Source organism: Chroicocephalus ridibundus, chromosome 6, assembly GCF_963924245.1.
Source record: "Chroicocephalus ridibundus chromosome 6, bChrRid1.1, whole genome shotgun sequence".
In the NCBI taxonomy this organism is placed as follows: Eukaryota; Metazoa; Chordata; class Aves; order Charadriiformes; family Laridae; genus Chroicocephalus; species Chroicocephalus ridibundus.
The window spans coordinates 4,614,723-4,903,080 of NC_086289.1; the positions used below are offsets into that span (position 1 = coordinate 4,614,723).

General features: G+C 43.3%; 2 protein-coding genes across 2 annotated transcripts; one reads left to right on the top strand and one right to left on the bottom strand.

The window, feature by feature from the left end:
* The first annotated feature begins 51,366 nt into the window (after positions 1 to 51,366).
* On the top strand, positions 51,367 to 133,792 carry CPXM2 (carboxypeptidase X, M14 family member 2). Its single transcript, XM_063339552.1, has 13 exons — positions 51,367 to 52,089; positions 79,093 to 79,202; positions 87,495 to 87,634; positions 102,499 to 102,583; positions 103,107 to 103,257; positions 111,456 to 111,544; positions 115,368 to 115,491; positions 116,931 to 117,127; positions 118,031 to 118,210; positions 119,190 to 119,487; positions 124,123 to 124,262; positions 124,776 to 124,875; positions 130,634 to 133,792. The coding sequence occupies exons 1-13, from the start codon at positions 51,762 to 51,764 to the stop codon at positions 130,885 to 130,887; spliced, it is 2,196 nt and encodes a 731-aa protein (XP_063195622.1). The 5' UTR covers positions 51,367 to 51,761; the 3' UTR covers positions 130,888 to 133,792.
* A 19,844-nt stretch (positions 133,793 to 153,636) lies between these two features.
* Positions 153,637 to 176,516, bottom strand: GPR26 (G protein-coupled receptor 26). The gene is made up of 3 exons (XM_063339553.1): positions 175,436 to 176,516; positions 169,431 to 169,544; positions 153,637 to 162,030 (listed from the first exon to the last, which is right to left on the bottom strand). Exons 1-3 carry the CDS (start codon positions 176,101 to 176,103, stop codon positions 161,799 to 161,801), a joined length of 1,014 nt encoding a protein of 337 aa, XP_063195623.1. The 5' UTR covers positions 176,104 to 176,516; the 3' UTR covers positions 153,637 to 161,798.
* Between the last annotated feature and the right edge of the window lie 111,842 nt (positions 176,517 to 288,358).

Sequence of the window (288,358 nt, forward strand, 5' to 3'; positions counted from 1 at the left end):
TACCTTACCAGCCCTAAAAGCTCATGAACGCATCTGCATTTTCTTTTAGCGTGAGCATTAATTCCACGAACAAATCACACATGCTGGTTTGTGCCACGCTGATGTATGGTGCTGAACTCTAATTTCTGCCAGCAGACCCCACCGGTGGTCAGGGAGACTCTCTCTGTCCTTTGCCTATGTATATAATCTAAATCAAAACGTGCTTCATGGTCAAAATTTCTGCTGAATTGTACCCAGCGCCCTGCTAGATTGAGGTGTTGCCTAGTTCTGACTCAGTGGAAGAAGAAAATTGAAGGTTCCCCCTGCGAAGGTGGACAGTGGTGACCACGTGGATAAGCTCAACAGAGAGCAGTTGGTGCACTGGATGTCACCATGTTGCGTGTAGCACAGTAACGCGTGGGGAAGGGGCTATAGCTGTAGATGATCTGTTAGGAGCCTGTGGTCCTTCTGAAAGTGAAGTCCCCGATGAGGCTGCTTTTATATCTTCATCTCTTTCATGAGCTCCAAAATACGATCTCTTGATTTAACGCATTGCAGCCTTAGACTATTGGGTTTTGGCATGACTAAATATCAAAAAGTAGCAAATGAGCTGTCAGGAGGGCATCTTGGAGACAAGGATGTTGCTTTCTAGTCCAGACTGTAAAAATACTATTGATCTGGTGACTCAGAATGAAATAAAATAACATTTGATTTTCTTGAGTGATGTGACAGTGCTGGGTGTCCGAGCGCTCCTCTTCAGCCACCGAGCAGACAGGGTACCACTGCCATTCGGCGGCTTCACGGCAGCCTCACAGCAGATCTCTGCCTGGGATAAAGCTCATCCCAGGCTCTGCCAGTTCCCTTTACCTTTCTGTTTGACAATTCTAGCTGTGAAAGAATTCAGTATTCTTGCTATTATTCCCCGTAGCACTGAGCTGACCTACATCCCCAGAACAATAATTTGCTAAGAAATTGGACTTACTATCAAGACAATATGTTTTCATGTTTGCCAAAGCGTAGCAGTTGGCTCTTTGCAAAGAGCTCAGAAAATGTGTGTCTCGTACTGTGTTTCGTCTTATCTCTGATGAACAAAAGTAATCAGGGAAAGATGCGGCTTCCCTGAGCGCAAAGGCACTGAGGAAAGGGTCGTTTCCAAATGTTCTCGCTGCTACTGCAGAGGAATGTGAAATGTGTTTTCTGTAAGACCTTGCGTGTTCGGGCCAAGCATCTTGGCTTGGCTGGAAGAAGCACAGTAAAAACAAAGGATCGCCTGCTAAGAAAAACAGGCGCTGGTTTACATGGGAAATGGTGCATTGTTATCCCTTGAGTCCGGCGCACAGGCGTGTGTGCTTCAGCTTAATAAACTGAAGATAAGCGGCGAAGTTGTCACAGTTCTGGGTATCTCTTTCTGCCAAGAAATTAATTCATCTTCCAACTGAGCCAAACGCTCTTTTGTTATAGACAAGGCACGCCGGTGTCACAAAAAGTTACTCCTGCTAGACACCCCTCGCACAGGCACGTTAAACGAGGCGTTTGGTGAGCAGCGATGTTTTCTAACAAAACCGCTTGTGTCGCAGTACCATCTTCTGGCCAACACGGGCAATACTCTGTGCCGTGGAGATAACACGCTTTTTTTTTTTCTACTTTGAAAAAAGAAAAGGCAGATGGGGAAGGGAGAAAAAAAAAAAAAAAAAAAAAAAAAAAAGGAAAGAAATCCCCTTCTTTTCAGATGCCCACAGGACTATAATTTCCAATGCAGCCCAGGAGTTGGGGACCCTGCAGAGAAGCACTGGCTCCACACAGCCCCAGCATCATAGAGTCATGGAATCGTTTAGGTTGGAAAAGACCTTTAAGATCATCAACCCTTAACCTAACACTGCCAAGTCCACCACTAAACCATGTCCCTCAGTGCCACATCTACACGTCTTCTAAATCCCTCCATGGATGGTGGCTCCACCACTTCCCTGGGCAGCCTGTTCCAATGCTTGATAACCCTTTCGGTGAAGAAATTTTTCCCAATATCCACCCTACACCTCCCCTGGCACAACTTGAGGCCGGTTCCTCTCCTCCTGTCACTTGTTACCTGGGAGGAGAGACCGATCCCCACCTCGCTACACCTCATCCCTGTGGTCCCTCCTGGGGGCTGCCGTGGGGTCCTGCTGCGCTGCAGCCTCCCCCGGGGGCTTTGCCAGCACCAGTGCAGACCATCATCCAGCACACACCTCTGCGCTGAGGGAGTTTATTGGGTCATGTTATCGTAGTGGTACTTCTAGTTATTAATAGTTGGCTCAGAGCAGCTGCCAAACCGCTGTCAGGCGGTGGCCTAGCCATCCTGGTTTGCAGAGATGCTGCTAAAGGCTTCGATCCACACTTCTGTCCGTACCAGGGACATCAGGGGAAAGATGTCATCAGCAGCTGAGGCCGGGGAGATGCTCACCTCTGCCGATTTCGGCTGTGTTCTGCTGGGGACCCCTGCTTTTAAGTCACAGTTCCTCTGAAAACTCTGCAGGCTGCCTGTGCTGCTTCTATCGATAGAAAAGCCCTTAAAATGATTGCCAGCATGGCAGGGGCTTAATGGACTGCCAGGCTGAAAGCTGCCGTTGAAAATTAGAGGCCTGCTGTGTACGTATTAAGCCACAATTAGCAGAAAATAAGGTTCGGAAGAGACACAAATAGTAATGAACGTATCCCATTTCAGAGGAAAAACCCACTTTCCATCCGTCAGACTCGTCATTTCTGAGCATCCGTTTGCTCAGTGGAAAAGCCGCCCCTTGGAGCAGGCAGGTGTAGGTGTGTTGGTGCCTCCACAGCTGGGCTGGCAGGGGCAGGGGCTGATCCTCCACCCCCAGGCAGCCAGGGCAGAGGGGCACTGGGGATGCTGGGGTCCCTGGGTGTCCGTCTGCCTTCTCCTGGTATCACCCACCAAATGCCTTTTGCCCCAATGATGTCCAAGGCTGCGGGAAGAAGCGGAGAAGGTTCATGTGCACATCTGTATCATGATGACTGTTGGTTTGACCCCTCTGATGCTTGCAGGGGTGAGAAGTCCTAAGCCCATGAAGTGACTGATGCATCACCTCTGAGTGGAGGTGGTACCTGGCTCCCTACCTCCAGAAGAGTCATGACCTTCATCTTCAGTTTGGATCCCCAACCCAGCCACATGCAACGCCCCATCCCTGGAGGTGTTCAAGGCCAGGCTGGATGGGGCTTTGAGCTGCCCCGTCTGGTGGGAGGTGTCCCTGCCCAGGGCAGGGGGGTAGAACGAGATAATCTTTAAGATCCCTTCCAACTCTAACCATTCTATGATTCCCCTTTCCCTGCCTCCCCACCCGCTGAGTCTCCTTTGGCTATGGGTCACAGACGTGGGAGAGCTAGAGGAAAAATGCTGAGAATACAACTCTAAGTGCTTTAAAAGCCCTGTTTAGTTGCTAAAGGAGCAGTTGCTGCAGTTACAACTTACTGCGTGGCAGCGGTGGCACTGTAAAGTTGCTGCACAGGACACCTTCCCCAAAGAAAACACCACCAAGTACTGTCATTTACTATCAAAAGGCGGGCAGAATAATTCTCTCCTCAGCCTGGGTATGTCTCGGACACTTATAGAATGTTCTCTTCCTCCACTAATGAGTGAGAATGAGGAAAGGAAGGGTTGTGCTGGCACTCAAATTGTTGCAGTGGAAGAACAAACCCAGCCTCGGAGCTGCTCCCAAACCTTTGTTTGTTTTAGGCTAAGGAGGCCTAAGCCACAGATGACTTGCAAATAACATGGGGGTCTAGCTTTTGATGAAGACACAATTAGTTCATCCCAGTTATGGAATATTTTGGGTGTCCGAAGGACCAAGGACTTAGGGCTGTCTGCATCAGACATGTAGCACGATGTCATTCATCAGTGGCTGCTCAGAGTTTAGCCAACCAAATTTGGTCTTTTTCCCTGTTTTTTGAAGTTTTGAAAAATGTGACTGTAGAGAAAAAAAGAAGTGTTTAAAACTTCAGTGTTTATTTTTCTTGGTTTATGGACTTGCTGAACACATCCCTAAGTCAGACAAACTCACAATACCATTTAGATCATTCCCAGCTTTTCTGTCTTCCCAGCTTAGCCTTCATAGTGATGCATGTGTGGGGTGTGTGTGTATTTATTTATACTTATTACTCCAGGCCTGAATTGACTTCATTTAAGTGATCTAGTTAAAGATGTCCCTGCTTACTGCAGGGGGGTTGGACTAGATGACCTTTAAAGGTCCCTTCCAACCCAACACATTCTATGATTCTATGATTCTAAGTGACTGTTGCTTTCACGGGTCTTCTATGAGAAGAGCGATTCCCCACTCCCCACTCGGGGAATGGTCACACTGCCGTTAAATAGGCATTAAAGTAGAAAAAAACTCTTTTATCTCCAGCCAAGCTATCCCAGGCCTGGAAGAAGCCAAGGGTTGTCCCCTGTGCTGTCCTGTCTGGGTGGCGCCAATTACCTGGGTGGTTAATTGGGTCTACACATGTTAACTCCTCCTCTAGTATGTTGAAATCAGAGATAGAAAGCAATGAAAACTGCTGTCTGTCGATATGAGTGGGGCACCTGGGTCAGCGTGACCCTACCGCAGGGCGAGGAGGGAAAGGCTGAGATACAAGAGCTACAGAAAGGGATGGAGGAGGAGGAGTGGAATAAGAAAGAAATCCTGCGGTTGAGTCAAATGGAATCGTGGAGCGGTGAGACAAATCGATGGGGCAAAATTGCACTGAAGACAGTAAAAACCAAGCAAGGTAGCAAAAAAATAAAAGAACTCATATAGAAAAATAAGCAGAAGGAGATGTACTGCTGTCAGAGGAAAAGAAAAAAAATGGATTTTTTTTACCATCTGAAAAAGCTTAGGAAAGGAAAATAACGATATAACTTGGGGAAACTATGTTGACTTGACTGGGAAGGTATCGGCTGAGCCCACTGCAGAAGTTGTGTGTCGCACTGGGAGGTCTAACCTCAGAGCCAGGAAGGACGAGGACAGGATCTGCAGAAATGCAGGTTCCTCACCTCCCGCTGCCCGGCTCATACAACAGAGTCCAACACTTCATTTAGGCTTGGGAAGGAACAAATTATATTAAAGGCAATAGAAAAATTACTGAGGAAGAAGAGGAGCTACTTGACTGTATTAAGAGTCTGAAAGAGTGTCTAAAATCTGCATTTATAGCTAAGAAGAGAAAAGGGCTGAGCATTAGAAGATTTCTCAGGTATCGTCCATCCCCGCCTGCAGGGTCTGGATGGGACGGAGTCCAAGGACAGGACGCTGGTCCAGAGGGTGGGTAAGAGATGGCAAAAATATAATACGCCTTTTATTTTAAGCTCTGTTTGTGGGGAACCACATTGGTGATTTTAGGTGGTGACGCTGCTAACGGAGGCCACCTGGGGCAGGAGCAGAGAGGTAGGGTGCAGCGCATTGCCACCCCATCCCCTCCAGATGCAGGTTTGAGGGGTCACCAGCCATTTATTTTCCAGTGCTATAAGTAAAACCAGCAAGAAATGAGGCGTGATTAGGCCAGCAGGAGACCACAAGAGGGCAGGGTATATCTGGAAATTCAGCTGGAGCTGGAAAGGTCGGTGTGCAATGGCCAGACCCTGCTCCAGCACAGCCGTGGAAAAGGACACTGGGCAGGAGGCGAAAGAAACCCTGGGGAAAGGAGGGACGTGTCTGACGGTGACAGGCAAAGCCTGCTACCCTGGCTCGCAGCCCATGAGAGGTCCGCTCACAAAAAGCTTTTATCAGAAATTTCCCCAGAGTTGTACCAAGCGGTGGAAGGAAAGTGGTTCTCACGCGACATGAGACAAACGCATACATAAGTCAACATAACTCACTATTAACTCATATGTAACTGAACATAACTCAATATAACTCATACGTAACTCAATGTAACTCACATATAACTCAACATAACCCAACCTAACTCCTACGGAACTCTACATAACTCAATATAACTCGTATGTAACTCAACATATCACAAAGAGCACTGGGAGAATGAGGATTGAAACATGCCCAGCCGTTCAGTTTACACAAAGTATGCCATTGATGCTATTCACGTAGAGGCATCGGCATCATGATCCCCCTTCTCCCTCCTGCATGACCCTACCAGGACTGGGGTAGCCCCACACCTTCACATTCACTCTGATCCATGCTCCCGAATACGATCCATGCTCCCTTCTCAAACCTCAGTGCAACTAACATGGATTTTGAAGGTACCAAATAAAAAATCCCATTTCCTTATTGTGACTGACAAACATAGGCCCAACTTCCACGAGTTTATTATTTCAGTGCATTGTTTAGTTATCCTGTAGCACGGTATATCAGGAAAAGGACGTACGAACAATTCACACCTACTGAAAAATCCTTCTGTGACAGTTGCGCACTAAGCAGTCAGTTCAGTATTTATTGAATCATAAAACAGTATTTCCTAAGTGCTGTGTCGCCTCACAGCGATATTACTAAACCGGGTGGTGTTGAAGCATCTTTTGCTTCGGCAATACTATCAAAACATGAAGAAAAAGTTCTTCAGATTGAAAAAAAACCCTCTGCATTTAAACAACACCTTCCAAACAGGTGCATTTGAGTCAGTCCTTGGCAGGGCTGTGTCACACGGCCCAGGGTGAATCCTGGAACACTTGTTCCCAACCCAAAGCCACGAGTTCATGACTGAACAGTTAATATGCGCCTTTCTGGAGCTGGATGTATGTCACTTCAGCAGGTGGTGCTGCAGAGCAGTCCTGTCCTCCGAACTGTGGCTGAGCTTTTGTAATACCGTATTCGGGAAGTACTGAATTTATACATTTACACTAAGCTGATTTCCAATAGTTTTCCTTTCTTCTGTATGTGCTACAGGAGTGTATATTACTTAATGAACAGCCCGGTAGGTATGCGTTGCTGTGTAATTAAAGGCTAGGGGGGCTGAAGGCAGCACAGCATGAGCTAAGACAGGTATTTGAAACAGAACAATTCGGCAAACAGTCAAAATCCTGAGCTTCTGAAGCCAGAAGGTTCAAAGCACTTAGACTAGCCTAAGTGTACTGGCAAGAGTATGATAGCACCTCAGGAGGCAGAAGCTGTAGGTGTCCAGCACCGCAGGAGGCAGGATTTGCTGAAGTTAACTGCTGGCAGAGCCAGGAAATTGGGAATTTTTAACACTGAAGATCAGGAACCGAAGTGCTGGAGAAGTGGAGAAGTCGGGGCAGAGAGAGATGAAAGGCTCCAAGAACAGCCCTAGCAGGGGTGGGGGGAACTTGATTTATTTTAGAGAAACTGTGGCTTGTGCCAGAGCGATTTGGTCCTCCAACTGTAAAAGGAACAAACTAGCGAGAAGTGTTCACTATTCATCGCTGTCTCGGCAGGTATCTAAGGAATTTGAGACTGTAAAGCTTTAAAATTTGAAGTGCCCTCAGCTGCGGGTGTTTAAAAATCTGTTGCTGCTCTTGGGACTACCCTTTTGAGGAGCTGCATATTCCTCGTTGCTTGTATTTTCTTTACTTTGAAGGATGCAGCATCAAGGATTTGCCCCAGACAATAAAACACCCAGCTCGTGGTTGTAGTCATCAAACCTAAAGGAAAGGAAGACGACCTTGCAGCTAACGCCCTCCCTTGGGAATCAGGAGATGTTAATGCCCGTGTTGTCCCCAGAACCCCACCAGACCTCGAGGAAGCCTCTAACAAGACAGACCTGGGCTCACCTTGCCTGGCAAACATCAGGAGGCAAACCAGCCACGTTGGCTTGGCGTTACGCCTAAACTAATATTCCCCCTGAGAGGAAAAGATCACCAAAAGCTCCTTGTCTTTTGAGGTAACCTGGCACTGGAAGAAAAATAGAAGGCTACTTAGGAAACCCAGCCTGTGGGGGGGGGCAGGAGGCCACGCGTGGCGCCCGGTGGGAAGGGTGAAGGACTGTCTTAGGGAGGTTGGCAGGGCTTCCTACAGGCATGGGGAGAAATTCCTCTGCTGCAAGCAACCAGCCTGCTATTTGCTTGACTGGTTGCTTTAAAAAGGACAAGGCAAAAGGGAACATGAGGAATGTAACTAGAATAAGTAACTTGACCAATATCCCGAGACTTTTTTGATACGTGGAGCTTTTCACAAAGCTTTGTGAAGGTAGCCAAAACCTGGTTGTCTCTAAAGTCAAGAACCAAGAAAATATTGGGGTTTTTTTATTATTTTCTATACTTGGAAGCACGCACATTGTTCAGGAAGTGTAATGTTGCATGCTTCTCCTCCATAGCCACCCCCTCTCCTCTTTTCCCTGATAAACAGTTAAAGGAGATCCGCACTGCATTTCAAAAATAGGTGTCTGCTGTCTCACTGTGCCTATGGCGAAAAAAAAAAAAAGAGGGGAATTTTCTGTATCCGTAGTTCAGAAGACCAGAAATCTATAAAGTACACAAAACTCTGAAACAATTTCCCTTTCCACAGCAAATACCAAGTTCCAGGCTTTTAGGCAGTATAGTTAGTGCTGTGATTAACAGCATCAGGTACCAGCACAGCACTCCAAGTTTTCTCTGTGACATCTTTGCATTATTAACATAGATACTGTGCAATATTAACATAGATAGAGGAGCTTTCAGCGTGATGATGTGCAGTCTTTTAGGAGACCTTCTGATTGATGTGACGTTACAGTATCTACTGTGTGCTTAAGAAGAAAAAAATTCATTTACTAGAGGATTTTATAACATAACGCCAGTGTTGCCATGAAGAAATACCACATTTTTATTTAGCCCCCATTCAGGCCTGGTTTTCCTAACATGTTTGTCCTACTTTTCCCCGGAGCGACTTGATTTCTAGACACATGCAGCAGATTTTCTGCTCTGCAGCTTACACAAGTCCCCAGAATCAGCCGAGCTGGTTCCCGGTTATCCTCGAAGCATTTTCACACTAGCCCGGTTTTAATGAGCAGATGTAACACAAACAACACGGGCTCAGGTTTGCAGATGAGGCTGGTGCAAATACTTCCCCCGTGCCTTGCTTCAAGATCTGGCTTGAAGAAAGCTTCAGCGTAAACAATATCCCCTGAAAAAAAAAAAAAATGTGTAAAATGTCTTCAAACACAAACTCAGGATTACTGAGCCCAAAGATGAATGTGAACGCTCCCAGCGGTGCCAACAAGAGAGCCGAGCTGGATGCCTGGATGGAGACCTGGAGTTGCCACCTCGCAGTAGGTTTTGATGCCAAAGTCTTTCCCTGCGCTCCGTAACGCATAAGGAAGAATGTTGAAGTATAAATATTTTTTTCCCTGAATTACACTCTTTCAGAGTTATTCTATGATTAGGGTATGGAAAATGTATACATTGAGATGCAAGCCCAGAGAATATTACCCAAGAAAAGCATCTCTGAGTGAGTCACAATAGGAAACTTAGATGCCTAGAAAGTACACGTAGTTATGTTCATCGCAGTTTAAAAATCATTTCGTGTGCTTAAAGTCAATTTGAATAGGACTGTAAGGGGCAGCAACACTTATTTCCAGCATCTACTATCTTGTTTTTATGATTTATTGGATATATTTGGGAAAAGAATACTTTTCAGGTTGTTCCAGCATGAAAATTAGGTGGAACCCATCCCTGCCCTTCCACCGGCTTTGCATATGGGAAATCTTCGCCTTCTTCCAAACCACCTTGCACCCTGTCGTGTGACGGGCGCCATCCCTGGGCGAGGGATGGGAAGGAGAGAAAAGACATTACTTTCAGGCTGTTCCCCCTCCTCCAAACAGTCCTTCTACCGTGAGTTTTTTCCCAGCGAAGGGAAAATCCATTTGGCTGGCGTCATTTCCTCAAAGCGCCAGCTATTTGTCGTGCTTTTGCATTTGCCGGCTTTATGGCTCTCGCGTAACGGGCGGTAGGGTTTCACGGCACTCTTACGAGAGGCGGCAGATACGGAGCCCGCCGCCGGGGGATCATAACCTCGTTAGCTGCCGCTGCGCCGCCACAGATGAGACTTACGCACCTCAAACGGATTTTTTCCTCTCCATTTGCACATGCCACTTCAGTTGAACACTTGCCGCCCACCGCCCCCACCAAGTGGGAGAGAAGTGGGACCTTGAGGGACATTGATTTGGGTCCCCACTGATCTCCTGGGGGCTGAGTGGAGCTGAGGGACTCCACATCAACCATCACATCCCTAGCCTAAATGTGAGCCAGTTCTTGCTCTGGTGGTCCCAGCCTGGAGCTCTGTTGAGGAGGAGACTAGAAGGAAGGTTTCCCACAGTGGTGAGCTGTGGAAAGGCTTTGGAGAAGGGCTCTGTGCAGAAAAAAAACACCAACTCAGCTGGTTGGCAGCCCCTGTAGGAAGGATTTTGTTGCTTGGTCTGAGGGCAGTATTAGTAGGGGCTTAATGGAGGAAGGTCCTCATGCTGTTACTCCTGTCTTTGGAGCAAGGGGGAATCAAGGAAAACTAAAGCATGGAATCTGTCTGGGGCTGCCAGGGACCTACCAGCAAATCTGTGCTTTCTGCTCCAGTACATTCGCCTGCTATCTGTCTCTGGTTATTGTGTGTCCAAGTCAACCTGCAGAGAAGCATAGTTCTGCTACTTCAAAGGATTTCTTACTGGCAAAGGATTAAACACAAATTCAATCAAATTACAAGACAATATTTCAACTGCAACCACTTGAAGTTCCACTCTGACAATAAAGGCTACACAAAATAACATTGCAGACTTTGCACCAAAAAATGAAAAGATGTGCTACAGTCACAATAAAACAAGGAAAAGGAAGACTCCGTTATATGCCAGCCCTACAGATGGAAGCAGTGATGAAGTGCCAGGATCTGCAGAGTCATTTTCTGGCCTCTGATACACTTATGCACGCTGGCATGTGCTTTGTGGAGATGTATCTTCTTGGCCCTGTAATTATTGCTTAGGAAATAATTCTACTGGCGACCCACTGAAAGGAATAAAATCCTCCTCTGACCCTTCTGAGCACGGGTTGGTGAAACCCAGCGGGCAGAACCCAAGCGTGGGTTTCCAAGGACTAGGAGCAGGAGCTACAGGACCCTTCTGTGATTGTCACCATGGCTGTTATGTATGCCCAAGTCCTCTGTTGGGTAAGAGATGATGAAGCTGCAGTCCTTCTCATCAACGTGGACACCTCTCCTGGAGATAAACCCCAGATGTTCACCACAGGGTATGCAGGGTGGCTGCACAGGGACAGCTGGAGAAGGTGGGGCAGCGCCAAAGTCATCCATGGAGAGAACAACAGAAACTCCTGGGAAACTCTCCAAAGCTCTGACCTGGGCCTCCTCTGAGTATTTCTTTTGGTGAAAAGAGACTTTCTTTCTTCTCTACTGATGTGTGAGGGTGGCGTGGCACGAAGCCCGCTCCCTCAGTCTTGCTTTGCAAGAACAGAAAGTCCCAGCTGCGGGAGGTGCTTCCCCAACGGTGGTCCCACCATGTGCAGGGGGAAGGTCACAGCTCAGCAGGTCCTGAGCACACAGATGTGCATCCAACACATCTGCTGGGAGCTGTCTGGTGAGCGGGAAGGCACTTGGCTGCTGCTGGAGGGGCATTTCTCACAGCAGAAACTTGTTCTTACCAGCCAGCTCCTCCAAGCAGAAAGCGTGGGTTGCTGCCTCGGCCGTGTGAGTCGATAGGCTGAAGTGGCCTACTTTTAATAGAAGAGGCACTTTCAGGTGAAATGTTGAATCTTCTCACCCCCTGGGAGAACATGTCTCATCAAAATTTTATATGGCCTTGGGATCTTGGTATTTTCTAAACAAGGCACTTCCAGATGCATAAATGAGAAAAGACTGGAGTATCACAAATTGCTCGTCCAGGGAAAAATGTAAAGAAAGAAAGAAAAACACAGGAATATACTTAAAATATATGGAAATTTATATACACGTTTGGGAGTTTTATCCAACAGCAATACTTTTGCTCTTGCAGGGAACCAGAGGAACTGGGAATTTCCTGCATTGTTCCTTCTCTCTCCCTGGGGTTCTTTATAACAGGACCTTTGATTTGAGGTCCTGAATGTGTTGCTGGGACAGGTGCTGAAGTCTGTGGGGTGTAGGTCACCTCAGATGGGGTTTTCGGGACCCTTCTGAATTAAACATTCATTTATAAGGCTACCTTGCATTATATGGGCTGGAACTCGATGACCCAAGTGGTCTCTTCCAGCTTCTCACTAAATAAAACGAGTGAAAGAGATGTTTATTGTCCTAGGGCTCTTTTTAATTGCCGTGAGGAAGCTCTCATATAGTAAAGAAATTATTTTTACCAGTCATAATACCATAATGCTAAAAGAAGTTTTGATCTCTTTGCACTTCTCATCCACCCCCCTAGTGAAAATAACATGCTTTTCTTTTACATGAAAAATAAAACAAAGCAAAAATTACTATTTGTGCTGATTTTTTTTGCAGTCCAGCTACACAAAAAGTCATTTTCCAAAGCTACAAAATGTGTTGCAAGTCTTTAAGGAAAGAATAAGTGATCTTTAGGCTGGTATTGCCGAAGTACTCCAGGGTCTTTAAAACACTGCATTAATTCCTATGCAATCCTTTCCGTCCTTCCCGACCATCCTTGTAATGATTCGGATTGCTTTCTCTGCTGTGTATTGCTATTATTCATAGCCAGGGATGCTAGGGGAGGAGTAAAGCCCCGCAGCGCTTCTTGTTGTGCTACCACAGAGTGGCAGAGGCAACGCACGGGCTGATGCTGGCGTTTCCCAACTTCTGAGACTTTTACATCACGGTGCTGTTTCAGTGCGGGTTTCGGTATCCCATAGCCATATTATCCTTGGCAGGCAGTTGTATGAAGATCCTGATCAAAAGATCATTGCAAGCTCTGGAAGAAAATGTCTTCCTTTTAAAAGAACAAGATCCTTGACTTCTTTGGACAGCCCAATTCTAGCACCTACCAGTGAGAGGCTGCTCCCCTCTTTGGCTCAGCTCTCGTAGTATTTAACAAGTACGATTGCTCTTCTAGCAGCAATATTGCAATTCCTAGCAGTGTTCAGAGCCTCTGATATACAGTACCCCACACAGCTGAGTGAACCTGGCAGTTACGGAGCACTGAAAATCCGGGAAATGCTTGGAAGTGTGCTTGCGTGGAAAGGCTGGGTGAGGTTTCCACCTCCCGCTTCCTCCAAATGCCACTTGTCATTTGCAAAAGTTCTGATCAGGTTGTTAAACCGCTCTGATGCTAATGTGCTCCAGGTGGTCCTACGCTGCTGGGATCCGACATGTGTTTCATCATGGAGAGACGCAGCAGAAAGCGCTTGCGAAATGGAAACGCTGGCAAAGGCTGCCAGTTGTCCTTTGTTCAACGAGCAGAACGGTCAGCGCTGATTGTAATGTGCCACCACACCTCCGGCGCAATCCCTCGCCCACAAACGGAACCCCTGCAAGAAACACAAACAAAGCCGAGAAAGGGCTGCCGAGATGTAAATAAATAAAAAAACATCTGCTAAAAATTGACCACCCCTAAAACGGGGGGGTGGCTGCCAAGTGCCTGCGTGCTGCTTTCCCCTGCGCTCAGGGAACCGTGGTGACCGGCATTTCCAGGCTGGGAGTGGGTCCTTCTGGGGTCGCCGGCTCTGAGAGCGGATCCTTTTCGGTTCAGCGCTTGATCCCGAGTCATCACACCCTTCTGGGTCACCTCCGTGAGGAGCCTGGAAATCAAAAATGGGCAGTGGGATCCCTCTGCTGACAGCAGGCTGTACGCCATACCCACGGCAGTAGAAAGCCTGATGTGTTAACTTCTCCCCGAAGATGCCTGGTGGCCAGCCCCAGCGCCTGCTTTCTTCCCAGAAGACTTTTACATAGCGTGAGTTGATGGAGTGTTATTTACACCTCAGTACCTTGACAGGAGTTAACCCAGCAACTCAACGGGAATATAATGTCTTTACAAGAATGAGATTTGTGTGCGTTGGAGACCCATTACCTCGTGTGCAGGTTGGGGTTGTTCAGTGCCGGCGATGGTCTGTATCTTTTGGCAGTCTAGGCCCTTCAGATGTGTAGGGATGTTGTATGGAGCGAGAAGAGATGATGAAACCCCTGGCCCAAGCTGGCTCATCAGAAGGAAGCCTCAGATATTTGTGGCTGACTCAAAGGCCCATTGGCTGACAAATGGCTGACTCAAGGCCCATTGTTAATTTTTATTTTACTCTGAGTTTTTGACTAGGATTTTCAAAGACATGCAGGTGCTGGGGAGGACCCAAGCAGGATATAGAACTGTGTTTCCCATGGGTGGAGTAAACCTAAGCTGCACACAGACCCAACAGAGAGTAAAAACAGATTTCTGATGGAAAGTGTGGAGCACTTCAACTTTTCTCCTCAACATGGCTCCCAGCAGGCAGCCCTGTCTGGTCGAACGTTGGCTGGAGAAAAAGGAGACAAAAACAGGCAGTAACTGGACAAATGTATCATTCCCTTTCCTGGGTTGTTCCCTCTGCAGGGCTGGTGGCTGGTCCTGCAGCCAGAGCACAAGTGATGCCCTGGGGAGGATCAGACACCCCATGGCCCCCTTCCCCTTCCTGCAGTCTATCCATACCTTATCCTGGTGTGTGGGATAAATGATACAGCCAGCATGGACAGCGGAGCGCTTCCAGAAGTCAAAAAAGTATTTTAGGGCAATGTCAGCACCCTAATATAAAATGTCTTAATGGAGGGAATTATCATCCATGCGTATCTGTGACCAAAGGCTTTTTTAAGATGCAAAATACCCCGAGTTAGCCAGTATAGACAAAGAAATAAAAAATATCTGTCCTTTTCTCTGGCCTGATGTTAGTGGACAATTTGAATAAATTTCCTGCTGGAGCTTCTGCACCTCAGTCTGTGCCAGCATGGGCTTGGCACCCTGGCCATTTGGGTGGTGCATATAGTCACGGCAAACAGAGTCATCCCACCCCCAGCTCAGCTGACACGGATACACCACAGCTGAAGGTCTCAGCACCTCAGGGCTGAAAGATGAGGCTGACTAAAGCCTCCTCTCCCCCCTTTTTAAATGGTAGATTAAAAAGAATTGAACCACCGTTGCGTGGGAGCTGTTCTCTTGTAAACTTCTGGGTAACAGAGCATGGTATACCAACATATCTAGTATCTCCTCCATCTAACGGCAATATGAAGAGCATAATTTTAATAGCAAGGTCATTATAATGGTTCCTCCTCTCTACTACACCTCATACCACAGCCCTAAATACTGAGTTATGGTTTCAGCCACTAAAATCCCCCCTCCCTTTCTTAAAGTATCAGCAATGAGCATCCAAATGTTTTCCAACAGTCTCACTGAATTTGCCGGCTTGCTGGTTACAAGTATTTGAAGCCAGTATTTGTTTCAGTTGCACTGGAAGTTCCTTTTCCGTCAGTTTCTCTCTGCTTATTTCCGGCATTTCATCTACTAAATTTAAACTACATTTCTCAGTCTGTTTATAAGAAGCACTTTTTTTGGCTTCAAACTGTTACGCTAACTAGTTGCTGTAACGAACTGCTATACCAACTATTGTACTAAAACTAAAAATGGACCATTTGTTTACGAAACTGTCTTTGGAACGGGGGAAACTTTCAAGCCAAGGGATAATTTTCTATTGAAATCACACCATTTGGAGAAACTTGACACTGTTTATAAGCGTTATAACCATCTTTTAATTTTCCATTTATAAGGAAGCACCTTTTTCCAGGTCCGTATCCCCTCCTTTAGATTTGGTCTTTTTTCTATTTAACTCTGAAATCTCCTCAGGTTACTTGAGACCCACCATGTTTTTCGCTTAATTGTGATTGAGTACTGTTTGATATCACTTCCAAAGATCATTTTCATGATTATAATTATGCCTCTCATCCTCAATGCACCAGTCATTAGCGGGAGGAGTTATACACAATTATTATGCCAAACAAGTATTTTTCAGATGTCAAACTGCAAGAGCAATAGGTCTAAAAATTACCCGTGTGTGCCCTACCTGAAAGCACCGTGACAACTTCTGGATCTTCTGAGAAAGAAAAAGGAAAGAACTTCCACCACCACTGTGCACATTCTGCATCTTGGTATTTATTGATTCCTTTAACAAGGAATAATAAGTTTGTCATCTACTGAATGCTGTGCCTTTTCACCTAAGAAAGAGTCAAGTTCTGCATATGTTCATTTTTTCGTGTGTGTAGTATTACTATTACTTTACTAAGAGGCTTGCACTTTTATTTTCAAGGGCAATTTATCATACTATATCTCCATGCTAAGTGATTGATAGGAAATCCAGTTTAATTCATCGCTTGGGGAAGAAAATCCAACTAGAATTTTAACTAGATGAAGCAAATGTGAATCATTTCGCTGCTTCTAAGTGAACCGCACACAGGCCCAAACTAAAAAAATGTCTTTGAAAGTTGACTTGAGACTGCTAATACTACACTGATTCTATTCATCCATCCAAAATACTGGATTTTATTGACATTACCAAGTACAAGACTAATGTTTCTTACTAATCCTTAGTTCCTACAAGTCTTTACCGTCATACACCACCTCTGGGTTTGTGTGTGAAAATCCAGGAAAGCATCTTAACTTTTCTATAAGATGTGTTTCAGCCGAAGCAGCAGTAGGACATGCCATTTGGTAAGGGTACTGCTTCGGACTCCGATTGATACCAGTCTTACTGAGAGCTCCTGGATAAGGTTGGAGAGCTCCAACCTTGGACCATGGTGTAGCTGCAAGAAAACAGAAAATCTCTAAAAAAACATTCAGTCACATAAGAAATCCTATACTTTCAGTTAATTCATGTTTAATTGAAAGGAAAAAATAGTATATATAGCATGCACACTGCTGCTAATCCCATGTATTGAAAAATGTGAGCCCAATCCCACAAAATGTGAGATTAATTAAAGTAAAACATTTGGGCTTCTTCTGAGGCTTGCTTTTCCTCCTTATCCACGGGTTTCCTATTTCATTTTGATGTTTGCATTCCCAGCCTTGTGGGCTAGAAATGAACTTCTTTTTAAAAGAAAGTTGAGACTTTTACACATTACATAAGTTTAGCTGACGGGCCTCTAAAGAAAATATTAATTACCGGGCAACTGGTAATAAAATCTTTCATCGGTGGCACGGTGTGTGCTGTGTTGTTCTTCGTGGGCCGGCTTCTTCGAGTGTTTGGTGTGCGTTGGTGTCCGGTGGCTGGCTGACCTCCAGCCTTCTTCCAGAATCAAGGGAAAAGTTGGGAGCCCTACACAGTGAACACAAGTCCATAGATTATGGCTGCAGGGGAGTTGGTTACTCTACAGGTAGCATTCCTCCGACGTCAAATATCTGCATTCATCGATTTTTCACAAGAGATTCTATTTTTGATCTTAAAACAATGCCTTCCTATGCTTTTACCATGACAAACGCTATATAAATAAAAATGCTTTTTTTCCCCCTAACACGTGAGACTCTTAGGAAATACCAAATCTATGCTGAACTAAAGGAGGGGGAACTGCCAACACAAGAAAATAAAGCAGGCCTTGAAGCAATTAGCCCCACATGTTTTCATTTAATATATTTATTAAGGTTTTTATTAAAAAGACAGCACTTGCCTAGTTACATAATGATACTATTTTGGCTCATTATTCCAAGAACTTTTTCACTTCTGTTAAGTTTAAGCAGAATGAGGCATTGACATAATCATAATTGTCATAATCTTGACAGTTTAGAAGGAAACAGGTACAAATTTTGTAAAATAGTAGTTGAGTACTAGTTGTAGAGGTGAAGTGAAATGCATGGGAAGACACTGTCACAATTCCCGTTGCCATTGTTGCATTGGACACCATTGATAGAGACAGTGGAACAAATACACAAATCAAATTATTTAACTGCTGCTCAAGGCCTGCCACGCAGCCCAGGATGGGTCCAGGGCCTGCAGATGGTCTCTTCTTTGTATTTTGTATCACTCTGGATTACGCAAGCTCTCCACCTCTCTCAACATGAGCAGGATATTTGCCAACACCAGCCGATGTCACTAAGGAAAAATTCCCTGTGTTGTGGTTGAAGATCTCAAGGAGATTTTCTCCAGGCTGCAAAGGTGACTGGAGCACGCCATCCTGAAATGACAGGCCGGATTTTCCTCAGGCTCTGCAAATAACTCTCCAACCCCCTCGATTGTCAAAACAAAGGAGCTGAAAGTCATTAAACCCCAAACCTTACCTTTTATCACACCATGCTGCTGTCACAGACCCATTCCCAGGCCCTTAAGGCAATTTCCTGAAGGATGGTGGAGCTGGTGAGTGACTCGCTGACGGTCTGAGACGGGAATACTTCATTATCAATGTTGACATTGCTCAGCTGATATCAACATACATCCACAGATTCATGTCATCTAGAGATCAAGGTTTGGGGATGTTTCTGTATCTTAAGGAAATAATACAGCTCATTGTGCTCTTGCCCTTCTCCTTTCCTCCCACTTCTTTATTTATCCCAACCTTTTGTTGCAAGTTCCCTTCTCCTTCTGACAGCATTTTCCATAATCAATTACATTATACTTATTTTTTGGTTTTCTATTGGTACGTATCATCTCACCATACAAATTCCTATATATGTTTCTATATAACATACCAATTATATTTTTAAACCTTGACTTCCATGAAGAATAAATGGAATAAGGTCAGATGTTTGGTTAAAATTTTCAAAGTTTGATTTAAAAATTAATTTATTTTTTTTTTAAGGACTGGAAGAAATGACATTTCAACACATCATCCTGAAATCTTCTGTCTCTTTGCCCTGATTCATGGTTGAACTGTTTGTCAAGACCCTCATCAAAATAGTCTTCTGTGGATCTACTGCCTTTGCAGAGCTGGCATTTTACATCTGAAAACAAGCATAGAAACCGGCGTTTGTGTTTCTGTTGAGTGTAGGACCAATTCCACCGATACCCATCGTATTACTTGAGCAATAACTGACCGTTTGATATAATTTATTCCTTTTAGAAGGAAAATTCAGATCTAAAATCTGAATTGACATCTTTTTTTCCAATGAAAACTACTTTCGGTGTCTGATCTCATTCTGCTTAATGCCTGACAGTGCTGTGGACTTAGTCCTTATTACTGAGAAATTGTTTATTTAAATCACCACAAAATCACAAATATCTGCAAATATTTGTGTACTTGAGGTTTTTTAGTGTTCAGAAGAAGGAACGTATCCACAATGGCCTGAGATTTGAGTATATGATTTCTTGGCCATATCATTCTAAGTTAAATAGAACAGTGGGGGGTTGAGGATATTGTCTCAGGGAGTTCCTGCAATAGTTGCTGTGGATTAGCACATAACATAATCACAGCCTTATAAGTGTTAATTGTTCTAAAAAGTAGGATAAAGATTATATTCCTGACACACAGCCAACTAGAAAATTACCCTCTTATTAATACTCTAACCTGAGAAGAAAAAAACCTGTGACTCACACTCTTTGAACGTTAAGAAATATAATAGGATCTTTGCTTCTTTTTATTCCCTCTTTCCTACAGTGATAAAAATAATAATATCAATAACAACAACAACAACAACAACAACAACACAGGCTCTACCATTTATAAAATTGAATATATGTTCTTCGTCGCAACACAATGACTTTGCTTAACTTGCCTGGACTCAACATGGCATTTGTTTCTGTAGATTTTGAATAGCGTTTAAGGTTAATCATCTTTTTTATTTTTCCTTAATCAGAAAATCAGATTAATTTTTCTTCTTTTCAAATGAAAGCCTTATCCAACCGAAGTCAATGGGACATGTGTCACCGACTGCAGAACTAACACAACCAAATTCAGTACATGTTACCTGTGTCGTGGACCACACAGCACAGTCATGGCATGAGGACCTGGTAACTTGAGAGGTGGGCCATCAAACTGTTACAGGTCTCATGTCCTTGGTGACCCACGTCCTTGTCCCCAGCACAAGGGAAGAAGGATGCTGAGTAACACCATGGACTTGTTCCTCCACAGACAGCGACATCTTCTGATGGGGACCGTAGGACGACGAGTGCAGGGGTCAAGCACAGGAAGGCTTTGGGGTAGGTCATCACCTTGGCTCCACAAAACCTGAGCTCTGTGGGTACTGCATTGACCTCTTCTCAAGAAACCTTCATAAAGACACAGAGTGCATTTCCTCAGCTGGACCAGGTGAATCAACAATGGTCAGGATTCAAAGCTGTGCAGATTGAGGAGTGTCATTGAAATCTCTCTGCTGGGCTGACCTGGTTTGTTTTTCTTTACTTCACTTAAAGACCATATCTGGATGTGCTTTTGTTACTGGAACAACCTCTGGACAACATACAGTGCCTGCAAGAAACTAACCATATTTTACTAATGTACCATGGGTTATTACCAAGATATGGTTGCAAATTTTGAAAAATCTGTTCCTATTCAAATATAATAAAGAAGGTGGTTTTGAGATTTGCAAAAAATTGTTTAATAATATTTCTGTCTCTGGGTGCGCATTTGTTCACGCTGATAGATATGAAGAATAGCTTTATGGAAGTTGCATGGGAGAAAAATGAATGTAGGCGGAGAACTAAGGAAAGGAATCTGAAGCAGAAACCACAGCCTCGTGGTACAGGAAAAAAGGAAGTATCTGTTGTTATTTGTACAGAAATTTATCTATTGCACTGACATTTTGAGGCCGTAGTTGGGGGTGCTTTGAGAGTAAATATTATTGTACAAAGAAATAGAGAATGTAGGGTCCTGACAAAACCGGCTGCCAGTAACTTGATTCATTGCCTTGCGTAATTCTTGCATGTAAACAGAAGCCCCCAAACCCACTCCTACATACTACTGAAAATGTTCACTGTTTTGTTTTGTCAGCTGGATGAAAGTCATGTCACAGTTAGTTTAAAGAAAAAGCTTTTTATTTCAGAAAACATATTCCCCAGTAAGTCACGAGAGACCAGTCTGTATAGCAGAGAGTGCAACAAACCGAGAGCTAGGGTAATCCTTACCCTGAGAATACCAGGGTACACAAAATACATTTTCTAACCTGTGAAATCTCTGCCTTCCTTGGACATACTGAGTGATGAAGCCATAATGGTTTTACCTTCTAAAATACAAACAGAGTTAAGAAAAGAAAGAAAAGCTTCAATTAAAAGTTCTTCTCTTAAGTCTGTCCTGGGGGTGTTATTTATCCCTTGTGTTGCCACATCCATACCAACAGTGTTTGAATTAGAATCACAGAATCATAGAACCATAGGGTTGGCAGGGACCTCTGGAGATCATCTAGTTCAGCCCCCTGCCAGAGCAGGGTCACCCAGAGCAGGTGGCACAGGAACGCGTCCAGGCGGGTTTGGAATGTCTCCAGAGACGGAGACTCCACCACCTCTCTGGGCAGCCTGTGCCAGGGCTCTGCCACCCTCAAAGTCAAGATGTTCCTCCTCATGTTGTGATGGAACTTCCTATGCTCAAGTTTGTGCCCGTTACCTCTTGTCCTGTCGCTGGGCACCACTGAAAAGAGCCTGGCCCCATCCTCCTGACACCCACAATTCAGTGATATTTGCACACAAAACGTATCTACCTTTTCTGAGAACTCTAGATATCTGCCACAAACGTGCTGGTGACATTTTCCCTGGGACTTGTGATAATTTTGCCTGTAAACTCTCTCTTCCTCCCGGTATTTAAATTCACATGCTTTTTGCGATCTGCTATACACATTTCAGACACAGCTTTTACCACTTAGTGGTGATGGTAAAGAAGAGACAAATCAGCCAGGAAAGTCCAGGTCCTTCAAGGGAACAATAAATAGGACAACTCAACTTCAATTACCCTCTTGTATCTTGGGAACATTTTGAATACTTCTGGCTTGGTATTCTCCCAAACAGTCAAAATTGTCCAGACGCACTAATAAAAAAATAGATAACAATCCACTTCACTTCTCACCGGAGCAGATCAGAAAACACTCTTGCATTTATTTTTCTTGTCCAAGTCCCAAACAACATCCCTCGACTCTGTGTTTTGGTTTTGTGAGACCAAAGTCAGACAAAGAATGAAAAGCAGCCAAATATTGAATAAACATTTCTCAAGGAAGGTGACCGTGGTAGGCAATCCGTGATAACTCCCTGGCTTACTGTCTTTATAAAATAAAGGGAAAACCTTTCATTACATAAAAATTTTCTACTGATTCTTTAAAAAGTAATTTAAAAAGCCAGTGAATATCAGCCTTTTACAATTCTATCAAAATTTTGTAATTTTTAAAGATGTCTTAGATACTGTCTGATGCTCAAAATAGAATCATTTGAATATTTTTTTTTCAATTAAGATGTGATTTTTTATTAAAAATGGATGTTTCCATTAAAATATTTTCAGTTTTCTCTCCTTTTTTAAGATTGGCTCAATGACTGTAAAGGCAACTGTGTGTCTATGGGCTACATGGGCTATGGCCAGAGGCACAGTTCTGCCAGTTTATTTTTCCGGTAAAACACTTTTATGAGAAAGTAAGGTACAGACAGGCAGAAAGAACTTTCTTTCGATGTTTCTGGAAAAAAACAATTGAGATGACAGGTTGTCCAGGCTAAAGAACAATGATCAGACTGAAGACACTAAACTTGGAGAATTATTCTCACCTCTCACCGGGCAAAAAGTCTACGTTGGCAAGGATTTGCTTTCAACAGTTTGCATTCAAAGCTCACTCATTATGGTTTTTGCAGAAAATGCTTTGCAGATAAGTAGATTGAAGTTGGCATCTCACTAAGCCTTTTTCAATAGCGGTCTTTGCCACCGTGTACCAAGAAGATGATTTTCGTTGCCAGAGAAAGCAGCAGATTGCTGTTCAAACACAGCACTCCCTGAAAAGTACACACCTTGAGTATTGTGTCCAGTTCTGGGCACCTCAATACGAGACAGATGTTGAGGTGCTGGAGCGAGTGCAGAGGAGGGCAACGAAGCTGGTGAAGGGCCTGGAGAATAAATCTCATGAGGAGCAATTGAAGGAGCTGGGACTGTTTAGTTTGAGGAAGAGGAGGCTGAGGGGAGACCTCATCGCTCTCTACAAAAACATGAAAGGACATTGTAGAGAGGTTGGTGCTGGTCTCTTCTCACAGGTAATTAGTGATAGAACAAGAGGGAATGGGTTCAAGCTGCAGCAGGGTAGGTTTAGGCTGGACATTAGGAAAAAATTCTTCACAGAAAGAGTGGTCAGACACTGGAATAGGCTGCCCAGGGAGGTGGTGGAGTCACCATCCCTGGATGTGTTTAAGACTCGTTTAGATGTGGTGTTAAGGGATATGATGTAAGGGTGAACTTTGTAGAGTGGAGTTGATGGTTGGACTCGATGATCCCAAGGGTCTTTTCCAACCTAAATGATTCTATGATTCTATGAAAAGGCAGCGGCAACAGCTTCACCCAGTGACTTCCTCCTTTGCTTCTGAACCTGAGATTTCCCATTTTCCCCTTAATTTACCCATTGGAAAAATCTCCTGACTGTTAAAGCATTTTAACCAGAGGATGGGAGAGGGAAGAAAAATGGAAGCAGAGGGGGAAAAATACTTTCCCTAACATTTATTCATTAACTGAGATGGAGGCTGGTAATTGCCTCACATATTCACACCTTCATGCCACGCGTTTCAGCAAGATCACAGCCCTTCTCCCAAACCATGGCAAAGCGTCAGTCCACACGAATGATGTCAGCACTCATGGCCTCCCTCTCCATCGTTGCCACCTCCGCAGAGCTCCCACGGTTGGACGGATAGTGGTACAACCGGCTCGGGGGTCAAAAGGGAACACGTTGCAAGTCTCAGAATTCTCCTATGAGAACAGGCTGGGAGAGCTGGGGGAGTTCAGCCTGGAGAAGAGAAGGCTCCGGGGAGACCTTCCAGCCCCTTCCAGTCCCTAAAGGGGCTCCAGGAAAGCTCGGGAGGGACTCTGGGTCAGGGAGGGGACTCATGGGATGAGGGGGAATGGTTTTAAACTGAAAGAGGGGAGATTTAGATTAGATATTAGGAAGAAATTCTTTGCTGTGAGGGCGGTGAGCCCCTGGCCCAGGTTGCCCAGAGAAGCTGTGGCTGCCCCGTCCCTGGAGGGGTTCAAGGCCAGGTTGGACGGGGCTTGGAGCAGCCTGGTCTGATGGGAGGTGTCCCTGCCCAGGGCAGGGGGTTTGGAACTAGATGATCTTCAAGGTCCCTTCCAACCCAAACCATTCCGTGATTCTATGAATTCCATTGAGTGCGCATGGTAAAATCTGCAGGTCTCAGTTCTGCAGCTTGGTCCCATGGCATGGGAGAGGGGAGGTTCATCGAGGCATGGCACAGCATGGCTGGCTGATAACAACAACCACAGAAGCAGAACGTTGGTGGTGGATGTAAAGGAATATTTCCCACACATTGCAAAACCTGTGCCCCTTTGACAAAAGTTGCTATTTCCTTTCATGCTGGCTGAGTCTAGAGAGTCCCTGGGGCCCGCTGGGTCTCCAAGCTGGTGAGCTCATGATACTTTTAATAATCATAAGTTATTCCCATGTGGCTGGGCTGATCGACAGACTGACAGGATCTACCTTCAGGGTAGAAATTGCTCTGAAACTGTAACAGCAGCACTGAGGGACTGGTGTGGAGAGGTGCTGGGTTTTGACGGCTCCCCCGGAGTCTGGAGGGGGAGGATTGCTCTGTGCCAGTGCAGGATGGGAGGTGGGCAGAAAAACAGAGCTAGAAACAAACCCAGCATTTCTATTTTTTGCTTTTTTCCAGGAAGCAAGCCCTCTCGGTTGGGGGCTTTTGTTGAAAGAGTTCAAAGCAATGAGATTATTTTATTTCTTTTTCTTTTCATTTTGTATATTTTGGGTGTTTTGAATCACCTGGTGCAGATTTCTGCCCGTTACAGTCACGGCAGTGCAGGTGTGACACGGCTCAGCAGTGACAGCCACCTTGGGGCTCATGGCAGTGTCCTTTGGGGGTCTTCAAACCACTGTGGAATTCTAGGGGAACCATCAACCCTGCCCATTAGGAACCAATTTCAGATGCCACAAGAAGGGGGAGCCTGTGATCTGCAGCCAGCGTGGCTCGTGGACATGGGTTACAAGCTGGGGGGGAACATTGCTCTCTTCTCCACCCCCTCCACCTTTGTGTCCGGCCCTGGCTGCTGGAAGCAGAAACTGTCCTTTCCCCAGTTTGTTCCTTCTAATTTCCAACATTTTCAGCATGTGGATTTTACTGTTAATTTTATCGCTTCTTTAGCTATGCTGTTTTCTTGTTATCCCCTGAATTCCCTAGGCTTTGTATCCTAGCAGGGTGCCTGTACAGTTTGTTTATGCTGGTAAATCTAAATTATATTCCTTAACCCTATTTGTATGGAAGATTAGTAGCAAAGCGGGCTGAAGAGAGGCGGTAAGTCAATCAATGAATTAACCTCCTGGTTAAACGCCATAGCATGTGACAGGACAAATGCATCTTGATCCCTCTTTGGTTTAGAAATGTAAATTTCAACAAGGGAGATTAGTGCAGTTCATAATGACCTAGAATGTTTGCCTGAAAAAATGATACCCCAGATGCTGGCCGGCAGACAAGGATTCAGTCTCTAGAGTCTCAACAATATGCTTGCGACATGAAAAATGTGCCCTTATCAAGGAGCGAAGACTCCAGGCTCAGTATGGATTTAAATTTATGAGCATATTTCAGAGGCAGCAGAGGTTTTATTTAGTGCAGGCGACCGGCTGAAAACAATATTTAGCTTGCTTCCCAGGGCCAAGCAGAGAGGTGCATGTGCAAAATTGTACATATAAAGCTGTTCCCACGTTGCTCAAAGGGAGAAACCCAAATCCTTCCATCCAAATGACGGAGAAGACAGATCACCCATCAGCCTTGAAGAAGCAGCTGTGGCACAGAAGCTTTGCCACCTGTGGTACTGGGGAATTAGCTGTGCTGACATCTGGAGCCTGGGTAACTCTTCACTTTTGCATCTGGAAGGTGAGAAGACAGCTGATCCGTGGTGGCACCTAGATGAGCTTTTTCCTTATTAATGAGGGCTGAAGAGAGCCCTATCCCGTTCTTTGCATTCTTGAAGAAGAGAAAGTTCATGAGAATGACTGGTGAGGATCAGAGTTTTACTGTAAATGTCCCCATTCCCCTGTGGATCGGCCAGCTGTGGCAGGGAACTCTTTCTGAAGGCACGTTCTTCCATAGTTGTCCATCATGGATTGTCTCATGCCATCCTCTTTGGCAGGCTCACACTGTTTACTTTAGCCGCAATGTTAACTGTCTCACAGGTCAATGTGACAAGAATTTAGGCTAAGGCAAAACGTCAGCTTGCAAAAAAACCCAACCCTTAGTATTTTGCTATTCATTGACTAACCCAGATTCTTATTTATATTTTTACATGAATGTTATGTATCTTTTAGGGCGGAATTCTAAACTTAAATGCTGATGGAAGCTTATACATTCTTCCATACATTTTTAAAGCTTAAGAGAGGGATTTTAGATTTTCATCACAAATTAGAACCTTCCTTTCTACTTTTCAAGATCTTCAACTACTGCTTTCCCCAAACTCGTCAACTTTCTAGATGTGCCTTATTTCTCTCCATTAGAAGACACACAGGTTTATCCAGGATAAAATACTGGAGCTGAGTTCTCAAGGATTAATCTGACCATTTTTTTTTTTATCTTCAGTTTGCATTTTTAATGAATATAATCTTGTTAGGATACTTTTTATGCATCAGAAGCATTATCTACATTTTAAAATGTACAAAGATGTACACTTAGTTAAATACGATGACTAAAAGTTCAGATGTCTTAAACTCTGTTCTTTATATAATTCACACTGCACAAAATTTAGAAAGGTGACTTTGATATCTGAAGCTATCCAGGACAGACAGCTCTAGGTGGAGTTTAATTATAGACTCACAAGTTCTCCTGCTTCACCAGATAACTCAAAGGGAAAGAGAGAAATAAAAGATGGGAGGATAGAAGACAATGAATATAACTCTGACAGAAAAGAGAGAAACTGTAGAAGTTTCTCTTCTTAATGGAACAGCCTTGCTAAAAATTATATGGTCCTTTAAAACCATAAGATAGTTTTCAGGAACAGAATCTTTTCGGCTTTTAGAATGAGATTATTATTACCTTTAAGTGAAATTGAATTAGTCATGTTATAAAACTGGAGATCTGTAAAAAGAGATAATAATTTAAAGGAATTCAGTCCCTAATGGAGTCTTCCTGGAGAAATAAAATCCGGTCTGGCCACAGTGAGAGCCCTGGCATCTACAGGGAAAATAGTCTGAAGGAGTTCAAAGCAAGAGCATAATATCACATCTGCCACTGACATTCTTCAACGTCCAAACAGAGACATCCACCGAAAACCACAGGAAACTAACCATATCTAGAATTGAATTAAAGTTAGAATTAAAACCCAACAGAGTTAGAATTTTTTAAAGAAACTAAAAAAAAAATTTAGTGGAAAACTTAAAGACATAGTGATTTAGTGTGCAAGAGTCACTTGCCAGGTAGCAAGATCAAGAAGGAAACGCTGATGAAAGTAATATGGTAACAAAGAAGAATGTGGTGGATGATGATCAGGTTGTACATAAGTAAATGAGGTGTCCCTTATTCCATGACCTCAAAAGGTGAAGTTTTTATTTGTAATCTCTTTGCCTGTATCTACACCGCCACACACATCATCACCAAGTTCTGCCTGAAGCTTTGTAGATTAAATATTTCTCAACCCTTCTGCAACTCAGAAAGCATTGACTGAAACTTGTCTTCTGGTCTGAGTGGAAATCCATTGCTGCTTTACTAGAAAAGTTGCTCCTAAGATCTATTTTGAGGACTTATGCATGAGAAAAATTTCAACCATCTCTAGATACATCAGAGGCACTATACAGCAGAAAATACAGGAGAAAACTTGCAGTTTAGATCTACACTTAGATTCAACATCTGGCGATTTAAGCTAAATGAAAGCTTTTGGAAAAACAGAGCATTTGGAGCAGAAGAGCCAATGACTTCTCTGAATTTTTCTAGACTATTTTAATAATTTAACAAGTATTTATTTCCATTGCTTACAATTAGGGAAAAAAAAATCTGGCATCTTTTTAGAGGCATATTTTCTTGTCGTAAATGCATCTGTAGTTAATACAAATCAAAAACCCCACAAAGTGCCTCATGGCAATCTAGGGGAGGTTTGGAGGAGCAGACAAATTGAGATTAAAAACATGGCATAAAAAGTTAAGCCTGTTACTTAACAACTTCATAATAAAGGTCTTTGCCGCTCACATGACGTTCATAAGAATGACAGGAAAATACAGCAACTCCGTGCAGTAGTAGGTATGAAGTGTCTGTCTTGTAGATTGGGAACATTCTCCTATGTTCCTGAGAAGTGTTGCAGCACAAAGACACTCCGAACTGAGCTATGCAGAGAGATGTGTATGATATACTACACTCTATTTCACAGAGAGACCCTGAAGTAAGAATTTCTCACTTAAAGGGAGACTAATTATATGACCTTTGTATTTTGAGGATCCATCTGGAGAATTTTAATCACTCAGACAGCATGAATGGTTCACGTCAGCTCTCCTTACAATCAATTACAACGCGTAAGCAGTTTTATCGTTAGCACAAGCCAGCAGAAAAGGCACCTTGATAGAAACAATGCTGTTTACACTGCATGCTGTAACATGTATTAAGATTTATCTTTTTCCTGATATTAATGAGGAAATCAGGTTCCCAATCCTGACCAACATACAGCAGCCGGGACAATGTTAGGACAAGCTGGGACTGAGAAGCAATGCAACATATTTTCCAGTTTAAGAACACTTACTTTTATTGACTTCTTAAACAACATTTTGTGGGATACGCTGTGCTCTTTTTACACAGCAGTCCAGAGCCATAAACCTGTCCAGCATCCTTAATAAAATCATCCTGTTACTCAGGCCGCAAAGGCCAAGAAAGCAGAAGGAGCCGGCACTGACTAGTGCACCTCGCAAAGGAGGTAAATACACTCTCTGCGGTTTGCTCTGAAGGAGCTGGAATAAAAGGTTTTGTAGGGTCATCTATCCAAGACAGGCCTAGGCATCCTGCAGGGAAGCATTGCCTTTGGACAGAGAAAGAGAGACAGGTGAGAAAGGTAAAGAAGGAGATGAGATGTGTGTGAGAGAGGCACTGAATGGAGAAACTGCAGCTTGGATGGCAGGAGAAAAGGAAGAAGATGAAAGACATTAGTGGAAGTGTTGTGAAATGCTTCTGCTGCCTCCACTCTATGGAGATTTTATAGGCAGCCGTGCATTCCTCGGTCATTAATAGCCACCAGACTCAGAAAAAAAGGTTTGTATGTCTTTTCATGGGCTTGCCAGCTAAGGAGACCAGGAAGATCACTTATCCCCTTTCTAAACGTAGAATAGATTAGAGATAACTTATCTCTGTAGCTTACAAAGGTGTTTTCAATGCGAACAGGAGACTCTCAATCTTCACTTTGTTAAGCAGAACAAACATGAAATTTCTTATTATAAGGCACCTCTTCTAGGTTTTGAGTTATGTATTACTTTTTAAAAGTTCTGCTTCTTTTCCTTTTCTCTCTAGAACTTATATTTTGCTATGGAACAGCTTACTACCAATTCCCATTAAAATTAGGGCATCAAACTACTTCTGAAGATCCTGGATTAAGAGTTTACAGCTTTTGCCAGTGATTGTTGCATTCCTCCTGATTCTTCTTTCTCTTCTGATACCTCACATTCAATAATATCCAGCTACCTCAGCCCCATGGCCTGAGATTCACTGAATTATGACTGTTTAGCTTATTAAAAGGTATAACAGGTACTCTTATGTCTACTGCTTAACAATAGGTTATTACGGGCTTTCTGTTCCATTGCCCCATCAATAGTTTTGTTTCTTATTAAAAGATTATAGGTGGTGATGTGTAGAAGGCAAAGAGCATTTTACAGTGTCAGAAATGCAAAGTAGCTGCATTCTTTTCTTCTGGAGCGGTTCAGAAAATTTCCCTAAAAGATTAACTTGGCTTCCCCATATTTATAAAGATGAATAGATTTTACTGTTCATTGTCAGAGAAGCAAATAGTGACTCAGTACTGACTCACAGATAAGAAAAGGCCACGAAAGGACAATTCAAATCTTTGGCATTATCAGGAGCTTCAGACATGGAAACTCTTGCATTACTATTGCACTAATGTTTAATATAGGTTTTAAGAAGCACAAGACAAGCAGGACTGTATCTCCAGCCTGAGTCGATCCTATATTGAAATACTGAAATTTAGCTCAGCTCAGAAGTGGCAGTATCTCACCTTCCAGACACGGCAGATCCTTAGACCTGGGCTCATGTGATGCCTTTTCTTCCCAGATGAAACTAAGACGAAAGGGAATGTATCACACAATTCCGCTTGGACCACAGGTCACGAATCAAATTAATAGCTCATCCTTGAGCTTCTAGTAAAATATTTTTTTATACGCATCATATTGCCAGCTGATTTCGCAAGAAGTCCTTTGTTATTTTCTTGCATATTAGTTTGGCCTCAAGAAAAAGCAAGAAAACATTTTGTAGACTTTATCATTATTTCAAGACTTAATTTTGATCCCAGTAACTGGAGCTGAACAAAAGCATATCCCTTAATTACAACTCCATGCAAAGATATTTCATCATCCTGTAGATATACTGACACAGAGCCAAAGAGGCTCTACCTCTGTGTGTCTCTTCCAACTTCTGCTCTTCTGGTGAGAACATGATGAGGTAGGACACTAAAAGATACAAATACCTACAGATGGTCTCTGAAAATTCACGTGTAAGTGATCTAAAAGGTTATTTCTTTGTCTGCCCATTGTCCCCTTTGCTGTAAGAACTTTCCATAGCACATTACAAGGCTTTTGCCAGCTCTGCTACAATGATGGTGATCTGTAGTGACGCATTTTGGCCCCTGCAGAGTCTGCAGGGTGGAAGTCCCTGGGAATCGCCCGGTCCCAGGTATCTGCGTAAATATGGAGACACCAGCAGCAAAAATTGTGTGTGACGATTCCCTCGTATAGCGCACCAAACCTGTTCAAACCCCAAAAGGTGAGCACTTCCCCCTATTGAACTGAAGACTTCGATTTGATCCACTTCTGCATCCAAACCTAGGATCAGAAATTCTTATTATGGGCTTAGGGATATCTATAGTAGTAGTAAAAATAGTAACACATTGCTATTTTGCAGTGCATTACAATTTCATTTCCAGAGACAGACTCTGCTATGTGATGGAGATAGACACGAGTGAAGCCAGTAGGTGGTTAAAAGCAGCATTTATGGGACAAGCATTACCCAGGCCTTATGTCCCTATCGCTGATCATGTTGAAAAACATGCTGGTATAGCTGGGGGCCTTATAGAAATTTGAGTCCTATATTCCTATAGGGCGAAATTAAATAAATAATTTTCTCTTTCAACAGCTGTAGGAAATGCTTAGATGTACCCTTTAATTTCCCTCATCAATCAGTTCAGATTGTTTTTAAATGGGGATCATAGGGGAGCCATATGCTCAGAGATATTCTTAACACATTGTTCAGTCGAACAGAACTGAACTTGCTCCTTAGGAGGCTAATTTTTCACTGTAACGCTGTAGTCCGATTGAATTTCCTAGCAGCTGGTGGTCCGTTACATTGTACGATGAGGGCCATTTCAATGAACTCCAAAATAAAGTGGCAGAACAGCTCGTCTCGCTTTCTTCTAATTGCTTAAAACATCTCCATATGCGAGCGACAGCAGAAAGATTTTGCGGTGAGCAGTGATAAGGGTAGCTGATCAGATCAAAGCAGAAGATTGTTGTGAGATACTGTATTCATTATTTGAAGAAAGTCTTTCCTTTGTCACAAGACTCATAAATGTGGCTTGACCTTCTTTTTGCTCTACGAGGGAGAATGGGTCCTTCTTAGGCAGGTTCTCACCCCTCTGAGCACCCAACAAAGTCTTTGAGCTCCCCCCTCTCTTTCTCTTTAATCTGCAGGGTCCTCTTCTGTGGGGTCCAAGCTCTGCAACATTAATACTTTGAAGGAGATCATATGTGCAGGTCCTGCCTCAGATCCCTTTGTGTGTGAAAAGCTGTGTGCTTCCAAAAAGAGCAGTTATCTCTGAAAAGTTGCTGGCGTTGAAATGCCCACTGTCATTTTGAGAGAGAAATATTCACAATTGCCCATTTTTTCCAGCCTTCTGTTGCTTATGGAGGAGGCCCTTGGAAACAGAAGGGGACGGATCTTTCCAGTCAGTTGCAAAGTCTCCAGCTCCATTCCCTAAAGCCACCCCTTCCACCCTGGGAAGGTTAAAGACCAGGGTAGATATTCAGCCGCCACCTGGCTCCGCAGCTCTAGCCGTGAATGTGGCACCCAGGTGACAGCTCTGACGTACATCGGAAAGGTGCAAAGTCTGGTGTCAAGTCGTCTGCAACGACATACCCCAGAATGGAAAATACTCAGTTTTTCTGGTGTTATTTCTTAATGTGAAAGTAGCAAAAGTGAGTCCAAGAACATATATTGAAAGAGTCAGCAACAAAGGCAAAGCTTGTGTCCCAATTTAAGGCCAATGACTTGTTCATTTTTGGAGACGTGCAGTTGCACCCCGTTGCCTGGGCAGGGTATCCCAGGAGGGAAGGACTTGTTCTTGAACGGGAACAGGTCCCTGGAAGAGCCTCAGCGCAGTGGCTGGGAGCTAAAAGACGACAATACCTTGAAGGAAGAGGAGAATGAGCAATCTTCAAGGCTAATGGAAATGCTGGCACTGGGCATTGCGTAAATATATCCTGCTGCTTCTTTCAGGAGCGTGTAAATCAGAATTGAATCCATTCTGAGTAAGAGATAAAATCTTATAAACTGCTGTACATAGAAGGGAAAAAGGCAAGAACACTGTTTCTTTTGCTAACGGCATGTGCTCTTTGCAGCCTCTAGTTACAGCTCTCAGCATGGGAGATTTTATACAACAACATCTGGTTACATAGTGCAAACAAAACAGCAATTTACACAAGAGCATGTGAAAAGGTTTGACATATGGTATTTATTTACGAGTTTCAAAGAGCTGCCTGTATTTAGTTTACATTCAAATATTCCCTATGTCCCATGAAAAGACCCCACGTATAGGCTGTACACATGATTGGGTGGTTTTGGTGTATTTTCGGATGATGCTGAGCTAAGGCAACCTCTAATTGGCAGACTCAGATTAAGCAGAGGTGAATCAAAATTTCCACACAGTACAGAGAGATATGGCAATGTTTTCTGCAATAAATATCAGTAACAAATTCAGAACTGAGAAAAAATTATCCCAATTCATAAAAGAGGATTATGCACCAAATACATGCTATTTACTTTATTGTAAGAAACTTCTTGACGTGACATTAAGCGCCAAATGTTAATACCAAGTTTTGATCTAGAAGTGGTATGGAGAGTCCCATTAAGTATGACTACTTTTTATTGTTTAGATGGAACATATATCAGAGCACTCCCCTGCTGAGAGAAGATGAAATGTGCCTAATAATACAAGAGTCATATTGATGCCAGTCATTTGGCTGAGGTTGTGATGAACTCAGCCACCACAAGAGTATAAACTTTCTGCGTCTTCACGCACACCGGCTCATTTCTGCTCTTGTCTTTCAAGATTCTGAGTCTATAAAGGGGTCCCAGGAATAAAAGATGCATGACTGGGTAACTTTGATGTAACCAAATTGCAGATCTATAATGTCCACTTCGTGTCGCTATGGGAAAAAGTACATCATTTTCCAGTGGCCAAGAACGCTAAGTTAGCTGATCTCAACTGCTTTACCCTGATTTCTCTCCAAATCTTAAATTCAAGCCTCAGATGGTTATTGCCAAACACTTTGTAAACGTATCAGGCTGGTGAACTTGCGTAACTAAAACCCAAGCAAATATGAAAATGCTGTGGATAACATTTCCATCAAAACACATTTCTAGAATACCAACATATAAACCCTAGAAATTAGAATCGTGTAAACTTCCCATCCTCAGCTCATGATATTTTCCATAGTGGAATGAGAAGCTGTGAATTTGGGATGGATTTTTGTGGTTATCCATTTTGATCTACTACACAGTTCAGGCTAGAAAGGCAGTTTTATTAGGTTATTTCTACACAAAAATTCATAACTTTTAAAGACATTCTCACTTCTCTATCACATCTGTCACCAGTTAAGTTGTTCCAATGGAGTATAGCCTTGCCATTAAAAACTCACAGCTCATTTCTGTTCTGCTTTTTATTTGTTTTATCACTTGGTTTCAGCTACTAGGGCTGATAATTCCGTCATTTGCTGAGCCAAAAGAGCCCTCTGCTGTTGGAAACCTACTTCCACCCAGGGGACTTCTAGCCCACAGTCAAGTGTTCAGTTGCACTGTGCAGAAAAACAGACTTGTTTTCGGTTTTGGAAGGCAGTATTCCTTATGCTGGCATCCTTCTTGTAGCTCTGTTCTGAAACGTTCCTAAAATTGCCAACAGTTGCGTGGGTTGGCATTGCAAACACTGGCATTTCAATTGTGGCGAAATTCAAAAATACTTTCTCCCCTGTCTCCCTTTCTCAAATTTTCTAAGGCTCAGATTTCGCCTTGAAATAGTTATTCTTCAAAACAACATCGAGAAAAATGGCTCAAGTTGAGATAATGTCTTTCGTGTGAACCAGGCAGCCACAAGTGAAGATGTGTGGGTGACACTGTTCACTCTCATAAAGAAGGCACCTTTCTGTGGTATGGTCGGTACTGTTTTGGACTATATGTCATAGCATAACCGCCACCCAGAGTAGAATAAAGACATGATGTTTTAAAAATGTAAGATGATAGTGCCTGCAAATGCTGTCAAGGCTAGCAACAGTCCAAAGGCTGAAGCTTTCTAATTTATTTTCATAGCTCTCATAAAAATATGTCTCTCATTACAACCGTGGAAATGGACCTTTAGCAAAAGCTCTGCTTCTGCGAAGTGAAAGCAATTTGCTGGTTCAAACTCGGGGTTTATGTTCTTTTCTTGTTAGCTATGAGAGTTATTTCTACTCCGGCTGCTGCTACCCTCATCCTGATGGCTGGACCTGGATCCCCTTGAGCCTTCCGTTGCGTCACCTGGCTGAATGCTCCGTCCTCTTCTGTGGAATTCCAGGGGCTCAGTCGTGCCGAGCAATCCACGGTGAAGCTTGCAACAGAGACACAAGGACCCTTCCTGACAGTCAGAAGGAGTGTCACAGCCTGTTACAGCCCTCTGCCCACCACAAGTGTTGAGGGACACATCAAGGAAGAGAGAGGAGTGGACGGGGCAAGCTGGCTGCAGACACATCGGTAGGGACAGTCTTTCTTCACTCCAACAGCTTGGAGAGTAAATTCACTTAGTGGAAGCCAGGACTGGGTCATCTATTCCAGAAAACTTAGTCAGCCAGAACAAAATAGTAATTTTCTGAGCACCAGATTTACAGCAATTAATGCCTACAGGTGCTTCAGTCTTGTGTGATCAGTTCAAACCAGCATCCCCAGTGGGGATCAGCCCCAGCTGGGGCACTGATGGGTCTCAGCATAGGCCACGCTGGAGGCCGGGTGAACAAACACGTGTGGTCCTTGCAGCTGTTTTCATTATTAATGATAATGGGCATTTATGTACAATCTCACTTAAATGGATCCACCACATTTGAGATAATTTCGAGGAAACGTTCAAGAAGCTGCAAGTAAATAGGCTCCCTTGAGCCATACAAGCTGACCTCGGTTCAGTTGCTGTCACCGGTGACACTGCAGAAATCTCCCTGGGTCTTACCTTATAAATGTCTTGCATTAATTGATGCCCAACCATCGATCTGAGCGATGGCCCGGTCACAAGATCATCGTCACCTTTTCCTTGTGTTCAAAGGAGACTCCAAAGTATGATCCATCGGCCCAAATCTTCACAGCGTGTTAATTGTGCACATGTGATTAATTTTATTAGTGCTCTGGATGTTGTTACCAAATCCCAGTTTGATTCTCTAATTAGCCTGTTTAGTTAATTAATTAGGCTTTTATATCCATACTGTGAGGATGTTTTCTCTAATAACTTTTGTTCCAGTTGGCCTGGCTCATTGGATTTTGACAGAGAATATGGAGGCCGCAGAGGTTTAAAGTTACTACTGATTTCCTTCCCCACATTCTTATTTTTATAAAATACAAATTATTGGTGCTTTGAGGAAGGAACAGCCCATAGCTTGAGCCGACTTGTTAACAGACAACGGAGAATTTACATGGGGAGATACATTCTAAGTAGCTTGGTCACCATAAAATGGTATTAAATATCATGTTTATTGCAACGGGTTATTATGTAATGTAACGTAAACTGTCATAATTTATGTCCTGGTTTTGAGACAGATCTTTGGCCTGATCTTGGAACGCAGCTACTGCTTGGTGTCTGCCTACACGCAGCTCTGCTCAGCGTTGTCCTGGGGAGCTCCAAAGCACCGATGTCCACGTGGTGAACCCCAGTAAAGCAGAGGGCTGTACACAATAACGTACTAACAGAGGAGGGAAGAAAAAAGCAAAGGAAAGGCTGAAGGATTTGGGTCTCTTCAGTCTGGAAAAAAGACGACTTTGAGGGTGGCAGAGCCCTGGCACAGGCTGCCCAGAGAGGTGGTGGAGTCTCCGTCTCTGGAGACGTTCCAAACCCGCCTGGACGCGTTCCTGTGCCACCTGCTCTGGGTGACCCTGCTCTGGCAGGGGGTTGGACTAGGTGATCTCCAGAGCTCCCTTCCAACCCCTACCATTCTCTGATCTGGTGAAAACGTATATCGTGACTCACTATTCCAACAACATGAGGGAAATAATGGAAACCTGGTGTTTAGCAACACAAACCCCGAGCTGCCACCATTAATTGCTCTTGAAAGAGTCAGGAAGACTGAAGGGGTCTGACAGTGATGCTCCACAGCACATCTGCCCCAAAGCGTGCTCCAAGGTCCTGGTGACAGCTCAGCATCCTGATGGACAGACAGCACTCTCGGGGTGGCCATCAAAAGCAGACAGGGTTTCACACTCCTGCAGCTATTCTTGCTTGAAGATGGCTTCTAGGCTCTTCACAAGGCTGATTCACTGCCCGTCTGGGGGATACGGTAGCATTTTCTGGGCATCTTCTAAAAATTCCATTTACAGTTCAAATTAATCTGTCAGCCCTGGGCTTGTCACATGCTGGGGGATCCGGGAACTCAAGCAGGTCTGGACAGGAAAGATTATTTTTAGAACAACTATCAACACAATCAAGAAGCAAGAAACCCCCTGAGATAGCACCTACCCGTACAGAGAGGGACACTCACACCCGCTTACTAACGACCCAGGATCGCTATTTGTATTGAGCTCATTTGCATGTTCTACTTAAAGGTCGGCTTGGCCATCGCTGCCGTTTGTTTGGTGTTATGATCTGCATTTATTTAGAGATGCAACAGTAGCAATTTGAGCTAATCCGTGTTGACCGCTATCATGCGATGGAAGTGTTAATCATTAACTATCCAGAGCCACACAGAAAGAAGAGTTAATTAATTCTGTAGGCACCCACACATATCACCCTTTTATTAAGAAAAAGCTGCATGATGACATCAGCCTTCGAGAATGTCAACAGACATTTTTAAGAGTTTCTGCTGCTTTTGTCCAAGAGCGTTCGGCTCCTCTGAGCTTCTGTAAAGGGAGTTAAATATCCAATTATAACAATTTTTACCATCCAGATCATGAGCCTAGTCTTCAGAATTAGCCCGAATTAATGATAAGTGTGGAGAAAGGAGAAGTTACACATCATTATCAGCTGCATGTTTTTCTGGACGAAAACAAATCCCTGACCTCATTTTGAAACCCTCGTTAGCAGCCCTTGTAAAGGAGGTCAGCCTGCTCCGCATCCAGCCTGTCCTGGCAGCCGGGGGCTGTGCTGCCCAGGGCACACCATCCATCCGGCTCGGGCAGCCGGTGGCTTTTGCTGAGACACCTCTGCCTGATGCTGGGCAGAGGAATAGCAATCTATCTTCCATCTAAAATGACAGTGATTGACGGCCTGCACCTCTGGGAAATCATGGAATGTTTTGGGTTGGAAGGGACCTTGAAGATCATCTGGTTCCACCCCCCTGCCCTGGGCAGGGACACCTCCCACCAGACCAGGTTGCTCCAAGCCCCGTCCAGCCTGGCCTTGAACCCCTCCAGGGATGGGGCAGCCACAGCTGCTCTGGGCAACCTGGGCCAGGGGCTCACCACCCTCACAGCAAACAATTTCTTCCCGAGATCTCATCTGAATCTCCCCTCTTTCAGTTTAAAACTGTTACCCCTTGTCCTGTTGCTCCCCTCCCTGATCCAGAGTCCCTCCCCAGCTTTCCTGGAGCCCCTTTAGGGACTGGAAGGGGCTCTAAGGTCTCCCTGGAGCCTTCTCTTCTCCAGGCTGAACCCCCCCAACTCTCCCAGCCTGTCCTCCCAGCAGAGGGGCTCCAGCCCTCCAAATCAGCACTGAAAAAGCCAACTAGTCCAATTTATACAAATGTGGCCCTTGTGTGATATTAAACCTAAATTCAGGAACCACAAAGCTTTCAGAAAACTAACTTTTCTCTTCCTTTTCTTTCTTATATCCACCCCTTCCCTCTCCCAAGGTCTGTTGAAGAGCCTGGCTTCTGACAGCAGCCTTTATAACGTGGTTTGCAGGCAAACACAGGCCACCTGTGTCCTCCCAGCTTCATCCACACAATTTAGTCCAGATGTGTCTCCTAACGGCCTGTATTATTGTATTATTATATGTAGGGCACAGAATATACATTACAATTATACATTTACATATATATGTAAAATACAGCCACCGTCATATAACTAAACATTTAAGAACACTACACTTCAACAACTTTATAGCAGCCTGATAAAATCACCAAGTCATCCTATTCCTTTCCATAGAAACATATGCACGTAACACACTTGCTGTATGCAGAATGTTACATTTGGAGTGTAACTCAAAAATTTGCGTGCTAAATTTCTCCATTAGGGAAATATCCTAATTTCAGGGAGAAGAATAAGCAATCAGTTTTGCCTCAGTTGCTTTGGAAAGCACCATTTATAGGAATCAGCTGCTACTACAGCTGGTATCTACCTGTTCTTGCTTTCTTTTGTGGCAAAGGAAAAGCACGATTATGCTTTATCCCCATTTTAGCCAAGGAAATTTGCACTGAGATGAGGCCTCAAAAGTCACACTAACAGGAGGGAGACTCTTACGATCCCTTTTATAAACAGGGTGTCTGTAAATCTGGTTGGTAGCTTACAAGTTGTAGGTTCTTCAAGAAATAATTTGGAGAACAGACTGCGACCAGGCGACGCTATCTGAAGGGACGCCAAGATTTTTCCTGCCTTCGCCTTGTTAGGACGGTGCAGCACCGGTCACAGTCAGCTTATTAATTAATCTCCCTCATATAAATTTTCAAAACCAAAATTATCTGGTAATGTTGAACCTGTGTTCAATATAAAAATGCACGTGAAAGTACAAGTGAATAATGCTACTAGCTCTTATCAGCTGCATAAAAATGCACTTTTTTTTTTCCAAGGAGAATAACTAGAGAAAGTGAGTTACAGAAAGTTTAAGCAACATGGTCGGGTTCACACAGCAAGTCAGTGCCAGAGGTGAAAGCAATGCTCAGCTCTGCTATTCCTCATCTTTCTGTGCTCGTGGCTGGACCACGTGTCGTTGCTGCTGTGAAAAAAAAAGAAAAAACCTGGACAAAGGAAAAATACACAAGGAGCGCTTCAGGGCCTGGGGGAAAGGGAGAAAATGAGAGGGGGGGCGGAAAAAAAAAAGGTTTCCCTCTCTCTTGAGTTCTAAATCTGATTTTGAAAGAGTGCGGTATCACTGTTTAAAGATGAACATGCACTTCTGATTGTCCAGAATTAATAGCTTGGGATATTTTATTTATATAAGCACAATTACAGTCCACTCCGAAGAGACCAAAATCACAACTGTCCCATTTTAAGCCTTTCTTTATAGCGCAGAGGTTTATTTTCTGACAAGGAAATGAAAGAGACTGACAGACCAAGCAGAAACGTCTGTCGGCAAAGGCAGTATTACCTCAATAGATTGCTGTTGGGCTGATAATAAAACCTTCTGGTTTCATCCTATTTTCTTAGCAAAAACAGCTCTTGGAAAAATGTGAGGCGCTGAGAACACCGACGCTGTAATAAATGGAGCAAGGAGCCACGTGAAATGATGGCACAGGCACTAAGGACCAAGCTACACAATAACTGGCTTGCCTGCAAGGGAACTGAGATAGAAATTCAGGGGATCGTTAATTGACGTGGCCTGAAGAAAGTCTTTTTGGCTTGCCGGAGCCCGGAGCTGGCTGCACGCCCCGGCACGGCGGGGCTGCTCGCCAGGCAGGGCTGCACCACCGGCCACCGGGCTCCCCGGCACCCCCGACACCCACGGGCTGGGCTCTGTAAACACCATCTCATTAGAGCTTTTTATAAAGCAAATTGCTGGAAATTAGAGCTGGGAGTGATGTTTGCAGGAGGTTTGCAGCCAGCGGAGTTCACGTTCCCGGCAGGTCACGGGCAGGATGAGGATGCGGTTTTGCATCTGAACCCTCGCGCGTGGTTCATCTCTCCTGCCGTCCCTGCGGTAGGTGAGCGATGGCCATGCTATTTAAGCAGGAGTATTTAAATACTAGAAAGTTGAAATCAACGGCAACCACCCCCCTTCCAATAATCTTAGAAATCGCAAGGGTTTTTTTTCCAGATTAATGATTATCTGTGGAATCTGACTGTCTGTCTGGAATTTACTGTGTCTTGCTTTGCCTTTCTCTACCCTACTGTTTTATTTTAAGCTTCTGGTGTTTGCATGGCATTTTCAACATTGCCTTTTAAGTATTTTTTTTTTTTCCTTTTGTGACAGTCTGAGACAAGTAGGCAGGAGGAATTTACACATGATTGGGCGAAATAACAAGAAACAAATATTTTCCATTGCAATTACAAGGTTGGCCTCCTCATACAAATTATTTATGGAAAAATACAGTTAATGCCATTACCCAGATTTTCCAAGATAAAGGAAGACGAAGCTGAAGTTGCTGCGCTGTAATCCATTAGTCTGGTATGTATGATGGATCACAGTTAGACGCGAACCGTAAGTGATCCTCCAGCTGACTCCAAGTTTTGAAGCTAATTTTCCACTACCAAGGTGAAGACACAACTGCTACAGCAGAAGAAAACTTTCTAGGCACATCACATCCTTCTTCCCTGCTGTGCTGGCCCTCAGGTTGCTTAGGCACAGTCTCCGTGCAGCACTGGAGGCAATGGATGTTTGTGGATGTGGGAAGGCTCATGACATGGAGCATTTCACACCGGAAAATATGCCACTGGAAAACTCTTCATTTGTCTGAGCGGAATCTTGAGTGTCTTAAATAACTAACACGAACTGCCGAGACTTGGGAGGAGTTGTACGGGCATGTAGGGGAGATGGCCACTGGTGAGCATCAGGTCTATCTGAGCATTCTCCTCCTCGTGGCTCAGAGTCCTTCGCCTGTGGTCACAGGCTGCTAAGCCTGGGAAGGTGGGAAGGACTTTCCCACCCTGCTCAAATGATACTCACCAAGGTCTCGTAGCAAAGCGCCTGCTGAATCAACAACCAAAACAATTGCAATTCTTGGATTGAAGAAAGAAGTGGCTGGCAGCTCGGCTCATCGTAAAAATTCAGGGAAGACGATCTGCTGCCAATGACTGTATTCATATTAATATAGGAAACTAATCACGATGCATACTCACAGCTGTTAAAAAGCCCAAAAGTTCTTAGCTGCAACCTGAACTCCACATATGGCAATTTCATTGGTAGGACAGGTATTGTGTGTGAAGTTTCCTTTTTCCTCTGCAGTAAAGATGAATATATGTGATTTAAATCAAAGGTCCCTATAAAACTCCCTTCCATTTGGTGATGTGCTGCCTACATGTCTGGAAGCTGACTTGGGAAGAGCTTTCGGCAGTCTGCCCTCCTCCCCTGCCTGTCCGCCTTGTGAGGCGTGTGGAAATCACACCCCAGAAGTGTTGGTGCAGAAATGGGAGCTTTGGACCATCCTTGTCCCTCACATGAAAAGAGCAGCAGCGCCTCCCCTCGACAGACGGTGCATTTTCCCCCAGGGGAGACCTATGATACGATATTTTGGCCTAGGGCAGCGGGACTGGAAGACCTTTGCAGCCTTTGGGAAAAGAGATGCTGATGCAGAAATAGGAAAAATATCTCCAAGTTTGCAGTGAGTGTCCTGGGGGGGGGTGGGGGCACAGGTAGCACGTGCAGGCAGAAAGGATGATGAGCATAATTTCTTCTGGATCTCCATTCTGTCTCCCCTATATGGCTCTTCTCTAATGACTTGGTGCCTATGGCTGCTCATCACAGTGAGTTCTGTTTTTCTTCATATCTCCTGCTCCCCTGTCCTGATTGAGTACCTTTGGCTCTCTTCCACACCCCCAAATTGCCGTCTTGGCAAGAGGATTCACACGCTTGGGTTGGTCTGAAGCTATCTGTATGTTGAGAAACCAGCTAACTAAACAGAACAGAAAACCGTTAAATTCACAGTGCAGTTTTCCATCTCTGGGGTTACTAATTTGCCCGTGTTTTCACTATTCAGCCAACGTTCATGCTATGTGACGGGAATTTAATTTGCCATCTTGATTTTTCCATTCAGTTCAAACGAAATCCATCAGGGATTCCAGCACCACTAGCGACGAGGGCGCTGCAGGTGGACAGGCATCTGGGAAGATGGAGCGGACAGACAGCTTGGTGACAGTGCAACACAGTGGGACAGGCGTTTCCAAAGATGCTACTAAATACATTATCTTTCACTGTGTTCAAGGGAGTAAGGATGGAAAAATGATGCTTCTGTAACACCCTTGGCAGTTTGCATTTGTTGAAGATAATCCGGATGTATAGGAAGGGTGTGATATTTTTGATCTAATCCCAGTCTTTGAATGAGTGTTTGCAAGTGACTTCTACAATTCATAAAACATCATGACCTCATATGACTGTAATCTCATTTAAAATACATGTAAAGTACACGTAAAACCTAAAGCTGTCACTCAGCATTAATTAATCAAAATATGTGAGTGCATGATGGAGTTCTCTGGAGGGAGAGGAGCTAAATTTTCATTTTTCCTCATTTGCTGGCAAAGAGGCCTTCGGTAATGTTCCCTGCAAATGATCTGGAGCCTCTTGTGAGTTTCTGCCGGGATTTTGTCCGAAGCGAATAAAATACAGATGATGAATGCATTTGAAAATGCCTGTTTATATTCAGAAAAGGCATCTTATTTAATAGAGCTTCAAATCACCTGTGAAACTAGATGGGAAAGACAGTTACGGTGCGGTGTTACACCTACATAAATTTCAGGCCACCCTCAAGGCTCAGGTCTGCAGACGTCCAGTTCCCAGGTTGCCAGCCTGGCAGAAGGTCTGCTGATCTCCTTCCAAAACCACTGCAAATCCTCTGAGATTTCCCATGAAATGGAGCCCTGAGACTGTGGCCGCCGAGAAGCAGAAAGGAGCGATGAGGCAGAACACGATCACCAGTGTGAAGGCAGGTCTCGGCAGCGATGTTTGTATTAAAATCTGGGAAAGTGAAAATGAAGAATCGGGGATCCTGCTTGACTCTATAACCGTGCGGAGAAGCAGCGTGGTCATTGCTCTGCCAGCCCTCCGGGCTCAGCCGCTCCCCCGGTGCGCTGTGGTCAATGCCGTGCAACACCACGGCCAAAGAAGAGGAAGCCCATCCCAAGGAAAACGTGTGGGGACCACCGGCAGGAGGGGAAGAGAATCTCATAAGCAAAACCAGCACGTAACAGCATCCTAAAAAATTCCAGTCACAAATGATTTCCTGTAAAAAACATTATTATCATTATTTCTCAGATAAGCTGTTTAAGTAAGTCCTGATGGATGCTTCTGGAAATTACTCCCCACTCAGCTGACAAGCTTATCTGGCCTCAAGTGAAGCCGGACTTTTGTTTTGCTTGGACTGTGTTTGCCATAACCAGTACGAAGTAAGCAAAACCAATCTGAACTGCACTATGGGGTGTATTTAGCTAAGTTTCAATGTTTCCAAAACTAAACTTCGGTAACCCAAACGTTAATGATACTTTTTATGACATAAGTCTGTTGAAGTCAATAACATCTCTAACAGTCTTGACTCATTTAATGAGTGGAATATGCAACCACACTGTGAGAAATAAACTCCGTCTTAGAGATCTTACAGTTTAAACATACAAAAGGGATTTAAAAGGGAGATGCTGGTTTCCCAAAGGTGCCTTTCAACGTAAGCTATTCTATGATTTTTTGAAACTAAATACTTAAAATAAATTCCAAAAATGCAAGGCAATTTTCACCATCCCGCTTCCTTGGCAGAATTAGTGCCCAGGACCCATGCGGAAAACTATATTAGTGCGTTTCAAACAGTTGGGCATTTGTGGTATGAGATGGCAAAAAATTCTCTGGAACGTCATAATTTATATTATGCCACATATTAGTAAACATCTGCATAGCCTTAAAGCTTCAGTGCATCTTTAGAGCCTATCACTTCAGCTTTCAAACAGTTTTATCCAACACGCTGGCGCAAGCCCTTTTTCAATGGCTATAAGTCAAGTTTGAACAAGTTTATTACATAGCTGTGAAATTATATTGGCATATCCGATAATGTACGTCTGACACAAATCTTTCATGCCTTCTGTATGACAAGTGAAAACTCATTTCAGAGCTTTTCTTTCCCATAAATTCTTGCATTTTCACTGTTTTAATAAGTGAATGCACTACGGAAGGTACTTCCAGCATATTGGCAAAATACGTGATTATGAAGATAAACAAAGCCAGCTTTTCCCATCTTCAAATAAATGCATTACCTATAAATAATGAAACTTCACTACATTACTCTGGATCTGTTTGGATTTGGACAGAAGATATGCAGAGACATAGTTATCATATGGAAGATATCACATTATGTATTTAAGCACCTAAATGAATCACAGCCATGAATACTACTTGCATCTGACAGGAATAATTCCCTGCTGTTCTGTCTTGAAAACACAATCCATAAATACAGAAATTTTAAGGACTACTCTCTGATGACGCTGCATTTGCCAGCTCTATTGCCTTTAGCATGACAAAGGCTAGTACCTATATATGTGTCATCTCCAGTTTCCACCGGACTTTTGCCCGTGACTTCTCAGGCTATGCTTAGGCTGTGGATATTGAAGAAATCCCGTTAAAAATGGCCTTTGAGTGGGTTTCAGACAAATTCCGCATCGCATTTCCCTGCTGCTGCCTGGGATGTGCTAAACACACTGCTCACACTCCGCATGGCACATGGACAGCAATTTTGGTCCAGGAAATACCAGACTGAAATGTGAGAGAGTCATTACTTTTTGAAATTCGAATGTTGGCAGGCAGGTGATGTCCATGGGAATTTGCTGGAAGTGGCTGCTTTCATACAAGTAAAGCGAAAAGGACATTCCAGCCGCACATCACCCGCAGCCTGGCTGGGCACGCAGCGGGGGCATTTTGCCCCATTTTCTCCAACTGTTCCATAAAACTACTGTCACCCCATCGTCTCTGGTGTCTTAATGTTGGCTTTTTTTACAGTTCAAATAGAACGCGCATAAAATTTGCCTATTTTTGAACAGTGCAAAACCCCTCTACTTTAAACTGTTGACTAATGCAGACCTACGGTCTTTCAAATGCTGATAAACCAAAGAAAAACAGTATTGGAAAAAAAAATATTATTATTTCTCCTTTTTGTACTGCTAGCATTACAGAATTTTTAATCACAAGGCAGCCTCTTCAGCCTAGTGATAATCCTGCTGGCTTTGATCCAGCAGTGCCTGCCAAATGCCAGGGCAATGTGTTGTCAACATAAAATCTACAGGCATTCTGGGGCATGAAGAAATGTAGTTCCCATCATAAAAAATAAAAAAAAAAAAAAAAAAAAAGAACTGTTGCATTCTTTACAAAAATGCCAGAAATTCTTTTTTGGCTTTGTTTATGTCCCTGGTTAACATCGTCTTTCTTAAAATGCTGTTTCTTCTCAGCTGTTCAGCACAGAAGGAAAAAAGTAAAGAAAACTCAGAAAAAGAGTATATCTCTATTTTTCATTTTTCCAGCAGAAACGTACTGATGCAGACGTATCAGATCTAAATATTTCTAAATATTAATGATGATGGGTGCAGTCTCTGCTCCACATTCAAAGCGTTTCTGCCATGGACTGAGCCATCACCTAAGTCATCACCTGGTGACTTTGGGATGCTCAAAACATGAAAATCCCACAGTTCCATTTGTTGCTAAGTGAAGGGTTCATCTAGTGAAAATAATATCATAGCACAGGGAAGTACAAGAGAACAAGGAGCCTTTGTTTCCATGGCAATCCGAGCTCCTTCTTCAGACACGAGCACAAAGGCAATATGCTGACTGATTATCTGAAGGTCATGTTGTTCTTACGAGAAAAGTTAGAGAGAATACGCTGGGCTAATTTCCCCAGTCAGGACGCAGGCTGCATTTCTAACCAGTTAAAATAAGCAGTTGCTGAAGGAAATAATTGCCTTCATTAATGTCATCTGTTTATTTTAAAATCTGTTTTCCTAAAGGAAACAGCCACCGGCTCGTGAGGGAGGGGAGCACAACTGGCGGCTCTTTAGACTTACTCATATTTTGTGCCATTATTTGACGTGCTCAGAGACAAGTGTTAAGATCCCGTGTGTTTTTGGCATCCCTCACCTGGTGAAATAATGACACTCCCTTTAGAGTCAAATGCCTCCTAAAAATGAGTAAAATGCCACCATATGAGAGTTTGGTTTTGTTTCCAGTCATTTTTGCAGTAAAAGCTGCTCTTTCAAGGATCTGCCTCACCAACAAGTGCAAATAGGCTTTTAAATGCCTGGACGCCCCAGGGATGCACGCAGCGTACGCAGGTAAGCAGAAGGACAGCTAGCCAGTATCTGGCTCTGTTACATATGTAAGAAACAGGCATCTGAGAGACACATAAACGTTAAATGCAGTTTACTTTGTATTTCCCAATGTCAGTTTTGGGTTTCCATTTCCTCTGAGATGGTTTGACCTTGTTGACAGCAGGGGTAAGTGCTTTATGTGGAAAAGAAAACGACTGCTTAAAAAGGGTAATTCGATTTTCTTGCTCCGTTCTGTGCTCCTTGATTTACTACAGATCTGAAGTACAAAGGAACAGAAACTTTACTGGTGTTCGGAAGGAAAGTTATTTTTAGCGTTGTTTTGTTGCCAAGGCATATAGAAACCTGATGTGCTACCTCAGAAAGTTACCGTGGAATGGCAATAAAAGAAGGATGCCTATTTCTTCGTCTTTTCTTTCCAACCACAAAGCTTTTCTCCGATTTAAGAGTGATGCACGTATTCCGGTGGAGAGGTTGCAGAAGTCACCAAGCAGTCTGAAGTTGAATTAAGCATAAACGTGCGATCACTGCTTGTGTAGTATACATACAAATGAAGACCTTGAAGCAGGACAGTGCTTACACATACAGCTCTGCCTCTCTTCAGTAAAAGTGCATTTGTGAATCTGAACTCCATGAAGTTACGGTTGGTGACAACTGGATAGGGAGAAACAAGGCTGCGGAGGTGGGAGGGGAAGAGCGCAACGCGTAGAGCCCAGTTCTCCCAAAGACAAACCACTAGTTCCACTAAAGCCACATATTATCAAAGTGGTGTATGTGAAATAAGAGCTGGGAAACACCATCTTGAGGCATAGGAAGGGCAGGAAAGGGTGGCTCACGTGTCCTCTTGCTGCTGGCACCTGAGCATCTCCAGCTCGGGGGTGACATGGGGACTGGTCCAGCTAAAGGGAACTCTGCCTGTGGGTAGGGGCGAGGGGGAGCTGGAAGTGTCTCTTTTTCCAGGGGCGTTGTTGAAATTGCCTCAAAATACACAGCTTAAGAAGTGTTAACTCAGCGTAGCGGGTAAGCCATCATCTTTCAAATAACTGCTTCTTGGGAACGGAGGGGGAAAGCCCTGCTCCTTTGCAGGTAACAGCATGTTGTGTTTCCCTCCAGCAGGACAAAGATTTAAAGCGAAGTGTAGAATGACTTACACGTTATCGCTGGCATCAGTTCAGGAGGGGAGGATAATGTAGTTGTTCTACAAAAATATTAGTTTGCTTTATTTCCTTCCACGTCGACTGCAAGTTTTTAAAAGCTATTGTGATACTTCACGGGCAAAAATAAGGAACAGCCCTTAGGCCATAAACATCCGAGCCTTCAATGAACTTAATAGTCCTAAGAAGAAAAAACATCTCCTTTCCTGTAAGTTGTATGTTACTAGGATTCTGACTGAGAGAAAAAAAAATGGTAAAAACATCTTGCAGTGAGGAAGACCAAAATTCTGCCTAGAGACAGACTTTTGTGGGGTCCCAGCTGGCTGGAGGCATGCAGACCCCAAAAGGAGAGGCTGGTGTGGAAGGAGCAGCAGCGCATCCATACGCACAGAAAATCTTAACATTCAAGAGAAAGAAATACAGGGGAGCTGGTTATTGACGCAGGTCGAGACCTAGGAATAGGTATTGATAGGTATGTTTGGGTGAATCAGTCTTTCTTGAGGTAAGTACAGACGGAGAGAAAAAGAGTGAGTTGTTTGTGGTGACTACAGGAGGTGAAGGAGTGGATACAGCCCTGCCTGAAGTTCTGCAAAGTTCTTACCTGCAGAAGTGGAGGTGTGCAAGGAAACATGTTGCTCCTTGAGTCTCTCGCTGCCTCCTGCTGGGTACATCCTCATGTCTGACCATGAATTCCTCACCAAGCTTCTCTTCTGTCTCGGATGTCCCCCTGCCATGCATGCTTGGGCATGGCCTCTTCTGTTCTCCTGCAACATGCAAGTCCATGTGGTGGCCTTTCACCTCAGATCACTTGGTGAGGGGGCCCTTGCAGGGACTCTTAGCTAACTGCAGCGCATGGAAACTTCACCGAGAGCTTCACTGCCTTGATGAGCTTGCTTGTAATCACAGAATGGTTCGAGTTGGAAGGGACCTTAAAGATCACCTCATTCCAACCCCCTGTCCTGGGCAGGGACACCTCCCACTAGACCAGGTTGCTCATAACCCCGTCCAACCTGGCCTTGAACTTCTCCAGGGATCTGCCAATGAATTCAGAACTTATTAGGGGTGAGATGAAAGAATGAGATGAAACACAGCTGGCACATGATTTGGCCCCTAATGTTATGGCCAACACCTCCCTTAAGCAACATGAACAAATAGCCATGAGTTGTTTGGTACACGGATAATAAGGTGCTGTGATGGGTGATCTGGGTGACATTTGGGTTGCCGTTTGTATCACTTAAATGTATATTTTGACATACATTAAACAAGTGCAGGTCTGAGCTCAGCAGGAGAAGATTCTTGCTGCTATACTGTACGCAGCTATAGTCACGCATTGATGTATACACAGCCACTCTGCATACTCACCTATTAAAGAGACCCAAATCCAACATGACACGTTGTTATAAGATATAGTATAAATAAAAAACCCGCAAACACACAGTTGTCTCTTTATAGAACCAGCCTGTTGTATGTGAAAGAAAATACATGATGTTTACGTACATTATTGAAATGTACACATGTAAAGTTGCCAAAAGGAAATAATGTAAAATTCCCCCAAATCACATTCCTCAGGTCTTTAATTAATGTACACTTGACTATATTTTATGAAAATACTTCTTATTATGCTTGGAAATGTAAATCCTCTTCTGTTTCTCTGTATCCTTCTTCACCCACTGCAATGAGTTAAATAATAATTTGCTCCTTGAGCTACCGAAAAAATAGGTCATTAATGATGTCATGGAAAAGTCTATTTTTCTATTCCGTCTCCCCACATCTGCGAATGTCCACAAAATTTGCAAAAGAGTGACTGTGCTGCAAATTATACACATTTTCTGTAGCTTGTGCTACAGAAGTTAGGACCAAGGGAGGAGAGGACGGGATACTTTGGAAAGGGAGAACAGCACAGCTGTGAAATCGCTAAAACGGAATATCCAGGATATTCAGGCTGCCACTGGATCCAGAGAACAAGCAGCCTGTTTCACACACCGCATCCAGCAGGTCTCGGCTCCCACATCGCACCCACACTCGGTGCCAAGGGCGACCAAGCCATCTATGCCAGATAAAACTATCTGAAAAGTCTGATGGGAAGCAGTTTTCCACTAAAGGACTTTAAAAAAAATAAATAAATCCAATTCAGTAAAGCAGTGAAAAAGTAAAGTATCTTTTATTCTAGTTTTGGGAAATGAAAATTCCTATCTTTAAGACAGAAAAAGTCATAGTTTTCAGATTTAAAAAAACCTTAAACTGAAGAATGAAAACAATTTTGCTACCAAAAATATATTTTGATCTGTCTAAAAGGAAGGACAACAGACACCATATAATCACTAAATTGCTTTTGAGATAGTGACTGAGAAAGCAAGGATGATCATTAAAAATATGGGACTGAATTACCCACAGTCTGGAAACCAAATATACCAAAAGATATAGGTACTGGGATATGAAATTATGCTTATTATAGTATTAAAGTTATGAGAAGCGCACACGAAATGTGATGGCAGAGGCAGAATAAAGTGGGGTAACAGATGTAATACGTTCTCCTAGATGACTGGACAATGGCAAGAAATACAATATACATGATGACAATAAAAGTTGGGATTTTCAACACAGGAGGACGGATTCATATTTCATGCGAGCCAACTGCGGCCCATTTCCTTCAGCACTGAAGTTTATTTTTGAGGTATTAAAAAGATGAAAGATAAGATTTTATTCTCGGACAAACTGATTCCATTAAGGACAGGGGGTTGCCTGTGTGCAGCTGCTAGCACAATACATCCCAATCTGTTTAGAAGATGTTTCAGAGAGAACAAAAGTCAGGATCATTCCAAAAAAGAGTGAGAAAAAGGGTGACGGATGAAACATGCCCCTCCTGGTTGTCAGCTGGGCTGAATCCAGGGAGCTCCCATGTACCCTGGGAGAAACCTCTTATAAATTGGTACATGCTATGTCTTGGGTTATAGTAGTTATATATAACATATATAGTTTTTATATATATATATGTAAATATATATAAAACTTATATATATAAATTAATATAAGTATATATTTTTATATATAAACTAATATAAGTTATATAAACTATTTTTAAGTTATAGATATATAAATTAATACAAACAAGGAAGGCTGAGATGGGTGCTGGAGAAGGATCCTGTATCTGTAAAAGCTAAAAAAAAATAGTAAAGTGCCCCAAAAGGGAATATAGCAGAGCATATATGGAATGAGGATTATTTGCCATGGATCCACATCACGTACGCCCGGTGTCCAAGCGCAGGCGGATGAGCCCTGCCAGATGCGGGCAGGGTTCATCCCCGGCTCCCTGTGCCCACCCCCAGCTGCACAGCATCTCCGGGGGGAGGGAAACACTTTTCTACCCAGGCTGGGAGGCAAAGGCTGGCTGCCAAGTTTACTTTTCTTTGAATAAATGCTCTCTCGGATCAGCCGCGTGCGGGAAGACTAAAGGCGCTGTTAGGGGATTTAGCTCAAAGTGCCTTGCAACTCTGTTTTTTTTGGGGAAGAAAGCAGCAAAAACAACAACAACAACAAAAAGAAAGGCAGGAGAGGAAAAGCAACGAGTTAACGGCGCTGGAGATCCCACCTGCCAAACGCCGGCGGAGCGGAGAGCTTTGTCCGTCTGTCTGGCTGGTGAGCCCGGGGATCACATGCGTCCCCGTCCTGCCCCCTCCCTCCGCAGCCCTCCGTCCCGCTGCGCTCCTCGCAACTTTGGCGAAACTCGCCCAAAGCGGAGGCACTTTCCGCAGGCAGGCTCCTCCAGCCCTCTGCGGCTCCTCGGGGGCTGAGAGGCGGGGGGGGCGGTTCGCCAGCTGCCAAGGCTCTGTTTTCCCTCTTGCCAAATAAAGTTCTGGGACTTGCAGAGGAGATTTCTGCACAAGCAAACGATAATGATTGCCCTGAGCAAGAAAAGCTCACGTTCTTCTCAGCTCTGCCTCGCTCTCTGCGCCTTTGGGCTGGCATTGCTGGGGGACGTGTCCCGGGCTGTCCCCATGGACGATCAGGATTATTACTTGCAGGAGATTAGCAACAGGGATCATTATTACTCCTTTCCGTATCCCGGTGAAGAGTTTTTTCCTTTCACGGAGCAACCTGGAGAGGAAGGACCTGTTCGCGCTGCAGAGACAGAGGAGCACCCAGGGTTCAAACCGAGCAGGAAAGAGTTAAAACCGAAGAAAAGCAACAAAAAAGGAAAACCCATTCTTGAAACTCCACCAGGTAACTTTCCACCTCCTCCTCCAGAGCTCGGAGTCTGCTGAATCTCATGCTGACGGTGACTTTTAGCATTAATGAATATCCAGCTAATGGCAGTCTTGGTAATAATAACAATAAATGTGCTCGTGGTGATGATGATGACAAGACATTAATTTTTAATAGCCCGCAGAACAGATCTACAGAACTTTTATAGGCTTTTTAACCCTTTCCTCATCAAGTAAAGAGATGTCAGAGTGGTAATGTATTAATTATGCTGCACTTTAACGAGTATACTGGCTTTACTTTCTTAATTACACTTGACAACTGGCTTGCTGTTAAAGCTGCTGTTCTGTAAGCAGAAGAAGAGACAGATTCCGTAGTAAAAGTGGATTGTATCTGGTGACACCTTACTTTAGCCCTTGTCATTTTCATCTAAGAGAGGTTCCTGAATTAATTTTACATCTAAACCTGTGAATTTCTTTGGGATTTCACTTTAAAGCCCTCCAGAGGAAGATATGTAAACAAAGATCTTCCTGTAAAAGCCTAAGCCACAACAAGCTCAATTTAATTATTGACCTCTAAAATAAAGGCATTAAACAGCAACAAAAATGCCTTATAATAAAAAAGGCCACCCTTAATTCCATTTTCTATTGTCTGCATTCGATTGGATGAAAACATGCAATTATAAAAGTTTGCAGAAACGTGATCAGCTTTTACTACCAGTTGTTCCCATTAAGAGCTAATTGCACCACCCTGAAGGAAGAGTCATTTCTTTCCACGTTTCCTGATGTATGGTAGGTACTTTACTGGTTTGGGACACTTAGGAGGGAGCTTGGCCCATGAACTTTAGAACTGTGAAATTTCGGGCCAGATCCCACTCTGCTACAGCTGAACTCCCTTTTACTTCAGAAGGAAACTTTTAATGTTAAAGGCTGGAGCATATGGCACAAAGTTTGCAATTTGGAGCCATTAATACATGCGGTAGAGCAAAACAGAGGAGCAAGGGTTGCAGAGCGGCTTTCACTTTTCCCGGTTACATCTAGAAGATAGTGAACAAAATATTTTCAATTTAATTTTAACAGTAACAGAAATTAATTAGCCTTTGATTAGCAAAGTCAAGGCGAGGTTGGATGGGGCTTGGAGCAACCTGGTCTGGTGGGAGGTGTCCCTGCCCAGGGCAGGGGGGTGGAACCAGATGATCTTTAAGGTCCCTTCCAACCCAAACCATTCTGTAATTCTGTGATTCTAAGATACGAACTTTTATAATAATAAATAGTGATAAGAAAATACCATTTCTGAAATTTGGAAAAACATTTGTGTGGCAGCCGGTTCGGATTGCCAGCGTGACCCAAGGACGAAACCATGGAAATCAAGGAAATACACCTTGTCTAGGGGAGCAGAGACATGAGACATCTGTGCCTGTGGCTCCCGCAGGGGCTAGCAGCTAGGCAGCAGCTTCCCAAGCAGATGCTACTGCCTGGACCATCTCAAGGATTGGTTTATTAGGTTCATTATCTAACCATGGGCAACACATGGATTTTAAAGCTACCTAATTGGGTACCAGGATTTTTCTTCTTGAGTGGTGGAGACAAAGCAGATTTCCAGCCTGCAGGGGGATGTTCTGCAGTTCAGTTCTGCTTTCATCTTCCCTGTTGGTTTTTTTTCCCAATTTCCCCAGCACCATGGCTTCACGTATACTCCACCAAATATGACAGCAATGAGGACAGTATCCAATCTGTGAGGCTAATGTTCATTTATCTTCACAGCCAGGCATCTTCCTTGTTCCCCACCAGCTGCACTGAGCACCTTATAGGTGGAGGGAAGGTATCAGCCATACCGGTAACTACATTCATCATTGTGGAGCACTCATCCCTTGCAAACCTGCTTTGGTTTATGCACTGTAGACACAACGGTAGAAAATTCAAACTATATCACACTGCTGAGCTGCCAGGGAGCATACTGAGGTCTTACAGGCAGTCTGAATTTGGTCATTTCCAAATGGAATCGCATTCATTTTTCTATACAGGAAATTATGGAATTGAAAAGGGAAAAAAAATTACCTCCTCAAAGCTTCCCCAGGAAACACTCCATTGCGTGCCAACCAATTGACTTGTGCAAGACTCATCTTCTAATGTACTGCTTTTTTACTTTCCACCCTACCCGACTCTCTGAGCCCAGGGAGTCATTTTATTTCTGCATTCAGTCAGGTGAGGTCCTTCCTCAGCATGGCCAAGCACAAGGTCAAGGGGAGCACAGAAGAGGCTGGTGATGCGCCACCAAAAGCAGCTGTAAATAGCTCAGTCCCTCCTTCCACAACAGTCGTTCACTCTTTTGGCACAGCTGACCTACCAAGCTTTCACCAGCCATGTGCATTAAGAGGTTTTAAAGTCTATGAGCTCCTAAAAAAATAGCCAGGGGTACAATAAACAACTGATTCCATCCACCAAACTTTCGTTCCTTGCTCCAACACGTGGAGGCTTGACGCCAACTCAACAAACCGGCTGTTGGGCTTACTTTAATATGGGAAAATGCAGTGTATTTCCTCGGGAGCAGCTGAACTATTTTAACTGAAATAGCCGTAATAAGGCCTAAGGCAAACACCCAGCAAAGAGAATGGTTAGCATTTGTTAAAGAAGTAAGTGAAAACAGGAGGTTTTTAGCAGGAAGGCAATTTTAACTGCAGGCAGTGTTAAAAGTTCTGGCTATAAAATTTGAAATTTCTCCTTTCTCCTCTCCCAAAGGCAGGCAAGGGCCAGGTCCTGCCGGCGCAGTGATTCCAATGCTTAGTGCCATGTCACCATGTCACCAGGGATCAGTTTGAAATGAAGATCTGAAAATTAGGCCCCTCCCAGAGGTGCCTAAATAATAATACATATCTATCATTTCTCTCATCTGGCCTGTTAAAAGGACAGCTAGGAATAATAATAGCAGTCTCCAAACAGTTATCTATGAATAGTAACTATAAATCTGGCTGTGTATATATGTGTGATGTGTATATATGTATACATTTTATATGTGTTTATACATATATCCGGAACCGGGATTAATTTATTGGACACGCAGTAAATACAAAAATTTGCTTTTTGTGAGGCTCGCTGGCAGCCGGGCATGCGGGATTAATTAATTGTAACAAACAATAGTCTGGCTGGGAGCTGGGATGAAGGAAGCGGAGGAACAGGAACGTGTGATCTGCCCTTTGGCTGAGCAGCTGGTACTGATCAGCCCCAGCTTTGAATCAAAGTTGAAATCAAACATAGCAGTCTGAAGGACACGGCACGTAACAGATGAGACAGACTCTATTTATTTAAGCTAATTACCGAAGGTGGTGAGAATATAGATATTTTCAATCTGTGAAATATTAATGTAGGAAGAAATCCTATTGATGCTGCTGGGGTTGCAATGTGGTTTTTAAAATAAAAGCATTAATAGAATCAATATTTGCAAACACTCGATTCAGATAACAGTTAAAAATACCCGTCTGCCTCCTTGCCCTTTAAACGACTCATAAATGAAGTGGTACTAGGTCACCCTTGGAAGGTAAACGGTTGGATTGACAGGTTTCTGTATATACATATTTCCATTTTCTAATTCCATCCTTGTTTGTTTAGGCTTCTATCCAAAGCCCATTCAAATCAGTGGAAAGAGCCTTGTTAACGTCAATGTTTTTCTTTTATGGGGCTTTTAATAGAGTTTAATATACGTCTCAGCTACCATCTGTGGGGCAGACCCCTACAGATGCTTTGGGGGTTTGTCTGCAGTCCCCATGAGCACTGCTCAGTGTTGCTCGTTGCTCTGGATTGTGACCGAACAGTTCCTATTGCGCCCAAGTCTGCCACAATTAAATCTGTAATTATTTTGATTTGATTTACAAAACTTATACTTGTTACAGTAGTTCTTGTTCTGGCCATGCCTCAGTTCTGGCTGCCTTTAGAAAATAAAGGGGTGATGTTTATGTATATGGCAGTGCTCAGAAGGGGTTTTAGTGCACATTTATTTTGTATTTCACAGGCCTTCCAGTGTTTGATCTCTGTGCAATCCAACGTAGCATCTGTGTACTAGTCATGGTTTCCTTTGTCTTGTCTTATCTGCTGATTTCCCCAGACTTGATGAAACTCTTCAGATGCATCACTGTTTACTTGCCTTATATTTGTTTATTTTTGTGTAATGTTGGCACCTGTTCAGCAATGTAATTCTTAAGGATTTGGGTTTGTTGGGGTTTTTGTAATTTACGTAGGGCACAAGAATCTCTTGGACGGATCAGGATCTCACAGGACCACGTGTCTGAGGAGGAGTCGGTGAGGGAAGGCAAAAAGAGGATAAAATGGCCAATGCAAGCAACCATGAAAATTATCTTGTGGAAAGAATTTGAATGTATAAAAATAGACTGATAGCACATTAAATGAGGCATTTATCAAGATATGAGATAATGAAGGCTTGGAGAGAGATCAATGAGTGAATACGGAGGAAAAGCTGAATCATAGAGACGTTACTCAGGCAAAACTGGAAAGATTTAGTTGCAAAATGGTGATGAAGACCTGAAGAGAGTGCGAAGTTAAAAACATGACAAGTTTATGGTGTTACTGGCATTTGAATGGTGAATGTGTTTACTAGGGAGAAGACAGGAGAGAGTGATCTGTAAGGCATTGAACCGATAGCTGAAAGCACTTAAGAAGAGGTCACCAAGATACATCAGATTTCCAGCTAGAACAGAAGGAAACACAGAAGGAGAAGGTAGCCTGTGAATCCACACCGCTTGCCAAAATAGTGGCTTCGGATGGGATTAGCTAGAGCAGAGATGGAAAGGGGAGAGACTGGAAACAGCCAGGCAGGCTGAAGGCCTACCTAGAGTTTGGAGGAAGTGTAGGAGCAAAAGGAGTCATCAAAGTCGAAGTTTTCCAAAGACATTTAAGTCCAGCATGTTGAACTTTGCTGGCACGTTGAAGGGGGGGTAAAGCCTCAGAGCTCTGGCTGGGAAGAAGTCACTGGAAACGTTGGCAAGGTGCCTTGGAGTGGAACGTGAGGGCCGTAAGCCAGACGGGGCGGGCGGCTGGCGCGGGCCTGGCCGGGAGCAGAGCCAGCAGGGGCTTTCGGCAGCGTGTCGGGGAGCTTAGCGGGAAGGTGTGAAGGGAAACGGGAACACAAAAGAGATTCAGGGGGAACAGGAAACAGGCTTTGGGGTTAGGGAGCTGACTCAGGGTAAAATGAAGGTTGGGGATGACCGCGTACGTGGGCTGGTATTTAAGTGAAGGCTATGCGGTGATAAATGCCTCGTATAGGAATTAAGAAACAAGCACAGAATTACCCGTATGCTGGGTAATTACCAGCGCTGCTGTTTTCTAGCCCACAGGTATCCTCTCTCTTAAACCTTGTAGCTGGCTTCCATTCCTGAGAAGCCCAGAGAAAGTGGAGCACTCCTGTGACCTATAATGTTGATTGTCATTTTAAAGCTTTTGCTTAAACTTCTTATACTACCAACTTGTACGAACGAACTCGTTGGCCCTAGGTGCATATCCCATGAATTTTAATATGACCTGTATCGCGTCCTAATTGCCAGATGTGACAAGCAAAGATGAAAACATGTGGCTTTTAATGAGCTTGCTTTCATCTACCAGCTTCTATTTTCTCCTCAGCACTTCTACAAATATGTAGAATAATGAAATGTAACATAGGCATTCCATTTAAGAGCTCATCCTTTAAAGAATGTCACAACAAAAGAGGACAAAGGATGACTAAGAATGAATAATGAGCAGTGCCCTCAAAATTGGCCAAACCTTTTTGATTAGCATCTTTCCTTATCCATGGCTTCAATGAATAATGTAACATGAGAAAAAAAATACAAGAATAAACACATTTGATTATGCTCGAGAAAACCGGTTTCTACAATAATCCTCCTAGCAGTCTTCTCTGAATTCAAACTAATTTTTAAGGTGAGAAAAATACCTCTTTAAAAAAGGGATGGTGTCACTGAATTGATTTTAATAGTATGAACCTAAGTCTAGACCTGTTCCTGAAATGCCAGCATACTACAAGTCACTCATCATTTGAATTCATTCTTGGTTTTTAATGTTATTCTCTGTTCAGTGAGCTGGCTAGACAGGTCAATCCGATGGTTCAAAATCATATTTCACTTATTTCTTTTAGCTTTGAAATGAAGACTTCTGTCAGCTATGTGAATTTACAATCTATCAAAAAGATGAACCAGCGGAAGTTATGCTGCAGAAGAAGCAATTTCTTGAATTTTCAGTGTTTGAGCCTTTTCTTCCTTGGATTTTTGAGTCTTGTCTAATGCATTGTCTATGTAAAAATCAGACTACCAAAAGATTTGTTGTCTGGGTACAGAGTTGAGATTTGATTGTGATATTCACAGATTTTTTGTGCTTATAGTGTTATTACGCAAAGGGTGCATCAGATCTGGTCTTCCTGTCAGGCCTCTGGTGAGGTTATGTCTTGTGGCACTGCTTGCTTTATAAAGCAAGGCTTTTTGAACTGAACATATAAATACATCCCTTTAACACTAGGGTTTTGGGTACTCAAGGAAAATGGCAATAAGGAAAGCTCTGATGCAGCTGAAATTATTTGCCTTTTAAAATCCAGTGATTACACATGCAAAACACTCCATGGCATTTACTCAACTCAACCAACCATTCACCGAGGGAATGATAGGAATAATTACTCATGTTAGAAACAGACATTCACCTTTAATTTTTCTGTCCCTGGGAGCTACCTTAGCGGACAGTTTGGTCCTATTTAATTCAATAGGCTGTGAGTCAACGACGCATTCGAGTTTCCTGCATTTTTGCATGGGATTTCATTCAGGGATGGTTGTGGCCATCATGTCTGTGCAGTTACATCTCCAGTGTAGAAGTTACTTCTCTGTAACCTACCCGAACACACTATCCGTGCCCAGACAAGAATAAAGTGCATGGACAATGGAATAAGGGTGTTTAGAGGACACTGTGGTCAGCACCAAGATGGGTATCTAACACTGCTGTTGTCTGGTTATTCTGCTGATGGGGACTTCTTTTCCTGAGCCATGGATGATGCTGATCACTGAGCACCAAAGCTGTCTCTTACAGAAGCTTGCCTAGCTCCTCTGGATGCCTTTCTGTGGCTTTTTCTGTTGACTTCAAAAGGTGTTTGATGGGGTTTTTACATATCTGACCAAGCAATGAAAAATACCTACATTAAACCGTTAGTAAAATACACTGCAATGTTAATTCATTGCTTCTGATGCAAACACATTTCTAATTTCCTTGTATCACAGCAAAAAGAACACTTATTATTCCAGCCCCCTGTGGTTTTATTATCCCAGTGTGGGGAAGAACAGGGCGCTCTGGGTGCCTGCTGCGTGCTGGAAGGGATGGAGCACCACCAGAGAGGAGCAAGGCATTTTATTCTTCGTGCAGTCACCAGTCAGTGCTAAATCAACTTGACAGGTGTAAAAGGAAAACTGTTTCTCTTTTATACCCGTAGCTAAACATGGCAACAAAAAAAAGGTGAGAAAAACAAGAGGGGGAATGAAGAGATGCCAGATGGTGACTCTGAGAGTCAGAGTGCCTATGAAGACACCAGAGGAAGTCTGTGGGGATCATTTAAAGCATCTTTGGAGTACTTGGGTTCAGCTGTTAATCTCTCTAGGCCTGTTTCAGTTAAGTTGCAAAGGATATTCTGGGGAATCTACTATAGATATCTAAGTCCTCTTGTGGACATAAAGGTCCCTTTCAAGGTCCCTTCCAACCCAACACATTCTATGATTCTATGATTCTATAAAATAGTTCCTTTCTCATGCGTAACATACTGGCATTGGCAAGCCGGGATTTGGACCGTATTATCAAAGGTTAAATGGCAATGAGGAAATATAAGGGGTTTATTCCATATTTCCTCAGTGATCTGCATCATTTTTCTAAAGAAAAAGAGGCATTGAAGTGACTTTTTGATTCTCAGGGGTGTTTAAAAGACCTGTCTTACAAATAAGAATGAGGCCCAAAAGTATATTTTACTAGAACGTCTTGGAAAAAAATTATGCGAGATACTACTAATATGTCAGAGCTGGAGAAACATATTTCACTCTTGGATTGGGTGGAGTGAAAGATTTCCTATTCTGACACATGCGTGAGCCCCAAACCTGCAGCGCGTGGTCTGTGTGGGGCTGCGTGGCGGATTCAATATTGCAGGAAATGGCACAAAATCTGGGAAGCTTCAGCGGACTGTAGTGACTCCCAGTAACTATTGCCCGTGGGTGAAGTTAGGCATCTGATTGAGTAGCGAAAGCCCCCAGATACAGGATTAAACTTCTATTTACTTGTGGGTATTTACAGTATGGGAATCCTGTAAATGTACAGATCTGTAAATAGTAAATAATATAGTTCTGCTCCGGCTTTCACACAAGCATTTAGCAGGATGCTGTATTTGCAAATTTGCTGCTACATCCAACAGTCCAAACAAGGAATGTAATAAAAGTTGTTGTATACATAAATTAAACATAGTTCATGTACTGGCAGCTTACACATCTTTTTACTTCTTTCTGCTACACACTGTATTTATTCTGTAGTTTCTAGCTACTGACAGAGAATATTACTTTCAAATCGAATAGTGTACCTGATTAATGGAGCGCTCTCTTTCTTTTTTAATTAATCACGTACAGATCTATTTTGTGTTTTATCTTTTTTTTTTTTAATGAATTGCCTTCAAACTTCTTGTTTTTTTTAATGAATTGCATACAAACTGCTTGTATGGCCATACATCAGCTGCTTGTGAAATATGTGAGGTATGTACCTGGCAATAGCGTTATTCTGCTCTAATCAACATGATTCCCGAGGACCAAGTTCAACGTACAAAGCAATTTAAATCTTCAGGAAGTCAATATTAAAGGGTTATGTGCATTTTTATATTGAAAAACTGGTAAACATACAGGAGTTTTGAAAGAGGTGTGGTCTGGTGCTCAGGACAAGAGATTAAAATCTAAGAGAGAAGCTCCTCTCCTTGAAGTCTGGCCACAGGTAGTGATCGTTTTGGTAGCAGTTATTGAAACTGTAGTTGATCTTTCTCTATTTCATTCATTGTGAATTAATACAAATACCAAAATAATCATCAGGGCAGGATTTCTCATGCCCTAGCCCTTAGGTTGGAGAATAACGTTCATCTTAGTTCTCTGGCCCCCATTCCGCTCCTTCTGAGCTTTACAAAAGGAGGATTGTCTTCTGCAGCGCAGGCTGAGAGCACCTCTGTGCCTCAGTAGCTTCATGTTCAACAACTTCCCCTGCGAGATGTGCGTTCACGTCAGCAATGAGAGTGCATTAGCCATCTGGGCAATCGTTTGAAGTTAGATAAAGGGAAACATCCTGTTCCATTGCCATGTCTGGTGGCCATGTTTCACCCAGAGCCTGCAGTGTTGGACGTGTTTGCAGTGTACCGATCTGTTCGGGAAATGTGGACAGGCAAATGCTCAGTTTTGAATCCCAGTACATGGTAGACAGATCTCATCATCCAGGAGACACGCTGGATATGCCCCAAAGCTGAATGCTGGGTACTCTAATGGGACTTGGTGGAGCTTAAGCACCAGAGTCCTGTGTTCAGCTTGTTCTTTTGGTCCTCAATAGCTCATCCAGACATCCAGCTCATCCAGACATCCAGCTCATCCAACCAAGCTTCTGAAATCTAATTTGTCCCCAGATTTACCTTTTACGTGTTTCCTCATATGAACTCTAGAAAGCAAAACAGTCTCCCATTCCAAGGGGAGTTACGTTTGACAAGAGAGTACAGAGAGAGGCCAGGTATCTCCTTCCTCTAACACATACAAGATTTACTACAAACTGCCTGGGCGCGTTAATCATCGCGGTGTGCAGGGAGATGGTGGTGTTTGCAACGGGAGCAATTGAAAACCCTCTTTCTCATTCTTTCCCAGAAATTAGAGTATTTTTATGTTCTCCTCTTCAGAGATACAGTGTGTTAGGGTGACGGATTTATGGCTCCTCTCCACAGTCAGGGTCCTCCTAAAACATCTGTCAAATCAAGGGAAAAGTTCAAAGTATCTTAGAAGACCTGATCTCAAATCTGGACGTAAGCACTCCTTACCACCAGCATTATGACCACCCCTTATGCCAGATTTGGCTTTAACACACTCTTTTTTTCCCCAAGATAATTTTCAATTGTGTAATGAGTTTGCCCCATACACATGACAGAGGAGGTCTGAACACAGGTCTGGATTTCAACCCTCCCAAAGATTTGTCATTGGCTTAGAGTAGAAATTTCGATTTCAGCCGAAGGGCCTTGCATAAGGAGGCTTGCCTAACTCTTGCATTGCCTAAAAGTAGAACTTAAAACTTCAGCCTTGGACAACATGATTTTTCTCTTTTTCCCCTTAATTGCTCGTGTACTGAGAAATTACAGAAAACATTTCAGAAACAGTTGGAATTACATTTGCCATCACAAGCTGGGTGGCAAATACCCTACCAAAACCGATAGACCCAGTTTTATCCCACAGAGTATTTAAACCGTACGTTCTTTATGCACTTAAAATTCCAAGTAAAAATCCCATTTGCCAAAAGTATGTATGAGTTAACATATGGCATATATACATATGGCTGTAGCGAAGGCTGGAATTTCCCATAGTAAGTAAGTCTGGATTCAGATCTTCTCCAGGATGCAGGTGACCCAACAGCATTGGGATGGGACACAACAGCATGGGGACGTGCCCCAGTCTTCAGTGCACGCCACTGGAGCAGGAGACTTCCCCTAAGGTGATGCGATAGCTCTTACACTGCTGGTGAATAGAGGACGAGAGGAGAGGAGAGGAGAGGAGAGGAGAGGAGAGGAGAGGAGAGGAGAGGATAAGGAACCAGGGCCAGTCATTGCCAGGGTCCAGCACATACCCCAGCTAAGACAAAGAGAGAAATATCTTACAGCTCTTTTGGAAGATTTTTTTTTCCTCAGGCTCCTCTGGATGCTTTTGATCCCAGCAGAGGACTGCAGTCCAAGACTCTTCCAGGCTCCTCAGATGAGTGTCTCACATCTAGTCCAGTTCCTTTGCATCAGATATTTCATTAGATGCATATAAGTGACAGAAAGAGGCCCCAAAAAAATCTTGTTACCATCTTTTAGTGGAATAAATGATTGGGGGATCACATATAGAGGCAGAAAGCTATGAGTCTTTTTCCAAAGAGCTTTGAAAATTCTGTCAAGGTGAGTCCAGGTACTGCAGAAGCCCAGAGATGGGTGGGATGCACGAAGCTCAGAGAAGAAAACGGATCAATTCCTCGGTTGCCAACTTGCAGCCCAGGAGGAATGAGGGTTGAGGTATCTGGTCACTGAAATCACAAGGTATAGCATCTATTCCCTGCCTGAATAACTGAATTCTTTATTTAAAAAGAGAAGCAAATGCAAGGGGTAATATACCCTTGATCCAGTTTTTCTGCAAAACTACTCCTTGTTGCTTAGGATCTGAAAACACTTCTACAAAAAAAATAGGGTGATGTCTGTCTGCAAGCAATACTTCAAGTCCACGATGAACAGAGAGCGAAGCTCTCAGCCAGCAGCTGAAGGCAGTCAGTGTTATTTTAAAGTATTAAATGAAAAAGGGGGCAAAAAAAGTCTTGTAGGTCTACTTTCTAAAAGATACAAATCACGATGAAGGCTAGTAGCATGTGGAATACAAAATATTACAGACACACCTGAATTGTTTCATATTGCTAATATCCAAACAGCAAATATGTACTTGGGTTTTTTTGATGCTTGAATGCTGGTCAAATTGCAATGATACTGACTGACTGACTCTTACAAGAGCAACAGAACGGGAAACTTTTCAAAGTGTCAGTTATGCAGCTAAAATGTCACAGAATCCTTTGAAAAAGCGGAGGAAAAATAGCACGGAACTATTCCTCTGCAAAACCGTTCGGTATTTCTGTTCATTAGTCCTGAATCAGATTTTTTTCCTCCCAATTAGCAAGTTGAAAAATGGGTGTTTTTTATGCTCAGGGAAGCTTGCCTCGAAGCTTTCTCTGTTCCATGGTTTTTCAAGCGCAGCATAACTATGCTTACTAAATACTTCCAGCTCCTGTGTGTGGGAAGGAGGATGGGCTCTCCAGGGCAGCAGCTGAGTTAATCATAGAATGGTTACAGATGGAAAGGACTTTAAAAATCATCCAGTTCCAACCCCCTGCCCTGGGCAGAGACACCTCCCACCAGATCAGGTTGCTCCGAGCCCCGTCCAGCCTGGCCTTGAACCCCTCCAGGGACGGGGCAGCCACAGCTGCTCTGGGCAACCTGGGCCAGGGGCTCACCACACCCACAGTAAAGAATTTCTTCCTCATATCTCATCTAAATCTCCCCTCTTTCAGTTTAAAACTGTTACCCCTTGTCCTGTCGCTCCACTCCCTGCTCCAGAGTCCCTCCCCAGCTTTTCTGGAGGCCCTTTAGGGACTGGAAGGGGCTTGAAGGTCTCCCCGGAGCCTTCTCTTCTCCAGGCTGAACCCCCCCAACTCTCTCAGCCTGTCCTCACAGCAGAGGGGCTCCAGCCCTCCCAGCATCTTTGTGGCCTCCTCTGGACCTGCTCCAACAGCTCCGTGTCCTTCTTATGTTTGTGCCCCCCAGAGATAGACATAGCATTGCAGGTGGGGTCTCACCAGAGCAGAGTAGAGATGGTGAATCCCCGCCCTCACCCTCTTTGCCACGTTTCTTTTGATGCAGCCCAGGATGCAATTGTCTTTCTGTGCTGTGAACGCACATTGCCGGCTCATATTGAGCTTCTTATCAACTCAATGATAAGCCCCAAATCATAGCCTGCACTTTGCACATTAGCCAGTTCATGTCCTGTAGTGGAGACAAGGGCTCCGGTGGTGCCAACATGGGCTGTTGCTAGCATGACACTGTTCTCCAGGGAAAGGATGTCAAACCTCACTGGGCAAGGAGTATAAATTAGGGTTTATTTGGATGCTTTCCTGAGCAGCCCTCATGGGGTCCACGGTAAGTGCATTGTAAGTCCACAAGTGCATTGCCTTCAGTTTGGATCTTTGGGCTTTCAGCCTTGAGCAAGCAGACATGCTTGCATGCAATTTTAAACTCCCTAATAACTCAAATTTTGTATCATTTGAAGCTTCTGACACACTTAGGTCTTAATCAGTGAAACCTCCGATGTGGTAATATTTTAGCCTGTGATTACAAGCCTTTGCTGGACCGGGGCTGAGTGGTTGAACGAAGCAGGAGAGATGTTTAGACAGAATGAATTTTGGGAATCTTTTGCGGGCCGCAGAAAGCTGCAAGGTCGTAGGAAGCTGGAATAAGGAGGAAGGACCTCTGAACACTCAGTCATTTGAGTTGGAGAGGTGCCCACCCCTTGAGATATTTGCCTGAACCTTGCTTGAACTGTTTCAACTCTTCCGCTCTGTAACATGGAGCTGGAGCTTCCTAAGAGCTTCCCTGCTGAACCTCTATTTCTTCCCTCCGATCAGCTCAGAAATATCAAGAGCCATGTCTTTCTCACGATATTTTTAGCATTTCTCTTTCTGTGGGCAGGAAGCTCAGAGGCTTGTGAAAATGCTGAGTGCCCAAAATTTAAAAGATATTAACTGAGCTTTTAAAACCACAGAATTCTGGTGCTTGCTTGGGCTTGGGGCATTTTTTTTAGAAATTATTTTTTTTTAGTTCCCTAAATTGGCTTTTCCATGACTAGCGTGAGGACAGGTAGAGAGGAGGAAGTAAAATGGATGGACTGTGGTATGTGCCATTGCCTTTTGGATGATGAACGTCTGAAAGCTTAAAAGTCATCTGGAAGCTGAAATCCTTTGGGAAGTTGAGCAAAAGCTCCTGGGAAGCACAGCTGGTGAAATGTGGGAAAGGGAGAGCCTGGCTGCAGAGCGCGTGTGTGTTTTGTGAGCTCCTTAAAAATCATGCCTTTTCCAGAAATTACTTTAGGGAATAATTCATCGCCTGTGAGGGCTGGGCTCTGTGCTTGGATTTCTTCATCCGTGGTGCATTTTCCAGTGGGATTCCTGTGCTCCCCTGTGGTTTGTGTCCTCACAGTGAGCCCAAACACCATAGACCTGTTCCCAGGGGGAGCATCCCTCCTACATCCCTCCGTGCACCCCAGGGATTTGGAGTTCCACTCCTCTGCCCTTTAGGCTTTTCCTTTCCGTTTTTTTGGGGGGGTTTTTGTGTTTTTTTTTTTTAAAGGGTAGTCGCATTTCAATCCAGGCCTGGATTTGATTTTCGCAAATCTTAGAGATTTAATTGTTTCTTGAAGTTTTACTTCCTTTTGCTTTGAACTCTGAAATACTCTGCTTTCAGGGTGCTTCTCAAGGGTGCAACAGCTTGGACGTAGGGTGCTTTAAAGGAAAGAAAAAAGCTCTGTTATATGAGTTGCTAAATCTTTTGCTTTTCAGGACTTCTGGGTATATCCAAACAACCTCCAGTTATTTTCTGTGTGCACTTGGCCAATTTTTCATCCCTTCACTAAAACACTTTTCCACTGTTTGGGACTTTAAATATATCCGCCACTTTTGACTTTTTAGTACTGTCTTAGAGCTGAGCTTGAATCAACCAAGCAAATAAAAAAAAAAAAGTCCATTAAAATTAATAATTAAGTAAAAAGCAAACAAGCTGACTAAATTATTTTTTCTTTTACTGTGCTCTAGAAAATACAAACTGATTCCTTTTTCAGGGCTGGGAAGAAGCACAAAGTTTGAGTTCAGGTTAATTGTAACCACACAACTTTCTTCTGAAATCATTGCCTGAGCAATAGCTCCAGGCACTACGGTGACTTCTATGCTTTATGAGTAAGTGTTTGGTTTTGTTCGTTTCTCTTATTATTTCATATGAAATAATAACAACAGATGTGATTTCAGAAAAGAAAAAAAAAAAGGTATAAATGTCTAAACTCACTGGTAGAGCAGACACACCAGGTCTCCATAAAACTGAGACTTACACTTTATAAAAGGTTTTAAACCCAAGTTGGATAGATTTTAGGTATTTCCTGTCACAGGCTCTCTATATAGGTCAAGTATTCAGCCCAGATGTGCAACCTGGAGGAGGGTTAGGCAGCAACCGAGACCAGCCTCTGCGGGGTGACGGCTCCCAAACAAACGCTGGGGCTTGGGCAGTCGCTCCCACCCCCTCCGAGATGCTTCCTCCTGGTGAGCAGCGCCGATAGCGCTGCGAGAGGAGGAGGGATATTCATTGCAAGGGCTATAAGCACAGCTGGGTGCCTGGGTATGATGGTTGGCTTGGCAGCCTCTGCCGAAGCCGTCAGCCTGCCTTTGAGGGTCTTCTTGCTTGTGCACGGAGGTGTCTTTGCAGCTATATGTCTACATGCAGAGGAGGCAAATTTTAAGGTCACTTCTGATTAGCGGCGTGTTCTTTGGGAAGATTTAAAATTGGCGAGGATGAGTTTTTCACAAACCAGCAGGGGAGGAATGACTCTCGGAAGGACGATACTGTGCTATTCACCCAGGTCTCGCTGCAGATACAGGCTACTTCTATTCTACATTCTGTTGGTGAATGCGTATTTTTAATCATGAAAAAACAAAAGATGACATTTCAACTCATAGCTAAGATGACTAACAACTGTCTGCTGCCGAAAGGCATAGCTCACACTACTTCATCATGCTGGCTCTGAAGTCTGCTGGTGCCCACCAAGAGCTAAGTCAGAAAGCTTAACAGCCTACTATGAAACCCAAAACTCAATACCAAAGTGATTCTCTCTTCATTCCCGATTTACTTGTGTCAGGCTTTGGATTGCATCATCAAAGGAAGCTAGTGCTAGTTTCAATATCGTATACACCAGATTTTCCACCTTACAGAAAATTAAAATAAATAGTTTGGTCTATGCTAGAGCTTAACTTGATTCAAAGCTGGATAACATTAAGTAGTGCTGACTGGCGAGTGGCTGATTTCAGTCTTTCTCAAGTGTAAATTTAGTACTTAGGAAGGGAGGTAACTATAGCAGGGGTGATAAAATTTAATGGCTCATCAGTACTAATGAGACCTCCTTTACAATCTCTCAGGTTTTTCCTGCTGTCTGTGTGTGGGCTTCCTGTGTGCGCTGGGGAGAGCGAGAAGTTGAAAACGGGGTGATGTCAGAGTGGTGCCACCTATTTCAGTGAAATTAGGTGTGTTTAGAGGACTGCTGAGACTGTTCGTGTGCGTTTCACCACTAGGTCTACGATAGCCCCAGGTGTGTAATTCTGACCCTCGCGATGGAGCATATACAGCCCCTTTCCTATGTCCTCCCACTTGGATACTTCCCTTGTGCTCCCTGGGATCCCTTTTCTGCTCCAAAAGGCTGGCTTTGCTGCAAAATCCTTAAAGCTGGCAGAATTCTTGGCAGATGTATGTTTCCAGTGCCCGAAGTTATGGAAAATTTCTAGGTTATGTACGTTTAAGGAATTTCCTGACTATGCTGTCACTCTCTACAACTGCATAGTGAACGTGCTATGCCTAACTATGGATATATTCACTTCTGCATAAAGTTGCTACTACAGCTTTCATAGAGGGGGAGGAAAATAATTGCACCACAAGCCAATTTTACATTCATACAACTGTTTTTATGCAGTTGTACTGTTTTTGGTAAAATACACTCCAATCGAATTGTTAAAGTGGTTAAACATCAGCACTTTAAGGTGTCTTATTTATTGGGCCAGGGCAGTATCTTAAGGTAGTAACTATTTTCTGTCTTGATTTTATATTTGTTAATGGTATTCCAAGTTTCAATTTTTATTTTTAATGGCTAGACTTAATGTTCTTATTGTAGAATCTTTGGTCTTGCAGTATACCTCAGTGATTTGATATTTTAAGCTATTTCTGGCATGGACACATTGGGCAGATATGCGTTTTTAATGGTAATTTTAGTCCTATACCCAGCCATTGTGCGAGCGGTCTGTCTCAGTTTTTTTCTCCATTGTTTGGCTAAGTCTGTTTGTTTGGCTCTGGAAAAAAAAAAGGATAGTTCTCATTTTTGATGGCTGTACTCAGTTTTGTGGCTTTAGCTGGAATTACAGCAAGTCTTCATCGGGTGCTTCAGAAAAACAGCAGAGGAGACATTTTAAAATTAATAGCACAGAATTCAGCCTTAGTCAAAGCTCATAATAAAAAGTTAGGAATTTGTATGATATTTTTCAGGCTGTATTTTTTTTTCGGCCATTGAAGATAATAATTTGTCTTTTTTCAGAGCAATCAAATACATGTATTCCTTTGTAGATAAAGTGGAAGACTTGTCAGGTTTGGATATAAATGAGAGGGTACCTTGTATTACCAGCATCTGGAAACCTTTCCTAGGGCTATGCCTACAGTGGTAATTAATGCCTCCATGTGCTGACGGTCTGCACAGAATACAGCTTGTCCTCGCATCGTTTCTTTTGTTAATGGCCTGGATGCCATGAGCAGGTTTGCAATAAATTCCACCCTCCTCCTTTCTCATGTCAGGTCAGCCAGGTGGCGTTCCCGTGGGCAGGAAGGAGGAAACTCCTTTCCTTTCCTCTGCCTTTCTCTTCTCCCAAAGAGATGCAGGGTAAGGGAGAGGAGGCCAGTTTAACACATGCAAGAGCTATGTTTCCGTGCCTGCCCACCTCTCCACCTGGAGGAGGCTTCTGTCTGCAGGCACGGAAGTGTATGGCTGCTTCTTCCCCCTGAGCAGAAGGACAGAGCCAGGAGGAAAAATGGGAAATGCCTCATGTGCCCAAGCACGCAGACTTTGTGCATGTGGGATCGGGCTCCTGTAGTGTCCACGCCATAAATCACGTCATCAATCGCGTCATCTCCACGACAGGCTGTACGATGGCAGCTGTAGGCAGCTCAGGGAATGTCACATATTATCTGGAATTTAGCTGAGCCCCTTGAGCCTGAAAGTTTGGCCAACAATCTCCCAGAGAACAGGCTTTTTGGAAATTCCTGCTTCCAGCTGTGCCAGGAATAATAGAAGCTCTTCCTGCTAAATGTGCTGTTTTGCTGCATCTAGAACCAGCCACAAACTGGGTTTGTGAGGGAGCAAAAAATGTGAGAAGTAATGCAAGAAAAAAATAAGAGTATACTTTCTGGATCTCAGAAATATTTGGTTTCATCTCAGGCCCGACCTGAAGGATCAAGATAATTTATTCTTTATTTGTCTTTAATCGCTGAATTTTCCCTCAACCTTGGAAGCAGGAGAAGAGACATTTTTACCTTCGCATAAAGTCTGTACCCTGCAACTTTTCAAGCAACTGCGGTGCGCAAATCCTGCCGGCTGGTGCACAGCGTTTAGGTGGCACAAAGCAAGCATGGGAGTGCTCCGTGTCTTGGTATCACAGGAGGGCCGTGTGTGTCACTGGCATAAGGTATGGTGCGGACACAACTTTGGTGGCCTTGAAACCATCGCGGGGCTTTCACTCTTGTCTGCTGCCCATGACTCCAGCGGACACGGGCTTTAAACCCACACCTTCCCTGCCCAGCACTGCGTTGCCTTGTGCCATCAGGCAGGAGATATTTGCCACTTCTCTGTAACCACCTCCCTTCTGAAAGAGCTGGTTTAGCTGTTGAAGTGTATGCAGCGTGGGACATACGAAACACGGTTGCAGCAAATCTTCTGGAGAGACTCCTAGCAGGGAAAGGAGGGCTAGAAGAGCCAGCCTAGGCAGCAAGCTAGGATTAAAACCACCTCCCCTCCCTCCAAGCTAAGAGGCTGCCAAAACACAGCTCCTTGGCCCAGAGGCAGCCCCTGGAGAAGGTAGTTGCAAAGAAGAGGCGTATTTGATCATCAAAAGCAGCTCTGAGATACCAGATGGGTAACATTTGTGGGACCCTCACTCAGACTTGGTTCTCACCCAGAGCCCATGAAAATGTTCCTCCTGATTTAAGGAGGCTTTGGGTGAGACCTCCTAACAGAGATGGATTTTGGGGCTTCTAACCAAAAGCATTTGTGGCTTTTTTTTTTCTTTTAATCTTCAACAGCAGCCATAAAGAGAAGTGCGTGTTGCAGTGCTGTGATAAATATTGCCCTTTCCTTCTGAGAGAAGTCCCCAACATCTTAAACCCCTGTGCAGTATTTGTTGCTTGTCCTAGAAAAATATACAGCTTCGATGCAACATTAGAGAACAATTAACGTTGTCTTAGGGTAGAAAACTTTGGCATCTATTTAGTCCTTTATTTGATCTTTGATCTGGGACTATAATTCAGTATTTTAACTTCTGTGTAGGGGATTTGTTGCAAGTGCACATTGCTTGCTTTGTTCTCTTAGCGCCCTGGGAATGGGTTTATAAGAAAAAGCAAATAAAAACAAACTGCGTGTGCTTGAAGAACCTTCATCTGCCTGTACTGCTTCAATTAACCTGGGGTGCATGGGGGCTGGTGGCCTGAATTCAGGCCTCCGAAGAAACTAGTATGTCTTGCCAGCAACCCTTGAGACGTGAACAAAGTCAGAAAAGCGCTCAGACTGAAATGCACGGACCCGTTTCCAAGGAAAAGCTGGGCCCTACCAAGTATAGAGTGTGACTCATGAACATCTGCGGAAATTTCACACTTCCACGATCGCATCGTCAAAACAGCAAAATTTAGCTAGACCGCGTTCCCCCCACAAATGTCTTCAGCCTGTAAAGATAACAAATTATTTAGAAAAAGGAGAACCTTGTTCAGTTTAATTCAGCCCCCACAAAGGCTGTCCATCGCAGCAAAGGAATCAAAAGATGTTTTCAGCGAGTAGCAGGTCAGAAGAAATGTGCTTTTACTGTTACTTCACCTTTCAGGTGCATCGCAGTATTAAAATACTTTGCAAAATACCTGTGACCTAAATATTACTTGAGACACAGGAATTAGACTGCCAGAGTTTCCATTAAAAGTTTCTGCTGTTGGAAGATGAATTTTCAACCTCACTTTTTCGTAGGAAAAGCTCTAAAGTTAGCTGTTAGCATAAAATGTATTATAATGACCTCAATTTTTGTCCAAGTCCATAAAGATCTAAGAATAGTATGAATAATAGGATAAGTGTTAAATCTTCATCCCCCCAAATATGTGTTTAATTGTGAGCTTAACTTCCCTGCATCTGTAGTTCAAAAATTGCTTCAAAAATGTGCATCTTCTTCGTTAACTATATGTTTAAGTGTTTTGCTTAAACAAGGCCTAAATTCTGCATCTGCCCTGGGATGGTCCAGAAAAAGAAACAGGGAATCAAAACCTAAAGCTAAATCTTCCGTATTACAATCGGATTTTGCCATGGGATACCCGACCATCCTCTGTTGGCAAGGTATGTGTTGAGTCCTCGGGGAAGAAGGTCTCCAGAGCAGGGACAAGTCTCCAGCCAAGTCTGATGGGCAAATGGGTTGACAGAAGGAAGAAACAAGTATTGATGACAGTGATAGGTTGTTACCAGAAATAGAAATAGCACCCTAACGCACATCACGCTGGTGCCGTACCTGCTTCTCTTCCCAGCAATGACAGAACATCTCTGTTGCTGTAGGTGCCCGCTGGCCACTGTCATCCCCCAATTTAGGCAAACTCTGGCCAAGATGTACAACACGTATTTTTGACGCTCTAAACTGACCAGCCTCACTTCAAAGATACTTCAGTGTCTGCTGGTGCTGCCGAATGCAGTGATAACTGGGGATGTGCTGCATTACTGAAAATCGTACCAGCAGTGTATGTTTTCATGGAAAATGCACTCCTTACAGAAATCGGTTACACTGGAAGGGTGATGAGGTCTTCATATTTATCGTAGTGATGTTCTTCCGTTGACTTTGGTGGTGCAAGCTCAAGCCCCAGACGCAAAGCTACAGACACCAACAGCAAGAACAAAAAATCCTGGCCCTAAACCCATTCTTTGAACAGAGAAAATTCTGTGTTAACTCACCGTCACACTGCCTTCACCTCCTCGTGTCTTCTCTGAATTGCTGTACCTATGCAGTGTGACATCCTTTCTCCCCAGACGTTTGGAAGTGCAAAGGGATTCTTATGTATTTAAAAATGACAAAGCTCCTGAAGCTAAAACACATTTAGAATCACAAAAAATAAATAGAGCACATTCTGCCTCCAAACGTGAAGGAGACTGTCAGACTGCACAGGGCTGGTGTTTCTCCATTTCTAGATCTGAGTATCGCGGTGCATGAGGAGTTAGATAAGAACAGACTTGAGGGAAATGGAAAGGATTATAGGTATGGCTTTTAAAAATGTAAGTGAAAACAAAACATGATGCTTCTTTTTTCTTTCCATTTGAAAAACTGTACATATCCCTAAATTGATGGAAAATATCCTTTAAATAAAACAATAATTTGTCTGCTATGCCTCCAAAAGAACAGTACAGAATGATTTCCTAAATGCATCCCTATTAGATACAAAAGCTATAAAGACAATCTGTGCTTATTTGACAATCTTTATTTAGACTACAAGAAAAGAAAATAAATGAATAATATAGGCAATAAAGATGAACAGAAGTGTTTTCCTTGCCCTACTCATACATATATCTTCTACTTATGGAATTGATATGTTTCTAAGAATGCCTGCTAATACAATTTTATCATAAAGAACAGAATACGTTGCAGCAGAGCAGCTATAATTACACTGCAGGTGTAAAGACAACCAAGCAGGCTCTGCAGAAGGTGGGTTTTTTGGCCAGAGTTTCAGTGGAAGATGCTGTATCTATAGGGCACAGCCCACCACGAGGCTGAAACTGATTTCGAACCTGGGCTAATTAATATCCTTGCACAGCGGGATGCTGAGACTGCAAGTTGAGTCGATGTTGGCTTGAGAAGGGAGCTCAGTAGCTCCTTCAGCTAGAGGCAAGCTGTGAATTATATACTGGTAAGTTGAGATTTCAGGAGGTGAGGTTGTGACTGAAGTAATTCTCGAGTCTTTCCCCCTCCCGACTTCAAGGGACAGGCGAGTGCTGTGGGTAAGTATCAGAAATGCCTCGGTGCCCTTAGCTGGGATACAGTTGTCTGGCTGGCTGGCAGAAGCATAATTGAAAATAATGGTCAACTGAGATATTGCCATTTAACATAGCTGATAGGAAAGCTATTTCGAAATGGAAACCTTACAAGAGCGCTGTTCCAGGTACAAATGTTACCAAGTCTGAATCCAAGCCCAATCTCTTTTTAAGTCTTGGAATTAATGATCTAGACATCTTACTAATGGCTCGTTTCTAAATCATGGTTGCAAATCACAGACGAAATCATGGTTGGATATGGGCCAGGTAGAGAGAAGTGTCCATAACTCAGCCTCTTCCTTGCACCTGCAAGCTTAATGCTTGCATTTCGGTCACTCTAAAACATAAATACTCTAGCTGCATTTTGTTAATAGGTCGTTAAGTATGTGGATTTAAATGTCTTTTAAAGTCATGGTTGAATTTCCATTATTTTATAACAATTAGTTTTTCAACCAGTCAAAGAAATTACCAAATGACAGGGTCGTTTCCAGTTGAATCTATAAGGTATGAACTGCTATGATTATTCACGCTACCCAATTTCTGTAGGTTCTGCAAGTGTTGGAGCATGGAGAATACAAAATACTAGCATGGAGAATACAAAATCATTAAGACAGTCTTATAGATTGTGTGGCAATTTTCATTGTTATAGGGAAGATTTCTTAAATAAAATATATTAAAACAATACTTTAAAAAGTGCAGTCTTTATGAATGCCATAAATCAGTTTCTTTTCCTGTATGCTTTTAAAAAATAAATTGTCCTGACACACACCAACAAAATAATTTATCTAAAATTAGATTCACAGTATGACGCAGAATTAATATTTTTTTCGGTAGTGAAACGGCAACCTTTGGTGGATTGTGTTGTATTATAATGAGTAACCTGGAGGTAATCAGATGAGGTCATACTGAAAACTTTTCCCCCACCACCTCTGTACATTAAAGATTAATGGTTTGTTCTAATATGCTTCTCTTTTCATCCCTTTATTGATGCTGGAATTCATGTGCATGTGGAAAAAATTAATATTCCTGAAGCGTTAATAGCCAAATATTATGGCTATAAATAGAAGACATAATTTCATTTAAAGGCAAAATCAAAGGCCTTCTCTTGTGGAAAACAGCACAAATTCCATACGTGAAAGCTACTACAAACAATAGGCTTGATGACTCCAAGAATATCATCCTGGTGCAGAGCGGCACAGACAGACACATCTAAAGGTCGCTGGTCTTTTATGGAGAATCCTGCTGCTCTGTCCCCGGTTTGGGATGGTCACGGGAGAAAGAGGGGCCAACTGCAAAAGGAATGCTTTTCATTAATTTTCAGTTGAGTGGTGGAGCAAAATATTTGATTTTTCTTACCAAGTTGAAAAACAATAAATCTTTATGTGATTCGGTAAGTTATTCGAGTGACAGCTTAACGTCTACTTCACTTCCAGAGAAAGCAAGTTAGGTGCTTCTCCTATTAATTTACATAAATAACAATAAAAAATAAATTCCTGGACACTATTGAATGGATGGTAAAGCTCCTAATGATTTCATTTGAAATATCGTAAGGCTTGAGCGCATTGAGAAAGGACAGCGTATTGTTAACAAGATATTGCCCAGTTTTCATCAAAGGTATCTATACTGCGTATCGTAGATAGCTCCTGCCTCCTCTTAGATCCTAATCGTGCTTTCATTGAAAACTCACATTAAATTGAGCATTTCATAATATTGGCCTGGTAATCCGATGTGTTCACAGACAATACAAATTATTTATCCCTGAAAAATAAAGAGCAGTCAGGCATGTTTAACTGAGATCCGTGTGAACTTTTTTGAGCCTTAGGATTAGGCTTCAGTTTCTCTAGAAACAGAGATAGTACACAAAAATACATACAGGCAATTTTTTTCAGCCTGCAAATACCCATCCTGTAGTTTAAGGAACCCCCTCTGAAATCCACAGGCAACCCAGGAATATTGCGGTTTTATAGTAAATAGGTAACGTTTCAGTCCGAATAAACGCAAACCCACTTCTTGTACGTTCGTTGGCAAGCATACGTCATGCCAGGAAACTTCAGCCAGGTCTGATGGGCAGCTGCCAGGCTCAAAAATAGGGTCTTTCCAACAGGTTTCATGAAAACAGATCGCTGTAAAGAAGAGCGTGCCCTGCAGTGCCCTTGGGGCGGCTCCATAAGCTCTTGCTCCTCTTCGGTAGTGGAGAACTGGCTGTGAGACGCAATCTGGAAGAGGTGGAGTTTCGGTGGATGTGTTGCTCACGGAGCCGGCTGTTCACTTTGTGGGAGATTTTCTACTTTTTATTAATTCCTAGCAGTACCTCTACGTTGCCCCTTAGCCTTCTTAGGTGCAGTAAAACCATCGAATTAAATGATATTTTGTGAACTAAGCGTGTAAAAGCAGCTTGCTTTTATTTCCAGCTCAAACCAGGCAGGGGTTCTTCTGGGCGGCATTTGAGTGCCTGGGAACAGTGAGACTGTCCACCGAACAAAATATAGCAAAGTGCAAAAACTTTTGCAGGATTACACCATGAGACTGATTTCCAAACCTGTCTTGAGCACTGAACTTGTTAAAGAAAGGCAGGCAGTTCCCAGCTCTTTAATTTACTCCCAGTAGAGATCTGTCAGTGCCCGAGTCTTCTGGTCCGAGTATGATGAAAGATGAAACACTCTATAGGGAAACGGGATTAAAACAATCAGCCAACGAAACAAGAATCCTCTGAGCTACTCCTTTTTCTGCCTTTCCTTATTTATCCTGTCTCTTCTCTGTTTTAGATAATTAGATTGAAAGCTCTTCGAAATGAGGAACTGTCTACATTTTGTCTCTTGTGTAAGACTAAGATCGCTGCTGGTACTTTAGAAAATACGTTAATATTTAGCATTTGGCTTTACTATTAATATGTAGCGTTGTCTCTGATGGAGATACAAATTTTGGCCCTGGACTCCTGTGAGAACTTTCCTAAGGATGAACAAAGAAATCCCAGCATGAATTGACAACAAGTAAAATTTTTCCTGAGGGATTTTAGGTTCTAACGAGCCAAGGAGGAGCATTGGCAATCTCATACGTTTTGCCAGTTTGCGCAGGGTAATGCAAAACTACATGCCGAAGTTAGACATGGCGATGATGAGATTCTCAGGTACATACACTCCTGACGTTTTGGTGAGCGATTGAAAATATATATGTAAGAGGGTTACAGGTATAGACCATGGGAGTGAGCTCTGACAATTCTCCAGCAACCGTGGTGCAAGTGAGATGGCGATCCCAGCTGTCAGGCAGGTGGTGAGGAAGGACGGTTTGGGGACTGCAGGTGTGGCCTGGGGACTGGAAATGTGATCTGGGCTTCAGACCACATTTCACACAGGAGAAGCTCAACACGAGCCAGCAATGTGCGCTGGCAGCCCAGAACCCCCTGCAGCCCGGGCTCATCCCCAGCAGCGTGGGCAGCAGGGCCAGGGGGGGATCCTGCCCCTCTGCCCCGCTCGGGGGAGACCCCCCTGCAGTGCTGCCTCCAGCGCTGGGGCCACCAACAGCAGAAGGACACGGAGCTGTTGGAGCGGGGCCAGAGGAGGCCATGGAGATGCTGGGAGGGCTGGAGCCCCTCTGCTGTGAGGACAGGCTGAGAGAGCTGGGGGGGTTCAGCCTGGAGAAGAGAAGGCTCCGGGGAGACCTTCCAGCCCCTTCCAGTCCCTAAAGGGGCTCCAGGAAAGCTGGGGAGGGACTCTTCTTGATCAAGGAGTGTGGCAATAGGATGAGGGGTAACAGTTTTAAACTGAGTGAGGGGAGATTTAGATTGGATATCAGGAAGAAATTCTTTGCTGAGAGTGGTGAGCCCCTGGCCCAGGTTGCCCAGAGAAGCTGTGGCTGCCCCATCCCTGGAGGGGTTCAAGGCCAGGCTGGACGGGGCTTGGAGCAACCTGGTCTGATGGGAGGTGTCCCTGCCCAGGGCAGGGGGTTGGAACTGGATGATCTTTAAGGTCCCTTCCAACCCAAACCATTCTGTGATTCCATGATTTATGACTAGTGCTCGGCTCCTGTCTCTGTCACCGGCCGTTTTGCAAGTTACAGCAAACCACCCACACTCAACCGTAGGAAAAATCTGGCCTCTATCCAAAACCAGAAGTGATATGGCCATGGCAGTGCAAAACCTCGTCTAACCTAACAAGTACCCAAGCTAAATAATAAGTAGGACACTGCTTTCCACCTCTGCCCTATGCAGACTTTCCAATTCCAGCTGGCGCTGACTTCGGGGTCTCTAAATTGTCCTCTGTTGTACAATTTAGATGCTCCCAAAGTGTCTCTCTGTGGTTTTGTTCACCTTCTCTGAACACTGAGAGTGAGTCTTCCCCATCTCACCGTGGCATTTTGAGGATAAATAATGGTAAGCATTGTGAAGGGCTTAAATACCATGGGGGCTGGGGTTATTTTAGAGCAGAATATTTTTTCTGATAAACATGAAGTAGCCTCTTTCCAATGTCTTCTCTTCCAAAGCCAGAGCTCCAGGCTGTAGTTTGATCCATTGCTGGCTAAAGTAATGGCATCTGCTTTTCTTTCTTCAAGGCTTTGGAGCTTAGAGAAATGCCCCCTTGTTTTCAAATTGCCCTTTTTGTGCTTAGTCATTACCTCTCTGGAGCTGGGCTGTCCGGCCTCCCAGACCCCTGTAACAGATGCTATTGTGCAACGTGAGGGACTGTGATTGAACTTTCCAGAACAGATTTTAATTAGAAACATAACTTCATACAGTAGCTTGGAATGACTACAGCGGGGGGGAGGGGGAAATTTCAAAACAAGAGATGAAAAAAGAAAATGCCCAAAAAGAGAGAAAAATAAAAGCCTGTTTTACTGGCATTTTGTACTCAAGAGCACTCGACGGGAAATACCGTGCATGTCCGTGAAAACCAAAGCATATAGCAAGCAGGAATAACTATCTGAGACCCTCAAAAAGCCAGATCCTCAGCTGGTGTAAATCAGCATTGCTTCATTGATTTTATGAGAGCTGCCATTTCTCATTGACCTCAGCAGTTCTGTGCTCATTTATACCAGCTGAGGACCCCAGCCAGCTTGGCACAAGTGGAATCCAGAAACTTTGAATACGTGTTTGTTTTGTGTTGAGTGGTGGGTTGTTTTTTTTTTAATTAAATTTTAATCAATCTTTTGTTTTGTAGATTGTCCTCCACTTGGTCTAGAGACATTAAAAATTACTGACTTCCAGCTCCATGCCTCTACAGCAAAGCGGTATGGCCTTGGGGCCCACAGAGGAAGGCTTAATATTCAGGTAACATCAATTTTTTTTTTTCTCCTAAGTGGGAGAATGGCTTAAGGTTGTACTGTTGTATAAAGAGAACCAACGGATGGTTATCGCTTCTGACTACTTTGTCAGCTCATGTAACTCAAATGAAGGGGAAACGCTGGGATTCTAGAAGTGACTAAGGCTGATGGATAACCTTTAGATTCGCGGGGCTTGCTTAGGAAGAAAACCTCCAAACTTAGTGTGCTGAGGGGGCAAATCCACACCGTACTCTAAGAGCAAGCAAAGGCAGGGGCAGCCCAGAACTGCTCCCTTCCCAGCTCCTTTAACAATCAGCTGGGAAAGACGCTTACACTTACACGCAAGTTGCTTTTCTTTTTGTGGTTTGCCTGTGGTTAATGACAATGGCTAATTGAAAGGGTGGTTTTAAGTGAAGCATTTGCCCCAAGGCAGCTTTTCAGGGGCGATGATCACGCTACCAAAAAAAATGCTTCAATTCAGAAGTCACTAGCATACAACCTGGTTTAGCTTCCTTTATTTAATATTAAAGATGTGCTTAGGTGCCTCGCAGGACCAACTGCTATTTTCCCGTTTCTTGTGTTTCTGGTTTTCACTTTATTTGTGCTATTTTGGTTTTCACTATTATTCGTGCTACGAGTGGTGTTCCCCAGGGGTCAGTACTGGGTCCAGTCCTCTTCAACATATTCATCAATGACCTGGATGAGGGGATAGAGTGCACCCTCAGCAAGTTTGCTGATGACACCAAGCTGGGTGGGGTGGCTGACAAACCGGAAGGCTGTGCCGCCATACAGAGAGACCTGGACAGGTTGGAGATCTGGGCAGAGAGAAACCTTATGAAGTTCAACAAGGGCAAGTGTAGGGTGCTGCACCTGGGGAGGAACAACCCCATGCACCAGTACAGGTTGGGTGCTGACCTGCTGGAGAGCAGCTCTGTGGAAAGAGACCTGGGAGTCCTGGTGGACAACAGGATGACCATGAGTCAGCAATGTGCCCTTGTGGCCAAGAAGGCCAATGGCATCCTGGGGTGCATCAAGAAGAGCGTGGCCAGCAGGTCAAGGGAGGTCATCCTCCCCCTCTACTCTGCCTTGGTGAGGCCGCACCTGGAGTACTGTGTCCAGTTCTGGGCTCCCCGGTTCAAGAGGGACAGGGAACTGCTGGAAAGGGTGCAGCAGAGGGCTACAAAGAGGATTGGGGGACTGGAACACCTCTCTTATGAGGAAAGGCTGAGGGATTTGGGTCTCTTCAGTCTGGAAAAAAGACGTTTGAGGGGTGACCTTATCAACACTTATAAATACTTAAAGGGTGGGTGTCAGGAGGATGGGGCCAGGCTCTTTTCAGTGGTGCCCGGGGACAGGACAAGAGGCAATGGGCACAAACTGGAACATAGGAAGTTCCACCTAAACATGAGGAGGAACTTCTTTACCCTGAGGGTGGCAGAGCACTGGAACAGGCTGCCCAGAGAGGTGGTGGAGTCTCCAACTCTGGAGACATTCAAAACCCGCCTGGACGCGTTCCTGTGTAACCTGCTCTGGGTGACCCTGCTCTGGCAGGGGGGTTGGACTAGATGATCTCCAGAGGTCCCTTCCAACCCTATGATTCTATGATTCTATGATTTTCTGAAGTACAGTCTTTTCCAGTGTAAAACTGTTACTTTTGCATAAAAAGTACATTTGAAACTCAAAGTCATAGACAGAATAGCAGCACCAAGTCAACAGCGGAAAAAAAAAATCTCTAAAGTTTATTTCATTTATTAGTTATCTTTCATTATTAGACCAGTCATTAGATTTTTTCTTTCTCCAGCTGAAGGAATTTGCTGGTTAACGAACTAAGACTGGGACTAGGAAAGATGAGCTCTAATCAGCCATGTAATTTCACCTGGTGCCCACTGCAGTGTAATGGTGGGTGGCCACTGGAAGGAGGGACTGCTTTTGGTTGAAGAGTTAAAGTTGCGCCACTGGGCAACTGTTCTCCTTTGCTGCACCTTCTGGTGCCTCTACGCAAACAGCTCTGTGAGCTTCTCTATGGGGGAAAAAGCTGCCCCCCTGCCCCCTTTTTTTTTTTCCTTGTTATTTGTTTAAATGAATTAATTTTTGTCCGAAACCTCAGCAAACCGCTTTGGTATGCAGCCCCATGAGCAACAAAGCCAGCTGGAGGTGAGTAACAGGAGCCTGCACAGAGGTGGGAATGGGGTCTTAGGGTCTTGGGCTCTTCCTTTCCAAGCCTGGGTGCAGGTACAGGGGGTTGGGTACAGCGTGAAGTCTCACCTGCAGCCTTCACATTTAATTCCTTTTGAGATCTGAGTGAGGTGATTTGTTTATTCATATGCTCTGCTAAGAAAAAAAAAAAAACAACCCTTATGAACACAAAAATGGTGTGCGGATGATATTCATATGAGTTCTATAGGAATACTTAATTTTTTTATTATAGCTTTCTTTATATAGTGGCATAAGGCCAAGGGCTGTGATATAAACCTCTGAATTCTCTGTTGGTTGCAGTTTCTCATTTTTCCTGGTGATGTTAAAGTTTAATTTATTTAAACACGGGACTGACCATACTGGTTTAAACCAGGACTCCATCTAGCCCAGTGTCCTGTTGTCACCAGTAACGCTGACTTAAAATAGGTGGAGCAGTGTAAGAACCTTAGTTATGGATGTTTCCCCTCAATATAGTCCAGATCCTCCAGCAGGAGCCGAGGAGACAGTCTCTTGCTGGGAAATAAGCTGAAGCATGGTTGAGTTATACCAAGTGCATTTCCTTTGGTGTCCTGTCTCCTAGGACCTCAGAGCCTGCACTTCTCCCATCCCACCTTCACCTGCTGGGTAGGTGCCGTGCCCAGGCCCTACCGGTTACAACCGTAATGCTTCTGACACTTCTGTGGCAGCGGTTTCTTTTGTTTTTATTGTGAGAATAAGGTCCCCACCTCTGCAGAGCAGGGGCTGCTGTCTCCTCCTTGGAATGCTGTGTGGAGTCTTGGGTGGAAGGACCTTCTGTCCCGTGCAAATTGGGTTTGTGTTCTTCTTTGTTCAAAAGATGGTGCTTTTTTTCCTGTGAAGGAAGGCTTCACAACATCACTCTTCTGCTTGATACAGACTGTCATATTGTCATTTTCTTGAGCTGTATGCGTTCTGCATGGATTGTCTCCCCTTATTATCCAAAAGCTGGTTTTACTTTTTTCTAGGATGGAGACTTACCTGAGCCCGGGACTGTGGGAGGCTCATATGCTAGTAACCCAACAACACCTGGCTTACGGCAAAGTTTGATTTCAGTGACTCATCTGTTTTACTTCTCTTATTTAAATGTAGCCCTTTTTCTTAAGGTCAGGTTGGATGGGGTTTTGAGCAACCTCGTCTGGTGGGAGGTGTCCCTGCCCAGGGCAGGGGGTTGGAATGAGATGGTCTTCAAGGTCCCTTCCAATCTAAACCATTCTGTGATTCTAAGAACTTCACCCCTAATAGAGATTTCTGGTAATCCTCCAATTAAGAGCTTTTACTGTTACTGAAAACTTATCTGTATACTATATATACCGTAATTCCCTAAATCCCTTGCCCACTTAAAGTTAATGTTATGGCCGGCAGTGTTAAAAGGGTGGGCTTGCATTTATTTTTCTTTAGAGGCTGCTTCCTTTGGGACTAGCTTAAAACTCATAGAACGTTGAAAAAATTTTAAGGTGCTAGTAATTCTAAAGCCACTTAGAATTTGCGGACCTCTTCCCTGCCACTTGGGTTTCAGTACTTAATTGCACTTTGCATTAAGACTTCTGAATTTCGGTAGTGTTTAAAAGATAGAAGTTTATAACCAGGAACAGGTGCTAAAGGGGATTGATGTGTCAGATGGGTAACAAGGTTCTTGGTGGCTTCTGTTTGCTGCTCAAAAGGGCAGGTTGCGGCATGCTGGGGAAAGGCAAAAGGCAGAGGTATTAAAGCTGTGTTTTCATGCTGTTTGGTACCGTTCATGAAGAAAAACACTTGGCCCAAGTCAGAGAGGCTCCGTGAGGTTGATGTGCCGCTCAAGTTTCACCAGAGCACTCTGCTAATCTAACGATGAGCAATTTTATGGGCTGCTGCCCTCGTGGCCTGGTCTGGGTATCGCCAGAGTGCCATCACGATATTCATGTGACTATTGCGTTCCTCCCCGAAATAGGACGAACTCCACTCTCTGCTCAATCTCATCATCTGATGCAAAGTCAGCTGAGAAGCAGCTTAGGGCTCACCCCAGGTAACTGGCAGTACCTCGGCTCGCAGGGAATTCACAGAATAATTAAGTTTTTCAAAGGCTTCTGGGGTTATTTTTTTTTTTTATTCCGTTTAGTTTATTTGAAGCGTATGAAGTGAATCAGTTGCTGTACACTGGATTCCGAAGAAGGACAGGTTTAGCAGGACTGGATAAGACCTCCTAGGTTCTGCTTCTCTTGAGACCCTGCACCGCATGGGACCTGATTTTGCTCCCAGTCCTGTGTGAACGTGGGGATTCAGCTGGGACCTCTCGAGAGCCGGAGCTACTGGGGCCGTAGAGCCCCATGTTTTGGAGATATAGCCTGCAACTGCAAAAGTGGCATAACCGGTAGTAATTTAACATCCTCAGGAAAAATCATAGCATAAAATAATATACAGTGAGGCGCTCTGCCTTCAGGGATAAAAGTCATTAGTATCTGTCACTTGAAAAATAATTAGCAGTGGTTAAAACCTGAAAAAAAATTAGTCAAACTATGTTTCTTCCCTTTCCTCATTTTCCTGGTTGGAGAAATCCAAATTACACTGAAGATTAACCAAGTAACGCAATCACGTGTGTGCAATTAAGCAGGACGTATGGCTTTTTGTCTTTTCAGTTCCTTGTTTCCCTAGTTCCTTTTGAAAAGCTCCATTACCAAAACATGAGCAAAAGACAAAATTATTGAAGTGCTGCTTTCAGCCCGTGTGCTTTAATTCTTCTCTTTCCTACTGTCAGCGGTGGCTATAAATACCTGTGATGAGTAATGCTTTGTTTTTGTATTCCTCACAAACTTCCTGTGGTAAAATAATGTTTGTGATCACCTTTCTGGGAATGGATAAGAATTTAAGCTGAAGTGGTTTTCTATTGGGTATGTGGTTTGGTTGGTTTTTTTCTGCTGTTCTAGCTGTCTTGTGGCAGTAAACCGAAATGTCTTTCTTCATTTTAATATATTTAGGCGGAAATATCTTTCGCCTCATTTTAATATAAGTCTTTTGGAACAGTGATAACGTAAGCAAGTGTTTGTCCAGTCTTGCACACATCCAACTCTGAAGGTAAACGTGAATTAAAATCAGAAGCCATATAATTTGTAAAGGGTTTGTAACCTTTCGATTTCCCTTCATCTTGGCTTCTAGGTAAATACTAAGCAGTTGATTTGTTTTATTTGAATTACAATTTTCAACGTTGACATTTAGAGATAACTTATTCAGGAGTGACAGGAAAAAAACACACTCTTTTCCTATATCAAAAAGGTTTTTTTTCATAAGACGCTGCATATTGAGAAATGTTTTTGCATTTGGCTGCAAGTGAAATATAAGCTAGATTAAACTTTGAGTTATTCTTGAAAATTTAGTGAAGGAAAAAAGGGTTTGCTTAAGACCTAGTCCGTCCTTCCAGTTTTCATTGTCTCCTCCTTTCTTCTACTTATGAAGGTAAAATTCAATGTTTAAAATGTATAGCTTTAAGTTATGTATATCATAACTTGAATCCGTTACCTCCACTAACTCAATATACAATTTTTAAATTCCAGTAAGCATCTTGCTGAGAAAAGGTATCTCGATCTATATTCTTTGTTGATAGCTTTTCTCATCTTTCAGGAATCAAAACTTTCCAAAGAAATTTAATAATAATTTTAACTACTAAATATTCGATTGCGTTCATAAGTGGTTTTTTTTATGGAAATGATATTTTGAAGGGGCCGTAGGGCAAATTCAAAACTTGAGGTGCCTTAAGGAAATACGCAGACTTGAAGCTTAAAAAGAGAAGTTTCAACATAAATTTATCGGAATTCTTTTCCTTTGGAAATGTTTGTAATAAGAACTTCTCATTGATTAAACTCTTCTTTCTCACATAGTACTCTGTGATAGTTACACACAGACACCTGCTTCGTTTTGCCTAGTACAAATATTCTTTAAGCTTCAGAGAAGCTGATGTCAGGAAATAAGAAAGTAGCAGCACAGTTGTCTTTTTTTCTTGCGTACTCTCTTTGCCCCTATTTAAGGCCATCGTATTTTAAGCTGTCCGTATTTGTAGAGTCCTTTAAAATCTTCATATTTGATGTAAAACTTAAACACATGCTTAGCTTTATTTAAGTCTGGTTGAAACCATGGAGACTTCAGTGTGTAACTTAGGGTTGGGTTTTGTGGGGTTTTTTGGTGTTTTTTTTTTTGTCTGGGTTTTTTCTTTTTTTTTTTTTTTTTTGGAAACAAGCTCTTTTTTTCTCTCTCCTGTTTCCTTCAACCTCACTGTAATGTAGAGGAGAGTTTTACACCTTTCTGAGCATCACACCGATGGGAAATATCCTCAGTCTGAATGAGGACCAAGGATCCCAGCTGAAGCAATGAGACATAGAGGTACTTGGTCTGTAGAAATTGGTGGAATTTCGTCAGCGTGAAGGGGATTAGCAGGCTGCTGGTTCAAGGTGCTCTGCAGATCTTAACGCTTCCTGGCAAGCGTTGGCTTTAAACCCTAAGGCTACTTCAAATTCCATCTTATTTTAAAACGCAGTGAAACCTTTTCTTGAAAAAGGTTATAACTCAGGTCAGTGACCATATTTGTATTCTCATGTTTTCCCATTCTTCAGTTCCCCTTGAAGAATTTATCTTCCATTGTTAATAGAGTTTTTCTCTGTATCTTGTGCTTCAACTCTTACATGACCTTCGCTTTAAAATATCAGTTAATGCATAGAAGTAGGTGGCTTAATGTAAATTTGGTAGATGCAGGACAACAAGTAATTTTTAAGCTGCCCTGCCTCAGATTTGAATACCTGAGAAAACGAGAAGTTTTAGGATTTGAACCTTTGTCCATGTTTTGCAGCACTTCCTCCAGATGCCATCAGACTCCCACAGGGAAAAGGGATTAACAACTGCATCGTTTCTTTGCGTTAGAGCCAGCCGGTGCCCGTTTGGGTAGAAACCATCTGTAAAAATGGAGGTAGACAGACCTGTCAATCTCTGTCACTGTAAGCCAGCTATGGCTGTAATATCTGCAAATACTGCTCAGTGGGAAGCGGAGGGATAATTCGGGACATTTAACTGACAGTTGTATTCTTGGGTACTTCACCAACTGAAAATGTACCACTGAGCATAAAATAACTGTATACCAGCGCTTTAAAATCTATCTTTAAGATAAACTTACAAAGTTTTCCACGCTCTCCGTTTATATTTGGGAAATGATCAAGGATATCCATTCTTGGAGTTATGTGGATGGCAATGATAAATCCGTATTAAACACAGATGAAATATCATAAAAATACATGTAGCCTCAGAAAACCATATGGCAAAATCTTCTGTGCCCTCCATGGCCGTAGCCGGTTTGGTGCTGAACGTTTCCTGGGCTTTAGTAGTAAGATAAATATCTGAAGACCTCAGATGCTATGTGTCATTAAATGCTATTTCGGATACATTTAGAATACAGCTTGCTCAAAATACCTTGCAGCTATTTCTTTGAAAACGTTGAGAAGGCTCTTTGTGGTGGTTTTGCCTATATATATTGGGGTACATATTGGGACACAAGTTGGAGTACAGCTGGGCATTCCTAAATTTTTAACCTTTGGTATTAATTTGCTTAAGGAATATCCCTGCTGATGAAAATTAATAATTCTGGGATTGAAAATTGGTGGGAAATGGTATTACTGCTTCCATATGGCCTGCCCCCTCCTTTGCTGCTTCCGTGGGAAATGAGATAGTGCTCCAGTACTGACCAGTATTTACACGGGTTGGAGCTGGCTTTTTAGGACTTCCAGAAGACTGTGTGGATAATTTGTTCTGCATAAAGGCTCTACCAGGCCACAGGCACAGACAGGTGGACTGAACTGAAGCTCTGTTTATGCTCTCTCACTCCAACTTAAGTTTATACATAATAGTTCTTAGTTTTTGAAGGGACTTTTCAGAATTTCCTTCCCTGCTCCGAGGAAGAAAATATTTTGGTTGCTCCATATAGCTGTTGAGAGTGACAGTCTCGGGGGTCTTAAAGTGGAGCCAAAGGAGTAAGTGGAATGAATGATGACTTCATGTGTTCTTTCCTTTTTCCCATGAAAGACCTTCAGTTTCTTGGTTCTGATTTATGAAGACAGTTTTGCCTTCTTTTCAGGCAGGTGTTAACGAAAATGATTTTTATGATGGTGCTTGGTGTGCAGGAAGAAATGACCCGTATCAGTGGATTGAAGTAGATGCTCGAAGGCTAACAAAATTCACTGGAGTCATCACACAAGGAAGAAACTCTCTCTGGTCGTAAGTACATGCTTACTTTTCTACATGAGATTGAGCTTTCTGACCAAGGAATTCATATTGTATTATCTTTTGGGTTTTCAAGGAAAAAATAAAGAATAGAAATGCTCTGTGATATCAAGTAACGGAATGGAGGAACAGTAAAAGGTGAAGTGCATATAAATGCCATAAAATACAAATTTAAAGGTAGTAGACTTCCATAGTCACTATCTACATCTGGCAAAGGAAGCTACACAATTCGCTCAGATTATATGCCCTCATACTCACCTTGTCAAATTTGCTTGTGTTAAACTGCCTAATTCTTTTCCAGCATTAAATTTGATTAGTTTATCGTCTTAAAGAATGACCAGTGACCTCTGAGATTTTCTAAGACATAGACAATCACCAAATAAATGGTAAAATTCTGAAAAGACATGATTTTTAAATGAACTCTTGAAACAAAATTTGATCTGATAGTGCTGATGACATCCAACACCGAAATAATTCATGAGCTTTTTGGTTACTGCTTGTGTTACAGAATGAGTATATGGCACTGAGAAATAACTGGCTTGCACAGACTTGTGTGCATTTACTCATTTGTGACCTTCTGAGTGTAGGTGCCCAGATTGCTCTATAAGACAGCCCGTGTGAATGAGGCGAGAATTGTATAGGAGGAATGCAGCAATCAGCTGGCAGAAACAGGAACTGGAGGTGGTGGTTTATTTGTTTTCCTGATCTTTACACTGTTTGTTCAGTCTCTTAATTTCTTGTTGAGTCTCACTGCATTATGTGAGCAAATAATCCCACTTGTACTGCTAAACCTTGTCACCAAGTATGCAGGAGATGCCCAGCCTTAGATCCGTTCTGGTCAGATTGCACAGAATCACAGAATGGTTTGGGTGGGAAGGGACCTTAAAGATCATCCAGTGCCACCCCCCTGCCCCCCTGCCACCCCTCCCACCAGCCCAGGTTGCTCCAAGCCCCATCCAGCCTGGCCTTGAACCCCTCCAGGGATGGAGCATTGACAACTTCCCAGTGCCTCACCACCCTTACCATAAAGAATTTCTTCCTGATATCCAACCTAAATCTCCCCTCCTTCAGTTTGAGACTGTTACCCCGTGTCCTATCATAACACTCCCTGATAAAGATTCCCTCCCCATCCTTCCTGTAGGCCCCCTTTAGGGAAGGCTGCTCTAAGGTCTCCCTGGAGCCTTCTCTTCTCCAGGCTGAACCGCCCCAACTCTCTCAGCCTGTCCTCACAGCAGAGGGGCTCCAGCCCTTTGATCATCTTCGTGGCCTCCTCTGGACCCGCTCCAACAGGTCCATGTCCTTCTTGTGTTGAAGGATTTGATTCTATCTTGATTTCTCACTTAAGAAAATGAATGTGCCATATAATTAAAGGCAAACCAGAAAAATACCATTATAGTTAAGAAAAAAAGAAGGGAGTCTTTTCTTTCCTTCTATAATTTAATTTTCTGGAGTTTTTTTATTTCTCTTAATATTACTGCGGGAGCAGGAGCGTTTTTGGCAATAAGGTTTCTATATTTATTCTACATTGTTCTGTGTTAGGTAGAAAATTGCTGTAGAAAAGTCTTATTCTTTTCTATATTCATACTCTTGACACTGCTGTTCCTATCAACACCAGTGCTGCACTGCTTCGTTGTAGTGTTGCTATTTTTAGTTCAGCTCTATTGCGAGTTTACAGCAGGATTTGACACTCTATTTATAGTTGGTATTCATAGTCGTCGTCTCTTTTTTTTGGTTTGTTTTTTAAATTACTGAATCTTGCTTTTGCCTTCTTCCCCCATGAAGAGTTGTTGGGCAGAACCCTGAGGGTCAGCAGGAAGAGCGGGGTTGGTGCTGGGAGAGCGGGTCCAGGTTCCTCCTGGCTTGTTACTCAGATTTGTGGAGAATCAGGCACATTTCTGCCTCATAGGAGCAAAGATAGTTCCAGCTGGACTAGGTACATACTGGGGTGGGCTGATATCTCCTGGAAGACATGTCCTGTAAGGCTGGCCCATGGAGGGGCCAGGGGAGTAGGGAGAAATAGGCCCAGGAAGGGGTGACCTCCTTCGCTACCTCCAGCTTGCACATGAGGGACTGCCATGGAAGTGGGTTTTCTTGTCAGGGTGTGATGGCCTCCATCTTGCTTGGTGTCTGTTGATACAGCCTTGGCTGTGGGACTCCTGTCCCTGGAGTCCACTTCATTTTTCTCTCTCTCTCTTCATCAGATTGAACAGATAAAATCAGTGTAGTCAACGTTTCTGTGCTCTGCTTCCGCATGTGTAAGTCCTTAGGTGTCAAAAATAACTTGGAGATGCTCATGCTTTCTAAAAAGTTTAGGCTGATGTGTGCAGCCCCCACTGCTGGGGCAAGAGTGGTGTCCTGGGCTTTCCAGAGTCTCAGCACCTGGGAACAGCATGGCCATCAACCACGTTGTTGCATCTGAAAGATGATCCTCTCAGTATGACTTTCTACCCCGATTCCTCCAGCAGTCAAGAAAGTGAGAAGAAAGGAAAAATGAAATCCTGGTGTAGAGAAGAGCTACACAAAGGGAAATTGAATCCAGACAACAGCAGAGACGCCGAGCTTGGAGCAGAAGTTGCCTTAGGGTGGGATTCAGAGGCACTGGTGGAAGCTTTGGTGCTTGTGGCAAACTCAAGAGACAATGACCTGACCACAGTCATAGGGCTTGCACGCAGTGAATTGCCTTTTGTGAGCCAGACCAGGAGAAACAGGCTGGTAGGACTTTTACTGGTGTGGGCAGGTTCTTTTTTGATGGTTTTGCTACAATGGGCACTACAATCAAAGGAGACTCGTTAACTTCCTTCTCTTCTACTCAGCTACTGACTGTGGTGGTATCAAAAAGGACTATTTATGATATTAAAGTTTGTACAAAAAGATGCCATTCTGTTACCTGAGGCATCTTCTCAACTTCACGAGTTTATATGAACAGAATATACTGCTTTCATAACTAATAGAAACATATGTTGGAGAAGCAGCTTATTTCAGGTAGGAGAGCCAAAAAACACCTCTCTGATCTCTGTTGTATTAGAAACAAAAGCCTGCTAAGCTTGAGGGCCAACGTAAGATTTTGTTTTAGCCTTGGAGAATTTCCCAGCATTTGATTTTAAAATAAAAATAAAATTAAAAAAAAAAAAATCAAGACACTGGGATATATGCTAAGTTCAACAATGTTATGATGTGATAGTAACAAAGAATCAGAAAACCAACCTTTTATTTTTCTTTTTCCCCCTTTGTATTGAACAAGAAACTTCTGCAAAGTGGAAAACTTAACTGAAAGTTCTCTCTGAGCTTGTGCCTAGATCAGATTTGTACCTGTCTTGGTCCCTTTAGCTGCCTGCTGCCGACTTAATGAGGACATGTAAAATGACAAGGGAGGGCAGGCAAGGACACCCTGCCCAATCCTGCAGCAAATAACTTTGCCTTTCATTGCAGGGCTGCAACGTTTGAGTTATTGGCAGTCTGGCCTCTGGTTCTGCGGGTATTTCTGATGCTGTAGCCAGAGCTAGTGTAGTAGTGGTGGGAGCTACACTTTGCTCCTTTACAGCAGCACTGGAAACTCTAGTTCTGCTGATGTCCTTCTCCACCCAGAGACAGTCTATTCACATCAGCCTGACTTGTTGTCTTTTTTTTTTTGTTGTTGGAAATTTATAGGATAATAATGGATGAATTGAAGGTTACACTTGACTCAATACAAAGAACATAAAAATGCATGGGATTGTCACCTACTGTGTGCTGGCAGAAACTGTTTCACCTCCGTTGTTCCTTTCCCAGTCTCACTTGAAAAGTTGCTATTTCTTGTCTGTCGTCCCTTGTGGCTCTGCGTGCCCGTCCAGGGCGCTTCTGCTTGAGACTCGAGAGCCTTGAGGAGGAAGAAGCCAAGGTGCAGAAACAGCGCTTAAAAACACAGATGACTTGACAGAAGGAAACCATGCTTGGTTAGGAGTGAATACTTGAATTGTTTAATAATTTCCTTTTTAAGGGGGAAAAAAACCAAACCAAAACAAACCTTCTGAGTCAAATTTTGTGTTCAAACTGCCTGGCTGTGAATTCCCTGATAGTCACGTGGAATCAAGTGTTTCTACTTTTCTTTTTTCTTCCTCTAACAAGCAAAAACCAGGCCTTGACCAAAAACTCCTGAATTTGGGGAGTTCTTCCTTTTATCAGTCAAAGCAAGCATGGGGACTCAAGGGCTGTTGCTGTTCAGGCACCTCCGGCATTCTTGGGAAAACTGAAATCCTGGCAAAGTGCTCTTTTACCATCATAAATGGCAAACTCTGCTTACATTATCCAGAAAATCTGCAGATGTTTAAATTTCTCAGGTAAAGTGGGGCCCAGCTGTGAGAACCAGGACTCCTGGTTTTTATATTTTTTTTACACTGAAGACAGCCAAAACTCAGAGGTGCCACAAGTGTGGGTTGATGAGAATAAGAGCCAACACCTTGAGACTGGGCAGAACATCAGTTTCTTTGTACGAACAGAGAACATCTGGGGATCAGTGCCTCTGGGCAGATACCGCGCTGTTTCTCTATGAATATCTAGTAGCTGATAGATGGATATTAGAGACTCGTAGAATCGCCCAGGTTGGAAGGGACCTTTCAGATCATCTAGTCCAACCATCAACCTAACTCTGACAAAAACCATCACTAAACCGTATCTCTAAGCGCTATGTCTACTCGTCTTTTAAATGCCGCCATAGATCAGTGACATCTCTTTGCAGAGCTATTTTGTTTGCCTTCTCAAGATAAAGTTGTGGGAGTGATGTGACCTTTTAGAAAGGCACGTGACATCCTCTTCTGAGAGGTGGATGGTGCCATAGCTGGCCTACAAGAGGGTTTATGGCTGAATATTTGGGGAAGAAATACAATATATAATTCTTTGTATTGTTGCCAATACAGCCTTCAGTGTTATGAACCAAGCAGCTTTAAACAACTGTCCAAGGGACACTGGAAGCATCACTGTGGGATTGTGCCATATATTTAAAGCAATGATGTGATAGTTTAAAATATGCATCTCTTGACAGAGGGAGAGAAAATATTAATCACTCTTAGCAGTTTGGCAAGAATCTGAAAAACATAGGAAATGTGTTTCCCACAACCCAAACAATCTTTTGATAACTCAGCACCGTCTTTTGTATCAAGAGAAAACCCACGTCTAAATAGACTCAGCGTGTACTGACTAATATAAAGCCTCAGACTGTTTCAGTGCAGAGGATGTTTTGATTTTTAGAAGAGGATGCAATGTTTCAGTGAGTAAGATGTATTTGTGACAATGCATTTTATTAAAATTAATCTTTCAAGCATGTTAAATTATGCACTATCACTGCATGTCACGAAATAACAAAACCAAGAAAAAGCGTGGATGAAGTAATCTGTCCAGAAAGCTCGAATTCCAAAGCAAAATTCTGACACCTTTTAAAAAAAGAAAAAAAAAAAAAATCAAAATAGACTTATTTCCACAGTGTGTTTTCTTTAAGGCCTTTCAGCCTCATGAAAATACTGAAGATATTTTAATTTTATGCAATATATTGGTCTTTAAGGAAAAAAAGAAAAAGTAGGGGTGGCAATCTTCAAATTCTCATTTGGGAAGAGGTTAATCCATGTGCCTTGCAAACCGGCAACAGGGCTTAAGAGGTTAGTTGGTTAGAGGAGACAATAAATCAATAGCGGTGCTGGCTGGAAGGAATAGTTACAATGACTTAGACATATTGCTTGCTTCTAAACTGGCCCACTTTTAAACTGGTCATTTTAGTTCATCGCTCTTGAAGCCATGTTTTGACTGGGAGCTGGTGTAGACACCATGACACACTCCCTACTGTGGCACTTGGACTTCCTTGTGCCACTCCGTAGGGATAGCAAGTTGTAAATATCCAGCAGATTTGATTTGTGCGTCTGATGGTGCTTGTGCTAAAAATCAGATATTTGTGTTTGAATAGGGGAATAATTTTACATTTTTCTATAGTACACCCTCACCCTCATCCTCCTCTGTGTGCGGTGTGACCCTTCGTGGTCCCCCAACATCCCTTCTGAGAAACTGTCCTTAGGGAACCTTAGGTCTGTAGCAAGCTGGGTACCTTCCGGAGATGCAGGTGAGGAGAAATTTAGGTCAGTGCAGTTGCTTCTAATTTTGGCGTTACAGCATTCTGCTCTTTGTTTTGTCACAAAATGAATGCGTTGTCCCGAATTTTAATTTATTACTCCAAATTTAATTTATGCTCACTGGCAATTCCTGAGGAAATGAGATTTGCTTTTATGGACAGTGTGTATGTGAGGAATGCAAGGTGGTAAACTCCCTTGCCTGCCAGAGGATAAAAATCCTTGCTTCCTCCCAAGTTCATCAGCATTCATGGTATTAAAAACATGGTCTTAATAGTAAGATTGGCCTCAAGAAGAGCTAATCACATCAGCATCTTCAGCGTTCCAACAATAAGAGTATAAAGAGCAGCGATAATCCATTCAGTGTAACTGTGTTAGCATTTGGGATGCTACAGTGGTTACTCATAGGTATTTGAGTTGTTTCTATAGACATCTAAGAAAACAAAATTTTGCACTGTATAGACAAAGAAGTGTCAAAATACAACACAAGGCTGCTTTTGAAAGCAAAGTAGAATAAACTCTAAATCCCGTCCAGCTCACAAGGACAACATTCTTGGCATTGGCTTTCAGAGCAGTACCTCCTATCCCCACGCAAGGGCTGCGAAAACACACCCCGATGAAACTTCAGCAAATTCAACGAAAACGTCTCAATGTCTTATCCAAATCATGTAATTAAAATAAGCAGCTGCTCTGTGCTGACGTGAATTGTTATGGTGCATCAAATCAGTGCAAACTGTTATTTGCCCTGACTAGGTGACAGGGCTGCAGAGATTATTACGGCTTCCCCGAGGTCAGACTCCCAGGGAGCAAATTGTTCCCAATCCACGGAAATCGTATCAAGTATATTGATGGGAGTTACAAAACAACCTGAATTCAGTGTAGAAAAAACTTCCTTGATATATTAATGTCCCTCGTTACATATTGTACTAGCGTTTATGATTGGTTTCCTTAATAAGTTATATTTTCCGTTAACTCTGGCTTGGTGGAGCCGTCTCCCGGGCTTTCCGTTGTTGCAGCGCTGAGAGTCAGCCTTCGGCAGCTTCCGCCTCGAGTGCTGTCCGTCCCGTTACTTCACTTCAGTTCCTGTGCCATCTTAATCTTCCACCTCGTTTGCTGTGCCCTACGCGGGATTTTGGCACAGTGTTCATCGCTGCCGATGAACGCTCGCCGTCCGCTCCTGGCGTTGGGGGGCTGGGTTTGTGACCAGCTCCGATGATCCCGTGTAGGTGGAGTTCTGACAGCGCGCCCAGGAATTTATTTATACTTTCACAAGTTTGTTTGACAAAAACGTCAAAACTGATGCTGTTCTGTTGCGGGTGTGATTTGTCACGATGCTCTTGCTCCAGTTACGACTCTCCTGCCAAAGGCTCGGTGACTCACCGCGCAGCGCGGGGAGGGAGCAGGTTGCTGCCGTCCCCCCGAGGGGATGGCCAGCAACTCCTGCATGGTCAACCAGGGCTTTGCACTGGTGAAGGGCGGTGTTGTGTGGGGAGAAGCCGCTTGGCACAGTGAGCCTCCCCGGGGATGCTCAGAAGAGGAAGGGAAGCATTTTAACCTCTGTGGAAGGGGCTACAATGGGCAGTTTGAAACCAAATGAGCTGAAGCCTTCAGGAAAAGGATACCTCCAATGAATACAGGCATCTGCTGCAACAGATTACTCACGCTTGTTAATCACAGCCTTGATTTGTATATTTTTGCATGTGTGTTATGACGCGTCGCGATGAGGATGATTGTGTGTGGGGTTACCTAGAGGACATGGGGCAGCTGCTCCTTCCCCCCACCCAAGAGTCCTCCCCAGGCCAGCATCCCTTCTGCATGTACCACGCCGAGCTTGGCCACATCCTTGTGTGCGCCTGGTAGATGTGAGACCTTTAGCGGCACTTCAAATGTGCCCACAGCTGTGCACACAAATGGCAGTATTTGCTGGTTACTGCCGGAGCTTTTCACTTTCCATTGTTTTAATATTCACGGGAAGGAGGCAAAAAGGCAGAGCGAGGCAGTGCCTGTATAGTTCAGATTTTTCTCCTCAAATATGTGACTAATATACAAAGGTGTGATAGGCATGAAGAGGAAAATTTAAAATGTCCCAATAGGAAGTTCAGAAGAAAAGGAATCACAGCCTGGTTGTGTTTAGAAGATACAGGAGATACGGAAGAGGAAAGCTGGGTGGAGGAAGAATTTCCAAAAACATACAGCTCTCTTTGGAGAATGGCCTGTAATGAAGAGTGGTAAGACCATAAAATCTGTGTGGCAGAGGATGTCTTTAACCCCACGCAGGAGGCCTGGCATCTTCAGGTGTTACTGTCTGAATGTCCAACAGCAAAAGGAAACACCTGCAGCCGGCACCGGATTTTCGAGAGAGGTCAGAAACTCAGAGATTAAAATCTTGCAAAAACTGGGCTGTAAGTGGCCGCTGTTGGGTGGGAAATGCATTTTCAACCCCAACCCCTCCAGACTGAGAAGAGAGCTTTGGAAAATCTGTGTTTAATTCATTCTGAGCAAGTGAAATGCTGGCCCTGAGCTTTTCTTCGTAGGGCCTCGGAAGAGCTGGATTTCACAGCAGTATATTCATTTAAGTCAGCTAGAAGCAATTTTAAAAATTAAACATTCAAAGATTTCAATTATTAAAAAAAATACCCTTGCTTGCTAGCCAAGCTCCATCTCTTAAATCATATTTATTTTAATTAGTTTGTAAAGCTTGCTGGGCTACCTGTGGTTAGCCTGAGCGGTTTTTGACTTGGCTTGTGTTTGAAACTGCTGGGCAGTGGGTGATTTAAAATTTATCGACGTAAATATTATTTTAGAATATTAATATTAATGGTTTTATATTTAATTGCATGAGACTACAAATTACTTTTTCAAGCAGAAAGCGCCTTAATTGCCAGCATGCTGATTCTGTTGCATGATTACAGATCAATCTAAAGTTTGCTTAGCAATTTTTTGATAAAGAGGTACCGTTATTTCCAGTATTTTAGCTTGTCAGTTTATATATTCTTGAAAGATACACATTTGTGTGCCCGTCTGGTTCCATTTTCTATTAATTCGGGGGTTTTGTAATGGAGATAAATCAGATTATCGTGACAGCAGAAGATTAATATGGTCAGCTGGAGCCGGGTCCATTGGAGGTGATGCTAACCTGAACTCTACCAATGTTTTCTGGTCTCTTCTCCACCATCTCTGCCGCTGTGGGCTTGAGCTTCTGCTGACCGGCACCTGCCAACCTTCCTCATTTATCTCAGATCATGTGGGGTTTTGGTGATGTGGAAAAGCATCCTTAGAGAGTAGGATAAGGGTACCAGATTCGTTTCACCTGTTGCTTATTCAGCTTTCTGTAATTGAGAAGCTTGGCCTTAAAATGTTGCATGCAGCAGATACTGTTCAAACAAAAATAAAACCGTATCCAAACAGTCAGAAGCCTTGGCCGATGTACTCGCCTCCTGGAGGCTGGGCAGCCAAACGCCTGGCATCCCTCCGCTGCTTCTCGTTTAGCACTCGCTGCGCGTCGTGCCGAGTTGGGATTCATCTACGCATCTAATACACATGAAGAAAAATAAGGAAATTAGGTCGGGGAAGGCAAGGCAGAAGTTCTGTTGTTCTCATGCTGTTGTGATGTCTTTCCCTGTGCTCAGCAGCCTGATGATGTACAAGAGGGACATTGAGGTGCTGGAGCGTGTCCAGAGGAGAGCTACCAGGCTGGTGAGGGGTCTGGAGACCAGGTCACATGAGGAGAGGCTGAGGGAGTTGGGCATGTTTAGCTTGGAGAAGAGAAGGCTGAAGGGAGACCTCATTGCCCTCTACAGCTACCTGAAAGGAGGGTGTAGAGAGGTGGGTGTTGGCCTCTTCTCCCAGGTGAATAATGACAGGACCAGAGGAAATGGTCTGAAGTTGCGGCAGGGGAGGTTTAGGTTAGATATTAGGGAGAATGACTTTACTGAAAGAGTGGTCAGGCACTGGAACAGCCTGCCCAGGGAGGTGGTGGAGTCACCATCCCTAGAGGTATTTAAGAAACGTCTAGATTTGGCACTTCAGGGCACGCTCGGAAGGGCAGAGATTGTACGTTGTTGGTTTTGGAGGTTTTTTTGTTTGTTTGGTTGTTTTTTTTTGTGTATAGTTGGACTCGATGATCTCAAAGGTCCTTTCCAACCATGAAGATTCTATGATTCTATGTGCGTAGATAAGGAGAAGCTGATCCTCTGGACAGGAACCTGCCACAGCTGTTGGAGATCTGCTTTTAATTCTCCATTTTGATTCAGATTCCTTCTCTGTCCCTGGGCAAGTCACTTAATCCCTCAGCTTGTCCATTTCCATCCAAAAAAAGGCAAGCTGGGCATTTCCATGCATCACAAGAAACTGAATTTAAAATCCAGGATGTTCAGATAAGCCTTGTCTAAAGCTAATGCATTACAGATAAAAACCAACTAATTAATAATAATGATAAAACCTCATCACATTAAGTGAACTTTAGCTGTATTTCATTTTTGCATTTGCTTTCTGTGAAACGACTTGATTAATCTGGGCGATAGATACGGAGCTTTTTCAGAGAGGCTCTCCTCCTGAAGAGTTAAGGCTGGCATAAATTTTTCAAAAGACTTATTAACGGGAAGCATCTGAATCCAAAATGATTCCTCTCAAATGCGTATCTCGTGATCCTTTTCTAGCACTGATGAAATTCATGAGGCATGTAAGTAGCACTTTGTGCTCGAGCATGATGAACTGGAGGCAACCTCGCATACTTTTGAAGGTACTGTCACGCAATAACTTCTGTACCGCCTAGCTTCCTGCCAAGAACGAGCTCGGTAATTAACGCACTCTTTTCTGAGTGCTGGCATAGGACTTTCCCTGAACTATGTCTCCTTGACTCTTTAAAACCAACAAATATCTGTATTTTTGTCTGCCGAACGTAATAGTAGTTTCAGGGAGATTTTATAGAGTGAATTCGGAAGAGCTTCTCTAAAACATCGGTAGGGACATCCGAAGAACTGCAAAGCTTTATAGCTTGCTTTCAGCTTTCCTTAGACAGCTTTATTGTTCAGTGCTGATGGGCCCCGAAAAGATTCGATGTGACGCGCTGCAGAAATTAACGTCTGCGAATCCCCAACCCAGCGAGACGGATCCTCCTGCCGTCAGGTAACAACACAAAGCAGACGACATCGCCCGATCCTCCCCCTAGCACGAGACTTTGCTTTAGCCGTCGTCTTTCTGGGACGGATTTCCCCGAAAGCTTTAGATTTCTGTGTCTGCACAAATCAACCGAGCACCACTAGGTATTAAACTCTCCAAATCCGGGAAGCTCTGAGCTTACTGTAAACAGCCTGGCTGGGGATCCCAGCGTGTGCGACACTTCCATCTGCTTCCTGGAAACATCAGACCTCCTGTGCCGCACACGTGTGGAAAATCTGCAGCCTTGGAGAAGATTTAGGATGCCAATGCTCTGCTGCTGGACTGTATGTTTAGAAATACCTGGTATTTACAGATAATCAGCTGCCTGGTCGGCAGCCCTGTGCGTTAACTTCTGCCAGTTTCCCAGATACTCTGAAAGCATGAATGCGTGCAGTTTCCCTTCCCCACCCTGGGGAATGTGATTTTAAGGTAGAAGATGCCATTTTGGAGGGGAATCTGAATGTACAGCAGCCTTTTTCATATTGGCAGGAGCTGTTTTTCTTGTGACGGTAAGGCCCTAGAGGCAGTTTTGCATTTAGTGCCGGTGGGAGAAGGATCTGGTCACCCGCGGTGTTTTTATTCTGCATCTCAACAAATGCAAAGTGGATGCTTGTTCCTTACAGGCGAGGACAGTTAATGGGAAGTGGTGTGTGACCTAATACATTGCGCTGATTTATCTCCTCCCATGACCCTCTGCAGTCCTTCTAGACCGCAAACGTACGAGGCTGGATGTAGTCCCGTTTGTATTTTAATTGGCAGGCTGCCGCCGAAAAGCATGTTACTTGTTGTCACTCAAGATGGAATATGTGTACGACTGATTAGTATACATTTTCCTTTGGGAGAAGTTTGAACCTTTGTAACTGTAGGGAGTGAGAAAATTAAAATATGGTAAATAAAATCCTGGCTTGGAAATATTCACGTATCAGCAACATTTTCTCATACCAGTAACATGAGCTGGTTCTTTTAAAAACATCCTTTGTGCACCATGATTTTCTTACAAAATTCTCAATTATAAAGAATGTCCACTGTTGTCTTGTTTTTATGTGACCGTGATATTATTCTGTTTGGATTTCTTTTCCAGGCATAGAGTAATGAATATGGATGTATTGTGGTTGCCCTCCTAATCTTATTTGTGTAGTTGAAGTGAAAAAAGTTCTGTAATACTTCAGAAGCAATGACGTTACTCGGTTTGTGACATTGCCTCTTTTGGCTGTTTAACCAGATTTTGAAAAATGGCCAAGAAACTTTTAAGAAATATTTAAAACAACACCAATAACAAACCAACAACAACAAAAAAAACCCTCAACAATGACAAAACAAAACAAAAAAAGCAACCAAAAAACCCAACACCATTTGACGTGAGCTGAGTATGTGCACTACTACCTCCACCACCATTCAAGCCCGTGAGTTTTGCTCTCAAGCTTGGTTTCTTTTTCAATTGGAAAAAGTTATTTTATTTTTTTTTCCTCTTCCTGGAATTTCGATGTTGTCCACTTCCAAATTTCCATCTTTCCTAGAAGTAAATCTGCTTTCCTTCAGCTTATGATCACAGAGAATTTGAGGGGAAAAAGGTTAATTTCTTGACAAGAGTTAGTAGAAACTTACATACCGTGCTGAAGTCACTGACTATTTTGTTGTATATCATTTTATGGCCACAAAGAATTGGGATACCAGCATAGCACTTCACAGATCTCCAGTAAATCCTGTACCCCAGGATACCTTCCACTGACAGGCAGACAATTAGTACATTCAGTGTGCTGCTAACTTGGTAAAGTTGTTAAACTAATGTTGAAGCAGTGTGCGCGTTACAGGTGTATTCATGCTTTCAATGCAATAATAAAAAGCTCAGGCTGCTTGGCGATAGTCAAGATTTTTTCCATTTAAAATAACAATATCAATTCATTGAAGAAGGCTGGTGAAAGGTTTGCAAGGGACAGGTTTTGTGTGTAAAGCAGAGCTGGGTTTGTCCAGTCATTTTTTCAAAATCGCGTGATATCTCATCTTTGACTTTGTGGGGGTATTAGCGTACTACATACGGAAGTGCTTTTCTAAATCCTACTAAACATCTCATCTTTGGTCTTAGGCACCCTTGTAAGTCTGGACATCAGTTTGAATTTTTTGTGAATCTTCACTGTTACTCAGAAAATGAAATAGCAGATGGAAATCTAAAGTTACAAATTTTCTGCTGCCCGTGCATTGACATAGGCGTTATTTGAAGGTCGCTATTTTGTACAAGACGAAGCTGGATGAACTTGGGCTGATCTTGTGGCTGATGAATTTGCTCTCGTTCTGCCCCTGCCCCTTTTTTGGCGTTTCTTGGCTAGTTGGTCTCTTCGAACATAAGCGCAGTGAAGCCAAAGTGTGTGCTCACAGGTAGTTGCTCGTATTGCTTGTTGATTTTAAAAGAAAGAAAAGCAAATAAAGTTGCATTTGTATGGGGGAAGATTTCTTAGGTGTGTCTGTCCTTCCAGGTAATCTCCGTATCTCCGATCCATATGCTCTGCTGCTTCTCCCATAACTGCCCCTCGTCTTCTTTCTAGTCCCAAGAGCTTTCCTTACCCTGGTTTCACTCCCAGCAACCTGGCTGTGCAGCTTAGCTAAGAACCAGCCTTCAAGAACGGCTGCTCCAGAGGACAGCTGGTTATGCACGATCAGTTTATATACATGAAAATAGAACTTAATCATCCTGGACTGACTTTGAGGTACAAAGATACCTCCAAGCCACAAATCTCCTCCAAGTCACTGCCTGTTGAAAACAGGAAGGCGTTAGAGGAAAAAAATAAATTACTGCTGCCCTTTCGGACCAACAAATATGAAAGTCAGGGCATTACCTTCTCCATAGCTATATGCACATTACCATAGGGAATGGCCAGACAGCGTAAAAGCTACGTAGCTTCAACTCAGAATGTCGGAAGCAGCACTTTATTTCTTCTCATGCTCTCCTTCAGCTGAATACAGACATAATTCAAGTATGAATGAAGATTTTGCTTTTTTAGATTAAAGGGGATTTTGCAGTATATTGGATAATGGGCCACTAGAAAGATCAGCCTACTGGAGACTGACCTCGATATTGTAGTAGTGGGCTAGTACTGTGATCAGTTGGGCTCCGCGTGACAGGACTGTCTCTTCGTTCCTATCTATTGCTGATAAATACAAGAACGACTGCAGGCTCCAGTCATTCTTGTATTGGAAGAAATGGAAATTTTGCTGGTTGAAATTCATAGACTTTTCATCCTAGAGGATTTATTATTTTTTTTCCCCATCCTCTTTGATAGTAACAGCAGAAATAATAAATGTTCTGTTGCTGAAAAGGTAAGGTTTTTAATGCTGGATGCATCTGGTCTAGATAAGCCATTTATCCCAAAATCTGCATATAAAAAGAAAGAGAAATATAAAAGAATCCCAGAGTATTATCTAGGCTTTTTGCTTCTATGCACTAGGCTTTTTTAATTATCTATTGAATCTAGATTTGCATGTCACACTTTCAGCTAAGTATTGACATGACTTTGCCAACTGGGATTTCCATTGCAAGCTTTATTACATTAAACAGAATTTGCAGTCATTCTAAGTTATGGAAAAATAACTTAGATACTCTTTGTCTTTTTCAAGGAGTAACTGGGTGACCTCTTACAGAGTGTTGGTGAGCAATGACAGTCATGCGTGGACTGCTGTCAGAAATGAGTCTGGAGATGTGGTGAGTATCGCGAAACAGATGTTTTATGAAGAAGAGCAGAGGTGGGAAAGCGGGGGCTGTTCACATGGAGTTTTCATTTCCCAGATTAGTCAGCGTAAGACTACAAGGCAACGTCTCTCAATGGTCCCACTAATTTTAAGAGCAAATCACATAACATAGAGAGGGTCCCAGGATATTCTATATGACGAATCTGCATATGTCTGCCTGTGGATGCGAATGCCACCCTGGAAGTTGTCTTGCCTGCGATGAGATGTGTTCCCTGTTGCATGGCCCATGCGAGGGTTAGTCTGCTGGTCCCTGGGGACATCTCATGCCCATGAGGTGCCTTTTGTCGGAGAGAGGGTGTGGAGCTCTGGCTCCTTTGCCCCTCTCTGAGGGACATGGGGGGATTGTGCTCTTTGAAGAGCAGTTCTGGCCTGAGCAACCATCAACCTGGGGCCGTACCAGGGGACTTTATCTGATTCTGTTACCAAAGGTGCTAAAAGACTTTCTGAAGGACTGATCTTGCTCTTTCCATACGTAGATTTTTGAAGGAAACAGTGAGAAAGAGATCCCGGTTCTCAATATGTTGCCGGTGCCTCTGGTTGCACGTTATATCCGTATAAACCCTCGGTCCTGGTTCGAAGAAGGTAGCATCTGTATGAGACTGGAAATCTTAGGGTGTCCTTTGCCAGGTAAGAGTCTTTCTCAGTTGGTGATGACGTGGCTGCCTGTGTCAATACTCTTAAATTTTATTTCCTTTGGATATGTTTGCTTTTGATATGATACCTGCCTTTAGGGAGTAGAGTTATGCAAAAAGAAACAAAAATATCTGCCCAGGTACAGGGATGGTATCAGGATAACTCTTCAAATGTAACCACATGGCATCTATAAGTGGCTTTATTAATAAAACAAGATTGTGTGGATGATCTAACAAGATATTCTCCGTTGTTCGGGCTGAAGTGCAGTGCAATTAATCTTACTGAGTGCACATGTACTAGTGAGGCAATAGGATTACATATTGGGACAGTCACTTGCAGATGTCCTGAGCTTCTAAGACAAGAAAGAACCATTATAATTATGCAGTCTGGTTTTTTTGGTTTGTTTTTTTTTTTTTAAATTAATTTCATTGTACAGGCCATAGGACTTACCAGGCAAATATTGTGACTGAACTAGTGCTTATCTTGTAGGGGGAGGGAGGGGAGTTGAGGTTGGAGAATTTCTGGCAAATTTCAAGTGTTATTGCGTCCGAAATAATCCGTGGTAAGTCGCAGGTGAAGGTAAAAACAGTGGAAAAGACACAACCTGATGTTCAGCACAAGCTTCTGGTGTTAGCTGTTTCTCTTATTGTATGAGTGCAAAATACAGTTAGGGTTTTGCTAAACAGGGTATACAAAGTGAAAATTTATAGGAGGCCACTTAAAGAAAAACTATGGCAACACCATGTTTCCGTTAAGCACGTTGTAGGTACTGGCATGGTGGATTTGTGTCTTCATATGTGTGTGTATGCGTGTGTATATTTGAAAAACAGTTTGTTTTCTAAGTTTCCCGCTACTCATTCCACTTCCCTCATCTGCCTTTTTTTTTTTTTTCTTGTCTTTTTGATCTTAAATTCTGGCACCTTGGGGATAGGTGTCTCTTTTTTTTTTTTTTTTTTGCAGGGGGCTATGAATAGTATTTTCAAAAATACTAGAGCCAGAAAGAGAACGGCCTTTCCCAAGTCTCTCATTACTGCTTTAACTGTTCCTGCTGCTGTTCGGAAACTTGCTGCCTCCAATTCCACTGCTGGTGTAGGGTCTTCACGTACCAAGCAGAGGTAGCCTGATTTTTGTCCTTTAGATGTTTAAATACTCAGCAAAAAAACAATCTGGGGGACAGAAGGGATAATTATCTAATAAAGAGAAATACGGGGCAAGTACTGTCATAAAGCTTAGTCTGTAGATGTATTAATGTGAAGCAGCGAAAGGTCGCAGCACTTAGAATCTGCTTTTCTGGGGGTAACAAACACATCCTGGACTCCAATGGCAGTGACCAGGGGGGTCCTGCCTATGTGAATGTTCATGTTTTCAGTAGGACTCTGATTTATTTCAACCACGAGTTCAGAAGACTCCAGCTCTGTGGGTTCTTTGTTTCCCATTGTACTTTTTACACTGGAGGGGCAATTCCAGAGCCAGTATTTCCCCTCAGGTCCTGAAAGGACTGACGGGCTGTCAGAGGGCAGTGATCTATCCCAAATTCCTCTGTGGGTTTGCAGAGGATCCACTCTCTGTAAAACAGGGTGAGGCTGAAGGAAAAGCGTAGCTTTATTCAGCACTGTGAAGAAATTTCCTGGCGTGCAGGACATGCACGGAGATCTCCGGGGAATAACAAAGGTGACAGTCAAACCATTTTGGAGAGCGTTTTGTAGGGAAATTCTCACGATCCTTTTCTATTCCCTAAAACTCTACCTAAAGAGGAAAGAGCAAAAACGTCGATATTTGCAAAGTGTTTGATTTTTGATTTTTATTAAGTGCAGCAGTTATTTACACTAGACTCTTGTTGGGCGTATGCTCATACAGGGCCAAATTCTGCTTTGCAGCGTTAGCATTTGTCACCCTTCAGCTTCACGGGGTTGTATCGGTGGGGGAAGGTGCTGCCGAGGTGAGAACTTATCCGCAGTTCCACCGCTGTTGCAATGAGTGCTGGCACAGCTTGTTGCAGGTCTTGGATTAGCCTGGAAACAGCATCAGTGCTTCCTGCTGGTAGTCATTTATTGAGTTAATTGCCTGCGGTGGCTGATTCAGTTTATTTCTGAAAGAAAATACCAGAATCATTCATTGAGAAACACAATGGGAATGGGGTGGGTTTATGCAAAATGTAATTGGACTGAAAGGACTAATAGATTTTGGTAAGCTGCTGACCCATCCTTTTCACTCAGGAAGAACTGACATTTCTTTCTTCTAGCTCATTTATTCATCGCACGCAAGGCACTCAAAACAAAGCTCTTCCCCAGGTTGCAGAGGCCTTTCCATGCATGTCCTGTAGGACATGACATATTTTTTTGCAGTTCTCTGTAAATGGACTTCTTCGCCCTTTATTGGTGCCATCTTACTCATTCCAATCTAGATAACCAACAGGTTTGGCCATGGGTCCAGCCTCGTTGGTAGCGCTGCTCTAGTACGCTGTATCAACTGTGCGACCAAACAGTGAGGGTTCTTTCCTCACAGAGGTTTCCTCCTTAAAACAGAGCAAGTCTCTTAAATTCATCAAAATCAGGAGGTGGAGCTCTGTCAGCTCAAACAACTCTAGCCTTTCCAAAGACCCATGAAAGAAGTTATATGATGCTCAGTTTCCTTCAGTCCCTGGTGTGTTTTTGATTATATTTGCACCCTGAGTGTGAACGTACAAGAAATCAAGTCATCAGGAGGAGCCGTTTGGTCGTACTTTAGAGCTCCCACGCACCGTGTCCTCCTGAGGCAGTGACAGTGCCCGGGCAGATGGGACGTAGGGAAATACCCTAAGGAAAAAAAGTGGAGCGGAGGGAAAGTAAGTCATTTTTCATGACTCTGAATTTCTTTTCTTGTCTTTTAAACTTGTAATGTTAGGGTTTGTGTCTTTATTAATCCCTGAATCAATTAAGTGATTTGCATTCAGTCTGTACCATGTATCAGCTTTCCATCACGTAGGCTCACAAGGGAAGGTAAGAAAGGAATACCAGATAAAAAAGAAACCTGAATAAGACATTAATATTCTAGGAAAGCTCGTTAGCACTGACAGCGATGAAATTGCATCCTTCGGCTAGGACCTGTTCCTGTGGGTAGGGCTCTGGTAATAAAACCTGCTGCATACGCTAGATGGACTAGAAGTCGAACAAATCATAAGAAAACACTAATTAGATAATTGGAAGAGAGAAGTTCCTGATTATCTAGTTGGTATTATATAAGATGATTGTAATTTTTATCAGTGAGATGCTTATCTTTTGTTCATACCATACATTTTTGTTGTGTTGTAGGCTAGCTTTGACAAACAATCTTTTCTAGACTATTACAGTAGCTCTACAAAAAAAAGCTGTGTTATCCAACTGTGTCAGTACCGTCTTCCGGGCAACAAAAGCGCTTTGCTGTTTCACCGAGGGAAAAACATTTAGCTGTGGAGGAAAGGTGTCAGAAAATCCTACCCGTAGCAGAGGATCAGTGCTGCCATTTCTCGCTGGGGAAAACCAGGACAAAATCACCAGTGTTTAATTCCTTCTCCAGTTTCCAAAAATGTTGGTATTTGCATAGATGCAGACTGACCTGCGTAATCTTTTGCAATTGCCTCAGAGGGATGGATGTACTTTCCTTGCCTCTTCTTTCTCGAACCTAAGGAAAATCAAAAAGAAACTGCATATGATCAAAAGTACCCGGAGACAGAAAATTAGCTGAGCTCTTCATGCATTTATTGATACTGTGGAGTATTCAAGGCAATGGTCAATTATTTTAATGGAATAAATTTGTGATTAAATTTAATTTTTAATAATTCTTATATAGAAAACTATCATTGGTATCGTGATTATGCCATCTCTTTCAACCCAGGACAAAAGACGAACTGCTCTGCAATGGGGCACTGTGTTTTTCAGTGGGCGCATCGTTCCGTCCTATTTTCATTGCTTGTCTCTTCTTGCCAGGCACCTGGTTAAGGCTAGGAGTCTGCTCATTTTCTATAAAACTGTGACTTTCCACAAGTGTCTTTCACTACAAGTGAACGTGTATGCAACAGTACTAAATTCAGCCGATTTCACGTGAGAGTAAATTTTTGCTTAAGAGTGACAATCTGTCCTTGTGCTCTGCTTTTATCATTGCAAAGCTAAAACTTAATCTTGGGTGATCAAAAACTTTTTTTTGGAAGTTTGCCTGAGCAAAGACTGAATAAAAATGACACCAAATTCAATAACTCTCCCGGCAAAAGCCGATACAGTATGTTTCTCCGTACTCATCAAGACGGATGTGTAACATTCTCCAGCAATGCAGTGGGTGTCATTAAAAGGTCTTCTTTCATATTTTATTTGTACAATCAAGTGTATTTTGGAAGAGTATTACCAGTCCTCAGAATTACTGTTATTATTCGAATCGAACTGTAGGAAATCGTTAGAAATATCAAACATGGTAGAAAACCTTTAGGGAGCAACTACCCCAGGTTAAGGGTTTGTTTTTTCGCTTGCAGATTATTATCATTTATTATACTTAACTGGAAAGAGTTGTGTGGTATTTGAGTATACATCAACATATAGAGACAAGAATCCATATATAGTTGCAGAGTACTATTTCACTGCTCATTTAATGTGTGATGTTAATGCTCGCGACTGCCATGAAATAGATCACGTGGAAAAAAAATCACAATCATCTGATATGTCTGCCAGAGGATTTTTTTCATGATTACACACGTGCTGTCTGTGACGTGTTCAATTTTGTGAAGACAGGTTGAATTCGCCTATATTACACAGAAATGAAAAAAATCAGTCATTTGCAAAATGGCACATTGAGGTTTTGAAGGCAGTCTAAAGGATTTAGATTAGACTATTCTTTTTATTAAAAACTTATCCAAAAGCCTTGGATCGACTTCATTATCTTGTCCGTTTGGAGTACATGAGCTCCACTTCTGAGCTTGCAAGCTCCATCAGTGTGATACCATGCAATTCACTGTAGGAATTAGGTGAGAATGAAGCATATGAACAAATCGTGTTGGGAATGGATGCAAGTTTTACTTAACTAAATGAAAATATTTAGATCATATTGTTTTCTGAGTGTTGACTGCATCTTCGAGTCATTGCAGAGCTCATTTCATACCTTTCCATGCAAGTTAAAAGGACGTTGAAAACTAAAGGAGGAAAAAAAAAGACCAACAGATGTAGTTGTTGATAGCACGATAACTGGAAACCCACTGGAAGCATCGGTGCTCCACTGCTGTGTAGAGCTGTAATGTAACAGAAGGTATGCCAAACTGCTGAGCAGTCGGTCTTCTCTGGTACTTTTTATGGGCAGTCCCCAGAGATTTCATGGTGGAAAGCAGTTGGGCATTTTAGAGTTGATCTCATTCATGGAAATATCCAAAACCCACCCAGACTCGTTCCTGTCCAGCCTGCTCTGGGTGACCCTGCCTTGGCAGGGGGTTGGGCTAGATGATCCCTGAAGGTCCTTTCCAACCCCTGCCAGTCTGTGATTTTGTGAAATGAAGATAGAAAACGCTTCCTAGTCACTTGTCCATCTTTACGAAGAATAGAACTATGAAGGTAACAAGTTACCTTTACCTGCAAACTTAATTAACTCTAGATTAGCATAGATTAGCAGTAGAAAAAACTAACATATTCCTCTGTATGAACTGAAGCACCATGCTTTTGCAGGATCTTTTCTCCTTAGCAGAGAAAAAGACTGTCTGAGGTAGTGCCATGAATAAATGAGCGTGCTTCGAATGGAATTCTTCTGTGGTTTGAGATTCTTGGTCTCTTATGCTCTGTTTTATGACAGAAAATGATTTTTGCCAAGGTGGGCCTAACCAGCTGCGCACAAGATTTGTATGCCTTTCTACATTTTAGCTTTTAATTTTCTAATCTGTATTCCTGCTGCAGCAGAAATCCAGTGATCCAAGCAGACCCACGGTAGAGCCTGGCAAAATATGAGTGTTAGTTCTCTAGGGAGCTGCCAAATTGTGCACTGTTTTTGAGGACGGACCAGAGATACAATCGTTCTCACTGTACGACTTTTTTAAGTTTCCACCAACTCTGCAGCATTCACAGTCATTCCCATGATATTAATGTTTGAAGTGTGGAAAACGTGCCAGACTTTGAAAGGATTAAAGTACTAGGAAAAAAAATCAGTTGCTGTATATTTTGGCTCATGGCGCTAGAGAAAGCCTTCAACATCCTGGCAGTTTTATGATGTTTATTTTTATATTTTTACAACGCAGAGATATTTTTACAATGGCGAAGATATTTTGTGTGGCATTAAACGCATTGTGTTTATCTAGAAGAAGTGGGGGGCGTTTATTATTCCTATTTCTCAGTCATCAATATATTAAGGAATAATTTCTAGAAATGAACGTGGGTTGACCTTTAAAAGTTTGGCATTCCGGAGGCATCTGTGGGGTCACTGCAGCATCCCTATTGTCAGTGGGCTTGTATCAACTTAGCCTGTGGTTATGTTGGAAAGAACACCTGAAAATGCAGGGGAATTATGTGAACCTTAACCCACTTCATTCTTCAAAACTCTTTTTTTTTTTAAAAAAAAAAAAAAGCAAAGAAATCTTGTTTCCTCACCTGGTTAGGCTCTAATTGAAACCCATTTCCAGATGGTCTTGTTATAGAATAAGTTCTCACTGGAAAGGACAGGCAGCATTGAACATCCAGGTTTTGTTGAGGCAACTGTGGAGTTTTTTGACATTTTTCAGTCATATTTGCAGAGCAGCGTTCAACTGGCCTTCCAGCATTTCTGCTGTAGATTAGGGCCTGGAATTGGAGACAAGCGTGCGTACGAAGAGTAAATAAGTGGTAGAGAACGTGGGTAATGTCGCAGTGAAGCTTAATGGAACTTGCATGTTTCATTTCATAAATAAGTGAAAAAGTTCAAATTTTGCTTCCCTTCCACATAAGAACAAGACCCAAATGCTTTTAGAATTTTTTGGGAAGAACAAATTTGAAAATTTAGAGGTTTTAATGTCAGAAATATGAAGCTTAAAAATGTTAAGTTATAAGGTATTTTTAAGTGTTATGAATTTTCCATAATTTCATTGTGTTTGTTGCAGAATAGTATCTACATATTCTTCATACTAATAATTATGCTTTTTTCCCCAAACAAAATCAAAACCAATAGTTGATAATGTCAAAAAACCATTTTTTTCTTCTTTAGGGACAGTGTCTTTTGTCTGTGTCACAGTAAGACAAGAAGATATTTAAGCTTTCATATTTGGCTTTTTTTCCCCCCATAATTTTAAACCAAATGAAGATGATTTTGTGCAAAGGGGGAAACAAAAAATTTCATAACAGCCTGACTACCACTGGTTTGACAAATTATTACTCAAAATTCCAAGCATCCCAGATATGGCAATTTAAGGAATGTGTCCAATTTTTTTCCAAATAGGCTTGTTTATCTCTAAAAATAAGTCACACTGGATTACGCCAGGAGCACATCTATCAGGAAATACATCGCTGAGCCCTAACAGTCTTGGCCTGGTTTTTTTCCAGGAGAATGGCCTGGAAAATCAAGGAAACAAAAGGTTTTTATTCTATCCACGTATTGTCCTTAGCTACTTCAAAACATACATACTATAAATATAGAAATGAATATGCTAATTTTAAAGTAACGAAGACCTCGGACTTCTGCAAAAAATGTTGAGGAATGTAATTAGGAATGCTTAATATGCACAGCAGTTCTTTTCTGTATTTTGTAGGCAGTGCACAAACTCGGAATATACTCAAGAGAACTAAAAGATAATTCCCCTTTCCTTGTAATAGTAAATTAATCAAGCAGACATAGAACATTTACTGGGGCTTTTTCCTCTCATGCGATTTTTTTCCACTCTTTTTATCTTGCATCTGACTCATCATTTTCCAGTGTCTCTTGCCCTCCGCTGTAGCCTTAGGATGTCCTTCTGCTTTTCTGCTGGAGTTTAGTTGTTCACGCAGAGTAGCTGTCAAGCAAGCCGATGCCTGCTGCCTCCTCGCTTCTCTTTGGATCTACATGAGGTGATTTGTGCACTAATTAGAAATATTTCAGATTTGTGTTTTTTTTTTTTCCCTTTGAGTTTTGCTTTTAAAAACTGTTTTTAAATACACATAGGACAATGGCATTCAGATTTCTACGCTCCTTGCATGTATTATGGATAAGCATCTTTATGTCTGAAACGCAGAAGCACATGAAAATTCTTTAATTTCTTTTCTCAGACCCAAATAATTATTACCACAGAAGAAATGAAATGACAACCACAGATAATCTTGACTTTAAGCATCACAACTACAAGGAAATGAGGCAGGTAGGCAAAGAGGCTGGTGTGGGACCTCCTGGGTGGAGCGTGGAGGGGTGCAGGCTTCTGAGCTCTTGTGGGATCTGAATTCTACCTTTAAAAAAATATTATTAAACATTACGTGCAATCAATTAAAAATATTTTTTCCCTGTCTGTTTTAATCTGTCATAAAAAGTTGCAATCTATTAAAGTCCCCATGCCGTCCTTTTGCTTCCACGTATATTTGAGTGGTGAAGGTTGTGGTGGTTTCTCCTTTCAGATTTAGCCATCAGAATTCTCCTCTACTTCAGGGGCTTTGGATAATCAGAATAAAATTTAAAAAATAAAATAAAGGGTATTATAAAAGAATTTAAAAAAATCCTGCTAGTATAATTTAAAAACGACCAGCCCTGTTATAATCTTGCTTCTTTAACCTCAAACAGGTAACCTTGTTGTTATTTTTATTGTTGTTGTTCTTAATCTTGCTTCGTGTCACCACAGACATAGGTGTGGGTTGTGCTAAAGAAATATTTCTTCATGCTTTCTCTTCAAATATAAAGATAATACGTTTGGACTTGAAGTGCGTGAATCACTTTCCCTGTGCGGAATTTTCAGTGTATTTATACTGCATGAATCACCACTCATTTTTATTGAGCAATTGTGTACTGAGTCACACGTTTATTTCGGTAGAGATTTTGTGGCCTATATTTCTTAGCACAAAGATTAGACAAGTACAAACTCAATTGGCATAATTACTGCCAAACCCAATAAAATAAAGTGGATTTTAGACTCTCATTGCAGAAGGACAGGTTAGAAATGTCTTTGGGGAAACAAGCACAGCTTTAAAACAGAATGTTTTTCCACTTTTCATAGAAGCAGAAAATTTGCGACTGCGGCTGAGAGCTGGTCAGTTGTGAACTGTGTTTGACTGTCCTTGCCCAAGTTTTGGTTTTCTGTGTGTCAAAATACTTAATTTATTCAGATTATATTAGATTCTAATTGGGTTCTTCGTATGACTCGGAAAGTAATCACATGCTGGCAATTAAAGAGATGATGGGGAGTTTACTGAGGCCAATACAAATATTTCCACTGTTGTAATATACTTAGAACTTGGTTCTAGGCGTCTTTCTCACTAGCAATGAATTTTTAACACAACTTTTAACTGCTTTCCTCAATCAGTGCTCTGGGGATCCTGTGCCCGCGGTAGTGCCAGGCAGGTTAGAAAAGCTTCTGCGCTGCAGCCTGGTTCCAGAGACAGCCCTGGGAGGACAGGCTCATCTCCCCCATCCCACATCTTGGGACCCGCATGGATGCAGGGATAAATCAGCTGGGAGGGACTTTCCTGCAGTTTGAAGAGGGTAAACGGAGAGAAATTAGTAAACAGAGAGCTGAGACAATAACATTATTCATACATTACAGAAAGCAGTTTTTAGCCTGCTAAAATAGACCTTCTTTTGATGCGTGTACTCATTATCAGAGTGAAAAACGTAAAAATTTATTGGAAAAAAACCCCCACAGTATCTGACGCAATAATAATCCTTTTCATCCTCTTGTCAGTAGAACATAAATCTATAATCCCCACGCAGTCAACCTTGGATAAGTTTTGACTTCTAAAAAGTCAAAAAGTTGACTTTGACAGTCTCTAGTAAGAGGTCCAGAGCTCCATATCCATTGACAGCATTTGTGGTTCATTATGAGCAAGTGGATCATGAGGATTTTCGGCAGTCTGTCTCAAAAAAGTTACTAACTGACTCGTTTAAATCAAACGCTAGAAGATAGAACCCAGTGTCCTCTGGCTTCACATATATGTTTCGGCTGGAATAACAAATGATGACATACTCACTCCCATATGCCCAGAACATTAAAAAAAGTTCCATGGAATAGTTGGGTACCCACAATACCAGCACACTGGTATGATGACGATGATGATGATGAAAATATTAGATGGTGAAAAAAAATAGATCTGAAACGAGACAATACACTGAGCGAGCATAACTGATTGGATTATTCAGTGCTGAGTTTACATCTGCAAAAGAAATTCTTTCTCATATGTATAAGACCAACGTATGAGACGAACAAATGTACAAAAATAGCATCTTTTCAGTCTCTTTGCAACACGATTATAAATAGAAATGAAGCCTTTTATGAGAGGAATTTTAATGATGTTCTTCCCAACGTGAATTGTGTTTCCACTTATATTTGCTAAATGGTGGCATGGGAATCGGACACGTCTAATTATTGCATTTTTTAAATTATCGGTCATGTTATCGTCCAATATTGTTTCTAAATTAACACTGTGTGAGCAGAGAGTTTTGTTATGCTACAGTATTTCTTCAATAATGTATGCACCCTTGTTTATGAAAAGATTGTCTAATTAATAGTCCCTAGGGCTCCGATTTACAGTAAAGTCCTTATTTCTTTCTTTAGTGCCTCGCGATGCAAAAAAAAAAAAAACAGACAGATAAATTATTGTCATTTAAAGCGATTTGCAATAACTTCTAATTATTAACACACAATTTTTCAGTCTCGTTTGTAAATTTTAACATTAACCTGAAATGTCACGCTGGAGTGTTTGTGGGACAATTTAGACTCCAGACGTCCTTACCTGGCCGACATCTGTGTGGCTCCGTTGGTTTAAACAGAGCTATGCCCTGAACCGTGACCTTCCCTATGCCCTTTAGCGAGCACCGCGGCAATTTGATTATATTTTCACTATGTCGTGCAGCCTCTGCTGAAATAGCGAATAGAAGAGATTTTGATGGAAGGGAACGCCTTCAGCCAGGCTGTTGGCATTTCCATTATTAATTCTATTTTTTGTTGAAACTTGGTAAGCAAATTCTGAGGAGTCTGTTATTCACTGCAGGAGGTTGTCCTGCTGTTTTTATGGAGTCATCCAGATTATATCTATTTTGTTATTTCAGCCACACCAACACTGCCTTACCTAACGATTTTCCCACGTGAGATTTTCACATTGTAAGACAAGAAGGGTGGGCTTGGTTTCTACCTCAGCAGAAGCAGGTGTAATCAGAATTCACTGGGAAAATCGTGTTTAAATGGATTATATCCTTCTGTCTTCATTTGTTTCAAATTAAGTTGTTGCTGCATAGGGCAAAGGAGAGAGAATTCTCCTTTACTGGGCAAAGTGTGTCTGTGGCAACCTGTAATGTACCTGCCTTGCCGTGCCAGTAACACCCCGGCTCATCTCAAGTCACTTCGCTATGGTAAACCATCGAGTGTGTAGAAGGAAGTTTTAAGGTGCCTAATTACCCTCCAATGAATAACGTTTTGAAAACGTGTTTTACCGACTCTTGGTAGTATAGTAGTAATGTTTTTGCTGGTTTTATTCCTGCCGGGCTTCCCCCTCAAGTCCTTCATTTTGTGACGATATTTTACAAATATATCTCATGTAAGGAAGATCTCGAACCTCACCTGTGTTGTGGTGTTTAGGCAAACAGATGAATAAACCCTCTTTGCTGTGAGGGTGGTGAGCCCCTGGCCCAGGTTGCCCAGAGAAGCTGTGGCTGCCCCATCCCTGGAGGGGTTCAAGGCCAGGCTGGACGGGGCTTGGAGCAGCCTGGTCTGGTGGGAGGTGTCCCTGCCCAGGGCAGGGGCGTGGAACGAGATGATCTTTAAGGTCCCTTCCAACCCAAACCATTCTATGATTTTACGTTGTGTGATAGCAGCGCTGTAATTCATGAACTAAACATAAAGCTTTTACGACTAAGAAATAATGAGAAAAGAAAATGAGGAGCATTCGCCACAACCGATTTGAAATGAACTGGAATGAAATAATTAATAGGGGATCTATTTTGATGCTGCACTGTCTAACTGTGTGTCATTTTTTTGTTGGCAGTTGATGAAAACTGTGAATAAAATGTGCCCGAATATCACAAGAATTTACAATATTGGAAAAAGCAACCAAGGACTAAAGCTGTATGCTGTCGAGATTTCTGACAACCCAGGAGAACACGAAGTTGGTTAGGATTTAGTCTAACTAAATCTGTTGAAGGGTGTTGGGATCTGGCTCTTTTTTTTTTTTTTTTTTTGCCCTCATTCTCTGTATCTGCAGTAATTATCACTGATGGAATTATATTCATGGCAGCAAAGATTTCAAATGTATGTGGGAGGAACTTCAGTGCTATATTTCTAAATTGGGAAGAGGAGGGTGAGCACAAATAGAAGGCATTTTGAATGTGGGATCAAATTCTTTAATGATAATGAGTTTTATTCTTTACAATAACAAAATAAAAGTGAATTTTAGTACCGGGGAATGGATTTTAGTTGTGGGGATTTATGTAGCTTTGGGTGGAAATTTCCCTTTTTTATATGGAGTGAATGCATTACAAGCAAGGATAGGTCAGATCTCCCCAGTCATCTTCCCCCCGTGAGTGTTGGGGTACAAATTCCTATGGTGATATAATTCTTCAGAATAGAAACTCATTCAGTCTTTTGTCCTTCTGTGGAAAAAATAAAGATATTGCTATGATAGTGCCTGAGACAGACACTGGAATAAAGGCATCTTGTGCTTTGCCATGTCCATAAATACCCTGAAATGTGTTCATCCCACCCAAGGAAGAACACGACACACTCCAAAGACATCTCTCTACTTCGCCACAAGGGGTGGAGCACAATTGATGTAATCTCTCAGTTGACTTGGGGACGATCTTAGACTGCAGTCTCTCAATCTTAGATGTTCACACCAGAATTATTCATCTAATCTGCCTTCCCCACTTACCTATGTCGGAGGGCCCTGCAGAAAACATGCAAGGAGTGCATCACGGGCCAGGCAAACTGGGAGGGTGGATCCGGCCACAAGCCATGGCTTGGCCAGTTTGGGTCTGTCCTCTTGATGTTTGCAAGTGTTATTCTGACAAAGGAAAAACTAAATTATGGGGCTTATTCTTTTTAACAGCTGGCTCTATTCCTAATCATCTTTGAGCGCAGTTATTGTGGCATTCAGTATAACCTTGAAAAACGCACGTGAACCTGGTTTTTGATTGGTGAAGAAAAAGGAGCATATGAAGTCAGAGATCAGTCATGTACAGTTACTGACGGTTACCTTCTAAGAACCTTAGCACCTGTCCCAGTGAACTACCAGCAATGTCTTTTTCATGTTATTTCTAGACTATCAGAACTTTTGAAATCTACTTGTAACATGCTGAAATTGTGAGGGTAATTAAAAATCTCTTTAATGAAATATCAGTTTTGGAGGTTTTATACGGTGACTTTAGATATCACTGGTACATAAGCCTGTTCCAAAATGAAATAGATAGTAATTATTTGTTTCTGTAAAGTTACATCATCACCTATCACCTGGTTAGTTAAGGCATTTCTTCAACTCTCCTGAAGAGTTGCGGATGGACATCAATGAAATTTGCTGCTCTGACTACACTTCTCCCCCATGTGTTTTCAACAGGTGAACCGGAATTTCGGTACATTGCAGGAGCTCACGGGAATGAAGTGCTTGGACGCGAGCTAATCCTTTTGTTAATGCAGTTCATGTGTCAGGAATACCTGGCTGGGAACCCGCGCATTGTACATCTCATTGAGGATACCAGGATCCACCTCCTGCCCTCAGTCAACCCCGATGGATATGACAAGGCATATAAGGCGGTAATATGATTATGAATATACCAAGGGATTATTTTAGTTGTGTTAGATTAATGAAACATGCTCCTGTTGTCTTTATTTTTTTCAAAGGTGATATTTTCCAAGCAATCAAAATAAACAAATTAAAAAATAAACACATCAAAGCAAGCATAAGCCACTGAAAACTCTTACTCAGAAAAAAAAGCCGGAAAAACCAGTATTCTGTGTGACGCTGGCTAACAGGAAGATATGTATGGAAAGGAGGGTCACTGACTGCCAGAACAAACCATACTGAGGTGTATAGATCAATGGGAACACCATCATGGAAAATGGAAAATTCATGCAGTCTGTTTCTCGTGAGAAACCAAGCTAAGCACGTGAAAATTTGCATTCCTCTGCCTCTGAAATTTAATAGTGTGTCTTTAAGGGGAGCACAATGTGTTGAGCATCATAATAATTCAGTCTGGAAGGAGACAGACACCAGGAGGAAAAATTGCAGGGGCTGGTCAAATACACTGGAAAATCTTCCAGGGCAGTCTGTAGAAGACTGGAATACCAAAGTTGCAATCACAGCCATGGAAGGGAATATATGCCATCTCCATCGGAACCCAGGGGAAAACCAGTCTTAAATAGAAACCTGGAAAACCAAACAGAACATTTTGGCTAACCTCAAGTAATTTTTCATAAGTTTTGCTTCAGCTCATTGAAGGTTTCATGCAAAATAAAAAACCAAAACAAAACAAAACAAAAACAGTCACTCATTTCAGTTAATTAAATAATTCATCCTTCCATTCTCTGTATAGAATTATCTCTGACACATGCCCAAATGCTTTGCTGAGGGCTCACAGGCTGTCATGTTCAGAATTAAAATTTATCTCTTTTTTTCTTATTATTTTTCTTTTTTTTTTTTTTTTTTTTAAATCTAAGGGTTCAGAATTAGGGGGCTGGTCTTTAGGACGATGGACCCAGGACGGCATTGACATCAACAATAATTTCCCTGATTTAAACTCTTTGCTCTGGGAGTCAGAAGATCAGAAGAAGAGTAAAAGGAAAGTTCCAAACCATCACATCCCGATCCCCGACTGGTACCTGTCCGAAAACGCCACCGTGAGTAAGACCAGAGAGAGGGGAGTAGAGAGGCTGGGGCAGGCTGGAAGAGTGAACTTTCCAACATTCCTCAAGAAATGAGTAACTTGTAGGTGAAATTGCGTACCTGGTCTAAGCTACTTGTCTAGGCTTCCTTCTTAGTCAATGGCAAAGAATGCTCCATAAAAGTACCATTCACCCCCTTATCTCCCTCGGAAGGGAACCGCATCCCAGAGGATCCTCTTTTCCCTGGGCTATTGCGAGAACCCAGAGGACTCGATGCCCAACTTTTAGGCAGCGATGGGTAGACAAAGAGTAACCCACCGCGGGGCTCAGTCCTGCGAATCGGGCTTCTCCCTAGTTTTGCAGTGTAGATGAGCTCTTTGCAAACTCAGTCGCCGTACAGATTTCTCCTGAGGTTTTCTTGATGTTCTTATTTGAAATAACACAGCGCACACTGAGGCATACGCAAAACCAACATGGTGGCTTATGCTAAAGTCATTGATTGCATCGTAGTGCCAAAAATTTAACTTACTTTTGCATGGCCTTTTAAGTATAATGGCAACTATTTATAGCAGCTGCGATCCCCCCAGTTTGAGGGGAAGGCACTTAACTGTGGCAGTTCTGTGGGCTCTAGAAACATTTCTGTGTTTAAAATCCCTTATTTCAAAAACTCATTTCAGCCGATGGCAGTGGGAGCAGTGTCACGGTCTGACATCTCTGTCAGTTGCTGCTCTTGGCCTCACCCTACATCGATGTTCCTGCTGTATAAATTACTAACATTAAGGTTTTGTTAGTTTTTATGGATTGTGGGTGACCTCCCAAGCACAGCTGGCAGGCACCGTAATTTAAGAAAGCCCTTCCCGGCCACATCTCTTCTGCTGGCTCCTCGCTCCATGCTAAGAAGCTCACAGCGGGACTCCCGCGTCTGCTCTGCCTTTGCAACAAGATGATCAGATTTCACGGGTTGGATCAAAGCCGCTCTCTCTTTTTCTCCCAGGTGGCCGTTGAGACGCGGGCAATAATAGCGTGGATGGAAAAAATCCCTTTTGTGCTGGGTGGCAATTTGCAGGGAGGAGAGCTGGTGGTGGCGTACCCCTATGATATGGTACGATCGATGTGGAAAACCCAGGATTACACCCCTACCCCAGACGACCACGTCTTTCGCTGGCTTGCGTATTCCTATGCCTCCACGCACCGCCTGATGACAGATGCGAGAAGGAGAGCGTGCCACACGGAGGATTTCCAAAAGGAGGATGGCACTGTCAACGGAGCCTCCTGGCACACCGTGGCTGGAAGTAAGTGTCTGTAGAGGCTGCAATTAGCAATTACCTTGCTAAATATGCTAATGCCATCACTGCCGGGTGTACGTTGCAGTGGCAATGGTGGTAAAATGTGCACCAAGAGGAGAATTTCCCCATCTGAACGTCAGTTCACTGCATTTCATCAGCTATCGGAGGGTTGAAGGAGACCGTGTCACTAATACCTGGTGGCCATTTCAGGTCAACCTCAAACCTACTGAGGTTTCCAAAAGCGCATGTGCAATACGCTGGTTTTATGGATTCTATACGTGCAAGATGGTTTTTCAGGACAAAGCCAACCCAGTCCAAACCTACTGTCAGGGGGGAACCTGTGAGTCTTTGCCATCTCAGAGGGTACCAACAGAAAAATGCTGCCAAACAGCAGAGACACCCAGTGTCAGAGCCACAGCAGCGACTCCCAGACCAGCCTGGGAGCCTGGGGAGAGACCAGTGGCCCTCAGATTAGAAAATAAGGATTTCATCCTCCTGCTCGCTGAACTAAGTAGCAGATCAGCCCCCACTCACATTCACTTTGAGTTGTAAAAACATGCCACCAAAAGCTGCTGCTTGCCTGCTACCATCCTGTTTTTAAAAATACACTTAATTACACTTAAACTTTGCATGGGCTCCATAGGCATTTCTGCTGCCAGAATAAATTACAGATTGCATTGCTCACCATATGCCCAAGCCTGTCGCCCTGTCAAGGAGCGCGAAGGGGAAGCCGTGTCCTGTAGTGCAGGCAAAGCATCGATTTCCAGGAAAGCCCAATTAGAAGCACATTTTTAGCAGCGACAGGCACGGTTATCTCTATGGGGGTATACTTCGAGCAGGCTCGGAACAGGGACTCTGCTCATCCATCACGGCTCTGCTCAAAATCTTCGGGTTCTTTTTATAAATGCATAGGTTGGGCAATGTATTCTATAAAATCAAGCACTGAGCTGTGCATCTGCCGTCACATGAATGACAATGGGAACAACTACAGCGGTAATGGCAAACAGATGCGAGCGCAGACCACGTTTTATTGGAGCTGGCTCTTGTTTTTAACTTGCAGGTAGTTTCACTGCATAAACATTTCTAAACTTTTGGACAAAACTTTTACAGCTTTTACATTGGCCTCCGTGAAGTTAAGGCTGGCCAGCCTTTAAAGGCTAGAGCCAAGAAATAACTTTTCAAATATTTTTTCAGGAGGTTAAAAAGTGCTGGGTGAATTCGGGGGGGGCGAAGATTAAACTGCTTAGATCACAAGGCCAAAGCCTGACAATACATTTCTACGCATTTCTGCAAGTGCTAAAAAAACCCCTCTCAACGCTAACTTGAACGCTTAATTACCTAATTTATGAGCTTAATTTTCCTAAGTGCTGTAAGAAACATGATTATGAATCGATCCAGAAAAGATGACATTGGCCATGTCACTAACAGCTGTCACACTAAGTTATATTAAGTAATGGTGTACAATATAGATGTTGAATAGTATCTTGATTTCTTCGTAACAATTGCATCTTGGATTTGGTTCATCTGATTTGTTTTGTTGCTTTATGATGTTTCTCCTTACACTTTAACATCCTGCTCTCCTCCATTATAATAAGACTTCGCCTATAAATAGTTGCCATTATATTTAAAAGGACATGCAAAAATAAAAATATTGCTTTTACTTCCAATTCTTTACACCTTCTACCCCAGACTAAACCTCAAAAGATGTGGTTTCCATTTGAGCTCCGCCTCCGGCCTGGAGGCGGGATGGTTTTAGACCTCTTCTTTACATAGACAAAAGGAAGAGAGGGATTTGTGGTGCAGAGATACATGTGCATGCATATATATGTGTTGCAGCTGATGGATGGTTAACCAATGGCACCTTGCGTTGTACGGGGCTGTCCAAACGTGATTCTAGGTTTGGAGATAGATTTCCCCTCTGTTTTTTCACTCTGTAACTCCATGACTATATAGATTGTATACCTCGCTCTGCTTTTGCTGCTTATTTACCTTTTAGATCAACACGCAACACTTTTCTTCTCCTAAACCCCTGCTTGCTTAATGCCTGACCTGAAGGTGACACCCCAACACATTGCTTGCAGAAAGCTGCCCCCGCTGTCCTCTGGTGTGGGTGGCATCTCCTTGCTGTACCACACGTGTACCACGCGTCCTCTCCCTCCTCACCCTCCTGCCGCCACGGCCTTGCCGCCGTCATCCGTATAAACCTTTCGCTGTTCATGCCATGGGAAAATGTATGAGGGATTTTTCTAATTCCTTTTCGGCACCAGAGAGTCCCCAGAGAAGTGCGTGCACCACAGATTCCTTGCACAGATCTCAAACGCCTCCGTATGCCTTTGAAACCCGGCCGTACCACTTCCCGCACGTGTTTTGGGCCGCAACGAATGCAAGTTCTTCGGCCATTTTACATCTGACGTTTCTGCACCGGGTGAACTGCACAAAGGCGAAGAACAGACAAGTCTCATTTTATTTCCAGTGCTCTCGAGGCTGGATTTGCATCTTTCAGACCCTACGCGGAGAGTTGCTCTTGGCAACGTTAAGCCGTTTTCTTAAATACATGTATTAAAACAGAGCAATTACTGTGTGTCGCGAAACATTTCACAATAGATTAATCAGGATGCGATACAGCATGTGAGGGGAAAATAATTGTGGCTGTTTCTCAAACAGCGAGGAAGCACCTTTATGCAGAGTAGCATATGCCACTGTCTGATATTCAGGCTTTCCCCATCACCAAAAGTGAAAAGCTTAACATCTGTATTATAGAGTCCTCCCGCTCGGCATCCAAAAGGCACCGAGGGCTCGTTAAATACTTGACTTCTGCTCTGTGGTAATTGGACAAGACTAGGGTTGTTTTTTTTTTAACTCCTTTCAATCAGAAGCACGTGGTTAATGCATTTCCTCCTAAACTTTGCCATTGTAAAATAGAACAATTAGTGATCATTAATAAACATTTAAAGATTTTATTTATTTTTTTTTTAATTCAAAATGCAAATGGCTGAAAAAGAAATGAGGCTCCCATCATTTCTTCCTCCAGTGTTTCATGTATCATGTTATTGGTGTGATTGTGGAGAATGAATAAATGGAATTTTCCGAACAAAAATAATCGCAAGAATCAGGAGAGAAACCTGGGAAATAGCAGTGTTTGAGATCTGTATGTCAACACAGTCTTCCTTAGTGCTCAGGACCTTTGGAAAGTGGAAATGTAGACTTAAACCACGGCTCCTCAGAGGTCGGAGACGTTGAGGTTCCTGGGGTTTGATTAGGATGTATTTCTAAGGGAAATCCTTATTGCAGAGCAGTGGCGCAGATTCTGGCCCTCTTTAAAGCCATAATAGGGAGCAAACAGAATAGGTCCTTTCATTCCTTACAAGCTAACAGGCACCATATATAACTTAAAAGAACTTTTACTACCTTGATTTTTCTGGCATTCCTATTACCTAGATTACTTACCCACGAAAACATTTAGACCGAGAAACTATTTCATCATCTATTCTGATAAGTCATTTTTACATAACTATCACTGAGCACCCGTTATTGTGTCCTGGCATTCAGAGTTGTATAAATTTGGTTAAGGGCTGCACATCCACGGAAGCTAACGTAGACCATCCCACTTCTACCCAGGGCAATCAGAGGTGAGAGTTGCTCCAAGGGAATACGTCCAGGACTGGCGAAGTTTGGTGCTGTCTTAAAGGCAAAGCACAAGTTTTTTTTGCTGTAAAGGGAGACCTCTCCTAACATCTTCCTGGTGTGAGGAGGGCAACGGAGCTGGCGAGGGGTCTGGAGCACAAGTCTGGTGAGGAGCGGCTGAGGGAGCTGGGGGTGTTCAGCCTGGAGAAAAGGGGGCTGAGGGGAGACCTTCTCGCTCTCTACAGCTCCCTGAAAGGAGGGGGTAGCCGGGGGGGGTCGGTCTCCTCTCCCAAGGAACAGGCGACAGGACAAGAGGAAATGGCCTCGAGTTGTGCCAGGGAAGGTTTAGGATGGATATTGGGACAAATTTCTTCACCAAAAGGGTTTTCAAGCACTGGAACAGGCTGCCCAGGGAAGTGGTGGAATCACCATCCCTGGAGGTATTTAAAAGCCGGGCAGACGCGGTGGTTTTGGCAGTGTTGGGTTGATGGTTAGACTCGATGATCTTAAAAGTCCCTTCCAACCTAAATGTTTCTATGGTTCTAGGATTCTACCTGTTCCGTCAGTATCAGAGAAACTTCATCTGGAATGAATTTTTTTTGTTGTTGTTTCTTTATTTTCTGCTAAATATCTATTTCCTTTAAGTTTTGTGATAGCAAAAGGGCACCGCTCTTTGCAGCAAAGGAATTGGGGATGGTGGTGCTGGGCTGACAGGGTGGGCCGTGCTGTCATGCTGCAGTCTTGCGTCCTCTGTTTCGAACCTGTTGATGGGACAACGTCTTTAGAAAGCCTTGTTCTGTTAAATGTATAGCCGTGATGTTACTCTGGTGCTTTATTACAGAGGACGTAGCATTTCTAAAATACTTTTGCCTGGACAGATCTGCAGACTAAGCCAGCTAGAAAAATACCCGGTTTGTGTTTAAATAAGTTACATTACTTTGCAGAAAACAGTCAGATCTGATCAACAGATTAACAGAGGATATAAGATCGTTGCTTTTTTTTACCTCCTATTGACAGGCATAAATGACTTCAGTTATCTGCACACAAACTGCTTTGAACTGTCCATCTACGTCGGCTGCGACAAGTATCCCCACGAGAGCGAGCTACCCGAGGAATGGGAAAACAACCGCGAGTCCCTGATTGTCTTCATGGAACAGGTATTCGACAGAAGAATAACTTCTGAATAACTTGAGGACTCCTTTCGGATCGAAAGGGAGTTTAAGGTTTCTGATATTTTCTTTGCGTCACTAATTACATGATATTATGTGATAGAAACCTTACCTACAAGCAATACTGGCATATCACTTCAGCCAGGCTGTTTTAACTTAGGAAGGCAAAATAGTGAAGGTCGGTAAAATTTGACATGAGTGCAGAGCTTGCTAAAAATGACAGAAAAAACCCAAACCCTTACGTCTGCTGCTTTATCTGCTTGTTTCATCTGTCTCTCGAATTTGATGCCTCAGGAATTCTAACAGAATTTGTACACTGGCGCAGAAGCAGTTAATGCCTAGAAGGCTGAAGCTGGGTTAATAACGGTATTTCAAAATTGCATGAAGTAGGAATGGAATACACTTAATTCACACATGGAAGTAGTGATTTGTTGTGTGTTCCTAATGATGGTACTGTTCATTGCTGTGTCATATATGCTTGTTTGTTTATTCTCTCAATAGGTCCATCGGGGCATCAAGGGCATAGTAAAAGATGTGCATGGAAAGGGAATCCCAAACGCTGTTATTTCAGTAGAAGGTGTTAACCATGACATTCGCACAGGTAAAAAAAAAAACAACAAAACAAACCAAAAAAAAACCCAAAGACAAAACCACCATCAGTGCAAATGAACAGAGGTATGGCTTAAAAACAAAATACAGAACTTTGGACTCTTTTCTGTGAAAAACCAGCAGATAATATACAGTCCAAGCAGCGTGTTGCAGAAGGAGTGGGACATGAGGAGGGAATCACTTCTTCCCATGGTTCAGCGTCGTAGACAAGAGCAGAACCATGGCTTTCCTCTCTGCTCCTCTGCCTCTTTCCACATCCTTTAAAGTATTGAGCAAATAGCCTTTTATGTGCCCAAAATCAATAGCCTGAGTAAGGTTGTGTCTAAAGAACTCTGTTGCTTCTTTTCTCACGTAAAGGTAGTGCAAATCTAACACAAAATAATTATAGTACTGTAAAACAAGGGTGCAGGTAATGCCTTGGTGGGCGAAGGGTGTTTCTTTGGCTGTTAACAGTTACGGGACTGTGAATGTGTTGGAGACGTGATTTAGAGCCGTGTCCAGAGGAGGAACAGCTGTTGCAGGGAAGGGGGAGTTTCACAACCTGAAGAGTCTCCTGCAAAACATCACAGGTTTATAAAAGATCGTTTAATGGGGCTCAGTGGAGACACTGCTTTGTACGGGTGAATCTCAGCCCAGAGAATTTCTTTTCAATATGTATAATTTGAAAAAAAAAACCCACACAAATGGATATGTGCCCTCTTAGCACGGTCTTGATCTATGCCCAGACACAGATATGTATACTCAGAGTAAACTCTAAGCCTATTTAATGGCTGGAAAGTAGTTATGGCACTAAATAAAGAACTGCTTTAAATATACACTAGCAACTACAAGATTAATAGTAATACCTGACAATTTTTGTTGGCAGATAGCAGGCGGGATAGCGTCCAACACCCATTGCGTTTGTGTAGGGACTGTATTGTGATTTAAGACATAACGGTCATCTTAAATAGAGAAACAGAGGGGACAGAGCAAGGAGAGGAGCACGTGGAAAGAAATACCCAAACAAGACGTTGGCAGGAGTCTTTAGTGACGGCAGCGGCGCTGCCTAGCACGCAAAGTGCTGTTTGCAAGGGGTTAACAAGGTTTCTGTTGGATGTTTACGGAAAAGTAGCATCATGGTGAATAATCGGACAGAGCACATTGTCGTGTACTCGAGGTTTGGTTCAACGTTAGAAACAGCAATGCTAATTTTGTGTATTTTATAGGTCCTCTCTGACATTCTGGGTCTTTCATTAGCTGCCACTTTGACTTGCTTTGGTACAGTATGGCACAATTTGTCATGTAAACTAATTTCAGGCTGTGGAATATCACAGAGCTTTAGATAAGAGACTTCCAAATCTATAGTGTTTGCTACAGTAGATTATCTGAGCCAATAATAAATCTTGGAATATCTAACTTAGTTTACATTAATTTTATTTCAGTGCTACCATGTCTCTGTTGTAAAAGAAAACATTAAACGACAGATATTAAATTAGGCAATAATGATTCTGCCTTAAATATTTCAAAACGGGACCACTGGGAAATGATAGTGGGAATGACCAAGTAAATGCAATAGGTGATTCGTCTCCAGCTCTCGGTACACTGGATTGCCACGTGAAAGAAAATGCAACAGTTTAAAGACAGCAAAAGTGCACCTGGAAAGGAGCCCAGGTGGAACATGTAATACCTGTCCCAGAATCCACCTTGTAGCACTTGGGGAATCTTACGGCTATTTACATCCAGACTTAAAGCGGAGCTTCTATGGCTCAGGGCCATCGGCAGTTGTTAGCAAAAATAAAAGTACTTATTTCATTCTTTTAAATTCTTCTTTTTAATGAGGCGTGTTTAAGCTGACACTCTGTTTGGGAATCACTTTGTAGATGGGAACATAAAAGCTCTCTATCTTGTTTTATATTATACAGATAACAATGTATGTCTCATTAGTCTTTGAAACTGAAGAATTTATGTTGGAGCCAAAAAGCTAAAACGATATGTATAACTCCAGAGAAAGAAGGCAAATTGTCAGCAGTCTTCTTTCATTTATAGCTTTTTAAATGAAAAATGTATCCTTTTAAACCTCCGAGTTGCCTTGATATAAAAATAGGCCAAGCAGGAGAAGAATTATGTGCACTATCTCTATTCATATAACTTTTGTTTAAAGTGAGCGAGGCTGTAAGGTATCTACCATTTCTTTGATAACATTAACGTGGTCGACTACCCTGTAGAGCCAGACAAAAGTTGTCTGTAAAGGCCTTCTAATAACATTTACTTGTTTGAGAAAATCTCTGCTTCTTCCTGTGGGCAAAAAAAAGTGCGTGGAAAGCACTTTTTTTTTTAACTTTCTCTTGGATGTACAATATAACTTATGGGAAGAGGGGGCTGCTGACACTAAGCTGACAATATGAATAGGCTAATTGGAGTCATTGATTCTGAGAGAAAGAGCTTTGTGGAAAATTATTCCATTTTCTCTTGATGCAGATGTAACTATTGATTAAGTAAGTCTGAGTGATTACGTGTTGTTACGGTTAGATGTGGGCTGTGCTCTACGAGATAACCTTGGGAAAAGAGTTCATCCGTGGGATGACCAAAGGCACCTGGACATGTTTTTCCCCATGGTGCAAAGGCAGTTTTGTGGCAGTTTTGGGAATCTCAAAGCAAATCTCGATGAAGAAATGTACCATTCCCTTCTAGTGAAACACTCCTGTATCACAGCTGGCACCAGAGCCCAAAGGAAGAGGCACGTTTCTGTGGGATTTTTTGCAATAGAGCATTAATAAATTTAATTTGGCACCTTGTTCAGAGAAATTTTTATGAATATTTTGGTAAGTTTCGTATGGTTTCAGTATACATTATGTAACGAACCCCAAAGATTTTGAAGCAGCGTTTAGTAATATTTAATCACGTTAGTCTACGCTAAGGATAATTCTGGTATGATAACTCTCCCGGCTCATTCCTGGCTGCCTGCTCAGCAGAGAAAAGTTAAGTTTTAGCTGTTACACGCATTGGGTGTGCAGCACTATGGCTAGATCTCCTGGATTTTTATAATTTTTATTTATGTAAACTAATTTTATATGATTAAATAAATTTTGAATTAGTAAAATTTGGTACATTCAAGTGCAAATATGACACTTAATTGTAACAAAGGTCTGTCCTATCGGGCTCAAAGACTATTCCTCTTAATTGAAGGGTTTATGGAGTCATCTGACACAATTTATAATAATACTATCTTCATATTTTTATGCATTGCTATTTTATCTAAGAAGACATGACAAATTCTTTTCCAGGCCCAATAGGAGGAGATAGATGCAGTCTGCCTCCAACCTGCTCCCCTGGAGCCTATTCTTTTAGCAAACCTATTATTTACTAAATTTATCTGTATTTTTAATTGTGTTTCTCTTGCCATCTGCTCTGAATTTTTTTACCTACTGCATTTAATCTGATTTAAAAAAAAATAAAAAATCAATCCTTTTAGTCTGGTATTAAATTCTGGGCAATGACAGCTGACAGAAATACTAATGTCTGCTGACTTGTAAATGGGAAGGGGTTAAAGTGCATCCTGCTAACAGTTTAATATCCAGCTTTGAAATAATTTTTCGGTGGTGTGTGAATGTCTAGATGTTCTCCTGGCCTCGCGTGCAGGGTTGTGATGAACCGCCTGTTAAATGTGTCAGGAAAATGTGGGTCAGTTTTGAAATCCAGGGGGTGAAGCCGAGCTCCGAGCAGGGATGCATTCACAGCCATGCACGGGGTGATGCGAAGCCTTTTGCCAGCCCTCTAGAATCTCCAGAGCATTTACAGCTAAAAATGAGCCCTTAGGGATAAATTCAAGACACCCGGGCAGCTTCGTGGTTTGTGTTTTGGTGAAGGAGCCAACGGACACAACAGTAAGGGAGAAATGAATAGAGAGCTTCTAAGAGAGCCCTTCCTAAAAATTCCTGAGTCCTGAGATACAGAAAATCTGGACCTTGATCATCACCCCAAACAGGGTCAAATTAGCTGAAAGAAAAACCGGAGCCATCTGCTATGCAAGAACTAACCCGATGGGGTCTGCTGCGTGCACAATATTTCACGCTTGCCCCCAGAGGCTGCCGTATCAGGTTATAGTTGATATTGCTGTTTTGCTAACACTTGCTGTTTGCAAACATGTTTTTTATTTTACCAGAGCCTAAATTAAAACCCTCTTTCTTTAAACAGAGGCTAGCTAGTCTGATCTTTTCCCAAGTATAATATTTTTGTGCAAACCATCTTTAGTTTTCGCGACAGGCTGCATTGCAAGGAACCCAAGGCTAGTGAGAGTAGGGCTGTCAGTTCTCATCAGTGCTTAAAAAAAACAATTCCTCTTCATACAAAAGGTGCTGCATTTCTATTTATACATAGAACTGCATATTTGAATATGCACTTCCATTCCACAGTGGGTTTTCCCAGGGCAAAGTGCAAAACTATTTTTAGATATTAGCGTTTCACCTTTTTCAGCCCACAGCTGGGCATACTTGCTAGTTAAAATAATATTTGAAAAGAAGTTTAAAACCGTCCTTAAGTACATGTGGGTAACCTGAGATCATATATGGGATAAAAGAAAACAGAAAGTCCCAATTCAATAAGGTGTTAAAATACATCTCGCTTTATGCGGGGGAAGTTGAGTTGATTACAGGAGTTCTGTTCATGCATTTACAGGTAAGCAAGTGGTTAAATACCCTGACGAATTATAGTTTGTAGGAAAATCAGTGTAATAAAACCCAATGTAAGATTTTATAGAAGGGGATATTTACTTAGACCTCTAAGTGAGTCGACATTATGCGTTCACATGTTTTGCATACTAAATAGTACCAAAACGCATGTGTCCAGGCGGTCTGGCCAGGATCGTGAGTGCGATGTGGGTACCCCACTGGGGTTCCTCTTGATTGCTTAGTTACAATTAGTTCGGGGAACATCTTTTATACCCCTCAGGAATCACCAACGTTACAAGGGTGACCATTTGTCTCAGGATCTTCCTGACTTCAGCAGACAAAAATCTTAGACCAAATTGAAGGCTGTTGTCCTTTTTTCATCATTTCACAGAATCGCAGAATCACAGACTGGCAGGGGTGGGAAGGGACCTCTGGAGATCATCCCATCCAAGCCCCTGCCAGAGCAGGGTCACCCAGAGCAGGTGGCACAGGAACGCGTCCAGGTGGGTTTGGAATGTCTCCAGAGACGGAGACTCCCCCACCTCTCTGGGCAGCCTGTGTCAGGGCTCTGCCACCCTCACAGGAAAGAAGTTTTTCCTCATGTTGAGATGGAAATTCTTGTGTTGCAGTTTGTGCCCGTTGCCCCTTGTCCTGTCACTGGACACCACTGAGAAGAGTCTGACCCCATCCTCTTGACACCCGCCCTTTAGATACTGATCAGCATTGATGAGATCCCCTCTCAGTCTTCTCTTCTCCAGGCAGAACAGACCCAGGTCTCTCGGTCTCTCATCCTCTCCTCATAAGAGAGATGCTCCAGTTCCTTGATCATCTTTATAGCTGTCCACTAGACTCTTTCTTGAACAAGGGAGCCCAGAATATTGGAAAACTTGTTTGAGATGTGTTTTCCTGTAGGTTTGGCTGGACGAGGAGGGGTATGTGTGATGGGTGGTGGCTGCCTCATTGACACCTTCCTGGTGTGAGGATGCTGCGTTGCTGCCTGTGGTGTCATCTTATCTGCGTGGAGCCATTTCTGTATTCTCATAAACAACACCTTCTTCAAGGAGAAAGAGCCACTGTCCTGAAAACCACCTCTTTTCCTCCCAGGAGCCGATGGCGATTACTGGCGTCTTCTCAACCCGGGGGAATACGTGGTGGGCGTGAAGGCGGAGGGCTACACCGCCGCTACCAAGACCTGCGAAGTCGGCTACGACATGGGAGCTACCCAGTGCGACTTCACCATCTCCAAAACCAACCTGGCGAGAATCAAGGAGATCATGAAGAAGTTTGGGAAGCAGCCCATCAGCCTGTCCATGCGGCGGCTCCGGCAGAGGGCTCGGCAGTGGCGGCAGCAGCGATAGACCTCAGCCCGGCAGCCCACGGCGTCCACGAGCTCTGCTTCTATCAGCCTGGCGGTAGTCGTAGTGAGAGTTACATAGCCCACCTCTTCATGCATATTTCTCTGCACGAGGCCTTTCTGTTAGTGGAGCTGGATGAATAGCGGAGGGTTTTCGGTCTGGCAAAAAATCAGAAACAAAATTCGAGTTGAACCGAAATAAGCCCCGGCTTGAGGGGGAGAGGTAGGAAGAATGTAGAAAGATGTTTTGAGTTAACCTGGAATGAATTTTTTTGCTTGTTTTGGGTTATTTAATCCTTTGTAAATTTGTTTCCTTTAAAAATAGACAAAAAAAAAAAGGGAAAAAAAAGAGATACTTATAAAGGAGAAGTGTTGTTTTGAATGAAAAACTGAAAAATGTTTCTAAAGTATAAAATTGGTATATTTTTGCAATTCAAAAAAGCTTTGACACTCTATGTTTTATTCTCATATGGGAGGAAAGCTGAGAGGGGAAAACTTCTGCTGAAGATGATTAAAATTTGTGTCAAAATTTCAGTCCCCCTTTCCCTGAAAGTCCCCCTTTGGACAAGCACCATTATATTTGGGGAAAAAACCTGAAGCGAATAACCCACCTTAGCTTTCCTGCTCGCGTTGTTTATATTTAAGGATGTCTCGTGATTCCAGAGTTTAATGCCAGGAGTGTTTTCTCCTCTGGCTTTTTAAGGCTGCTTTTTGACTCCGTGAACTAAACCTAAGGAAAAGGGCATGGAATAAGGACCACTGCAGCGCTGTGGCACGGCGTCCCTCCTCTAACCTGGGAGAAGGACTTGAAACAAAGATTTTCTCGTGGATGCAGACAGTTTTATCGTGTGTATGAGAGGAGAGGCTTGGTCGTTGATAAGTGCGTAGTTCAGAAATGCAGTGATATCATCTTTTCTTCTTGATTTTTGGCCTGCCTATAAGTGCCTTTTGTGCTCATGCACACCTTGTGCCACAGTCTTCTACAGCATGCCAGGGATTTTGTATTGCTCTGCGTGGTCTGCTCGTCTTGCCTCTGCAGCTGGTGCTGTTTTTCTGGCCTTATGACTCTATGGGAGCAGGATTTGTGCTTCTTTATTGGCTTTTAAGTAACCAAATTGTACGGCAGGATAGGATTGAGGTTCAGGAAAGATGCAGATTCGATCAAGGAAAGAATGACCTAAATAAACACTGGACAAAGTATCAACTGGTAAAAATCAACTTTGCTCCCTTGGCTTTAATGTTACGACCTTAATCATAGCAAATGAAGGGTCAGCTGCATGATTGTAGCCAGTCAAGAGTCTGTGATTAAATAAACATCTCTTAATATGCTTGGTAGAAAGACTGCGGCGTACACTTCCAAATGCAATTCTACTTAAAACATTTTAATTGCTGTTACAGTTTTTGCCTGTTTGATATGATTCTTGGAAAAGACATTCACCAACATATCATTCAAAACTGTGGAAAAATAAAGTGCAAGTAGAAAACTTAGGGTAAAAATACCACGTGCCATCTGTATTAAATCTTTTTTTCTTGTCAACGAATCTTGTAAACACATAAAAGGCAAAAGACTGCGGAATGAATAATATAATCATGAACCTTTGCATAATAAATAGTCATATTCTTAAATTTCTTAGACAATTCCAGCCCGTGCTTGTTCTGCAGATACCATTAAATAACAGCAATGTGCTTGGCAGAAAGGGCTCAAAGAAAATACAAGAGTGCGTACATAATTTTCTATAACTGAAATTATGGGACCCCGGCTCCCAGTCAGCATCATTTCAATTAAGTAACAGAGGTAAACAAATAATCCAATCATCACATTAGCATTTGGAATTACATTTTACTTATTTCACTCTATTTACCACCCTTACAACATTCTATAGGTCATATATTTTTGTATAGCAAATATAACAGCAACTTGTCAAGAAGGGGTTTTGGCAGCTGCGAGGGGATTAATGATGTCTTTGTGCAGGTAATGATGTGAAATAATTTTGGAATATGGAGTTATGACAGCAGACAATTTGTTAGCGGTTTAATTGGGCTTGTTCATTGGCATATGTAGATGTTGTTACCGCCACAGCAGATGAGGGCCGCACACGGGTTTTTATGTTATGAACTGATGGAGTTTCTTAGGTGGCTTCTCTCTGGAGTCCCACGAAGGCTACGCAGCCGTCTTGCTGGGGGTGGCTGGCACGCGCAGGTAAACGAGAAACTAACCAGCCAAATTTAAATCACTGCGATAATCAGATTGAAGGTGGAAACCACTATCTTAGTCCTGGCAGGTCAATTCTTTCTACTTTGAAATAATGCTTCAGGCTGAGATTTATGTTAACAAACCTAGAGGTCCCTATGCTTGGTTCTCAGGTATGAGGTTAACTCAACGAGAAGTTCGTTTTTTATTTGATAGCAAGAAGTGGATTTGATGGGAAATTCTTCAATGTCTATTAGTTAAAATTAGATGGACTCTGATTGCTGAAGACCTGAGTAACATCAGATGCTGAAGACAGTGGCCTTGGTGCTCTTTACTGGTCCTGACTAGTGCTTACACGTACTTGGGCACAGCAGAACTATGACTAATGCAGGTGACCTTACTCCATTTTAGTCCAGGCATTACTAAATAAATGGCCTAATAGCTGTCAAGTGTATTTGTCTGTGCAATTATTTGTTGATTGTCCAGCACCTTTACACCGGAAAACACTCGAGTTGAAAGTTACTAAGAACTTCAGACGTGTGAATATCTCGTGCTGAGATCAGATGCTTACGCCTGCCCTGAATCTAATAATACTGAACCGATGTGTGCTCTATTTACTGCTATAGTTATGCACTTGGGAGTTTAAATGTTGATTTTCTTTGCAATACATAGTACTGCTATTTAACCTTTAGACAGATCGAAACCACAAACCAATAAACTGGATACCAGTGTTTTCTATTTATCTACCTTTTCCATGCCTTTAGAACAGATAATTTTTTCTGAATTCTCTGCCTTTAATCTCTTTTCCTTTTACTGTTGTAGGAAAACAGGCAACCCTGTAGAAACGCCAGGAAATAAAACTTGAGGATGGGTACGATCCTTTTATAATCACAGATGCATTTTAGCAGCTGCTTATATGAGGACGTTGCTAAAGTTTGATCATCCCTGACATAAAAGAAAAAAAATACAATCCCTTCCAAGTAATAAGAAATTCAGCTGCACAGTCGCACCCACACAGTAAAGGTTAAACAAATAAAAGGTTAAAACGGGACATATTCCACTCTCCTTGATAATACCAGCCATCAGTCATGTGCTCCCATGCAGAGCCCTGACAATCATAAAGTACAGTGGGAGCTGGATGGCTTCTCCTTGGCTACCTATGTCATGCTGTCCAGCTCTTCATTTTTTATCCGTTTAATTATCGTATCTCAGCTTTTCTCATCCATCTCTAGTAACTACAAGTATGCTAACCTCTCAAAGACAGATCTCGGTATCTGCAAATCAGCCTGGGAATGCTAAATCCAGTAAAATTTTATCTACTAAAACTATATCTACTTACCCACATTGGTACGAGTGTAGTGAAACCTGGCAATTTCCAACCCAAATTTAACCTGCTGCAGACTGTTAGAGCATCTGAGTATCCCTTTTACCAGGAGGCTGAGCTCTGTGTGGGTAAAACACACTGATAAAAGCAAATGTAAATGAAGTTATTGACTACGCCGGTGAAGAAATGCAATTTTTCATCGGCTATTTTAAGCCTGTCACATATTTTCAGCTTCTGTCACCAACTACTTTCCCTTCTTTTATCCATGTATACTTTGTGGGGTTTTTTCCTCTAACTTCAGCTCATTATTTTCAGTGAATATGGGACATCTTCCCAAAGCGTGGATTGACGGAGTTATCCAGCCAGATTTACTCGCCTCTTTTATCGTGCTATGGTAGGTGGTTGACCTTTTTGAGAAACACCGGCACAGAGATGAGTTAACTTGAAATAGAGTACAAGTGGTTTCACACCAACGACTTTCCCTAGTTAACCTTTAAAAATTGGCATATACGATATTCGCTATGGGTCTGAAAATGCCCGAGTTTGGAGGCAAATGTGCCTCTCTACCATTTATCTCTGTAATCGATCTCGGTGTGAATTCAGTTCATAATACCATGAGCCCAAGGGAGGAGGTATAAAAGCACATCCAAGTTGTATAAATTGTGGTAGCATCACCTCCTGCTGCAGTACACTGCTGTGCCGGCATGGAAACACCCCAGGACAAACAGCTCTGTCTACACCTACCAACTATCCGCAGGAGCCCAAAGAAGCTCTATTTCTTACTCACTAAGAGCATAAAACTTCCCAAATGTTGTTTTCCTGTCTTGCTGGAGCAGTTGCACACATGGAAAGAGGGTGGAAAGAGGGTCAGTGATTTTTTACAGTTGATTTCATGGATAATTTTAGTACCACTTTCACCTCTGCCGCTTTGTGCTATCATGGTGGCAAGCAGTTTTCTCAGTCTCAGTCCTTTTCAGTCCTAAATAAATGGTTATGAATGCTTTTTGGCTTCAGGTGATCAACTTATAGAACTTTTAGATCTTTATTCTGGTATTTCCTTAATTTTCCAAGTTTAAATCACATCTATACACTTAGCCTAATGTGCTTACTAGTCTTTAATTTCTTTTTAAAGGTCATTTAGGTTGAGATGGCCTTTTTATATTTCACTGTGACACTATAATACGGTTTTCGAGCCACAAAATTTATGTTCAATGAAGCCATCACGGTGAATGCAATCTTGTGCCTGCAAGAGTAAGTCACTAAATAACCATTCTCTGCCCTCTTCCACTGATATAATCACCGTTTTACAGCACGCATAGCCAGTTTAAGTCTAGGTGAGACTTAGAAAACCACCAAGTCCACATTCAGGTTTGCAGGACAATTTCTGATGAGTTTTTGGGGTAGATGAGCTCTTCTCTTAACTGACAAGTGACCTGATTTTATTTTGATGGAGATGTGGATTACTGCTTCACGGGAAAATTTGAAGCACTGCACCCACACTCATTATCCGTTCCTTGCTCATTTGGCAGAAAAAGGACATTTTTACGCTTTCCGTAAATTTCAGAGGGGCTGTATTGACTGGACAATTTTGGGTATAGCATTTCAACTTACGACTACCCGAAATAAATACATTTGTCAGTAAAAAATGCCGAGAATGGAATTCTGGAAAGCCCATGAAAAAAGTTTAGGCAGTGAACATAAAGGTACTTTATAGCTTCATGTTTACATACTTAATCTGCCTTTTCAGTTATATGAGGGCCTTTAATCATCTGCTGTCGTGCCAGGCTCACAGAGGTTAAAACCACCTTCCCCTCCCCTGTGTCTGGTGGTTTGTTCAGGCTGAATTAAGCAATATCCCGCACAGTTTTCTGCTCAGGCTGCTTTGCTTGACTCTCTTTACTAAACCGATCTTCAGAGACCTTTCTAGCACTTATCTCTCCCCATTAGCCAGGCTCCCAGATGAAGGTCCCACCTTCTTCTGTGAAGGTCATCAGAGCACGGCTGGAGTGCCAGCATCCCGTCTGGAGATGGCACTCGGGCTCTCGAGGTACATCAGCGCTTCTGAAAGTAGGGGGTTTTCAGCAAAATACAACAAATTGCACTGCTCTGCGGATGCCTGCTCTTTTGGTTTAATATTATTCTTAAGAGAAGGCGCGGACAATTCAGAAACTCTGTTTTCCTGATCAGGACATAGGTAAAGAAAAAGTTGAAGGACTGAGGAAGAGCGAATATTGAAGAAAAATAAGATGAAGTGATAGGTCCATACGGAATGCTTTGCATTTAGAATTATGAAGCCTTTATGAAGTTATAGATGTCTTTGAAGTTGTCCTGCAACGCCTGCGAATTCAATGTGAAAATGAGCACTTTTCACCAGCGGATTAAATAATAAATCATTGTGCCCTTCACTCCATACCGAGGAATTGCAATGTCCAGTGTAGACGGGGCCTGAAAGCAGCTGAAAGATGCCATCTCAGAGGGTAAAGGATCACTGTGCACAGCGCCTTTCAAGGCCAGATGGAGTTACATGGAGTAGGACATAGACAAATCTAAAGAAATCTGTAAATACAGAGACCCACGATGTAGCTTCAAGCACGGCAGCTTGGTAAGTGCCCATATGGGGGAAGCCCAACCACACTTGTGATAAAAAAATATATATACAGAATGGGATGCTCCATGAGAAAGAGATGCAAAAAATAACCAAGAAAACCAACACTTTGCTTTTTGCAAGCAAAATAAGCAAATAAAGTTCTCCTCTGCATGTTTGAAATAATATTTATGAATAGTAATACCGAATCACAGTTATGAACAGAAAGCTTTCTCTTTTCTCTTGAATGCTTTTCCATTCCAAATCTGTGCTATATATTCTGAAATACTGATGTTGTTTAGAGAAAGCAGCTAGTAACAATTCCCACCTATTATTATATGAAGTAGTATCAACCACCTGATATTTTAATTATTCTAGTCATTAACTCCGCATAATTTGCAGCAGCTTCTTTCTAGAATTCAATACAGCACTTATGTCAACAGCGCAATCATTCTTATTAACTCCGCTCTATCCCAAGAGCAACAAAAAAGAGCATTCAGAGTAACCCATCATTTAAAGATCTAATAAAAGTCAGCCGGCCTTATTGTCAGCAAGTAAAAATATGAAAAATGGAATTACTTTTTTGTGGTTTGGATGTGACAGAAATTCAATACTTGGGTTAATAAGGACCAATGGCAGCCTAATCTCACTTGAGCAGACACGGGGGATTTAAATTCGAGATCTATTTCTTGCCACGAGGATCTGGATCTGATTACATGGCTTGAGGGGTTTTTTAATGTAAAAGGCGCTAAAGTCACATTCCTATTCTTTATAGTGTTGTGAGCCCTCTAACTCCTAGGTGGACGGAATCCTTCCTTTGCTTGTCTCCTTGCGGCGTGCCACAGCTCTAACCCAGCTCACTGGTCACCTCCTGGTGGCTCCAAGGTCGGAGCAGGCTCTCACGGGCAGAACTGGTAGATTTACAGCATAACCTGGAAAAGAGCGGAAAGTGAATGGAAAAACAGACTCTGCTTCTATGATCTGCCCTGTAGCTGCCTAAATGCAAAAGTTTATTTTTCTATATTCGGCTAATGAATGGCACCAAGTGCCGCTGTAATGAACGTAACGGTTTCTGGGAACACTTCAGCCGCCTCTGGTTGCACTGAAGGACCAAGACCACCAAGTCAACAGCTCCACCAGAAAGAAAGTGTAAGTTAAACCTACCTAAACAGTTTTGCTCTTGATTATTGCTATATCCTAATTTTGAAATACATTGCTTGAGTGTTAGAACTTTGAGTTATTCTTCAGAGACATATAGTATCCGGTTTTACTGAAATTTCACAGCAGTGTTTTCTTGATGCTTTATGCAACTTTTGCCCTAATAAGGTCATCGAGGATCAGTTTAATCACTCTGAGTCGCTATAAAGTTGAGTACTGGTGGTACTATAGTGTCTATAACCATGCCACCTTCAGCATTAAGTGATCTGCAGAAAATGCAGCATTATAAAATCCATTCCTTGCTAATGAAAGTGTTCATACAAATTAATTGATGAATTTCCATCTCGGCTTCGGAAGCAATCTATCATTCTTAAAGCAGTATGAGCCTCCAGAGAGTACTTTTCACATTATCACATTCTTTAAATGTATTATTAATTCCTTGACTGCTGGATGATTTGCTGTTAGCAGGCTGAAAATCAAATGTAGTAAGTGCTTGAGAATGATGGGGTTTCACCTGGCCACTTGCTTGGTGGCTGCCTGGTACTAGCTCTGGGGACAATAATGAAGAGCGAACTTCCCCTGTTTTAGAAAATGCACTTTTAATGCTGCTTTAGAAGAAATACTGTGACCAGATACACACAAAACATGAATCAATAGAGCTTCACTGGACCTTATCCTTGTAATCTGCAGGGAACGTGTTAGTTCCCTGTTTGAGAACCGAGAATAGAAAATGCATGAAATTGGGGCAGGGAAAAAGATAATAACTTTTCCAGAGAAAACCTGAAGCATGGAAAAGAGGATTCAAGTTGAAAGCTTCTACTCACCTATTTATCCCGAAAAAACCTCCCTGAACTTGTCTTTTCCTGAATTTTCAAATATTCCTTGTTTTTGAAGCAGTCGGTGAGACGACCAACAAGCCTAAATGGTGGCATTTGAAGATTTCCAGTCCAAACCAGAGAGTTCAGAAGCAGGCGCTGGCGTTTTATTTTTTTTCCCCAAAATGTTGATAACTGTAATTTCTCAAATAACAGGAAATGACTCTGAATTTCAGGATCTGACAGGAAGGAGGAGACTGAGTATTTTTTCAGACCAAGGAAGAGAGCTGGTAAAAGCTCAGGTTAGGAAATGGGATGGTCAAAGAAGCATTCCTGCAACGAGTTTATGCTTTGACGTGAATTTCTTGTTTGGTGTGAAGGAGAAAATGGTGCTATATCCTTTTCAAGGCAAGAAGATGGACAATTAGTGGAGCACATGTGAAATAAGCCAAGCCAGGGCTCTGTTTGCCTCCTGTTGTCCAGAGTATTCGGCCCATACCAGGCACAGGCACTTCCCAACCATCACTGTCCCGTAGCAGACAATCTGGAGAACGGTGTTGAGTTTTTAGGAAGGTATTACAGTGGTACCACGAACTGCTGAGGATGTTGAAATGACCCACTCCCAATTTAAAATGAAATAAATGTCTGTTATTAGAGGTAAAAAAATAAACTCTGGAGGGGGAGGAAGGAGCAAATAACGATGTTAAAAATAACAGAGCAGAAAGGAGTCTCTGTGACCCACAACAATAGCGGTGTGTGTGTTTACGATGTGCCTTGTGTGGGCATGTTGCGTACACTTCATATGTTTACTTTCAGTACACAGAAGCAATTACACGGACAGGCAGCCCTCGGGGGGCACCAGCACTGCAGAGCTGCCAATTGTTTGACATTAGGAGAGCCAAACTGTACGAGTGTAGCCTTATTATAGCAACAATCAGGGCAGGGTGTAGGAGGCTGTAGTGTTTATCAGCTTTCCTGGCTATGTCTCCTTGAATACGTTTTAGCGATGAAGCTGCAGCCTAAGAACTCAAGATGTAGAACAGTGGTTTTAACATCACTCCAACCCTCCAAAAAAAGAAAAGAAGGAGAGGAAAAATAAAAATAAATAAATAAATAAAACCAAAACACAAAACCCACCCTGCAGAAGAAAACCCCAGAGTCTCCTCTGACTTTTGTATCTGAAAACGCTACCTTGAAATATTCAGGAACTTGGCCATGTTTGTATATGAGTCAGGTTGTAAGGAAGTTTTAGAGAGGAAACAAGAACAAATTCTCATCTCTTAAAGCCATACAAAACCTACCAACATCGAGATAAAATTGCCCAGCCACTTTATCACTGCATTTCATAGACTTCCTTATCAGTAATCCAGAGAGTGGGGTCATGGCTTGCCAAGAGTTAATTTTTATCCGATTCCTGTTGTGAAATTATGATGATTTTCTGCATCAAAATTTGTGACGCATCCACACTTGAATGTTTATAAAAGGTCCGGCGCATTGTTGGTGCTGCTGTAAACAAAATACTAATAAAAATATGTCACTTGAGCTCTGGTAAAATGCTGCCAACACTTTTATTTATACTGCAGATCTCCCTGGAAAAATATCAGATTTTGTTTTTTAAAAAGAAACAAATTTCTAGCCTTCAGAGTTGTAGAAGAAGGAGAAAGATTAAAAGTTTGAAAGCATCTGGAGAAACCATGGCCAAACACCAATGCCCCCAATTATATTTTTTCTGTTAATTTTCTAATTTTTAAGCTGAACTCATGTCTTTTGCATGGACCAGACTAGAAATTTTTAAGACATTAAACTGGTACCACTATGAGGATATTTTGACTTTCACTTGTTGCTTCCCAAGACTGCCTTTTTTATTAGGAATTTTGTGTTTAACATTAACATGTAGCTTATAAGAACATTTTCTGTGCTTGGGAGATCACTTGAATGGCGATGCCCATGGTACCCTGTTGCCTTTGCCCTTTCTTCTCTCTCCAAGTGGTGTGCACAGTATCTTAAGCATTGAGCGTTAGCCTGCTGGAGACAGACCCATAGTCCAAGTCACTGCTGAAAGTCACCCTGTTTTGGTGAGAAAAAAAGTTTTGTAATGTTATTCTGCTGGCAAAAGGGAGAAACGGAGAACAGTGACAGTCCCAAGAGAGACAGGAGTCACAGTAAGGAGACGTGGGGACTGATGCGGATAACCAGCACGCCCAGCATTGTATATTTATTATGGTTGGTACAGAAAACTCCCTGAAATTCTGCTGTAGATTCCTCCCTTCACCAATTAGCCATCTCTCAGAAGCTGATCGCTCGTTTGCGATGGTACAGATGACTGGGAGAGAAACAGCATAAAGGGCAAGAAAATACCAAGAGAAAACCTAAAAGAAACACAGCGGCAGTATGCTCATGCAAAACATCCCAGAGGGAGGGTGGGCAAGAGAGAAGAGACTTGGGAGCAAGAAAATGGTCTCCTTGTTTTTCATTCCTTCAGGCAAACGGTACTTCATGTACAAATAAACTGAGTAGCATCACCGGTCCCTGTCTCTATAACATTTTTTCTTGTGAACGCAAAGTGGGAGGGGAGGGGATGGTGGCAGCAGTATTCCCAGCAGTGTTTGGTAGGTTTTTTCAGCTCACTGATACCCTGCTCCAAAGGCAAAGGCAGAATTTTCAAACTTCTGCAAGCTAAATTAGCTTTAACAATGCACATAGCTGCATGTTATAAACAAATGTGTTTTGGAAAAGCTAAGAGACTAATTCAAAAACAGGACTTGAGTTCATGGGAAGCATTCCTAAACAGGAGACATCTTCTTAAATTTATACAGCCTTTCAAATAATGCATATGCAAGCACATTTCTTACTTGAAGGCAAAAAAAACCCGGAGTTCTTGAAACCCAGATAAAAAAAAAATGTTAATTTAAAAAACAAACAACAGAGCAGGAGAGGTTTCATGGTCAGTGTGATAGCTACTATCTTTTTCTTAGCACTGATTCTTAAGAAGTACCAGCAGATATCTGAGATACCTGAGATGATCATCTTCACCCCTTTGCTCCAAGGCAAGAGCAATGCACACATCTACCCACCCTGTCCAGGCAAGCAAGGCATTTAAAGCAAACAGTTACAGTACAACAAGTGACACTAAACGGCTGCCTGGAAGAGCCCATGTTTTATGCACATCAGCCAGTTGGACCAGAAGACTGAAGAATGTTGTATGGAAAGACAAAAATGTACAGGCTCTACATAAACAGCAGTTAGGACATATATCTATTTTGATGGCTTCAGTGCTCTATCCATAGAGGCTGCCTCTGCCAAGCTAGCACGGAGGTGGTTTCTGTTATGCTGCTGCTGTAGGAAGACTCCATAGAATCATAAAATGGTTCGGAAGGGACCTTAAAGATCATCTCATTCCACCCCCCTGCTCTGGGCAGGGACACCTCCCACCAGCCCAGGCTGCTCCAAGCCCTGTCCAGCCTGGCCTTGAACCCCTCCAGGGATGGGGCAGCCACAGCTGCTCTGGGCAACCTGGGCCAGGGGCTCACCGTCCTCAGAGTGAAAAATTTCTTCCAGATATCCAATCTAAATCTCCCCTCTTTCAGATTGAAGCCACTACCCCTTGTTCTGTCACTACTATTAATGCACACATGCATTAATGATGAGAAAAACTCTGATAGCCTACTGAAGACCAAGTGTGCCACCAGGTTGGGTGCTCCTCTGTAATGTGCCCCGTGGCATTTCAGATCAGCTCACTGTAAGCACTAGTGTTCGTGCCCCCCCCAGCCCAAAATATCTGAAATATCTTGAACAACTTCAGTGACTCAGCAGCTCCCTAAAACTCCGAACAGGCAGAGGACAATTTGTAAACAACAAACAGAGCTAAATTCAATCAGCTGTTCACAACAAATAATTTGAACAGCTCTGTGTGTGCAGTTAAAGCAGATTATTTTAATGTGAAAATTATGGCAAATACACAATCGCTTTAATAAGATGATTAAGAACTGCGGGCTCCTGGGGAAAACATTTCAGCAGCGTGTGCACCTGCATCTATTAAAAGAAGTAAAATATACAGAATAACAAGCAGTAACTCGTCAGCCCATCTGTAGGTCATGGCATGGGCCGGTAGGAACTGAGATGGAAAGGGGAAAGAGAAAAATCATCGTAAGGGAGCCTAGGACCCGAAGGTCTTGAGCAAAATGCAAAGCACAAAAGGATGTTGCTAGTTCAGGCCACGGTGTGGAAGCTCATGGGTGAGCCAACACGGGATGCTTACCTCCCTCAGGAAACGCTTCAAAACCAATGGAGATTTTGGAACACACGTGGAATTTGGGTTATGGAGGAAGAAAAAGTAAATTTAGAAAGGCACAGGTAGTACCTTCGCCACCCAATCAACTCAATGTAGTCTGCTCAATTTTACCATAGACAAGAATATGACTCAGCCCTTGGAAGAACTCTGTGCAAGTTGGCCAAAAAATAGAGGAAACAATCTAAAGTAATCAGAAGTTCTTCTGAGATGATGATCTCACTGCCTGTGTGTATTCATTGTTTGCTGGTGGGCAGCAATATTCTTTGGGTCCTCTTGACATAGGAGAAATGAAAATAATTATAATTTCAAAACACTAGTATTTTTTATGAAAATAATTGACTAAGTTTTAACAGATAATGGATTTTATTGCCTTTGTAGTATTCCTTTGGAGGAATACATTTCTAAAACACATACATATGTGTTTGTGATATAAATAAGTAAGTATGAAAAATGCATAGATATATATTCCCTTCCTCTTCTTTCTTTTGCATTGCAAAGGAGGAACAAAGTATGAGTAAAAATATCTTTAGATAAATACTGCCTGGCTCTACAGAGTGGTCGTACATTGCTGGTTCCAGAATTATAACAACATGAGCAAAACAAGGCCCAAGAAACTTATTAACTGTGTTTATACACACCCAATAATTCATAGCCGGGAAGAGGCTTTTAGGTGGCTGGCTGGGGCTTCAGCCAACAGTTTATCAGAGCTGACACACAGGCTTTCGCTGATGAAACATTTGGGCTGCACACATGCCCTGCTTTCTGCCCTTCTTTAAAAAAGCTCTTCTGCAAGTCACAGAATCACACAATCACAGAATCACAGACTGGCAGAGGCTGGAAGGGCCCTCTGGAGATCATCCCCTCCAACCCCCTGCCAGAGGAGGGTCACCCAGAGCAGGTGGCACAGGAACGTGTCCAGGCGGGTTTGGAATGTCTCCAGAGACGGAGACTCCACCACCTCTCTGGGCAGCCTGTGCCAGGGCTCTGCCACCCTCAAAGTCAAGAAGTTCCTCCTCATGTTTAGGTGGAACTTCCTATGCTCAAGTTTGTGCCCGTTGCCCCTTGTCCTGTCACTGGGCACCACTGAAAAGAGCCTGGCCCCATCCTCCTGACACCCCCCCTTTCAGTATTTACAAGCATTGATAAGATCCCCCCTCAGTCATCTTTTCTCCAGGCTAAAAAGACCCAAACCCCTCAGCCTTTCTTCATCAGAGAGGTGTTCCAGTCCCCTCATCATCTTGGCAGCCCTTTGCTGTCCCCTCTCCAGCAGTTCCCTGTCCTTCTCGAACCGGGGAGCCCAGAACTGGACACAGCACTCCAAGTGTGGCCTCACTAGGGCAGAGTAGAGGGGGAGGATGACCTCCCTCCACCTGCTGGCCACACCGTTCTTGATGCACCCCAGGATGCCATTGGCCTTCTTGGCCACAAGGGCACAAAGTCAGCACTTCGCTGGCTGGACCTGCTGCCCAGCTCCTCTCAGCCTTCCACCTTCTATTGCAGGCACGGGCACAGGAAATTTGGGACACTTGATTTTCCCATTGCACTTATTCACATCACACTTTTATTAGGATGCTGAGCAGCCTTCCTGGGAGCAAGTCCTAAAACACTGCTGATAATTTTTTTTGGCTTTCAGCGTTATGTTTGTTTTCCCCGCTGAACTAGAGACCAGCTACTGCTGACTCAGGCTGTGCCACAAATAGCCATGGTAGGGCTGCTGAGGTCACAGAAGAAGGGGAGGTTTTGTGTGCCTACTGGTGACAAACATCAAATCTAACCTAAGTCTATTGATAAGCAAAATTGTAGAGATGGCCAGGAAAGTGAGGTGAAGGCCCTGCAGTACAGAGCAACTGATCAAATGCTTTCTCATCCAGATAAAGAAGGCTGGTCCGTCCCTCCTATATTGGATGTACGTCCTTGAATTATCAGGCAGCACTTCTTTAGGTGGAACATCTACCTGCTGCTAAATACACCGTTATTTAGAGAATGATCCGAGTTCAGCATCATTTACATTTTCCTTTAGATTTAGATACCATCTGCTGCTCTGTTTTCTTTTGCCTACTGTCACAGTCGTAAGCATGTAATTACCATACTCCCACTCATTTTTTCTTGTTCTTTTTCATTACAAGCTTAATTTCAGTCAGTTTTTGTCTTTAGCTTTCTTAAAACCTGCAATTATTAGAAGACACTTAATGAGATCAACGGCAATGTTTCGTTCTCCGCGGATATTTTTGAAATGGATTAAATAAGGACAGATGATAAAGGGCTGAAAGCAATCTTTTGTATCAGAAAAATGGAAGGAAAAAGCAGCCTTGTAAAAATTAACATCCTTTGTATGTTGTATTAACATGACTTTGCGTGTATTAAAAACTTTAAATGAACTTTTTTTTTTCTCGTAGTGGCACAACAGGAATTTGCCATCCCGAGAACGTGTAGACCTCGGTAAAGAATCAGTGCCGCAAAATGCCACCCTGGCTCTTGCTCTTCCGAACTCCCGAGTTCAGAAAAGTCTCAACTCGGTTGAAGCCTGAGCCTCGGAGTACTGCCAGGTGTGCTGGGAGCTGCTGCTTTATTCTGCTCTTGGCATTTTTATAAGGTTGACTGTTGACTTTTGTGGCATCCTCTCTCTCTCTGAATCCACAGCAAGCAGGTGGATCTTTTTCTAGCAGAACACCTTGTGATAATGATTGCGGTAATTGCCAGCATTTTAAAATTTTTAAAAGAGCACCTGCTTTTCAGAATTGCTATTTTGATCTCCAGAATATCCTGGAATTTCGAGCATCTGAAACTACTGAGAGGACGATCTGACAAGCAAAGCCAGCATAAGAGCTGTGCTTTGCAAAGAGCAGGAATTAACTGAATTTGGATTGAACGTAGAGGAATGGCTGCTTAGAGGGTGATTCTGCACCAGCTCTGGCCTGGGGACTGTGGCAGGCAGGGCTGGCCTGGGGGAGCAGGAGCCTTGTCCCCGTTCCCCCTCAGGGGATGTAGGGGTAGAGGCTGGAAAACATGTGGCTCCTGAAGGACTTTGGGATAGAATCATAGAATCATAGAATTTTCAAGGCTGGAAGGAACCTTTAAGATCTTCAAGTCCAACCATTAACCTAATACTGCGAAAACCACCACTAAAACATGTCCCACAGCACCATGTCTACACGTCTTTTAAATACCTCCAGGGACGGGGTTTCCACCACTTTCCTGGGCAACCTGTGGAAGTCTTGGAGATGGCTTCTGCTTGAAGGCTCAGAGATGTTACTACTTACACATCTTATAAAACAAAGGGAGACGTAAATGTTCAAAAAACATACAGGAGTTGGGGGAGGAGATATTGTATTAGGACACGTTCATTCCATTTAGACAAGGGTATCCACCTTAGAGCAATATGGGAGCTCTCGCAATGTCATTCAGGGAGCTTTTGCAATGACATCTTTCAGGGAGCTTTCGCAATGTCCCTCGCTACAAGAGGGACATTGAGGTGTTGGAGCGTGTCCAGAGAAGGGCTACAAAGCTGGTGAGGGGCCTGGAGGACAAACCTTATGAAGAACGACTGAGGGAGCTGGGGTTGTTTAGCCTGGAGAAGAGGAGGCTGAGGGGAGACCTTATCACCCTCTACAACTACCTGAAAGGAGGTTGTAGAGAGATGGGGGCTGACCTCTTCTCCCTGGTGACAAGTGATAGGACGAGAGGAAACGGGTTCAAGTGAGGTCAGGGGAGGTTTAGATTGGATATTAGGAAACATTTTTTCACTGAAAGGGTTATTAAACATTGGAATAGGCTGCCCAGGGAGGTGGTGGATTCCCCATCCCTGGAGGTGTTTAAAAAAAGGGTAGATGGGGCACTTAGGGACATGGTTTAGAAGTGGCTTTTGTCAGGGTAGGTTAAAGGTTGGACTCGATGATCTTAAAGGTCCCTTCCAACCTCAGCAATTATATGATTCTATGATCCTATGACATTCAGCTACAGCGTTTCAGGACCAACCTGCCAGCCCTGGTAGCTGGCACCATTTAAAGGACGTGAACCCTGGTCCTAGCTGTGGGGAACTGCAGAGGAGCTCTCAGACGGTGGCAAGCAGGATATTCAGCTCCTGTGTTCCCTGTCTACCTCATTTTGGGGTCGTGGGGACTTACGTGTGTGGTGGAATGTGCTGGAGGCATCCCAGCATGGAGGGAGGCAAGGAGGAACCTGACACCGCTGCCCCTCTTTGTACCTCATCAGGGTTTACATATAACATAAATATTGTAGGTTCTGTATATTTTATGTATAAAATACCACCAACACCTTTCATCTCTAGGGCACTGAGTGGGGAAGAGCTACGATTTCTGACTGATTTCTTTGGTAACCAAAGTTTTGAAAATGTGGAGGTTTTACTGTTGGAGATTTTTTTTCAATTTGTTGGTGTCCTGAAGTCTTTTCAAAAATGTGGTGCGACACTGTTACTGTTGACTCATTAACAGCTTGGAAATAACGCAACTGAACCGTGCCAGCATCCCATCCATCTGCATGGAGATTCGTATTGTGCAAATGTTTATCCACTTCAAAGGGGTTTTGTGGGAGGAAAAGGCTGGGGAACTTTACGGGGTTTTTTTCTGAAAGTTTCTTTTACATTTTTCATTTCTTGTAAATAGGCTTTAACTCTTCAAATTCTCATTTATTATAATGTTTCCTCCTGTAACTGCACCTGAGTAAAATAGATGAAGAGCTACACAGTTTGCATTAAGATTTGCAGCAGTAAGGTAGGTATTATAGAGCGTAACCTAACTATGGGAACAGTAAAACTTTGACATAATCTGGAGAGGACAGAAGAGTTGTGGAACAACCACCACTGGGACTTTTAAAAATCAGGTGAGGCCATCCTGTGCCGGAGCTGGATTAGTTATTACTGGGTCTACCTGGGGGCAGGGAGCCCCAGATGGCTGATTCACTATAATATTTTCCTTAATAATTATTTTATTGTGCTCCAGTCCAAAGCATTGCAGCTGGAAGTGATTGTTTTAGTGTCCACAAGACAGATTAGCCGTGATGGTAAATCTAGTGTTTATGCTTCCTTGATTGCAAATAGGGAATTTGGTAGTCGAACTCTTTCAGATCTGGGACTTTACTCCAAGGCGCCTTGGACTCGGTGGAAAGTCTCTACAACATCCTGTCCATCAGGTCCCTTTGGGCTATCTCTTAAGAACTTTCTGCTATCGTTTGCTGTAACGTTTTATTTTAAATACTTCCTTATGGACCTATAAGAATTTTAGCTGTTTGGTATTAATAATAGTTATGCTAGAAGTTTTTTTTAAAAAAGTGTGGGGCTCCTATAGTAGGGTTTTAGTGATTATAAACCAATTTTAGACAAAAAAAATTTCCAGATTTCTTGGAAGACTAGACATTTCAACGTCAGGCTGTGTCACCTTACTTAGCTGTGTCCAGCATGGGGCTTCTGAATTACCCTCTGGAAATGCATCTCCATTGATTGGAAGGGCCACCCCAGGCACGAGGAAGACAAATCACCATGTCAGCTGGCATGAGAAGCAAAGCACGCTGCTGAAAACCAGCCTACCACCTAGACTCTCCCAAATAGCAGTGAAGGCTCTCATGTAAGTGCATGGTCAGTAGACCAGTTTACATCAATTTATCAAGAAGTATCAAATTTCCTAAAGGTGGAAGGAAAATTGAATTCCTAAATTCTCAAGGCGCTGGACTTCCTAAACGTATCTGATACATTTATGGTTATTGGCAACTCTTACACTGAATAAGAAGATGAAAATGCATTTAACATATTCTGTCCATTTCTCGTGTCCATTTGAACAACGACGACTTCGGAGCGGTGGCTCGAGGACTTGGTGATGTGGATGATAATGTGGAGGAACGTTCCTTGCAAAACAGAGGTGCCGAGGGAGAGCCTGACCTGCAGCCCAGGTGTGCGTGGGCATCCCGAGTGCCGGGTCCTTGCATGGGTGCTGTGCCCTGCATAGACCCTGGGACACAACGTGAGCTTCCCTGGGGTGAGTATGGGAAGGCTGAGGATGAAAGACAGCCTTTGAGGGCGAACACGCAGGTTCACTTTCTGAAATGCGAGGCTTTAAGCACGGTTTGTCTAAAAAGTGATTAAACTGATGAAAAACCCATCAGACCAGAGTGAGTTCAGATGCTATCGCTTTTCTGGGCTGGCTGTTCCTATCACGTTTATTTTTATGAGCAATACAAAGTTGTATGGATTCCAGAGGAACCTGCTTTTAAATGAAATAATTTTATTTTGACAGTTAGTCTGTGGGGAGTGGAGGGTTTACAACAGGAAGAAGTAGGAATGATGATAAACCCAACATTTTTGGCTCGATCCTGCCCCACTGGGTCTTTTCCTCAAACACCAGCAGGATGAGAGGTTTATCTCGTGATGTGAGTGAAATCTTGTGATGGTCAATTTGGACAAAGGGTAAATTTAGGATTTTGGGGGTATCAGGTTCAAGCACACAATTTCAGAAATGGAGTTAGAACAGAATGAATCAAGCCAACATCATTTCTTCCCATACGTCATGAAAGTTGGGATGTTAATACATAGCAACAGGAATTACTGCTCTGTAGAAAAAGTACACAACATCATTTATTTTACAGCTTAAGAAGCTTACAGAACTAATGAAAGCAAAAGTGACACCACATAAAGGAAGGTATAGGAAAACTCTACGTAGCTGAAGTTAGCAAAAAGGGAATTAAATGTGATACCTGGACAGCTAAGGTGCAGTATTAATTCTTAAATTATTTAGTTGGATGTAATGATGAAACCATTAGGAAAGATGTCAGAACATCACTTTTCATCTGGGAAATAGATTCTCTAAAGCACTTTCAGGAAGTGCTGAATAGAAAAAGAAATCCGAAAAGAAATATTTGCAATTTAAAGTGATAAAACTCCTTACCAAAAACCCAGAGGCAAATGGCATTAGCCATGTCCAACCTCTACTGGAAAGCTGAATCATTTAGACTACTTAAAACTTAGAATGATATGCAGTGTTTCCTTCAGCTGGAGCCTCTATGCATGTTCAAAATTACCATCGAAGTTAATTGATCGTAATTATCAAATACAATGGTTTGATATACGCATAATCAAATACGGGGCTTAAAGATTAATAAAGAAATTACCTGGAAAATGCCACACTGCAATGATCTGAATTTGTAGATTTTATTTTAAAAACAAAACAAACAAACAGACCAAAACAAACAAACAAACAAACAAAACCCAAAAAAACCAACATAAGAGCTTCCTTATTTCGGTGTCAAGCGAGGTGCTCCAGTGCAAAGCATGTGCCAGCCAGAGCAGAGGCAGGGCAGGAACACCTTTTCTACGTTGAAGGGTAGTTGTTTAATCTTCTCTTCCTCTGGAATGCTTTTTCTTTCTGTTGACACAACAGCACAAATCCAGGCTGGGCAGAGAATGGATGGAGAGCAGCCCTGAGGAGAAGGAGCTGGGGGTGTCGGTGGATGAGAAGCTCAACACGAGCCGGCAATGTGCGCTGGCAGCCCAGAACCCCCCGCAGCCCGGGCTCATCCCCAGCAGCGTGGGCAGCAGGGCCAGGGGGGGATTCTGCCCCTCTGCTCCGCTCTGGGGAGACCCCCCTGCAGCGCTGCCTCCAGCGCTGGGGGCACCAACAGCAGAAGGACACGGAGCTGTTGGAGCGGGGCCAGAGGAGGCCATGGAGATGCTGGGAGGGCTGGAGCCCCTCTGCTGGGAGGACAGGCTGAGAGAGCTGGGGGGGTTCAGCCTGGAGAAGAGAAGGCTCCAGGGAGACCTTCCAGCCCCTTCCAGTCCCTAAAGGGGCTCCAGGAAAGCTGGGGAGGGACTCTGGATCAGGGAGGGGAGCCGTAGGACAAGGGGTAACAGTTTTAAACTGGAAGGGGGGAGATTTAGCTTAGCTATCAGGAAGAAGTTCTTTGCTGTGAGGGTGGTGAGCCCCTGGCCCAGGTTGCCCAGAGAAGCTGTGGCTGCCCCATCCCTGGAGGGGTTCAAGGCCAGGCTGGACGGGGCTTGGAGCAACCTGGTCTGGTGGGAGGTGTCCCTGCCCAGGGCAGGGGGGTGGATGATGATCTTTAAGGTCCCTTCCAACCCAAACCATTCTATGATTCTATGACACAACGCTAAACGTGAGTAGCCTTTTATTTACTGCCAGGTGTTTGGTTTCCTTTCTTTAATTTTATCTTTCATTACAGTCTTTCTGCCTAATACAGTGGGAATACTCTGGGAGGGAAATTAACACAAATAATTTGAGTACATGGCACCATTATGGGTACTTCTGCATTGTTTGCCTGGCATATCTGCACACACCCATTGGAAAACGGTCCGTACAGTCACACACAGGGATATAATGTCAGTTTAGGTCAGCTTCTTGTTATCTAATGGACCATAAACCACCAAATAGCTCACAACTTTTCCTCTTCAGAGGCCTCTTGGCCACCTGGTGATGTGCTGAGATTTACATTCTCACGTACTGCTCCAGTGTGCGGAGACCAGATTGACTCAAGGGAGGGACTACATCTCTGGGAGCCGACATACATCTCTGCCTTTTGTGTTGGAATTCCTACAGCTTTGGCTGGGCCCCTTTTCTACATTATACTTGCTGCTAGATACAGAAGAATAAATAAGTAGTTTTATTGTTTGAGATGTCTTGCCACGCTTCATGCATGTCCACTCTGTTGCTGACATTACAGCTTGGTCCCTTCAAAAGTCTGGGTAGCAGAAGTTGGCACGAAGCTTCTAACTGGGTTCTAGCACGATGCTGGCAAAAGAAAAAAGTTTTATAAGCATGTGGATGGGAAGTCCTTTGAAATTACATTTCCTTGCATTTTCCAGGATAATTATTCTGTCTCTGCCAAATCTCAAGGCAAAACTTTCCAGGAATTAATATTCCTTTGCATCAGCCTTTGCAATGTGAAAGGCAGTATTTAGGTCCTTCCTGAGGGATGAAAAGAAGCGGTTGTAATGGAGACCAGAGCGAAATAAAACCTCCCACAGATTCAGAGGAGGCAGCCTCCCAGAATCTCTCACGTTGTGTTAGCAGGTTTCCTGTGAGGGTTTGTTTGAGCCTGGAGCTCAGGACGGATCCGTTGATGCTGGGAAATGTCTTCCCCCCTGTGAAAGGACGTTACTGTGGCACTAGGGGTTTGCAGAGCCAGCGTGTCTCCAGCTTCTTCTCCCAAAGACGACGGTGAAAGCTTTGCATTTGCAGCCTGATTTGTGCACTGCCCTCAGCGTAAATTGAAAGCGGGTATGAGCTGAACGTGGATAAATGATTTACCTCGTCCAGCTCTGCCGGCCTTTCTGAGAGCGTGGCGTTAATCTGTGGAGACCGTCCACATGTGTGTGTGACAAGACGGGAGGGGACGCCCAGAGAAAGGTGGAAACCAGAAACTTATTTGCTGAGCTTTTTAAAATAAAGAGGGGCGGGGGGGCGGGGGGGGGGGCGGGATGGGAACCGAAGACATGGCACGAAGTATTCGTGTTGGTTAAATCAGAAATTATTCAATGCCTGAGCATTTTGAGCTCCTCTGGGGTCTCTTCTGCTTTCCTACAGCGGAGATCGAACACCTGCAAGGGAAGCAAAAGTGCCCTTAAAATGCCTAATCTGCGCACGGGAGAGGAATTTAATCTCCAACCGAAATCTCTGTCTGGAGATCACAGGGAGAGGGCTGGAGTTATTATTGTTGACTTCAATGAGTGCTTACCCACACCTGAGTACCGAAGTTATGATGTTGTTATTAAAGCGCAGTTAATGATTAAACCCTGTGAGTCAGCGGAAGAACACACTTGGGGACCAAGAGTTTGGACTTTACATAGACAATAAAAGATTTCTGCTCTGTGAGGACTACCAGTTATTGCCTCTGCAGGGTGTGCCTTTTGGCTGGTCTTCAGGATGAGTCTGAAACCTCTGGAGACCTTTCTGTGGGAGCGCCGGGTGGGCAAGGACGCTCCGGGAGCAGCAAGAGGGAGCCCCCACACTACCAGCTCCCCCCCAGCCTTGGTTTCGCCCCAACTGTGAAACCTGCTGAAGATGTCAAGGAACGGCTAAATTTAAGTAGGATCGTGTATATTAAGACTAGACATCTGCATTAAGGCTAGACGACAGGTTCTCCAATTATTTCACTTGTGTTGCTCATATTGCCGTGAAGCAATATTCTATTGCATTGGACTTTGTAGTCATTTTCCAAAAATGTGCAGGACTGATGAGGTCACATCATTGCAATGACATTAGAGGCTTGACTTTTGCAACAATGAAGTGAAACAGACGTTTTAAAATGTTAACTTTTATATGAAAAAATAGCTCACACCAAGTCATTTAGCATAATCACATTTCATTAACAGTAAATTTAACAAAATCACAATATACATATATAGTATGTATTTATTTATATATGTATTAACCATTAACTCTATGTAATAAAAATATATGACAACATTTGATATGTATTCACAAAGCACAAGCCATTGTAAACAGAATAGACAGCACAGGCCCCATTATTCAAAAATTTGAAGGAGTCAGGTTTAAACTGGATTTTATTGTATTCCTTTAAACTAGAGGTACTAATATAGCAGAATTTTATGTATCTGCCTTCACATGAATTAGTCTGTATCTCTGAAATACCTGTTGGGAGTTGTTGCAGTTCAGCTTACCCGGGACCCTAAAGTCCATGTTAACCCATGGCACTCTTGGGCACGTTGTCATTGCAAATTGGTTTGTGCATCTCCCTGTCCGTGCAATTTAGAAAGATTTATATTGCCATTTTTTTTCCTAAATAAATAGCCCCTGCAATTACATCCCATTGTTATACACAAAAAGTAAAATGCAATAAATTATAGTGGTATATTTATAACAACATAATCAAAACATGCCCTATCTACAGCAGCTATTATTAACGTCCTTTCGGAACTATCTTTCTTCAAACTGGCTAGGTGCTTTTAGAAATAGGAAACCATCTATTTCCATTATTTGCAAAACAAAACAAAAAAGTTTAAATACACAGGCCAGACCTTTTATACCTCTCATTATATGAATGGTCCTTACTCATCCAGGCAACCCCACTGTCCTTACAGCAAGGATTCGCAAAACCAGTCCCTAACAATTTTTTAAAAACAAATAATCATCTAATAATCTAACCTAGGGGAAAATGTTTGTATCTAACTGTGTGTGGAGAGATTGGCAATACATTACATTCCTGCAAGAATTCAGAAGGGAATGATTAGTGCTTGCCAAATAGATGGGATTTTTTTATCCTAAAATGATCTTCAGAAAATAAAAACACTGTGAAAAAAATCTGAGGTTTAGAAAAATGCCCTGTGTATAAATGAAGGTAAATCAAGGCACCTTTTAGTTATCTATTTTCCAAGGCAATCCGTGATAATGATTTTTCAAATGTCTTATCTGGGAAGCCCTATGGTTTCCTTACCCTGGCTGATGCAGGTGGCTTATTTTTACTTGAGTGAGATCGGGCTGGATGGCAGAGCATGGAGAGCTTGTCCCCAGCCTTGTCACATGTTTACGGTGTGACCAACGGGCACCGAGTATTTTACTGATATTTTTTTCCTAACGGAAGTCATTCAACTCATGAGATTTCTTTCATTTTTTTTCTCTGTTGCTCATTGATCACATTAGCAAAGCAGGAGGAGTAGAAATTGGCCGTCTTTGTGCAAGCGTTTCGTTATCAGAATGTAGACCGCTTTGATACATAACAGGGTTTTTTTGTTTTGTTTTGTCCGAGATCTCAAGCTAGTGTAATGTAACAAAACAGGACTACCCATGGTGGTCAACAACAGGAAGGCTGTGGCCAACTTTGCACCCTGGGCCACGTTGCATGCCCACCAGTATCTCACCAGGATGAACAGGCATCTCATTCGAAAGCACTGCTCTTCTTTTTCCTCGGGAACTCTTTCTGGATCGAATCCCAGGAGGATGGTGGCTTTCAATTTTTTGCTATTTGTGTGATTTTTAAAAAAGATTCGCTTTGAAGCTCTGATTGTATAACTACAGTGACTAGAAAACGATTTTCTAGTATTCAGTCATAACTCCAACTGGAGATCTTTTTCCTAATACATCTTTGTAGATTATTAATAACCGTGTGGACTCGTGCCTTTGGGTACATTGAAACCATGTGCAATAGTATTTCTTCAACCAAAACCTCATATTTTACTCTGCATTTACCCCGCGTGCATGCTGTCATACACCTGATGCATTGGCTTCTCGATACGCGCGTTTCCGAAGTGCACTTACAGTCTGTAGGGCTCATCATCTTTCTTATAAATATAGACATTTATGGTAAACTATAGCAACCTCTCTAGTTCAGCATTATTTACTTAAAAACCAACAATCCTAAATACATATTTACATGATACACACCAGGACTACAGGTAAGGAACAGACATTTTACAAAGACTGCAGCAGCTCTTTTCTCCGTGTAAACTTTTATACCCCCCGACAGGGACAGCTGCCTTTTTTGAGCAGGATGGTTTTCCTAAAGAAACTTCACCCATCAAAAGGTTTTTGACATACGTACTGAATGCTGAAAGCATAAAAAGCAAATTTAAAAAAAAAAAAAAAGCTTTAAGGCTAAAATGTTATTGTTTTCACTTATTCAGGCTCGGGTGACAAAGATAGCATCCCTGGTTCTGCAAACACAGAAGCAAACACGTAAGCCTATGCTTAGCCCTAAGTATCCAGGACTACCCGCTGAAGCAAACACGAAGCGGCCGTGGCATCAGGATCTAACTGAGCTTTCTGTGCTGAATGTGATGTGCTGGAATATTTAGTGATTATTAGGGTCAAGTAACTATGAGCTGAAATAGGTGTGAAGTCCCTGGCTTTTCTTTTAGGCGTCATTTAATCAAAAGAACATTGAACGTGGGGAGAAGACAGCTCTAACTAGTAAAAAGCAAATAATTTCCAAAGGGTTGTTTCAAAGATATTCACTGCACATGTTTGGGTTGTTCAGCCTGGAGAACAGAAAGCTCCAGGGAGACCTTAGAGCCCCTTCCAGTCCCTAAAGGGGGCCTACAGGAAGCATGGGGAGGGACTCTGGATCAGGAAGTGTAATGATAGGACAAGGGGTAACAGTTTTAAACTGGAAGGGGGGAGATTTAGATTAGATCTCAGGAAGAAATTTTTCACTCTGAGGGTGGTGAGCCCCTGGCCCAGGTTGCCCAGAGAAGCTGTGGCAGCCCCATCCCTGGAGGGGTTCAAGGCCAGGCTGGACGGGGCTTGGAGCAGCCTGGTCTGGTGGGAGGTGTCCCTGCCCAGGGCAGGGGCGTGGAACGAGATGATCTTTAAGGTCCCTTCCAACCCAAACCATTCTATGATATTTCAGAGCCCTCAGAGCCTTCTTCATTTAGGATTAAGAGGGGTAAGGGAACTATGAAACCTTAGGCATGTAAAGTCAAGAAAAAAATTACTTTCTGCAAGTTACCTAGACCTCCAGGGCTTTACGAATTAGACAGTCTCCTACGGTTAGGCTCATCCAGGTGTAGGTGGTTTATCCTCATTCAAACAATGTCAGTAGTTTCCATATAGCCCATCTGAAAACTATTAGAGTCTTCCCAACCCAATAAGGGTCCTCCTATGGAGGCTGTGCTGTTCTTGTAGCCTCAGACCACTCTGGGGTGGCTACTGGGCTTTGACAGAAAGTTTACCTTTCTCTTTGAGGTAAGAGGATGTCTGAGAGACCTGGAGAGATCTCAGCGTGGAAATAGGTCTCTAGGAAAAGCCCATTGCAGCCAGCGTAACACGTCATTGCAACGGCAGCAAAGCCAGTTTACAGTTCCCAGCCTTCCTGACCCTTGGCCTTCCATTCAGATCTATTTCTGCCCCACTTTCATAACCTCTAAAGTTGTTCTGATGCAGCTGGTTTGCAAGTTAAGTCTAAGATGTCCTCCCAAAATTATAAAAAAAAAAAAAAAAAAAAAATTCTTTCCGGGAAGATTGTATTGTTGACCTGAAGTAGAGCAAACAGATGCATGAACAAAATCGAGGCGGTAAACTACAGCGAGAGGCAGTGATGTGCCTCTTGGGGGCTGGGCAAGACAACCTCCAGTGGTCCCCTCCACCCTCGGCTGGTGTGTGACGCTGTGATATGCGTGGCTACTGCTGCAGCAGTCGTCAGGCTTCATAAGGATTTGTCTGGAACTTTCTCAATAGCTAAATTTGATTTTTTTCAGAAATAAGAGAGGTTATAAAAAGTCTGATTGAGGGCTACTGAAAACAGCTTGTTGGGGTCTTTTACCCGAAGAGTATTTCTTATTATTATTTAGAGAAGAGCCATGTGGTTGCCTGACGTTGCAAGCGGGCACACAGGCACATGAGGAACTCCCTAAATCCTGTTTACATCTTTCCATTTGTAAATACCATGAAAACAGGCTCCTACACGTCTAGAGGACAGATCTATAAAACCTGGGTGTAATTATCTAATGGGACCCGATTCTCAGGTGAAACAACCAACTCTTATGCAGATTTATGTCAGGAGAAGACCTGGTACTTGTTATTTGCTCAATAAACTCTGCTAGTTTTTGCAATTTCTCAAATCTTTCCATTCAAACTGGCTCAAAACCACAACAAAGCCCAGGATCCTAGTTCACAGTTAGGGCTCTGAGATTATATAAATACCAGTAAAATGAACAGAGGAAAAAGCTCAGAATCCGCAAAATGACATAGTGGACTAAATTCTCTTAATCATCTGCCGATGTTCTGCCTGCCAAATTTACAAGACACGAAGAAAATGTTAATTGAACATGCGTGTGAGAAATAGATATTGCATATGGATCGCGGACACCAACAAACAGAAAACTGCATATTGCCGAAGCAGCTGCACAATATTTGCACATGCAGTTCCGTATTTTGGGCACACATCGTAGCCACACTTTACAAACTTTTTCAAAAATATTTAAATAACAAATGGAAAATCCTTTCCCCCCCGCCCCCGCCCCCGCACACACGCGCATTTGTGTTAGACAAGAGAACGGTTCCGCTTCGTGATCAGAGATACTAAAGCATTGTGCAGGACGTTTGCCATCGTTATTCTAACTCACTCAAGTGAAAGTGTCGTATAGTACATATAATACTCAGCAGACAAATAGTTACTCATATCTACATTCATCACTTAGACATACATTTTTTAAAATTTTGGCAGTTGCCTATAAGAATTCAGCTGAATATCTCGCACTTCATGAGCCACAGTATCATATTTCTAGTATCTTACAAAACGTCATCAGGAAACGTTCGGGTGTTGCTGCTATTTTGCGTACGGAGCCAGTTTGTCAAGCACCGGCATTTACAACTCTCGCTTGCTTCAAATGGTAGAAATATGACAATGTGTCAGAAAGCCGATGTAAGTAAGGGGAAATTATATTTATTCTCTGTTATAAGATTAATTCTAGAAGAAAGGCACCATGAAAGACAGACAAATTTTTAAACACATACAAGGGGAGAGATTTATTGCTCATGGTGACACATAAATCGGCCACTGAGTGACTGTGATGCACAAGGATAATGAGACAAGTCCAATGCTGTTTTCTTCTCCATCTTTTACTAGCCGTCCTAAATTTACAATGGTTTGGGGGTTTTTTTCTGGGAAATTATCTTACTCTATCTGAAAAATTGATTTAAAATTTGAAATCCTTCTGGGGCTAGGTTTATCGACATACAAACCCCCCATTGACTTTGGCAGCAGCCCCATGTGTTAGTTGACAACAGCTGTGGACTTTAACAATGATCCTGTTGCAATTTACTTAGATAAGAGGGGTCTTAGTAAAACGTATAGCATTCTGATATAGAGCTTTTTACCTTGTAAAGCTCACCAATAATCGACTTTCTAATATTCTGTATTATGATACAATCGAGTCATCAAAATGACCTGACTTTCTTAAGAAACAAGTATTGAACTAGGTTTTACCTATGGCACCTGAGAAAATGATGTTAAGCCTAAAAAGTAAAATGATTAAAATGAGGTAGGCTATTTAATCTGGCTAAGGGCTAATTTTGACCGCAGTGTTGTAAACACTTGCTTAAATTGTGGGACTATATTTGTGTGTATGTTTTATTCTAGTCGTGCTGTTGTGTCATAACTAAAACGAATAGTTCAGCTGACGATTTTTATTTATATGGTAGTTGATGATCTTCGTTATATTAATTCTTTCAGTTATAAAGCAGGTGAGGACATGACTTTATGGATTAAGATGGTTCCTCGCAGCTGTAGTACCATGCCAGAGCGTGGGCTAAGGGAAGGCTCTCCCCACTGGCCACTGAGGTGTTACCCCCCATCCCGTGACTTTGGGGTGAAGCCCCTCTCCGAGTTACCTCACTGGGCTTTGACCCACTGGCCAGGAACTTCAGCAGAGGAGGCTTTTTGCAAGGGATGAAGGAAATTGTCGTTGCTATAACGCCTGTTCTCTCAAAGAGCTTGCAAAACGGAGCATGCTAGTGCTTGCAAAATGACATATTGATCATTTAGCAAAAGTGATGGGGAACATAATAATTTATCTCATCAACCTTTGCTATCAGGGATTCGGCAGAGCTATAGGCACCAAAAGCTGGCTTCGCTTGGTGGACACAGGAGATGGCAACCTAAAAGTAATCCCACATTTTTAATACTCGGGGCCTTACTTTCTCAACGTGGTTCTGACCATATTTTCTAACTGTGGTATTGACAGTCAGAATATGAGCGAGGATAGCCCGTTATGTCAGCTTTTATTAGGCATGAAGCCTAATTAACCAAGATTATTCAACATCTAGGCATGTATTTGCCATTTAACCTCACGAAGGAAAGTGTGTACTTTATGGCCACTGGACTTTCTTGATCTACCCAGCAAAAATTAATTTCATTTCTGATGTTAACTTGCAGCTGCCTTATGGACTTTAAGTCACTTATTGGAGAATAACGCGTGCAGAATTAAGGTCAGAATCGGTAGTACGTCTTTTGCCAATCAAAGTATAAGTGTGAAGCCTTTGAAACCAAGAGTTTGAAAATAATTTTAAGAATTTATGAGGATGACAACGCTTTTTTAATGCAAGATGGTTTAGAAATTGATTCTTCCTAAAAATCGTAACAACAGAAATGACAACTGAGCAGTTATTGCTCTTCATATTCTATGCCTTAATTAATAAGAAAACTCCTGAAGAACTGTCTCATTTCATAGCGTTTTCACTGAATTGAGAGAGAAGTCACTGAAAACTACCAAGGAAAGTAATTCTTCATGAGTCACTGGAGGATGGCTTCAGCATCACGTGTCTACATGACCATTATGAAGCCATCTAACAGCTGTAGCTGTACTTACAAGGAACTAAATAACATTTACAAAAAGCAAGATACTGTGGCAGGGTCTGAATTAACGTGACATGTAGGATTGTCCTGGTTTTGAAAATTTTACTGGCATTTAGACCTATGTTAGCTGCAGGATGAACTGAATGCGGGGTAAATGTTAATAACTTTGCAGAGTTACAGATTTTGCAGCTTTTGCAGAGCTACAATCTAGTGCTAGAAAGATCTATATTGAAACCTCCTGAGATTTGCATGTTCAGATGTGGATTTAGATTATTGGCTGCACTTTCATAGTGGGGAGGGGATCTACTATTTCCGCCCCACTTGCTTTGGAAACGGTGCTTTTAAACTCAGCTTTGGGCTCATTTTTCCTTGAAATAACATATCTGTATGAAAAAAAGCACGATTAATAACACTTCAGAAAAATATTATTATTTTTTTTCCTGCCTTGGCACAGGGCCCAGTTCTGCAGCTTTGGGCAAAATCCCTCTCTTTGTAGCTCAGATATACCGGAAAGTAGGCAGGAGGCATCCTGACCTTTCCATCCTGTCTACCATTTTTACTTTTCTGAAATTTAACGGGGAGAAAATTAATGGGATTCTGTGGAAGCTACTTAGAGAAGATATGGCTGAATCCAACCTGTAGCATACTTCAAAAGTGATTTTTCTCTTCATTCAGTTCTACAGGATTGTTCGAAAAATACGTAAATATGTATCAGAAGTGGTTGAAATCTATGTTGGACACTGTACGAGTATCTGGGTAAAGATTTTTTTATTAAGCTTTTCCTATTAAGAGTTGTTCTATACATGACCTACTCAAGCATCTAAGTTGGGGTTGTTTTTGTAAAGCCAGGTTGGCGACCCCATCAAAGGGAGCCTTACCTGTAGCCAGTGAAAAATCCAGCACAAATATTCCTGTGCAGCTTTTTAGAATAATCTTATGATGGCACCGGTTTGCTCACATTACTTTCACGAGCCCTTCTGCTGAGGACTAGCTTTTTACCCTATATGCATGTCTAATTGCTGATGGAAATCAATGGGAGATTTGTATTTTTGAAGCCTGCAGGACCGCATAGCAATAACACTCTTAGGTGGAGGCGGGAGGTGCAGAGCAGCCTGTCTCCCTTCGGTGTTACGTGGGCTACTGGAGGGACACGAGCTGGGCTGCAACCTGTCCGTGACTGCCTCCCAAAACCTTCACAGCTGAGAAAAGCTACTAGGGATGTGCCAGTTAGTTTTGTTTCCCATATATTGTTTTACGTGTCTTGTAGGTCCCATACCAAGCTCCTCATTCGTTCAGCTGCAATATATTCCGATTGTGCGATTCGCTCGTGAGGGCAGAGGAATTGATGGAGCTTCTTTTGAGGATCTTGTTTATGATGTCTTTCCATGTCTTCCTGTACTGATGCCGTAGCAAAGAATACACAAAAGGGTCTGAAACAGCTTTGCTGTAAGCTAAGCACTTGGAAATGACTCCCCAGTGGGAATTGATGTGGACCACAGAGGATAATTCAACAAGTCTGCGGAAAGAGGAAGGTTGAAAGAGTGAATATTCATATTAAAAACAGGGAGTAACAGCACAATGTAAGCCACTGTAAGCCCCTCAAAACTCACATTTATTCCTGGGCAATTGCAAGGAAACAAAAGAAAAGGAAACTATACTCATGAAAATGCGAATGTAGTGTTCCCCCCATACATTTCTACGACTGAAAATGTAAACCTGAGGTCTGTTTCCCAAGGAAGGGACCAGGCAGCTCCTATCAGAGTGTCTTGACCTCCAAGCTTCAAGTTATCCATAGCTTGGGATGTTTAGCTGTACATTTACAGAGGCTGGAAGTGGACCTTGGATGTGTTGCCTCAATAAATGTTGAAGAATTTAGTGCAAAATGGAATAGCTCCAGCAGGACACGAGGTAGTCTTCAGAAGAGCATATTTATTTTTTATTGGAATACACAATTTGGAGACAAAAACCTGACTCAGATCTCTGATGTAGAGCTGGGTTTTGAACTCATTCAGCTTACTCAGGCGATGAAGATACTTGAAAAAGGGGCATCGCTCTCTCTAGAGGACTGTTACCTCGCCCTATTTTTTCTGTTTAGTGAACACCCTGTTCAGGGTCATAAATACTCTGAAGTAAGGAGGTCAACATTTCACAGGAAGTTTACTGTGGATGAAAAATATTATGCGGCATCTGCTCATAAAATCATAATCATTTCCTACATAACCTGTCCTCAGCCACTACACTTTTAGTGTCTGTACCAAAACTTATCCTTATGGATAATGTAGGTTGCTTTCTCTGATTATGCTAGGGTTTTTAGTCCTAGTAAGATCTCCTGTTAGAAAGTGAAGTTTCTCATTTGATATTTCACTTCATTTTTTTACTTCATTTAGTGCTTTTGCTGTGTCCATTTTTCTGGTAGTGTGTGTCGTAAGATCACGTTTCTGGCAGCTGAAGTTCATCACAGACTGAATATAACTCTAAAGAGAATGAAAGGAGAATGATCACCCCAGGTATGTTACATACCTGTTGACTTTCACACTTTAACTACAAGTATTATAAAATATTTCTGCATAGCCTAATTTAATTTATGAAGTATTGATGCCAAACCGTCCTTTGAGCACTAAAGTTTGAACTCGGGACAAAAAGTGTCATTGCTTGGTTTCATGAGAGTCATATTCCCCTACCATTTGCTATCTAAAAAAAACAACTTTTGGTCTGAACTCAGGGTTCTGGGTCCCCTCCGTAGTTTCTGAGAAACCACCTCACTGGTGCTATCAAGGTTTCTTAGCCGGTCCAGCTCCTAGAGAGAGAGTTTGAAGCCTTTAAACAGTTTGCCTGGGTCACAGGAGAAGCACACAAAGAAGGAAAAATCGTCATTGAGAGATGGCATAATATATCTCGAATTTAAAAACTAGTCATTTGAAAGGCCAAACATATCCATTTGTGACAATTTTAGCAAGGCAAAACTTTTAACTCATTAGGGCAGGGAGGAAGAGAGGGAAGAGCTTTAAATACTCCTCATACCTACACTAGCACAGATAGTTCACTTGTACCGAGACTTAGAGTATTTTTGACAGTGAAATAGTGATAACTCCATTAAGTTTTCTTTCCCCGTGTCTCTGAGCAACACTGAAGGGCAATTCTGTTCAATCTGTCTGTACAGCTGTTGAGAATCTATTGATTTTTCCAGAGGAGGAACAGCCGCATGTGCTGCTAGAGAGCCCCACTATGCAATGGCAAACGTGGTCTTTGCTGAAACTGTCTTCAGCAGCAGGTGCTCTTAAACCTGCCTGCAAAATACTTCAATTGCTAGTGTTTCTTCGGACCAAGCACCATTTCCAAGGAGCGTTCTGAAGCCTGGTTCCTGCAGCAGCAATGACAGTAGCGTTGGTACTTCGAGCAGTTCGGAGATGAGGATTTTTTTCCTCAGTCATTTTATTCTCATTCCATGAACTTTCACTACATCGTGTTGTTTAAAATAGCGCTGGCAGATGGCATGGTCCAGTCATTCGAGCACAAAAGTGGGACTAAGGAGCCTTAATTTGTTACGCCACTGACTATGAGCTTCTGTCTTCTCTCTCTGTTCTGGCTTGCCTAGACTCCAAACTCCGTGGCAAAAACCTTGTCTCTTCCCAGATATGTGTGCTGGGCTTAGCACCATGGGTCTGCAACCAGTGCTGGGGCTTTAGACACTGTCACGGTATTGGTAATTCTAATCCTGAGCATAGTTTTGTGTGCTTTGTGCTAGCAATCTGAGCACTTTATGTATCACTTCCATTGGAAGAGAGATACATCTGTACAGTGATGCTTTTAGGGGTGGTGGCGTTAGCCAAAATGGGCTCACAGACGTGTGAGACGTTTGAGTTGACCAGCCCACGTTACTTGACAATACTTAGGAATTGCTCTTGCCCCTCCACTGGTGCCGCTTGGCTCATCTGATCGCCATAAGCAACTCTGAGATACCAAAGAACTGCCATCTGTCCCATTTCTCTTGCCTTTCATCTCGACTAAACAAGTGTTGTTCTTTCAACCCCTCCGTGTAACTCATGGTTGATATCATTCTTACAAAGTTGGATCGAAACTCAGACATAATTATCATCTCCTCAAGCTGCCGGGGGGTCTCATCTGGTGTATTCTCTCTTGTTTAATAAAATGTAGCTTATGACACCCACGTTAATATGCTCTAAAATGAGAATTGACTATTTGGAAATTAATCATCTGCTGAGTCATATTTACTTTGTAATCTACCATGAGCCATCCTTATTGTTATTCTCCACTTCATATATTTGGTGCCTTCTTTGCATTTGGAATTTCATCATGTTGAATCTCATCTGGTTGATTTACTGAATGCTTTCCAGATGTGAATTTGATTGTGCTTAATTAAATGCAGTGGATGCCTTGAATGACCAAAATATGACAAATTTATGTCTGAGGCTCTGTCAATCAGTTCTATGAGATGTTAACAATCTCCTTTTAAAGAGTATCAAGTAGGCGCTTCAGGGTCACAAGCTTAGCCTTGCTAATTTTACCTTCATTGACTGAGAAGCTAAAAAGCCTACGCTTTTGTCAACAAAATTTAAAATATTTTTTTTATTACGTTCCTTGAGTGTCCTTGATATTTACACATGTTGCAATTCTTGTCTGTTATTTTTTTATAGTAAACTACTTTTGCAGTTATCAAGCAGCAAACACAGAACTGCAGACAAACCCCAAGCTATGCAATTCCATTTCGCGTCCAAACAACGAAATGTCAATCTTTCAAGGCACATCACTATATTGCCTTTGAAAGAGGGTTTTGTTTCTCATTTATGAGGGAAATTATATGCATAGCTTCCATTTTCATGAAACGTTTCAGACAAAAAGAAGACATTTTCAGTGAAGGAGCATTAATATTTCAGTGTTACCTGTAAATTAAATTCTACGGTTTCAGCTACATGATTCCCTATCTTGCTTTCGTAAGCCACTCTTCTACTGTCTGGTCTTCAACACCTTTTTATTTCAAAGCTATAAGCTGTTTTGCTGTGATATTTTGTTAATATTTTTAGAAACTTATAATCCTGTAGAGCGTGTCACGTCACGTGGCTATCCGAGTATTTTATTTCACGTTCAGTAGACAAATGAGAATGCCATGTTGAAAATTAAGACTTTGATCTCTTATGCAGATAATACACACTGAAAACCCTTTATATACGTGTGCAGTTAATTGCTACGGTAAAATATTTTACTAAACGTGTTTACATCCAGCTGGGAGGCTACTGCAGCGGCAACATATTCGTTGTGCATCGCTTAAACCTGAGAACTTAACTGAGTAATGGAGAAAACTCTGAATAGACCAGAGTTTCAAACAGGCTAAAATGTCTTGTCGTTCAGGAGTGAAACAATAAGCTGGCGCTGCAATTTGGAGCTGGGAGATGACGAAGTTCTCACGAGAAGAAATTCGGTCCTTCCCCCGGGATTTTGGATCAGATCTTTAAGCTTGCGCTCCTAAGAGTTCTGCTTGTGTCTAATTCTGATTTGGTTTTCCCCACCCGAGTCCCATAGTATCAGAATTATACCCGAGTTGTTTCTTTTGCGTTAATGATATGAATAAGCTGACCGTGAGTTTTATCTTGACGTTGATTTTACTTTATTTTCACTTTGTTGCTTGGCAGACTGACTCTTCTGTATGCTGTCTTGCTAGTGAAAAAGCCCACATTAATAATTTCTTCCCGATACCAAAAAGGCATCGCGGTGCTCGTTAGTTGATTTACCCTCAGCCAGTTTTGCCTCTTAAGTGGTGCACGTATTACAGCTGGCCGGCTTCTGTAAGGGAGCAAGCAGACTTTTGGACTCTCGTAGCTAATCTTGGACATCTCTTGCAGGAAATCTTGCAGACCATTGCTTTCAGCCGTTGCTGTTCCCCAGAGCTGTCCGGCTTGTACCAAAAGGTTTTTCTATCCCGGAGGAAAATACCTCTACGTCACTTCATCTGAGGCTTTTGACCGAGGCTAGAAAGCCACTTTCTTCTACTACGTCAATCTGAGATTGCATAGGAAAATCATGGATTTATATGCGAAGACAGGCAAGAATATAACTTGCAGAGGAATTCTGCTTGTCTACAAGAGCGGCATCTGCATGCAGAGGGCAGGCAACCAGTGCAAACCCACAGTTTGTTTATCCCTTGTCCCCCAGAGACGATACAAGAGAATTTTAATATTCTTCTGCCTGTTCCACCATCTTCCTCGGTAACCTGAGGGCTTGGGGCTACGAACTTCTTTCCGATATTACTTTAGGATTTTTAATTAAAGGCTAATTTCCTCACACATTGACAGCACTTATTAACTTGCATGAGCAAAGTTCTGCATTTCAGTATGAAACGCCTGGAGTTGGAAATGAATATTAGAAACCGGTATGGCTTATTTTAATTTTTCTTATGAAAAAGGTCCTTGGAGAAAATAGGTTTTGAACAATGTTACTTAATCACATAATGATAAATAAGGCAAAAGAAGAGGTGTGTACTAATAGAATTTCTAGAAACCAAGAAACAAGCTATGCCTAGGAATGTCTAATATGGGGTAATACGTCTGTCATACTGGTACAGTGGAAACACTGAATTAAGAAGAATCAGATTCTACTGATATACTACTTAAGGTCGGTCAATGAACTAATGAGAAGTGTGTTTTCTTGATAAAAGAGGTGCTTAATCTGATTTTTACTTTAATGTAATCTGGAAAACTCTGGTTTACCCAGAGAGGAGTTTATCCGTCTGGGGTTATAATTACTACTCCGTCACTGCTTCATGGAATTGCTGGGGATGACTCTTTGTTTTTAGTGCGGAAGCAGAAAGATGTTGTTGTAGTAAAACCTTGTGATTTGCCGCTTTCAGGCCTCAGCTCATGAGGTGCTTAAAAGCATGTTTAATTTAAGCCTGTTGCTGATTAGAGCTGGCTGTCCAAATGAGGGGCTGCGCAACACACTTCATCAGCTGCTTTCTCTTGACTGCCTCGAACTGTGATTGATTGCCTCCAGCCTGCCAATGCAGAGCGCTGGACACGGTCCAGAAAATCATACTCACTGACATAATTAAGTTCAAAAGCCTCCTAATCCCCTTCACTTCAGCACCCTGGGCCGTATGTGGGAGGCGCAGTAACGCACGTCCTCAAGTACCCGTCCATGCAATGTAGTGTCCAGCAAGGTCTCTCAAGCAGCTAAAGAGGGAATTCCCCGTCTCCTGTTGTGCAGGGATTCCCCCAGACCTCTCAGAACTGAAAAAGCCAGGAAAGTGATAGCCTTTACCCCACCTTACCCCATCCGGCCAGTGCCTGACCCTCCATGCCTTCTTCACGCATTGAGAAACCTACATCTTGACTCTCCTCATAGTTGTTCTCTGTGGCAAAGCTGTTAGTCCTCAACCGGCTGAAGACACAGGGGAACATTTAACTCATCCTGGTATGGACTAAAGGGAGGAGGCTCAGGATTTTTCTAACCCCTCTTCTGTACCTTAAGGCTATACTGGGACACAAACTGGGACGCCACGGAGTTAAGAGGAGGTGGGAAGGTGGTGCCGGGGCTGAGGTGTCTATGGAGGAGCACAAAAATACTTCTGACCGTCCTGGTTAGAGCCCGCGGCGTCACTCAGGACGGAGCTATTCTGCGACCCACGATTTTCATTAAGTTCAGAGACCCAACATAAAATGAAATTTAACCACTTCCAGTGAGACAGATACATTAACATTTCATAGCCCGAGAACGGAGGCTAAATGTCCGTAATTATAAATCCTTTCATACCCTTCTAGAGTGTGTGGCAAGGAGCCTCGTCTTGTGACTACTAAGTGAAAGTGAAGGTAAATCTAGTAACCCTGTTACAAATGTATTTGCAACATTGTTACAAATAAAGTGCATGAATCAATTGGCTATTATTATCACGAACATAAAATCAATGGGACACACAAGTTTCCATTTTTACCAAGAGACTACAAGACTTTCTTGTGAATTGCCATGTTAGAAATAGAATTTCAGGATATTACACTGAATTGGAAAAACCTGGGGATGGCTACATGCCTGCTTATTGAGTCTTAATTCAGCTTTTTCAAAGATTTTTTTTTTATGATGGATCTGAGCATGACTGAAGTCAGCCCCAATAATTTCTATTTGATAGCACTGGAATAGGAGATACTTTAAGTTATTATTTTTTTTTTTCTCTGTTCTGCATAGCAGCGTTTCAGTTTTTGCAGAGTCTTTTAATAAGGAATGCAAGTTGTAAATTTCCTTCAACAACTAGATAACGCTTTTCTGGATATACTCACTTTCTAATACTTTATGTTTCATAGGAGTAATTTTGTGTTTCCCCCAGGAGCCATTTCCAAAGATAAGCTGGTAGATAGACAGACATTTGACCATAAATCACAAGAATTTTTTTTAGCTATGAGCCAGAACAGCTTCGATATTTGATGTTTATGACTAATAAACTCTATCCAGTCAGACAAAACTATCATTTAAGCCTGTGGACCGTGTTCTCACCTCAGTTGGATCTTGTTGACCAGAACTTTAGAGTCTGACTTATTCAGACGAGTGTCCTGCCCAGCAGACCACCCCTGAACGGGGGAGGCTATCTCAGCAGTAGGTGACTACTTGACCTGAAAAAGTCCTGCAAAATCCTGTAGAGTGACTTCCTAAATCACTTTCACGTCACCAACATATCGACTGGGCTGACCGAACGGAGTCTGGCCCACGGGCTGCATCAAGGGTTGTATCGGGTAAGTGCTGTGACACTTTACACAGCTTTGTTAGCCCAGTAAAGGCGATCTCTGTCATAGGAGGGGAAAAGGTGCACAAAATGTTCGCAGGAGACTTGAGTCATGTTCTGGTTCATCGTGCCCTACTTCTCTCAGTTAAAAGTGCATCTCAGCAGACTTTTCCAGTAAGGAGGATCGCACTTACCTTGTAATTACATAAGGTGCAAAACAAAGTATAAAAGTACCAATAAAGGTACTTATTTTCTTTGTTGCTCGCTGCCTCCGTCTCTTTTGTTCTTCTAGACAACGCTCTCTTACGCTGTGTGACATTCAACACAAACAAGAACATGAATCATAATACCAGGTAGCAGATTTTAATGGCTTTACTTATGGAATGCTGGAAATCAATTGGTCCACTAAGTGCTGTATTCCCACAAGCCAATACCAGGTGCACTGCGTTTGTATGGGACAATACCATCTATTAATGCAGTGCATGATCATCTTACCCTCCAAAAACCATTACTGAGAAATACCCATTTATATTTTTATATGCACACACCCCCCATTATGTCTATTTATATATAGTCAAATTGGTGGAATTCAGCCTTGAATTCAGTTGCAGCTCCTTTTTGAATCCCTGTAAGCTATATTTGCAGGCCAGACTTTGCCTCATGATATTCGGAGATTTGAAAAATATCCAGAGCGGGGCAGGCAGCATGCTACTTCCCTAGAAACAGCAATATCTAACAAACACCGCTGTCTTAGCTAGGAGAAACTCCCCAGCAAGATATGCAATAAAGCACAATAAAACTGCAGCGGGAAAAAACATGTTCTGAACAGTCAGCCCAACATAGGAACAATCACTGTGTCCCATAGCTGTGAACCCCGTGGCCATAAATCTTTCGGCAGCTCTGCACGGACACCATTCCAAACGTTCTGCAAAGCCGGGAATTGCATAACAAACCCACAGCGCTGTGATATTCTGACTCCTCGCCTCAAACCAGACTCGTTCCCGACTAAACAGATGCATGTTATTCACACCCTGATTTTTTTTCCTACCTGTATCATTTTAGGACAAGAGCTTCTCCTTTGAGCTTCCCAGCGGTGGTCTCACCAGGCCACCAGGGCTGAGACCACACTTCCACTGCAGAAAATCCCCTTTGAAATCAGCACGTTCGCTTGCCGAAAGAGTGATAATACGAAAACGCATCTTCCTTCTCTGGGGAGGCCTTATTGCAGCCTTTCAATATTTAAAGGGGGCCTATAAGATGGGGACAAATATTTTAGCAGGGCTGTTGCAATAGGACAAGGGGAGATGGCTTCAAACTGAAAGAGGGTAGATTTAGACTAGATATAAAGAAGAAATTTTTTACGATGAAGGTGGTGAGACACTGGCCCAGGTTGCCCAGAGAGGCGGTCTATGGCCCACCCCTGGGCATAGACCATTCAAGGTCAGGGTGGACGGGGCTCTGAGCAACCTGGTGTGGTTGAAGATGTCCTGGCTTATGGCAGGGGGGTTGGACTAGATGGGCTTTAAAGATCCCTTCCAACCCAAACTATTCTATGATCCTCTATTTGCTTGTGTAAGTCCTGTGCTCGCTGTGCAATTGGAAGGAAGTGGATGGATCGCTGTCTTCTCCAGGTAGGTAGGTTGGATGGGCAGCACTGGTTGTATCTCCCAGAGCCCCAGGACAACCTGTACCTGAATTATTCCCTTTGGGAAAGAGCAAAACCAAAGCCAGACAGCAGTCCTGAAGCCCCTCTCTACGCACACAGCCACGCTGCTGGGTGTTGAGCCGTTGCACAGGTCTCGCGGTAAAGCAAAGACCTGTCTCAGGCAAACGGAATGGTCTGGCCCATGTGCTGCGTTTTGTAACCGTTTGGCATTGGTCTCTCTGTTTTTATTGTAAATTTGCAATTGATGATTTACTGTAAGGTTCCACACTCTTATATGTTAATAGCTGTGAGGTTTATGGCCGTACCCTTACATTGTTTGCTGTAACTGCAAATGTTTGATCATCCTCTAAAGACGTGCTACATCCTGATGATCTCAGTGTGCTTCGGTGACCCCCGTGGCAGCGAGTTCTTATGTTACCTTTTCATTGTGTTAAAGAAAATGTGTTTCCTTTGATCCGTTTTATACATGGTCTTACACTGCCGGTCCCCAGAGCAGCTACCAAGATGGCAAAACGAACAAAATACTGCAGGAAAAGCTGCTTCTGCTCGAAATAACAAATCATCTCGCTCTTAAAGAATATGCCCAAGTAGAAGGAAAACACATCTAAAAGTGTTACATGTTCTGTGTCTGAGTTATTTGCAGCGAGAAATGACATCTGAGAAGGAAAAAAAAATCCACCTTTCCAAGGGAACCTATGTGCTTTCAGTCCTGCAAGAGCTGGAGAACTTGGGGTATTTTTAGGTGCAGACAGATCATCTTAGAGGTTCAAGACCTTCGCTTAAGACCTGTGTCTTTAAATTCATAGTGTCCCAGGCACATGGCAATATGAAGTGAAATCTCCAAAGTAGGTTCAACTGGGGAGTTGTTAGGGTGTAGAGGATGGTGTATTTTTTGTCTCTAACAGTTTCCCCAATTATATCCTTTCTCTACTGGTACATACAGAGCTGCCTTTGACTCCTGGAGCTCACACATGACTTGGGAAGTCCAGATAGACTTCATCCAGTTTCTTTTTTTCAGCCTTTCCAGATGCAGCTAATAAATACCACATCCCAGAGGAAAGCATCTTATCTCATTCCTTCGTATAGACAATGTACACGGATGGGTATTTTCCTTTTGCATGCATTTTCATGCACTAAGATAAGAACGTATATGCAAGTTCCAGTAGTGACACAAGTAATAGAACTGGATTATCGACTAAGCTTTCATTTAAAGATTTTCATATCCTGGAAAATCTGAGATAAACCCCCCTCAAAGGTTTGGTATTTTAAACAAAATTCGTGAGATACTGGACCTTAAAGTCCGTAAAGATGGATAAACCAAAAAGATAGCATAGATAATCTGGGTGAAGAAACACGTGGGTTAAGCACTTAAGTGAAGTCTTGCCCAAACCTCTGACAATACCTGAGATACCTTGGTCTTAAGAACAAAGTCAAGAAAAAGCAGTATCCAGTAAAAATGCCTAGACTAACTTGAAAGGACATGTGCCCCAAACATTCACACGATTTTGCGTGGTATTTAGAGGTTTCCTTTGTACTTGTCTTAAATGATCTTCAGAAGATCATTCGTGTCTTTCCAAGTCACAGGTAATAAAGCCGTCTGTCATAACGCCTGTCGCTAGACCCCCCTTGCGGGTGGATTCTGAGTCACGGGAAGCGGAAAATTGTCCGTACACATTTCTCAATGTTGAAACTAGACCGTGCAAACAGCCGGAAAAGTCAGGGTAGTCTAAAGTGGGATTACAGACTTGGTGCTCTCGTGTGCCTTCTCCCAGCATCCGTGCCTGCGCTGTATAGTAAACACCGAAATTGCCTGTATATATACCACTTACATAATTCAAATGAGGCCTTTTTTTTTTTTTTATGTCAGCGCTTTACGAATGTCACTGACTGCTCCGGGAGACCTGCAGCCTTTGTGCAGCTCCCGCGGCAGGGAAGGCAAGCCAAGGTCCCACCCTTTCAGCGGCGGTAGCCGTCGCCGGTTAAGGCAGCACCACTGTAGGTCAAATTAGCCACCATTTCTGTAGTCTAGAAAAGAAGCTAAAACTCTCCTTTCTCAGAGAGAGGCGTGAGAACAACCTGACACAAGAGACAAATAATGGTTAGCAATACAGGTGACTCGCAGCAAAGTGCCTATGCAGCTGTCTCCTCCGAAGAAAGGAGGTCTCATTCCCACAGCCCCGTTGAATCCACCCCTCAGCGAGCTGATTGCAAAATGCAGAAACACCCTCAAAATTAACCGAGGCCAGCAAAAAATGCAGAGGAGGAAAAATACCATTGGGATTTTTTGCCCTTTTTCTGAGCTTTGCTGTGCAGTCCAGGCATGCTTTAAGCGTGAGGCACAAGGATCGCTATTTCAAACAGCCCCAGTGGGTCTGGGGCACTTGCCCTGGGAGTGACCACGGCGTCTCACGGTGCGTGCAGGAGCTAAGGCCAGTCGAGGCACAGTTTAGCAGCCAGACAGCACGTAGGGCAGAAGGGTGTTTTTCCCTCTACGTGTCTTGGTGGATAAGGGAAGATTTATACGTGTGTTTCTCAAGAACACTAACGGGACTTGCCCGAAGTTCTGCTCCGCATTCTTGGTCAAGAGACAGATCAAACAGCTTAACTGGAGAACTTTGAGCAAATGCTTCTGTCCCTCTTAACAGTGTGCTGTCCTGCCCTGATCCCGTCAGACTTATTTGCCTCAGGCTTAGGAATCCCCAAAATATGACCTTTTTTTGAGGACAGCCACATGCGCTCTCAGTCCCGCAGCTCTGCTCCTGGCTGGCTGCAAACGGAGAGAGCTGGTCTTTGCCCCCGGCTCGTGGAGAGAAGGACAGCAAGCGGGGGGTGGGGGGGTCGGGTGGGATGTCTGGCATGGGGCTGCCCTCTTCCACTGCTCTTCAGCTCTCCTCTCTTCCAGGCAGATTTATTCCCCTGTATCAGACGCTTCCCTGCGCTGCCAGCTTTTTCTGAAAGATGTTTCCCTTCCCTTCAGTCTCCGACAGAGACAGCCTGAACCCTGAGATCCCGTCTCTGACTGTCTCCCAAGCAGCGCACACATCTCCCACAGCCCCTCACCCTACCCCACCAAACCATTTTCTCCTTTTTTTTCCAGGCAAATACATCAGATTCTTCCTTTTCCAATCACCTGCTCCAGCCACGCTAAGCCTGAAGCCACACTAGTTCCTCTGAGCAAACCAGGTTGATTTCTCTCCACCAGTGCCTCTGTTTTCCCCTTTCCAGAGCTCCCTCCTCGGCTTTGCCACCCCGTGCCGGTCACGGCTGGGTCTCAGCCCCCTCCACCCCAGCTCATCAGAGCCTCTCAGCCCTCAGCCAGGACTTGCTGATCCGTCGCCCACCCTGTCCCGCTCCGTCCTGGCTCAGCTGCGCAGGTTCACTCTGGCTTGTCGTGCTGCTCCCTTCTCACCAGCCCGGTCCCACGTCCTTCCATCCATGCCTGTTTTGGTCCCCTCCGTTCCCTCCTCTCCGCTTCTTGTGGGCAGAGCCACCGCGTACTCACAGCGCACTCTGGATTCCTCCTACCGCCGGCACCGGGCACCTTCCTCAGCTCCTCGCCAGGATCTCTGCCCTTGGGCTTCCATCCAGCAAGGCTCTCTCTCCTTCAGCTTTACCGCCATGCTCCCCTTACTCACCCAGGGAAAACTCTCCCACCCTCCCTCCGCCAGCCACATCTGCATCCCTTCCAGACCCAGACACAGCCTATTCGGGCAAGATTTATAGTTTGTGCATAATCCCTGACGTGACTCTTTTGCACAGCACCCCAGCACACATTCATACCCACTTGGTGCTTGCCTTCAAGCCCATTATCCTCCCAGCCCCCGGAGACTTTTCTCCTCCTGTGTCTAGGCACAAGGCGCTTCCTTAAACACTCTCATTTGGAATGAACTTTATACATCCCTTGCTTGTCACACTAACACCGCTACTGAAGCCTCTCTCACTTGGATTTAAGTATAGGCATCCAAGCGTATGTATTTTGCAGATGTTATTCCCTTACTTTCTGCGTTCTCACGTTCTGCTTTCAGGAAAGATAAAGTTACAGCGAGCACAGCCATAGGGAAACCGCCGGGCGAAGGGGCGGCACGCAGCGCCCAGATTCGGTTCTGAACTCCCAGGGAAGGGACATGTGCAGCCTCAGCCGGCTCCCTCTCAGGCAGCCGGCAACGTTTTGGGCTGACGGTGCCAAACAATGCAAATCTATCGGCCCCTAAATCCACCTTCTGAGACAAAGGGCAGTGATCTGATCGCTGTCTCAAAGGGAAGTGCATGCTCAGCCAAAACCGCCTGCTTCTTTGCTCTCCCTCCCAAAACAAGCCCTTAAGCACAACAAAAAGAGTCGCTTCTACAACCAGAAAACCAAACAGAAGTAAAAAGAAGCATGCAGAACAGAAACCGGCCAGAAGGATGCTTGTTTTCTCCCCCTCCCCATCCCCTGCTGTGATACAGAACAGACTGTATTTAACATAACACTGAGCCCGTCCTGGCTTCCTCTGCGGTGAATAGTCTCCCTCGCTGACCCCACAGGCACCTTACCTGGGATGGATGTCCACAAGCAGCACCAGGGTCTGCATAGTGATCACGTCAATCCGCTTACAGTGAAACCGTGCCACCTTCAGCACTTTTAGGTATGTGAAACACAGGACTATAAGGGAGAGGAGGAAGCTGAGGGCGTGAAAGACCCCAGTGAAAATCACAAACTGTGTCCTATCCTCCGGTCTCTTGTTGTACAGGGTGCAGGAGGCATAGAGGTGATGGAAACCCACCCAGGAGAGAGAAGCTGCCACTATCGGGAAGGACACCGAGTGTAACCACGTGTAGCTCAGCATGAGCGCAGCATCTCTGTACCTCATTTTGGAGTGATAACTTAGAGGGAAGACCACAGCAATCCACCTGTCAATGCTCAAAGCTGCCATGCTCAACATGGAGTTCGTGGTGAGAAAAGTCTCCAGGAAGCCCACAATGTGGCAGATCTGATCTCCTCCTGGTTGACTCTCGTAAATGATCCCAGCCAAGGTCAGGGGCATGTTCGAAACAGTCATCAACAGGTTGCAGAAGGTGAGGTTGAGGATGAACAATCCCGGGACCTGCTTGCGGATGTCGGCGCTGTACAGGAAGCACAGCAGCACCAGCACATTGGCCAGGAGGGCCACGAGCATCAGCACCACCACCACGAAAGCCAGGATCACCTCCCAGATGCTCATGGTGCGTCCAGTCACAGGAGGGACATCTCCGAAACTGCGCCACGCCGGCACCCGGGGAACATGGTGCGAGGCGCCCTCACCTCGCCCTCCTCCCCAGCCTGCTCGCACTCTTGCATGCCCTCCGTATTTTTAGAAGAGCTGCAGGTTGGTTTTTTTCTTTCTTTTTCTCCTCCAACCTCCCCCTCCTCGCTGCTCCTTTCCACGTCAACGCTTTCCGAGGCGCGCACAAAAGCACAGGGAATGCCCGTCAAACCGCGAGGAGGGCTTAAAAAATATCAGCAGGACTGAACCACTGTCTCCACTTAGTCCATTCGAAGGAGAGCAGGTTATTCTGAGGAACTGCTCTCCTGAGATCCCTAATTATCAGCCCCAAGCGCGCAAGCGATTCACCGAGTGAATTGTGCTCTCTTTCCCTCTTGCTTTCTGCCTCTGTCTCTGCCTCTCTCTCTCGCTCTTTCCCTCCCCTCCCCTCTCCTCCAACCCTCACTCCCTTCCAGGCTGAATGTAACCTGCTTTTTATGATCACAGATAAAAACCCCATTAATGGATTAAAGCATGCTCACTGCTGGTGATTCGCAAACGCGATTATGTCATCCCCACTCCACAACCCCTCCCCTTCTCCTTGCGACTGCGACTAGACTTTCCTCAAGAGAAATCCCATGCTTTCATTTAATTGATTTAGGCATTAATTTGCAAACAGCCGGGTAACCGAATTCCTGCACTCCAGTGTGTTTCCTACATTTCGGTGCATCACTTTCACAGTCGCTGCTTGCTCTCAGCCAGGGCAGGGGCTTTCTTTTCTCATCATTAGCTGTGCTCAAAAAGATGGGGGAAAATGGATGTATTCTGCTACCTCTCCGGAGCTGTCATTAGGCTGCTGGAATGGTTTTACTACTCTAGTTTAGCCCTTTGCAGTCCCGTGTCTTCAAGCACCATGCGTAGGGGAGAAATGATTGTCTCCCCTCCTCCTTTCAAAGCAGGGAAACCAAAGCCCCAAACGCTGCTGTAACGTGCCCGAGGTCACGGGGCAGGTGAGGGGCAGAGACAGCAACGTGCTGCCCATCTCGCTCTTCACTCAGGCTTTCTCTCCTTCGACAGCCTTCGCTTCTTCAGCCAAAGCCTCCCTCCCTGTGAGGGTGAGCGCCCTGGGAGACCAAAACCAAGCAGCAGCTTGGCAAAGGAAGTAGGAACGAGCCTGCCTCACACAGAATTAAGTGTTAAAATTAAGTTTGTCTTAAAGAACGATTTTCTGGTTGCCTTCCCCGTCTCTTTAAAACAGTTTTTACCGGGGATGCTGAGAGGTTGTGAGCAACCGGGGCAGCGTTCTCTCTCATCGGGGCAGCCAAGCCTTAATCCCCGCACAATAAGAAGGCAAAAAGATACCCTGCAGCACAGTTGTTGTGGCTCGCTAAGTGCCTCTGCACGTGTGCCAGAGCTAGATGCTTAGGCGGATTTTTCCCCTGCTCACAGCCCTCGCCAGAGCCCTGCACGCTCGATTTACAGCAGCTCATCATCGCGGACACTCGGGCTCATCTGCTCAGCAGCAGAGCTGCCACCCCGCGCGGTGTCAGAGCTTTGCGTCCTGTAGGAAGGCCCCTTCTCTTCCACTTTTGTTCTCTTAAACCAGGCTTTAAAGGGCTGGTAGCAAAGGGGTTTCACTTTTAAGTCAGATGACTGTCATCAGAGGCAGCCGGGACTCTCCAGGACAGTTTAGCTGGGGACGTGGGTCCTCCATGCATGCACCCAGCAGAGGAGGAGCAGCTCAGGGTGCAGAGCCCAGGTCTGTCCATGAGCTGTGTCAGGTCCCTTTCTCCAGAACACCCATGTCCTCATGCTGGGTGGATGAGGAGCAGGACTTCAGTGGCTGGTCTCTTCCTGAGGCAGGGACCCAAAGCCATATGAGAAAAGCCTAAAGGTGACCCCTTCACTAAATAAGAAGGCCCCTTTACCCTCTTGGGAGAAATAGGCTAAGGAGATGGGAGAGAAGATGCAGATATTGCTGCTTGGCACCAGAACATGAACAAGTTTCCTTCTTGGGCAGGAAGCAACAGCCCTGGCTGATAAAGGTGTCCTAGCATCAGCGGCCTGAGTGGGATGTCCATGTTACAGTACCTAGCATGACACCAGCTCAGCAAGCAAAGACAGATGCAGGCTGCCAGCAAGAGGCCAATGTGAGTTGAGAGGCACTGAGAAAAAAAACTGGGAAGTTTCTTAAGATCACAGAGAATAGTTTGGGATGGAAGGGACCTTAAAGATCATCCAGTTCTAATTCCCCTGCCCTGGGCAGGGACACCTCCCACCACACCAGGTTGCTCCAAGCCCCGTCCAACCTGGCCTTGAACCCCTCCAGGGATGGGGCAGCCACAGCTTCTCTGGGCAACCTGGGCCAGGGGCTCACCACCCTCACAGCAAAGTTGTTCTTCCTAATATCTAATCTAAATCTCCCCTCTTTCAGTTTAAAAGCGTTCCCCCGCGTCCTACGGCTCCCCTCCCTGATCCAGAGTCCCTCCCCATCTCTCCTGCAGCCCCTTTAGGGACTGGCAGGGGCTCTAAGGTCTCCCCAGAGCCTTCTCTTCTCCAGGCTGAACCCCCCCAGCTCTCTCAGCCTGTCCTCCCAGCAGAGGGGCTCCAGCCCTCCCAGCATCTCCGGGGCATCCTCTGGACCTGTTCCAAGAGGTCCATGTCCTTCTTGTGCTGAGGCCCCAGAGCTGGAGGCAGCACTGCAGGGGGGTCTCCCCAGAGAGGAGCAGAGGGGCAGAATCCCACCACCACCACCTCACCCTGCTGCCCACGCTGCTGGGGATGCAGCCCAGGGTGCGGGGATTCTGGGCTGCCAGCGCACATTGCGATGTGACAAGACTTGCTGGGAGACTAGGAAGGAGAGGGAAAAAGGAAGGGAGAGCCTGGTGACTTATGGGAGGCGGGTACTTTGTGACAGTGCTGGAGGGGAATCTCATACTCCCTCCGTGTCAAGGTGATACCCGGCTCCTCCTTCCCACGCTCAGCCTCCTCCTTGGCTCAAATCAATCCTGCAAGGCCCCCAGCTGCACAAATCAGTCAAAGCCCAGCAGCGCATGCACCGGGTAATTTAGCCATTTATCTTGCCTTGCAACACAGGGGGCTATGGGTTTATGAGGATGGTTTCCTGAAGCAGTGTGCTGGTTTCCCTTTAGCGAGCTGTGGTGCCTCATGGATTCAGAAGCTCTCCTTGTGAGTAATTCTCTACTGTGACAGAGGGTCTGGCATCAGTGTCAAGCCCAGGTGGACGGGGAGGGAGGAAATTTGCATGTGGAGATAAAGGGTTAGGGGGTGACAGTCAGGAAAGGAAGATTCTCTCAAAGGGATGGATAAATGGGAAATAACAGGAAAGGAGACAGTTCAGTGAAGCAGTGATGGAATAAGAATGGTCAGGTTAGGGGGTGGCATGGGGTAGATGTTGGAGTGGACTTGTCGTGAGGGGTTCAATGTGGAAGAAACAGTGGACAAAGGGTAATGGTGGATGCATCTTGAAGGGCAGGAGGGGCCGGCAGGACTGTGGACTGGCTCTGCTGGCTCCCGCTACCAGGGAGCGGAGCAGCACAGAGGCGTGGAGAGCTGCAGGACTGTCAAGAGGAGACCCACTGTCTCCTCTGCCTGGTGTCTGAGCTCTTCCCTCCAAGACCTGAAACCTCCTCTCCCTCCACCTAGCCCTTCCCCCCCACCCCACCCCCGAGTTTGGTAGGGTATTACTACCAGTTGTATCAGTGTGGGAAAGCTAAATTAAAGCTAAATTAAGGCTGCAAATCTGGCATGCAATTCAGTAATTGTTGGCCTAAATGAATGAAGCGTTCCTGGTCCTGTGCTTTGCGGTTTACTGATTGCTTTGCCTTTTCCTATCACGCTGCTCTGTGTTGTACAAGCTTCTTGGGTAAAGAAAACATCGTTATCAGTAAAGCTAAACTCCCAGTGTTTGCAGGAAAAATGTAGCAGCTAAAAGGGGCTTAAATCCACAATCAAGTGAAAAAGCTTTCTATATTTCAGGACAAAGCTGAAGTTTTCTTTAGAGTGATTTGAGTTTTGGTATGTATGTCTAACTCTAAAGGCCCAAGGAATTTACATAATTGATTCCCCTGTGGTAATCCCTGCAGCTGAGGATATTTACTGAATGCTTCTGGATTTATTCATCACGCATAGCTAAGAGAGCATGATGGATCCATCAAATAGCTTCATTTTATACAAATCAGGAGGAAAGAATATGCTGTGCATATTTTATCACTGTAGAGGAAATGAATGTGTTGCCTGTGAGCCCCTAATGGCAGGGACTGCAAGTTTGGTTTGTAACGTTTCAGTGAGAGACTACATTATGAATTAACACCACTAATAAATATCGGTGATCACCAGTGAACTCTGACAGGAGTAGGTCTGGGCTTCAGAAGATCAGCCCTCCTTTGGCATTTGCTCTATTATCAAGCACACAAAAACCACAGAATATCTATTGTATTATATAGAATCATAGAATCATAGAATTGTTGAGGTTGGAAGAGACCTTTAAGATCATCGAGTCCAACCTTTAACCTACCCTGACAAGAGCCACTTCTAAACCATGTCCCTAAGTGCCCCATCTACCCTTTTTTTAAACACCTCCAGAGATGGTGAATCCACCACCTCCCTGGGCAGCCTATTCCAATGTTTAATAACCCTTTCAGTGAAAAAATGTCTCCTAATATCTAATCTAAACCTCCCCTGACGTAACTTGAACCCGTTTCCCCTCGTCCTATCACTTGTCACCAGGGAGAAGAGGTCAGCCCCCATCTCTCTACAACCTCCTTTCAGGTAGTTGTAGAGGGTGATAAGGTCTCCCCTCAGCCTCCTCTTCTCCAGGCTAAACAACCCCAGCTCCCTCAGTCGTTCTTCATAAGGTTTGTAGATATAGATAGATAGATATAGATCTAGATAGATATTAAATGCAGAGGGGACTCTATGACGAAGCGTGGCCCAGCTGCTACCCAAGACACCTGGGCCCTATGTGACCACGGGGCCACCAGTTCACCAAACATCTCCCGTCTTTGTTTTGCCCCATAAACTCACAGGGGCAAAGGCACGGTGTTGGTACAATACAAGGCCCCGATCCTGAGCCTAAAGGCCTTATCTTAATCAAATAATGAGTTTTATGCACAAATGAATGGTTCTAGAAGGATTACACAAATCTCTTGCCATTCTTTTTTACCACGGCCTATAGCGAATGGAATCGTGGCCTAAATACCACATGCATACCAGTTTACCATGACAGCAATATGATTCGCACGAGTATTTTACTAAACAGGAGGCATATTGCAACAACATGAAACTCCTCTAGATAAGAGGTTAATTTATTACTGTCCATGTAGTAATTTTTATTACTTTTTTGTCTTTATTTGGCAATGGACAAAGGCATGAAGCTGATTGAATCTTAAGTATTCTGGGTTGATCTTTCAATTTCAAAAATTCTACAACACGTGGACGGAAGATTTGTCTTTGCTGGAGCGTTCATGAAGGGGAAAACTTTCTCTGCATGTCGTCCCACTGAGACGAGACTATGAAAGAACTACTTGGGGTAAATGAAATTTTCAAAGTTATGCCCCATACATCCTATACAGGAGGCTATTTTGAGGCTAAAACATCTAAGGCACTCATTTCATAGGACACCACTGTTTAAGGCTTTACACCACTGAGAAAACTACTTGAAAATCTAACCTGAAAATGCGTTTGAGGTCTGATGCTTTTCCTTTGTACTGAGAGCTGTAGCTCTCCAGTTTTTCTCTGTCAAATTTTGTGATCTCAGTTTCACGCTTTCACTGCACTTTCCTTCTCCTGTCGTCTTGCCTTCCTCCTTTGATCAACAGTGTACAAACTTTGCAGGACCTTCATAACAGGAGTATTGACAGATGGAAGAGATTGTTTCTCCTTTGTCTGTGTCTTAGCCCGTTCAAAGACAACCAGTTTTCCCTGGAAAGCCAGTGCGCCTGCAGACAGCCCATGGGTATGTCCTCTTGCCTCCATCAGCCTTTACTTTTTGCTTCACGGCTGGTTGGAGAGCTTGCAATACATTCACAAACGGTAGAAGCGGGTCGTTTCGCTTTATTGTCAATTAAACTAAACTTTAGTAACAGCGGTATCTTTCATCTGATTATTTGAAGGTCAAGTGTCACATTGGAAAAAACCAAAGTGTTATCCTCTCTTATGTGAGTAAGATAAAGGCTCATGAAATCATCATTCTGCTGGATCGACGGTGAAGTCTCACTGGCTTCAGCTGTCAGAATTCCACCATATATGTATGGTATGGATAACGTGAGTAATGACTTGGGTAGTGTCTACACACTTTGTCAGGATGGCAGACAGACTTAACAGGGCAGCTGGCATTGGTAGTTCATTGCGCCATTAACAGTGTCAGAAGCAGCGGGGAACACTTTTTCCTCTGCATCTGCAAAATCACGTCTTTTGAGTCACTGCGTGGAAAGTGATCCAAGCCTTTGGTTGCTGTGCCAGGACAGAGTATCAAGAAGAGAAGGCCCTAGGAAGCTCTTTAAGCACTCCCGTGAGTTGACTTTGATCCGTCTTCGGCCCCATACCACGCAAAACCTTACCTAGATGCCTTGCTGAAGAGAGGAGCTGCAGCCCCGTCCCTCTCAGGCCCTGGCTGTCAGGGTGTCATGGCGCAGAGGTTGCTGATGCACCTTCTCTGTCACCTTCACTGACCAAAATTTCTTTTACTTCAGCCCCCACTCTTCCCAGCCCCAAAAATCTAGTATCAGTGGCTTCTTGCCCGTTTCCTTGCTCTCCGGTAGGCTCCATGTGTTGCACGCAGCAAATACTGCATGGTACACTGGGACTAACTGGGGGCTACGGGCCAGCCAGATGGTTTCTCATGGGCCACCACTTTGGGGAACACGTAAGAGAAACGCCCCACTGCCACAACAGCCACAGCAGTGCTGCCCACCAGGTGAGTTATCCATGCTCAGGTTGTCACTGCCAGTTTGCTTCATGGAATTAGAGAAACATCAGGTCTTAAGGCTCACGGCTGATGCTTCTGGCACTTCTGCCTCCCAGATGGATTTTCAAGGGCTCTTAGGGCAGCTGAGGAAATCAAATGAAGCCAGCAGCTGCAGCAAACCACGTGAAACTTTGAGTCAGGGGCTTTTGTGGGTGGATGCGTGTGTAGGTGGAAGGCACAGCTCTCCCTTTCCCTGGGCTGCTTTTGAACCAGGTGAGAGCTTTCTTCCTGGGGACCAATTAGTGGATGAGCAAGCTCAGTCACTTGGTGCGGGTAGGAGAATAACTTGGTCTCTCTGCGTTATTCTTGCAAACGCAGGATGTAAAATGACATATTCCAGCATGGGGTTTGCTTCACAATTTATATTTTGGAATCACTCCGTATCAGTGCCATCAGTGATGCAGATGTTGAGTCACACTTCACCTTCGTGTTGAGCTATATGTACCTGCTTTATTTGCTTTACCTACAAAGACAACAAGGAGGGCTCAAAGAAAAGCTTGCTCAATAGGTTTTAAGTGCACTTTCCATTTCTCACAAAAAATATATTTATTAGCAAACAATAATTAGTTCTATTTTAATTTTTTAAAAGATGTAAGAGACTTAGGTTTGTTTTCTGATTTTTTTTTTCATTCTCGGCCTGTTTTTATTCCTCATCTCTGTCTTACACGCAAACGAAATAAAAGAATAACTAACCTGAAAATTAACACAGTTTTCTTTGAGAGAAGTTGCAAAGCTAAAATCAAACAAACAAAAAAAAACCCTATTTAAACCAGAATTAAGTTAGTATATCCATAATATTGAAGCCTTTAGAATACTATCAGTGCTTTCAGAGAGGGGAAATTAATTTTTCCATCAGCTCTTTCACCATTCATCTTGTGTACACATCTGCAGAGGTTAGAATTATTCAGCATACCCCAACACCCTTTCTGACCCAAACCTTGGAAGGTATTTCTAGAAAGGCTGATTTCCAGCCTCCAGGAACTGTTGAAACTTTCTCTAGTATGCTACTTGCACCAGCTGAATGAGAATTGCCTTCGGAAAACTGGGGAAAAACGAATTCATGCATTTGAAAGTGTACTTAGATGATGCCATCATTATTTGCAAGCTGCACAGCTATTCTGATGTTATTCACTTGAAAATATGTCAATCAAATATCACCTGAATTTAAAAAACTGTTATTATTGCTCTGAGTTACTCTTATGTTTTCCTGTCAGTGTTGCCACAAGGATGAAAGCAAACTGATGTGCGTGTAAAAGGGCTCCGTGAGTACCCACGAGGGCTTCTCCCATGAGGAGACGTAACAAGGACTCTATTGAATATTGAGACTGTCTTGACGAGAGCTCAGATGTCACAACTGATGGCGATGGCCTTTCCTTTTCCAGGCTCTCCACGCAGATGTGGCGTGGTCCCTCAGAAAAGCGGAGCTCCCTTGCGCATTGATGTAGCAACCTGAGCTCAGGTAGGACTGCGTTTCAGACTCATGGCTGGCAGAGTCCAGCACGGGTTTACGGCTAATGGAGATGGCTTTGTCTTCGTGACGGTTTAAGGCACGAGCTGTGCCTTTCTTTGTCTTCCATCGTTAACTTTAGAGACTTGTGATCATCTTGGTCAATTTGCAGTAGGAGTCTTAGAGGCCTCCAACAAATCCAAAGGCACGTCGTCTTAGATACATCTACGGATGTGCTGGAGGAAAGCTTTGCCCTGAGAAGCCTGTGCTTGCGCAGGTGACTTCAAAAGTGCCTGACACGATTTAGAGACCCATGTCCAAATGAGAAGGCAATGCAACTGCAAAAGCGCTCATTCAGGGAAATCACCTCATTAAGCTTAGGGGTGGCCTCTAGTGCCCTGTCGTAAGGCCACCTAAGACGTGACAGTCACTCTGGGATTTAAACTGTCATGGGAAAAGCCTTGGATATTTGAAAAGCAGGGAATATATTTTAGAGGAAGAAGAAAGACAGTCACTAATTAAAAGACCCAACATATTCTTGGGTGCCTGAAGACAGGTAAAATAAATTCATTCCCGATGTTTGCGGAGGAAAGGCAGGGCTGAATTTGCCAGATACTGCATTTTATATTGATCCCGTATTCTGATAACCAAGTGGTATCTGTCACATCTACGCTCTTCCAGGCAGAATTTGTTCTCTTTACCCTGTAGTTCTTCAAAATGTCAGAGCAGAAATCACTTTTGTCACATTTGCTCTTTTTAGACGTGCAGGATTTCAGTTTCCTCTTGTTTTAAACTGGGCTGGCTCCTTCTCGCTCAGCAAAGACGAAAATAGAGGCTTGCAACAGAAGGCTTTCAAAATGATACGTAGATGGCAGCGCCTGTTTCTATATAAAAAGTCATACATGAGCACACACTCATGAACTTCCATTTAGCAATTAGCTAGGTAGTTGATTTTTTTATAACAGCTTCCAGTACAGCAATTTTACGTGGATATACATATCTATTCACTTCTTTGCATGAAATGTCCATTATTAAAAGTGTTATCTTGTGACAGAAATAAATTATTTCTGCATCTCGTTTTTCTGTTGAGCAGGGTACCATTTCTGCTCTTTCTAATAAGTTCTGCAGGGAAGGAGGTTATACATATGGGGATGATCTAACCAAATACATCCGCTTTATTAATGAAGGATATTTGGATCTTTGCCTCAGGCAGGGCAGAAGAGTTTGAGTTTAAAAATATTTTTAATTTACGTGATCATATGTATTTTTAACGCAGCTTTCTTTGGTCCCCTTATTGTGCTGGAGCTGGAGACTTCGGGGCTCAACTAATTGCGTATCACCTGCAGATTCTCCACCTGATTTTAAATGTGCTGGAAAGCTTATTAATGCCATTCCAGCTCAGGAAAGGGAACATTGAATTCATAGATCTTTAAGAGACTAAAGACTCATTGCAAAGCAGTCTATTAAAGGCTTAAGTTATTTCCCTGTAACAGCTCTTCTGGGTTTGTCATTCCTTTGGATTTGTTATATATTGATAAGGCGTTTATAAGCGTTCTTTTCACTGGAAGGTTTTCTACAGGTCCATTAACTTTAAGGACTTTGAAAGTCTAATTTTAATTACTGCTTTAACTGGCTTACCATGCTAATGAAGGAATTATGCAATCCCTTCGATAAGCCCAGGCAGCCTTTTTAAAATAGATATGTTATTTCCAGGCCCGTAGTTCGGGAAGCATTGTTAATGACGTACGGCATGCCCTCGCTTTCAATTCAGCCTTTTCGTCTTCAAATGTTATTAGCTTAAAAGTTTTCAGTGTGAATCTCAGTCAACATTTTACAATCAAAAATGGAGGGCAAAAAGGAGGTGACTACTAAACATACTTGGTTTCTGTGTTAATTCAAAACAATCATTTGACCATCAACCACAACCAGCAGGTTCTGAGACAGACTGTGTCACATGAAACTACCACAAATGCAGCTGAACTGGCATTTTCTTTGTCATCAAGACAGATGGAGCACCAGTCCCCGTTTGAAAAAATTCTTCCTTCTTGTATCAAATTCTTAAGATCCTGATAAACCAGAAGAGCTGCTTCTATGATCCTTTATTGACACCGAACAGGACCTTATCCCTGAGATACCCCATCTGTCGTTTCACCAGTGGCTTTCTACAGCTGGGGCCAAACACAACATTCATTTTATTGCAAATCACGTGCGGTGGCTCTCCTCAAGCCTAGAGCAGAGCATGTTCCAGGAAAAAAAATACAAATGCAAACCTAATCGGTGAGTGTGTGAGTGAGCTCCGGTCGCTGATATATGGAGGTGCTGCAGCCTGCCTGGAGCATCAGGAGGTGTCTCTGACCTACAAGAGCTCACAGAGGTAGCGGAGTCCAGAAGTCAGAATGCTCTGCAGGACTGTAAATGAATTGAAGCAAAATGAAAATGCAAGGCGATAAACGTGCTACTGGCGTACCAAGTTGGACAGGAATATCGCTGAAGAATTAAGCAAAATCCTTTTGCATTTCTGTTGGGCAAACGCATACAGCAACGTGTGTGGGTGCACGGATCAGAAAGCTACGGATCAAGTATTAGTTTAACTCGCCTGGAGTTAAACTACCGTATCACACTAATCTCTTCAATTTCATCTTGCTTAATTTCATTTAGCTTATAAAATACCGTCTATGTGCATAGTCAATATAAGATACTGCTATTGATTGATTAGCAATGTCTCACACTGTTTAAAAGACCGCCTCTTCAAAACTGCATAAGGGCGAAGGAAGCTTTGAATGTATTGACCTTTTTTTGGAAGGACTGCTCTGCTCCTCAGGAAATAATGAGTCGCTTGATGTAGGGTTTTAAACCCCTGTTTATTTTTTTCCTCCTGTTCTCATCATGAGCCAAGACCGAGGATGACTGAGATGACTGGGCCATCCATACCGCCTTTGTAGGTAAGGTCTCAGCCACAAAAATGAAGGGTGGTCTGAACCCTCTCTTGGTGACATCAGTGGCAAAGCATTCATATATTTAACAAGATCTTGTTTTCCTGCTAGTCTTGATGTGAAGCAGGCTTACAGAAGGGATGAATGAGAGCAAGGCAATAAGACAAATACAAAAACCGGTTTATTTTTCTCTAGGTTGACGTTATCAGACAAGAAGAAACAGGAGTTAAATTTCCAAGAAGGAGTTCAGTAAGCGACTAATTTCAAAGCAAAAACCATTTTGGAAACTCCCACCAAAACGCAGGGCATCGTATCCATCTACCTTTTTTGAGTCTAAGCCTCGCATTAAAAAAGAAGCAGTTAATAGAGTATGCACAGCCAAAACAACATACTGCCACTCTCCTCCTACAAACACAGGAAAAAACCACCAGGATTTGTCTTCCTTTCATTAAGTAGCTTAACCAGAAGAGTACTGAGGTCTGATTTTGATACAGAGTTTAATATTTTTCCAAGATACATAGCTGGCTACAGCCTGTGTTCAATAGGCTGACAACTCATCTCTCCGCTAGGGTAGAGCATGGTAAAACTCCTCTAAAAAAGTCATAACCTTTCAGTCAACTATAACTCTGCCGTGTCATCTCATTTAATTTATTTCTTTTTTTAATGCGGTAAATGTTTAAAGTAAACCCAAACAATGAAATAGCAAGTATTAGCTGCTTTCTCCTGTGTTCCTATCAGTCAGCATACTCTGTGAGGGTTACTGAAAATGAAAGAAAACTTATGTAAAACTCATGCTGAGAGCCAGAGCCAAGCTGTCGTCCAAGATCAGCAAGCTGCTGATGGAACAATTTGGAAAACTACCCAGTTCACAGTAGTACTGTGCGATTATTAGCCGTAAACAAACGGGGACAGCTTCAGTTTATTTTTACCAAGGACTTCTCATGACCAGTCTCAAATGAGTTCCTTCCTACAATGGAAAAAGTGACTTTAATCCACGTTTCATATAAATTATTTCCACGTTTACTAGCTAATCCATTTGTCTTTTTAAAACGCTCTCTGTTAAAGGTTCAGAGCAGCCATGAGAAAAGAAAAAAAACAACCACACAAGAAGATTTAAGATTTGTGGAGGGAGCAAGTGAGGACAGAGACCCTGAAGTGATCTGTTATATCCTTTATATCATAATATTCTAGAACATCTTTGACTTTTCTTATATTAAATTTCATCTGGTAGTTGAGAGTCTAGCTGCAAAATCTAATTATAAGGCAGAAAAGAAGAAAGTGATGAAGTTTTGTCTATGTCCTTAATCACTATTTGATTTTGATCAACCCTAGGCATAATAAACATCACCTGCAATTATCTCCCACGCAGAAAGATTACTTCCTTTTGTCATGAATACCTGTCATCCAGACCCAGGAGCCCTGGGTTGTTATTACTCGGGGCTCGAGGAACACCTGCGTTTTCTTGGCAAGCTCTGGAGATGATAATGCTTTAGCAGTATTCATGTAAGAATTTCCTCTGCATTCACGAGTATCTCATTGATCTGGTAGCTATAAAGGAAGAAAAATTAAAGGAGTTGCTGACTGATTTCTGAGGATCTTCCACTCTTCGTTGCAAGTTTTAGATGGATTACATTGTCACAGAAAGTCCCCACTTTCGTTATTTGTGGGAAAGCTGAACCCCCCAAGGATTTGGACAGAAAGCTCAAAATGTGTTTTCACGTTCCTGACAATGACGTTTTCTCTTATGTAAAAAGAAAAAAAAAATCTAATTATAGCTAAAAAGAAAAGATCTGTTCTCTTTTCATCTTACGTTGGTATAATTCAATTAGCTTCAAGGAGTTGTTCATCCTCTACCTCCGGACCCCGGGAGGTGAGGAAGCACTGCACCCAGGGGTACCTCCATGCCGGGAGGCACCGGCAGTGTCCCTGCAGCCCTACAGCTAGACTATACTGAAGCTTTTTTTCTCTTCTAGGTACATTTTCTTTAAACAACGTTTTCAAAAATGGCTCCAAATACAGAGAAATTGAAATTGTCTTAATACATATCCTCTGCAAAGTTGACATTTTGGATTTCATAATTTCTTCCCTCTGTACATAGCCTTCTCGGTCTCTTTGATACCAGTGATGTACTGTCACAGTGGACTTTGAATTCATTTTCTTCTAACTTTTCTTGCAAGTTAGTGGAGGGAAGAAACCAAAACTTGGAACTCTGGTACTTTCCTTATTTTTTTTCTCAGTAGACCTTTTTAACATCTGACAGTCTGACTTTTCTTTGGTGTTATCTTAAGGGAAGGAAAGAGCATTACAACACGTTATATTGGAGAGCACACGCCGAGAATAAAAAATTCAATCCAATTAGTATGAACTGCATGCCTTGCTCCTCAGGAAAACCTCTAACACACATTGGCAGGGTAGAGATTCAAGTGTCAGTGACCCCTTTCAGATAAAAGACCTTTTGCAACAGCATTTCAGATCTAGCTACCAACTTGGATGTTCTCTTAGACAAGAGGATCCCTGCACTCAGTCTTGCCTGCACTCTCTCGGTGAGGTATTTTTTCTGAGGAGCCTGGAGTAAGAGCCACCTTGCTGACGGTGCTCGTGCTCTGGAGGAACTTGGCACTTGGTGATCAATGCATGGTGATGTTTGGAAACACCTTGAAAGGAGTCAGACAAGAGAGCTCAAATTCTCCATAAAAATGCTGCATGCGGACACACGCTGTCTGGATTTTGAGGCAGCGAGAAGCAGTACCAATGCTGAGCATTTGGGGTGAAAGAGGTGCTTTGGGAAATCTGCGTAAGCCTGTCCTCTGGCTCCTGGCACTGAAGGATCTACTCTCAAGACCAGCTAAAGTCCTCAATTATGGTTTCAAGGAGACCACTCAAAATCCCGCAAATATTATTGTTCCATTTGTGGCCTCTTCTTCTGGTCATGACCCTAACATGTCCTCCTTGCTCAGTGGAGGTCAACTGCTGCCTGCCAAAGCAGACTTTTGGGCTGCCAAAAGAGAAACGGATCCACCCCGGGAGCAGAGTATGGTGTGCGCTGCGGGAAGGCCTGTTTTGCATATACAACATGCATTTTAGTCCTCTTAACCCACATGTCAGGCCAGAACATCCTGTTTAGTAATACCTGTCTGCTTAGCAGATAGGGGATTAAGCTGCTGGTTTAAATTCTGTTTAATAATTTAAGAACCAGGAGAGGACAAGCGAGCGTGTTTGTGTGTGTGGCAGGTATGCAAACCGCTGTATTGGAATAAGTGCAATGACTGTACAGTTGCCTTCGGCCTGGGGAGGTCTCACCACAGCTGAAGGCACCTTGACAATGCTCTGGGCACGACTCCCGTGCCCACCCTGTCACAGGGGGGCCATCCAAGAGCAAAGAGCCTGCCTGAAGCCACCCTAGATGTCAGAGCCTGCAGTCTGCTGCCACCTTACAGGCACCCAGCCTGCCTCCTCATCTGCTTCTAATAAGAATCGGTTGGAGAATGTGGTACCAACCGCTTCTCACGTCTGTGTAAATTGTTTCCCTATGCATTACTCGAAGGTGGCAAGGTGATCGAAAGGGCGGAAAAATCTGAATCTTTGATTCCAAAAGGCTGGACAATGTCTGCTCACAAATTCCATGTGGTCCCTGGCATGATTTCCAGAAGGAAATCTCAACAGATTTTGCCCATCTGAGGGGCAAGCAAAAACCGCCTTAAAAAAAACCTGGATGGGTTATTGCACCTGGAGGAGGTGATAAAGCAATGCTGAAGCAAACTCGGGTGCTTTATCAACAAGCCGCTTCCCTGGTCTAATAAAATGAAAGTGTAATGCTAGAGGCAGCCCACCTCCCTTAGCAGCAGGGACATCCAAGCCATGTATTCCCAGGATTCCCAAAGCAGGATAAAAGCTCGTATTTATCTGCAGAGTCATGAATCGGCTAAAATCAATATGTTTATTTTAAAGTATGGTATGTGTTGTGGTTGTTTTTTTCTTTATAAGCCTCACAGGATGAGAACTACGCTGCTAAATCTCAGCTTTAAAATAATTTTTTCTGGCAATTCTGGCACATCACTGAAAAAATGGGTCTGTAATAAAAGTGATGGCACAAGCGGATAGCACTGCGAACACAAACATGCGATGACAGTATCTCAGAGTAATGCCCTGATTTTTGCATGTATGTTCTTCAGAAATCGTTTTGCCTTTGTAAGACCCCGTGAGGGCTTAAGCCACAACAAATTTGAGCAAAGGGTTTGTGTGGTTTACTGGCACTAAATAAAATGGTCTATTCTGTGGTGGCAAAGGGGATGTGGCAGTGTGTAAACCATCCCTCTGTGGATATTCTCATGTCGATGGTGTCCCTGGCTATAAATGTCTCTCTTTCCTAATAAAAATATAGCTATTTCTTTCCTGAGCATGATAATAACTCTTGCTTCTGTAATCTGTCTTGGCAAATTACTATAGATAGATAGACAGAGAGAGAGAGAGAGACAGAGATAGAGATACAGATAATATCCATGAATATTCCGGGATATTACCTTTATCCACCAAAGGATGAGATTACTTGCTATGCAACTTTATTCAGCACTACAGTAGATGACTTTAACCATAGAAAGCTGGATTATAACACGGGTGGAAAAAAAGCGCAGGACCAGCAGTAAAAGTTCTAAGTGGTGATATATTATCCAAACTGAACTTTAAATCTTCCTAGGGGTTCTGGTAACAAAGTGTTATGTCTCATTTCCTCAATATTTTTATTACCCCATTGCGAGATGCTATGCTTTGCATATAGAGAGCCAAGGAGGCATTTTCTGATAATCCGATTTTCAGAATGACATAAAATGTATCATTTCAGTATCTCCTGGATCAGATATATCATATTAACTCCAAAACACGTTAAGAGAAGGATTTCACCTATTTGTGTATTAGAGGAGCGTGAATTCTAAGAAGGAATGAGTTTATGTGAGCACCTGTACATACAGGTGGGTATGGGCTTTGAAAAGGAGGAACTGGGAATTGTGACATACCTTACAAAGACAATGATCTGCTCAGACTTGCGGCTATGCCGGCAAAATATGTTCTAGCTATGTACTTGGATCACTTGGGATCTCCCCTGACTGCCACCAGGCTCTGGAGCTACAGAAATCACTCTCTTTATCTGCCGCTGTCTCCACCAGAGAGCTCATTATTAAGCTCTCCTTCAGTGATTTACTGAATGCATGTTGAAAGAGTTTGGTTGGGCTTTTTCAACAAGAACAGCATCCTTGTTCTGTTTTCTCTGAAGCTATGCCTTCCAAGTTTGCTGAGTCTGTTAGCCCTGAGCGTTTAGTTTCCAGATGACTGTGGCAGCATTACTTGTTTCCTCAACACAGCAAGATAAGAGGGACAAGCAGAATCTGGTGTTTTCTAATAAGGTCTGAAAAACTACAGTTTCTGGGTTAAGGCTGGGTTGTTGTTTTCCATAGAAAAATCTCATAGGTGAGAAAGACATGACAAGAAAAAAGGCTTTCTCAACTAATACACTGAAGAAACTGTTCAGGAACAGTTAATCCCTCAAAAAGATATTTCTTGAGCAATTCTGGCAAGATTAGGTAGAAAAGACTATTACTTATGTGTCTTGTTGTTATTTGCAGTGTGGGTAGGAGGTGTCAAGATACAGGTCTACCGGGGTTTTGATATTTTAGGTCATTCTTTCTTCCACAATCAGTATTATTTCTCATTCGTGTCAATTCTATCCTCTTTTCGTTATTTGCTTTAGGCTTCCATCCCTACGGCATACAGTATTTAAGGCCTGATCCTAAGCTTGTTGAAGTTAGTAGAAAGATTTATGGAAAGACTAGAGGACTCTAGAGCCCTCTGAGGGCTTTTAATTAACCCTTGTTAAGCTTTTCAACAAACAGGGGAAAGCTTCCCAAATAGGTAAAAATAACTGTGTTTAGTTGCCTTCCTTGGGAAGGGCTAATTGTGAGTACTTCCCAAACCGCCAGACCATGCATCATGAAACTATAAGCATGGCCCTTAGGTACATTTATACCAAATAAAACTAAAAAGTAAACCCAACAGTTAGTTTACAACCAGTCAGTCATTCAAGAAAAAAAGGCTGAGAAGCTGTGATTGATGCTAACCACAAAAGAGGTGTTTGCATTTCAGATTTACGTCATTGTGTGATGGTGTCCTTTATACGCTGACAGTATATAGTATGTGATCTCTTTGATCAACACAGTCGCTGTATTTCTGCTTCTTGCTGAAGAGAGAGTATAGCAGATCTGGATAGAGCTGAGAGTCCAACAGAGTACCAACGATCTCAAGGATGAGTGTCCCGTGACCTTTACTGGTATGAGGTATCACAGGGCACCAAGGTATATGTGATCCCAGCCATCCTAAAGCAGATAAACCAGCACACGGAGTAATCAATTCTGCATGGAACTGTAAAGACGTTTTGTTACTGAGTAGTCTATGATGTGATTGACCAGGAAATAGCTGAACAGTGGCTAAAGTTAATCTGCTGTAAAGGGAAATAAGGTGGAGGCCATACAAAAAGTCTGCTTATAGAATCATGGAACCTTCATGGTTGGCAAGGACCTTTGAGATCATCGAGTCCAACCAAACAACCTACAACCTCTGCCACAAGAGCATGCCCTGAAGTGCCACATCTAGATGTTTCTTAAATACCTCTAGGGACGGTGACTCCACCACCTCCCTGGGCAGGCTGTTCCAGTGCCTGACCACTCTTTCAGTAAAGTCATTCTTCCTAATATCTAATCTAAACCTCCCCTGCCGCAACTTCAGACCGTTTCCTCTGGTCCTGTCATTATTCACCTGGGAGAAGAGGCCAACACCCACCTCTCTACACCCTCCTTTCAGGTAGTTGTAGAGGGCAATGAGGTCTCCCCTCAGCCTCCTCTTCTCTTCTTATGGGTGTAGGGGTTGGTCTTCACTGACTTGCAAAGCCCGAAACTTTAACAGGTTGTCACACTTTCCAGAGCTGTGGAGACATTTCTCTGTACTGGATTCCTGCACCACTATTGTCTCTCAATGGGATTGAAAGGAAAGATGAGTGACAACCAGTCCCTGTAAGTGTCTGATTTAAAGCCTTCACCAACTTCCAACACATCTTTCTCAGCAAAGTGTCTGCCAGCCTAAAGGGTTTCCTTCAATCAATTTTTACTTTACTTGTTGATAGTTGAAAATCTTCAACATGTGTCTGTGAAGATCCCTCAATCTTTTCATTTTCCAGGGAAAAATGATGTGTACGTGTCTCAGCTCACATCTCTTGTGTCCTTCCAATCAAGTGTATGTTGTACAAGCTCAAAATAAGCCATGTCCCATTATTATGCGCTACCCATACGAAGCGTAATTAAAGCACCCTGACATCACAACCTTCTGAAACTAATCTGAATCCTTCCTGCCCATTTTAAACCTCATTAGGCCACAATAAACCATGGCAAACCTGATTGCAGAAATCCCAATGAGCTCACATGGTAGGACACGATGGTTTCTTTCCAGTATACCTTTGCTACCCAAATAACCAATCATCACTATGTGGTGGTTTAGCTGGGGGTGATCTTCTTTTGAGTCTGGAGCAGAGGAGAAATTCATGGCTCTGGAGCTGGGGCAACCACTTGGTCATCAACCATGTTCCTCAAGAAGAGAACAAAAATAGAACTTGGTAAGATGCTCTACATTTTAGCTGTAAATGCATTCAGGGATATGAAAGTAAAGAGAAACCCAAATTTGAAGGCTAGGCTGAGACCCCTTTTAAGAGTTTGACCTCTTATTCCTAAGAAATGCCCAAAGGAAAGCACATTGTTCCTATCTTCTGTGAAATATGGCTTAGCACATTTCAGAAAGGAAGCTGTTCTGTTCTCGTGCTTCTAGTTTATTTATTGCCCCAACAGCCTGAACTTAGATACGAAGTCATGGATTTCTGTAGTATTCTAATTCTTAAAAAAATTGGTTTCTGTCCATAAACACGAAGAAGCTTCCTAAACAGCAATTATGTCTTTAACAGAAAGAGATTTATATTTGTGTGGCCCATGTTGTTCTAGTCATGATTTTAAGTGCAATAAGTACTAGATAAGATACGTTACAAGCTTTAGAGTTAATTTAGTTAGTTTAATTATAAGCATGTATTTTATTCAGCTTCTTATCCGAAATTTATCAGCCTCAAGATACTCCTTAGCCGAGGTAATCATGCAATATTTAATAAACTGTGTAGGCATAGACTGCCATTAGAATTCAATAAGAGTGGTATTTCAAAGAGCATTTTGGATAAGGGCTGATACACACCCAAGTGGTTTGCGCAATACAGACATGCAAGGAAATTTTTCCAGCCCTGTAGAATAAAACAAGCTCTGGAAGGCATGGCAAATGGTTCAAAATGGGGGAGAAGCCCTCAATATTATCTCCAGTGTAATATGGGCTTAGCAAACAAACTGGTTTGAAAACCACTGGTTCTTCTCTTATCAACAGCGCAAAGCAACTCCCCTCCTTCCTGCGCCTCTACCCTTTCCTTGTGGCTGCCACAACTCGCCAGGGAGGGTAACATTACAAAACTGAGGTTTAATATGATTTATTTCCTGGACCTGAAGAGGAGCAACCACAGCGAAATCAGTTTGGCATCTATGACCCCCGATGAGCCCAGAGAAACAACATTGAGATGTCGTGGGCCTCTCGTGTCAAACCAGACTGCAAGGCAGAGTTTCGATTTAGTTTAACGAATCCAAGTTAAACGCTTTGACTTGGGCACGTGGAAGCAAACCTTTTGCTTCCATTTAAAAAGCTAAAACCAAATGTTTTGCCGTATCCACGCTTTTTTTCAACTTTCCATTCTGCAAACCACTCAGCTTGCTGACTTTTCAGCTGGGCTGAGGAAGAAAAACATCAGGCTTTTCCACGGAGTGGAAAAAGAGCTGGGAAAAAAATGCTTATGCTAAACCTAATTGGCAGTAGGGAATAATATCAGATTTCTGAAAAAATGTTTATGTATGGCAACCCTTGCTGCTTAACTGGCAGGCAGGCTGAAAAACGCGGCTGGATTAACCGTGTCCCAAACTCCTGGCTTTCCGAAGGAAAGTGGCACCGGCTGACACGGACGCCAGAGCGGCAGCGGGGAGGCGACAGCGGAGCCTCGAGAAGGAGCAGGGGATCTGGATCATTCCCAGTTCTGCGGCGTTTCTGCTGGATAACCAGGGGAAGAAGCTTTCGGTCCCCCCAGCCGCAGCGTCCCCCCGGCAGCTGAGGAGCAGGCATGCCCCTTGCCGGAAGGATTCTGCTATTTAAAGTGTTCAAAAGTACAGATACAAATTCCTCTGTGCGAGCAACGCGCCCTTGCGTTTCCCTACCTCATCAGTTAATGAGAGGATTTCCAATAGCGGCATCTCTGCGGTCTGCCAAACCTCACTGTGGTCCTATTCCATACGGAAAAAGCAGTCAAATGTGTTGAATGCAATTAAGTTCGCTTTTAAAATGAGAATGAGAAATAATTGACAGTGAAAGTCTGGGGAATTTTTCACACAGAAAAGAAGTGGTGAGTTCTGCTTTCCCATAAACTTGCTAAAAGCTTAAATATCACCGTGCTCCAGGAGAGTTCAGGTAAAATGCTGCGTTTGATTCTCAAAAACCATCACAAAAATGGTATTTGGAAATGGCAATATTTTTGTTTTCACAACGAAACCCTCAGCAAACATTATCCACTCTCCCCCTCAGATTTGTGTGACAAGTTTCACTGGCTGGAATGAAATGTATTTATTTTCAGAGAACCCTTTGAAGAAAATGATTTTGAAACGAGCTGACTTTGGTTGTTATCCTACACTTTTTCACATTTTATTAACTTGACTCTTAACAGATGGCGTTTAATGAATAATTACACAGTAATGAAAAAAATATTTGCATTTAAAGAAAGCTTTATGCAGATTTACTAATCAATTGAGACACAGTATCTCGTTTGTTTATAGTACATCTCCCAATTGGTGTGTAATTATCTAAGTTTGTATTTATGTTTAACTGTCTAAATTGAAGGAAATAAAACGGAGTTGAAGTAACTAATTGTCAGCGTTACCCACCAATTTGTAATGAAGGATTAATCAGTACAGAAGAGTATGTGAGCTTAAAATATTCTAGCCTTGTATAGGTACTGCAGAATAATACTTGTGCGTGCTTCCCTCTTGTGTGGGTACTCCGTTACGCGGTGCCATAATCTACGCAATCCGCTAAATACCTGTTGAAAGGTGCAATTATATCCGAAGTATCGCAGTCATTTTTCACTGCAATAAAATTGTAGATGGAAGAAAAAAAAGAGGCTTTCCGGGCACTGTAAGGCATGATGCACATTAAGTCCAGCACTGTGAACTTATTAATGATGACGAGCCTGGCTCCAGCTGCTCCTCAAGCCCACGGAAACCAGCCCGCTGATCGCTCAGAGCCCTTGACCTGTGCCCTGATGGGCACTGGTTTAAACCTGGTGCTCAGGATTTAGGTTTTCCCGAATTTTGGAAGATTTTGCAACACCTGTGGATGTCTTTGCACTCACACAGACACTAACCCCCCAGTTTCCCCATCCCTTGAGAACCTTTCAGTCCTTTCATAACTCTTCCTCCCTTTCCCTTGTTTGGGTCTCCCTTATTGCTTTTGCACATTCCTCCACATTTTTATTCATGTTCGAGCTTTCAACTTGTGAAGCAGAACTAGCAGATCCTGGGAATGTTCTGTTTTTCACAGCAGAGTCACGACTGAGGTGTACCAGCTCCACCCTTGCGTGCTGAAGGGCCACCGCAGGAGCCAGGAGTGGTGCGAGGAGCTGCAGGTGAAGCTGATTTCGTGGGGCTGTGAGGCATGATCGGATTTCACAGTCCTTGCGTGTTTGTATGTCTCTCAACCTCTGTCACTGAAGATTTTCCATTCTTCTTGGCCTTTTCCTTTTCCTTGAAATGAAGTCCTATGAAGAATACCGCCTTGTTTGGATTTAGGGAAAAAAAAAAAAATCCTTTTACTTAAAAAGGAAAAAAATTCAAAAGGAATGCGAAGACACTCAACCAGCACCCTGGGGCACTGCCTGGTGTAATTTATTTTTTTTCTTTATTTTGCCTATCTGTCTCCTCTCTGTTATGTCTGTCTTGGCTTCCATATTCTGAAAGATTATTGTGTTAAAGCTTTTACATCCAGTGTAACTCATCTTAAACACCCGTAGGGGTTGGTGTTCTGTGTATGCTCTCCAGGTATTTTTCAGCTCTAAAAGCAAATTGTAGAAGAATTTAGGACTAATTTCTAGGTCACTTCAGCTAAGTATATGAAAATTTTCAGCGAATAAGGGAAATTACAAATCAGTTCTCATCTAGTCCTGTATTTCTTCTAACACCTGGGATGGGTTAGAAGGACTGAAAGTTGTTCTCCTGTTTTTTTAAACAACTGTTGTAGCTGATCTGAAGAACTGTTAGAATAAATACTTCAAGCATGTTTGGGGTTTTTTTTTTATATAGCAAAAATAACAAAAAAAAAAAAAGAACCTGCATGGTTGCTGTTCTAAAATACGTTGCTGATATTCTACCTGACATCAAAGAGCGCTTTATAGAGGTTGTTCGGCACATTAAATAAATTTAACTGCATGACTGTTACATGATTAATCACAGACGTGGGGAGGTGTCGCTGCAGCGAGAGAAGTGGACCAAAGCTACGTGATGCCTGGGCAGCAGTGTCCCCGGAAGTAAGCATCAGATTGCCCAAACTGCAGAAATCGGTGCTGTCAGGCTCTTCTTCAGTCTCCTGGAGATGGGCAGGGATTTTCTCGTGCAGCAGACATTGGAAAGACATTGGTCTGCTGAACCTGCTGCTCTGTGGGGGCACTGGGCTTGCTGCTCGTGGGAGAGGAGAGTTGCTGCTCCTCCTCCTTCTTTCCCACGTGGAAGGATGCCCTTGCATCCTTCCACTCTCAGAAGAGCAAAAACCTCTTTTTGGCCTCAGTTGCTGCAGTGTAAAACACAAAAAAAGTCTCCTGAAGTCACTTCAAAGTATGCGTATGAAACAGTCTTGGGGTCAGCATCTTTGTAACTGCCTGCCGGTTATTTCCAAGGAGTGGGAAAGTGTTAGGAAAACACCGCGCTGCACTCAGGGTTTCATGTTCCTCTGTGATACTGAACACGAGAGCAACAGTTTAGCACAGCAAAGGACAGATATTATGTGCCATCAAATAAGATCACTGAATACAAGCAAAATATGTCCTGCGTATGTAGTATAAATATATGATGTACTGGGTAGAAATACCCTTTTTAGTTATTAGTTGCTACCTGTGGCTGAAAACATTTGCAGTGCAATAGTGATGCTATCACGGGAAATCTAGGGAGAGAGCAAGTCGGAGAGATCTAGATTGATCCAGACGGCTTTAGATACAGAAATAGGAGGGAAGATGTGGTAATTGCAAGTGGTAAGTCTCTTGACTGCCTGTTGCCCTAGTTGCTCTTTCCATGACAAGTCACTTTAGGGAGGAAATCTAACTGTTCGTGGCATCCTGCCTACAGGGAGCCACTTATGAAGATTGGAAAATGTCAACCCGTACGAAGGAATTGTTAACCCTGCTGCGGGAGGGAGGCGTGTTAATGGAGAGCAGGGCAAGAATAACTGTGAGAAAACCTCTCAGCTAACAGCCCGTTTTGCTGTCACCAACTTTTGAAGATTTTCTAAACTCTCTTCTGCCAGTAAAAGCAAACTGGGAGCCTTTTCCCGGCGGTGTGCGGGAAGCGGTGCTGGATGTGACCCTGCCCGGTGCTGGCCAAGGGCAAGCCCCATCCCTAGCACCTTCCCCAGGGCAAACCCAGCCTCCAGCCCTGGTCTGCATTTCAGAGGGGAGACAGAGGGGAGGCACGTGTCAGCACAGTGAAGTACCACCAGCTGAAACGAGATGCCTACAGAGACTTTTGAATGGGTGCCGTTGACTTTAGCCAGGTGCAGGCATTTTTCCCCTTCCAAACTCTTCCCACTTGGTGTTTATTCGCTCTGTATTCTTGTGCGATAGACTCATTTATGGACAGAGAGCACAAAACTGGAGGAAACTGCTCTGCCAGGCTCACACCTAACTCACACCGGGGATGGAAAAGTCCTTTTTGGCCTCAGACCACAGGAGTGGCTCACAAGGCCCTCGCTTGTTGTCCTCAGTCCTTCAAGAATATGTACAGAAACACTGGAGAAAGAGGCCACGATCTGCTCCTCGCTCATATTTGTGGTGAGCCACAGGCTTCAGTGAGCAAGATCAACTATGTCAGGATCGTTTGATTATGAAATCCTGATAATATCCCAGCGACAGCCGTGAAAACCACTCTCGCTGCGACGTGATTTCAGTGGGTAATTCTCTCCTCCGAGGACTACGTGAGAATAGTTGGTTTTCACCCAGTGCATCAGGTGGGGCCCCAGCCTGGGTTCGGTGCTTTAGTGACAACAAAATGCCAACCGGGGCTTAGCTGCATTAGCACTATCCGTTCCCACCTAAGTGGGAATCCCAATTCCCACCACGTGCACCGTCCCACTAAGACCGACAGCCCGAGGTGGCCTGGCAGGGACAGTGTAGGCAATGCAGGTAAGTGGCTTGCCCAGCTCTGGCCAAGCGAGGTGATTGTCCTCTAATCCTTTGGGATGGGTGATGGTCGATAAAGAAAAGTACCTAACCTATGAGGTCTGGGTACTGGAAGGGAGAAGGAATTGGCCGCAGCTGATGAGGACCCTGGGGGCAAAGACCTGACACGTTGATTGTAGAAGTAAATTGGGAGAGCAGAGCATCAGCTGGTGAGCTTTCACTGCTGACCCCTCTCAGCAAGCCGGGGTGTTCCTTTTGTTATCTGTGATGAAAAGACCCACAGGTGATACTAAAGCACTGCTCATTAGGGAGAAAACAACCCAGAGGCACGGGTGGTGGAAGAGCAGGGAGAGGGTCTGGTTTTAAACCTAGCTATTGCCTGATTAGTACCTCACATAAAGCGCGGTAGCAGTAAACATGCCTGGTGCCGAAGGAAGGGTATAATGAAGCATGAGAGAGGATGGTTTTGCTCTTCCCTGCTTGAATTTCTTCTCTTTGGGAGCACTCTGCAGAAACACTCAGGGCTGCGCACCCGCAAGCGCGGCTGGCGGTAGGAGCGGGGCGGCAGAGCAGTTCATTAACAGAGCATTTAATGACCGTCGCTTCTCGCTGGGTTTTCAGCTCTGCCTCCTACACCCCACAGCAAAGCACCCACCCAAAATCTGGCCCTCCTCTGGGGAGGGAGGGCTTCGGAAAAGTCACCCTGCAGCCAGCCAGCCGAGAGGATGCAGGATGAGATTTTTGGAGAGGTATGTTAGTAAGCTCTAAGCGATGTTGCTTTAAATCTGCAAGGCTAGAAATTTCTGCACAGGGCTTATTTTGTTGGTGAGATCCGTTTATTTGCAAACATATTTTAAACAGACATGCTCCTATTTTAAAGACTTCTGTAATAACTTCATCATACCTGCTACAGAAGGGTGAGATAGTCCAACGATGCTGTGAATCATTTTATCTTGGCAGCTATAAAGTATTATAATACTGTTTTCTGTCAGGAGCTTGATGCAGGATGAGATCTTATGGGAAATCGTGCTAATAGTGAGTTAATTGCCGAGTTGGATGAAAGGCTTACAGCTGCTGAGAGCTGGCTGCAGGAGGAGCGGAGCAGAGGACTGTCAGAGGAGCTGAAGGGAATCAGACACACAAATTCCACTGAAATGTGACAGATTTGGGGTGCATTAACCTCCAGTAAAAACCCCAACCTAAACAAAGAGAGTGATGATAGATTTTTATTTTTTTTTTTAATACTTTTGCCGGCTGTTTGAGGTTGGTCCCATTGCAGGTGCAGGGAGAAATGCTGGGGCTCCCCACTGCCGCTGGAGAAGCAGGCAGTGCCGCTGCGAAAATGCTTCAGCAACAGCTTCATTTCATGCAAAGAGACCACTTTGGGGCAGAAAGGTACAATGGGTTATGAGCCAGCAATGTGCCCTTGTGGCCAAGAAGGCCAGTGGTCTTCTGGGGCGCATTAAAAAGAGCGGACAGCAGGTCCAGGGAGTCATCCTCCCCCTCGGCTCTGCCCTGGGGAGGCCGCATCTGGAGCACTGGGTCCAGTTCTGGGCTCCCCCATTCAGGAAGGACAGGGAACTGCTGGAGAGAGCCCAGTGGAGGGTTACAAAGATGATCAAGGGACGGGAGCATCTCTCGTATGAGCAAAGGCTGAAAGACCTGGGTCTGTTCAGCCAGGTGAAGGCTGAGAGGGGATCTCATCAATGCTTATAAATATCTAAAGGGCGGGTGTCAGGAGGATGGGGCCAGACTCTTTTCAGTGGTGCCCGGTGACAGGACAAGGGGCAACGGGCACAAACTGCAACACAAGAAATTCCATCTCAACACGAGGAGGAACTTCTTTCCTGTGAGGGTGGCAGAGCCCTGGCACAGGCTGCCCAGAGAGGTGGTGGAGTCTCCGTCTCTGGAGACATTCCAAACCCACCTGGACGCGTTCCTGTGCCACCTGCTCTGGGTGACCCTGCTCTGGCAGGGGGTTGGACTGGATCATCTCCAGGAGACTCTTCCAACCCCTGCCAGTCTATGATTCTGCGATACTGTTATCAGGTATTATAAGCCAGCCCTTGAAAGAGGCAGTAAGTGCCGGTTTAGAGAAAGCTGTGTGGGAAAGCAAGGAACTTTAACATTGAAGACAGCATCTTCTTGTCTTGATTCTCCCAGCCCCTTACTTCTGTTTAAGTCAGGGAAATTAATATCGCTAAGATTACCAAGGAAAAGCGCTCAGAGCACTGAGCGGTCGTACAAAGACAGTGCTGGAAAAAAGCCATAAGCATCAGGAAATCACCCCAACCAGAGGAGCTCTCATGTCAGCCGCCTGCCAGAGCTTCAGAGCAAGGAGGAAAGCCTACTAATTGCAGGGGACATCTCAGTAACGTGGCCCTCACACCAGACTGGTGAAAGGTGTTGACTTCCATGCCTCTCCTGAGAAAGGCACACTAGTGCTTATCTTATTTTTCTCTCTTACTTACACTTTTACTTAATTCTAGTTGTTTCTGTGTGCAAATGAGGTTGTCAGAGAATGTTTAATGACCTCAAACATAGGTATCTAGTGCTATTCTCATACCTCAGGGTGTCTGAGACCTCCTTTGGGACTGGTGGTGTGGGGCAACTCGGGAGCCATCAGGGAGAGCCTCGAAAAACTTAGTTTGGGCGCCCAAATCACTCCCATAGATTGAAATTGTACTGGCAACGAAAGATTGACATGGTCATTTTTGCAAGAAGCGGCCTCTTGCTGAGTTACTGAGGCAATGCCAACTCCTTTGGGAACCATCGCAGCACCCAGCAGCAGTGAGCCGGCGCAGGGTGAAGCTGCAGGAGTCCCTTAGCCGGGGAAGGGACGTATCTCTGTGGTCCTGTACGCTTATATTGCAGATGACCTGTCTTTCCCCCCCTGCACGATGGGTTAAAACCCCTTGCACCTTCTCCAGGGGTGGCCCTGGCATGCTGAGCACCAGGCACGGGTTTGCAGGACTTCTCTCTTCCGGACATGCGCTGCCGTGTGCGGATCCGCCAATGCACAGGGAAGAAAATATCTCAGAAATTCCTTCACCAGCCCTAGCATACACCTGCCCTGCCTTGCCTTGCCTTGCTCTCCTCCCACACTCTCTGGCTGCATAGGGACGTCACAGAAATCCGGTGTTATTTTAATTTCTTTGAGCACATCTACCATCCTGAGCAAGACCATAAGCAAAATCATAAAGAAGAAACTGAAACGCACCAAACTGGGAATACAACCCGTATAAAATCCATTTATTAAATCCATTGCAATGCTGAAGTTGAATTTATGGCAGCGTGGCGATGCTGCCAGATTTTTAAGAATACGCTACGCCAGCCCTTTCAAGATTGTGTCCCAGCATTATTATTTAATAAGTTCCTTCAGCCAGAGTGTTCACAAATAAATAAACCAATAGGTTAAGTGCAAAAACAATTCCGCTAAAAGGATGCGCTCTATTTGCTCTGCTCAGGTATCGCTAATAATAGAGGTATCATAAAATGACTGAAACTGTAAGAGAAAGGTTGAATGCTTGGGTGCACACTGCAGAGGAATACCCGGCCGCATAGACACTGAAATCACGTCCTTTCAAATTACCGTGGGGAAGGAAGCAAATGCCACATAGCCCTGGTACACCCTGTCCACGCAGCAGGGGTTTAACGGTATTTCTGTTCCCGTTTGCCAGGCTGCGTTTGGGGAAGAGAGCATTCCCTTGGAAAAATAACCTCTTCAAATGACAAGCACGATATTCACTCATCAGTAAATGTGCATTTAACAAGCTCAGCCGGCTGCCCTCTGCTCTGGCAGTTTGAGGAAAACCTTTCTTGCAATGTATTACCCTCTGCTTTCCTAGCAGGCTGGGGATGCCATCCGCTCTTTCGCCTCTGCTGGCTGTTTTCCACTTATTTGCTTACTCTTTTCCATCCCAGTTAGCTCTGCGTAGCCTGGAGGGAGTGAACTAGATTCTCTTTCTGGGGCATCATCACAAGAGATGTTTACCGAATTGCAGACAATCACATCTGTGTAAATCTGGTGGCAGCACATGTGCAGTGCAGTGGCCTGCAGAGATTTTATTTTTCCTGATAGAATGGGAAGAAAAGCATCCTGCCTCCTCCACCCCAAGCCCGGAGTCAGTACATAAGGCTGGTCATTCGGCAACACTTCCCATCTGCTTGGAAGCAAAAGCATTTGAACTGAGACCATTTGGGGATTGTAAATCCCAGGGTACCACTTAAATCATGTTTTGAAACAGTCTTCCTCTGAAACAATCTTCTTCAGTCTTCCTTCATCTGCTGCAAACTACCAATAGCCAGATTATCAACTACCATATTAAAGAGAAGTTTGTAGTTACTTGGCTCAAATGTGTCAGCTAGAATATTAAAATATTCAAAATAATATACAGTTAAAATGCATAGTTCTTGAGGCAGAAATTATTTTTCCTGTTTCATAAGGCATGAAATTCACTCTCGGCGATCAGCCTTCACCGATAGAAATCAGTCTTCCTTTTGCAGCGAACTCCTTTGATTTCCAAATGCAGTTTTCTAAACAAACTCTCCTTTCGAACAGATATCATGGCTAACAACTCCATGAAATGCCATGCTGGGTAATGCCAGGCTGTGTTGGTACTGGAGCGTCTGTGTGGAATGACCTCCCCTTTTCTGGACTTCCCAGCTGAATGGGCCAAAGAAATAGGGATATGCGAAGGTAGAAATGTTCACTCGCACTTATAGGTTTGAATCACATCAAAGCCATTTTTTTGCATATGCGTCCACTGGGTTTAATCAGAATTTTAATGAATTTGTCTTTCAAGGTATTCGCCTTTGTTCCAAGAATTTGATAATGCCCATTTTATAACCGTATTCCTGGTTCAAGCCCTATTCCTACAGCAATCCTGCCGCTCTTGACCTAAAAGTGAAATCTCAAATCTAGCCTAAAATATCCTCAAATAATTCTTCATCATAAAACATAAAGTCATAGCTCTAGAAATCATCTCAAGGGACTACGCACTTCATCTCCCTGCCCGTCGGCACCAGTAGCCTTTCTGACAGACATCTGTGTAAAGGTCCCACACGGGCACTAACAAGTTTGCCCCAGCATGTCATCGCTCTTACCCTTAGCAAAATCTGGTTTATTCGTTAAGAAAGGTCTCCAACACGGAAATCATCAAGACCTGATGACTGGAAAACATGTAGTTTATCCAAACTTTTTCTAACTTGTTTTTTCTTGTTCATTGACATCTCCCTCTTTTGTTACTGGAATTAATTGTGCTAGCCACCTGATTACAGCTGACCTCACTTCTAAGGATTAACACAAAAAGGCATGAAATACTGTTTTCATAGCACCGTTTGACTGCAGCAAAGACTCTGGTTGGGGCTGGGGGACATGCTCAGCTTCCAGTTGGTGCCAGCAAACTTCTTTCTCCTGGAGGGTAAATCAAATATTCACACACGCACGTCCCAGGGAAGTTAGAGGTAGTTATGCATTGGGATATCACATTTAGAAAGCTAATCGTTAATCAGAAGCAGTAAGTTTATGACCTCAGGAGACATCTCCACCGAAGGCTGGCAAGTCAGACCCACGTTATGGGGCACAGCACCAGCACAGCCTTTCCACATGGGACACATGTGAGGTACTTGGGAACCGAGCAGTCGAATCATCTCGTATGGGAATAGACGGGAAGAAATATGGAGGTGAATCCGGCAGAAAAGGAGGCAGGTAAACATGTCATATATGCCGGGAAGGGAAATTATGAGGTGGGGGAAAGTAACTTTAGCAGACACACTTTAGGCTTTGCTAGGATTTATGGTTCCACAACGTTCCCACCTTTCCCCTTCCTACTAGTAAAACTCAACCAGCTGGCTTTCTTCCCACCGAGAAATCCATTGGTCCTTGGCTATGCATGAAGATTTATTTTGCTTCCCACTCAGCTGGGGAGTAAGCATTCAAAAAGGGTTTCTTTCCGTGCGCTCAGCTTTAGAATACAATTCCTCTTACCAGTATTCTTACGACCATCTTTTCTTTGTGTTTTATTTATTGAAATTATGTGAGTTTTATTTCACATACGCTTTATTGGAAGAGCAGCACTGCTAACTGAAAGGCTGTTTTCACTTTTACTGGAAAGGCTTTTCTGAATATTACCTTTGGATTGGCAAATTTTCAGTAATTTGTACTCTCAGCAACACATTGGTATGAAAATTGGATTTGGGCAATGGGCACTCCCTGAGCTACTTTACTTTCAGTGTAATGACTTTAGCTAGAAGTTGAGCATACATCACGCTTCCACCCATTGCTTTTCTGCTCAGGATCAGCTGCACATTTAGGGTCTCAATCTTTTAACCCTTTTTCACGCTGAGTAGCACCAGAGAATGGGAAAATATCATCACTTTGACTGACTTGTAGAGCTTGAGGTTAAGGCTCCATTAAGAGAGTCCTGTAGAAATTAGAGCATAATTTAGTTGTCCTTATACCACAAGATGACCCCAATGTCTTTTTGAAGCACCCTGACTTCAGTGGCATGTTTCTTTGATTACTAGACTGGTATTTTAAACACCGTAACATTTGGGTAGCTCTCGTTGAGACCTGAAGTAAAACTTCGGAAGAAGGAGGAGGAGGGCCTGCAGCCCATGCATCAGCTCTCATTGTGGATGGTGGACATCAGGGTCAAAGGGAATCCCTATATTCCCTTGTACTGAGAAAGCTGCTCCCTTCCTAAGAAGGATTAGAGATTAGACAGTATCTAAATGTCTCTGTCTGCAATTTTAAAAAAAAAAAGATTTTTTCTTTTTCATCAAGTCTTATAGTTTTGCCACGTGAAATCTGGTTTTATTGCCAATTAAGAAGTTCCTCCAAATGGTGGAAATTCTCGTTTGCCTGGGGCCAGTCTCTCTTTGCCATAAACACCCGACAAACTGAGTTAGAAACTGCAGCTCCTGCGTTCCCTCTTTCATCTCTTTCCCCTTCTCTGGGCCTGGTGTGTCAGCGGCAATCACGCTCCCTTGCTGCCCGCTTTTGTAGCCTTGCTGGGGGACTCGCAGAACTCAGGTAGACATAAATCTAACCAGATGCCAACTGTGTTCACCTGCTACATGGTAGAGGCAACACACTCATTCACTCCACTAATTTGCCTAATGATTCTGACCAGCAAATTTTTCCTCCTTTTACAGCTTACAGGCCAGGTTGTGATCCCTGGTCAGAACGAATGACTTCACAGAGAGTAAGAGCACATCAGCTCCATGTTATTAGCCATGACATGTTTTATGTTTTTTCTTGCTCTCCTTGAGCCCAGCTGTGTATCCCTTTAAACAATCAAGATACACGTGCAGGATGGTTTGGGGTTAAAATTAAAAAAGGTAGAGAAGCTATGGTGGATGTTGATTTCAGACCCTAAAAGGAGGGATAAAAGAAAAACAGTTTCTCCATTCCCATACCACCAAAGACCTGGAAATATAACTCATCATGGATCCTATGCCGTAACTAACAGACAGGTGATCAGAGAGGCACATGTCTGTCCTACCTGCCACCATTTAAAAGTGGAATTTAGCTCCGCAGCCAGCTGAAGGAAGAAAATTATTGTAGATGACATCTTTTCAACTCTCCCCTGCCTTTGGATGGGGTGACACCCCCTCTGAAGCTGCCTGTCTCACTGTCGATGCTAAAGTCATGAAGGCTAAGGATCCAAGACAGCTGGTTCGGATTTTCAGGCCGCTGACAATCATGAGATGGTTTCTTCCTTAGGATTAATTGGAGTATCTTGCTAATATTCCCTTCAGGAAATGCTTGTCAAAGAAAAACAAACAAAGAAAACGATGTCCACTTCTGTGGGGAAGTTCTTCCTGTAAATGAATACGCTTGGAAGTAATAGAACTTAATTACTTCTTCCAAACCCTCTGAAATCCTTGCTTTATCCTTCCCCATAAAAACTTGCTGCTTACAACATTTTGCAAGAGCTCTGAAGACCTAGTTTTGCATACTCCAATTAATAATATTCTAGAGAGACTGAACATATAAACAGTCTTTCTAAATTAATACTCATATTTCTGTGCAAGCTTTTAATCAAAGAAGACAGCGTGACACCTCCAGAGGCTTGTCTGCCATTGTGTTGCCAATAACATTATATTGTTCTACTCAAAATACATTTTATTCCCCTATTCTCATGATGTTTTCATTTCCTTATAAATCGCTTCTAGTTATTAGTTTTGTCTGTGGTTGGTCTTCAGCTTAGGAGATTGATTTGGATTTGGAATGGATTTTTATCGTATATATATGAATTTTCAATGCTGCTGTAAATTATTTTTATCAAATATTTTTATTTTATGTGTGTTTCTGGGATAAAATGCCTTCCTTATTTATATCCCTGTGAAGCGCTAAATACCCAGGAAGCTGGAGGCCCTCCAGGCCATCCATCACACGCGGCTTTTGACATGTGTGTGAGTCCAGGAGACACCCACTACCACTGGTGTTTGTGGGGGTTTTCAGAGGGGGCTCCCACAGGCGCTTCCAGGAGATGTTGCTAACGCTTTCCCAGATGACTCCCCCAGACTTTCTCCATCTGCCTGTGACAAGTTGGACCTCCCTGGGGTGCGTGTGCTGGTAGACACGGCAGCTGCAGTCGAGTCATGTTGTTTCTCATTAGAACAAAAATTTGTCATCAACTTACCCATGAAAACAGAAGCAATCCTGATGGATATACCATTCCTTACAGCTTTGGTCCAACAGCCTTTCCAAAGAAAGAAATATCTCCCCAGCTGTCTTGGGTTCCCAGAAATCTAAGAAATCACACAGAATCACAGAATGGTTAGAGTTGGAAGGGACCTTAAAGATCATCCAGTTCCAACCCCCCTGCCCTGGGCAGGGACACCTCTCACCAGACCAGGCTGCTCAAAGCCCCGTCCAACCTGGCCTTGAACCCCTCCAGGGATGGTATCTCAGGAGATACTGTTTTCAGCAGAGGAATGGCCGGTATCAAATTCTCATCATAGCAAGGATTGCCAATTTTGAGAGGTTACTGTCTCAGAAGTTTGCAATCTATTTAGGGGCATAGACGAAGATTTTTTTGAGGAAGACCTGGCCAGAAAAAGAAGAAAAAGGGGCTTTGCCATGGCAATGATCAGAAATAGGAACCAAACCCTTCGTTCTGTATTCAGGAATTTCACCAAGAGCTATTGCTGTTGCTTCTCGCCAGGCTTGCTTTCCATTTCATGAGGACATTTTTGACATAGTGGTTCTCGGTGTGCTTGAGGGTGACATTGGCACTTTTTAGTTTATTTCTCTATATGTATACACAAGCATGGGTATATATATATGTCTATACAAGCATGATACTTGTATCGTGTTTGTAAAAATATCTGTACCTGTTTACCTGACTAGAAATAGTGTTTTCCTCCAGGCTACCTTTGTAATTCCTCCTATACAGTCTTTGTGAATATCTGTGCAAGTGACCTATTTTATTTATCAGAACATTTTTACAAAACAGGAACTCTGATAAACTCCTGTATCACCATGTATTTTCACAACTATTTCCCCAGAAAGTATTTCTTGAAGGCTTCATCCTGAAGGTCTGTGGGATGCTTCACATCATCTGATGTGGTCTAGGTATAGTTCTAGGTCTAGAAACTTGTGCAGTTTCTTTAATTTGGAGGAGCTGCTGCCCTCCAGCTCTCTTTTGGCTGGAGACTCCCATTTCGGTCTCTCTGGATGAGAGCCCAGCTCTTCCATACGGCACGCAGACTTCTGGGGAACAAGTGATATTCTCACTGTCTTCCTTGTTTCAAGCCTGGAAGAGTAGCAAGCTGTGGTTTGCAGAACTCACTGCAGCTCTGGTCCTTTTCATTCATCTTCAGAGGAGTTGGGCTGTGTGCAGACCAACAGTCCAGGCGTCTGGCGTAGAGCGGAGAGAAGATTTTAACACATGGACCTTTCTGGTCCTGCGTAGATACTGCACAAAATTCCTCCTCTGGTTTCCCCTTTTGTGGACTCACCATGGTCTTACTCTCCAAGGATGGTGCAGTCTGTAGACCGGCATCTCTACAATGGAAACCCGCAGGTTTCCAGGCTGCAAATAAGCCTAGTACTCAATTTTATGGTTTATCTCTACAGAATTTTTTGGTTTATCTGTACAAAATCTGGGCATCTCCTTCCAGTAAGTTTTTAGCCAGCCAAAAATTGCCCAAGATAAAAAATAGGATTGCATACCTTTTTTTTTTTTCACCCTTTCTTCCTTGCTTACACCGCCTAGTTCTGCTCTGCAAGTAGATGGATTTCTCATACTTCTTGAATCGTCAGTGCAAAGCAACAAAAATCTCTTGACGGTACGTGCAGGGGAATTTTTAGACTTGAAAGCAGACAAACCATTGCTCTTGAAAAAAAATACCAAGAATAGATAAAGGATGGGCCAAAAAGACTGTCCTGGTTCTTCTGCTTCATCTCACAGAGTGAAATACACAATGAGTCTATCACAGAAATATGTAGATCCTACAGTCTTGATATTTGTGCTGTGAAGCTTAAATATCTTCCTTTCTCACCCAAGAAAAATGTCAAAGGCACATAGAAATAAATTCTTTTCTTCTTGTTTTAGGCAGCTGCATCTGCAGCTATGGATTGCTCTTCTGGAATTTTTCCTCTTACAAAGTTATAAAAAGCTTTGGGAAAAAAAAAAAATCAGTAAGTTGGTGACTTGTACTTTTCCTGAGGTAGATTAATTATATTCTGTTTAACAGAGTTAAAATTAGCCTGAGCTGTTTGTAATCGCGGGGTTATTCTTTTCTCCTGAATACATAATATACAATTTATTTTGACAAGTCCCAGTGGGCGATGCACAAGACTGCTTCTGTTTGGAGAGGGGGGAGAGAGCTGCTTTTTTGGCCTAAGCAGAAGAATATTTGGCTCAGAGGGCTGGAAACCTTCTTCCAGCCCCACCTCTTCTTTTCACTCTGAATGAATGGGTTTATTTTCATTGCCTGTTTATGCAGCCTAGTGTATAGCAACCAGTCCTTATATGTTGGAAATATTACGGTTTGCCATTGACAAAATAGCAATGTAAATTAAAGAAGGTATCCACACTGTCCTTAGGCAAGCGAATAAATATTTTCCAGGAGAACTGCATCGGTTGTTCCAAAAAAGAAAGGAACTGAATTAATTTGAATGAATATAATTATTCTAAAGAAACTGAAAATGGAGCAATTCAAAAGATCGTCGTGATTTTAAGAGTGTGTCCTGGTTTTATTCCTGTTTTTAAGACAAATGATAGGCAAGATTAACTCAGCTTAGAAAAACAGATGGCTGCTCTTTTAGGAAAGGTAACTGGAAACACATATTTTCAAATAGTTCATGAAATGTTAAAATGGGTCGTAACATTTTGCTCCTTCAGAGTATTACTTGTTGAGTGACACCCATTGTACTCTTACCCAACTTGTTTTGCACCCACTCTCTGCATTGTTGCCTATTAAAAGCTATTTTGTCAGTCAAATGGCATTTTTGAGGTTTTGAAAACTTTTCTCCCAGGAGCAATTGAAAATGTAAAAAACCCTGTGATGCTCCCCAACAAAACTGGGATCAAAAACTGCGACGGAAATAAGAATTACGTATTCTTCACTGGGCTTTGTGCTCTTCCAGGTTTCTCTGTAAGAAAGACACACAGAAAGGTTGTGCTTTGAAGGCTGAAATTAATGTTCTCCCGATTTCATAATCACCGCAGCTTTCCCTAACATGAGAAGAGTTTCATTTCACTTTGCCGCGGAAGAGGGTGAAGAGCACAGGGGTCCGTAAGGAAACACTCGGTGCCACAAGCCGCACGACTCTTGGCATCAGTCTGTAAGAAGGATCTTTCTTCTCCAACACGAGGAGAAATGAAAGAAGATAAAATCTTTGCCTTCCAACCTGAGGTCCTCTGCTCTCCCTCTCAGCGGTGTCTGTAGCAATACAAGGTTGGATTCTTGCTGCGCTTGTATTTGAAGTGTAAGAAGAGTTCAAATGCTCACGCAAACATTTTTGATTTTACCAGAGCTCAGCACTCAGCTTTTATCAGAACTCATGGGCAGAGTTACCTGCGTCATGATTATGGCTGTCGGTGTACCGGCGAATAAAACACAATGATACTACACATTTATCTTTTTTCCCTTATTTTGCATTTCTGGAAAATTTTAGACTGTAAGCATTCAAAGGAAGAAACGGATTTTTGTTTCTGTTTTAATAACCTGCTGCCACTGATAGTGGTTAAACCTTTTCGCTGATCGTTTTGTTTAATGAAGAGGATGAAAAAATGACACAGAAAGCAGGGGCTTCCTTCAGAAAAATGGTTTTTCTCAAAAAAAAAAAAAATCAAAGGTATAAAAAAGAAAGCTACTAATTGGAGACCAACAACATGCCAAAATAAAAAAGGGATGGAAGCTTTCCGCTCGGCAAGCGAGAGAGGGGTGTGTTGATGCTGTCGGGCCCTCACGGGACGCGCGGCTCTCCTGCGAGGGGGCGACTTTCCTCCGGGGACGGCAGGAGCCGCAGAGCAGCCCACCCAGGGACTGTCACAGCCCCCCTGGGCCTTCAGCAGCGAGGCAGACCATGGCACATCGCAGCAAATACTGCCAGCCGAGAAACCCGGCACCGCAGAGGCTAAACCGAAATACCTGAAATGTCATTTTGACAACGCAAAACTACCTCCGCAAGCCATAAATACAGGTGTATTAAACCAACACCTCTGCTGGAGCTTCACTGATTAATGTTGGCTAATTACCCAGCTGATGTGATCAACTGGTCAATGGAACTGAGCTGTCGTGATCCCATCGAATTATTTTGATTGTAACATTTCAGCTGAACTGAATTATTTCTCAATTCGTGTGTCAGGAAGTCTACATACAGACGTTTATGATTAAGCAGCTGTTATTTTCTATGGCTTGATAATTGCCATATCTTTCTAAACGATGTTTCTTTTTCTAACTATTGTAAAGCTGGCTATGTTGGATTTTTTTCATACACGTTGAAGTCCCCCCCGTTTCTCTCTATGACTATTGTTTAAGCCACTGAGACACTCCAAGTGCCTGAGGGATCCGGCTATCTTCGGGAAGGTTTAATTTTATTTAAATTCGTATTTAAAGCTTCTATGACCTTTTTCAACGTACAGATGATAAAAATACTTTCACACACGGATATATCAAATGACATGTCCACCTAGGCTTGCTAATAAAACTGCATTGCTCTGTTACTGCTGGCCCCTGGCTATATCAGCTGTCTGCTCGCCTTATTTGTGAGTTATAAATAGCCAAAGACTGCATACTCACTGTCTGCTTACATTGAACGAACTGTGATTTTAATTCTCTCAAACAAGCCTGTCTCCTGCCGCAGGTCTGTCCTGAATGCTCAGTCTTACCTGTTTACCTTTTCTTCTTTGTGTTTCTTACATGGCTGGGAGATTCTTAAGCAAAACTCCCCCACTGTAAAATATTCTAAAAATCAGCAGCGCCACTGAAGGCCATTTTTACGCCGTTTTTACCCTGTTACCAAGCCGTTCGTTGCAAAGTAATCCTCCACACCGCTTTTTGTGTTCTGATTTGATAACATCTTACACTCACAAGGCACAAATGAAAGGCATCAGTGTTTCTGACCTGCTCTTCCCAGCTTAGCTCGTACCAAAAAGTCATGAAATCATCTCAAGGCCCTGCTGTACTAATTTCTCTGCAAACCAAAGGCAACCGGCACTTGCTTCCGAAAGGCTTGCAGCTGCAGGACAAAAATGCTTTACAGGTGAACTAAGGCACAGACAGGCTGAGGAGTACATTCGGCAAAGGATTAAATTACCTACAGAAGGATTTGGGTGCAATTTGGCACCTAAATCTGCAACTGCAAGCTGAGAACCCTCTGCTCTCGGAGCTCACACTGTGTCTGGGCATCTCCCTGTGTGACTGGGAAGGTCTCTGGGGCGCTGCCAGGATGCAGAAAGCTGCATCTGCCCCTGGCTTCTCAGCATCTATTTTTCTACTAAAGCTCCGTGAGTGCTCGCGTGCTGTAGGGCATGCCCGGAGCACACCAGCCACCCCGCCGTGCCGTTGGGTCACCCCGCGTCACGAGTTCGAGGGAAAAAATCACTCCACTGTTTTAAATGCAAAAAAGTCCAGGGAGCCCAGTAACCCTTGAACCGTGCAGGAAAGCACAGAAGGCTGCCTATTCCGTACCCTTATTTCAGGAAATTATGTTGAAATGACTCAATGTTGGCCTCTTCTCAAAAAGGAGAATGGGTTCCCAAAAATCTCATTTCTGTTTAACCGGTTCCCTGGTGAGTCATCTGGTCGCCACTGGCTTCCTGAAAAATATGTAAGAGGCACTTGAGTATTCATCTTGGAAAGATCTTTCGGTGCTAAATCCAAAATCCAGACAATAGTGCCTCCCATCCATCAGAGGAATGCACTCTTAGAAACTGAGAAGCTGATGTCCCCAAGCACAATCCTACAAAGCGCTGAGCTGCTCTTGTTCAGCAGGACCTGGGCAGGCTCAGGGGTCCCCAACGGGACACTCAGTGAGACATGCCACCCCAGAGGACTATCAGTCAGGACCAAAAGCAAACCACAGAAGTGCAGATATCTGCAGAATAAATTACAGGCATGATTAGTGTGTGAAATGAGTTAGAATGAGCAAGTTCCTCAAAGAAATTACAGCCTCTGGGGAAATCATTTACAATGGCCACGATGAGTAATATCTCTCTGCAGGACTCCGTTGACTTCCATCTTCCCCTTCCCCTACAGTTACAATGAGCATGAGAAAGATCAGCTTAAAATTGTCGTGTGTTTATACTGGCAGGAACTGGTGCTAGTTTTATCATTTTTATTAAGACTTGTGTGGCATTTGTATTTTGTTCAGCCACACTACCAGCAAGCTCACTCAAAGGAACTTATCTTCTCCATGAAAGCTTTTCCATGTATTTGTGCACTTGGCTGGAATCATAACTCATGCTTATATCATAGAATCATAGAATGAGGTTGGAAGGGACCTCTAAAGGCCATCTAGTCCAACCCCCCTGCGGTCAGCAGGGACATCTTCAACTAGATCAGGTTGCTCAGGGCCTCATCCAGCCTGGCCTTGAATGTCTCCAGGGATGGGGCCTCCACCACCTCTCTGGGCAACCTGGGCCAGTGTCTCACCACCCTCGGTGTAAAGAACTTCTTCCTAATGTCTCATCTAAATGTGCCCTGCTCTAGTTTAAACCATTGCCCCTCGTCCTGTCGCTACATGCCCTTGCAAACAGCCCCTCCCCAGCTTTCTTATCCGAGAGAGGACGTATGCTGTGCACAAGAGAGATCTGTTGGACTCTATAGCTGCTTCATACCTGGACTTCAATAAAATTGTTCATGGATATTTGAGCTTTTTAGCTGCGTAAAGAAACCGTGTGCTGGTATTTGCTGTGCAAATCTATGGGAATGGTGCCATCTGCAAAGCTATTTTCACATCCTCTTGCACTGCAACATACAGCCCATCCAATGACACAGCAGATTACAGCGCCGAGTAATGCGGTTTGCTGCTTTATTTCAAGCATTATGCCATTATGGCATATGTTAACATGAAAATAGATATGTTTTTTCTCGGTGGCATTAATGGAAAAGTTAAGTTCACTACTTCTCCCCCTTCCCTTGTTATACGTTATTTGCTATTTTGTTATCTGTGGTTGTCAGCCTGTAATTTGATGCATTTCTTAGAAATAATTGGTGTCAGATGTCATTTCTTGTGGCCAGTTTCTTTGGCTTTCACTGATGCAAATTGTTTTATATAATTTGCATTTATGAAGCAGTTTGATGCAGTAATTTCCATTTTCATAGCCTCCTCATTCCCTTTCTCAATTTATTTTTTCTGCAGTGCTTGTTGTCTTCATCTCTAAAAAAAAGAAGACCTTCCATTAATTTGGGCCTTATATGGATTACCTCCAATCTCTAAAATATCCTTTCTACACGATAATCCATCGTCTTTCCTTTTGATAGTTACTTGCCTAAACAAGCTTTTGCTGTTTGTATTAAAGTCCATCCCAAAAATTTTACTTTTGTCACTTCTCTTTTTATTCCCGTACTTAATGACATCTGGCACACAGAACATTTCCTTGTTATACTTTTGTTTTTCCATTCCTTATAAACTCTGGGTTTTCCCAATACTGCTTTCTAACACAATTATTCTTCTCGTTAGACCTGGCGCCTCATCCAGCGCGTTCTGCGACTTTTTTTGAATATTAATTCGGCCGCGGGTAGCTTGTGCACCTTCAATTTAAAGACTCATCAAAGTCACCAGGTTACTGTGTTTAATTTCAGCGAGTTGCTTGTTACGGCCTACCCTTCAGAAAATGAAAATGTTTAGACTCTCAGCTAAACTTTTTGACTTAGAGGTAGTTTTGACCCAAAAAAATGATGGTTTACATATGTATCTTTATTTTTTACTGTCTATCTCAGGCTTATCTAAGGAGTTCTGAGCCTTGCACACCTCAGCACAGATGAACCAGGTGCCTATAGCACATAAATTTCCCCCCGCTACCCTGCTGAAGTGTTGGTCTGGATTTCTTCAGGCTTCGAGTCACACCCAGGGAAGCATCCATGCCTTTAATCTCCCAAGTCATCTTTTTTTATTTTGATTATTATTCCCCACCCACCCACCCCCTGCCTCATTTTAGGCCTTTCAGCTTGTTGATTAATGCCCATAAAGGCAGCCGTGCTGCTTCTGGAAATGCCGTTTGTCATCTCTGTCAGCACTCAGCTCCATATGTTGCCACTTCATAAGCGCCATACCAGGATGCCAGGCAATATAAATGAGCCAGGCGGCACCGGACTGCATACAGTTTACATTTCATCTTTTATAATCAAAGGCGTGATTTCTCACCCACCCTTTTTCACAGGGTGCATAATCACCGTGTGATTTCTCTTTTACGTGATTTACAGTGTGCTCTAAACTTAGGTAACTTAATAGGCTTCAAGAGAAGCACAGCTTATATGGTCGATCTGATCAGACTAAATGGTTGCGTACACTTTATAACACTTTTCATCTAAAGAGTACAAATAACGTACCTATTAGCCTACCCGGAAGCATTTGGAATTCATAAGGCCAACTGGGGAGAAAAGTAGGGGCACCCTGTTTAATGGCCTTCCAAAGAACTCACACAGAGATCTCCTCTGGAGGCTATCAGACACAAATATTTAATATTATATTTATTTTCTGGCTTATGTCTCCACTCATGTGAGGTTCCTCACCCACAGATGTTCACACAAGCAGGTTTTCTGCTGCAAGAGTCTATTCCAGCTGTTTTCCTGTGGTCACCTAGACAAGTCATGTTTTCCACCATTCATCTGTACAGTTTTGCAAGTGAACCTGGGGCAGTGTCTTCACCTGGACCACTTGGCCCTGGAGGTGCTGCTGAAATCCTACCCTGGAGCCACTCGATGCTCCAAAAGTGGTGTGTCAGCTTGGGTCCTCAGCCAGGGACCTCCACAGCTTCATGACCATCACTTAGGACACAGCCAGAGACCCCTTTGTCAGGTCAACATAAGGCTACTGCTGGGCTGAGAGTCAAAGCCTCAGGTCCCTCTGTCCCTACTGCAGATCATGGGACTGAAGGTGGAGGAAAGTATCTATATCCAGCTAAGGGCTGATACATCTCCAACCAGTGGCACTGCACTTCCACTGTTCGGTGTCACTCAGGGGTGGCTGATCGCTGATTGTTATCATCTGTTATATCATCAGCTGTTATCATCATAACATATCTGTTATCATCAGCTCTGTTTTGCAGAGCTATCGATGTCACTAGTTCCAGGACAGCCTTTGCAGCTTCCCAGAGACTAGTGTCAAGAAGCTCCGTTAAGCTATCTGGTCCACCACCTTGGGTACCGCAAGCACTTAGGACACCATCTACACCACAGTGTGGTATGCCATGTGGAGGTTATAGAATTGTAGAACAGCCCAGGTTGGACAGGACCTCGAAAGATCATCTGGTCCAACATTTCATGGGAAAGGGAGCCTAGCTGACATTATCCAGCTCCCTGTTCAATCGCATCTTGAAAACATCCAGTGACAAGGAGTCTACCACAAAGGACCTTGCCCCGTCCCCAGTAACATCAGTCCCGATGCTGATTGACACTCATAATAGTAGAGAGTGCTTGCCAATGTCCAAGTAGATTTGGAAAGGATACAGAATAATAATCAATAACAGGGATAATAATCAGCCTGTGATTATCTGGATTAATTGCCATTCCTTTGAATAACAGAGATGCCAGAACTCATCCCTCTAATTACTTTTCTTTCGGCAAACATAAAATCAAGAAGGACATATCTGAGCAAACACATCTTGCCACCAGCAATAAAACCTATAAGCTACAGCGACTGGCCCAGCTGACCTCTCAGCGCATCAGTTTTGGAGCTATAAAGCAGCTCTAACAATTACCTGTTGTCGTGAAGCGGGGAAAAGCCTGGGAGGTTAATACCTGGTGGCATCTAGCCTGTTTAACCTGGTTTTCATATGCCCATGGCAAGCATCATATTGGAGAAGGCAATGGGCAGTCCAGTTCGGAAACAAAATCTCGGCATTCATACGGAAAAGAGGAGTTATAACTCTTGCCTGTTCCTTTTGTTTTGTAGCAGATTCTCTTCTCAGCTCATGCCGAGTACGCCATTGCTGGATCTCGAAAGCCTGTTGTTTGTAAAAACAGTCATTTTTCACGACCTGCCCTCAAAAAGTGACTTTAAATGATGTTTCAGGCGTTGTTCCGGGTATTCTCTTTTTTCAGCCCTCTGGAAACTCAGTGAAGCCGCTGCCATTTCGTCTGCCGATGCTGGGGATGTATTTGTATAGCCAGAGGACAAGGTGTGTCTAAACCGTGTCTTAAATCTTCCAACTGATCTTGATGGCGCATTGTTAAGTTTAACAACTGAGCGAATTGAGAAAACCATAAAAATACAAAATCACGGTAAACTATTTACCAGGAAGATTTTCGATACAAATAACTCCTTTAAGGGAAAGATTCTGCGCTATGTGCTACAAGTGATTTCACCGAAAGCCTGTGCGGGTAATAAAAAAGTGTGCTCATTGCCTTTCATCCTCTGTTGCTGGGGAGGGGGAAAAACACACACATTGCTATTCCAAAAAAAGGCCCGTTTTGCATACATTTTTCAAGGATGGAATATTTTTTTCATTTGGAAATTCTCAGCCCAAACTGTGTCTCATAAGGACAATCAAGGAGGAGACAAACAAGGAAGGTATGACTTGATTTGGGGAGTAAACAAGATCGAGTTCTGAATATTTGCTGGGGAAAAAAAAAAAAAAGTGGTTTCAGCAAGTCTGAATAATGAAGAAAATAATAAAATAAAAAAAACCAAACATGTTCATCAGCAACTCTGGAAAATAATGAGATAAAATTTGAGGAATATACTGTTCCTGCAATAACGAAGTCGCATCCTATCCAGAGAGCTTGGAAAACGGTGATCCGTTGGGTTGATCTGTGTGCTGTGGGTTGACGGTACAGTTGTCCGCTGATGTTGTATGACCCCTGCCCGTATCTACTGCTGGTCCTACAGCCCTTGCCTGTGCCTCCATCCGTAACTTGCCACTGATGCCGAATTCCCCCAAAATGCCTCCAGGCTGGTTCCCAAGTCTGCCACTAAACCTGGAGTCCAGGTAATTTTAGCTGGTATTGTGACCCCTGGCATTTCCCAGTTGTCTGAATCTTTAGGTGTATATATATATATATATATATATATTTACGACCTCAGCCTCTCAGTTTTAAAAGATTTAAATTCTCTGGTCTTCGTTTCTGCTGCAAGTTGCTAGAGAATTTCCTAATGCTGAGAAATCCCCCTTAGCGCATTTTAGCCATCACAAGTAATCACAGGAACATTCACACGGTTATATCTCACTCCGTTATCCTCTTGTACAGAAGAAATAATTGCACAGAAGCAATAAAGAACAGACAAAAAAATTGTAAGAGACCGTAACCCCAGGAACACAGCAGTCGCCGCAGGGTGTATTGCTGTAAATCACCCACTAAATGAAATCAGTTGATTTTCTACGAAGTCACGGTGAAGTGAAATATAAAAGACATTGAAAACAGGTGTAATTGAGATAATTTTTAAATCCCTTTTTGTTTAAAATACATTTTTGAAGTATCTGCAATTCAATAAGTTCTGCAAATACATGATATGGGGAACGCGCGTGTCCTGGGTGAAACTTGGGAATGAAGACTGCCGTTTTGGGAAGACTGTGTTAGAAGCTCAGTCAGGAACCCCAGCAGCTTAGAACAGAAGCTTGACTGAGACATGACGTTTAAGAGAGGGAGGAAAAATGCCATTTATTGAGTCATCAGCCAAGTATTGATGAAGCTTGACCCTACTTAGCTCATGCAGATTGAAGCAGGCACAAACCTCATCACAAACCTTCCCTACCGTGACTGTGCTGATATGCCCTTCGGATCCACATTGAGGAAGGGTGAAAGGCAGCTCCAGCATTTTTGGGAACACACCTTAGAGTAGTTGGGAATACACCCTTAGAGACAGTTTTCCAGCTCCAAATCCAGGGTGCTGATGAATTTGTCTTCCTTCCTGGACATCTCTTCGGCAATTTTCCGCTCTTGGTGGGTGACATATTTTCTCCACGCTTGCCCCGGCTGTTCAGTTTGAACCCAGGTTGTATTTTCACCACGGTGTGGGTGGTACAGAGGCTGTGCTATCCCGTGATACCTCCCGTGCCCACATGGATGCAGAGCCCTGGACGTGACGTAGCGGGTACTCACTCTCCCACCCTTACTCTTTTCTTTAAAAGGATGTGTTAAATGTTAATTCCCAGACTCTCAAAAGTACCTAATCCTGATTTAACCGTGCCAGTGCCTGCCCCTTCACACACACACACACACCCCCCATATACCAGGGGAGCTGGAAGCAGGACTGTAGCGAACGCTTTTTTTCCCCGTTAATCTATTCTATGGCATCTTGGCCTCAGCAGTGCATATAACTCATAAAAGCAGCAGCCTGTAACGGTAGTGGCAAGTAGCCTTTGGGCTTCTCCAGCAGAATAAAACCTTTCAGGAGAAAAAAGTTTTTTCCTGAATTGTATTTATACCTTCTGGATAGCTGTGGGCAGAGCAGGTTCTTCATTTGTCTGAAAGCACTGTACTTGCAGGACCGACAGGCTGAGAGAGTTGGGGAGGGGGTGGGGGTTCAGCCTGGAAAAGAGAAAGCTCCAGGGAGACCTTAGAGCAGCCTTCCAGTACCTAAAGGAGGCCTACGGGAAATCTGGAGAGGGACTCTTGATTAGAGACTGTAACGATAGGACAAGGGGGAATGGTTTTAAACTGAAAGAGGGGAGATTTAGGTTAGATATCAGTAAGAAATTCTTTACTGTGGGGGTGGTGAGCCCCAGGCCCAGGTTGCCCAGAGAAGCTGTGGCTGCCCCATCCCTGGAGGGGTTCAAGGCCAGGCTGGACGGGGCTTGGAGCAACCTGGTCTGGTGGGAGGTGTCCCTGCCCAGGGCAGGGGATGGAACTGGATGATCTTTAAAGTCCCTTCCAACCCAAACCATTCTATGATTCTATGAGTCTATGACCTCCCTGTGCACAGGGGTTTGACCAGCATCATAAGGCAAATTGCCACATAGGATGGCACAAAGGGACAATGCCAGCATCACCTGCAGTGATTAAACTGTAGACCCGGGTGCCAGCCATCCTCTGTCACAGCAGCCAGAGCTATTCCATGAACAGCTAGAAAACTTTGCTGCTGAGAAAAAAATGCGAGTGACATTTTCTCTCGAAGGCTGCCAGGTCGGAGAGGTCCATTAATTGAGTTTTCGTAATTAGAAACAGACGGACTTGCCGGGGATGCGGGATGCCGGGGATGCGCGGTGCCGGACATGAGCGATGCCGGGGATGAGCGATGCCAGGGATGAGCGATGTCGAGGATGCGCAGTGCTGGGGATGCGCGGTGCCGGGGACGCGCGGTGCCGGGGACGCGCGGTGCCGGGGATGCGCGATGCCGGGGACGCGCGATGCCGGGGACGCGCGGTGCCGGGGATGCGGGATGCCGGGGACGCGCGGTGCCGGGGATGCGCGGTGCCGGGGATGCGCGGTGCCGGGGATGTGCGGTGCCGGGGACGCGCGGTGCCGGGGATGCGCGGTGCCGGGGATGCGGGATGCCGGGGATGAGCGATGCCGGGGACGCGCAATGCCGGGGATGCGCGGTGCCGGGGATGCGCGGTGCCGGGGACGCGCGGTGCCGGGGACGCGCGACGCCGGGGATGCGCGGCCCGTCCGCGGCTCGATGTCCCCCCCGCGCGGCCGCGGCGGGGACGGGACGGGACCCCGGAGAGGGGACGGGACCGGTTCGACAGCGGGGGACGGGGGGGTGTGGGGAATGATGGCAAGTGTCCGGAGGAAGAGATGCCTGTGCGGAGGGGGCTGGCAGCGGCAGGCGGGAGGCGAAGCGAGGAGCAAAGGTTAAAGCAACACTTCAAATAAAAACTCGGAAACCGAAAAGCTTTATGAAAGCGTGGCTGAAATGGCTGGGCAGAGGTTATACGGGTAGTCTCCCAAAGGGCCCACGTAAAAGCAGGTCTCCAGGGATGCCATTCTTTAGTCAAACACCCGTCCTGTCTCGCTCCTAAATCACCAGACACCTCTGAGGACTTCTGCATCCTCAGTGCTGCAGCACAGGAGCTTCAAAACCTGCCTTCCAGACTAAAAAGATATCCTCCTTACTACTAATTAAATATTACCAATTGCTATGTAAACGTTAGCAATTACTAAACAAACACTACCGACATGTTTGACGCAATTAAAGCATATTTCTCCCCTTACAGATGTCTGTGGGGTCTCCAGGCACTCTCTGTGAAGCCTGGTGCACCTGCTTTCACCCTTTGAAAAACCATCTGATAAAATGGATTATCAGCTCTCCTGTAAACCCAGCAGCTGCCAGCACAGCAGAAAACACACTCAGAATAGTATTAGGGGTATGGGAAATTCATTTTCAGGTCTTCCAAAGCAGTGAATCAACCCAGGGCTATGCAAGGCATCATTAGTAATTCAGAAAGGAACCAAATTCAGTTCAAATCATTGGGAAGAAATCTGTTCATTTATCGAACCTTGGGTACAGCTCAAACACTTCGGGCTTTGAAGATACATTAGATATGAGTTTTCTCAAATGTTTTTGTAGCCCAAATTATATTCACTTGCACGCGTATTTTACATAGAGGAGTACCTATTCCCACTCTGACTTTTGTCCAGTTACTGATACTTTACAAAATAATTGTCTTTAGCCAGGAAAACATGCTTGCATTTTTTCGACTCGTTTGATTTGCTGATTATAGGTAAAAGCCTGGTCCCACTGAAGTCCCACATTAAGTCCCATTACTCCTGTACATACAAGGTCAGACTCATCTTCTATATTACGTACCAGGCATTGAAATTGTTTGCCTTCATCCTCTCCAGTTCTTTCTTTGCTTCCAGAGGCAGCAGGACTGGCATCCTCCAAGACATGGCAAATGTGCAGGAGGTCGCCCTAGCTGTCCTGTGCTCCGTTCATCCTTCCAGCAGGCCATTAGCACCCCAGGACCCTTACAGCATAACGAGCTGCGTTTAACAAAAGCCGCATTTTTTTCAACAGAGTTACTGAGAGGTGATGCCGGAAAACCAGCAGGAAGCAGGGCGCTGAACTTGGGTCTCTCAGGCCTCACTTACCATGGAGATCATCCTTGTCCTCTTAACTGTGAACTCGGAGGAACCTTGAAAAAGGTGTTTAAGCTGGCAGAAAACAACCTTGTTTCCCTGCAAACGGGAAAGAATATGCCCACGTGGGAAGTTTTGCAGTGGGATTTCAGAACAGGCTAAGAGATTCATTGCAGGTTGCAATCAAAGTCCTTCTTTTAATTGTGCATGTTACCTTGTTACGTCCCTGACTTACACCCCTCCATCCTCCCGTTTGAACTCTCCAAATAAACACTTTCAAAACTTTAGGAAAACTCGTGTGAATAAATACAGCTCAGCTTAAAAGGGAGTTGTTGACTCGTGCCTGCACGAGCAGGGCGAGACTTATTCCTACAGCAGCAGCAACGAAGACAGCAAAACCCCGTGCAGCATGAGCAGGGGCGGCAGCATCCACCTAAGAAGGCTCTTCCACCAGAGGGACTACCTCAGTCGGTTTTTTTCTCAGCTACAGCATCCTGTCTCATTAGGGACAGGAATATTCCCCTATCAATTTTACACTTACACTTTGTATTTCGCTTTGTTATGGCAATCTTTTTCCAATTTTTAGCGTTTGCTTTTCAGAATGTTTCGTATCTTGAATAAAAAATGAAGTAATAATATAAATCAAACCAACAACGGCCCCTGCTTTTCCTTTTCAGATGCATCTGTCTGTTTTAAGTTTAGTGTTACTGATCTAGTAGTTATTTTAACTGCTGCTTGGCTTCAGCCCTGTTGATATATTGGTTATTTTTATATATGGTAGGCCATTTGTGTGACTGATTTTGCAATTCATGCTGCCTGCTGAAGGACATCCCTTGAAACAGACCTCAGAGCTGTATTCTCAAGATGAAAGCAATTGGACAGAAGTACCTTTCTGAAAAGAGGGACCTCTATTACCTTTATTTTTTTTCTGAATTGCTTGCTCAAGCCAATTGGTTGGGTTATTGGAAGAAATGAAACAGGGAAAAATTGATAGGATTCGGGTGTCGGTGTGTGGCATTAAAGCCATTTCTTATCCTTAGCAAATGGTGACTGTTGGATCAAATTCCAGTATATGGCCAAAATATAGTACAAGGGAGAAAATGGTTATGCTTAGCATGCTAGCACGGGGTTAGGGGAGGTGAATACAACTGCATCAAAAAAGCACAACCAAATTACACAGGGTTGTTATTTTAGGCCGCCGGTTGCTCAGTCTCCCTGCCCACGGAAGAAGGATGCTGCAATAACTGCAATTTCACAGATAAGTTGTATTTTAGGAGCATTTTAGGTGTCAATATGAAAAATCGGGAGCTGGGCAGGAAAATATCAAAGGCTGGCAACAGAAATAGACTTTACATTGGCAAGGAGGGTTGTTTAGCCTTTTGTTAATGCTCTTATAAGGTACGAAAATGTGACCAAAAGGCATGCTAACTCCAGTGAAAGCATTGACTTAAATGCATATAACCTTTGTGTTAAGGATGTACCGTTGTGATTCCTCAGGGTGTGTGAGCAGGTGTACAACAGCTTGCCAAAAATTACGCCATGAACAGCACTGGGACTTCTAAGTCTTGCTGAACTTGGCCTGTATGAAGTTTCTGGGGGTGACAGGACCTGGTTCTGTGTGGTGTTTAACATTTCTGGCCTTCCTCGTTGAATGTGGGCAAAAGAACAGCCACAATTCACCATGGCAAAGTTTATCGATATTACGATCCCTTCTCTAGTAGAGAGTCGCAGCAGATGCTTAGGGAAGAGCAGGACGACTTATAGTCAAATGTTTGGGAGTAATCACTAATCTAAGGGGTGGTCAGTGGCTTAGAGGCGTCCTGAGTCGGACACAGAGATTATATATTTAAATGACTACATGAGGTTTTCATCCATGAATGTTTCCAGTCATTCTCAGTACGTTGTGAGCATCCACACGGTGGCAAGGATTAACTATGCACGGGGTGAAATCATATCCCCTTTTGCTTCGTTTAGACCTTCCTCTTGGTTTCCTGTGATGCTCCTTAGCTCGTGCACTCAAAGAGCCCACGAACACATCACTCCTCGTTCCCTTTCACCACACCACTCCTATTCCCTGAGTGATTTTCTAAGCAGTCCATAGGGAGACACTCAGAGGGTAATACTCCCCATCAACAAATGCCGACATACCTTAGAATCACAGAATCCCAGAATGGTTTGGGTGGGAAGGGACCTTAAAGATCATCTCGTTCCAACCCCCCTGCCCTGGGCAGGGACACCTCCCACCAGACCAGGTTGCTCCAAGCCCCGTCCAGCCTGGCCTTGAACATTTCCATGGAAGGGGCATCCACAACTTCTCTGGGATCTTATACATCTGTTGAGCTCCATCTGTCCCTTACACACCTGGTTGAGCTGTACCTGACGGATACCTTGGGCTGAATAAACCCCAGGTGGCTGAGACTGAGCTCGGTGAAGACCGAGGTACCACTATATGGTCATGGGGCAGAAGGCAGCGATGCGGTATCTGTGCTGACGGAGTATTGCTACGCTTCTTACAAGCAAGTCCAGCAACAGAGAGAGGTTATAAATCACAGATTGCGCTGTTATCCCAGGCGACGCACAAATGCATTTTGTAAATTTCCGTTCAGTTCAGTGACTGCAACTGTTTCTGTCAGATGTGGACCGCAGTGCACAAGCTCATAACAAATAAATATGCAACATTCAGAAATCACAGTTGCTTTCCAAATAAAAAATAATTAAAAAAAAAAAAAGGAGTCTTGTTTATAAAATCTCACTTTGAGATAGTCATCCATCTGGATGCCCAAAGCACAACATCTGCGTGCTCCAAGGGAAGCGCATTGATTCTGAAAGGCACACGCGAAACAGCAACCCAAGCAGAGTTCTTTACTTTGTTTTCCTGATTTTCAAGCAGAGTCAAGTCCAAAAAACAAGCGTGGTTATGGGGCTGTTCAGATTGAAGGTTTTGCACTGCATCCATCTCTGTCTCCAACGTGGTCAGAGAGGTTTCTTATGCCCAAACCAAATGTGAAAGTCTACTAAATTTCACACATTTAGGACCAGTTTCCCATCACGAGCACAGCTAAGTCACCAAGAGCATCATTCCAGTCACTCGAGCACACTGATGACTTCCCCAGTCAATTGAGCCTGCTGCAAAGCTTTTTGGGGATACGCTCTACTCCGCTTCCGTCATTTCGTGGCTGCTGCGGTCATACTTGAAGTTCATCATCAGGATGCCTGAGGGACTGGGTTTGGGTTTCAAAACTGAGCGTAACGTAAAGCATTTTCATTGGTCAAATGGAAATAAAGATGCTAATCCAGACGGTTGTGAAAGACCAACTGCCCAGTTACAAGCTCTGTCTGAACACTCATTAAATTCACACAAAAATGCCAGCTAATATCCATGTGCAGTGGATCAGTCCTAAAGATCTGACACTTTTCAGTGTCTCAGACTTCCTTTTGGGAATTTAATATTTTCTGAGTTCTAGCCAAGAGAAATATAGAAACAAAATCACATGAAGATCCAGTACATAAGCTCTATCATTGATTATAGCATCGGTTTCCTTCATCCTAGAAAAAAAAGTTATTGTGGGTCCGATACCCAGCATCAGTTCCCACAAAAATGAAGACTGATGTGATTCTCCCAGTGAACTGACCAGTTTATCAAATACCTGGTTTAAATGAAAGGTATTTTACATGGGAATCACCTTATGTTTTTGACGCTGCCATTTTTATTCAATAATCTACTCTTACCCTTTTGACTGCGTTTAAGAAGAGGGCATTTTCCTTCAAAACCCACCCTGAAGAGAACTTCCAAGCATACAAGATTAAGACACTTTGCATTTTATTGTGAAATCAAACTGATAGTTGGATTCTTCTGTTTTGGGGCAGACAGGACACGAAGCAAGGATGGGTGGGTTCTTACATTGCATATACGACATTTTGCTTGAATACTGCTGATAACGAAAAAAACTAGACCTAAGTTCCAAATATGCCATTTGTATGTTTTCTCTGTGAAAACCTGCTTTCTCAGGGTCACACGTCGCTAGCCCACGGGGTAGGGAGCCCATTTGAAGTAGGCTGAACCAGATGGGGAAATCTCACGTACCGGCTGCGGCAGATGGGAGCTCGGGAGAGAGATCCCACAGAGACCCTCCATCTCAAACTTCCCTTCCTTGCCAGAAGCTCTGTTTTTTTGAGGCCTGACCAGATGGCTTGTGAAGCTCTCAGACGGGGGGGGGGGTTGGAGGAAAGATGGGCAAGTGGAAGTTAAAGTTATAGGTGAGCTTCTCGGTGTGATGAAGGTGTCTCATTACCCTAAGCCCTCCGAGCTTATCAAATGCCGGCGTCACGTAAGAAGCACTTCGAGTGCAAATTTTCAACCTTTTGCATTTCTTAAACACCTCACCCCAAATCCACTGAAATAATTTGGCACTCCTGTGTTTTTTTCCATGTGCCCTGGATAGTTCGTTTTCAGAGCTGCTGCCCAACGTTAACAGATACCCTGTTCTCGGAGTAGTAACTCCCCTCTACTGGGACCAAAACATCACTGTGCTGCAGCTTCACCTGTCTTATTCACCAGTATATTCAAAATGCTGGAAGTGCCGTAAGAGGAAGTGAGGCTTGCCGTGGTGTATTTTTCAGCTAAGTGGAGAAGCTTGGTATTTAAAAAAAAAAAAAAAGAAAAAAGAAAAAAAAAAAAAACCGAACCAAAAAAACAACTGCCCCCAAAAAATTAAAAAAAAAACCCACCCAAACTAAAAAAGAAAAAAAAGGCAAAATAACGACAAAATAGCAACCAAAACAAACAAACAAACAAACAAACAAAAAACCATCAACAAACAAATCCAAAAAAAAACCTGGAAAGTTAGTGGTTCTTCATGAGCCGAGCCCCCAGGGCAGCCCCAGCGCGGGTCTGCGCGGTGCGGTTGGCGGCCCCTTGCAGTGTTCTCTCCTGGCTCTAGAGGGCTGCCTAAAACCGCTGAAAAAGCGCCAGGCTCGTCGGTGTTCAGCACTTGCCTTTTTCCCTCCGATCCCCCAAATTCTGCGTCGTCATCAGCGAGTCACCCTCGCTGGATGAATTAGCCATTGTCCCCAGCCAGCAGCCAACGTCCTTCGGAAGGAGACTGTTGTCTCCGACTCTGTAATCTTTGGTTTGTCCAACGTTCTGCGGGCGAACCGACAGCGCTGGAGGTTAATATTAAATCTTCTTGACGTTGTGCGTTTAGGCACAGGCTATGGGAAAAGTGCAGGTTTCTTCTCCGGCAAGGTTTCATTCCACGGCCGCCTCACCGCGAAGGATTAAATCTGGAACTCTGGGTAGTTTTAGCAACAGAAATGCAGCTCGGACGCTGGTACTTGAACGGGTTTGTAACCCTCAGAAATCAAGAAATGAACATTCAGAAAGAGTTAAAATAAACAACTCTACCGTTGTGTCCATTTTTCCAAAATAATGAAGTGTTATACTCTATTTTACGTCACTACATAATAAAATGCGAAACAAATGGATTGCGTAATAGTGTCTATTCAACTTTCAACTGCCACATTTTAAAACTTAACATGACACCTTTTATTTTTAATTGCTCAATTTGCTTGAGAGTAGATCTATCGAGGAATATAAATGTCAACAGTTCAGTTTTTTTAAAAAACTGGAGTATATATTACGAAGAAAACAAGAAACAATGTCGACCAGTAAGGACCTTAACTCCTGAAGTACTTTATGTTCAAAACAGTCTTGTTTTGTAAATTTAATGACAACAAAGAACCAGCTCAGTTTTAAAACAAAACAAATTCAGTCCTTTTTCAATTATGGGAAAATGTTTACAGGAAGCATGCCAAATTTGTAATAATTTGCAGCAAGCTCCAGTCTCTCTGGCCCCCGCACCAGTACCTGATGCACAGGGAAAGCAAAATAAAGCGTTGCACTTGCGTGAAAAACACATCATTGTGCAAAACTTTGAAGATACTTGGAGGGTTCTTTTGAAATCTGGAGATTTTCAAGACTCACCTGGATGCAGTCCTGAGTAACGTGCTCTAGGCAATCCTGCTTTAGCAGGGGAGTTGGACTAGATGATCTCTAGAGGTCCCTTCCAACTCTGAAGATTCTGTGATTCTGTGAAATCTGCCAAAGAAACCTTGCTAAAGACAAATCTCTGCATGGTTGTTCAGTTACTCTTGAAAACCAGATTTTATGTCCTTACTACTTCTTATAATACTTTAGGGTGGGCACAGGAGTGAAGGGGAGGTTAAGAGCCCTTGTTCCCTTCAGTTTTGGCTTGTAGGCACTCTGGCAAGGTTGCTTCCAGCATCCAGTCCCATCTCCATTTGCACCAGGACCGCCTGGGCTTCAGGAGAGCAGTGCTATAGGAATATATAGCTGCATTTCCACGGGAGGGGGCTTTCCCTGCTGAATCCTCTGGTGTGACCCCAAACGGATGCCACATGCACACACACGTGCCATCGACCTCTCCTGACGCCGAGCCCGACGCTTTGGCTACCACGTGCTCCATGGTCTGCTCAGGCCCGTGGCACAAAGCCACCCTAAAGTAAGAAAAATGCCCTCGGAAATCCACGGCTCATGGCTGCATTCAAATTCCGTAAGAATAAAAATCCCATTCCTCTTATTTTCCCCGCTTATTTTGACCACATAGTATTTTTCTTTCTCCTGGGTCAAGCATCATCTATCAGAGCACACCGAATTAAGGACATTTTCTTCCCGTGAGCGCTCGACTGGCCCGCTGTGCTCCTCGGCCCCACCTGAGCCAAAGCCCCTGGGACGGGATTAGCCTCGGTGCCTGAATGTCCCCTTGTCCCCGCGGGCCACGCTGGGAGGATGGGGGTGCATCTCACCTGCGCCCCCTCCCTGGGGCGGGTTTCATCTCAGAGTCGTGAGGCACAAACAGCGCTGTGGAAACCCTTTAAGGACCCTAACATCTTCATAAAAAAGGCAACGCTTGAATAATAAGTTTGTACGTGCAAGGCGAATGTGTTACGCGATATAGACGCAAACACATTAAATTAATTTACGACTCTTCCATTTATTACATAGCACTTAACCAAGTGCCGTCAACGCGGTGGTTTACAAGGGGTAAAGAGGTTGCGTTTGCTAAGCTGCTGTGAAAATTATAGCAGAAGAATCAAATGCATTTCCTGGCTTAGCCGAACATAGGATATGATTTCTCTAAGTACTGTCACCAGTGTTAAAAGTACGTGATGGGATATATCAGTAAGAAGCATCTTCAAAGAGGATTAAAGGTTCATTTTATTTATTTTTTTTTTTTTTGTTTGAGGCAATAATATATTGAATTCTTTCGGAGTAATTAAACTTGAAACTGATCCAGCTTTTTTTGCTTTTTTTTTTTTCCTTCTTTTTCCTTTTTGGGTACAATGCTTCTTACAGTTTATAGCTAATTGGCAGGTGAGCAAGATAAGTAGCACTGAACACCACTTGATGCTGTTACCGCCGAAGGGAGAGACGGGCAGCCTGCTGTACAGGAAGAGGCTGCTCAAACCCACACAGAAGATGAGCATAATGAATTTCCACCTGAGGAGATAATGCAATGACTTAACCTCCCAGAAGAAATAAGACCTCGGTGTTCCGGGAAATTTCTTATTGAGGAAGTGTTTCAGAGATGACAGCAAAGCTTCTTTGTGGCAACCTAAACACTAAAAAGCCTGTAGGTTGCTTCGCTACTTGGTTGAAATTACAGAATCCGACCACTTGACTTGCATTCAGGCTTCGCTAATCCCCGTGGAGCTTTATCCCCTGTTTGTCATTAGCTGACTGCATTGACAGACTCCCCTGCCTGCCCTCCCTAACCAAAACAGCAACAAAAACTCCTTTGCATCAAAGAGAATGTTCTTTCAACTTTGATGGCGTTTCTCGCGCAGCTCGAGCCTGTTGCTAAGAGAAAATACGGTCGTGAGGAATGGGCAAATCATTATTATAATTACTCTTGTTACACCCCAGTGAGAACAAGCCTCTCCCAGCGCTCAGCTGAATTATATAGCAGCACGCGCTTTAATTGATAGAGTTGGTGACAGGCCTGCTGGGTTTGGAGCTACAAGAAAGCCCAGCCGCAACATCAGCACGTGGTGCGGGAGCTCGAGCCCCCCTGGCTGCTGTTAGGGAGGGCATTAAACAACTTCTGCGAGAGGAAGGGACGCGCATCGCGCTGCCTGCCAACAGCGTAGGTGTTCTCGCATCAGTCCGCTTATTTCAGTGAACATGGTACCAGCCACCGCGGAGCGCAAAGACTCGTAGCTTATGCGATGCAGCCTGTGCTAAAATATCTGCTCCTGCTGAACCACTGTTTCCCAGTTGGACCCAACTGGAGAGAATCAATGGTCATGGCAGGAGCAGGAGCAGAAACTCAGAGAATGGTTTAGGTTGGAAGGGACCTTAAAGATCATAGACAGGTGGAATTCAGAGTGGTTTAGTTGATTTATCTGCGCTTTTCCACAGAAACTTGGTAGAAACCAACAGGGCCTACAGAAAATCTCTGAGCAGATTAAGATTGTCCTGGCCTCGTCCCACGGAAAACAATCTGACTTGCAGCTTCCACGGTTCCCTGGCAATAGCAATAGGCTAAAGGCAATTTGTCTTCAAAGGTTTAATAGCAGGAACTTTGCAAGAAAATGTTCTAGAGCCTTGAAAGATAAAATGTGAACATTTCAAGACTGCATTATATGTGAATTTAAAGGGCAAATGTTATTCTCTTTGTTTGTATGAGTGTAAATCAGAAGCAGATCCTATTAATTTCTATAGTCTGTATTACCGTAAACCTGAATTAATTTCTACAAAGCTGCATTAGTGCAAGACAGAGATAGTCGTAAGGGGCTTGAGTATGGGTTTTACTGTGTCATGACCAGCTTGCACCTTACTGCAAACCGTGGGACTCAGTGCCACCACTCAATCACGCACAAATCACCATAATCTAAGAAAATATACCTTTGCTAAGTCTGGAAGCTTAAAGAGATATTTTAAAATATAACTGCAAGAACTGAGGCCTTGGAGGGAGCAGCTTAGTTACCAGCAGAGGAAGGCATGTGGGATAAACTACATCCCAGTCTCAGGATCAGCAGCATCCGGGAAGTGGAAATTTGAGTCATTCTTCATGTCTGAACACCCTAAAACGATGTGGTACCCAAGCAGGCTCCAGGCTTTCACATCACCATGGGAAAGCTGGAAGTGGTATGGCCAAAACCATGCTTCATTATTCAGAAGTAAACAACGTAGAAATGGGGCCACAAGTGTTGTAAAAATTTCTTAGGTGTGTGGATCATCTTTTATTTCTGTCCTGCACGGAGTCAGTCTCTCTGATTGCACAGCGTTCAGAGCTGAGCTTGGTTATGCTCCGAGAAACACCTGCGTGAGCTTTGGAAAGAGAAAGGGGAGCTTTATCTCCTACCATTTTCCTCTGGAAAAATAATGACAAGATATAGCACATGCTAAAATAAGAGGTCTTTTTCTTACATTCCAAAGTATGTAAGGAAAACTGCAGCATATACTCTATCATCTGCTGGAGACCTGAAAAATATAAATACATCAGCTTCTGAAATTGTAATGCAAGAGCTGTAATAAATACATAAAGTGGTGCTGAGAATATCTGCACTCGTTTGAAAATATGCTTCTGCGTTTGCAAAGTGCCTCTGTATTTCATAAAGGTGCTTGTTCTGAACTAGTGGCGCTAAATAAAAGCTTTTTAATTTTCCAGACAGTGCAAATAGAGTGATTTATCTTTCAGGTGAAAGAAAGAAGGGAAAGGATTGTCTTTTTCACCTCCTGTGTTTAAAAGGTATCCCATCAAACTCGAGATGACATGACGTTTACATGGATCACTGCTTAGTCATTCGAGATTCAGCATGGCTGAAAGATGTCAAGTGTAGGGCAGACACCTGCGTATGTCAAGACGGTAGGAGTTAAGACCGGGAAAATGCAGAATGAAAGGGCGAAACTGAAATGGATGTGATGAATACGGTGGATCTGCGACATACCAAGGAAAAGGGAACATTCAGTAATGTGGAATTCAAGCTTCTTCTGGCCTTATATATTTAGAAATGGCAGGGAAATGTTGCGGAGAGCATCCCCGGTGTGGTGTTTGCCGTGCTGAAAGTGACTTTGAGAAAGGATGCGCACCTGATCAAGCAGCCCTGGCCGTGTTTCGTGTTCCGTGCTGCCGGCTCCCCGCACCGCCGCTGATGGCTCTCGTGTGCATTAGGGGATAATGAAGTTCGCAGAAGTCTCTCTGCCGCTATCTACGATCCTCCGTTCCAGCTTTGCCGCGTCCGACGTGGCAGGGAGGAGAAGCAGCAGCGTCCTGCCCCGCGGAACAGAAAAAAAAGAAAAAAAAAGGTGCAGTGAAACTTTAGTGCTTTACTTCATTGGGGCTCCCAAACCTTTCAGAAATGCTTCCTTTCGTGCCGGGGAGGCCGCTGAAATGATGCAACCGAGGAAATTACAGCTAAGCGGAGTGTACCCACGCGGCCAGGATGGTCTTTACCCATTTCTCTCTGCCTGCTATCAGTCATAGCCTGAGACATTAAACTCCATCCCAGGCTAAAAAAGCCTTCTCTTTGCTTTTAAAGATAAGGGATGACAGCTTCGTAGAACTGGAAGGCTTGGAGATCCTTTAAAATGTAGTTTACAGAAATGCTTCTTTGGCTTTACAGCACTTCTGAAGCCAATCAAAGAAGGCAGCAGAGAGAACTGAAAGTCTGCATCCAACTATTTTCTTGGAGTTACAGCTATTGATTACAATTGCATTGACCACCAGACCATTTAATCTAATGAAATTGTTCTTGAATGACACTACTGCAGTCGAGATGAAAGCGTAGCCAACTTGGAAGGAAAGTTTAAAAGTGTTGGAAGGGTCAATAGTTAGATTTCGTGGTACAGATGTCTTTGTTAGCACATATTCTGCACTGACTGTGTTATGTTTAGCTATATTCCTGTAGAAATTCTGTTATTTCACCAGGAGGGATGTAGAAGGAGAATGGTTAGTAGTTTTCCTACTATTTCTATTTCTATTTCTCCCATACAATAAATTTATAAAGCTGTCAGGTCCTAATGCTGAGTCAATAACAAATTATTGATTAGGCGGCAAATATAGCTCTCAAAGGCTCTTAGATAATTCCGTTACTTGTGGCTTAATAAGAAGACGGAGAGTTAATTATTTATACTATGCATGGGGTTCACGAAATGAGAGCTGCGATTTGCAAGACGAGATGGAGTCACAAATTAATGCTTTGCAAAAATTGTTCTTTACTCAAAGCCAAAAGATAAGGTATTTGTGGGATGGAGAAGTGGTAGACATCACTGAAACCCAGTAGGTCAAACAGCTTCTGGAGAGCCTCCCATCACTCAGAGCTGCTTACACAAAGGGGCTGGACGTTATTCTGGGTTTCCTCGTGCCCTTGTCCCACCCTAAATATAACAGCATGTCTGGTTTTTGTCTCATTTCCAAACAAAAATTATCAGTGATTTAGTTTACCTGCTGAAAGACCACTGCACATGTAAAGACACCGGCCTGTCATGTCTGAACCTGGCACAAAACTCAGAATCATTGTATTAGTTCTTTGGCTTTATTTTAAAATTAACGTCGTTGTTTCTTGACTCGTTTTTATTTGTCGTTAGACCCAATAAATAGAGAGAGTACTTGGTTCCACAAACTTTCTTTTAAGTCACCTTTGAAAATCAGATCGTTTTGATTAATTGCTTCAGGTAGCAAGGGTCTGCAGAGCTAGCTTTAGGAAAGGAACCTTTCTAGGCAGGACAGGACAAAGGTGCAAGAGATAACATGATTGTCCTCAGACAGCCCTTCATTGATTTTAAATTATGTCGTAATATTTCATTGCATTTACTAGTAAAGGCTCTCTTTAGAAGAGGACGAAGGCGGTTCTGCTGCTGCAGCAGAGGGCTATTGCCCGCAGCGTGCTCACCCTGGGCCCTGGGGAACACCTGCAAACTCCTTTCCTACAGCCGTAGCAGCCTCGACTTCTAATTATTCCTCAGTTACTTCTCAAATTTATTTCGACTGCTCCCCTATTTAAAGCCTGAAATTCTGTCCCAGCCGTCTATTGTAACGGCAGCCACCACGTCTTCCTTCAAAGCTCTTGGGTTACCCATTGCCTCTGTTCCTCAGGTCTTCAACCACTTCACACTCTTGTTGCAGCACTTAACCATAAGTGTTAATTGATGGACTACAACTGATGGGAGCGTTGGGCCTCATGGCTCGTGACAGCGAGGGTTTTGCTATTGTGCCAGACAAAGGAATTAAGGGAACTGCTGGCTCCGATCACCTTACATGCAAATAGTGCCCGCGCTCTGGGAGACCTGGGGGTGAATTATTAATGGGGAGGGGGCCTGCCAGGGCACCTGCCTGGCTTGAGTGGTTCTTGGCATCCGAGCTTGGCTGGGAGACACTGGGAAGTCATTTGGGAACGAAAAACCCTTTTGATAAATTACGGATGAAAATCTATTTGGCCAATGAAAGGTTAAATAACAGTGATAAGTGAGTCGCTCCGTCTCCCTTCCTTCCCCCCCTCCCCGCCCCGCAAGTTTAATAAGCCAAAATCAAAACCATCTAGGCCTGGAGCTCTCTAAGATTTAAGGCTTTAAAATGTGAAGCACCTCATTATATCTGCCTATTTTCAATAAAAAGGGAAGATAACTGGTGTCACGTCAATGTCTTATCAGTGATATTTGTTTGACTTCTATTTCAAAAGTGCACCGCTTGCTTTTTCTGGTGCTGGAATCAAACACGTCGGAATCGTACAGTGTAAGAAGATGTATCGGTTTTCACCTAAGAACTTTAAAAAGGAGACCAGTCTGCGTTCGGCTCCGTAGAAATAAAGAACTATTGTACAGTACAGCGTATAACACTTGCAACACGGCCAATTGACTTCCTCCCTATTAATCAACTACTCTGTTTACCTTCTTATACAAACCATTTCAAAACCATTAAAACTAAGAGGATTAGCATCACATTTCTGGCAAAATGCACCTTAACTTCAGCAAATGCTACTTTCACTCTCCGAGGAGATTTAAAAAACCTTGAAAGAAATGGATTCTTTATTGTGGCAAATTCACTGAAACAGGTATAAATTATATCTCCCATTTTAAAAGGGGGGGGGGGGGATAAAAAGAGGGGTAGAAGAATACAGTTCTCTCAAACCAGTGAGAGAGGACTGCAAAAGAATTAAATTACCAAGAAGGAAAAAATTTCAAAGCGATCCTGAAATGCGAGTTAAATCCTGACAATTTGCATTAATTGTTCCGTCCTGGCCATGTACAAGCCGTTCCTACTTTTGGAGCCTTTATTTCGGAAACAGTTGGGAGTGGTTCGCTTGGTCCGCAAATAAGACTGCAAGCCAAAAGTTCAAGGTCGAAATCTCCCCTTTTCGTATGCCCTGGGAATTTGTCTGGCACAGACAAGTAGATGTCCTCATGTCATTTATTCTAACTTAACTTTATTTAGCTTTCAGTCTTGATCGTCAAAGTTTTGCATAGAATTAAATGGCGGGGGGGGGGGGGGCGGGGAAGCATCATTCCCAATAAATTCGTATCTTCTCTAAGCATAAACACCACGTAGCATCACTTTAAATGTTTGTCTTGCGCCACTGCAGCCGTGCATCGTGCTTTGGCAAATGTGAGGTTTAAGAGGTGTAACAACTAATCACGTATTGTGTTTAAATGCATCATAAAAGCACACACTAAGGGGACATAATGGAGACCTAACAGCTAAAGGACACCTAAAGGGGTCTAAACTGTGTTTCTGTTCCTTCCCTCATAACGTCTAGCAGCAAATTTGCTATTTGGTCACGAAATGAGCGTGTCCGGAGAAACACCTAAGATCCCTCTTATAAGTAAAAAACGCAAATTTTAATTAGTACATGTCACTATGTTCTCAGTACTGTTACTAAATCCATCTACATTTTTTGTCATTTGCTCATAATAATGAAAAATAGCTTTTTTCGCCCCCATGTTCATTACGTAGTTAGAGCCTGCTGAGCAGGTCAGAGAGCACGAGGCACTATGCTGCCTTCTTCGTGCCGTCCCTGAAAATTAAGAGATTGGAGGGGTGAAGGGAAGAATTCACAGAAAATATCGTTTTTGTTCATGAAAAACATCAAAAGTAAGTATAAAAGGAACGCATTTTCAGGCGGAGAAATGTGTTGAAAACAAAATCTTCGAAAAAAGGCTTTAATTTTAACCTCTTTTTTTTTTTTTTTTTTTATCTAACACAGCTTAAATCGTGAAATAAGACAACAGTGGCTCCAAAGAAAAGTTGTAGCTTGATGATAGAAGACGCCAGCAAAAATACCACTGGAGTTCAAAGCTTGGCTGTCTTTCCAGTTATCCATCCAGCGCAGCCCAGGTAGCTAATATATGGGTATTGCTCTGTGATTGCTGGCCTGGGATCAGGCTTTTTAAGGTGCATAATTTTTCAGACAGACCTTGAAGATCAGTCTCTGGGGTCTGATGGTGATGGCCCCTTCTGTCTGACAAGATAAAAGATCCTTTATAACTCTTGTCATATCATATAGCTGGCATTCAGGAAATTAAGATAAAACTTTTTTGCTGGCATTGCATTGTTATAGGTCTGCATGACTGAACTCCTCGTTGTTGGGAAAAGACCAGCTACGCCGGGGCTTTTTTTGGTGAACAAAAGGACACAACCTCGCCGAAAGAGAGCTTGGAGGAGCTCTCCTGTCGCTTCTCTAGCTTGGGGCAGCAGGCATTAAGAATGAATGGCTTACCTCCTGTGGCTAAAAACGTTCAATCTCCTGGGCTTGTTGATCAAAAAGAAAAATTATATTTGAGCACAGAGCCTTAATTCCAGTTGTGTCTGGGGTTTGGTCAAAGTGAAGAATTCCTAGGCTGGAATTTCTTCATGAAAAAAGGTCTTAAAAAAATTAAATGTCTGCCTCTGTTAGAGAAAAAGCTTCTGATGACAAATAGTTTTGGTTATTATCAGAAAGCTTCCTGATCAGCAATGCACAAAACGTGTACTTAGAGGGTGTGGAAATAACTTTTTCATAGGGCCTAGCCTTCTTCCCATCACCAGGTTGTAACAAACAGCTCTTGAATATTGTTTTTCTGGAAGTTATAGAAATCCTAGAAATACAGTTGAGAAAAATAATTGGGCCTTCAGGAGGGTGCTAGTAAAAAAACCCCAAAACACTGTAATGGTCCAAGCAGTGGTCTGTGCCCTACTCCACTGCTCCGGTCCATCCTGTAGGTCTCCCCTAAAAATACTGAGGATTTTACAAGCACCGCCTTTTCCAAGCATCATCTTGTCCAAGTCCTAAATTTCTTGCTACGCCTTTTGGAAACGCAAGCTTAGAGCTACAGCTTCTCCCTTTTGCACAACGAGAAAGAAAAAAGAAAAAAAAAACAAAAAAAAGGGGAATTTCAGCATCATCTGTCACATAGGTCCTTTCATAAACCTAACTCTGTGTTTCTTCTGCAACAAAAGACAAGCTCCAGTAACCCAGGGCTGGGGCCGGGCTGCCTCTGGTGGCCATGACACAGATAATGCTGCCAAAAGTGGAGGTTTATCCCGGATGAGATGGACCCGGCGCGAGCAGCTCTCTCCGCCGTCGGAGCCGTGACAGCGGGGAGCTGCCTTCAGAGCGGCTCTGCCCTTGGCACTGCAAAGCTGCAAGCTGGGTATGAAGAAGGGGATAAAGCAGCCCAGCTTAAACCCTTGTTTTTGTCAGAAGAGTTAAAGGCCATTAAGCTCAGTCTTTTAAGCTGGATAAGAGAAAGCCACAATAGATTCAGCAAGATATGCCGTATATTAAAAGGTTCCTGATTTTTTTTTTTTCTTTTCTTTTCAAAATGATAACCTGCTGAAGGAAATGATGTCCTCTGCCACAGTACCTGCTTGTCTAATTGCAAACCATGCAACCTTATCCCCCCCGAGATTTACAGATAAAAAAAAACCCCACTGTCATCACCTCCACCCTCCCGGCTCCGCTCTCTCTGTACAGCCGGTAAGACAAGACATGGGGACGGGGAGGTTTAAATAGGTAGAGTACATTTGAGAAACTGGACAATTACGAACACCAGCACGGACACGCGTGCAGCAGGAGTGCAACAAGTTAGTGACAGGAGGCTTTTCAACTGAATACCAGTAAAATAAATAACAAATGTGACCTTGGAGGAACGTGGTAGCCCTGAGTACTTCAATTCAAGCAACAGATGAAAGTACCCTTCTGGGGACAGTTTTAAAAGGTATTTTTTTAAAAAAGTTAATAACAAACAAGGTGCAAAATTCAGTGTTTCCCTGGCAGTTTGGATGGCACTTCTCAATGGGGCAAGGAGGAGAATCTTTAGGGAGGGCTCTTCCGCTTACACAGGTCTCCTCAGGCTGCGAGAGGTAATTTTGACCCCTTTTTAGGGCTAAGCTGAACCCTGTCCCCAGGGCTGACGCTTCTCTGGACAAAGCAGCTGTAGGGAGTTTAATGAAGCCGTGCAGCATTCCTGTGGGGAATGCCAACCTCAGAACCGGGCCTGGAAATGATGTCTGCTAACGGCAGAGCTGTACTCTTACTGTCCCTAGCGCTGGCCACCGCAGATCACGGCTCTCGTCATGGAGTCTTGCTGTAGCTAGGACTGGATCGAAGGGGGCAGCTGGTTTTGTGCTCACCTGGTCGTCTGCCTGAGGCTTTAGAAATCTCTTGGCATTTCTCAGTGCTCTCACTTCAGCTGTGACAACGCTCAAACCCTCGTGGTCTTCTCCAGTTTGACTTTGCTGGTTTTTAAGCTTTCTTGCTCAACAGAATTTGTGGAGAGCCACATCAGCAGACTGGTGGACATAGGACGTTTCCTTAGCTAGGCTTGAGCCCAGGTAAAACCAGACTGGTTTCTAGCTGTGTTGCAGCCCTTGGCAATCAACACCTGCAAACCTGAAGGGGAGAACCTCAGGCCTTTTCTCAATGGTGCAGATTGCAAGCTTGCACAAGGACAGAGTCCCCCTTCTGATTTCTTTTTTGTACTTGCCCTCCGGGGCTCCTGTCCTGGACAGGCAAAGGTTTCTCTCCATTTGGCCCATTCACAGATCCTAAGAGAAAGAAAATCCTGCTTCGATTCTGTAGTCTCCCGCCTGGTTAATCCCCCTGATGTTGGTGCTGGGATTCGTCTATAGGGTTTTGGTGATTCCAGCCATATGGGGAGGTTACTGCAGCTTCAGGCTTGAGCAAGAGGCATCAACCCTTCTCTAGTTCTCAAATCCTACAGATTTTGTAGTAGAGATACAGCCTTATGGAAAAAAAAAACTAAGGTGGAGGCTTACTGCGTTTATTTACCTGCCACAAACGACATCGTAGCAGATCACAAACTACTTCAAGTTTCATGAACCAGAAGTGGAAAGCAACATGGTGCAAAGTAGGCGTGATCCCCCCAGACTTTGGGGAGGGCAGTGCAAGACGGTGACAGCCTGGCTTTTGTCAGGTGTTTTCTCTGCCCCTCTCTGGCTCCCAGTGCCCTAATACTTCCCTCTTGTCCCATCCCTCCGCGGGCCCAGGGCAGAGAAGGATAATGGTGTTTGAGATGACCCACCTTCAAGTATTTTCTCGCACTTCTCCCCCACGTGTATCTGAGGAGCACCAGCTGGGGCGGTGCAATCACAAAATGACGGGACACTGCTCTCTGTCTCTCTTTCCTGGAACTCGGTCACTAATGGAGGAAATCCCAATGCAGGCATCCGAAGCGAGTCACTGCTGATATCTCACTCCATGGGATCCACGCTACCAGGCAGCAGTCTGGGAAGATGTACAATGTACATCTGCAGAGAACTTCTTGCCTGTCCGTGTTATAAATGTGCCTATATCCATACGGCTTGTTCCTGTGCTTGGCACTGTTATTGAAGACATCATTTTGTTTTGTTACTGCCTTGCAGAGCTAGGGTGACTTTGTATAAATATTTTCCCTGAGGTTTTCCAGTTTTGAAAGGCAGAGGTGGGAAGTTGAGACGAATTGAGAAGGCGCTCGGAGGCAGAAGCCTGGTGTTACCTGCTGGAAGCACCCGCTCTGTCAAACAGTGGGTTTATGTTAATTCCTGTGATGAATTTCAGTCTAAGATTGGAGTCTTTCACTCCATCAGTCTAGAAATCGGGGTCTGTTCCCTGCATCTCCATCACTCCCCTCAGGTAGGAAGGTTTCTCTCCACCATCTAGTCTTTGAAGAGATCCACCCCTATTTGGGTACTTTTAGTGCCTCCATCTACTTGCACCCGTTTGCTCTGTGTGGGAAGGGATCGGCTTTACCCTGGAGCTCGCCTTTGCTGCCATGGATGGCCAAAGTCTTCAGCTGCTCCAAAGAGCAGCTCATAATTACACCCAACTCGAATGGCCTTAGGGTGGCCAGCTGGGATTGCTCTGCCTCCCGTCCCTCTCCATCCTGGATGCGTTCCCTCAGCTGCACCATCAGGGCGGTTTTACATTCCTTCCCTGCTACCAGAGGAAGGATGAAGGAGGTGTAATGAGGGGTGAAGATCTAGCTGTCTGGTGCGGGAGTGTATTAATTGAACAAATTTTTATGGCTGTGGCAGTCTAAATGACTTTTCTGCCTCCAGGCTTTCTGCGCAGGGTTGTGTATTCAGGTGAATGAAATGTGCGAGTTAGGCTGGGTGAACATTTAGCAAACCTAAAATCTTTAGCTAAATTTCCCACCCCTGACCTCCGCACACATTTATTTGGTCTCCTTTTAGAAAACCGTCACTTTGCTGGGCCTAGCATCAAGTTAGGATGAGGGAGGGCAGAGAAAAACTGGATGAGGGAAAAATGCCAAATTTCCTTTCTGCTGCCTCTTCCTCTCCCCGCCCCCATCCTGGAAAACACTTTTTCTAGCGTGATGGGCAAGGTGACCAGGTAAATAAGCTTTCCTAAGCATCAGCTGTGCAGACATGAAGAGCTAAACCTTTCCTCCAGACGCTCTGAAGGAACCGTGAGGAAGCTATTTGCAGCCACAGGCAGTGGGAAGGTGACTAACAGGGTCCTATGTGACCTCGCGCAAGTCACTGCGTCCCTTTTTCCTATTTCTTCTCAGTTGTTTTAGATAAAAAATTGGAAAAATTTAGGAAAATTTAGGTTAAAATTTAGATTAAAACTTCTCTGGGCTGTTTAGCATGGAGAAGAGAAGACTGAGAGGGGACCTCATCAATGCTCATCAATATCTAAAGGGCGGGTGTCAGGAGGATGGGGCCAGACTCTTCCCAGTGGTGCCCAGAGATAGGACAAGGGGCAACGGGCACCAACTGCAAAACAAGAAATTCCATCTCAACATGAGGAGGAACTTCTTGACTTTGAGAGTGGCAGAGCCCTGGCACAGGCTGCCCAGAGAGGTGGTGGAGTCTCCATCTCTGGAGACATTCCAAACCCGCCTGGACGCGTTCCTGTGCCACCTGCTCTGGGTGACCCTCCTCTGGCAGGGGGTTGGACTGGATCATCTCCAGAGGGCCCTTCTAACCCTACGATTCTGTGATTCCGTGACTCTGTAAAAATGTAGTTTGGGACGCGGGTTTTCTGTAGCCCCATGACTGTAATAAATGAGGCCCTGACCCCAGACATGCAAATGCTGGCACACGGCTTGTGAGCATTTCTTCTTTGGATTTGCATGGGGGAAACACCCGTCTAACTCCTAAAGCTTTAGCAGCTCATTTCAGCTTTCTCCCTATCACAAAGCAATCAGACTCTCTGCAACCCCTAAGTGCTCGCCTGCCAGAAAAAAGAGACATCTGATCTGACCCATTTGCTGGCGAAAGAAGCAAGACTGAATATAGCCAGTTTCTCTGTGTGTTGCCCAAGAAGGCTACAAACCCTGACTTCCCAAGCAAAAGGCTAGGGGGGGTAAGCTGTTAACACTGGCAAACGTACACCTCCCTCGTTATCTCACCGTCGGGCTCGCACAGTCTATTTAGTATCATTCGAGAGTTCACTGGGATGAAAATAATGACAAAAAATACTGTGACAAGATAAAGTACAGTGCTATAAAAATTCTCTACAGTGCTATAAAAATTAGATTCTTAGCAGAAAAGAGAATGAAGAGGTAATTTAGTAAAAGTGATGGATGAACCTCTGAAGGTTCAGAATTTTAGTTCAGTGCAGTCGCTTATTCAAACCTGGGAAATTCAGGGGAACAGTCACCCACCATGATAGCAGGTCCCCTCCGTTTCTCACCCGCCTTAAAGTTGGGAATGAGAACGCAAGAAACCAAAGGTGATTACAGTCTTTAATCTAGCTAGATCCCTGCCGGTAGTTAAATCAGCTCTGATTTGACCTAAGCTGGTTCTCACTTTTCCTGCAGGCAGAGTGCATGTATTTCTAGCAGGAGAAATGGAGACACTCGCGATGTGTGGCAGGACTTGCCCAGCATCTGAGATTGCCAGAGTATCACCTTTTGCATGCGTCTCATTTTATGCAAGTAGCTTATGTGATAAAAATCCCCTTTTGATGGGTTAGTAGTAAAAAAAGGGAATACTTTGGTAGTGCTATGATTGTCTGGCATTGATAAATAGAAGCATTGGCTTGAATTCCGCTATGTGTTGATGCCCAGATGCCAAAGTGCCTTACAAAGAACTAAATATCTTTATTGCCACTTTAATAACTGGATGAAAGTGAGTTCTAGTGAAATGAAATCATGAACCATGGTCACAATGGGACTGGCTGTTACAAACAGGAACAAAACTCAGATCCACCAAACGCAGGATTTCACTTTCATAAGGGAGGCTGTACCAATTTTATTAAGTGATAGGCCATACGTTTTCAACATGCGGCCATATCCTCCCTTGGCATTTTGCATGAGCAGCAGAGTATGAAGTTTAGACCTTGGAGTTGCACGAGCGCCAGCATTCGCTGGTTGAACTACTCCTGCTAAAAGTTACACAAATGCTGCAAAGTAAAACTAGTTCAATACCTCACTGAGCTTTAGCCTGACGAAGGACCTTTGCCCCTAAGGACCTAAAACCCGACACCTATCTCCACGAGGCCAAATTTTCAGTGATTGCATTGGTTAGAATTTCTTATTACCTAATACGTATGTCTATATATATACAGCAGTCTGGTAATGCAGAAGCCTAAGTGTTGACTTCGGTGTTTATTGTCCATACCTGGCCACTGAGAGGCTTTACAGCTTCACAGTGAATGTAGAAGGTAGGCTTTGCACTGTTTAGGCAGTTGCGCGTCACAGACCGCGAAGCGTGTAGAGCAGAGCCTGAAACCACGACACTCCACGTAGGCCGGTTGCAGTTCACTGTGGGCACCCAGCAACATCCATGAAAAGCCTTTTTGTTTTTTTTTTTTCTTTAAGCAAACACTTTGTGCTCTGCCCAGCGGGTTGTATGTGCAAAATAATACCTTTCTATTGCTGTAGGAAGAAAACGGTGTCAATAAATGCCAACTGAAATTAGTTTTATTTCTTACAGTGTTTAAATCACGACCCTTGGTAATTTTTCTTAACTGTGGTTGATTTTACCTTGATAAAGCTTAGAGAAATATTACATACATTTAATCAATTATGTTTAATATGTTTCATTAACTAGGATGGAAAGAAATAGGGCAGGTGCTGGACGCTTTGTAGGAGTGACACGCAAGTACGCATTAAAAATGATAATTCATTCAGGCCTCAAGTCTTCCCTGGCTGGCAGAAACAAGAGTCAGCTGCCTTCAATGTAGGAGGAATGTGAAAAAACAATCCCACGCTGGCACAGAGCACTTCACCATGGCTATGCCCAGCTATGTGAGAGCGGCTGGACTGGGTCAGCGCGGAGGTCCTGGTGGTCCAGGGCTCCCCCACCAGCAGAAGACATGCACAGAGCACGCACGCGTGATGCTCCCTCTGATGCTGAGTTTTTTCCACCTGGGGATGTCCTGAGCCAAGTATGATTGTATATATTTATGCATGTACTGTACATTATCACAGAATCAAAGAATGACAGGGGTTAGAAGGGACCTCTGGAGATCATCCCCTCCAACCCCCTGCCAGGGCAGGGTCACCCAGAGCAGGTGGCACAGGAACGCGTCCAGGCGGGTTTGGAATGTCTCCAGAGACGGAGACTCCACCACCTCTCTGGGCAGCCTGTGCCAGGGCTCTGCCACCCTCACAGGAAAGAAGTTCCTCCTCATGTTGAGATGGAACTTCCTATGCTCAAGTTTGTGCCCATTACCTCTTGTCCTGAAGTAGAACTGGTTCTTCTTTAGCCCTTCCCTGAACGTGCAATGAGGGGCAGATTATCGTTTGTCCGTAGCAGATTAGGCAACTATAGGGGGTGTCAGGGACCTTCCCTCTCTCGAGCCTGGGTCTGGCTGAGTAAAGGCTTTATTCCGGCAAGTTGTCCTCCTCCAAAGGGCAGACGTGCTCCTCGCGCCCTCCCCGCCTCCTCGCTGCCCCTTCGCGAGAGTGTTTTTTTCCTTTTGTCATTTTCCCCTCGCACCTTTCTGATTGGACACGTGATTTATGGGCTGTGATATACTGTATTTCTGAATTGATTTTGTGTTCAGCTATTGTAAAGCATTTTTGTGGACCAGTACCTCAGGGTGATTTTATTTTTTTTCTCTACTGATGTTCTCCCTTACCTCTTTCTCCCTGAGTTTTCTACCCTTTCCCTCTTGTTTTCCTATTTCTTCCATCGAGGACTAGAATATGCAGTTAACCTCCTCAGGAAATAAAATCTCATTAGAAAATGATAGGGAAAAAAGTGCATTCATTTTAATGGGACAATTAAATTAATTTGCTTATGGCCAGTAATAGACAATGAGAAAACCTTTTCATTTTATGTTTCTCCTCTCTATTTTTTTCTCCCTTTAGTCCCACTGCCGTGTAATTTCTTTCCAAAGCCCTCTGCTAAGAGCTCATAGCATTTCTCCCTGGGCATGCTGGTGGCAGCCAGGAGAAGCCCAAGAAGGTGGAGACAAACGGCTGTCCATCGTTCTCACCAAGAAAAGCCTCCTGTGAGAAACAGGTGTGGATGAGTAGGTTGGTGATGTCAAGTCACACAGATTGCAGGACTTGTTTGGAAACTGAATCCCGGAGGAGGGGAGGAGATAACGGTGGATTTGGGCAGAAGGACAGACCTGGGAGAGAGGGTACACAGGGTAATGGGAAACCATCTACCACTGGATGCATGTTTGAAACAAACTGTAAGGTCACCAGCATCATTGCCCAGTATAAATAAAAGTTTCCTCAGTCTGTGCGATATTGTCGACAGACTAAAATGAATACATTCCCATCATGTTGATAATTAAACTAGAAAGATCATCAAGGGATGACTATGAACTGATAATGATCCTTTGGGCTTGATGGCCTTCCAAAGCATGATTCAGTCACTGACTCCCCTATTAGTAGAATCAGTTCCTTCCATAAATAAGACAAGGGATAGCAGTTTAAGGGCCTATAATGTAAAATTCAGATGGCATAACATGTCAGAGAGATTGTCTCGAACCATTCCTTGTGGTCAGAACTGTGGCTGCCATTGACCTGTAACGCAAAAGTTGGAAAATCATTAATTAAGAAGGTTTATAGGTAAACACATTTGGATTTTAGCTGTTGTTGGAGTCAGGAAAGAAGGATATATTTCAGGAAACTGACAACCTGCTTTAAGAAACACCAGCACAGAAGCGACAGCAGGAGAGGTTGTTTCTACAGTACTGTTGCAGCACCAGCATTAGTTCCTCCTCACACCTTGGATTTCTCATTCAAAGCATCATTAAAGACATTCAAACTGTTCGCTTTGCTCTAGCCAAGAGGTAAAATTTCAGAGATTTGCTGTTAATGCCTTTAATTAATAAGGAATGGCAATGAAAAGTGGCTCATTCAGCAGCCAGGGTGAAGATGGGTAATTCTGTCCCTGCCTCACCGCAAGGACTTCTTGGAGGTGCCGCTGCTCCACAACCCATCAGCAAGCATGATCTAAGATGTGGAAAGCAAAAAAAAGAAAGGGATAGGCCGTCTTGGAGACACACCAAATATTTGAGAAGTAGAATATATATACGTACTGATCCTCTCCAGAGGGGATCCCACACTAGAATGGTTTTATATCTCTGATATTGATCTCCCAGCCTCGGAGCTAGTTGGGGTGACTCTCCACAACCCTGCACGGAGCTATGCAGACAAACATATAAATGTCTAATTCCTAGCTCACTTGTCATGTGGGTGCCTCAAGTCTCTTTGGGATCCTGAATTACTCCCACCAACAAACCCGACAGGTCCGTGTCATGTCTGGGAGCTGAACTCTGCGTTTGGGCTAATCCCTCTCTTCCGAGAGAAGTCCCGTAACCTCATCCATGCAGATGATGGAGCTGATGTTGTAAAGTCTCTCTGTTCTCGGCCAGTTGACAATGAAGATTAGTAGTTAGTCTGGACAGATGATGTGGATTTTATTACTCCTGTGGCTACGTGTTGCTATTACCGAATGGGCAGTTCTGTGCAATACTTGGAGCTACATATCGACCTCAGCGATAGTTCAAGTTCGGGCTAGGTGTGCAGTAAGCACTGTGAACAGAGGCCAGGGTTTTTATCCCAGGATTTTTATCATTTTACCAGGTCCTATTTATTTTCAAGCATCTGTTCAACCTTTCATGCAAGATGAAAACAATAGCTTCAGCCGCTTTCTACCTGAGCACTGGAGGAGTTCAAGCTGATATTCACATCAAAGCACTCCGCATATTTATCATTCCTGTTTCTGTAATAAGCAGCGGCGTCTGACAGATGCACAAAAGCACCACAGTTTCCACTTGGACCTTACAATGGCAGCAATGACTTCAACCTAGGATTAAAGACTTGCTCAGGAAATGCTGAGCATTTTCTGTGCTGAATAATTGCGATCTCCTCGCCGCTTGCGTTGCTGGCAGTGCCGCGCTACGGCCGGCAGCTTGGGAGCAAAGAGGATACGCTGGGAGCTGCTGCTGCGGCTGCTGCAGAGTTCACTGTTGGTTTTAGTGGGAACAGGAATACACCTATAATTCTTCTCCAGCACTTTATCAAGTGACACGTAATCAGTTTGGGTTAGAATTTTTCAGACATGATAAAGATGTATTTCCTTGCGGGCAACCCTAGTCTTATTCCAAGGAATAAGTCACTTTTTCATTTACCAGAAAGCAAATCTTGCTCTGCAGTTAAAGCTTATGTTTAAGAGGAGAAAACATACCATAAATAAAGAAAAAAATCTGAATTCAGCTATTCCTCAGTAGCTTGTCTCGGGAATAACTTGTATCGGTGACAGCCCAAAAGTGAGGAAGTAAGAATATGTAACAACTTGACATTATTTAATACATAGAAAAAGCTGTTAAAAGAACATTATCCAGCCTGCCGAGAGAGGCACCTAATCACCCTTACAAGTGTGTCAGATGCCATTACTTTTTTTTCGTACAATTTTTGAGCCATCACATACATTTTTTATTGAATATACTCCTTTATGCTATGTGAGAGAAACCAAGAGCATTGGCCACAAGCTCCAAAGACATTCAGTAACAAGAAAATTGGAAGCTTGCTGGGAAATTTCAATTCCATTCTGGAGGATTCGCACAGGTACACCGACAATACCTGCTTTATTCAAAGTAACAGAGTACAGGCACATACTGACCTTAAAAGACAATTAAAACCACTTTAATTAACTGTTACTAAGTTTTTCGGTGATTTTAGTAAGCAATAATATCGTTTATGACTATCAGGTTTAGGAATAGATGCTTTATAAAGAAGCGTGTTTGTTTAAAATACATTTTTAATGTGATTACAGGCGTTGACTGAAAGAAAATACTTTGCAAAATTTAAAGCATCTTTAGAAGTGAATAGTAGTCTCTTCACCAGCATGCAGTAGTTTCTTGCTTTGGGTTGTAGCGTAGATGCATCTGCAAATGAGTAAAATGATACAATACAGCCTTTAAATTGATCTTTTTAAGGTATAATTTGCATTATGGGCTCACGCCTGGTGAAATTTATCTCAAGCAATAGCGTGTCAGTATTAGCATGCTCAATTATAGATCTTCCTACAATACAATAGTTGGCATGAGTCCCTAAAGGCTGAAATGGTTCTTTTCCAGAAAGCCATGTATTTTTATGTTTAAATAATCCATAAAGACTGTCCCTATTGAGAAGTTCAAAAAGACTATTCTGAATGCTTCATTGCAGGGCTTCGGGCTGTATGATAGAACGCAAATCCTGGCAGTCACGCAGTAGGTCCCTGTTTCAGCTCTGGGTGGCATTTTTGGGGCTTTACGTTGACTGCCAGAATGTGATTCTGATTTACCTTTCATTTTACAATACAGCCTAGAGTCCCTTAGTCTAACGTTAGCAAAGAACTTAAACTTATTCAAGGAGCAGTGCTGAGGAAGACTTTGAAAGCGAAGGCTGGAACAGGTTGGTGGCCAGAGCTGGGACAAGCAGCGGGCATCTCCATCACCATCCAACACCAGCACACTCTCGTTACACCGATAAACGGATACTGGTCAAATGGCCGGAGCCCGTGCGCGATGTTCTGCCCTGTGCTGCGCAAAATGGAATGATGAAAAAAAAGAGTGTTCTGGGTTGGGGCAAGCATGCAACAGCTGGGCAGTACGTGCAAACGGACACAAGTTGCCCCGTAGAAGTCTTACTACATACGTGCTAAAAATGAAAGCACATGCACACAAAAAGGCACGGAATTAAAAATAAGCACATACATAATAAGACTTCCGTGGGGCAACATGGCTTAAAATGCGTCCATATGCTTGTGTCCATGTGCTTAAAATTCAGCTTAAAATTAAGCACATGCTGATGTTTTTGCAGGGCTGGGTCGTCTTGACTTGCTCAAGGTCAAGGAGCAATTTGACACCGGGACTCAATAGGACCCAAACTTTGGGGACCAGCTGCAGACCCCGATCCCGCGACCCCCCTTCCCTCCAACGTGAGGCGACTGGAATCAGGCAGTCATCTGCTGCGTTCGCCAAATGTTGTCCCCAGGTTTGGGTTTTTTTCTGATAGGCTTAAAGAGGAGCCAAAGAACTCGCGGTGTCTCGATAGCTGTTGTTTGTTTTCTTTTGCAGGACTTCTTCCTACCTTGCTTAAATTTGCAATTCTACATTCTCTATCATGCTTCCAAATTCCAAGCCGATATTAAATTATTAAGGAGGTGTGTTTGAAATATCTTATCTTGACATGTATCTCCCCAGCCAAATGACCTCAGGCACTGTTCCTAATTAATTTCATAAAGGGAATAAAAAAAAAGCAGCTGGCAAGAGGTACCGGCAGTGACCCTTCCCAAAGTCCTCCAGACTATGCCGGGCTGTTCCCTGCTCGGAGATGCAGGACAGGGCGGGCGGGTGGGACATTGCCCCGTGGCTTCATCTCCTAATGCCACCACTCGCCGTGACCGTGGCAGAGCACGGATGCTTCGCTCCATCTGACGCCAGGGCCAAAGGCAGCACAGCCGTTCCCAAACACCCACCGGGGCAATAACAAAATGTGAAATAAAAAGATAAAAAGCTCCTTTTTTTTTTTTTAAAAAAAAAAAAACCAAAACATTAAAAGCCGCTGAAACAAAGGGCCTTTTTTTTTTTTTTTTCTTTTAAACAATATATTCTGAGAGAATGAGAGATTAAGTTTGAGGAGTCACTTCCAATCAGAAAGCCACCATTTAATTACAACACACAGGAAATTACAGAGTGAATGGCCGGGACAGTGATAAGAGACTGACACCGGAGGATGACAGGTACTGAAATCCGACCACTTCATCACAAAGCTACTTATCACAAGAGCCTGTCTGGAAGGCTGACAATCTGATTGTACTGTCAACTCAATTCATAATTAATATATTTATCAAATTAATTACTGAAAAAATCTCACTGGCGCTCGCCATAAAACAGTGGCTAAATTCATTGCCTGTTGGCTTCGTTTACTGCTAATAACCGTGCTGTCAGTTTAATGAGGGCAGTGAGTGGGCCCTGTTTTAGCTGCATGACAGACAAATTGCCCTCTTATATAGAATGATACAGAGAATTTAAGAGAAGAAAAGAAATATGTCATTGTTTGGTGACAGCCACAATCGGAGCCTTGTCTCGGAAACTTAGCATCAGCTCTATCGTACATGAAAGGGAGGTTGGGAATTCCTTTGTCAGCTAAATAAATACTTTATGAAATCCTGACTGATCCCTTCGTCTGAAATGACCTCGCGGCACCGCGTGGAGCTCTCAATAATTCCTTGTTTATTCCAAAGACCTGACAGGAGTTGGTTGTTCGACAGGAGGCAGGAATTTGGGCGCGCGCCTGTGCCGGTGCGAAGGCAGCACCCATTCCCGGCCGGCTGGGGAAGCGGGAGACCCGAGGAACGGCAGGGATGGAGCTGCGGGTCTGGTAACGGCCGGGCGACGCACGGAAGGGGCACGGCGCTGCTGTAACTGCTTGATTAACTGCACGTAAGCTAATTGAGGTGCTGCAGCTGTGTGGCGCGGGGTTGTGCAAACCAGCTCCGGTGAACAGCCAGAAGCCGCTCCATCCCTTTGCCAAGAGGGACTTTGCTAACGCGAGTGGTCCACGCCTCCGGAAAGGAGATGCTGCTGCCCCGGGCGAGCAGTATCAGGGCTAAGCGGCACCTCAGCAGCCATCTGCAACATTTCCAGTGGTCAAATCAGGTCCTAGCCACTGGTTTTAATGGGATTTCACGCGCGTCGTTTCAATTTGTTCAGCTCAGCCTGTGGAAGCTGCGCTGCAATGTCACAGGGCAAACGCGCCAAGAAATGAACATTTAATCACAAAAGTCGGAAGAAAGTTGAGGGTTTTTTTCTCTAATGGCTATTAAATCAAGCTGTCAGTTCTGCAAGGTCAGAAAACCTGGCTTAATTTGGGCTGATCCTCTCTGCCTGGTGAAGAAAGGAACCACCACGGACTGTGCGCATTTACCCCATAAGTCAAAATCCTGTGCTGTAAGCCTTGCCCTGAAAAGCATTTTGTTGACCTAACAGCTTGATAAAAATCGTTTGTTTGTTTTTTTATTATTACAAAATATAACCAGTATTAAGCTAAAGCCCAGATAATTTAGGCAGTGTTCAGCTAGATTTTAAAAACCTCGTGCTTCTTGTTTCACGAAGGAGTTTGAGTAAAATGTGGACAAGCGGTAACACAATGTGATTCCACTTCTCAAAGGTTAAGTGATAAAATTAATGCTGTGAAAAATCTCTGTAGCAAGCATTCACATTAAAGTATAATATGCGTTATAAAGAATATAAACACCAATGATCACTGGGGAAAAACGTTCGAGGGAGGAGAAAATCCTTGCAGGTTACTAATCATACCAGGTATAGTCAAATCTTTATTACTTGCTCCTGCCAAAAGTATTAAAATTCCATAATCTAAAGGGAAGGAGCCTGAGATGATTGAAGGGTTATTTTAGAGTGGAAGGATTTCAGGCTCTTTCCTGGCAATGTCCTAATTCCGTGCGATTGGTTCAGTCAAAGAGCAATAAAAGAATGAAAATAGCTGACAGCTGCGGCAATGGGGGTTAATAAATAAATATTCAGCATGAAAAGCATGCTGCCTTCGTGCACGTGCGTGCGTATGTATGCGTATGTGTCTGTTTTGCCCTTATATTATTTTCATGAGTCATCTCCCCCATCGGCAGCACCCTCCTTCCTGTTGTCACCAGCAGCCCGTGTTTTCCGGCTGGTTTCTGCCTGCCGTTGACTCCAGGCACCCCAATGAGGACGCCGCTGGAAACACATGTCAGCCGGCAAAACCCGGGGGGCTCCAGCCGCCCCTGCGAGCGCCCCGTGACGAATATTACCACATCGAATTCAGACTTGGGTTTTTCGGTGGTTTTGTTTGTTTGTTTGTTTGTTTGTGGTGTTGTTTTGGTTTTTTTCTTTCATCTAGGTCATACTTAGATCACAGACCGCGATTACAGCCGCTGCCTGCCGCCCTGTCTGCCCCCCTTCCCCATCGCTCCGGCTTTTTACCCCGCTCTCCATCCCCGGTGTCTTCCCCCCTACGCTCCCCCCTAGATGTCACCTTGTCCCGCTGCTTCAACGCTCTCCCTTGTCCGTCGGTGGCAGCCGCAGCAGCACGGCAAAGGCAGCCAAGGCATTACACAGCTATTCCCTGCTCTGCCTGACCGAGAGAGGATTCCACGCCCCAGCTCCAGGGAGATGCTGGCATTTACTGGGGAGCTCCGGCTCGCTGCCGTGCCGGGCTGGGAGACGCATCCCCAACCCCGCGTCAACTACACCTTCTGCCTGGCCACCTCTGGGACAAGCCTGGCCTTGCTTTGCCCCCTTGTAAAATGAAAATCGCCCTCTTTCCCAGGCTCGGAGGTGACGTTGGCTCGGGCGCTCGCTCGCATTAATGTTTGCAAAGCGTTAGGAAGCGCGGGCCGGTCTGCAGAAATCGAGGCTTTCATTTCATTTTAGCAGCTGATTTATGGGAGTAACGAGCCACCATCTGAATTAATCAAGATAAAAGTGCAGTCAGTATCGGTATCAGGCAACGCTTGAAAAAATAAAAGGCAAGGCTCAGTTTGCACCACCCATCCCTAAGGGATAAGAGTATGTCTGCAGAGAATGAACTCGGCTGTCCGCAAATAATAAAAATGATCAGCTCCTTAGAGTTATCTTATCCAGTCATCTCCTGCGAAACATTTGGATCAGATATCCCTTACCTGAGTTATTTTATTTGGCATATGGCACTTTAGGCAAGATTTTTCAGGAGGCAAATAGGAAATGAGAGTTGGAAAACATTAATTAAATGTGAATACAACAGCTTAATGGGCTTTATCTTCAGATGAACTGGAGATGACTCTTTGCCATTCACTTCTTAAAACTGCAAGCAGAGATAAAGGAAATGTAGCAAGAAAAGGCAACCAGGGAGAAAAGATGAAAGATTTGGTAGATTGACAAGAACAAAGTAATTTGATTTGTATTCAGGATGGACCAGTTCACAAATTTTACATATTGCTGCTGGAGGTCTGCAGATCGAAGATGAGTGGAGGAATACTTTAGCCTTATAACAGCCACTTTTAAAACTAAAAACATCCCGTCTGAATGCTCTTTCTATAAAGAGCTTTTTACTCGTAGCTTTATGGAGTCCCCTCTCCATGTGTGAGGTTTCTGTATGTCCGATTGAAATGACCGGCTTTGCCTGACACTGGTGGTGGTTTGGAATAGTTTATCCTGAAATTTGACCGCACGTATCCAAAACAAGAGAGTTTTTCTGAAAAGTTTCAAGAGGGTAAAAGCAAAGGTTTTTAAGTAACCGGCCATTCAAAACAAATTGCACTTGAAACGTACTTTTGTTTAAATCTTTTTTGCTCTTTCTAGTTCAAGCAGGACTTGCCACTCCCAGCTCAGGGTCCTTGGGCAAACCTGCTTCTCAAAACTCACAGAAAAGGTTTCCACTCTGTCCAAGTAAATGGTCAAGCTGACGAGAAACAAATAGCATTTATTTTAGTCACGATGCGCTTTTAAAATGGCGCATAATTATTTTTGCCTGGGTGTATGTGCATGTGCAGACCTTCACACTTGTTATGGTTGTGTTTAGATTTAACTGTGTTGCATTCCTTGTTCTCTTGCCCATCAGCATCTGCTCCTTGTATGCGTAGAACACCCTCTATCTTTGGTCTGTTGCTATTTCTGCCCGAGGATTACGCCTCCATATCATCTCAAGCCCAGTTATATTCTTAACATTTCGCTTTTTGCTCTCTAAATTGGACATGGCTCAGGGGTACCATGGGGGGTTTTTGGCTTAGGGGTCTTTTTCACGTTGGCTACACAAGAAGAAAACACAAATAAAAGGCAAGTAATCAGAAAGCGTGTTTGCGGGTAACTGGAAATGATCCTGGTTTGGCAGCAATTATTGCCAGTAGTTTTGCATAACTAGCACAACAGGGGGAAAAAAAAAAAAAAAAAGGCAAAAAAAAAGGCACCTTTAAACCGCCACTTTTGTACCGTGCCTTTATTTTGAATTAGAAGTTATTGACGCAAAGGTACAGCCTCCCACCCCGCTCCGGGAAGGGACACCACCATCTATCTCCCCACTGCCCTCCTTTCCCCCCCCGGCCGATGCAAGGACGTGCAGTTGGGGACACTTATCCATAGATGGCAACCTTCTTCTTAGCACCGAGCTCGAGCGTTCTTCCGGAAGGAAAATAAAACACGTTCATATGCATACGTTTACAAGTGCTGAAAAGCAGCTTTTTACCCTGGGATTCTATAGGATACATTGCAGCAAGGCTTCAGGCTTGATTTTGGTCCAGAGGGGCCGCTTTGCAATTAACTAGTCCTGGATAATGGGAATTTGTTAATTGTCCGCTAAACCGCTCGGTTGTAACACCACGTGAGAAGCTGCACTGAGTTCTCTGCTGACTTCACTGGGCAACGCACCATCGTTTCCATAGTGTGCGGTCACGTGCGTTACGGCAGACTATTGTGCCTCACACTTAGCACTTTTTTAAAGTATTGCTTCATTCATGCTATTTTTTTAATGCTTTTGCTAGAGAAAAAAAGAAAAAAAATGTGGTACCATTTTTCTGGAAGGTGCGATGAAGAATTAAACCATGCTCCGATGTTCACTCTACCTCCCCGGGGGTTAAACCCGTTTGACAGAAGATAGAGGGGAAGGATGCAGAACTGTCCCCTCAAAGAGGAGACGTTTTGTCCTTCTCTCTGTTGGACGAGGAAGAGGACACCATGGGATGGACGGTGAGCATCCCACACCTTCCCCAGAGACTCAAGAAAAGTGCCTGGACATAGAAACTGGTCTACATTAAGAGAACAAGTGGTTGTTAAAAATGAGAGTATGGTTCGCTATGGGACTGGCGACCAAATGTGGCTGCCTCTGTATCCGAGACGTCTGTCCACCCATGGTTCTCCAAAGGCAGGCACGCTGAGAAGACGCGGAACCAACCGCTGCAGGTATCACAGTCAAAGGCTGGTTTTTTAACATTGAAATTAATTTTATATCAAAGAGCATGCTACCGTGCTAATATGCTTAATAGACACGTCATATACACCTCAAAGAGATTTTGATATGTATTTGAGATTGTTATGGCCTTCATTTAGCTCTGGACCTGTGCTAATACTGATAGATATCAAATAACCAGCGCTAACAATAGTACTATGTTATTGCTAAAAACGCTGTTAAATAAAGCCCCCTTCAGCTGGTAGGCTGGGGCTACAAAATATCAATACAACAATTACCCAAAAGCTGGGTAATTAAATCCACAAAATATCTTGGCAGATATGAAGTTCTCACACTGCTGCAAGACGTTAAAGCCGACAGTGGCAATATTCTTCAAGTACAAAACTAAAAAGCACCTTTGGTATAACACTGCACAGCATTTTAGGCTCATTTAACAGGTATTGAGGAGCTGCTGGGCTGTCTGTTTTAAAACAAGCCCCAGAGTAGCCCATTTATTTGGAATTCACAAGCTAACACTTTCAGGGCCCACTTCTGATAACTTGGAAAATCTAAAACTCCTCATTTAATGCCAGATAAATTGACTGGCCTCAGGGCAGGATGGGTGAATGGGATACGGGAGCGTGAGTCCAGTTTCCTATAATTAATGAGATCTGAATAAGCAGAACCAATCCAGCCTTGAGTGCGAGTAAAATTACTGCACCTCGCAAAGTTCAAATAAGAAATAGGTGAACTTTAAAGTAGTTGAACACAAATCAAGAAGCTGAGTTTTTATGAAAACCTTTGTAAGCTCCAAAATCTGGACCTCAATCTGCCTTTTTTTTTGGTTTGTTTTTTTTTTTTCTCATGGGCTGGCAACTTAAAATTTAGAGAATACTATATTTCAGGGGCCCCAATTCAGAAAGGCTCTTGAAATGCTTAACTGTAGGCACGTAAATAGTTCCATCTCTGTTCGGGAGACATTTAAACACAAATTCTTGCCCCGCCCTATTCAGCCAGATGTAAGAATGCATTTCAGTTTAACTCTAAGGTAAAATATTTTGTTTCACCCAGAGCTGCTCTGCTTGAAAAATAATGTTTTGGGGAATTTGGGCATCTTCATCAAATCATTGGAGTTTTTTACTTTCATAGACATATTTTTACTTTCATAGAAAAATTTCTATGGAAACAGAAATTCTCTTTTCATAGAAAAAATTCCATCAAAGTAAAAAAGGTAGATTTTCTGTTTTCATAGAAACTTTCAGCAATTTTGTACACTGCGGTCCAGAAAATCTCACCAAGGTCGCTCTGTGATATTGCACTGGCAGAAATGGCAGAGACACATTCCTCTGCTGCCCTACCCTGTTCTGGGAAACCACCAGGGAAGCCTCATCTGTAGGAAGGGAAGTCACCTGCAAGAATAAACACTTCGGCGGCAATTAACCATCTTGGCCTGGTCAGCGTGGAAACTGAAATTCACAGCCATGTGCCTAGAATCCTGTCCTCCTCTGGATGAAGGGATCGAATGCACCCTCAGTAAGTTCGCAGATGACACTAAGCTGGGCGGGCGTGTTGATCTGCTTGAGGGTAGGTTGGCTCTGCAGAGGGATCTGGACAGGCTGGACCGATGGGCTGAGACCAATGGTATGAGGTTCAACAAGGCCAAGTGCCGGGTCCTGCACTTGGGACACAACAACCCCATGCAGTGCTACAGGATTGGGGCAGAATGGCTCGAAAGCAGCCCGGCAGAAAAGGACCTGGGGGTGTTGGTGGACAGCCGGCTGAATATGAGCCAGCAGTGTGCCCAGGTGGCCAAGAAGGCCAACAGCATCCTGGCCTGTATCAGGAATAGTGTGGTGAGCCGGACTAGGGAAGTGATCATCCCCCTGTACTCGGCACTGGTGAGGCCCCACCTCGAGTACTGCGTTCAGTTTTGGGCCCCTCGCTACAAGAGGGACATTGAGGTGTTGGAGCGTGTCCAGAGAAGGGCCACAAAGCTGGTGAGGGGTCTGGAGGACAAACCTTATGAATAACGACTGAGGGAGCTGGGGTTGTTTAGCCTGGAGAAGAGGAGGCTGAGGGGAGACCTTATCACCCTCTACAACTACCTGAAAGGAGGTTGTAGAGAGATGGGGGCTGACCTCTTCTCCCTGGTGACAAGTGATAGGACGAGGGGAAACGGGTTCAAGTTACGTCAGGGGAGGTTTAGATTGGATATTAGGAAACATTTTTTCACTGAAAGGGTTATTAAACATTGGAATAGGCTGCCCAGGGAGGTGGTGGATTCCCCATCCCTGGAGGTGTTTAAAAAAAGGGTAGATGGGGCACTGAGGGACATGGTTTAGAAGTGGCTTTTGTCAGGGTAGGTTAAAGGTTGGACTCGATGATCTTAAAGGTCCCTTCCAACCTCAGCAATTCCATGATTCTATGATTCTCCTGCCTCTTTGCCGCATGACAAGCAGGAGACCCTGAACAAGGCCTAAAGCCCGGTGGAAGGGGACTCTTCTCCAGTAAAAGCCAAATCGTGGTGTAAGCATTAGCGCCACATCCCTTGGCGTGGCTCTTGTGGGCTGCTGGGGTTGAAACACCAGTGCTGTAAAAGCTGCTGTGCTCCAGGTCCAGGCAACGGAGAACAATTGCTCTGAAATCAGACGTCGAGCTTACTTATCCGGGAGCATTCTGATTGCGTTTCTGCCGCGTTTTCCAGAATTACCCGTGATCTCTGGCTCTTTAATAAAATTCATCAAAATTTGCATTTGCTGGCAAGGAGAGATCAGGCATCCCTCTATTTAAAAAAGGAAGGCAAGCGCCCCTGTGTCACAAAATACTAAAAATCAGGACCTGGGTGCTTCTTGCAAATTTAATTAACAGGTTTCAGTTCCACCTCTGACCCGAGGAACAGCAAACAGAGCTGAAATTCAGGCAGAAACTACTCCATCGCCTTACATCGGTTTCTTCATCTCTAAAACAACAATTGTAGCAAACGTCTGCTTCACTAGCAGGCAAGGTGGGATTTTTAAGTTTCAAGCTCTTTCTCGAGGAGAACTGTTCAAAATATTACATCTTCTCACTCCGAGAGACAGCTGTGTGAAGCAGCCATTCTAGGTTAAAATCCCTGGTGTTTATATTTTTTATATATCGGTCAAGTTAAATTTCACTTCTTGCAGCTTTTTAGTTTTCTTCTTGATACTCAAGCACCGTCACAACGTATAATTGCAGCTCAGAGAAAACCATGGCCTGGAATAGAGGATTTCAGAAAGCTTTTTAAGCAGCAGTGAAATCCGTGTCTTGACGGATGGAAGAAATACCGTCGGAGGCTTCGCTCGGGGGAAAAGCCAAAAGTAACATAAATACAACTTTAAAGAAATCGCATTTTCTCTGAAAAGCACTTTCTCAAGAGACTATGGTCAACTTCAAGGGTGCCTTTATTGGGCATTCCAGTGGGAAAAAACAGGAAGAAGAGCTGAACGCCGAAGGTAACACAATAGGAGTCTGCAACAGTCACAGGAGTATCGGTTACGATAAACCAAGCTGTGCAACAAGGAGATTAAGATGTGGATTACCGACCACTTACTATGTGTCATAAAGAAAAGAATAGTTTCAGATGCCAGCTTGACTTAATCTGGTACCGGCGGTCTTTTCTCGAAAGGATTAATGGGCACTTTTTTTTTTTCTACCCAGGCATTTTTAAAGGGTTTGTCATAATAAAGATGGAGAGGAGCAACGAGTAATGACAGAAACTTCAGCGCGAACTATTAAAGGATTTGATAACAAATTATCCATTTCTGAGCCAAACCAAATCACCACCAGTTGCATGACTTGTTTAATTAAGGAAACACGGTATTCCGATTGGCATTAGCTGCGGCAGTGGTAGGGGGCCTTCAATCAGTTTCTGTAAACGTGAAATAAATCAGCTCAAAACGTGGATTGATTTGGAGTGTGGGTCTAAGAGAGTATTTTTTTCTTTAGCAGGGGTTCGTGATGCCGTCGCCCTTTTTTAAGCATTCCTCTATTGTCTTCCAAAGTTTCCTTGTCACACAATCTCGCTGCAGATGCAAGAAGTAACCAAACACCCCAAGCTGATCTCCCGCTTTCCCTGCTGTGTATTTTTATAGTTTGCATTTGTGGTATAATTTGAAGGAAGGCCGGAAATGACAATGTAAAAATGGATGTTCAGTAAAATGAAGGAAATGCTCCTGAAAAAAAAAGAATTGCCAAGAGTAGATGCTGCAGATGACATTTTGCAGCAGAGACCGCAAAGCACAAAGCCTGTGCATGTAGGTGAATGCGTGGTGTGAAGGGGAGCAGAAGAGATTCTCACAAGGATGCATTCATGGAATCATAGAGTGGTTTAGGTTGGAAGGGACCTTAAAGATCATCCCGTTCCACCCCCCTGCCCTGGGCAGGGACACCTCCCACCAGCCCAGGTTGCTTAAAGCCCCGTCCAGCCTGGCCTTGAACCCCTCCAGGGATGGGGCAGCCACAGCTGCTCTGGGCAACCTGGGCCAGGGGCTCACCACCCTCAGAGTGAAAAATTTCTTCCTGATATCCAGTTTAAATCTCCCCTCTTCCAGTTTGAAGCCATTACCCCTCGTCCTACCACTACACGCCCTTGTAAAAAGTCCCTCAGAGCAGTTTACTACACAGCTGATGTCAAGGGAGGCACCTCCAGATAGGAATCAGCGCAGCAGCCGCAGTAGGAATACCTGTCCATTTGAAAATGGTGTCCCATTCCCATGTGTCTTCCTTCTTTAACTTCCTTGCTCTTCTGCAGTTATTTCCTCTTGGTAAGTGCAAGATGGCGCCTTTCTCTAAATGGAACTTTCTGCTCAGTTCAATATTCTACTTCAGTACACTTTTGTGTAAGTTACCATACACATTAAATACTGACCTCTGGAAGGATTTCCAGTCGTCCTGTTGGATACAGACCTCCATCACAACAGATGGGTCACCTTAACCCTCTCCTGCAGCCGTATGCTTTCTGCTTAGAATATAAACCCACTTTCCTAATGCTGACAGCCTGTACGGATCAAAAAATGTCTGTTCTTAAACGCTTGTATCTGTCTCACAGAGTATCAGGCTGTTCTGCTTAACCCGATCCTGGGCCTTTCCAGGTCAGATTCCTAGAAACATCAGAAATTAGGAGTGCTGCCTTCACTTTTTATGTCTGCATTATGCCAGAAAGACCCAAACGCTCCCTGCCCCATTTGGTGGTGGTGATTTCCGATGCATCCTATTGCAGCAGGCCAGGAATTCAGGAATTATCCAAACAGTATTAGTCATGATGATACACAGATTCTGACAGTTCATAGAAACACAGATATGAAAACAATAGTAGTTTTTCCATTTTTTGTTGACGTCAAAAATAAGCTGGTAAGGTGTATAATGAAAGGTTCCCTCTGTTTTAAAACTAACTATAATAACTAAAGCTTGTAAACCTTAACAAAAAGCTTATGTTAGGTTAATTTCAAATTGTGAAAGACAGTGGAATGAATCATTATTGTACTTTCTTTATGCACATGCAGTGGATTCACTAATATGGCTTTTACAGAGTTAATTTTTAAAGTTTTCAAAATTTCAAAGCTGCACATCATATATTCATTTTTCCTCCTAAAGTCACACAGAAGCTTTTTAAAGGAATAACTTTTTAAACCTACATTTGTATTCCACACACCGTCAGGAGTCGGTTTGCTGTTTCTCGTTTCAACAACTTCCAAGCCACTGGTGCATCCCATTTCAGGCCAGTTCACTGTCTCTATCTCTGGCTGAAGCCACTGGTTTTCTTCACCATTTTTTCCCACTTTCTTGCTTTGGAGCAAGGCCGTGACGGCATTCCCTGGTCACTGTCACGGCTAGGGTTTCCCACTTTCAGTTTACAGCTATAATAACCCAGAATTAGAAGAGCAAGAGCACATTTACCGAGTCCCTCTCAAAGAAAATCTCAGCTTGTAAAGGTTAAGTCATATGGAAGATGTGTTTTGCTGGTCGGGAAGATCCACTGGTTCTGGCGGGGTCGGAGGTGAAGCTATGCGTGACCACCTGGGGTCTAACAGATCGATTGAAAGAGAATCGTTGGCTTCCACCAGTTTGGATCGGTCGCCAGATAAGACGAGAACAGGGCTAGGATTGCCTGGTGCAATCCCAGAGATATTTTCCATCAGTCTGTTCTCAGTTATTTCTTTTATAATCGAAAATTATTTTCTTTCAGTAAGGCGGAAATGTGAAAAATTCTAAAACGACTTATTTTGAGATATATCCAAAAAAATCTTTCATCATTTTCTGTAATGCATAAATATTTCTGGTTTCAGATCTACACTTTTGGTCTATCTTTATCTATCTATCTCTAATCATTTTCGGTAGGTTGAGTGTCAAATTCTGATTAATTGTTTAAATGTGAAATAGAGACGAGTTTTATTTTGTTCTGAGTATCGGAAGTATTCTCAGCGTGTAGGCAAGTCACAGAAGCACTCTTCTGCAAAGCAGATTTTAACGGTGGGCATTTATGGCTCAGCTGAGGAGCTTAGTGTCCTCTCAGAAACCCAGTTCTTACAAACACACTCAGCCATAAACACACGCAGAGTCCCATTGCCTGAAATTCTGGTCACAAAAAAAAAAGGGATAACTCTTGGCTGCTAAACACTGTAATTCACTTACTTGGGTGGGTGCAGTCTCCGTGCTCATGATTCACCGTTTAAAATGTCTTTCTCCACAGGTTAAGAGGTTGCAGGGAAAATCTTTAGCAACGATGAGCTCAACGGGGCTATGACCATTACGCTGTTTAAAGATCGTGCCTAACAAATACGTCCTGATGCTAAAGGCTAACGGAATAAACATATTCTCCATTCTGAAAGCACGGGGAACAGTTACACACTCATATTGAAGCACGTGTGGTCTCTAGGATGGTACTTTGCGTTTCTTTCATAGCACAAACACATTTTAAAACCATTTCCCAGGCAGTCGTCCAATGTTTAGTAAAGGGTACAAGAGGTTGCGTTTCTTCAGTTATAATTGGAGTCCCTTATAATTAACAAACCAAAACTGTTGTGATTATGGCACCGGTAACCACGATACAAAATTTTAGGAGCAGAGGCATTTTAACACATTTTTCAACATGGCTTTTGTGCATTTGTGCAGTTTTTTATCCGCGGAAAGCTCGGTGTCCCATCCGCACGCAGCTGTACGTGCGCAATTGTCAGATTTTATCTACTCTACGTCCGTTTACACAAAGAAACCGAGGGAAGAAGCCCCACAACATTCAGAGAGCATCAGTAAAGTGGTGTGTATATGTACATACATCGTGTATATGTGTATGTGTGTACATACCCCATTTACGTTCCCACTACAGCTTCAGTTCAGCAAAACAGATGAGCTGTTTGTGTGCTTATGACTGAGCACATGCTTTACCTGACGGGAGCCGATGGAGGCGGTGGTAGCTGGACCCCGGGACCCTGGCATTGCTAAAGTCGGAATCAACATTATGCTGCGAGAGATCTGCCACGCGTAGCCTAGCCCCTGTAAGATGAGAAAATAACACAAATAAATGCTGGGGTTTTCTCTTTTGTCAGCCAGGCAGTTGGTTGGATTTTCTCCAGCCCATTTATGATCAAAAATTAAAACCTTCTATTTGGTCAGTCCATAAATATGCTCTAACACACTCCACTCCGACCTTTAGAAATGCCAATGTTAACTGGAGCACTCAGGGACATCTGAAGGATATTTGTTTTCACGGGTTGACTTGCAAAAGAGCTCGCCTGCGTTTTTTAGCAGTTTTCCCAATATACACAGGCAAACTAGCCCAGATCTCGTCGCATGTAATTTAAAATGTACAGTTTTGTGCTTCCGTCCTGAAGTGAACAAGCAAAACAACAAGCTGCTATTGAGAGCTGGTTCGGAAGCCGGCTCTGCCGTGTCTCGCTGGCTGCTCCCTAACAAGCCCTTCATTCATTGCGGTTTCATGCAGCTGAGCTCTTTCTACCTGAGCCAGTGTTACAGACCTTTAATCAAACAAATGTACAAGGAAGCTCAACTACTTAACTGCCGTGCTTGTTCCGCGGGCTGAGATAGCCAAATACAACAAAAAGAATTTTATCCCGCTCAAGACGAGTACATTTCCTTGCCGTTGTTCACAACAAAGGGCAGCAGGTACAAATGGCCCCACTATCTGTGTCACCGAGAAGTGGAGAGCAATTTGTTTCTATTAAACAGGATGGTTCTATTTTTTATTTTGTTGGCTTAGCCTCTCCGCAGCCTGTGCCAATCATGGTCTTTAATCTGAACTGCCCTTGACCGTTTCTGCTATGCCACAGAAGAATTCACTCTTTTTTTTTTTCTCCCCCCGCCTTCTTCTTGCACAGGTAATTGTGAGAAAGCAAGTGAAAGCCCTGGGGTATTGGATTCAAAACACAATCCTGCCATTCTCAGACCCATACAAAGAATAAACTTGAATGCGACATTGAGTCCTCCCAGACTGCACCTGCTGGAGATCTCCCATCCCCTCCGGTTCATGGTGGGGTCATCGCAGGCTCCCCTTTACTCTGGTGGCAGCAGAGCTACTATGTTTTCAGTTCACAGTGAGATTAGATCTACAATGTTTGACCCATCTAATTTATTTTTTGTTTGATGAAGCAAGGAGAGCCAGCCACATGGTTAAATGCCTACCGACTTGTTCCCCTGGAGAATCCTGCTGGTGTCTTTCAAGGACCATTGGCGTGGTGGCATTTGGAAAGGTTGTTGACTGGGGTTGGTAGAATGTAACGTGACCTCAGTGTGTAAGGCTAAACTTTTCTATATCTCTACGGACTGGCCTGGATCCTCTTTTCTCGGGGGTCTAAGAGGAAAACCCAGCATACCTATCCCGTGTGCAAGTTCCGGTTTACATGGTGGTTAGTTTTCTTTTTTGATGGAGGCTCCTTTGGATTTGAAACCCATCCTGACAGCACTGCTAAGGGTCATTTTGCTCACTGTCTGGATTGCACTGTCTCATTTCCCCACTTTGCTATGGGCAGTTAAGGTTGTCTTGCATAAAGAACTCAGAAGAGCACAAGCTCAAACTAGTTCTTACTGCAGCAGCCTTCTTACCTGAAATATTGCTGAACGGGGAGCCATGTCGTACTGCCGAGCTTCATCTTGAATAGTCAGAGCAGAATCCTAAGTACTTCGTATTTCTATAAGTTTTTGATACACCCACACAAGCCTACCAGATGCCTCAATGTTCCAACATCTGCCTACATCTGGAAAGATCCTCTATTCCTTCTTGTACAGGAAAGACTTTTCTTAACTTTTTCTCTGTCTTATATATCAGACAAAAATGTTGATTTGGTTCAACACAGAGTATAAAAGCCATTTCTACCGGACTCCCTCAGAGGCATTTTTTCTGCTCTTGTTATTCATACCAGGAATCACGTAAGGTGACGTCCCTCTAATGTCATTTCTGCTGTCTTTTCTTGCTTCCTTTTCTGGATACGAATTTTGAAAATCTATACGACACTCACCGATTTGGCACAGAAAAGTTGCAGCTGCACCTACTGTTCGTTGACTTGCCTCCATTTACACCCGTCGAATAGACCTGCTATTTCACAGACTTATACAGTAACGCAAACACATTCAAAAGTTGAGGATGTGCAGGCTTGAGACAGCAACGGCTCCCTTTGGAGACAGAACACGTACCGGAATAAAATCAGAATTTTGAGCAGTCACCCAAAAAATTCCATAATTTTTCATTTTGCTCTGGAGGTCTCACAATAAACCAAGTCTTCTGTCAGGTACTGCTGCAACCCCTGGGGACCTGGAGTTAGATCTGCTCTTTCTTGATCACATTATCTCAGATTTTGAGATAAAAATCAGAAGCCTCTGACATAAAATCAGGTTTCTATGGAAGGCGAATAAAAGCTGCAGTTGAAGAAGCTTCTTGCCTTTAAAAGTCCTGCAGAAGGAGATGTTCCAGTTTGAATTTTTTAGGGAAAAATTCAGGTTAGTTATAATTTTTTCTGAGTATTTTTATCTACCCCTAAGGCAAGAGATAAATGAAGTGTGATAGTACTTTGGAGAGCTTAGGAACTATTTGTGGTGAATAATTTATTCGACAAATTTTGCCCTTATTTCAGTTCATGAATTATCTGTGAACTGACTGGTACTTTCACGAATTTATTCATAATTCAAAATTATTCAAGAAATGTTTCTGTCCAAACACATTTTGCTGTACAGTTTGCCTATGAACAGATTATTGATTTAGCTATTTCTTATCTGCAATGTATTACTGGGGGGGTGAGGGGAAATTATTCCTTTTCAAAGGGCCTGTAACTCATCCTTAAACTGCATTTCAAAGGTTTCAGGAGAGCTAACCTTCCTGTTTGCTGCCTTCATGGGGTCTGAATTCACTTCTGCTAATTTTTGTCATCATTAGCCATTCAGGCCGCTCTCTAATTGGATGTTTGATACTGATTTAAATAAACTGGCTTTACTACATAATTTATGAGCCTAATCAAAACAAAGATCAAATTTATAAAAGAAAAGCATGTATTCTGTTGATACAAATAAGACAACTAACAGAATACGTATTCTCCTACATCTAGGTATGATTTACATGTGATTTACATGATTTACATACCTAAGCATAGGACAGTTAAAATCTCTTAACCTGTAGCAGGGTCTATGTGTTTAAGCTTGTTTTAAGAAGAAAAATATATTAAAAAGGCAAATAGAAAGAAATTTAGTGCAACTATCTTCCTCTAACTTCAACCTAGTTTTCTATGGATCTAATGCCCTGATTTAATTTGATACAATTACAATAAAAGCCGCAATCTAAGGCGAGTAAATGAATTTTGTGTCAAGAGTGAAATACAATCTGTTAAAATTGGTTTGAAAATACAATTTTAGGTCTAGTACAGCAAGTCCTGACATTTCAGATTAATCTGTCCTATAACAAAATTAATGACACTCAAAGTTGTTTAAGAATGGCTGTTAACTATACTTACCCTATTCATCACCGGCTCTATCAGTCTAATCCAAGAAGTCACCAGGCTATTAAGTACAGTACATCAGTTCACTTTAAGGACATTCACATTGTGATTGTTTGAGGGATCGAATTGCCTAGTAATAGAAATACAAGGTAACGCAGTAAATAACAAGATAAATACCCCTGGAAATTTGGCCGTGTCATGCTCATGCACACATGACACTACAGCAGATCTTTCTGCTAAAAAAACATAAATATTGAAAACCAGAGGTCATTTCTAGGAGGCACATCTGGATGGTCTTATCTGGATGATCTAACCTTTGAGGACTTCAGATAGGGCAGCATGTCTCATGAGAGTGGCTTCTCCTGCATCACAGCTGGAAGTTCCTGCCCCTGGCCATGCAAAAGCCATGTCAAAGAGAGGATCCTGCTGCTCATGCCCGACTTCTGTCCCAGTTGGAGCCTGGAAGGAGACAGGCTCAGATGGGAGACCCCAAGGACTGTCCATTACTCTTTGCTTTGTTCCTCTTGTTAGCCTCAAGTGTGCTGCAGTAATTGCAATTTGGGGTCCATTTGGGGTCCAAACTGGCCATAAAAAGCTTTGCGAGCAATTAAGGCAGTGCACGTAGAGGGTGATTTCCTGAACTAGAACTGAGAAGAGACAGAGCAAGCATTGTTCTCTCCTTTCTACTCTTCTTTTTTTCTAACTAAAAATAAGAATAAACCAAGAAATATTCTGTTTTTACGTAAAGTGAAAGAGTTTACTTGAGCCATGGTGGTTTTGGTATACCTTCATGATTGTCTGTTGGTTCTTTTTAAGGAAAAGGTAAAACTAGACCTTTTCACTGAAAATGCAGGGCATAATATTCTCCTTTGGACAAGATGAAGGAGATCAAGATGCAGCTCGTCCCTCTGCCTAATTGAATTTCAACCCCAGTCCCCAGTTTCGTTGGAGACTGCTCTTCCCAGCAGACGAGGGAGCATCTCGCTGGCTCTGTGGCTCTGTGCATGTCTAAATAATGTCATGCAGAAAGGAACGGCTCCAGTGTTATGGTCAGAGAAGACGTTGTCCCCAGCACAGATTCACTAAAACCTGCCTATGAAAGGTGGAAGGTGTTGGTTCAAAAACTAGAATATAAATTTTCCCCTCTATAGGGGAGACTACACTTCCAGGAGTGCCTCGGGATAAAAAACGGTGTTGGTCTTACTCCAGCCATTTAGTGACTCTGTCCCTGCCATCCCATTTGAAAAAAGCTACCCGAGTCGGTAATTGTCACAGATTAACTGAAGCTGTTTTCTTCAGAAAGTGGCGTATTCACTTCACCCATAGAGACACCCAGTGCTATGAATATTAAAATTCCTATTATAGATCTGAAGAACTGGCTTGTTGTGAAACACACCTTTCATCTGATGCTGAAAATGGCACTCATATGTCATTAGGCTTTGTATCTCGTTTGATCTGAATTACTTGGTTTTGCATAAATTATAGATTCCCTTTTCCTGCTGTTGTGAATCTGGAATAACTTCACCGAGGTGTCCAGTATCGATAGATACGACTATCTCTGCCCGTATCTTTTGTGCTGAGCACATGCCACGCTCGAACACCATCTTCTCTTCCCCTCCCCACGGAGTGAGGCCATTCCAGGATTTCCCACCAAAAAGTTTCATAGCTCACATAGCTGAATTGATTCTTCTTTACTTTTGACACTGAAGGTGATATCCATTCCTCCAGGATAAAGTGCTACATTTGCTCACGTAATAGCCATACTTTTTGCCCAAATGTTGCCATTAAAAACTCAGGGGTGGCCATTAGGCTCTCCCTAGAGTAAGGCTGAAGAAAATTCAGGACTAAACCTAAGCTGTAATTACCTAACTGAATGTTCATCCACTCACACATTTTTCATCCACTTTGAAATTGCATTCCCCTATACGTCTCCTGTATTCTAATGCCTCTCCTGCAGCTTTTAGCTCGAATCACCCGAGTAATCGGTGTCCTTCGTTACAGTCTAGGCAAGACTAAATGCAGAGCTAACATCCCCTACTGAAGTGGTATGAATCACATCACCACAAAAAGCCTGACATCTGGGTTTACCACATAGGCATGTGGGAATGAAAAATTGCTTTTGATGCCTCTCTCTGTTATTTTTATTTAAAAAAAAAAAAAAAAAAAAAGAAAGAAAAAAGAAATGAGGGTATGACCATTACGAAGAGATTTTCTTTTAAAATCTAGAGGGATGAAGTGAAGAAACGCCGGCATGGTACCTGCCTGGGTATTACGCATATTACACACAGAAGCAAACACAAGCTTTCAAAAGGCAACTGTGAGTTTTGATGCTACGGAAAACCTGTAGAAATGATAACATCTCCCTTCTAAGTAGGCAGTGTAATTGCCCCCGAAAGACCATAGCCCAGGCAATCCAGAGCCCATGGGGATCAAGCTTGAGTGTTTTTTCTACTGTCCTAATAAGAAGTTCAAAATAGAAATATGCATCCGTTATTCAGGAATAGGAGGAAGAAAGCAAGCGGAGTTAGGTGCTCAAATCCATTTCGTGCTGTGCCAGGCGGTAAGAAAGGACCAGTAAAGGCCAAAAACTGGCACGCACCACTGAAGGGTTTACTGGTATGAATTTGGCTTTTCAAGGGGTAGTCTCGATAGCTGCCTCTACTGTACGGATGAGCCTTACATTACTGTACTGATTTCTGTCCCCTGCAAAAGAAGCAGGAGCTAGGGACTGGGGTATCCATGATGCTACTGCCACAGCATAAGGTAGGGGACACCTCTGAACATAAATAGCTCATATAAACACAAACCAGCCCTTAACAAATGAATATTTGTTTACTGTTAGATAGTCTATCGATCAACAGTTTTAAGATGACAGCAGGGGCAATTTAAATGGTAGAAAATAAATAAATCCCATTTATTAGCGGTTGAATTTTTCATGACTGTATGGTATTAAATATTAACTATATAGAATGTTTCTATATCAGTTTCTAAAAGAGTATGGAAATTGGTTTGCAAGAAAATTGTTCTTAGTTAGACATACTCCTAAGTCACAGAGACTTCAGGATCTTTTATTACCATTTTAAAGTAGAAAGATGCATGGAGATAAATTTACCTCGAAGGCAAGTGTGCATCAAAGGAAAGGACAGACAATAACATTTATTAGATAGTGAAATCCTATTTTCTGTTAGGCCTGTGTCAACCTAAATTTACAATAATTTATTTTCTTTATATTTTACTTTATTATTTTAAAAGAAGTAAACATGATTAACAGACACATCGTAGAGGAAGAGGCGAATTCAATTACGTGGGACTATAGGTACAGATACAGGAACAGCTTTCTGCCAAACAGGTTTCTCCAAAATACTTGGACGGCATGTAAGACATTTGAGTTCAGGAAAAAAAAGGATGATATTTTGACACTTCTGAAAGTTTCAGGGGAGAAAGTGTAATCCTTTCTGTGGAAATTTATGAACGTGAATTGTGAGAAACTGCTGGTGTTCTCAGGAAAAAAGTAGCCTTTTTGACATGGTGCTGGGTAAAGCTCTTCTACCTCTTGAGTGTGGATGAGACAGGTGGTTCCTCATGGCGAGAAAGCAGCTCTATCTGAAAGCAGTGAAGATAAACGTAACAATTTGGTTGTGCCAGTCACAGAGAGAGAAAGGACCTCAGGAAAGGAGGGAATGCCACCAGACAGTGTGAGGAGTCCAGCCCAGGAGAAGAGGGCTAACTGGTGCCCCTAAATGGGGGCTGCCTTGCATCACAGATAGCCTTTTCAGCTACCGAAACCTCAAGTTATGGGGCAAAATCAGTTTCTGAGTAGTGATATGAGCCATCTTGAGGCAATTCCTATTGCTTTGCCCACACGTGAGATGTAACCAAAGCTGCACGTGCCAAGCAACACTCAACCATCAAGGCTGGGCTTCTTACTTTGATGGGACCTTCTCAAACCACTGTGACTGCTGCTGTACTGCAAACACGACATCGAATTATACAAAAGATGAAGACTGGTGTTACATTAAGCATAACGTTACAATCCAAAAGAAGCAGAATGGTCATAAACCCCTGATGACAACCCTTGGTGCCGGTCACCATTAGGTCAGTTCTCTGGGCCAAAGGAGCTCTCTCCCTTCCTCGGCAGAAACGTGAGTAATTTGAACACTGTTCTACCTTCTCCTGCAAGTTCCCATCGAGATTTTTCATTAGACGGCACATGAACCTTGTGAGCTGTAAATTAAGCATGAGAACAGCTTGGCTGGCAGTGTGCAGTGATCTTGGGACAGCCAGGGCCGGGGCTGTGCCCTGAAATAAAACCAGATATAATTTCTCTGCTGTCACGACACTTCTGCCTTTATTTTCCTCCGAGCGTAAATCGCACCTGTCTGCCTCTTTGTTCTTTTATAATCCTCAGCCACTGTCGGATTTGCATTTTTAGCTTTCCTTCAACAGAAGAGACAAATAGAGCTGCTGATTGAAGTTTTGTTAACTCCCTTCATTTTAGTCCTTACACAATAATTTCCAATAGGAAAGTACATTCCACAAAAAAAAAAAAAAAAAAAAAAAAAGATGTAGAAATGTTTTGCTGGATCCGTATGTCACAACTGGACATGGCTCTTTATTTGAAAGCAGATGACATTTGTGGCTGCGTCCGTAAGGCTGGAGGTACCAAAAGCAAGTATCTTAGTGGCTCGCACGTGAGTCTGTTGATGCTAAGGAGCTTTGCCAGCCAACAAAATTTCGGGAAGAAGCCTTTGGACTTAATCAATGATCCATTACACCAGCTTCACACCGGTCTGACTGCCAGTGCCAGGGAACCAGCCAGCCTGGAAGAAGAGCAAATCCAACCTTCTGCATGAAGCATGCTTTTGCTGCCAAGTTTTATGTCATGATGTGCAATCCCAGCTCGCTGAATCCTTAGCCTAAAATGTGTGCTTCCAGATGTTCGTGCTAAAGTTTGAAATTTGGGCAGGAGCCAGGCTGAATTCTTCAAGAGGAAATCATGATAAACTGGTTTTCTTAAAAGTGGCCAAGCATAAAATGTTTTGCCCAGCTGTAATTTGGACACAGCTGCTGTACTGGATTGCTTGCCTGCAGCTCCTCTTATGAGATAATGGGGAAAAAAAAAAAAAGCTTAAATCCATTTCACTAAAATCTTAAACTGCTTTAATGAAGCTTTTGAAGAAATCACATAGTGATTCAAACAGCTATGAGGATGGTCAAAAAAGCTGACCCCGATATCAGAAGAAACAGGATATCGATGGAAATCTATTTTCATGAAAGCTCATGTAAATTTAGTTAATATTGAAAACACTGGAAATCCAGCTGCATGATCACCTTGGTGACAGGGTTCCTCTCACAATAATTGAAATCAGATCTCAATTTGACAACACCAAATCAAATAAAAACAGAACATAAAATCATGAAATGAATTCAAGGAATCCCAGTTACAATGTCTGAGCCCAGATTTTAAAATGCACGTATTGATGTCAGACATATAGAAATGGTACTGAGTTATTGCTAACACATAAGAACAATACATTTTAGGTCAGGCTTAAAATAGTCTCATTTTAACAGTATTCTTATTCTAATATCAGGTTTCACAATGAATTACTTTGATGTGTCATTTTTCTTACTCCACAGAAATATTCTGTTCCTCGAAGAAGAAACAAAGGCCTTTGCTTTTCCAAGTTACACATGTCAAAAACATAGAAACTTCATAAAACATCTGGTTCTCTCTGTTTCGCAGGATTCTTATTTGGTCACTGACTGAACTCTTATGGTCCAATTAATTAAATTAATGGCCATCTCATAAATTTAAAATATATATATCCCACGTCCTTAAATCTCTGAATCCCAGCTGGGAACCTGAAAGGCGTGAAATACACAGTAATCATCTCACATCAACAGAAACTGATCTTAAAGCTGTAATTACATGATGAATGTCTTTATGACACATGCCCACTATTTGGTCATGCCCTAGAGACAAATGCTAAGAGCCAAGAGGACAGGGAGGGGGGAGGAAAGGTAGCTGATATGCAATCCCTTCAGCGTGTTTGCAATTTCATTGGCTTTCTTTCAATGACCTGAGACTTCCAAGAGCATGATAGATATTTCCTAAATATTTTACATTCGGGTAATTACAGTAGTATATGGATTTGCTAGTCAGCTTAGAGGAGACCAATTAATTGCTGCAAATCATGGTGTAAGGGATGAGCTTGAAGCAGGAGAAGGGTCACATCTTAATAAAATAGGCAGAGCTGGATGCATATGACTAAAGTCAGTCTCATGCAAGTTTACCGCAGACTGGTAACCTCTACAACCTTTGCTTAAGCAAAACCTTCAGATATTTGAGGTCCTGCCTGATTTGGGATCATAGGCCTAGGCCTTAAATTTCTCCACTTTGCTCCTAGCGAAGCACCAGAGTAGAACAATTTTACATCAGCTTTCATTTCAGAACGACATCCTTTGTTTAGTTATTTTTTACACAGGATTTCAATAGCACACGACTCAACTTTGACTTTTTATTTTTTATTTTACCGTTCTGCTGTGGGCTTTTTCTCTCCCAAGACACTAAGTTGACACATCCCTTTAAAAACACCAACCAAGGCAGATTTGCGTCCATATTCTCAACATCTCTCTAGTCTCTTAATGCATATAGTACGCAAAAAGAACATCAGCAAAACCTCTGTGGTGATCTACAAAGAAAATTGCAGGTCCCCAATATTTGAGTCTACTGAAATTCGCTAGGACAGACCATGCCCTGCAAAATGTTGTCATCTGCTTGGGAAACCGGTGGACAAGGTGCCCAAAGAGGTTTCTCTTCTTTCTAACTTCTTTATTTCTGATGTCTCTGATGAAGGTAAAGTAGGCCGGATACTTATTTAATCTTGGAAAGCCTTAAATTGAATCACGGAACAGTTCCCTTTGTTAAAAATACATTATCGTGTATAATCCATATTGAGAAAATTGAAAGAAAAGCAGTTCCGCTGGTTAAAGTTTAAACATGCAGGTCCTTGATGGTGCAGAGGCTCCGAACGCAGAATCCCCCACAGAAGCCAGTTTTGTGCTTTCCAAACAGTCCTTCAAAAAGACTCGAATGACTGATGTTTTATCTACTGGAGAGTAGATAAATAGTTATAGATCAATAGTTATAAGAACTGCTGTTGACATAGGCAGGTAAAGTTACCAAGGCCCTTTCAAACCAAAAAGTGGGGTGGAAACCTCTTTGGAAGTACATTTTGATATCTCCCAAGCCCACAGAAAAGATGTGTATACATTCTTCCCTGTCGGCTTATAAGCATATGGTCACATTTTCGAATACAGCTGAGTTACAAAGGAGTTTAAGTGGACCATGCGGCACGGTAGTGGTCACTTTGATGATTAAAATGGTGTTGTTAGAGCATCAGCATTGCACTCACATGGCTCTCTACTTGTGTTCATTTCTGCATCATCGGCAGATGCTAATTTCAACTGGAAAACAAGGCAACATGGTGATTTTTACCTGCTTTATCATACCAGTAAAGCTAGCTGAACTGAATTACAAAGCTATTCTGAGCTAGCTGTACCAAATCATATCAATGACATATTTTTGTAGCTTCGTCTAACTCATTGTCAAATATGCCTTGAAAATTGTTTTTGAAGCAGCTAAAACCATTAGATCTTACTTACTGCCAGTAATCGATGATGCTTCTCAAGGTTAATGACAAAGATAACTTCCGTATTTTGACGTACACATGACTTCTCCTATTGACTTCAAAGGTAATCTATCTGAAGACTGAAGCTGGCATTCAGAAAGGAATACTAAAGAGTCAGGTTAATCATTAATCAGCATAGAGATGTAATTATTTTGATGTGAAATGCTATTCCATACAAAACTCCATCAAGAGCTCCCGCCTACTGCGGAACTTGAATCCTAGCTCCTTTTTAACTTGGCTCGCTTAAATCAGCTACTTGTTTAAAAGAAACATGTGCTGGTGTAGCTTTTTAGATTAAGGCTTTAAAAACAATTGGCTTACGCACCATGCTTATGCACCATGCTTATTCACACCAAGCAGACAATAAAAAATGAGAGCACCTCAGTGCACTGATCACATTTTATAGCTTTATGGCGTGTCAAATGCAGCAATGATAGAAATAAAGCGGCATGCAAAGTATCCTGGAATTATCATCCTGTTTTTCAACAGCCCCTTGGGTATTTGCATTCTACCACGTGAGGAAAGCATGGACGCAACCATCGCAACGGGGGCTGCCCGTGCTGTGCAGGTGGGAGCCCATCTTCTCCCTGCTGGGAGCATCCCTGGTGCAAAACGCGCGTGGGGGGGTTATTGCCCACCCTGCCCTTACAAAAGATTAGCGCGTGACTGCGAGTTTCCCAGAACTGAGCAAAGAATAACAACTTATTCGGTAAAATGTATCCGCCCCCCCCAGTTTTTTCCATTTCTAAAAAGAATCTCACGACATTAAGAATGGCACCAAAAGGTTTTGCCAGAAACAAAGAGCAAGGAGGGTACTGGAGATAACACAAAGGAGCTTCAGGTACTCAGGCAAGATTGACTGAATGCCTGAAATGGCACTTCCCATAAGCTCTCGCTTAATTTTAAGCCTGTGAGGAGTTTTGCATGCTCAAGGTTAAAATAAGTGACAAATGGCTTTGTAGAATGGGAGCTGGAATTCAGGAAAGAAACCGAGTGTGACAATGGGATCTATAATACAGTTATAAAAATACATAGGTGCAATAAAATGCAAATTTGAGGTATACAACAAACGGAGTATCTGTACTGTTTGTCTCAGCTGGGTATTCTTTGTGGAAAGACGAGTATGTAGAGCGGAATCAGTTTTTATACAACCTTAATCTCAAAGAGCTTTCCTAATATTAAATGCATAAATGAGGGCTTTTTTTCACTAACAGTCTCCGGAAAAGCTGCAGTTTTAATGCAAATGAGTCCCAAAGAGACAAAGAGAAAATAAATATTTGTTTTTCATTCAATGATCCTGTTAGGTTTTATCTGCTGTGACCCTCCCCTAGCCTTACCATCAGATATCCATGCAAACAGGGTCATTAGAAACGAGCAGCTTTCTTTGAAATTAAATATAGATTTGCCTGAAAATTTCCTTATCTCTTTACATTTACATTTCTAACAATACCCCTGTATTATTGCTAGGCTCACCAGTAAAATTCAAAGAGGTCATTAATAAAAGCTTGTTCACGTATAAAGGAGTTCAGCGACTTGTTTTGCAAAGAAAAGTCTGCTTGTTTAGTACACAGCATAATTGCTTCCTTTGGCCATCTGCTGAGCAGAGAAAAGCCTTGAGCTCACGAAAGTGTTTTTTCGTTTACAAACTACTGCCAACACTAAAAGAGACTATCTTGTGTATATTATCTGTGCCATCCTCGGAGGTGAAGATGTAGTATGTGCTTATCTGCCTTTTACTGGCATTGCCCTAAGCAATGAGGCATACAAGTCTACTTGTCCAGGCCTGTCCCTGCTGGTGGTTGTGCGTGACCATTGACCTCTACACCTTCCTCCAACCTGCGCTGCTGTACACCCTCTTTGCCCTGCCCCTGTTGAAGAGCAGGGATACACGTTCTCCTTCTGACTTCCCACAAGTCCTTTCAGGTGGCGCAAGATTTGGGGTTTATCAAGGATGGGGAGTTTCCAGTGAAGACCAGGCTGGACGGGGCTTGGAGCAGCCCGGTCTGGTGGGAGCTGTCCTTGCCCAGGGCGGGGGTCTGGAACCAGATGGTCTTCAAGGTCCCTTCTAACCCAAACCATTCTGTGATTCTATGAAATTGGATGCCACCTTCAAGTAACTGCATCCCTGCAAACATTTGTATATTTTTCAGCTTTTATATATGTTTAAATACAAATGTGTCTGAGATCGGATATGAAGTCCCATTAATACAGCTTTTGTCTGGGAGCGTACGCATGAATTGTGAGTTAAAGGTGCACTTGTGACTGCGAATACTAATGAACAGTAAGTAGATGGTGAAAATCTTTTCGGGCATGTTGCAGTGAGTCAAGGAGTACAAACACCTGGAGTGTAGAACTAGGGTTAAAAGCGAAAGAAATAAATATTTTTAAAACATTAGAAATAGTCTAATATAGACAACAATATAATTGAGTAACAGCTTGTATCTTTCTGTACGGCATTTTCATAGTCCATAGGACATTTTTTAATCACCTGCATGCAAGATTCCAGTGACTTCTAACCACCCGGAAATTTAGGAAAGTTACAATGGTTACAAGAGTGAGCTAATGGAGTGACTAAAAAGACCTGCGAACACGTACAGAAATTATTTAAGATCCAATTTTATGTTAAACTAGACCACAAACTAATTAAGTGACATCCTTTTGAAGTTCCTATGTACTCATTTTAGGCTCAAGGAGAACATAATTTCAAAGATGGCCCACTGTCTCTTTTCACACGTGAAGCGGCTGAATCACTTCATTCTCACTTGAAGTGAGAAAGCACTAGAGATTTTCGCTGCGCTGATGCGCCGTGCTCGTACGCGGCGGACGGCTTTGTGCCACCGGCGATGCAGCGAAAGAGGCATCTGCCAAAGACTCTTCGGCTTTGAAGGGCTCTGCCATCTTTAGAGCAATTTTCCATTGGGAGCCTGATAACATTAAATGAGAGATTGCCATTTCTTTGAGTGGGTTTTGGATGGCCCACAGAAGCGACAAAACGTTTTCAAATCCCTGCCAACTTTGCAAAGTCTCCTTTCTGAGCGCAAGGCGAGCGCTTACGAAAGGGCTGCAGGCTATTCTAGGACTTGACCTTTCCTTGCGAGGAGAAATTTGGCTCGCTGCAGCAAAGCCCAGAAGCATCTATTTTGTTGAGCACTAGATAGGCTGCCTGCGTGCTAGTCACCTTGCAGGCTCGAGCCTTTCACAAGTACAGCATCCGGCGGGTTTTATATCTACCTCCTGGAATTATAAGGCCATAGAGCCTGCTCCTGCCCCTATTGAAGCCAAGGAGAGACAACTCCTTGAGTTGATTGGGAACGCGTTCAAGTAATGAATCAGGTGGGTTTGGTGGAAATTTGCAATTCAAAAGCTGCCATTAGAAAAGTAGCATTTGAAACTGTGTTGCTGTGTTATGCCTCATGTAGATCAGTATCAAATTAAATTTCCCTATTGTACCTCTTATGTTGTTAACACAATGCAGGGAGTGTTGTTTGCCTCATCTCCATCCTCCTAACTGCAACATCCTTTTCAGTTTAAACTATACAGAAGTGAATAATTATTGAGGCCTTCTGTTTACCATCTTTAGAAGATTTAATTTATCCCAATAAACATTGTGAAGCAGACCTTTTGCATTTGCAATGACATATAATTTACTTGGAACAAATGCTTTGGGTTCAGTATAAAGACCATTCATCAGGCAAATCTGAATCAGAGGCAGCTTAGAAAAAGAATCCTTTGTCTAATTGTTTTCCATCACAAACAACATGTGGGAAAGAGATTTAGGCAATATTTTCAAACATTATAAGCTACATAATTATTGTCCTCTGCAAACCCAGTGATAGTTTTTGCAGTCACAATTGCACTTTATCTGTCTAATCACCTATTCACTGTGACCAATTACAGACTTGGCATTGATGAGGAGGCGTTTAATAATATTAAATACAAAACCCTAGATTTGAATAATGTTGAATTTATGACACAAACTAACAAAAGCCAGGAAATTCAAAGGCAAGGTTTACGCTCCATCCTTAATTCATGGCGTTCTGCCTAGCCATAAGAGCACATATGAGCACTGCGGAGATCTCCCCTACACAAAGATCGTTGCAGTGCCGAGTTACAAAGGAATAATAAAGTCTTGAGATTAATTTTTAATGTTTAGGTCTTTTGCAGATTTACCATGTAACTGCGATAATATTCTTGTTACGTGTTTTGTTTGCAGCGCTTTTTTACTGTGCAAACCTTTGGGGACAAGGAGGTAGAGGCTGGTATTTTCTACATCCATTTAATACCACTGTCCTGGCACAAAAGAAAGGGTCAATAAAAACTGGGAGTTCCCCCTCTATTTTTTCCGTGGTTGCCTCTGTTGATGCAGGCTTCTCGCTGCGAAACTGTGGTGAGCATGGCTGTCAAAGAAAAGAATGAAACAGATAGACAGAAAGTCCTGCTCGCTGGCATAAATTAAAGGAATCTGGAGGCTGCTCTAAATTTAACCAAGCTGATATTAATTTCTGGGTACCCTGAGCAAGAGTGGTGGAAGGAGAGGGCAGAGTAGCATCTCCTCTCCATCCCCCTGTTACAGATTCAATCCAGCCTGGCTACACCTGAAAATAGGCCACAGTATTATTCCAAGTTTTCTGAGATCACTATCGAATACGACAAAGTAATGTAGGAAACACATTTTTGTCTTTTTTTTTTCCTCTCAATAAAGGTGCATCTTATTCATAGCTACATAGTGTACACAGACTGTTTCATTCAAAGAAATACAGTGGCTCTCGGAGAGATATTTTGAAGAATCAAGTAAATTACCTATTATGATCCTGTTACTAATTTTGATGCAAAATATTTGTTATGCTGTAACCAGCATCGCAGGCAGCGAGACCTCTCACATAAATAACACATATTACCAAAGTTTTAAAACTAGATTTTGCCTTGATAAAATGTAATGGCTCCAAAACAGCTGTTATGGTCTATCATGTAAATCCTTCTTAGTTTGTGCATTATTGACCCAATGGACTCTAATGGGAGTTCTTTGGAGATGTTCAATCTATTGTATCCGTCCAGCTGCATCTGATGTGCATGTTATTTGCCCTTTGCAGCTTTAGGGCTATTATGTGAGTCCAGCTGCTGACAATAGACGCAAAAAAAATCTTATGAACTATAGGAAAGTTAACCCCTCGTTTGCTTTTAAACGCGCGTTTTTGTGACTTTTTCCTCTAGCCACAATCATTAGTGTTTTGACAGACACTTCGGCAGAAAGAAGAGGAAAAAAGGCAGGAGCAGTTATTGATTTTGCTGAGACTTCGGCTTGGGAAGCATGAAATAGGAGGAGCCTCCATAGAGAAGGAGGGGAACGAAGCCACAAAGAACCCTATCCTTGTCTATCTCTTGCGGCTCTTCTGGGAATGGCAGCAAAAGGGGATCGCTTTCTTTGTTCAGTGGCATTACAAAAGTGGATCAGTTATTCCAGAAACGGAGGCAGATGGATCAGCAAACCTTATAGAAGTAACTCGAGTGATGGAGACAAAGTTGGTGGCCTACGCCAAGGGAGCTGGGGGCTACCAAGCCCTGGAGAAGCGGCTAAAGGAGCCCCAGGAGCAGGAGAGGCAGCACAGCCTGTCCCTTCCATTGCCCCTACTCTTGTTTTATTCCTAAAGCACAGGAAAAGGGTTGAGTCACAAAAAAGTGACTAACGTGCTCAGGTCTTGTGGCAAGAAAAAAAAAAATAGTTGAAAGCTTCATAAAGCACAAAACTTCACTAGCAACATTTCAGTGAGCAAGGGGAGAGAGGGAGGAGGCCCATCTGGGTTCGTAACGGGAAGTAATCATTTTCGTATGAGAAAATAAATTTAATTACATTTTTAAAAAATAATTACTGGGAATAAAACTATGTTTTTAAATATTATTCTTTCTTGAGGTTATTTATAGCGGCTCCCCGCTATTTGATGTAGCCTAAATTCTAGATGACAACAGAGCTTGAATGTCATTAATACGCCTATATTGGCATGGTTCATATTTATGCCAAATTGCGTTAAAGGAGCCTTTATTTTCTTCTGGATATTATGCTCATTTTAAAGACGGACCAAAAAAAGCCTAGAGAAATCACAGATGACTTCTCATTCACGAGGCATGATTTACCATGGCTGTAATTCTTGACCTACAATTTCTGCAGACATTTTAGAGCTATCAAACAACAGAAAAAGCAGTCCTGCACTTCTGGTGAATCAGTAGCAAAAGGGGAGAATTTTGCTTCCTCAAGAAGGAAAGATCAAAACACAAATCACCCCGTTGCATAAGGCGTACAATTAAATTAACAAATATAATCTATCTTAAAAAAAATACATTCAAACATTTAATTTGCATAGAAACAGGCAGTGCTATTCATTTTGAGACAAGAAAATCAAAAGTCATAGCTAGCAGCCACTCTTCTAAACCAGATTTTGAGCACAACCCCCCCAGGGCTGTTTCTACCAATTTTCCAATAAATCATGTAATGACTTTTAGAAAAGACAGATATTTAATTCTTGAATTAGAACTATAGGACCATAACCAAAGACTGACAGCCCTCTCATTCTGCCATACTCCCATGCAAACCCTTTCAGCTGATTGGCTGTGAAATAATGCAATAATTAGGCAATTAGATATTTGGGAGAATGTAGAATGAAGCACTGAGCGCTGACCTTTATTACATAGATCAAAGTACACTGGAAGAATGGCCAAATATATCTTGTTTACAAGCCCTTATCAATTTTTTTTAACATTTCAAAATTAAGAATTAAGGGTCGTGCCTCCACAGCTACACATACATTTGCAGTTGATATTAGATACAAAGGAGAAAAGTCACATTCTTCCTGCGTAGAAAGCACCAGTTCTTTAATTTCTAGTTCTTTAATTTCTAGTTCTTTAGTTACACGTATTGATTTAAACCTATAACATATATTGAGCAGCAATAAGATAAACATTGCAAACTAAATGTTCCTAAATAACTTTTCCATTATCCTTAATGATGTTACTTGGAAGAGTGAGGAAAAAAAAATGAAAATTAATTATAAACAAAATCGGCCAGTTCCGGAGATCCTCTCTTCTCTGAGTCCTTGCTCATTAGTAGAGGGAAGCATCTCTGGACGCCCACTTACAAAGGAGCTTTAATTGTTTTTTACTCTTAATGGTGAAAATGTGAGCAGTCCATGAGGCTGCTAAAGTGGGCTTGGGCCTAACAAGGCCCACTCAGAAATCGAAATAAATCCTTTGAAATAAGGCTCTAGGAACAAGGCAGCATTCAGGAAGAAGGAAGTACAGCTTAACAGGTAAACTATCTGAAATTCATTTATTCCAGACATGGGGAGAGACAAGGATTGTACCTGTTGACCAAACCTCAACCCTACCCCAGGGTAGGGGTTTTTCAGAGGAATTCGGGTAGATGTTGATTGCAGAGCGATGCTTCTGGAGCATCTGCTGGTGTACATGGGCCGTACAATGGATGGCTCATGTTCGCATGGGCATACCTGTGTTATGAGGCACATGGATTTGGAAAATGAGTTGGGGCATAATGTCTCTATGGTTTTATATTGGCATCAAACCAGAGGGACAGTTGTTTGTAGTAAACCGTAGGCACTGGGTGTAAACAAGCTGGGAAACCTTCATTGGTGGAGATGGGAGCTGTCAAAGGAGGAAAGAAAAATACATCACTGGAAAACTCTTGTTTTCTTCGCTTGTGTGGTTGTTGGGATTTATGTGTTTAACTTTTATCCTGACTGCAAGGAGGAGAATTTGTGAATTTTTCAATTAGGGGGTCAGCAGTTTCCAATTTTCCCTCTCGGTGGCACTATGCGTGTCATCAGGGACAAAGAGCTAATTAGAAGGTGCTAGAGCTTGCCCATTAGTGGCAGCTCCTTTGAACCAGTCTAACTGTGGAGAAACTCCTTCTCAGTCTGCAAAAGTTACAGCATAAAAATTTTATGGCTTGCACAGCTGGAATCTGCGAACATGGAAGTTCCCTCTGAGCAAGATGTATAGTGAGATACAAAATCTCTTTAATGCATAACTTGTGAGTGAAGCTAATTTTCTAATTTAAGTTGCATATTGCTTCTTTGGGGTTTTAAAAGAATATTCTGGCTCTAAAAGCAAGGAATGTGATTATCTGTGTGTACGCCTGTGGAAGCCAAGGAGAAAGGCTGGAAGCAGCAGATGCACTTAAAATATAACTATTTAAAATAAAAACCTGGTGTCAGAAATTACTCACAGCCCATCCCATCTCCTTCCCCCGCCCCAAGATAAAAATACAGTTACTTTTGCAATTAGAGACCATCCTCTTACTCGTAGCTAGTGCTACTGGACCCCCTCACCAGTGCTACTGCAGACCTTGGAAAATTAAACCCTTTTGCAGAGGTGAATTTTCACTGGCTTACATTAGTTAGAGACAATCTTGGATGTAAATAAAAATATTCAGGCACCGTTTGTTTACATTTGTATCGTATACTGTTTTTCTCTAATATTCAACAAGTAGCTGAAAACAGCCAGCGGCATTCATGTGGCCAATTGCAATTTAGGAATTTCCTTTAGAAATGTCGCATTCTACAGCTTGTCCTTCAAGACTTTTAAAATTAATACACTCTAAAAGTGATAAAATACACTAAGAATATACATATACATGTGTCTACACATTTTTGCTTTCAATATTTGTATGAATATATTATAGATGTATTTTCTATATTATATAAATCTCAACTCAGAATAGACCTTCTGTAATCTCCACGCCCATCCCAGGCTACTAAAACCTTGGGGAACTTCTGAATTAACTTTGCTGGGATTTGAGTTAAGTTTTGTAACATTCTTAAGAGGAGGAAAAATATGAGGTATGAACGGGTCTGTGGGACTGTTAAAACTTTTATAAATGAAATTTTGCTGGTTTTATGCACACATGGGAGCTGCATCCCTCTCTCCTGTGGATGTAGCTCATCCAGATGCCAAAGGACTTTTGCGAGTCTCCCTTGTTTTCGTATCACAAATGTGGCTTTTAAGAAGTATACACCTTCAGGTAACTCATTTGAAAATAATGTATTGATCAGATTGAACACTTTTGTGCCCTTAGATTCACATCAGAGGACAAAATTAGTCAAAACTAGAGATGCAAAAAACATTCACTTATAGAAGTTTGCTAATAAGCCTTGGGCTTCTTCTTTCTAGAGATCTGGGACACCTAATTAGGATATCTACATTTATCAGTTGATCAACATTTGCCACTGGATGTGACCAAATGTTCTGTCCCATGGTTTTAGACCTCATGCGGTGGAAGCAACTGAGGACTGGGAGAGAACAGAGACAACTGGGGATAGCATCAAGTCATGTTGACCTGAGGTAAAATTTTACGCTGCCTTTAATGATTCAGAGCCTAACGTAAATCCAGGGACTCAAAATTTGCACCTGGATTTGCAGAGGTTCAGCTCTGAAAGATCAGTAGTGTCTACAGGGGAAAACATACCGTCACCTTCCCAGCCCGGTGCATGGGGGGGGCTGTGGGGGTCGGCAAGTCAACCTGCATTTGCGGGGCTGAAATTATTATTTATCCCTTGCTGCTCCATAGACCTTCTATTAGAAAGGCCGGGGCTGTACGGCAAGGTTTTGCCATCAGATGTGTTGGTTAAGAGAAAATTCCAATTGTAGATTGCGTACAGAGTCTTCTTGTTTGGATACCTTGTCAAGAAACTTTTTGAACTCAAAACTAAATAAAAGAGGAATACTCATTATCCCTTTTTTTGGGGCGTGTGGACAGAAATCTCCAAGTGGGCTTTAAGGGGAGAAGTTTTCATGGAGTCTTAGCTTCTGGAATCGGGATTTTGGTTTTATGCCCAAATGTGTGTATAGTGCAAACTTAAGAAGGTGCGTTAAAATTTTAAAACAATATATCTCTGTACCAGGCGTAGGCAGCGGCTGTGTTACCAAAATATCCTTCACTTTCATTTTTAATTGCTATCAGGAACACCATAAAATTAAATAAATCAGGTGAACAAGTCAGGAGAACGTATGCCCAGTTTAAGTTAAACCTGCCATAAAAGCCCTTTTCCAGTATAGTACAAACAGTAAAATTATTGATTAACTTGTATTACTCCACAAGAAGAACAAATTATTGCTGATTAAAGCCATGCAGGTGATAAAGGAACTTAACCAACAAAAGCTGCCAGCTTTAGGTTAGGAAACAGCTGTGTCCCTAATTATGCAGTCTGATTTATACTCTATTAAATCAGTATATAAGTAACCCATTTCTCTGAAAGCATTTAAACCTCTTATATTCCACCAAACACAGCAATTTTATTTGAAATAAATGTATCCAGCTCTTTTGGGAACATATGGTATATTTCTCTCTTATTAATAATTCAGTTCAAATGAGCAAAAATTAGTTGGTGCAGTTACAGCTGATTTTGTCCTGAAAAGATCTGCATTAATTTTAGACGTTTTGTAAATTGGGCTATTAAATAAAAGCATTATATGTGAATTACCCTTTAAATTTTAAGCAAGTTGGTAGTTTAATGGTATTTTCTAGTCAGATTCATTTTCGATCTCTAAAAAATTATAGTCATTATAGTAAGACAAATTTTTGAAACCTGCTACTTCCATCCAATTACATATTGTACTAATAAGTAAACTAGAAAACTTTTATGCCTCATTTTCTCTGTTGTGTCTTTTCTGTCAGGTGACAATTTCTCTCTTCGTTACCTCTTGCGTAAATAAGCGGCTGACCTCGAGCCTCCTCAGCGCCGAGGTCCACCTCAGAATATCTCGGTGGCTTCTGCTTCTCACCAGTATAACTTCTGCCGGTTGCTGTTCCCACACATCATTTCTGGTACGGGCGCGTGTGTTTCTGGGCTGGCAGTGATATGCATCAGGGAATTAGGGGGAAAAGCGAGTACATATTTTGTACGAGAGAAATTTCAGTATGCTACCGTGTTAGTCTAAGGTGATCGTCAGCTCTTTGTGACATATTCTCCTCTGAATGCAAGTGCATAACTTCTATTAGCGCTAATGGGAGCTCTGCTCGTGAATCAAGAGGATATGCCCCCGTAAGTTTAAGTTCCGCGTCTACCGCAATGACCAAAGTGGTTTAAAAATGTGTGGTTAAAGTGCAATATGACGTGATGGAATGATGTTGCCAGTTCACTCCTTGCTAAGCAGGAAGCCTTCAACTGTTTGAGGGACATAGAGAAGCATAAACACACGTATAGGGCGCGATTAATTCAGAAGTATGAAACCTAATTGGATTTCTAGACAGCTATTTTTAGTGCAGTTTTTTGATCCCTTCAGAAGGTTTGTGGTCTCCGACACGCTGCCACATAATAAGTTTGTTGCTAAACATTTTTATGTTCATGTTTTGCATGTGAGTCCGGAACAAAGAAGCTTAACTCTTTGATTTTATTAACAAATTTGGACCCGGGAGCCAGTGGCATTTTCCAATACATTGTAGCGTGTCGAAGCAGCAGTTTTTTCCTTCCTCTTGCCCTGGGTTTATTTTTGTAGCTTGGGTTAGTTTATCTACTGAGTGCCCCACAATCAGCAGTTACGTGTGCAAATTAAAGAGGACAGCCACTTAGATTTCCACTTGTAGGATACCTCAGAATATTATAGCATAAATCATTCTAATTTTAATAACTGCTTTGCTCACATATCTTCATTCATGTCTGTTCCTTTTTTGTTATATTATCTACCATTTTAGAAAGCTATCTAGCTTACTTACAGAGTTAAATTCAAATAGTCTAAAGGTTAATGTGAAACACCGGCAAGACATTATGAGCACAGCAGTATATTTTAAAGGCACTGAGCTGTTGGAATTACTGAGAGCGAACGCTCAGTGTAACTCCCCACTTCTGCACCCGGGAGGCTTACCAAAAAATCCCCTCTCCTGCATGCCGATGAGGTTCCGCGTGCCCTAACTCACTGGCACTAGGGATGTGAGATACCATGGTGATCCGTCTCAGAAATCTCTTGTCTTCTTTGTTTCATAAGAACCCAGTTTTAATCAGACGTGCTTCTCATTTGATCCCAAAGAGTATGCTGGTGGGGATACCCCATAGATTTCATTTACACCCACATCCTGGAGTTATGAGTTCAGGGACTCACTGGTAGCTTTGACTTGGCACCGCTGGATCCTGTATCCCTCTGACACCCCAGTCTAGGTGTCCTTCCAGCGGCAGAGGACAGTCTTGGAAG

Bases quoted from the DNA above. Each gene is read 5' to 3' on its own strand.
- GPR26 (XM_063339553.1), bottom strand. From the start codon at position 176,103: ATGAGCATCTGGGAGGTGATCCTGGCTTTCGTGGTGGTGGTGCTGATG. The intron at 169,545-175,435 runs GTAAGGTGCCTG...AATGTCACACAG, and splicing joins CTTGTGGACATCCATCCCAG to CGTAAGAGAGCGTTGTCTAG. The intron at 162,031-169,430 runs GTAAGTGCGATC...CTCTTTCCGCAG, and splicing joins GCACCTTATGTAATTACAAG to ACTTGTTGAATTATCCTCTG.
- CPXM2 (XM_063339552.1), top strand. From the start codon at position 51,762: ATGATTGCCCTGAGCAAGAAAAGCTCACGTTCTTCTCAGCTCTGCCTC. The intron at 52,090-79,092 runs GTAACTTTCCAC...TTTGTTTTGTAG, and splicing joins CATTCTTGAAACTCCACCAG to ATTGTCCTCCACTTGGTCTA. The intron at 124,263-124,775 runs GTATTCGACAGA...TTCTCTCAATAG, and splicing joins TGATTGTCTTCATGGAACAG to GTCCATCGGGGCATCAAGGG.